Consider the following 243,793-nt stretch of genomic DNA (forward strand, 5'->3'; position numbering starts at 1 on the left):
TCGAATGACAACTATATAATATTATATATAGTATTAAACAGATATATTATATCATTGTGATATCTTCACTTATTCTGTAATAAATCGTTTTACATTACACTACCTATATATACTGTAAGGCTGATACATACGGAGTCAACAGTGCATGGAATAATGTACTAATACAACTATTTTAACTTCATTTTTGTTGAGAGTAAATTAGGTATATTTGTTTAAAATTTGTTGGTTTTTGAAATTATTTGTAATATACTTTGTCTACATTTAATATTGATGAATTGATGAATCGTTGTTATACTATATAGTTAGTTAGTAGCCATATAGATGGGAACATGGTATGCTATCACCTATATTGCTCTAAATACAACATACAATTAATTATCAGTAATATTCAATAGAATAAACATTTAAAAGTATTAAAGAAAAATGCTTTGGTTTTTTGGGGATGCACATTTTAAATCTGTGGGATGCACCGTGCACAAGTCCTCTTGTCACCCACTAACTTCGCGTGCAATGGGACTTTATAATTTGTATAATATGCTTGGAAAACGCCGCCGGTGGTGGGTGCCGAAAATGTACATTTTCCGTGGGAGTTCGCATGGCCGCTGAATAAAATTTTATATCATAATACTTTTATACAAGCCCATCGTACATAGGCACATAACCTTCATATATATAGTACATAATAATGTATAATATAATATACGAACATTTGTATATGTATATATAGAATATATATTTTGTATGTGCGCGCGTGTGTGTGTATAGTGTGTATAGACGGCGGCGCGCGTTTTCGGTCGGTTGCGCCTTTGCTGGAGGCAAAACTTTCCCCGTCGTCGCGCCACGTGACACGAGTCTCTAATGACAGATCAGACCGCGTCGACGCCACCGCCGCCGCCGTCCTACTTTGTCCGTCATCCCTCTCCCTATCTCTCCCTCGCTCACTCTATCTCTTTCTCTCGATATGTATATACATACATAAAGCATTATTATAACCTTTGCCGCATTAGATTATTCAATTTGTCGCTTTATCCCCTTCGCCTGCCGTCAGACGTGGCGCAGTGCTCGCGGGGCTAATCATCGGGCCCATTCAACGCGGATCAGCCCACGCTCAAATGGCGCAAAAACATGTATAGACAAGTATTATATAGGTAGGCATAAAGACATAATCGCATCGACTTCCTCGCCGCCGCCGCGTGCATACATTATATATATTATTATTATTATTGTACATCATACTTATGCCTATTGTCTGTTTGTGTATAGGTGTTGTACAAGTGCAGTACAAGTGCAAGGACAATATTATTGTTACGAACCTTACGAGCGGCGCGAGTGCTACCTAAAAGTTGAAACCCTAAGGCTTTGCCAGTTTGCCAGCAGTAAATTAATACCATATTTTACTGTGTATCGCGCATATCTGTGTGAAGCTGCAGGATTTTCAGCAGTTGACAGTGATTTATTGTATTACAATTTCAAACGTAGATCACAGTTTAAACATTTCGAGACTATAATGCATACATGGGAATCAAACACTTGTTTGCATTAATTATATTTTAATATGTAGAGAACATTAAATAAGTCAAGTAGGTAGGTAGGTATACTGCGATATGTCATAAACATTAGATGATTATTCTCATTAACAATTTAATACATTTTGAAATCAAATAATTGTGGACTTATTAGTCATTTTTTTTTTTATTTTACATTATTCGTGGGAGGCGTGAGACCTATTTTTATTTTTTGGATGGTGAGAATCGAAAAAGTTTGGGAACCGATATTATAAATGCATAATATTATTATGTAGTACGCGCCTATTCATTTTTACTGTTAAGATTAACTCGTAGACTTATAACGGCCGGTAACTGGTAAGCTTCGTGAAGATTACAAATCTATTTTCGGTTGATAAATATTTATTTTTGTATTAACGGGCAATTTTATCCGAAACAATTGTTTTTGAACCAAAACCATTTTTAGATCTCGCTCAGTAGGTTTTAGTAGGTATATTAGTTATAACTTATAATATAGGTTCTTCTGGGTTTTAGTGTCTGTATTATATATGCTGACCTATATAAATGATCAATATAACAACAACTTCACTTATAACTATCTTATACATATTATACATCATATTATTCTGAAACACATCGACAATAATATTTAAAATTGTAAATTGATGCACAGATATATAATATATTATTGTCTACCTAGATCAAGTTACATGCGTTAAGTTTGTTCTCTAGCTGACAGTCTATCTAACCATCGAAGTCTCGGACTCGGGAATATTATGTGATTTTTTGTGAGTTCAATATCATGTTTAATATATTATAGCAATCTTCTGTAACGTTTTTCATTTTTGTTGTTGTGTACTTGGCGCCGTGCTCGTATGGCGTTGGTTATTATAACTTACTGCCTCGTTTTTGGCACCGAACATTTTTTGTTTTAATAAGTTTACCGGTTCAATCTGCAGGCCTCCGGCTGTTTTTAAAAGTTTTCTTAATTTCACTACCACACTTACGCCCCTGGAGTTTAATTTAGTATGGTAATTTGAATTTCATTAAAATATAATATAATAGTAAAATAATTGAATTAAATAAACACATAGGTACACGGAAAATCACAAGTACCAAAAGTACCAAAATGTAATCTTAGTTACTGCGGTTATTCAACGTTTGAACGAAGATTTTTAATAATAACTTGAACAACAGTGGATACTAAGTATACTAAGTACTGTGTAATATAGATATATCCATATCTAAAACACGTACCGTGAATGATACGTCTTATTGGTACTTCCTGAGTGTACAATGTATGACATGGGTACATATTTAAAAATTAAAACAATGGGCTAATGAATAGAGGTAAAAGCCACTAGATAGCGCTGTATGAACTCCATGCGAGATTATTTCGTAATAAAATCAACTACAATAATAGGCAGGTAGAATGATACCTATCTTATTAATGTATATTTAAACGTTCTTCTTTGACGCAATTTTAAATCATAGAAGTCCCCGGTAAAAATATATTTGTAATCGATGAAATTAACTTGCTAATAGAAACGTATATCCGTATATATAGGTATAATCTTTACCTATATATGTAATAATTATTATAATATGTTATTTTCGATACGTTTCTACATTGAAATATTAATTTCAGTAAATCGTTTGTATCTTGCGTATATAATGTACCTTGTAATAATCAGAATGCAGATGTATCAACGTATCGTTTTCAAATACTAATTAAAAAAGTTTCAAAAACAAGCTCAAGTTCACATTGTAAATGTGTTATTATATGGTTGTACAAGTTTGTTATAGCCAATGGGTAATCGTAGTTACGTATTTTCAATGAACGCACTTATAATACTCAATAATTATAACGTATAAATTATATAAACTATGTGTAAAATCGTGACGAATGGCGAAATAAAAATGTATGTGTAAGTAAACCGTTTGTCGATTTCAATTTTTTTTTTAAATTTTTATCTAATTACAATTAAATTATATAGATAGGTTCTTTAAAAAAAAAATATATAAACAAATTAATATAATAATATATTAATACGTATATTTAAAATTGCTACAAAGTGGTATGTATGGTAGCTATGTATAATGATTCATATCGCGTTATTCATATCTAGTTCATCGAGGTAGAAATATGAATAATTGATTAAACCAGCGTGTATGTTACCTTTGAAAGTTTGAAATTAAACATGTGTTATCTTGTTTGTCTGATAATGATACCGTTTCGTACTAGTAAAATGTAATTTACAACTGAGTTTACCTCTTCAAGTTCAAGTACCTATACCCTTATGATGTAAACCTTACACTGGCATTCGTGGGCACATTTTTAAAAAAATATAACTGTAAATATAGTAGTTACCTACTTAATATACACTATATAGTATATATTATAGTCCTTAGTTAAGCAACAAACGAAATAATTAGTTCGTTTTACATAGGTACATATAAGATTTGATTTTAATAGAATAAAATAAACGAAAAATCTTTCCTGTATAAATTTAATAGCAGCTGGTAAACTATAATACGTGCTATAAAATATAACTTATTACATTATATAGAAATATTATACAGGTAAAGTACATAATATGTGTTATTTGCTTATTACTTTGGTAAAAAATTGATTTTCACAAAAAAAAAATATCACAAAGCAATAGCCATTAGCCAGTAGGTAAAAATAAAGTGTTATAAAGTGTAGTTATTTAGTATAAATGGTATTATAGTATAATGTAGGTATAGATTTATCGACTATACAAACGTAGGTAGGTATATAGGCACGCAGTTCTGTGCGTTTTGACAACATCGTTGTTATAATCAACAATAACATTATTATGTAATAATTATTGAACAACTTATCGTTAATACAATCGCGGTAACTAGGTATGCAGGAGTGTAGTAAAATAACTCAATCGACTTAACACTATTATTACAATAATTATATCAAAACACTGATGTAAAATACGCATTATAATATTATTATTTGTATCGCGAAATCCTTCAATTACGAAATCATAAGGGTCGTAGGACTTTTAGCCGTCGCACAATCATATTCACCCCCGCACTGATAATAAATTTAACACACCACCCCGCACGAGGATTTGATCTGCAGCTAAATGCGCGGTGCGATTTCCTCTCATTCACCGAGTGTGTACATAAGTAAATAATATTACTACAACCACCAGCCGATAATACACCGGAATAATCCCAAATAATACACCCGAGATCCGAATAATAAATATACGTATAACATAATGTGCACCGAGGATTATACCTACCGTGACGTACGCGGGGAGTTCATAATATATGAAAACTTCACCGAATTCGTCGCGACGACGAGTCGGCGTAAATATCGTCATCATCATTATTATATATATTTTCAGTCCCTATCGTCGTCATAACGCATCGTCGTCATTCGTGGAACGGTATAAACGGCGTTAAACTGTTACGTGGGGTAGGTATTACATATATATATATACGAACGACACACATACGGAAAACAATCATCGCTTTATAGTTTATATATACTGCTGCTGCAGCGGGGACCAAGGAGCGGTTTTGCGAGGGGAGGGGGGGGGGGGGGTGAGTAATGGGTTTTTCAGCCACCCCTACGGCGGCGGCGGGGTAAGGAAAAAAAAAACGTCACTATTATAATATTTCCTGCAGCAAGGGGGTTGACGCCGTAGTCGTTTATATATATATATATTATCATATCTCAGTGCGAGCTCGCGACACACACAAACACACGCGGCGAGGAGGATATAATACGCGCCGCGACTTTGACACAAAAGAGAAATCACGATCTCGCGCGCGCGCGCAGTGCACCTCTTCCCATCGTTGTGTCTGACAAATTCGACGACGATAAATTACCGACCGTTTACCATTTTTATTATCATTTGTTATTTTCATATCGCGCGGCGTCCGCGAACAAATGTTTTGCGGCTGCCGATCTGCAACGGCGCGGCGAGAGAGGAGGAGGCTATTGATTTTTAAACGAGTAGGATTTTGTCTCCCTTTAATCTGCATCGCATCTACACACACACACACACACACACACACACACACCGGATAATAGAATAATGTGACAGAAGCCATTTTTGTCATTATTGTTATTATTATTCTTTACCGGTTAGTATAATATGTCTATAATGCGTATGGACGTCGTTTTTTTATTGTGCATTGCGCTTATTAATCATACAATATTATATAATACACAGTGAACAATCGAGTGTTTTTAGGAGGCACATACCTATGTGGAATATTCACTATGGTACGCGTTTTATCATGCTGTAGAGTTGGCGTGTCCAATTATTTTAAACGTTAGATTACAGTAAGCTGGTATATTATATAGTGTTTTAGTGGTTTTATTTTTTCATCATCGTGTGTCGTTTGTAATGAAAGGTTTAAAAAAAAAAAAAAACAAACAAACAAACATACCACGATAATTGTTTGAAAATGTAAAAACGATTCCTTAAAATAGTATAATTTACTAAAACATGATTTACTAGTAATTATTTATTTAAAAAATAGAAATGGTCGCGCAAAGCTATATGTAAATGGCTTACATTAACCAAACCAATGATTATAAACCGTATAATATACCTACCACATATTATACGGTATACATCATAAATATAGAGTTCATTAACTACCTACTTTCAAGACTGTTATTCAGTTCACCGTTTAAAGTTATAATATACGTCACTATCACTTCATACTAAACATAACTTATCATTAAATATATGTTCACTAAAATTGATATATATATTGATTATTTCTATACCTAACTTATTAATGAATGTACATGTTATGCGTTGTATTAAAAAAAAAAAAAAAACATAATATATTTAAATATTTTAGAAACACTATACAAAATATATTACCATGCACATTTAAGTTCACTGCAGTATTATTTTTGCATTCATATTTTTCTTTACTTAAAATAAGGAACAAAATTTACATCTAATTATCAATAATGCTCGAGGATCATTTAAGAGTTATCTTAAAGTCTGTAAAAACACATTAAATGTGTTGTAACAATTCACAACTGTTACTTTCATAAAAAATACGTTACTATCAAAATTTTCTGACCTTAAATTAAAATATAAGTAGATAAGTTGCGTAAAATATACTCTGTCGAATTATTTGTAAGTGTGCTGTGTAGGTACTTCTATATACATTTGTATATTATGCACTATATGCAGAAAGTCCTCACAAAGATGTACTAATTCAAGAATTCGACTATTTAAATTATAGTGAACCATTATATGATTAAGGGGTTGTTGAACAATTTTAAACAAATTAAACAAATATAATAATATAATATTAAAGTATATTGTACATAAGAAAATTATATATGTTTAGGTTTCTAAAATAAACATATGATTATAATGGTTAGAAAGTTGTATCAGTGCTATTATATTAACATATTATATCTTATGTTTTTTTTTTCGTTTTTTTTTTCTAGAATCAACTATTAATAGTATATAGTAAAGACTTACAAACAAAGTTTGCATTATAAATGCTCAACACGGTCGTGTTAAGCATTAATAATTGGTGTCAAGTGAATTCCAAATGAACAGTGACAGAAGGTGTTCGGCCAACAGATGTTTTTCTTTTTTTACGATTTTTTTGTGAAATTCTTCAACGATACTATTTAAACACGGAAAACACGTTTGATTTTTTTTTTCTTTTCCCCAGGACGTGAATAAACAGTTTATGTCCCGCGAACATGGTGATTTATTTGAAAGAAGACACAATGAACCCACACAAGGAGAAAATTATAATAAACCGCAATATTAGCGAAATCCCTTTCAATGTTGTTTACCTTATTCTTTCACCTCGTCCCTCGTCGTGTTTATTTGTTGTATTATATTTCGTTATTGTCTGCACTCGACTTGTGTACGTTATAGTGTGTTATTAGCTGCAGATTACACGCGACAACAATGTCGAATTTATTCCAAAAATGAACTCCTCCGTTTTAGTATATACATAATATAAATAATATAATATAGGCACCCACCTACCCATTATTGTGGGTCGTCATACAGAGATAATGATGAGACGTACATCGCCATATAATATGATAAATTATGTTTTTATTGTGACCACTCGTATCAAAAGCCATATATATATAGTTAATATTATATATTATTATCACTATTTATACACTGCAGAATTATTCGTGTAATGGTCGACGTGACGGTCGACAAATCGTTTGCTTATATACATAATATTTATTATAATGGTCGCGTCTTACAATGAATTCTGTGAGAATAACTTTACTGGAAACGACGCGGTGGTCAAAAACATAATAATATGATAGGCATACCATTGAAATTGCTGCTGCCAATTGTACCTAAGTATACAGCGAGATGACAAAGTTTTTTTTTAAAAAATATATTTGCTCACTGAAAATACCTCATATAAAAGCGTTTGTCAACCACCAACGGAATAAAAAATGATTCCACCAACGGCGGAGATCAAAATAAATTACGACGAAACGTTACGTTAAAGCGTACCTATATAATATGATATTGTTAGCGGTATATTATTATCATATTATAATACGAGAACGAAAAATTATTATAAAATCGACAAAATATTAATACTATTTTTACACGAACCTACTTAGTGACTATTTAATGTGTCGGCTGCTGTATATACTGCTGCAGCTATCTCACAACTGCGTGAAATATACCGTTAAAAATTAGATGATAAATCATCGAGATGCTGTATGGTGCAGCTGTTGTAATTTTTTTGATGTCTCTAATAAACGCCCAGAAGAACTCCGACCGACTACCGTTCTGAATAATTATTTAATTTTTACTATTTTTACGAGTGCCGCACTTATCAATTAAAAAATAATGTCGTACGTATATTTTACAAACGCATAGCTGGATATACCTATCTGGAACACTAATAATACACCTCGTTTTAACTGTTAGTTCCAATTGAGGATTTATTTTTACCATAAATTATTTTGGTTTTGAAAATATATTTCTACCAAATTCACATTTATTAAGTATCAACTAAATCATATTCTCATTGACTGTACATGAATTAATATAATTACTGAACTGTATACCTAATAAAGGATATAATATTAATTATTTATATAGTGAAACTCAGCAGAACTATACAGTGTTGCAGAAATATATTAAACATCGTTGTACCATATACAGGTGTAACAGGAAGACCTGTCAAAAAAAAAAAATTACGCTACTTTTGTTGTATATGGTTAATTAATAATTTAAGAAATATACCCAATAATATTTTGAAAAAAGTTATTACTTTCTAAATTAATTTACTCAAAAAAATATTGATATTTTAAAAAATTCTAAAAAATAAACTACTTGACTTAGATAAATGTTTTCACCATAAAAATTGTTCTTATGTAATTAGATTTACAAGTTGGCTATTTTGAATTTTCCCAAAAAAATTTTAATTAAATTTTTTATTTTTTATTTTCAGTATTAAAAAATAAAAATCTTTTTTTTATTTTATACTTGTAGCGCAAGTGACTATAAATTATATATATAAAAAAAAAATAATAACATTGAAAAGTTATTTCATCTGTCAGGTCTTCCTGTTACACCCGCTGTACTATAATAATTATAGGTATTTAAAAAAAAACAATATAATCATTATTTTGACGTGTCTTACACTCTTACCCCGTGTTTTTAGTTGGCTAAAAGGAAATCTTATCGATACCTTCCGTTATCGAGGGTTAAATCCCAATGATTTATCGTCACATCCGGCGCGGTGATGTTACTGCAATATGTATGTATTATATACAGTATACACGAATACATAATATAATAACACGTTATGTATACATAGCCGGTACTACATAAGACATTACATATTATAAACGGAGCGTATAGCAAGTATCGTTATAACATATTTTGTCGTTACCTAATTATGTACCTATAATTTAACGATTTACTCGAAAAACATACATTGTAAAAATCTGAAATAAAATGAAATCAACAGAGCCATGAAATATATATAATAATAGCTGGTAATGAATAATACGCGTATATACAATGTAATACGAGTCGGCTCGGCGGCGTGTTACGACTATTATTGGTATTTTTATTATTATTTTTATTTTTTTCCCCGTTTGCCCTTTCCAAAATGTCGTGTGTGTACGAAATTAACGTCGGGTCGCCGACACACAGGCGGATATATAGGAAAATGTATTGGGGAATTTTAATGGTCTCGCCACCGCAGTCTGCTCTTGCTGCTGCTGGGCCAAAAAAGAATCGAACAGACACGTGTACCGTGTCGTTCCTAAAAAAGAAGAAGACTTCTGTAGCGTATATAATAATATATATACGGGGAACGTTGGACACAACAAGGACGTTCTAGTAGGTATGTCTTATTGTCTTATACCAGTAACAATGATATTTAGTACTGCAATTGGACATATCTTTGGCGTATTGTATAAATGACTTAAGTCAAAAATTGACATTTTTGTCTTATAGTGTTATTAAAATCAAACATTTTTATATTTTGGTATTTTGGTACAGATCACGTAAAACTATAACTCACTATCAGTGAAATTTGTTTTGGTATAAACATTTTAAGTCACGTTATATTGGGTACAAAACACGTATGTCTAGTTAAGAATTGAGAATCAGACAGAAATAATTTTAAAATGGTCTTAATATCTTAAGTCAAGTTTAGTAATAATTTTAAATGCATATCCTAAAATCCAATTATCTTAAGTCACTTAAAAATAATGAAAAATTGATTTTAAAGTTCTACTTAATAGTTAACATAAAAGTTGGTACATTGAATATTAAATTTAATTAATTATCAGCCCAGACACTGTTGTCTACGATTTTGAATGATTTTTCAATGTTTTGTTAAATCTTCCTATAGATTTCCTATAGATTACTAGTCGTTTTTGACTTTAGACATTTATACTATACGCCAAAGATATAGGTTAGATATTATATTCGTTGGTCCTATGATATCAAGTGGTAAAAATGTCATGTTTGTACATGGTACCTACATCAATATTATCTATTATCGTTATCATTAATAAATTAAAATCATCACGACCCCACTTATAAGTTTTTTGATATACGATAAACTGTTATATTCCCTTTACGTGTGATTTGCTCATTGTAACTTAACTTTTTTTTTTAGTTTTATAGGAAATGTTCTTAACTTTTTGTTGGTAATACCTATTTAAAATTGTCAAAACTATACTTTTGGAGATTATCAGCAATGGATGTAGTAAAATTGTTAAATTTACCTACACAAATTTGCATAATGTAGGGTATAGCCCTATATAATCACAGCCCTAGTTTGTTCTAATTTATTGAATTCGTTATTTAATTAAATTACATTAAGCATTTTTTATTGTTGTTATTTTACAATTATCATAATGGAGTTAATTGTCCCTATGCATACATGTATAGTATATTAATATATTGTGTCTATACAAACTATTTCATCAAAAATAAGTATTGAAGTTGAATAAAAGTAAAAGGTATTAATATTTATAATTTGAATTATTTTAAATTAACGTAAAATTTTTTATTGCTTTATTAGCAACTCGAAAATAATGTTGTTGCAATATCGACTCATGATAATATAAATTTACGAATAGGTATTAGGTATTACAACTATATAATATATATATATATATATAATATATTTGCCATTATACGAGAATATCTCAGAAAACTAAAAAATTAGCCATGTGCAAACCTTAGCATCACTATGTCTTACCCCACGTTCCATACATGCGCACACATGGCACTACGTATATATAATACGCGATGTACCTATATAATATTATGTATAATGGCACACCGCCGTTTTATTACGAGTCGACACCTCTTGAACACTTCGTGGTGTAATATTTCATTCTCGCTCCACTGTAGTTGTAGGTTTTAATTTTAATTTCTGTTTCAACGCCTATCGTGTACAGTAATATACATTAATACGTGATAAGTACGTACACGTTAAGACCACACAACTCGAGGTAGACTATATTATATGAAATATCATGCTGTGCACCGTTATTATTTATAATATTATAATGATCTAGCGCCACCGCCACCGAATTTTCGCAATACTCAATAGATATAGGTACCTATACCTACATAGGTAAAATTATTATTATCGTATTTCAGTGTTGTAAGGCGCAGCGGAAAAAACACAATTTTCAAGTGCAATATTGCAGTACAGGTAGTGAATTTGTAGAAATATATACCACACGCAGCTGTAATAATATATAATAATAGTTAATGAATATTAATGATGTGTAGGGGAGAATTAATTTGAAATTTGAAATTTTCGCCAAACACACAATGTCATGTTTTCGTAAGTGTACCTCTTGTATATTAGCCGTAGAAATTAATTGAACATTTTTTTGGTCTTCCAGCCGACGCAAGGGCCACGCAACGACGGCGCCGGCCGCGGCAGGCAATAAAAGCTCATTCAGCAAGTGCAGCAGTGCAACTGCATTATGCATTTATTATAATTTATAATAATACCATAATATAGTTCCTATGTCAGCGGTTACTTTGATGTATTTATTTTTTTTTCTTACTTTAAATAACTACTACGTCGATGATTTATTATTATCGCATTTCCAAACGCGTCTCTGCAAAAATGAAAAACACATAAGTATTGGATATACAATTATTGCTGTAATATATAGGACACGCGGAATTCACGCAACAATTACGCATTTAGTATTATATTATTACCTACGCGTTTTCGAGATTGACCAATTGGAATCGAGTATTACATATAAATCGAGCAAAATATTATTCTCTCTTGTACGTACGTTGCGATACAGCGTATATAATATATTATAATGTCCCGGGAATAACGGTTATCCCCATCAAAGCGTATATAAGTATATTATGACGATATAAGTTTATGTGTAACTGACGGTTTATATGATGTGTAACCATGCCGTTGATCAATTGATCAAAATCGACCGGAAGGAGGTACTATTTTATACGTATATATGCTATATAGTATATTATAGACACGCGTGTATCATTGACGTCATATTTTTTTTTAAACAACATTCTTTATAAATTGCAAATCACATCCGAAGATATTATAGAACATAATAATATATCCTCCAGTAATTATAATAACTGGTTTATACTCACTGTAGATTGCCAAACATTTGTAATTTAAAGAATATATAGCTGGTACCTATATAATATACCGGCCATATATAGGTACGCGTTATAACCTATTACTACATTTTACATACACAACATTTACAAAAAATAAAATTGCCGTTACGTAGAAAGTGATTTGATAATTTTATTGCTTGCATAATTCTGGTATATATTACACTATAACATCATTTGATCAAGCGTGTACCTATAGATTAATAACACACAAATAATATGTGCTAGAAGGTGTAAATGAAAAAAAAAAACATTAGTCAATAGGTCCATACATAATATTATATGTTCATGTAGGTCCCTACCTATATATACAATATATAATATGATTGTTGTAAACTGTCTAAATTGGTTAGTTAAACAGTATAAACAGACAACTGCGCAGGTTAGGTTAGGTTAACTCATCAAGGCGGAAAGTCTTGAAATTGAATTCAATATTATATTATAAATCAATTATGTTTTAACAGTTTTACAATATACTATATATTTAAATACTTAATATATGACATATTTGTCATGCTCTACATATTAAATAACTATATAATATATATATATACATATAATATTATGGTCTATATTCACTGTCTATACCTACTTATTACTCATAGCATCACGATCACAGTGAATAATCATGAATAATAATATAATCTCTATGTTTTTTTTGTCAAAAAAAGTATATATAATATTATATGATAAAATCTGTTAAACTTATCCAGTTGTTTTGTCACTATTATTGCAAGATAGAATGAAAAATAATTTGGAAAACGAATGTACCTGGTACCTGTGTTATATTTTGCAGAGTAGCACTACAAATTGAATTATAGCCACGAATATAGAAAGAATACAATAATTATTTTGTTTTAGATGTTTAATCCCACGACAAACGATGAAAATATTCAGATGAATGAACATACAATTCATCAAAATTATATAATATTATACCTACCCAATATTATTATAATATGGGTACCTACTTTCTTTTAGTCAAATATCATGACTCGTATTATAGTCGTCAACACCTCTTGGGGGATGTGAGAGCATTTATACATGGGGCGCGTGCCCCGCTGTGGCCCAGGATAAACAATTTGAGGTTTGTTTGTTTTTTTTTTGTAAATCTCGCCGGGTGTCTGTTTTTGTTTACTATTGGCCATCGAATCGGAAATAATATATATAGTACGCACTTTTTTTCCGCTAAACGCTCTCGGACGTCGTCGTGTTAAGTGACTCTGAATGTAAAACACTTTTCAATGGGAAAAAAAAAACACAAAACGAATGATGAAGTGAAAAAACAACAATGGCGGTTTGTTCGTGTCCGGTATACCGTAAAAAACCTATTGTTATTAAGCCAAAATATTTACAAACTTCTCCGTCTAATTGAATGCCGGTGAATTATTTTTACGGTACGTGTCGTTGACGGTTTCGTCGAGGGAGCCAAAAAACGATTTCCGTAAAATATATTTATATACACATATAACGTCACTGATTTAATTAGAAGGGCACCTCATATTTTTAATTCGTCTAACAATGAAACATAATAAAATCGAATCCCAAACCCTTTTTTGTTTTGCACTGTTCGTCAATAACTTCGGTTTATTTATATATATAGGTACTATAAAGAGGTATACGAGCGTAATTCGTTATTGGAATTCACTGGAACATGCAACCGTTATGCCTATTATAAATTATATTATGGTACAAATCCGTACGTGTTACTGCTGTAGGTATATATGTTTGTTGTTTAATATTATACTGATGCAGAAAAAACCAAATGGCGTACCTTAAATTTAATTTTATTCTATAGAATACTAAACGCATGAGGTACGTTTTTATACGAGTTTTTTTCGGGAATATAATTTGGCGACTGGGCCTTAGTACTACATAATATTAATATATGATATATACATATATGACATTTGAAAAATTAGAAATGAGAAATGAGAATATTATTCAGGACGAGTCAATTTGCTTATAGTATATTTGAGTAATATGATGTTAAATAATATAAAAAAAATTGAGTAGTAAGTACTATAAGTATAAGTAACATAGGTATTTACCATAATATTGTTTTTTTATATGCGATGTCATAATAACGATATTGAAATAAATGATATTAATAAGTAATTATAAATTGATATTTATAGTTTATCCAGTATTTGTGTTTGCTGGAATAAGTGAATGGTATTCCTTCCGTGGAATGCATTGTTCGGATCTGGGCCTAACATGTTTCAGCAATAACACCTATGTGACTTATTTAAATTTATTCTCTGTTGTCTCGAATTCTTTGCATTCGTCAAATATATGTTTGATTGTTAGAGTATATAATTATTCAAATTGAAAATTTTTCGCTATAATAGAGTGACATAATATATTGATCCTGCGGAATACTATATAATCAATAATGGAATTCACATCTAAGTTTGTTTTGTATTTATGCCCTGTGTACCTATTGCTATATATTATGTAATTATGATTGGTATGTCATCAAAAGTTATACTCACGGGTATATATGTTTTTAATTTACTATAAGTATAGCTAAAACGATTCAATTTTAACTTAGTCTTTAAAGTATAAACTATAATAAATAATATACGCAAATACCGGACTATACTTTGTTGAGAGATCCATAATAAAAATAAGTTATCCAATTTATTATCCATCATATATTTATAACCTGTATAACGTGCAACGTTAAATTTATCTGTTGTAAAACAAGTTTTATAAAAATTAAAAATAATATTTTATTTTCTAACCTTTATTCCATAAAAATGGATAGGTAAGTACTTTGGAAAAGGTATGAAATTAATTAAATTTTAATTATTAAAATTGTATTATGTTCATGTTATTTTAAAGTACCTATGCGTGAATAAAATGATATTAGTTTTTTCTTATTTCATTTTTATACTTATCAATTTCAATCAACAATTAATATTATTATTACAGGCTTCGTGAAAATTGCATATTATATAAACAGTAATAATGTTGTAGTAGGAAATTATAATAGGAGGCAATTATATATAATATATTATAAGCATACAAAGTATAACCAAATGGGTTATATGAATTTTACATGTTAATTAGTTAATGTTTTCGAGCAAAAAATAAATCAAATAACTTAAATATCATTTGATACGATTTCGGGGAACAACGGTGCGCTATTCAAATTGATAAAATGGAATTTCAATTCTATCAGATTACCGGGAGGAGAGATATGGGATGAGATTTTCGACCAATAATTAGTGATGAAAAGTATATTTGAAAAAAACGGTAACGACAAAATATGTAAATATATATGGGAAAAATAAAAAAAAACCGTTTATAAACATAACCATAATCGTATATACAATAATAGTGTATACATACTTACCTACCTACATTATATATATACCAACAATCTACAGTATATACACACGATAACAATCATCGCTGCAGAAAGTATAATATTAGTGCCAATCCGTTTGCTATGTTTACGCAGCATGTCAAATTACATATACGCTGCCGCAGTAGTACCTATATTATGCGTATTAAATTTAAATTGCGTTTTCGAAATGCACGGTAGGTACTTGTCCGTTTAGAAAAAACAACTATTATCACTATGTTATTATACATAACTAGTAGATAGGTACATATCAGCAATGGCAACCACAAAACGAGTCCACCTGTTTAGGTGTTTTCTTTTGCATTAAGATAAGTCCATCATATTATATTATTAACATTATAGGTGTCGGATTTAAATGTCATAAAAACTATCAAAAAATGATCTACAAAATTGCCAAAAATGTCCAACAAAAAGGCCTTATTTGACCAATAGTGCCTTTTTTTTATTCGACTGCCTATATCATATCAATTTAATACATATTTCAATATTTAAGAGGATGTCAGCTCACTATTGGTTTTCTTTCTCTGGCCCACGCGCAACATAGACAAAACGCATTTGCGCAGAATCGTTTTTTCTATGTTTTTAAGTAATCTTAGAGTAAAATCACCCATTACAAAAAAGATAGAGAATAATATTTATGAGGGAATGTCATATCGATTTCTCTAAATATTGTTTCAAAACAATTTAAACATCATTTAAATTTACAACAATTTTTTGTTTATTTTTAAGCTCAAATACAAAGTCAAATAACAATAAAATATAAAATCGATATGACATTCCCTCAAAAATATTATTCTCTATCTTTTTTGTAATGGGTGATTTTACTCTAAGATTACTTGAAAACATAGAAAAAACAATTATGCGCAAATGCGTTTTGTCTATATGTTGCGCGTGGGTCAAAGAGAGAAAACAAATAGTGCGCTGACATCCTCTTAAGAAAGTTCAATAGTTCTATCGAAAAATTTTAAATAACTCCATCAGCGATGTTATTAATTAGCGAAAAATATTTTCCTCGGGCTGTTTTGTCCATACCTATTGGTAAATACCTACACAAAAATATAAAACTAAGACCATGTTAAATTATGTTAAACTGTAGGTAGGTTAAACTATTATAATATATTAGGTTGTGAGCATTGCATTAAACCCAACAACCTTTATTGAGATAATAATTTGATTTTGCCAATTTTACAACTCTAATGCCCGGTTGCACAAAAGATCAATAAAAACAGTTCAATAAGCTGTGATAACGGTCCAATAAACAGTCGGATAAATAACTTTATTGGTTCCTTAAAGTGTTGTTCGGTTGCACAGACATTTTTTTAACATTTTAATGGTTAGTGCTCTAACCATAGTTTAGATACCATGGTTACAAGAAATTATCATTCTATCATATATTTTTAATGTTATCAGTGTTAATTGTTATCGTTTTTATACTTTATTCAATAAACTCGTGGTCGAGGAAGGTTTATCAAAACTTCAAACACTTCATGTTCTTCATCGGAATTCGATGATGATGATGATGATGATGATAAATACATTACTACTTTGACAAAGTAGAGAAGTTACCCGCTGGTATTCGTATTGACTTCGATATTAGTAAACTATAAACTGACAAACTGTAACTTACCTAACACTGATGAAGCAGAAAATAAGATTGAACTCGTTTCAAAAATATTTAATTAAAATATGACAAATAATAATATTACCTTATCAGTTATCACAAAATAATTCGATATTATCAGATCAATAAAGTTATAGAACTCTTTTGAATATTTATCGAACCGAAATCAGGTCTACAACTTATCGAACCGATAACACAATATTTATTGGATTGATAAAACTTATTGATCCTTTGTGCAACCTGTCAAATTGTTATCGATTCGATAACCTGGTTATTGGACCGATAACTAGTTATTGGTCGTATGTGCAACCGGGCATAAAAATGTTTACCTAACTAAGACATGCAAAATAAAAGTTTCGTCCTTGAAATGCATGTTACACGAAATAAGTTATTCACTTGCAACGCCTTTTTACCGAGAAAACCCTACAAAAACAAACGAGCTTTTCATTGAAAATCCGGGCAAATCATCATTATTATATTAAAATTTAGGGGATGTCGTCGTCGTGGTAGTCATCTTCAGCAGCCGCATTGGTGCAGTAAACGCGCGCTTGGTGCAGGCGGGAAACGATAATAATATATTATATTATCATATCATTATTTTATTATAATTTATAGACATATTATATTATATTGTGCAGGGAACAATGATGTGGGTCAAACGGATTACAATAATATTGTACCGTATCATTCTATTCTACATTTTAAGTAGTGCAACGAAATAAAATATATTATTATGTAGACCATTATGCTTATATATAAACATCACGCCGGAGGCTCGCGCGACGACGACAATGACTTCGGTGGTGGCTGCGACGACATCGACGCCGACAGGGAATCCCCCCGCGAATACGCCGCCACGGAATCCCGCTGATCCGATTGATTAATTTCATCCCTTATTTTTGTTGTTGTGCGTGTCCCCCATCCGGCGATACGACGACTGCGGCTAACCGGATTACCCTCAATATAAACGAATGTACACACGCTGCAGCAATATAACGAACGATATTATGACTGCGATTTGTGAAACGAGTCGCATTTTTCTCAATTAAACCCCACACACGCACACACTCTAAATTATATTATTATTATAAACATTATGCCACCGCGGCGCGGGCGATCTCTCACAACACGCGGCGGGCGGTCTGAAGTCTCCGCGGCCCGTGTAAACGGTCTGATTAAAAGCTCGGAGAGAGAGAGAGAGAGAGAAACACATTTGTTGTTTATAAATACGCGTGTGTGTGTGCAGTGCAATATACACGCCGAGGGGCGGTGACGGGGTGCTCGCACAGTTTTAGTGTCTACATATATACGTATACGCGGCGGTGGTGCGATTGCGACAATATTTATGTGCTGTGTGTACGCATATTTTACGGATCTGTCCGAGTCGGCTGCAGCGATGCTGCGGGGCACACGAGGGGGGGGGGGGGAGCGAACCGAAAAGTCGAAACGTCTTTCCGCCGCCGAGTATAATATATATACATATACGCCCGTTGCGGGGGGGGGAGGGTGCGCGCGCGTCCGCGTGTAAGTACGATCCGGAGGTTCATAATATATATACACATGCACGCGATGCTTCGTGTATACAGAGAAAGACTTTTACCCTCGGCAATTTGTCTCTCCGGGCTCGTAGCATAATAATTCCGTGGTCGTATGCAAATCCGCTCGTACACACTCACACACGAGATAGAATACACATGTGTGTGCGTATAGTAGAATAAAATGTATACATACTGCTGCTGATATTATAATAATATGTATCTACTTGAGTTGTCGTGAGTTTCGGTGTACTGTACCAACGACTAGGTATAATATATATATATGTTTTTATGCGCCGCCGGTTGAATATTGTTTTTTAATCAATATTACAACATAGTCGTACAAGACGTGTAAAATATATATGCAACGAACTCCGGGCCTGATTTGGAATTCAGATATTGCACCGCCGCCCGCAGCTGCAAAGGTCGCCAAAATCACTTAAACTCCAAGAACATCGTATTATATGATGTTGCAGTAATATCATACATAGATATTGTGATCGCGTATAGCACTGCTGCAGTTTGTTTTTTCGACTCGCATATCGCATGCATAAATGCATAATATGTAATGTAACGAGGCAAACCTACCCTACGGTACTCACGACGAGACCGTCTCGAATTGAATTAATATCCTCTCGTAAATATATTTATTGCGCCAAACGCACGAATTATTGCCGACGGTTTTATGCGAATACCATTTCCTGGAAAATATCGCGAAAGTAGCATCGAACTACCACTATATAGATTACACGCATTAAGATTATGCATAGCATATGGTACGCCGATGAGCCGTCGTCGGTGTTTTCAATATTTAAGTTTATGAAAAACTAAATTTGAGTTAATTTTTTGTAAATTATCAGGTTTCTACGTGCATATACATATAATGATAATATAATATACGTATTATATAGTATACGTCCTAGCTGTTCTCCACTCTGCACTTCTCATCACACAGATTTGAAGCTTGATGTGAATCAAAATATTATATTCTGTATATTATCAATTGTGTAACGGGTTGATGACACTGAGACTCTGAATAGTGACCAACGATTGAATGTTTGCTATATATAATATCGCCACCATAACCATTAAATAAACAATACAATGGAATGGTGATATGTATTTTCATTAGCGCGTAAATCGATTATGTAATTAAGTTAAAAGTTACGGAAGCACTCTGAAACAGATAAAAATACAATCGTTAATTTTAAGTTAACATAAAGATAATAAATAAAGATACAAAACAGTATAATTAAAAACATAAGTACAATAAATTATCCACATAGATCACAGCTGATTGACATTTACAATTTAATTCCATATATGTGTTATAGAATAAATATTTTGCTTCAGTTATAAAACGAAAACCGTTTATAAGCTTAAATAGTTTTTTTTTTTTAATTGGCCGTATAATAATACCAAATTTTAAATACAATTTACAATTTACAGTATTTTTAAATTACTAACATTTATTAAATAAAGTTAATGTATTATTAATAATGGTATTTAAAAATCGTATCTTATAGTAAATATGTATCATATAATCACAACTTATAAAATCCCAGGTCTCAGGTTATAAAAATCGTAAATATATTATGAATAACGACAAATATTTTTGTTTTCCTAAAATGTGTAGGTACATAATACATAATATTATGGTTGTAAGAACTTATATTTGCGTGATAAAAAAATATTACTAACTAATGAGAATATATTGGCTATAGTACGATGAAAACTCTTATCTTAATGTAAAAAAAACAAGTAACTTTTACAATTTTATTCGTTTAATATGTAAATTGTACTCCTAAATTCAAGCAAATTAAATATACATAATTATCATTAGGTATGTAAAAATAAGAAATTATTGTTCTATAGCTTTGGCGTACTAAACAAGTTGCACATGCTGCAGTCCCTACACAACAGCACATATTATATTATATTATGTTAGATTTCTAATTATTGATTAATACAATTGGTGGTATTATTTATGCATATAATTCAGATACAACGTGAATTTAAATAATTGCTGTAAAATTAGTAATTATCTTAGCCAATCTTTTTTGTTTGTCAATTTTAAATGCTTTGTTAAATATTATAATATTAGTATTTGTGTACACTTTAATACGCATACCTTTCAATAGCACTCTCTATTTCTGATCATCGTCATCACTACGAATATTATGTATATAATTTGAATTTTCAATTCCGAATACCGGACACATATTATAATGTATAATTATTACTTTTTCTCGATCCGTTTAAAACCTAACACACATTACATTAATATACTTATTTACCTACAGTTCTTATCAATTACAAATATATAATTTGTCATGTTCAGAATTCAGATTTAACAGTCTTAAGCAAAATACCAATATTTTTATAAAAACAATTCACTCTCTAGGTAATCGATAGCAAATTATATCCACTCGTCAAAAGGTTGATAGTAAGCAATGGATGTTTGTGTTTTTCATTGAATGCCTGTTATTTGGAGCTATAAACTATTACAACTATGCATATAATATATACCTAATACCTATATATATATATTATATAAACGTAATTTTAAATTAGCCAATTAACGTTTTTAATTCAGTCATAGCACTCGCAACCGACTACAATTATTGTAAAATAATATCGTCGATTGTCATCTATAGACATTAAAACTGATCAAAACACGTTGAACTAGATCTTTCATAAAATCAAATCCTTAAATAGCCGCGCCTCGCGAGTGTCGTCGCTCGTCAGTGGGCGTCTTCTCCCCTCAAGCAACCGAGCTAAAATTACACGTAAACCTCAAGCTTATATTACTTATTAGTAATCATACGAAAGTTGTATAGATTTTTAACCCAAATATTAATAAAAAAATAAATACCTCATAAATGAGTTTAGTTTTATTTTGTAAGCAATTGCGTGTCGAACGTTTAAACCACGACGATTCATATAATACAAATATGAATCTATCTATAAAAGTCATAGTTATATTGTGCATAGCGTATACTTTATCTGTATTCAATATTAATAATTAAGTATAGCTTATACTTAAACATTTTTGTTTTTAAAACATATTTTACAAGTTATTTTTACATAGGTCCCTACAGTATATAATATAAACTACAAACAAATTATATACATTAATTGAGTTCCTAATATTATATAGTCCCTGTATATATTATTGGCGAAACCGATTGGCTGCTTGCGATATGTTTAAGGTGTTAAATCTAAGTCCTAACCCAATCAGTAATCAGTAATAGCCGTCTATTTAATTTATAAATATTATATATAATTGCGCCAATGCGTATTTAAAATTATATATTGCTTATTAGTTATTACTATTTGTAAAACTATTGTAAATTATAAATATAATAATAATATTATTAAAACTAGACTAATATAGTTTCACAAATCATAAGACAAAATTAAATAAAATATATATAAAAACAAGAGAAACCGTTTTTAGGTGTCAACAAGAATTTAGTGGTAACAAAAATCAAACCTTTTTTTCATTTTGGCGGAATCGCATAACATCCATTTATTGTACAAACATATACATATAGATTATAGGTACCTACTACCTATCTATATACTCGTACCTACATATATTGTTCATAATTTTTCGACAACAATAAACTAAAAACTATTGTTCTTTATATGGATTTCAAAATCAATACAAAATAACGATTGAAATGGTGATCGTTCATCACACACAAATATTGTGTGCAGACACCTGGGAGAACCCGGCAATGAAGCCGATGGACAATAATAATATAACGCCCTTTGCGAACCGACCCCGTAACACTGATAATAGTCGATAAATTATATACTGCGTTTTAAACCGGTCTTTTTAAAACCCCAAGACAACGCCACATTTTTTTTTTAAATTGCAAAATAATTATTTTATAATGTTTTTGGGACACCTCAACCGAACGTAAATCGACAACATCGAACATAATTCCCAGTTTCATAAAATCGTTTTTAAGTATATATATTTATAGCAATACAGACATTTTTAATCAATAACAAAATTAATAAAAAATAATTACTTGTTATTTATTTTACAGTATGAATATAAAAATGTGTGAGGTAGTACCTGCTATTTAAACTTTTCGATTTTCCCTCAAAGTATATTGTATGTGTAGGTATGTAGTACTTCAACCAATACCTAATATAGATAACACAATATTCATATTATTTCCTAGGTGCAAAATAAACTATGATAATTAAAAAAAACTATTTCATTATTGCAGGAAATTGTAGTTGCAATAATAATATATTCAAACATTATTGCATTAGCATAAAACCAATTTCTAAAAAATCTTATAAGTAAAAACATTATTTCAAATATAATAATAACAAATAATAATGGCGTTATCCTCGTTATAATTAATTATCTGCGGACAACGCGGCTGATACAAATAATAAGACTTATAGAAATAATAAAAATATAAAACTAGTTTTAACTTCACAAATATAGAGGCAGGTACTACAATTAATACCCAACAATAATTTGTTGCAAGTCTTTCAAGTTTTAATTTTTAAGTTTAACAGAGGTAATTGACATACATATTAAATCCAATTTTTAAAATAAATCGATCAACAATAAGTACTTACATAATTTATTTAAAATTACGGAAATTAATAGCTTTTAAAATTGATATATTTTAAAGGAACTGGTTTTACAATCTTCTTGTAATTCTAATTTCATATTTTCCAATAGCACCTAACTTAGTAGTTAATTAACTTGTTGTTAAATAATATTATAAATTTTATTGTTATTATTATTATCTATATACAATTATAAATATATTTCAGTAAAATAATTGTTATTATTATACGAAACATGTATTTACCTACCAATGGCTAAGTTAATATAGTATAATAAAAATACTGATTCTAATATTATACATAGATAGGTACTTGAAAAATGATATATTTTGTGATGTGTCTTATTTTGTTAGTATTTAGCAGTTATATGAATAATTTATTATAATTATTATTATTACCATCAAGGTACCAATACTAAAAGTCTAAAACAAAAGATACGCTAGGTTGTCTACGTACAATATAATGCATATTAAACTCAATGAGTTTATATTTTAGTATCTATTAATAAACAATCGGCAATCGCGTTAGTGTTTTCAGTTTTGTCCGGTCTAAAGTTTTTTACAATTTCACCTTGTCCCAAAATTCAATTAAAAAATTTAATGATTAATTATGAAAACTATATTATTATTTAATATTATTTATTATTCATTGCTCATTAATTATTATAAATGTATTCGTTTTTTACACCTTTCTTTAACGTTGCAAAATCAATTGTTATTGATATTTCAACATATTTTTAGAAACCATATTATTGCCGAATCAAAGAAAACTTTGAATTTATGAAAGTAAATTTATAATCTCATCGTAAATTTACAATTCTATCCTACCATACCTTCGTGAATTTATTATATCGAGTGAAATTATTTAGGTACAACCATATATTATATAGGTGCATTCAAACAAGGTGCCAAATGTCAATAATAATAATAATAATAATAGATACCTATAAAGATGTCTGTTGTACGTTATATAAATTAGATACGATAACTATTATAATATTATATTATTACACCTACATGGCTACAATGCTACATTTTATTTTCTGCATTATCTGCACTGGACGATAAAATATAAAATATATCCAAAACGACCACTACACTGCGTAACTAAATATCAATACGCAAGCGGGCTACGTCCTAAGTATGTACCTATATGATGTAGGTATACGCCTTTATTAATTACCTTGTGTACCTATACGCATTATATACGTGTGGTCATATTATCACTACTACTATTATTATTATTATTATTATTATATATTATATAATATACTGGCGTTGGTAGTTTTTTTAGAGTTCCGTTTTAAATCATCAGCAAACGACAGCTCAGAATATATACCATTCACAACCTTAACAATACCATTACTACTCATCGTTTCCAAGTGCTCGTATATAATATTATATGTACCTACCATTAAATCGGGACCCGAAGGCACGACCTGCAGTGTCGTGGTCGCGGTATATAGAAGGAAAACCATCAAACTTTATTACCGATGAACACTATGACGTGTGCAAGTAGGTATATAATATTATATTGAAGAAGCCGCCAGTTGGCAGTCCGGCTAAACGATGATAATAATAATTATAATATGGGTGCCTAGGTATATCTATAATTTTTTTTTTCGTATTGAGAATATACTGCAGGGTTTTGACTGTAAAAATATTTATATATAATGACTATTTTTAGAAATTACGTATCAGGTACGCGTCAGACGCGCGCAATTGATGAAATCGAAAATCTAATAACATAATGTGCATATAGTATAATAATATTATAATATAATATACACGTTCTCTCGATATTAATAATTGATTAGAGTATTAGACATAATATTATGAATTAAATATACACACGTGTGATATACACATGCATAATAATAATAATAGTACCTACCTACCTAGGTACCTATATAGAGGTAGGTATGTGTATTTAATTGTTTCAAAAACTTCGTCTCCCAAGGTTTTTGTTTTATGTTTTTTTATATTTCTAATGATTCTTTTTTATATTTATACTATATAATGATATGTGTACCAAACGTTTAAAATATCATTAGCAATTATTATTATATAGTTCTTCTAATATGCGTTTCAAAATTGGATTTCAACCAGTTTAATAATATTCAGACTATATAGGAACATTATAATATATTATGTCTTATAATATCATATATAATATAATCGATCCGTATCGACGGCAGATCGATTATCACGTCCGTGTACCTACACATATTATAATATAGGTACAATAAACGATTATTAATAATATCACGATCGTGAGAAGCGGCTCAAATCAAAACAAAACGAATATAATATAGTAAGCGGAGCGTGTCATATATTATATTATATTATATTTCAATATAGGTATATTATATTACGTATTATTACGCGTATTTATCTAAGGCAAACGAGCATCACCGGTACGAAAACCCTGCACGTCAAACGTTCAAAAGATTAACTGGTACATTATAATATTATTATTATCCACTGTTGAATGTACATCGATATTGTTCGATTCTCTTTTTCTCGCACGAGTTCGACCAACTACACACGTCGTGCTCGTATTATTATGTATAGAGACACTTCTCATTTACGGCTGAACACATTTTTGATCGCCGCGATATAGATCTATATAATAATATAGACGTTGAACCGCGGCGGCAATATATCAAAACATAATAGTACAATAAAATATTGTATTTGTTTCGCGTCCCGTGCGTTAGGTATATAGGTACCTCAGGTAGAGGTACCTAGGGTATACGTGGCCATAATATGGTCAATTGTAATAAATAATAATATAATAATTTAACCGATATAATAACTACAGTGCGAACAAGGTCAGCATACGATTTAATATCACGTGAAAATAATAATTGATAATCTTACGCACGGCGTAGTATAGTCTTTGGTTTATTATGTATTTATATTATTATTATATATAATGGGCAGGTACATTATAGTGGGTATAGGCACTAATAGGTACAGTTCTTACGGGTTAGGTGCGTATAATATTATGGAAAGATATACATATTTTAACGGAATAAGTATCCGTCTTGAATTAACGACTACGAGTGTATAATGGGTAAGTGTATATAGCCTACTTTTTAATAATAATTATAATACAAAGTAATAATAATTACTTTTTAGTAATATTTTTTTTTTCGTTTGATACATTTTATATTTTAGTCAAAAAAATTTAGCTCCACTTCATTATTTTCTAGTTAAAATAATCTGAAAGATCGAAAACGTCGAAATGTCGTATGCAGTGTTGAATCCAGGTATCCCTAGAAATTACTTTCGCCCCCCTGACAAATACAACATTCAAAAAAATTTACCTATTTATTAAATGTGCAACACTCGTTACGATCATCGCATCTAATGGTGTTTACTAAAATATACCGTTTTTATACCGTACTGCCAGATTGGTACTATATCCATACTGACTTTCCCAAACAAAACAAAAGTGAGCCCCCCCCTCCCCCAAGAAAATTTTTCTGGATTCAATACTGGTTGTATGTTCATATAGTAAGCGAGTGCCACGTAGCATTATAATAAATACCTTTTAACGATCTGCAACTGCAATTACAGCTGTAAAATGTTTCGACACTTGACGGTCGCAATACAATATGCGATATCGTGAGTTATTAATATTCTTCGATTTTTGAATCGAGAATAGCATATAATATAGAAGATAATTTTTTTTTTTTTTTTTTTTTTTTTTTTTATTGAGTAACCCGCGGCAACATAGGCCATTGGGTGTGGGGAGGGTACTGTAGGTTTTTTTATATTGGGTAGGTTTTGGTAGGTTTTATATTGGGTAGGTTGGTACACGTGTGTGTTGTGTTTGGCAGAATTTCTAATGGGGCACCCGTAGGTTTCTGCCGTGCCCCGGGGTGGGGGGATGGCGGCACTTGTTCTCCGGACACCGTGACTTGCCCGAAGAAAAATGCCGCCCAGTGGCCGGGAGTCGAACCCGCGACTGCCAGCGCCGCAGTCGACGCGTTAGACCGCTCGGCCACCTCGTCCCCCCAGAAGATAATTTTATATTATGTATAAAGATAATAAAGTAATATTCGTTGTTGGACAATTGATAACAATACACAATCAGCCATCAATGTCAGTCAACTTAGACTAGCTATAATGTATACTTTTTTCAACTGCGATTAATTATTTATTAAGTTTTAAAACGCATTGTTTTGTGGGTGATTTTGAAATTTTCTATTGAACAATTATTGTTATAAGATATTATGCGTTGTCAATTAATATCAAAACACGCATCTCTGAAGAAATATATTTTTTATTCTATTCGTTTGCAGTTACAATATAATAATTTATTACGCTATACGTGTCTACAACGCCGTTAAAAACTATATAGGTAAGTATAAATCATATTATTACCACGTTGGTATTTATTGAACTTTCGAAATTTTCACATTGCACATAGCTAATATACGATTCGGGATGATGGCAATAGCTGTCGTGTTCGATCCATATAATATTAATACCTGCCACATGGTATATATATTATTCGTGTCGTAAATGCATCAAAAAGGCGTAAAATTGTATCTATATACCTACTAAACACACTATATAAGAATCGAAAACAACATAATATTGTGTGTCTATAATGGATAAGTATTATATACCATTTGTTTCCGTAATAATATTTTATCTTTATCGCATTTTACTGCAGTTCAATTACTTATCATCATTTTATTATAACGAGACAAAAGAGAATAACCCAAATTTCGTAATATACCTAAAACCTATCGTACCTACACGCGGTGTATCGTATAACCGGATGCTGTGCAGCTTACAATCGGGCCAATCGGGGCAGGTAATATTTACCCTTTTACCAATATTTATAATATAATATAATCGCAACATCTGCAGCTTGTATAGATACGTCTAAATAGTAAATACACAATAAGTAGATACGTAATAACTAATTACTCTAATAATTATTCTGATATGTATGCGAGTCGTAGGTTTGAGGGTGTTTAGATAAGATCGTAGGTCACGTGATCGCGATTTCAATGACTAATTTGAACCAGCCATATGTCAGGTATAAATTGTTTTATTCTGGCAGATAATTTAGCCGCAGCCCAAATGAGAGCGGTCATAAAATGTGCGAACAAGTTTAATATAAATTTTATAGCTGTAGCTTTGATTTTCAGTATACGTTTATGATATGTAATCTATCATACATGATATGCATATAATGCGTTTAGTGAGTTTATAGTTTAAACATTTTAGTTGTCGTTACAGCTTATACTTTGTTCATAACTCGTAAGCACTTACTACTTATATTAAACTCGTGATGGAAGCGTATAAAAAGTGATATTTAGCAATAATGAGAAAATGCGTTTAATTGAAGACGGTTACAGTAACTGTACAAGCATCCATTAATAAGAATTCTTAAATTAGTTAAATAAATAATATACCTTTTGGCTTTTATTAACTGCAATATAGTTTTATTGAAAATATTTTTTTAACTTATTTTGTCTATATAATATACTCCAAAAATGAGTGAAGAAAATGATTGACTTATTATTTTTTTCTTTACAAAACATCCTCGTCTGACACAAATCAATGAAATTTCACATTCAAATATACTATACAAATTAAGCTCAAATTATGACCTATATTAATTATATGGTAAAAATGATATACCCGCGTGCTCAAATGGGCTAAAAAAGTGAGTTCAAATGACTTATGGTAATTTTGAAGCCTTAAAGATAGTAAAAGGTACCAGTGATCAAACTGGCGACGCCTTTATATATCATAGGTATTATATGTATTCAATTATATTCACTGTTCGGCAATAATAATAGTCACGAGATACATTTACAAACTTATATTATAGCCATAGGCCCATATCGATTGTTTTGAGAACAGTATCTTTTTATCTCATATTCATATAATATTATATTTGAATGCATAAGAAGTCTGCTGCAGAGAACACCTTTGAGTTATAACGTTCATATTTATTTATTTATTTTATTTAGACGGTCATGGGTTGATGATTAATCAAGGCATTTCAGTGTTATTCAAATCTTAATGCACCTATACATACTACAATTAAAACTTGTTTCGTGTTTGGTTTTATAATAATTAATAAATCATTCGTGAAATTTCCAAAATATGCATAGTAAGTGGGACCAACTGGGTTATGGAAAACGATGCGACCACTTTGACGGGTTAACTATAAGTAAAAACGAAATAGGTGCCGTAGGTGGAAGATATAATAAACGAATAAAATACTTTAAAATATCACTTTATTTTCCAATTATTGTATTATTATAGCTTTATAGTTTAAGTTCAAGTATACAATTTGTATTATTCATTATTATTATATAAGTATATTTACCTCAAAACTAGTTAGAAGTATTGTAAGTAATATATAAATATTGTAAAAAACAATACAAATGAAGATTATTAAAAAAATATAGGTTTATGATTATTATTCATTGTTAATATGTGGGAAATTTTTCATAATATGTCAAGGGCGCTGCAGTTGAGGTTTCCTTCGCCACTTCCTACTATTTAGATACTAACCGTAAAACGTGAATACATTACATATTTACACAAAATGATTGATGTTCGCGACGTTTTTACATATCCTGTATATGTGCAAAATAATAATATGTAAATAATATAATTTTTTGGTTGATTTACTTTATAATAATATGTCGTTTAAATGTATAGCTTATACCTACGTATATTTTTATACTTTAATATTTAATATTATTATACTACGATGTAGTTAAATGTGTGTCGTTAAACAATATGTACAGAAGCGCTTAAATAAGTAAATGAAAATACCTATTTGTACTTTATAAGGTATATAATAATAAATAATATTCTGTGCGTTTATAATAAATATTTAATAATTTGATATTTTACGGTTTTCGAAATGATTATAGATACCTATGTCTACCCCCTATTATATACATAAAATATTTGTCATCGTCTGACGCACTAACGCACTTTTAATTGTTAGTATCCACAACGCCATGATAATATAATAGCGGTACCTACACGTTGTATAAAAAATAAAATAAAATATCATATAATATAAAAATAATTGTATAATATAGACTTGCAGATTATATTTCGGCTTAACATCAGCTGACGAGGTCAATGCGAGATCTGTAACCGTTCATAAATAGTTAGATAGGTACGCGTGTAATAATAATCAAGGCATGCAGATGTACGTAGTGTAGGTACCAACAGACATAATATCGTCGAAATAACTCGTATTAGGTGGCCTGAAAAAGTAAAAAAACCGAAGTTTACGCATGTGGCATGTCTCGATATTAGTCGAAAACTGTAACAATTATACTGCGCAGATCGTCTCATCCGCGGGTAAACGAAATTTCGTGTAATATAGTTTGACCGATGTGCACATATTGTATATTAATAATTATTGTCTGGCTCGTTGTATATACGCGATTATGATTTATGACGAGGATATAATTAATGAACCACCCAACGTTATACATATTATATTATATTATGTAGGATTTTAATCGGACGTTTTTCGAGCATATTTTATTTATTTTTTCGGTGAAAAATCCCTTCCCCCCACCAGTTAAACATCGGTTTGATAAACATTAACGCGCGTTAACCTACAAGTTTTATAAAAAAAAATAGAATAAAATATCATATAATAATTGCATATAGATTTGCAGATTGTATTTCGGATTGACATATGACGAAGTCAATGCGAGATCTGCAACCGTTCAAAAAATAGGCAGATAGGAATACGCGTGTAATAACTAATAACCAGTGGCGAAATTATGGGGTAGATATGGGGATACATCCCCCCCCCCCCAGAGGCTTTTTTTTTAGAATAACCATAATTAAATTCCCGCAAGCACTTGGCTTTAAAAGATTTTAAGATAAGAAATATTTTAAAATAAGAAATAAAAATTCATGGATATTATCATAGTTGAGATTTTTCTTTGAAAACCATTATTATACCATTTACCTCATTTAATTTATAATAATAAATTAATATAATATTATGATCGATGAGATTTAATGGTCAAGGGGGTGTGGGGGGCATAGGCCCCCACTAGAACGATAATATAAATTTATATCCCACCCCAGAACCAATTCCAAATTACGCCACTGCTAATAATAATCAAAGCATGCAGATGTACGTCGTGTAGGTGTATTACTTATAGCTGTTTAGGTACCAACAGACATATTATCGTCGACCTAACTCGTATTGAGTGGTCTGAAAAAATAATACCGAAGTTTACGCGTGTTTCAATTGTTAGTCGTTAAAGAATAACTGTAACAATTATACTGCGCAGATCGTTTCGTCGGGTAAACGATACATTTCGTGTGATATATTATAGTTTGACCGATGTTAATATTGTACATTAATTGTATTCGATATCGGTCGTTTTATATACGTGATTATGATTTACGACGAGGATACAATTAATGAACCACCCAACGATATACATAATATTATATTATATGTAGGATTTTAATCGGACGTTTTTCGAGCATATTCTATTTATTTTTTTGGTGAAAAATCCCTCCCCACCTCTCACCGGTATAACATCGGTTTGGTTAACGCGCGTTTCGACATATATAATACTATTTCGAGGGGAAAAAATGACTAAACGGTTTTGCGGCGACCACCTCCTCGCACCTCGACGTGTCAATGTAAATAACGCGTAGTACCTACGTGCCATAATAATACACATTATATTATAGGCATATATATACTCATATAAGTATGGTAAATACCGCGTATACCCATACTTACCTCTTGACCACGGCCGTAATCAGTTGTAATCACACAAATTTAAACATAAACGGTAGCTTCGGCAGCTGATGCGACCGTACTGCAGATAAAATCGGACGGATGAAAAAAATAACGCTCGTAATAAAATATTACTATATAATAATATAATAATATTGTACAAAGAGCCAACCGGTGTCGCGATAATTATTACCATACGAGCGCGTCCATATTTCACGCGTCGTCGAAATGGTATAATAACGATTATAATAATAATATGTGTCCATCCGATGCGCAGACGGAATGGTGTTTACTGTTTACCTACCAATTCGTAATATGTATTTATTTATTATTTTATTAACTTCGCGCCCGACGTGCTACGAATTGCACACGTTTACCTACATATTATACAAAAATGTGCCGCGTTATCGATGATTATAAATTATATATTATGTGCATTATGTTTTTATTTTTTTATCAAGTTTTTGGATTTTTACACGCCGAGAAACTACGGTGGACGAAAAATTGGTAAGGCGTTTCGCACAGAAAATTAATTTTACCTCCAACGCAGTATAGCGATAATTACAAATTATGTATAAGTATATATATTGTGTATATTATGGCATATGATACAATATAGTAATATAATGGTTTTTTACCCATATAATGTTATTCTTTACGGTTGCACCTATCCAGGTGCATATAGAATAGAACTGGGGACATCGACAATGTGAATTATTTTTTACCTCCTGCCGAGATATCCGAATCGCACATACAGCAGGTATACACCATAGTGGTATAACACACACATACATACAAATAATATAATACACGACATTATACTGACCACTGCAGGTGTATAATTGGACACGCAAAGTGTTGGCGAATGAGGTATATAACATTATTATAATATTATATTTCCATAATGCGTTGTATAGAGGTAAGTATATTGTATACAAAGTGATTCATTTTCGTCGATTAACGGCCATTCCCTTGGTACATATTTTATAAATGTTATTTTTTACAGAATTTGAAATCGTAGCGCTTTACATCGAATTTTTGAAAATAATCATATTTAGTTATAATTTTTCAATTGACGGCTTTCATTTTGATTTCATATTACATTTTGGAGCAGGAAATTCCAAAATCCCCCTAAATGTTGTTGCACTAGAAGGTATATATACGCATTCACTCATCTAAACTGTAGATACCTATTGATGTTCAATTATTAATACTACCTATACTGTGTTCAAAATTCAATTTTCACACAGATATCGAAATCCTTGGAAAAGTATTTCACTCCAGAATATTAGATCAAAAATGTTTGTTATCATTTAAAAAAAATAAGGAACTTGTAGCAATAAAAATAGTAAAAAATTTGAATTTTTTTCAAAATTGTTGTGTTGTAGGTTTGTTATATGTAATGATTTCAGATTATGTAAAAAATAATATTTTCAAAAACACAGCGTACATAAAATGTATTACTAAAAAATAAGAATGTGCCTATTATGTGGAGTGCATAATATACTTTATTAAATACCGCTAGTGTTAGGTACTAAGGTACGACATGTGTAGTATGTATGTGTAGCATAAATTATACTATTACACATTTACGTGTATACGATATAGGTACAAGATACGTGTGGTCCGGGCGTTCGGCCCTAAGTATAGTAATAAAATGGCTTATTTTTGAAAACGAAAGTATACACATATAAACACATAATAATATACCTATACAACGCACCTATTCATGGCTATATAATATTATAATATCACACCAAACAATATCGTTACGTATATGATACACGCCTGCCATCGGAGCGCGATACGAAAATTCAACGCGATCGCTAGATGACGACGTGTCATTCGTCATTCGAGTCGGTGATTTTTATTCGTTTTTTGGAATTTTTTTTTTTACCCACATCGATATATTTTAACAGTACAGGCGGGACACTTTGAGCAGAGTACACATCACATTATACACACACACACACATTTCACACCTACACAATATATGATGGAGTTCCGTCGGTAGCACATTCGTCGCAGCAGCTTCCGGGGATCGGCCGGGACGGAAAACAAATAACTTCGTAAATCGACCGCGCCATTATACATGAACGCGACCGCATGCCTAACACGTCATATTATTATTATTTTATACAATAAATAATAATATGTATTTATGGTATCGCGGCGAAGCACACGTGGCTGAAGCTATAATATAACCGTGGAAAGCATCGTACGCATCACGATGATTTATGCGCGCATGCGTATCGTCTCCATCACCGAATGATATTACATTATCATTATATACCTGTATGTACAAGTAGCTAAAATATATTAGTGAAACCACCTGCAGGCTACCGAAAAGTATATAAATAATGACGATATTTTTGAGATGTCGTGTGTGGGTGCTAAAATAGACGTGACGTTCAACGGTGTAGGTGTTGACGAGTTTTTGCATCTGTCGATACGTTTTTTATTTTATTTTTTATCGAAAACAATTTTTCAAAGATAATATTATGTAATATCACAATATAATTATATAATATTATGCAGATTATATATGCCTATATCATAACCTCTGTGTGGACAGACTCGTATGCACACGCGCGATTTACATAATAATATTATCCCGCACATATACGGAGTCAAATTATAATAAATATTTACATAGGCACAGTGAAACTTTCATTTAACAAAAATTTTCCACTTAACGAAATATTTTTGAGAATCAAATGTATTTAATTCAGTTGAACGAAATCGGAAATTCTCTACAATACGATTTTTTTTTTGCTTATAATATGAGTGTTAATAATTTGGAAGTTTCACTGTATATATATTATATGAATAAAAATGTTCAAAGTCATGTTATACATTTTAATAATATTATAACAAATATGGCTATATAAATAATGAGTTGATAAATATAAGTTACCTACTTATAACTTATATATATAATGTCAATTCCTGGACAGTGTTAGGCGTTGTTGTTAGCCAGCTTAAAATTCTAGTTGTTTTGATAAGTTAACTGAATTTCGTATCACACGTTATATTTATTTGTCTTTTTATATTTTAGATTCGCTTAAATGGAAAATGCCTAATTTTTTTTTACCGGACGTTACACTTTCGTAGTTCTCATAAACTCTAAAAACACACCTTCGACTTGTTTATGACTCAAAAATTTCTACAAACGACTCGAGCCTACTATAGGTCATCAATTTTTTAAAATTAAAACATAAATCAAACATTTCGAAATTATTGATTTTATTTGCCATTTATCTGCGGGCCGGTATGCAAGCGTCGTGCTCTGCCGCAGTCGTTCGATAAAAATGCATATCACTTAAATATTAATATATGCAAGTGAGGTCGGAGAAAGACGTCGTACTATAAATCTATCCGTCTCTCTCGGTTGTTGAAAATTCCATTCTCGCAATCGTATTTTACCGGATTTTTCGCCACGTCGTCGATCGCGGTTTCCATAAAAGCCTACATAAATCCTATAAAATACGTATCGGACGCGCTTAATCGTTACTGCACCGCAATTATGTAGCGTGTCACCCTGCAAGTACTCACACTTAGGTACACAGCTACAATATAGTATTATATTATGTACGCCACTGCACACGATATACGACACGAATATGATATAATATACTTGTCAGCGTTCGTATACCTATATAATATGTGTATATTAACACTGCGGAGCTCAGCCCGGCGGTGGTATGCAGTGTCGTGTGTTTGGCTTTTCGTCGTCAAGGTTTTTTAATTTCGTTCGAAAAACCACAATGGCTGCGGGCACGGAAAGGCGATAAAAAATAAAATAAAAATACCAACCACCTATATACACCAAAAGACCCGCGCGTATACATATATAGTCATTATATATGTTATGTAATATATATGTGTGTGTGTGTGTATAATGTATATACACGATAATAGCTGGGGACCCGAGTATATTGTAGATGCTTCGTATGTTATATAGGTGCGGGTATACCAGGTATCTATATAGATATATAGGTAGGTAAGTACCTATCTTATATATAGGTACGCAATATTTATAATACAATGACGCCGCATGACATTATATTATGCGTTTGCAGTTTTGCACCTTCATATATATACCTATTTTATATATATATTATGGGCGAGGACTGAGGAGTAAGAAAAAAATTCCAATTATATGAGACAACAAAAAAAATTATAATTTATTTCGTATAATTATCAATACGCATATAATATATGTATATTATATATATATATAGGTAATAAAAAATACAGTACTTATATAATATAATATATTATAATATATATAGAAACGTTGAACATTTTTTTTGTATCCGTACACGGTTCTTACGCATATAAACAACCATATTTACAATATAATATTATATGCATATCATATTTTGTTGTGAGTTGAGTAAATCGATAAAGGAGTCTATAATATAATAATATTATATAAGTACAAAAGCGGCTGCGGTTCAACGGCACACTCGGTCGCCGGAAACGTATTTATAGGTAAACCGCGGTGTATTTAATAATAATAAAAAAAAAATTGTTTTAATCGTTTGAACATAGGTACACAATATGTTATAAGATTTTTTTTTCAACTTCATTATACCCTATGCGCGTGAAGCGGACAAAATACTTCGTCGGGTTAAACACTAATAAAAACGTTAATAATATAATAATAATACGATTTTTTTTTTTTTTTTGTATTTTTTCGCAGTAAAACATTAAATTATGTACACAGATATAATACAATATATATATGTACACATAAAAATAATGAATTATATAATAATAATAATAATAATATATTATGTACAAAGTGGCGACACGCAGTTATATATGGAGATTATAATATATACGTTAAAAAACACGCCGCGAGTGTTAAAAAAGTGGAAAATAAAACGTCCGTAATTTCTATAATGTCGTACACAGTAGGTATATATATATATATATATATATGAATAAAGATTTACCGCACAAATTTACCGCTTCTTCCGTTCGTAGCGCGTCAATACGTGTAAAACGCACTGCCGAGGGCCGCGTAATGCGTGACCAGGTTGCTGCCGTGCTGATGATGGTGCTGCTGCAGGTACTGCTGGTGATGCTGATGCTGCTCGTGCAGCTGTTGCTGATGCTGCTGCTGCTGCTGGAGGTGGTGATGATGATTATGATGCTGCTGCTGTTGCTGGTCGTGCTGCTGCTGGAGTCCGTTTTTGTAATGGAGACTAGAAAACAACTGTGGGCCGGGCGTCGTAGCACCACCGCCGGTGCCGCGGTCGCCGCCGCCGCCGAACGCGACAGTCGGCGGCGGTGGCAGTTGCACCGGCGGGGGCGACGCTCATTCCAGTTTCTCCTGGTACATTTTCGGCTCTTTGCCGGCGGCATTCGTCCAGCAGAAGCTCTTCTGCTCCTTGTTGTTGTTGTGCTGCTGTTGCACGGACAGGAACGGCGACGGGCCGATGGCGTGCGACGACGGTGGCGACAGCGGGACAACGGAACCCACGGAACTGACTACCGGGCTCCACCGGACCAGACCGGCCGGTCCGCCCAGGGGCAACGGTGGTTTAACGTCCACCATGTCGGCCATGTGCATCGGTTGCACGTGTTGCTGGTGCTGTTGCTGTTGTTGTTGCTGTTGCTGCTGCTGTTGCTGTTGTTGCTGTTGCTGATGTTGCTGCTGCTGCTGCTGTTGCTGGTGTTGGTTGTGCGGGGACGAACCGTCGGCCGCACTCTGGCTGTTCTCCGAATCGGAACACGAATCGCTGCTGCCCTTCTTGCTGCCACCGTTGCCGTTGTGCGTTTTGACGTGCTTGGCCAGGTGGTCGGACCGCATGAACCGCTTGTTGCATACGGGGCACGCGAACCGCTTCTCGCCGGTGTGCGTGCGCAAGTGCCGCTGTAATTCGTCGGACCGCGTGAACCGCTTGCCGCAGAACAGCCAGTTGCACACGAACGGCCTCTCGCCCGTGTGCCATCGGAGGTGCGCCTTGAGATGAGAAGTCTTGCCGTACACTTTGCCGCAACCGGGTATGTGGCAGCTGTGCACGTTTTTCTTGAGGTGACCGCCGGCTGGACCAAGCCGTTCAGCTTCCTGGCAGTTGGGACAGTCGCAAGTGGCCCGCCCGGTGTACCTGCGCTGTGTGCGCGGCGACGGCGTCTGGGGCGCTGCGCTGTATGCCGCTGACACGGCGGCCGCGGCGGCTGCGGCTGCGGCGGCCGCGGAAGCCGAACCCGGTGACGTGGCCGACGACGAGGACGACGAGGACGTGACGACGGACGGATGATGGTGGTGGTGGTGGCCCAGGCCGAACGAACCCTGGGCGCCCGGCAGTATGGACTTGTACGTGTCCTGCAAGAAGTGTTGGTTGGAGAACAGGTGGTGAGCGGCCGCCGTGTTGGACGCGGCCAGCGAGTGGCTCAACGACGAGTAGTCCGACTGCGCCGCGTAATTGGCCATCTGCGCGTGCATGCCTGCGTGGAAACCAAAAAACAAAAAATACCAAAATAATCAAAACTCGTCGATAATAATGTATTGTACAAGAATAATAGTCGTCGGGCGATTATACACCGGTTTGTATTATAGGTGTATGATTTATTATTATTATCGCTGTTAAATATTCCATATACCTATCGCCATATCGGTATGAAATATGTAAATAGACGCGTTTTAAGCGTCTAAATAAGATATGAAATATTGCATACATCGCGTGCCGTACAGGTATACAATATACGTAAATAAGTCGCGTATACTAAACGCTCGAAATAACCGTAATGTTGCACAGTGTATATTTGGTATGCGCGCGCGATTATGAAATGTGAAAGGAATCATTTATACGTCGAAATATCGTATATAATATATATGCATATTATAATATACGTAGGTATATATATATATATAGTAGCGGATCACGATTTGTGCGCGCTTATAATCGACCTCGTATGTGTGACGTGTGTGTGTGTGTGTGTGTGTGTGTGTGTGTGTGTGTGTGTGTGTGTGTATATATTATAAGTACTCGGCCGAACCAGCAGTGTTTCGAAAACAAATTACCTATATATACCGACGATTATTTTAATTTCGATTTTTAATTTTAATTTTGTAATCGCGAGCTTAGTTTTTATATTAATTTGTATCTTAGGTATACACGATGCCATTACAATGTACGACGTATGATGTATGTTATCGTTATAATATTATTATTATTATATTGCTGTATCGCATCACCGTATAGACTAATAATAAGCAATAATAATATATCGTTTGATAAAATATATGAGCATAATATTTACCTCCACTCATGTCCAGCCATCCGCTCCCGTGTACGTCCCACCAGGCGGGATTCACGGACTCTGTCTTGATGGCGGGCGCGTGGTGTCCGGCGGTGCCCATCGAATTGAATGGCCACTCGTACGGGTGGCGGCCGTACAGCGCGCTGTGGTTGTCCACCTTGCCCAGCAACGGGCTCTGGTGGTGATGGTGGTGGCCGTTGTTGTCAGCGGCCAGCGTCTGGTGGCCACCGCTTCCGCCGCCGAAGTAGATGTTGCCGTGGTGCGGCGGAGGCGGGGGCGGGTAACCGGCCCCGGTCGGCACCGGCGTGGACGGAGCCGACGACGTGGAAGTGACCACGGGCCTGGGCGATTCCGCCGCACTGGACGACGTCCGCTGTTGCTGTTGGCACTGTTGCTGTTGCTGCTGTTGCTGTTGTTGCTGTTGCTGCTGCTGTTGTTGTTGCTGCTGCTGCTGTTGCAGCGGCGAACCGGACATGTCGGTGGACTGCTGTTGCGGGCTCTTTTTCCACGGATAAAACCCTTTGCCCACGGCCGCGTCAGCGAGTGGCGGCGGCGATTTACTCTGCAACTTGTTGCACTGAGCCGCCAACATAGCCAGCGGAGTGTTTCTCAGGCCGGGATGTTCCTGAAACAAATTTAAAAGCGTCAGGTTAGAAATTTCCATGGATACGGATATATCCGTGTGGTTATTAGATGGCCGTGTGTGTAAAACGAACTGGCAACCTATATTATTACGCGTAAAAACACGGTAAAATGCGTGTCGTCGAAGTGACAACCGCCATTTAAAATGTGTGAAGTGGTTTGGATGCGGTGACGATTTGTATATTGGAGTATGTTATTATACTCGTAGTTATGTTTTGTGCGGTATAACAGGTACGCGTTTCAGTGGCCGGTAATTATTTATATTGTTGAAACGAGAAAAAAAATTTACAACAAATAAATAGCAGGTACCTATGTCAGAAACAATATCGACCGAAAAATAATCACAAGTCGTATAATATAATATAGTCGCGATTCGAATACTATAGCTAATAATAATATTATAATATAGCTGCAACAGTGTATTATCATACGGGCTCGTAAAATATTAATATTATACGTCGAAATGCTTATACGCAGTTCAGCAGTTGTTCGAAATTAATTACAATAAAACTATACATAATATAATATACGCGGTGCACGTGGCGTGTGAAGCGATCGTATATGCATTATAATATTCAAAACCGGTTTGTCCGACGAAACGAGATTTACATATTATTATGTGTATAGCTAGGCTATTGCAGCGCGCATTATATTCGTACGACCGGCTGCTGCGTCGGCCCAATAGATATACCAATAATAATATACTAGACAAATAATCGAACCAGATCACAGCGATTGTTTCACGACAATCAGTGTACAATTATATAGTTCCTTTGATATATTATCTGCAAGCCCAAACCAATCACATTTTTTGTTGCTTGGTGCAACAATATCCGCACGTTTCAAATTGTACCAGCTACTCAACACATAACCATATTATATTATAGTAGATAATAGATATAATGATTAATAATATTACAATCGCATATGTAATTTTAACGAATGTAATATGATGTATTATGGCGCGGTTTAAAATAATTGTAAATCGTATCATATTATTATACGCTGTGCGTCGTATGGTTGACCTATAAATAATATTTACTATAATTTCTTTCGACCGACGCATTCAAAACTAGTTCCCTGGAATAGTAATATTATTATACGTATACGACACCGCGGCGACGTTTAAGCGAATCTAAGTGCGACCCGTCTAAGTCTCCACATCCGCAAATGACGGATCTCATTTTTCGAGCGCTCGCGCCGCGTGATTAACATCGCACGCAAGTCGACCACCCCACACACTTCCTCATTTCAATTTCTATTTAACAGTTATGATATTAAATACACACAACACACATAATTTACGAATACGCGTATATTATATCTATATAATATGTACAAGACAGAGCGCGAATTCGCCCAACGGCTGTCTGCGCGGTCGTAACGTGTTTGGAAGAATATTATGTAGACCATACATGTATGTGGACCTCTGCCTCTACATATATAATGTGTGTACGTATTTATATTTTTGTAAACAGTTTTAAATAAATTAGGTTTTTAAATTATTACGAAAAAATAAAATAAAATAATAAAAACGACATCTGAATCCGATCTCAATATTTGATAGCCAATGGGTAGCTGGTAATATAGACCCGACGGGCGACGACGTCTATACAATAACATTTTAACCACCGTCTTCGTTCTCGTATTAATATGTATGTATAGGAACCAACAAATATCGGACGCTGCACGACAGAAGAGAACCGTCGGGTATTATTATTTTTGTGGATCGAATCATTATCATATTTTTCCATAATAAGGCTCTGTGGAAATAATATAGGTACCTACTACCGACTGACAACTAAATACACGTTATATAATATATATACGTGATCGAGTTTTACCTACTGCAGGTATATCTATTTAGGAACATAGCTTGCGCTTACATTATGCAGCATATATAGGTATAACTCAAATAATCGACAAGACGACTGCTGCAGGATCAAATCTAAGCGGCCGTGCGGTGTAGACAATTATATTATAATATTATAGAGAAAGAGTCTTGCACCGAATTATATTATAATAGAGAGACGGTGAAACATCGATAATCGATTTAAATTCCTAAGTGTAGCAAATGGTCCTAAATATCATCATGACGTATAATATAGCCAATACATATAGGTATATAGAGTCAAAAATGTTACGACCCGATATTATGTATTGGATTCGTTGACAGGCTATAATGATATATTATACGAGATATTATATTCCTCAAAGGCAGCAAAGAATGAAATCATACATAGGTACAATGTAATATAATATTGAAAAGCGTCGATTGTAATTTTAAAAATGACAAATGGATCGAATTTTGTTTTTAATAATTATTATTAAATGCCAAAAATATTTAACGATCTCTCAGAGATCTGTTCAATGGTTTTTAACGAACACTTCTTCGAGTGTAACACAACGTTAACATAATGCAATATAGGTAGGTGGGTACGAGTATTATTATTATAGTAATCTCAGTATTGTTATTATTATTATATTGAGACTGCAGAGCAGTCTTCGTCACGACCATTCATTCATAAAAATTCTGAAATTATTATGGACGATTGGCAATGTAGTACATATATTTCAATGGGATTTAAGTACCTATTCAGCAATGACATCCTCTCATCTTCTGCAGTGCTATATTAGATGCACACGATAACCTCAAAATATATTAATGAACTATTAATAAACAATAATTATGCATAAAATTATAATATTATTGTGTAAAAATATTCAAAAAACTTTAGAGATCATGCAAATATAATGTAAAACAAGTCATGTATAATAATATTACGATGTGTCATAAGGTTACAATTTTGCTAAATCTATGTGTAAATGGATAATATGCATAATATATACAATTATTTAAATATATTCTTGTAACGCGTTAATATTAATTATATTACACACATAGGTATATTTTGTAGATAAAACTATTGATCGTATACATATTTGAAGGATATATTATATTGCATCGGCCGTAATGAACAAAAATACAAAATGTGTTTATTAATTTAAATCTATTTAGCATGTAATTAAATAAAAACGTAACGCAGTCTGCAGCAATTATTATCAATGTAAATTAATGTAAAACACCATTGACTTGCAATAATATTATATTAATAACAGTATTATCATAATATTATTAATTTGGGTCGATGTGCAACATATACCGAAAAAAAAAAATAATACGATTTTCAATGCCAGTCTTCACCGACGGACGTTGGACATCAACCGTCACTTGTGATCGTTACACACACAAAGTGCTGTCACATTAGAACCCCAATAAAATATTATACTACTCGGCCGACGAATAAAAATAACCACTCAAGCGAATTTGACAACCCATTCATTCGTCCGGCGCCCCTGTGATTATATTATGTTATTATTGATCATCACGATTCACGAATGTCATGCGAAACTCGTACACAATTTCAAAAATGACATATTTTACCCTGCAGTGCATGTATATACAGAAATAACCTCTACCGTAGATAATCGCCGATTTACGAAATAAATTCGTAATTATTTTCCATTCATTGTTATTATATTGTTTTAAGCCAACTTGTCGGCGATTTACACATAAATCGTGGTCGGAATTGGAGAGACGGTTGCCGTCTCATGTATGCATACATACTATTATATATTATATATATACTATTTAGACAAGATATAGGTATATAATATAAACGCACTGGCTGAGGGCCGGAGGACATTACAGTGGTATAAATATATTATTATCGTCGTCATCTATGTGGCATTTGTCGACTGGATCGCCAGGACAAGATAGGATGAATCGTGCAGGGATAAAAATGATCATCGGGAAATCAGCAGGGTCAAAAATAAATTTAACGAAGAAAAAAGAAACAGCAGCGTAACCCGACACCGGATATTCGCGTTATTGTCACCACGGAAACGTAAACATTTCAATAAAATTCGGAACGAACAGCCGCCACCGTCCAATAATAATAATAATAATGTCACATTGTCCGAAAGGTAAAATCCTATACATACACCTGTCGCGCTCTCAAAAATCATACAATGACGTTTTTCTTAATCGAATATACGAGATTCGACAAATTTGTTCCACGCGTTGTATTCAACTGGACTGAGCGGGATACAAAATATGTTTTATACAGGATGTGTACTGTAGGTATGTATATACGTATTCGACGCATTCGAATGTAGGTAAAACCTATCTATTTATAAAATTGTCAAATTTATGCGACACGCCATAGGTATATACACTCCATGTCACACGTAAATATTATAAAAACATATTATGATATAACCTAACCATATTATGCGTACAAACATATTATTTGATGTGCAGAGAGGAATATACTCCGAAATTTATGCCGAGCGGATTTCGAGGTAAATAAAAGTACCTCCGTCGGTGGTTTATTTAAATTATATTATGTAGGTATACATAGGTACGCGCACGCATGGTATAATAAACTAATATAATACAAAATCGTTTCACGTAGGTACCAACTGAGTATACTAGCATAAACTATATTATTATGTATAATATAATATGCTCGTGGTATTTAACACGCGGCTAATTACAATATCGCATATTTACGTATTTTTAATAAGACTGTTTTTATGCTAACCGTCCAAAGTTACTCGCGCGGCGTTATATAGGTACGGCGTGAACGCAGCCCACGCAAGTTATATGATAATTTTAGAATGTAACAAATTTACAAAAAAAAAAAAATGTAAAATGAACTCAAAGAATTGGTAAAAAAACATTCAACTCTTGTTTCCGTCCGTATACATATATATGTATGTATGATTGTATGTATATGTGCATGTATTTATCTATGTATGTATGTATGTATATATGTATATATGTGTGTATATAGACTGCTGCAGTAGAGCATAGGTATATACGAACAGGAACCCGTTAGTTCCTGAGGCCCATAGGTGCTAGAAGAAGAAGGCACACCTTGTTTATATTCTTTTAACTAACAAAAAGATCACGAGATAAGCCGCGCCATTAGTCAACGTTATATCTGACGACGTCATAAAATTAATTATATACACACTTTTTTACTCTTTTTATCAATGTGTGCTCGTTTTAATGACGATGAGTGTGCGGTTTGTGGCGGCAAGCAAAAGTGTATAGAGAGTGAATAATGATAATAATAAAAAAAAAAAATGAAATTCAATAAGACGATTTTTTTTTATTTACTATTGTGAATGGAACAAACGAACGATATATACCAACCGATAAAAAGTCAATTAGCACAAAATGTTTTTAGTCGCCATATAGGTACGTTTTTTTCATAATGTCTTAGTAATATAAGAATATAATGATATTCCTCCCCAAAACTGGTCGTGAAAATTTCAAATTTTTAGAAGAGATTGAAAAATGTATTTTCAATTTTGTTTGAGAAACATTTACCTATATATGATATTATATTTAATAAGAAATATTATAGGGATGAGGGACCTGCACGTCAAACCACTAGTGAGGAGTGGCGTAATAATTATATGTATATTTAAGAGTAATTAATATTAGTTTTTTGTTTTATTAATACTCTGCAGTGTTCACTATATTTTACTGACCAGTGACTGTAACATGCGTGGTAGTTCAAGGCAGAGTTGTAAACGCACGATAACATAAAAGAACATATAATGTGTTGTGCTACAACAATATATTATTTAATATGTATGTTTTTAATTTTTACTAATTAAACGAAACAATATCATATAATATGACGTAGGTACCTATAAGAATTTAAAAAAAATTATCATTTTTGCGAAACAAATAATAACCAAATATTTTCTGTATATTATATTATTATGTAGCTTATACACGTCACCCATAACTCTTTATACGAACAAAATGACAATGGAATATTATGGTACTATACTATATGTCATACACTCATACATCTATATTATATATACATTATGTATATAGTTATCTACTGTTAGTACTTTGTAGACGCGAAGGAGGAGATTCTATCGTCATTTTTTTTTAAAGTTATTATTTACTTGTAGAATGGCTTCTTCCATTCTGTTATAACATCACCAGATTAGGTGGCGCCACATGTCATGTAGGGTTCAAAGATTCGACACCGACAGTCCGTGATGAAGCGGTTTTTATAATTTTCTTTTTCTGTCTCTCTATACAACATATATATAACATGTATATAATATATATAATGCGTACAGAGTGTTTTTACTACTCTCATTATACAAGCCCGGGGCTCTTAGTGATGGGTATACGCGTTTAAAATCCATTTTCTACCGGCAGCCTAATCGAAAAACGGCGGCTAAATTAAAAACAAAAAATGTATATACGAGGAAAGGGGCGACTCACCATTATCTCTTGTTCGGTGGGCCATCCTTCATTGCAAGATTTGCCAGTTAGGGCGCTTTGGAAATCAGGAACCTGTAAACACACATCGAATAATAAAACGATTAGCGAAGTGCATAACGAATTCTATAACTATAAAACTATAAAACATGTAATATATGGACATATCATAATATAATATAATATTATTATAAAACATTTCGCTTACACGATACGTAATAAATATATTATTCTGTAACATATTATATATGAAAGTGTAAAATGTTTTTCAATCATTATTCCTGGAAATATATAGATCACTCTTCCTTGCGCTTCAATTATAATAATATTATGTATATGCGTTTACAAAATGCACCAAGTGACGACATTTGCGACAGCTAAGCGTCTTTCGGAAACGCGACAACGACCAAGAGCGGCGGCCGTGCCGTTAAACGAAGGTCGTCCCAAAAACGGGTTCATTAATACATCCTCCGGGCGTAATATACATATTTTACACATGAATAATTTGACGGCACACCATCAAAGTTAACGCATATAGGTACGTGTATATATATATATACACAAGAATGGGGGCTCACAACTACTATCTCGACGACGATACCGCCTTTAGCTAAAAAACATGTGTTTCGGACAAAACGCATGTCATAAATCCTTTCGTCCAGCATTAGTCGCTATCTCTTTCCGCCGAAGACGTTGGTGTATAATATTAAATAATAATAATGATATATACGCATGTGTGAGATGTGTAATATCGTAGGTAGGTAGGTTTATATCGAGTAGTTCGTCGGCTATTTATTTTCTTCGGCCGGGCTACCGATTTACGCGTGGTCCGAAAATAAAATGCTTTTTTTTCAAATTCCATTTTCAATCACTCGAAATCTGCCGCTCACTGAGCCAGACACATACAACACGTATAAATATATTTATTGGATCGAAACGTCTACTTAAAGTGATCTGGGTTCACGTGCACAGCTTGAGAACGTCAGATTTTTGCTGAATGCGTAGGCATATATGCTATATAAGAGAGACCGGCACTATAATAACAACTGACCATCAAAATAACAATTGGCAATTGCACATTTTCAACAATATAAAATATATTGTATACATAGTAATAAAACGTTATATAACACATCATAATACGAATCATCCGCTACACCTCGTGAATAATATTATTGTACCCGAGCAGATGTATATATATATAAAAGGCTCACCGTGGGCCGATCACGTGAGAAATTATGGCGGGGAGTGAGAACTGGTATGGATAAGGATATTTATTTTTTAATTAGTTCTTCAACGTAGAAAAATAAAACAACGGTCGCTTAAGGACATATGCGTAGAAACAATATTATACAGTAGCATTTTGTATATTTTTTAATGGGTTGTAACAAGTGCAAATATTCATTGTGTACACATATATTATATATATTTATATATTATACAATATACATTTATATTAATATTTATCATTCACACACAATCGCCTGGAGTCATTTTTAAGTTTTTTCTAATTATATTTTGAGTTATTAATATTGGTTTCAATTCTAACGTGATGTACCTACTTACTATATGTGTATAGTTATGACCGGCAGCATTAAAATATAAATGAAAAAAAAAACTATACAAACGAGAAAAACAGAAGCGACTGACGAAACATCCATACAAGTCATCTGGTCATATATTATAAATAGGGTTGAACTTAAATATCGAGTTTTAATAAGAAAACGTGGTTAATTATGTCCTCGGGGCCGATTCAGTTGTTATTTAAATATATATAACATTATTATGAATGAAGTCCTACCGCGCATACGCATCATCGAAATGATTAAGGTATATATATTCTTCAATCGGTTTATTAAAAACAATTAATCCCCAGGCGATTTCCCACGGTGTATAGCCAACAGACATGCAAACACACATTACACATATGCACCATGCATAAATAGTCGTTACAACAATAACAATAACGAAATACAAAACGAAATATTATATATCGAATATCGATTGATTGAAAACCATCAATTATATCAAACATTATACAATATTATATATATATTGTATAATTGTAGCAAAAATTTGCCTACTATGAAAATATATGTTGCATAACTGCATTAGTCATATTATTACTTATTAGTTATCACTTATATAGGTATTAATAGTGCACTCGAAAACTGCACATAACCACAGTCAAGTATTATACCTATTATGTATTGGTGTACACAGCCTGTAGGGTTTTATCTGCAATTTCGGAATTCACGAAATCACTTCAAAGAGGAGCAAGATGACCTTAATATTCTGTCAAATCTCATTCGAGTCTTTTTGCGGTTACATTATATTGTATTATATATTATTATTTCTTCTCTTTTTTTTTTTTTTGTTCAAAAGAGACGATTCCGCGTGCACTGCACCGTCGCATTCAAGTGTCAAACGGTTTGACGGGCGAAACGTCAACAGAATGAAAAGGGGCAGATTTCTTCTCTATACAAAGTGAATTAAAATCGCGTGCAGCCACCACCGTTTCCCGTGTTCCAGTCTTTATTGACCGCAATTTATTTTGATAGCGGTTCGAAACCCGTCTCTGTGAACGCGCACGTTCCGTCAACAATGAGGCGCATGTAGAAAAAAATAAAAAGATATGTATAATGTGTATACATAATATTGTACGAGTAAGCGTGTAAAGTAAAAAATAAAAAAAAAGAAGAAAGAAAGAAAAATCAAAGGCCTGAACAATAGGCCATCGCGGGAATTAGCAGCCCCTCGAGGTCTGAAATCGTGTCGGCGTAATCAGCCAGCAATGGATATAATAATATTATTGTGTCCGGAGGCCGCGCAACGATTTCTGACGGTTTGCTTTTTACATTATATTATATATACCTACATAGTAATATCGTATTATATTATATATTAAAACGACGGCGTCGATTGCGCGTTGCGATATAAATATTATAAGTTTGATTTTTTTTTTTTACATTATACAAATAATAAAAATTAATGTATTATTAGGTATATGTTGTTTTTTAACTTTTCCTCAAAAGTTGGTGTAGCTACCTAATCGAATTAATTATTAAATAGATATAAAAATAGAATATACACCCATATAATATATTTTCATCTATAATAGCTAATTATTAATTTCTTATACGATCAATAAATAATTTACATAGCAATTATACCTATATACGGCTTTACTTAAGTATTTTAAAATTAGAGCAAGATTTTTTCAATTTGCATGCACTATATAACGCATATAATGTCGCAAACATATTAAATCAGATATAATAATCATATTATATTATAAACTAATACCTAAATGTCAATTATATTTGACAAAGATGTTTTATTCAAAATGGTATTAGAAGAAGATGTTTTTAAACTAAGTACTGAATTTTTAATATATTTTGAAGCTATTTTATATATTAGGTAGCTATGTAAAAATCCTTTTTGTTCGATTCAATGGGAATGATTTGATTTTTTTTAAACCATAATTATTATTTAAATATAATCTGGATTGAAAAAAAATGTTGTATAGGTACAAATTTAAGAATATGGCCTAAAAAAAATAGAAATATGACCTTAAAATCATGAATATGCCTTAAAACTCAAAAAAAAAAAAATGACAAAATATGCAAATACATGCGAACACATGCAATGTCCTTGCTCTACTAATTATTTTTTACATAGTACAATTTGTAATTAAACTTTTCTAAAATTATAAAATTATAAACAATTTTTAAGTTTTATGAATACGAGAATTATATTGACTCATTAAATAAATAATGTTATTAGTAGGTAACTATATGCAATATGTATAATATTTACTATATACTACCTATACATATACTTCAATTATAAAGATATATGTCCTTTACAACTTTTATTGATTTTATTATTTCGTGACATAGAAATGTATAATTGATCCAATTCATAATTTACCTGTATAATATAAAATCAATTTTACAATGAATATATATTATTATTACATGAACCTATTGGCTATTACGTATCATATATAATTGTTAATTATGCCTACTAACATAACTAGTTAACCTATAAATACATATGTACATTTTTTAACTACATATCTTGTCAAGTGTCAACAGTTTCTCAAACCTTTAGTATCTATACCTTTAGAGTCTAAAGTTTAGACTATAGTATATAGTATATAGGGCCTATATAGTATAGGTAATAGGTATATACCATATTGGTACGTCTACATTACCTATACTTAATCATCATCCTTGGATGAATAACAATCATAATATGAATGTCGAATGATCTGATCTTTAAGGTATTTATGAAAATTATTCGCTACACTGAATAATACTTTAATAAGTTAACTTATTGTAACAATGATATTAGGTAACGTGTGAATACATTATTAATGTTAATCTAAATTGTTGGCTCATAATATGTATAAGTCATTAGGCGCGTCCAAGGATATAATACGTGAATATATTTAAATTTAAAAAAAACATACACGATACGCATATATATAATATTCTACTTGTAATGTGCTTATAATCATAGAGTAGGTATACGCAAGTTTTGTTTAACACTTGTATAGCCAACGTTTGTGTGCATAAACTAATATATTATGTCGAACGTTGATATGAGCATACCTATATAATGGTAGAAAATAATTCAACTGCAGTCATTCGTATTTATCCAATTGTAGTAAACTGGTAAATATCTTATCTACGCATGAAGGTTGTTTAACCAACGTAATAAACAATTTATATATATTATATAATATATGTATACATCATAGAACCCTCAATTTTAACCTGCAGTTGTGGTATATCAAATGAACTCAACGACTGATATAAGTTTCATTATAATATTCGTTGATACACCTTACTATTATATTATATTATTCCTAAATGTATATATACTTAAATGTGCGGGCGTTAGAGTTAGTTATAAATAATATAAATAAGTATTGGTATATAGGTAAAGTCATATATTATACTCGTATGGGGTATAATAGATATCAAACTGTTTAGGTGTGGAGAATTACATAGTCTTATAAATGTTTTATGATGCGTATTGCTCATATATAATAAGATGAAATATATAAATATGTTATATATAGTACAGCCTACGGGTAAGTATACGAACCCAAATAGTATGACATTGCAGTTGTATACCTAACTATACAATATATAAGTACCAATATAGGTATTAACCTCCCACGTTCTATATCATTCTAACTGATGACATAATATTTATAATATATATATTCTCGGAAGTGCACTGTATATAGGTACCTTGTATACCTTTACCCATTCTTTCCCGTTAAAACGTAATATTTTATTATATAGTTCATACGCAAAAACAGGGTTAACGCGGCAGGTTAAGATCTTTCTATAGGTAAAAAAAATAATAATAATAATAAAGGCTATATAATGCCAGTCAACGGTCGACACCCACTGCTTCCGAAAAACCCGTTACCTGCGCACACACTATATTTATGTATCTTTTTTCCGTTATAACAACAGTTCCTTTACACATATATATATATAACGCGTTATATATTTTTAAAACGTTTTTATTTTTTCATTCAATCTGACTGAAAATTTATGGTCGGTCGGTCGGTCGGTTGGTCTACAGTAGCGATATTTTTTTCTGTCCTTTCCACACAAAAACCATTTCTTGGACCCTTTCCCACGATGACACGTTGACCAGCGTCCATGCCGACTAAGAGCCTATATATATATATATATGTGTGAGTGTATAAGAGGACAATCGCACACGCAGTGAATCTCGAAGAGGGTTAAAACCCGGCGGCCGACACCCGTCGAGACAGAATATAGTATCAGCGGGACGCAATATCCTAAACATGTATATAAATACGCATGCTTGTGGTATGCACCCAGGATTTTGTAGATCTTTTGTAAAACCCCTTTTTGTGGTTTTGTATACTAGACTATATTCTTGCGTATACGTGTCACCACTAAATATTTATGTGGCCGCAAATAATATGTATAGGTATTATATATGTAACCATATGTAGGGTAAGTACCTATAATGCGTTTCAAGTAAAATGGGGAAAAGGAATATGAAACACAGAGAAACCGAAAAATACACATGATTTATAGCATTCAAGTTATTTCCTGACGTAATACACTATAATACCTAAAATATAATAATATATACGGATTATTACTAGTACCAATACTACAACATTACTATAAGATACGGGTATTTTGGGACGATAGATATTTTAGTTTCTAAATATGTAATCAACCCCTTTCACATCAATTAAAATAATATGGTAGGCATAAATTATATTAAAGTATATTAAAGTGGTAGTATGCATGGAAGTTGTAATTGAGCTCTTGAATTCGTCATATACCTACTGCTATATTGGACCCTTATACTGTATATAGTATACACTTCACCACATGTTCATCGTCTATATAAGCTGTTTATTTCGGCAATAATATAAAGATAATTTATTGTGACTATACATACAACATACATTGATACTAAATAAATAGGATAAACTTATTGTTCGATCAAATTCATCACATTCTCTATAAAATATTACGCGTATTTACTCACACCTATTACATTTAAATGTGTTCCCAGAAACGAAAATGACACAGCATATTATATGCTGCAGTAGTGTACGGTTTCCACGTGCAAAAATCCTCGTTTATTTTATAATATAACAGACTACCCTTAAAAATATATTTTGGGGTGCGAGAACAATCTATATAAACGCATGTATATAATTGGAACCAATAAATAACATAAGGACCCAGTCCAAGATTTGAATGTGACAAAAACTCCAATCCCTCTCTTTTTTTATATTTAGCGCGTATATATTGCGTATATACTTATATATTATATATAAATATAATAGAAGTGAGAAGGCGGCTTCTTTGCAGACGACAATAATAATCATAATAATAATACGCACCGCGATTTTTAGGTATACCAGAAAATACAATAATTTTTAGAGGCTCGTTTTACGATTTGCACCCCCGTCGAGTAGCCCTTTGAACCCATGCCGACCCAGAATACATTACACGTATAAAAACACATTATAAACGTCATATTTTCTGACACATATTTCACGAATCGCCTATTGTTTTTCTCTGGTATATCGGTCGTTGTATAATACATTTACTTATTATTATTTTTTTTTTTGAAAACATGCTGTATACCTATATTATATCTATATATACATTAGGTATAATTTAAAATTAATATACAGCCACCTTTTACTAATTATAATCGTATTAGCAGACCACTACACTCTCAAGTAAACATTACATCAGCTATATACCTTATACTATCCCTATATAATATTATGGTGGTTTTATAGTGCAGATATATCTACACCACATATAAGATAGAACAATTAAATATAATGAAGAATATAATCAAATAAATTAACTCTCTTTTCAGTTTTCAAATGAGTTCATTATATTGTTCCATTGGTATTCAATTAATTTAATGCGTATAGGTGGGTATACACATATATATACATATTAGACACAAAGATATTATACATACATTAATGATTAGATACGCTACAATTCAGTATATTATATACTATACCTATAGGTTTACACGCAAAAGCTTAAACAAAAACGTTAGATTATCTGCGGTTTTCTTTTAAATATTCATACATGTATAGGTACACTCCTCTTTAGGTATAGGTATTATAGATGATGAAGCTACTGTAAATGTAAATGGACATGCTAGGTGCACTTGAAATGTGTTAACAACTCGATGACTGCAGGAGTCAATTTAAATACGTGTTTTATCATTAAAATTGTCTATTATATATACTGATAGGAAATTAAAAAAAAATTCATCCATGGTTAATATAGGTATTATAAATTATAATATATATTTATCTAGGTATATATAAGTACATAAGTACTTCGGTACTATTCGCGTGGAAAGTGCATCTGTAATAGCTATATCCAGTATACCTTTAACTATACCTATTACCTATATCTGTATTATAATATAAGTAGATGTATTATCTTGCACTTATTTTATAGGTGCCCATATATAAATAACAAACGTATATATTTTAAACTACGCATTGAAAGATTTTATAGGTATATCTAATATACAGCGTGTAGGTTTATGCCTACATGGGTATATATAGCAAATTTTCTATACATATATAGATTTCTAATATTGTAGGTATTACTCTGCGTTAATTATATGACACACAATACTATATACAATGTATACATAGAGAACTGGTAAACATTATAATTATTCATTATCACACAGCTATATAGTTTAGGTATAAATTTGTCGTGAACTTACCACAGACGTGTTGTAAAGCGGTCCACCGGGTACGCGTGATATCGGGTAGTCGGCCAACATGGTGTTGTTCTCGCGTGTGATTTTAGTGCTTTTCGTATATGTCCCGTACTGTATCAAAGTATAATGATATACCTACAGTATAATATACGTCGTCACCCGCGGTCGGCAAGTGGCGTGAGTATTGTGTGCGGTGCTCGTGCTCGGCGTCCGTCAGTATAATATTATTAGTGTTCTGGTCGCGACCATAATATATGGTATATATTATTATATTCGTATAATAAAATAGTGTCGGCGGCGACGTTTAAAATCAACGATACTCTACGACGTGTGTCATAATAGTATAATTTTGTATCAAAAAATATGTTATGTTACGCATGCGTGTGTTATATCATAGGCATAGATAACACGGATTTTAATCGCTTGTCAGACAAAGAAAATCGTACATTTTTCAAACCGGCGCGTGTAAGACGGCGTCCGACAGAAGAAACCGAATGAAAAACATAATAGAATCGAAAACCGATGAAAAACGAAACATCAAAAACTGTGTGAATCGAAACGAAAACGACAACAAAATACAACGTCGCGCGAGACCGCGGTGCGATTATATCGAAACGGGCAATGTGTGTAGACTGTTCGGGACCGCGATCGGAGCGACTGTACGCGGACGGCGGTCGGCGGCGGCGGCGGCGTCCCGCTACAAGTGGGCGGAGATTGTCGGGGTCCCGGCGGCCAATGGACGGACACGCCCACGTTTGGCGTGCGTCGTCGTCGCGTTTCCCCGCCACCCGACCGCGCGTAAACCGCAATTAAATAGGGGCGCCCGGGACACGCCCCACCGCGGCGGTGCTCCTTTGCCCCCACCGCCGCCGACGACACCGCCACCACCGGCGACGACGACGACGACGCTGGGCCCGCCGACACTGTGTATTATACGAGGAGGCGCGAGGCACCGAAAGTGGCGCCGCGCCGGTGTCGCCCGGTCGACGATCGATATTTTACATTTTGCCGCGCTGGGCGGTGACGCTGTATATATTTTCATATTATTATAAGATATTATACCGGGGTATATACACAAAGCGTGTGTATGTATTAAACTCGTACTTAGGTATATTACAGGTAGATAGGCAGGTATATAGTTAGGTACCTATACACCACAATAGTAATAACAATAATATTCAACGCGTAGGTACTTGTGGCCGCGCATGCATTTGTAGTGTATAACACAATAATATATGCGTTAATATAAAGTATTTTATTTTACGCTATAAATATTATTATATTATGTACAATATATACACATAATAATATCTTATATCTATATTATGTAGGTAAATTGTTATAGCTATACGCTTTTGACGGATGCCGACGCCTGTCAATATCGTTCGGACGGATCCGGTCACGCGGTATACTGTATAGGTACAGCTAACCTAGGTACAGTATATTATACACGCGCGGTCACTATATACTATATACATGTCGTATTTTATTGTGAACAAATTTTATGATTTTTAAATATTTTAATATATCCACTACATTTAACTATATAATATATTGTATTATAGTATAGTTGTATAATATTCTACTTGCAGGTTTAACGTGTTATAATAGATGTTGGCGAAATTCCGAGTGATGGGCGCGCTTAAAGAGAATATATAATCAACCAAACACAATATATATTATACCTATAGCTGGTATACCTTTAATTAAATATAGACATAATATATATTACAATTACATATAGTATATAGGTATTCGGATAAAATCGTTTTGATTTTAATTGCATAATGGTACTTATAACTATTAGGTATATGAAAGATTTAAAACAAATCATAAACAATATTTAAATGTTTAATTTTTATAGCATGCTTCAAAAAAAAAAATATTTTGAAAACTCTGCTGCACATGTTCCCATCCCTGAAAATAACCCACCCGGCACCCTTAGTAGGTGGTCTTTCCAATTGTTATAACCGATATAAAATATATAATATTGCGGCCAGCAATGCGTATAGGCGTACATATATAGCTGGTTGCTGGTATATCGTAAAACTATACCATATGGTATAATGTACATATTATATACGGATTATGTTTATATAAGTTGCAGTGCGATTTTGCAACACGTGCTGAGGTACACGTGTATTATTATATTGCGTAATACGCGCATTAGCGTGAACATTGTCACTACTCACTTAGGTATATAATATATACATATAGACATAATATAGTATACCTACCTATATTTATAGATATAAGGATAAGAATAACAAATGCATTGAAATGTATTGTCTTTTTGATGTAAGTATGAATATAATAATTTTGATTTAGATATTGGTAAGTAGGTATATATAGTAGGTACCTTTAGACGTATATATTATATAGCTATGTTGATTTTACGAAATTGTGCAAAGCCTGTGTAGTTCTAATACTCTCGAACTGTACACGCATATATACACCGTTAACAAAATATATAAATCTATTATCAAAACACTTAATATAGGTACTCCTACATAGGTATACTCGTGTACAAAAAATCTTTGGCACTGATAACGTGCGTATACCTATTTATATAATATTATATTCATATGTCTATAATATGCAGTGCTATACCTATATTAATACTAAGTATAGGTAGTATATATAGGTACTATAAAGTGTTTATATTACGCATATTTAAACGTAAATATGTTTAGGTAATATACAATATATATATAGCTGTATTTTGTATATTATGATAATACATATAACGTTTATGCGTATATATATAGGTATATATAAAGACCCTCGTTGTTGTATATTGTGTTTAAGTGATCCACTGATCAATATACATCTGTTCAGCAAATACGACTGCAGAGATGAATGTCATCAACATGAACAGCGAATAAGCGTTATATTACAGAAAATTGCACTTGCAGATATAAAATTGAATGTTCTTGATATGATTGTATAAATAGGTGTGTGATATTCTACTTTAATTCACTTCGTCTATATACACTAGTTAAAAACCGTAACCATCATAGACCGAACTGCAGTACCTACCTATATTACACCTAGGTCTACAAACAATGCAATTTATAATATGATCCACGACCGCTATTAAATACATAGGTACCAAAATGATGGCTAAATACCTATGTTTGAATTTTCGCATCAAATTAATTTAAAGTTATAGAAACGCTCACGCGAGGCATATATTATTTTCTTTGGGCGTAAACAAACCATCATTAATCATTTGTTATATCAACTATCGCAAAAATCTCGATGTTTATAGTAATTTACGCTGCTTAATTATTATATCTGTTATCATTCGGTTTACCGACCATATCATTAGTCATTATAGTCAAAAAAATATAAGAAAATTAAAATGAATAATGGATGCTAATTTATTGGTAATATATACTAATGTATAGTATATTATGACTTATAAAATACATACCTACTATAATATACTAGCATATATTTATTAATGTCCATTATTATATAATATATATATATGTATATATTACTATAAATAGTGTTCCCAGACTTGTATACATATTCCTAATCATATTTAGGTATCATATGCACTATATCTATGTGGTATGTTAATTTTAGGTGCTATATGTATTATATTTAAGTGTTTAAATTATATTAGTTATACCTATATATAGTTTAACTCAATAATTTAATCATTATACAAAGCATTTTTAAAATTGTAAAACGAATATTAACTGTTGTTTAGTGTTTACTTGTTCATCTATACGCTCTATATGTGCAGGAAGTATGTATAAATATGATAAATATGTTTATACTTATACTCATACTTATACATTTACACTGCAGATAATTTATTTTTATATTAATTCTACGATATATACCTATACAATATATATCTACCTAATTATGCAAGTATAAGATATAATTATTCACTCGTGAACATTATATTTAAATAAGACATTTATTCGAATATATATATATAGTATATACCTATATACGCGCGTTTTATGAAGGTACATACATAGTTTCACATCCATTATTTACACCATTTATAAAAGGTTATAAAATTAAGGCGTATTCTATAAAAAAATTGTTTTAATACCGGTGTATGTAATGCGTATAGTTATTAAACAACACCTTCAATGACAAAAATAATTAAAGGAAAAAAAACAATTATTACCGTTTTCTAAGAAATTAGTTTTTACCCATATATTGTGAGAAAAATTCAAATATATATCATATCTTATCTATATATCTATAAGTACCTATACTGAAATAATGTAATAAATAATGAACGTTAAAGTATATACCTATGTGAGGAATGTATGTATCTTAGGATAAGTACATAATTTAAAAGTTACAATATTTAAGTGTTCGTTGAATTTGTTTTATTTCTTACACGATTATAATTCATCACAGATACGGACCAAATGTATAGAAAACTATGTTATAGAGACGCAATATAGTTTAAGTTAAAAACTGAAAACTAAAAAATGTTGATGGTAATGATGATGATATAATAACAAAAAATGAAGAAGCTATATAATTGAGTATTTAATGACGAGACCGTGTGTTTAACGAGTTTTTGGCCAATTGAATTTTACAATGTGTATAGTAGGCACCTACATATATATTATTAATGTGCAGTGTGTGTGTGTGTGTGTGTGTGTGTGTGAGTGGAACAGTGTGAGAGCAGCCACAGACCAAATTTCTATTGCAATTTCCGCTACCCCTATATTTAAGGCACATTAAACCGGTTGGGTTTGTTCTTCTGTATTTCTGTTGTAATGGGTTCGATGTATAGATCAACCGGCACGTAGTACCGGACTCTGCAGTATCTGTACGTACACAAAATGAATGAGAGAATAAACAGACAGACTGGCAGCCGGACGGAGTGATCGCGAGAGGGGAGAGAATAATATATATATATTATATATAGACGGAAAAGAAAAAAATATACCGCCATCAAGGAGGAAATCATTTGTCCTCTGCAGCAGCGGTCGTGTCTGCATCAGAACCGATTTTTCAGCGATCTTTCGTCGTCGTCGGCTTAATGATACGACCCAAAGGCGCCACCGTCGTAGCATATATATTCGACGCACACACACAGATACAGACACAAGCTCGTTAACCAAACATTAGGCGCTTTCTGGTACCTCCCCTGTTATCTCCACCACTACACCCCACCACACGGCACCACCCACATTGTGTTTATCTATATACTGTGTACACGATACACACAAACACTGCACTGCACGTATATACAAATGTACTTGCGTCTATACATGTATATATACACTCTGTGTAGCATATTTAATTTTCGTGTTTTCATAATGTAACTATATAGATATATACGCCGCGCGCTGACGAAATTAATTTCATGTAATCAATTTCCCAGATCACGTATACATAATACATATATATATGTACATGCGCAAGTCGTATAGTATTTATATACTGCAGCAGTGGTAACACACGCATTAGGTACCTATATATTGTATAACGACGGAGATGTTTAATATATTATATATAAAATAAAGGAGGAGCACGAATTGTTTGGACAAGTCAGAGAGAAAAATGAATAAACATGGGTAAAAAAATATAAATAATATGGGTAGGTACTGATAAATACACAACATCACAAGTATTTATGTACCTATATATGTATAGTGGTTTTCTACTTTTGGCCATTCGTGCACGTCCTGCAGCGGCTGGTTGGTGGTGGGTGCTAAATACGAGACGTGGAAAAATCGACTGTCGTTAACAAACTAAATATATTAAAAACACCGACGTATATATATACATATTATGTATAACATCATGAACTCGAGCGTCGCGTTTCAACTGGCCGTTTCATTTGTTTTAAAAATGACGCCACTACCAGCTATATATGTATATGTATAAAAGATATAATAGGTATTTATAATGCGTAGACAATGTGTATATATATATTTTAAATAGTGTATATAGGTACAAACTAGTTATAGTTATATATATATATATATACAAATTAATATATGGTATATATAAATAGGTACATGGACACGTGGTCTAAGTCAAAATCTGCTGAAGTAGTGCACGCGTGATTCGACTTCTGTCCAAAAACTAAACATAGTAATATATAGTAGGTGTAATTTGTATATAACCACCCCGTAAAACTGTGTTATATAGGTATATAGGTACTCTACGTCTCTACGCATAAAAATTTCAGACAGCGGTAATCGGATGGGAATGTATATAATATGATTTACTATAGTACCTATCTTGGAGGTTCAACAAAATGTTTATATCAAGGCCTCGTTTTATAACGATAGTATACTATAGTATATGTATATATTATGTATTCAAATTCTAGTATAATATAGGCACCTATATAATATAGTTTAATTTTCTAAAATTATGACTAATGATTTATATATTGTAGGTACCTCCTAATATTCCCATATGGATTTATAGTATATGCGTATATACAACTATACACAATATAAACTAACTATCTAAAATTAATTCGAAGATAAATAACAATACAGGTACCTATATATGTGACGACTGCAAAGAACACCAGTCAAAAAACTTAAGATTTTAATCCTGAAAAAATAAATGTTGATATGATTTATATAAACATACTTAAACAGTAATACCATATATACCTGCATGTGCTGTGTAGTGTTTAGTTTGTTTTTGTACATCTGATAAACAATTCTATATAAGTAGGTACTATACCATGCTCTTATTATTTTGTTGATAATAAAGCATGACTTTTGGTTAAAGCGTTCATAAATGAATAAGGTGCTTGGTCTAAAATGACAAACTGGGTACTATACTAGAGTAAGAGCAATATTTTAGCCGACATTTATTGCACTATAAAACTATTTGTACTTGCCTATCATAACAGTGATAAGTAGGTACTACCTATAATATACTATAGGTATACCTATAGGTAATATTATTACATATAAACATAAAAAAAAAGACCATTATATATTTCATTTCTGGATTTGAAGTGCAATTTGTTTCACAGATATGTATCATCAGATCATGTATAAAAATAAAATTGTATTATAGAAATCATTGGACACGATAATAATTGAGAATATATAATATTATAAAAGTTACCTATATAATTATTGTAATTTAAAATTTATTTGTACCATGCCGAACATATAACAAGGTTTTCTATGCAGGTACCAAATCAAAATGTAAAATCTTTAATTTGCAAACAAAATTAAATTATTCTGTCCAAATTATAATGACATGAAAATGTCAACGCATTCAGCCCATTCCATTCTGCTGAATATATATTGTGACTGCATGGCGTAAGCAAACCTGCACAGTCCACTGAAATTACAACCTATTAGGTATATAGACTATACGGCGTGTATTACAGGTATAACGTAAGTATAGTAAGTACATGTATTATACTATTATTGTTGTTTTTATTTTTATTATTATTATTACAGTTGCGTAGACAATAGGCAATTTTTGACAGGATTGCGGTAACGGATTGCTACCGGAGGTGACACGTGCGAGCGCGTTTAACTTGGCGAGGTGCGTAAAAATATCCGATTATTAGGGAAACGCTGACGGCTGCCGACGGGGCGCGACGATGTATCTATATACACATTATACATATATTATATTATATATAAATACACATTATGCATATAATATATACACGAGCGGTCCGCGATGCATATAACGCGGGGCGGAGTACTTTTAAGCACCGAGTGTATATATTTAAATGGGTGTGCGCTATAACGCTTATACGTATATATATATATAGGTACGTATAGTTATTGGATGTGTTCATAATATTATATAATAACATAGTAGGTATATGTACATATGTATATTATGAGTGCGTATACGAAACTAAAATAATAATACGAAGAAAGAGCACATTGGACTTATATTTGACAAGGCGCCCCGCGATGTGTATAAATACAACTAGGTATAGGTATGTGTATACTAAATATTATATTATATATTGACTAATTGAACGCATTTTAACACACACTCACACCTCCTACATAACTGACCATTATTACATCGTAATACACGCCGCCGCGCTAATGATAGACGAGTTTTATCTATATACACGAGTCGACTGGGCTTAGGAGATTTTTTTTTTGCCAAAAACAAAAAATGGCCCGGGGGCGTGAATCACGAGGATTAACCTAATGACCGAACAAATTAGTGTATGTATATATGTTTATATGTATATAATATACACCAATCAATAATAAATTATTATTTGTAACATAAACTATATAGCCATTATAAATTTTAATCGAATATTATTATACCTAAATACGACATAGGTACGTGCTTACAAAACGTTTTTACATTATCTCATAGTTTATACGAATGTAATTATATTGTAGAAGTAGGAAGTAGATAGGTGTAGTTAGACATTTAAAATATAATATACCTAGTAGGTTTAAAGTTGCGGTATTTTGCAGTTACAGCATATATAGTATAAACGTTTATATTATTGGTAGGTATCAGTATAAAAAAATAACCAATTATATGAGATAAACACTATATATTTTATAGGTAAAACATTATGCCAGTATTAGCTATATATACATGAGTAAATTCCTAAAAAAAACAGACAAGTCGCCTGCTGTATAGTAAATTTAATTTTAAGTATTTTGATATTTTTAAAGTACAACGTAGGTACGAGAGGGATCTTGTATTACATTTTCTAGCTTTTTACTCACAAAGACAAATGTAAAACCAAACACAAAAATTGTACGGTATTCGAGAGCGGCTATAACCGTGAACTATACCTATAAGTTTTATGTAATGCGACCACATTTCGGTGAAAATTATCTTCTGCTACGAATATTTTCGACTCATCACTTTACGATTTCAGAAGATTACGTGCCGAGGGTGCGTCAAGGTAAAACGCCTCTTATACGTGTCACCTATACATATTACATTGCATTTAAATAAATTAAAAAATTATAACACATTTAAAGGTATTAATCACTTGAAGCTCTATGATTGTGGTATAATTTATATATATTCAAAGGTGAAAGATGGATAGAATATTTTTTATACCCATATTAATATAGATATAATATACTAATATATAAATTAGAACTAATTTTTTGCCGTATTTGCACTGTAAATATGAATTTTTATAAAATTCAAGTAAACTCCTTGGCCCTTGGTGCACCCATAATAATAGCGTAGTATGACAAAGTACTATATAGTTGGAAAATTTGAAACTCAAAGCTGCCATCTTGTGCAATTTTAATGACACATTGAATCTCCCCGCCATATAATCTATTTTTTTCTGAAGTAAAATTAATCATATGTGTATACTGTATATTATATAGCGTATTACACTATTACCTATATATTTAAGTTACCATTCCCTCGTATAAATTGGTGCAGGAACTCCACTGGAGTACATACAACTTAACCTATAACCTGGAGACAGCATACGTATATGGTACCATGGCCTTTTATATAAGTATGTGTGTGTGCTCTAAAGTGAAAAGTCGTCGTGTCAAATACAGCAGAAATCGACACTATATATACACACGCGCCACCCGCCAAATGCGATCCGAAAAGTATTTCGCCCACGTCAGATGAAGCCCAAATATAATATGATGGCCATTTGTAGTCATTTGTACTTATATATACATATTATATACTTCCAAAACGGAAATGAACAAAGTAACCGTCATTATTATAGTATTTTTTATTACCATATGTAGAGCTATAGTATAAAGTATTTATATCATATTTATTATTATTATGCATTTAGAATGCCTTACCGGATGTGGGTCTCGAAATGTAATCAAAGAATATAATATTTGTCATCGTCTTGTCAAAACATTAATGAATGACTAGGTACATTTAACTCTATATACTGCCTAGTTAACACTTATCAAAACATCATAATATTATAGGGTAGGTACATAGGAAGTGACCAATTTACGTGATTTAATTAAATATACATTCTTAGGACAATAAAAATGCATGTCTAATATGTACAGTAAATTTGAATGAACACATAAATATTAAATACTATATCTTATATTATATTATTATATAGGTAGCTCATCTTATTTGTCATAAAATTTAAATATATATTGAAGGGCACTTATATAACAAAAGTAGTTGAATTTTACGAACACGTACCTATATTTATACTGTATAATAGTGGGCAGTTATTTGTAGACAGCAGAACAAAAATAATTTGCTATATAAATATAACTTTCAGTTTTTAATTATTTTATAATTTAAAACTCTTTATATTATTATAATTTTTATTTTTAACTTGATAAAATAAAGCAACATATTAACTTATAATTTTTTGCTTATTTAAAAAATACATATTATAACTGAAAACTTAAAAACTGTTATTTCGTGAAAACATTATACATCAATGATCAAAATACACAAAAACTTTAATTTGTGTTTGTTATAGGTTATAATTAGTGATAAAATAATTTGTATCGTTATTTTTTCTTTTTAATTTTATTTTCTTATATATTTTTAAAAACAAAAATTGTATCCTACAATAAACGTAATAAGGAACATAAACAAATTACAAAATGTTCTAAGAAAATACCATAATACAATACGCTAACATCATTACTTTAAAAATACAATTATTATATTGTTTAGGATATACGTAATACATAACCTTCAGTTTTCGATTAGAGTAATTTTAAAATATACCTATATATATATTATATATTATACGTATATAACTACAACTTATTGTGGTTTAGTAAAATTATAGACTTACAAGTTACAATATAGATACAATATTGCTGTCATCGGGTACACAATTAAACAGGTAGGTAAACGCTTATTTGTTTGCACAACTGCAGAGCTGTGCTTAAATAATACTTTTACAGACATTTTTTTTAAAAATACCTATAGTATCAAAATGTAAAATGAATAATATGAAGTCTAAAGTTTATAAGCCTTAAGGAGTAAATATATATGTTTGTATATTATATATTGTGTTATATAGTAATGATAAAATATAAATGTACCTATACCTATTACCTATATAATATATGGGTACCTATATAGTTAATCAAATTCTATGGTTTTGCAAATAGATTTAATAATTTAAAAATTATTAATTTATATACGTAATACATTATGTATATAAAAAAGGCTTTGACAATGTACTATCTGGTGCGCGCGTGTTGATTTATATTCTATCAAAACTTAAGAGGATATGAGAGAATTTGGGGAGCTCAATGGTTGTGTATAAGGGTGGAGGATAGGGGGGTTAATGAGCTAGCGTCATAAATTTCATCGGTGCATAAACAAGGCCGCGACTGATTTCAGTTTTATGAGCCCATAAATATAATTTAATATGCCCGTTTAGTTCACGCATATACTGCACGCGGCGCAGTGTAGGTATATAATAATATGCACGTATATATTATCCGAGAACGGTAAACTTTAATATTTCAATCGATCATTTGCAAATATAGAGTAATAACTATTATATAGGTTCATAAACATATGTATAATTATTTACGTGCACATGAACGATTTGAAATAAAAAAATGTTGATATTATAAATTATTATAAAAAAAAAAATTATAAATTTATCACTTTATATTATATTCTAGGAAATATATTATAATATCAAAGCGCCACAATGTAGGTACTTATATTATGACACAATATATATACGACGAGTGTAGGAGTATATTAAACATTAATAAATATATTATACATAGGTATGGTATAGGTACCGATATATAATATCCAATAGGTATATGATAGGTTTTGTACTGATTCTTGCCAGTGAGCCAAACGCAAAACATTGTTCACAAATCACAATAACTGGTTGTATATTTATATTTTATAGTATATACATAAAATATTATTATTAATACCTTATAAGTTTATATTGTATACCTATATAGTATATAATAGGTACACCCGCTGTTTATCCATTTCATTGTGTGCACTTGTTTTTAACAGTGTCAAATAATTGTCCAAACTAAGTATTAACGAAAGGTAAATAAATAGACAAAATATGAAATAGTATTATAGTTTGCATATACCTATACGATTAGGTTATAATATTATTGGAATAAAAAAAGGATTCTTTAAAGAAAATATTTACAATACCGATATAAATTATAAGGACGTTTAGTCTTTTATTATAGATATAACTGATATACACTGCATTAGAGGTAGGTATATACTGCAAATGTGAGTTTATTCTTGTTAATATCTATAATAATCGTTGTAATGATGTATACATGTAATTTATGAGTTATTACTTATGAGGTAATAATAGAAACAAAATTCGATTAAAAATTCAATCAATGTTAATATTATTTTATAATAGTTGCTGGAATTAAAAAAAAAAACACGATTTAATGAGTTATTAAATTCACAAGTAATTTACTTTTATATAATTTTTTACAGTCTATACAAATAACCTATAATAACCAATAAGTAATAAAAGCTAAAATAAAAAACTAGTTTTTTTAATTGTATTATTGCTGATATTTTTTAAATAATCTATTTAATTCTAAATTTTATTTTGATTATTAAAAAGTTTATAGTAAACGTTTAAGAAACACGTTTTTTCCATAAAGAAGCTTTATTTATTTAGGTAAAGTGAATCTTAGGAATTCTACTGCGATGATTAATCTGACTGAGTTCACAAAAATAAATACATTTTAATAGTTTAATATACTTAATAGTTATTTAAGATCTATTATAAGAATATCTTTTTTTTTTGCTGTATTAATTATAGGTTTATTATCAACCATAAAATATTTAGTTGTCATTAGTTCTATTTTAAAAATATTTAAATAATATAGATATCCCGTATAATATATTAATAAACATTATTCTGAGTTTCATTTATAATAATTATTTAACATTTTACACAAATACTAAAATATACATCTACATAATTTATATAATACACTATACACTACACCAGCGTAGCGTAGCCAGAGGGGTTTTGGGTTTTTAACCTCCTCCTCACTTTGACATTATTTCCCCGAAAACTGTCGAAAACTTGGTTTAATTTATACTTAACCTCCCCCCATTTCATAATCCTGGCTGCGCCACTGCCTAGTACCTATAAGTATAGGTATATATATATATATTTTAGTATGCCTATAGTTCAAATATTCAGTACGGGTTAATTTATGCACAGAGGTTAACAAAAGTTAGTAGGTAACTATAATTTCGATATACACTATTATACAATATAATATACCTAATCTATATTGTATATACCATCTATATATGATATTAGAGTATATATTGTATTTACTAAATGTACTTATTGATGATACTTGATTTAGAGAACCTATATCAACTGTACTTTTATTTTTTATTTATACAGCTGTGTATCTCAAATAATTAATACAGTTTTAAACTTAAATATAATCGTGATGTACACTTAAAATAAATAATTGTATAATATACCTAAAATCACCAAAGGGCAAACATATAGGTATACCATTTTTAAAAACCTATTTTAATAAACATGGTTGTGTTCAGATGTACGATTACCTACATAATTATACTATTGAATTTATAAATATTATTACTCTTACTTTTTCACAGTACAATGCGTTGCAATTCTCGGCTAAATGATAACTGCTATACGGATACGACATGTCAAGTGTGGTCATTTCGACAATCGATTATACGCACTAGTATTTTATATATATATGTGTACGCGTGTGTGTGTGTGTGTGTGCATGTGTGTATGACACTACTACAACTATACATGAATATTTGGAGGGAAAAAACAATCACGTGAAACCCGCGAACTTGTAGACTTGTCGAGATTTCGTTTAAGACTGGTGCAGTATTACTAATAAAAATCAGGCTTATGAAAAAAAATGTATCTATATACCGTGTTAAAAAAAAAAAAGGAAAGACGGTTTAAACGAGTCTTGCCGTTTCATTGGCTCAACAATAATTAGTCGTTTACTACACCCACACTATATAACCACCACTTTGATTAGTCCCACAAACCGGCGTTCTACGCACCTTTAAAAAAAAATTATTAATTAATTTTCGAAAAACAAAAGCGAAATCATCTCAGTACCGCACTTACAAGGTTTATAACAATTAAACCTGCCGCATGATTATAAGCTGTTGTACAGGTACCGTAAAATAGCCTTCTTATATATTGTATTAGGTATTTATAAACACGGAACACCGTTTTATGTAATTTATTGTACATGGTCTTTGGTCAAAAAAAATTTAAATTAAAATCCATTATATATATTAGAATATAAGTATAGGTATTAGGTTTGTATAGACATAACTGTATACATATTAGGTATCTATAAATGTATTATAAATTGTATAAATAATGTAATATTAGTATAAATATAAAAAATTAATGAACACAGTAGGTACCTATAAGTACGCTTTGTATCCATTACGCAACTATTAAAACTATTTAAAATTTGTCAATGTCGTATATATACTGTAATTTATGCCTATAAATGTAATAAAATCATATTTAAAAAAATTTTGTTTAGGTAAACTATATTAGATCTATATAATATGGCAATGTAAATTCATGTAGTTTTATGTGTTCTACAAAACTCGTTCATTTTATTTGTACAATTTCCAAAATTTGGATATCTGCTGCCATTTGCCAGTTTGCAACGTTTGCACGTTGTGATGCAGACGGGGCCAGGTCTTGTGTTCTTTCGGCCGATTCGTCGTTGACTTATAATTTATCGTGTTATTTACTTGATGAACAACGGGATCATCACATACTGTATATGTATGCATAAATAGTCACCGAGTGATCCACATCCTTGATTACATGCAAAGTGTCGACCGGTTTAACAGGTGAATTTTACTGAGTCGTACATAACACCTCTTGGATCGAATGCGTATCGCAAATTATTACATACGTTATAATATGATCATTGACTATTGTATGTTACGAGTGAAGTATTCATCCCATTTAAGAATTAAGAGTTTAAGACTATAGTGAAACTTGTCGCCAACAATTTGTCTTTATTATTGGAAAAAAAGGGGGGTCATATATTTTATTCTTTAAATATTATATGACGCCTATTCACCATTTAAAGTATTTTTTTGTCGTACCTATAATTGTTGTCAAAGCGATATCCGTATAATTTAATATCTTGGAGACAATTTTTACCATAATTTTTTATTTTATATAAGCTTATTGTCCGGGTTTTTAAACAGATATAGTAGGTACAAATAAAAAGTTGTGTTCCGTAATTTACTTTTCAGTTTTCGTGGGTGGTTATATCCAAAATGTGCAATACAACTCAATATTTTAAATTATGAAAAATTAAGTGAGGATATTATTAACTTTATACTATTATACATATGTTCGCAATTTGCATAATTCTCCAGCTGTATTATTATCAGGTATATAGGGAAGTGTTATAATTTAAGTATTGCTAATTTATTGATATTCTATTGTTTTTATAAGTAATAATATAATTGAAAATATTTTAGAAATATTAAGAAAGAACATATTTTACCACTCATTCGCACGTTTAATATTGACTTTTCATTAAAAAAAAAAAAGTAATGGAAATTATTAAGTGATTGCGAACAGCAGCGGCGTTAAAGGGGCGGCTTGGGACAACGCCCGAAACACAGGTCGGCATCATGGGCGTGTATATTTAAAGAGAACACACAATAGACAAATTGTATCGTCACAGGCATATTATAACTAGAAATCATATATCATACCAAATTCCTTTCATAAAATCAAAAATGTTTGTTTTTTCGATAGATTATTATATATGTATACCAAAAATAAAATAGAATGTGTTAAAATCGTAAAGTGCTACTATATATTTTACAGTCGATAAAAAAAAAAACACAACTAAATTAGATGGCGCAAAAATCGTTTATAGGCGCCAGAGGCGGTATCCTCCGTGTGCGCTTCTAATCTCACGGATATTGGATTTATTGGTCCGCAGTTACGCAATAAATATATAGGTATATAGATGCAGAACGCATACCGGGAACATAAAAAATACTATTTTCATCCCAAACAACCAAAATCATTTTCGTTAAAATCGAAAAAAAGTAAGTAGTATAACATTCAGTTAATTTTTATTTTTCCACTATAGGTAATCTATATAATTAGTATACACTATAAAGTATACACGACCTATCTATACCTATATTTAAACGCCTAATTATGATTAAAATGAATCAAAATAATAATAATTATATTACAAGTATATAACTAAAATGTATATAGGTATACAACAATATAATACTCAGAAAATTAAAAGCGTGCGGTTACACTATAGGTACCGCCTATACCTATATAAATAAAATTATATTTTGTTAATATGAACCGTGTGGATATTTTAAGGGAGAGAAAAGGATATATTGTTATTAAAAAATAATATTCTTGCTTTTTTGGAGATCGTTAGAAAAGTGCCTCTCAGAATAAGTGTTTCTATGATATTAATAAAAAAAAATTTTGTTTTTATTTATATCCTCGTGTACGTACATTGTAAATATTGTAAAGTTGACCTTAATCCCTTTTTTTCGGTAAAACGTGTCGTTGGAACCAGATTTTTTTTATCGCTCAACACTTAAAAAGGGTTTCGTTAACATAATTTTTAAGCTATTAAAAGGGAGTGATAATGACCGTCGTTTAACACTCCCCGCGTCTGCGTCGACGATATCCAATTTTTTTGTTCGTTAAAGTGTAATTTGTATTTATTAATTATTATTAGATATTGCGCATTATTATAAACTTTCGTACATCTTGGGTAAAGTATATTATTGTATAGTATGATATAATAGTAATTATGCAGCAGGTACAATATTGTACATGAGCGTACTACGGATGCCCTATACCTCTATTTATATATTTTTCCTCGCTTTGTGCTTTTGTTTAGAAAGACTAACTTAGAAAGACTTGACGTAAAAAAAATACTTTTATCAATAAAATATAGCAGGAAAATCGTAATTTCCTCCTTATTACCATTTACCAATATATGTACCTAACATTTTTCTTTATATTTCAATACAATAGCCTAATAGTGTTTGAAACTGCAGCGAGTTCCTTCGATAATAATATTATACGTGAAATAAAAAACACGATTAATGTACGATGCAATGGAACACGATTATATACGATAAATCGTCGTGTGAATGGGTCGTCGAGGGGAGAGAAGTGAAGAAAATGGTAAATATAATATGATAACCGTTTATAGGTGTAGAGAAAATAAAATCGCTCGATTAAATTTCCCACACGCGTTTCCTATATAATATATATCACACTCGCTCGCACAGCGTTTCCTCAGAGGGGGTGGTCGATTCGTATTATAATGTTAAATTAACTTTGCGATCTCGTTGTCACAGTGTACCATAATAACGTACGCGATGACCCTGTAACGATGTTATGTTATATAACTTTGCTTATAATGTTATTATTATTGTCGCGCGCGCGGGGTCGTCGGCGCGATGTGCGCGGATTATCGCCGATATACACCCACCCGCGGCTGCGCGCCGCCAGTGTGACGATAGGAATTGAATTATCGCGGCGGTGCCCCGGACAGACTGAGCGACAGCGCGTGCACGCCGCGAACATACAGGGTGCGGCCGCGGGGCACGCTGTCTTGAGAACGCGTCGTGTAGTCGTCGTCGTCGACTCGTCGCTGCAGCGATGAAAAATATTCGAATATTATTATTATTATAATAGTGACGACGGTCGCGTGCGCGCGTGCAGTTCTATAATAAAAATAATATATATCATAAAATATAGTCCCGTCGCGGCTACCGCTGCAGCTCCTGCTGCTCTGTTTCTGCTCCTCTGCTGTTGTCGTCGTCGTCGTCGTTCGCACGTGAACAGAGGGCGAACGGGTGCGTGTGCGTGCGCGCGCGTTTAAGGAGATGCGTTTGAATAATTACCGCGCGGTCTTTCTGTCCGTTCCACTGGCCACCGCCGCAGCCGTTAAATTGGCCGCGCGCGCGCCCGCTAAATAATACAATATTATTATTATTATATCGACTATACATATATGCGTGTGTGAATACGGTTCGTCCCGTTCGTTTGTCGCCCGCACTTGTTAACGGGTACTACAGACAATGATAATTATCGCGACGCGTCTGTTGTTCGTTTGTGCACCGCGCAGTCGTTTGTCATACCATAATATCACATTGTGCTGCGCAAAGCGGCCGCGAGTTTTTGCCAATGACATATTATATCATTACGATCCCCCGCTGCACGCGCGCGACCGCTGCGGCCACATTATACTATTATAGCTCCGATGGACGACGACCGCTGCTGCAGCCATCGCATCGTATAAAAGCTTATAATATTCGAGTGTTGGACGCGCGCATACGTCACGACCACCGCGCGTTCGTGGTTATTACCGCGGTCGTGACGCGCTGTGTACATAACGGAATATCGTGGGCGTTCTATATTATATTAAAAAGCATCAAGTCGATATTTCCAATTTTTATTACTGCGAGTCAGCGAAAACGGGGCATATATAATATCGTATGGCGTGCTTTATCGCCTTATATAGACAATGTTGTGTTGATTGATTGTGTTATATATTATATACGTCATAATATTATTATTATATAATATATATACTTTAATTTTAATTATGCTGCACGACATGCTAATATACCGTGGCTTTTTCAAATACCTAACTACCTATACCTATATATTATGACATTTCGATAATCCGTTTAACTTAGTTAGACATTTAAAAATATATTCATACTTAGTATCTATATAGTGTGCCTTAATTGAATGCCAGTAGGTATATTATATGCAATTAAATAAAAATCGTTTTTAATCGCAATGGCTCATAATATATTATTATTATAATATATCATAAAAACTTTCGCGTTTTACATGTACCTACCGCCGCAATACCACCGTAGAATAATTAGGTACTGGACATAATATGCTGTATGCCTAATGCCTATATAGAAGTATACAATATATTATAAATGTTTTCAAGTACCAAACTGATCTCATATTTGGCTTTCAAGAGCAACCTAACCGTGGTATACTTACGATGATTAACACGTCACCTTTACACCGTTTTACATAATTATATCGTTGGCTAAATATTGTACAGTGTGGGAATAAGTTCAATGAAAAATAAATATATATTATGTATGTTATCATAATATACTTATACATGAACCGAAACCAAACTGAGAATAATTGTTTTTTTGCATATTATAAGTTATGTAATATAATACGATAGTAGGTTTACATACCTAGTTGATATGTTATGACGGTACCTATACGTTTTTTAACCAGCAAATAATTAAAAAACAGAAACGAGCGTGTAAAACCTCTACTTCAACGCATGCATCAATTGTTTTGTTTTTAAACTGTTATACTTATAATATAATATAAAAGTATTAAGTATCTAAAAATAATGACCATCGAAATTAATTATGTACCACAATTTAAATTACATTAATATTAATGTTAATAAACATATTTAGTACATAATTTATTCTTATTTTAATATCGCAATTATTGTTATACAATAAAGAACTTCCCCTACATCCAATAATAACGGTATCAGATGGCTGCAGGCTGCAGCGAATCGTTAGAGTTTTAAACCTCGTTTTGAACCGATCAAAATATAATAGCAAAGTATATAACAGATTTAAATGAATCAATAATTTATTAATATATATATTACCCTACAAATAAATTATTAACCCATAGTAATATATTATACAAGTACTTATAGATTATAGTAAAGTTATACGGCATTTGATTCACGAGGTGCCCATGGACCTTATAATATTTCAGTGCGAGTTTCCGTAATTTTTTTGTTTGGTAATAAATTGTTTTCTTTATTACAGCACTATTATAATATATTTCCTAGAATCCTTATATGATGAGTTTGGTGAATAGTGAATACCACAATGAATAATCTCACTACACGTTTAAGAAGTAACTATAATAATACATACCAATTATTTATACTATTTATATACATTTTGTCGAATCAAAAGCTTGAATTCTATACGAAGTTACTGGTTAAAAAGTGCTTGCAGGTAAATAATAATAAGTTAACTGCTTATGGTAAGTTATAGTTTATAAATGCATATTTTTCAATTTTTTACTAAACAATGGTTTAATATATTAAGGCTTGTAACTTTTGTGTTTAAAAATCGTATATCAAAAATCGTATTATTGCTCAATGATTTCCTAGAAAAAACACTGCAGCAGGTGTACACGACCCTTATAAATCAATTATTATGTTTATACCATATTACAATAGACAGGCATCTATCTTATTTCATAATATAATATTTATGGATCAAGAATTTTGTAATTTTGTAATTTACTTTATAGCCGTGTCTATATAGTGGGTACAGTACACGTCTACACATATATAGGCATGTTCCTAATTCCTATTATGTTAGACCCTTCCGGAGGGTTGGCCGGAAATGAGAATTATGATTTTAATTTATAAAATGTATAATATATTATAGCCGGTGCAGCAGGTTAGAACATAACTTTTTTTTCATTATCCATTTTCACTCATACAGTCATACCTATATTACTGGGTTTCGTATTGATTTTTGTTTTATTTTAAGAAAACTATAAAACACGTAAAAAATACACATTTTTACGACTGCTTTGAAAATTATATATAATATATTCAGTGGTTGTACAATACGAATATAATACACACGCGACGATTGATTCAAGTCGTTTTCACACTAAATAATACAAAAACCCATGAAATATTCACCGCGCGTGACCTCAGGGTTAAGACCGTGCGTTATTGATTGGCCGCGGGAACACACTCACACAGACACGCGCAAATAGTATACATCACACGGGAGTACGCGACACACATAAATATTATATAGGTATATTGTGCTCGTGTGCAATGTGCATATAATATATATAATAATATACTGTTTAGATTGTGACACGTTATATGATGATACGGCCCAAAGCTGTTAACATGTTAAAATCTCTCGCAGGTCTCTTGTACACGTCTTACTTAGCCGGGTACAATACGGAATACTAGAATAGATGGTATATAATATTACCTGCAATATGTACCTACACGCTTACTCGTATAATGCCTATATGTATATATACGGGGTGTGACAGATACAACTGACGTTTGAAACAACTTTTGTTCTAATCAATATATTTAAATTTTTTTTCTTATATATAATGTATATAGTCACTCGCGCTACATATATATATTATACAAAAAATTACTTTTATTTTTTAACACTGAATTTTTTTGGATATATTCTTCAAAATAGCCAATTTTTAAATCTGATTATAAGAACAATTTTTATAGTAAAAAACATTTATCAAAGTCAAGTATTTTTTTAAACTTCAATATTTTTTTTTTTGATTAAAAATGAATTTGGAACGTAATAACTTTTTTCAAAATATTTTTTTTTTGAAATTTGCTCACATATTACCTAAATCTGCTGATATATTTACTAATCATAATATAATTTTAACAATTTTTGTCACACGTCTAAGTAGCATAATTTTTTTTTTCGTCAGGTCTCTCTGTTACACCTTGTATATGTGTATACTTATTACATACACACATACACTCACATACTGTATACGACCACATATAGTGCATAAACGTGTGTATATAAAAAAAAATTCACAATCAATATTGTTATTATGCAGGCCAATGTTTATGTAATTTACGACTTGTAACAAAAACGTTTTGTATAATATTATTGTGCGTACCTACCTACCTGTATACAATACACATATTATACGCGAATGTCTTATTGCGTTGTGAAGCGTACAAGACGTAACCTACCTATATCACGTGATACGTTGTATGTGTGTGTTATGATGAATACATAAATATATAAAAACCGGCTGTATGAAATATGAGACGTGCCACACAGCATCATCGTTCCGCGCGCGCGTATAATGTAGGTACGCGTATAATGTAGTGCGAGCGAGAAAGAGTTGGACGGAGATTCTCCGTGAGATAACCCGGCCGGCGCGAGTGGACCCTCGTGCGTGTGCGTTTGTGTATACGTGTGCGTGTGCGTTTGTGTGTGTGTGTGTGTGTGCGTGTGCGTGCGCGCGTATATATACAATCCGTCCGGATGGACGGGACGAAAATTTACAGGCTATAATTACAGGGGAAGCGACCGTATTTAATTATAGGCTTAGGGGGATTATCCTCTGCGACCAGACAACGGCGGCGGCGGCGGTCGAATTTTAACCGAACCGCCGCCGCCGCCGCCAATATGATTCATTGCCGCCGCCGTAGCGCGTTAAAAAACTGACAAAGCGGAAAAAGCGCGCATTGAATCGTATTTATAATGTATATATATATATTATGTACACCGGTACACCTATATCGAGGTATATACGCGTATGTGTGTATGTATCTATTTATTTAATTTTTATTTTATACAACTGTTTGTAATAAATTATAATTCACTTGTATCTTTTTTATATAACGAAATAATATCATATTGTCTTATAATATAATAACGATTAAAAAAAACAAGGTGGGATGAACGAGTTATTACATATTATAATTATTGTGCAGATGCGATAATATACGTTTAAGAAATAAGTGCTTTATCGACTTTCAGAGATATAGCTATAGCTGTTGCAGTTCGGTTTCATCAATTTCAAGAAAGTCGCGTAAACGTCGACGCTCTTAACTTTGTGTAATTTAAATGGCCACCTTTAACATAAATTGACCTATTCCATATAGGTATTTTACATTTTGTCAGTCAGATCAATTATATACTATAATATTATAATCACTTTAGCATTAGTCGTTATAATCGTTGTATTATAACAATTAACATTATGTCGTAAGTTATTTTCTAACTTTCCAGTTGTCCACTCTCCCATTAGATACTCGTCATTCATCACTCGTCGTTGGTTTCTTCCAAATATATATTAGTTATTACTATTATAATATTAAGTATATTCTACGAAATGTGATCATACTCTCACCACAAACACGACTTAACGTTTAAACTGCTATCTAAAGCCGTTTTAAACTTTCTTTTGAGTCCACTTGAATTATTGACTCCGAATCGATTTTGAGTATTTGACCACAGGTCAACATGGTTAAAGTTATCGTTTATACCTATTATATTTATTCACGTTTTTTAAACCTTATATTTTATTCATATACGCTTTGACCCCAAATTATTTACTATATCAAATGATGTTTTCTATTATAAGTTATCTATTTAAAAACGCATGAATATAATTTCCATGTATTTATATTGTCATCATCATATTTAGGTACCTATGTAATCTATATCATCTACTATAGATGGTAGATACCCATGTATAAATATAAAAAAAATATTTTAATATTATTTATATTTTTAATACCTACCCAAATATGAATATCCAATACCCAACACGCGGTCATGGGTATACAATATTCATTTCCGATTCACTGATTATACGAAATTAAAATAGTTGTTTTTTTCAATACATATGTAGAAGCTGATCTATTGTTATGGGGTACTATATATTTTTATATGTGTCAGTCAGCAATCGGTATCAATATAAATATATCTGCTGTACAAACATGAGCCATAATGATTAAAAAACTAAGAACGCGAAATCCTGCACTTTATTTATATTACAATAAGTACGTGCCAGAGGTACCTATATATAGTTTTTAACTTAAAGAATTCAATTTGTATTACAAAATATTTCACAAGAAAAACTTTGACGGGGTACATATACATTCAACGTGTTGTAGCATGTGGGTAGGTATATAGTTTTCCTAAAATAATTTCAAATGTTTTAAAATAATATTTTTTATTTTTTTTTTTATTTTTTGGCTTCGTCCTGAATCGTCTTCGGAGCTCTGAGGCAAAAGCAAGCTGTCTTCGTGAATCATTAATTAATGTCACGAGGGCCCGGCGGCGACGGCGGCGGCCAATGGTCGGAAGTCGTGTTGCCACGGGAGACGCGAGTGGGCGTTAACCGCGTGCCCTCGAGGAAAACTCCGCTGCGGTGGCGATGCGGCGGCGGTGTCAGAAAGGGTAGGGAAATGGTGAAAAACTATTTTCCCGTGGCAACAATCCGCAGAACAAGGGCAATAAAATATTTTACACGAACTCGAAATAGTTCTGTGTGCTATACGAGAAACCGAAAACGCGCAAACAATACATAATATAATAAAATGTATATGTATATAGGTACTGCACCAAACGAAATATCATGTATTTATATATATTTCAAAACTGAATACGCATATCATCTGTATTCCATAGTATAATATATTGTACATTAAATATCATGTTAACGTATAAATATAATAATTTAAATGCTAACAATATGTCTAGCAAAGTGCTTTTATAATACGATGCAATCGACAAGATTTTAATTCATTGATTTGGCTGAAACTTATTGTGCATCATAATAATTGATATGCTTATAAATACAGTATATTATTATCACACCAATTTTAACAACATTTTTATATTATTGTTGTAACCTTTTGTAAAATGCCGGCAGTCGAGAAACAGCGATAGGTATACCACCTATATTGATGATTAAAAACGCCCATGAGATAAAAATTCAAGATGTTTCTATTTTTCCAATAAAAATTGTGTTATATTTATCCTATAACATTTATGTAGTATTATATCACATGCGTATCATACTATTACCTTAAGATACCTACTACCTACCTATTTGTATATGCCTATGCATATAAATACATAACATATATTTACTAAGACAATAATCCCCTGTATCCAGCCTACGAATAATACTATATATACTATACGGGATCTAATATTGATAACAGGTAACTGTAATAAGTATTAAAATTGTTAATAAATTAATTTCCAACACATTATTCTTATGAAGTACCTGCCTATAACATATATGATATATACATTTTATATAATTACAGGGTGAGAGTTTCTGGAAATTCGTTGCTATATCTATATTTTTAATCTTAGATAATCAAACTAACCCATATAAGGTACCTATATATTGCATATTATTGTATAGGTACCTGCCTAAAAAGGTAAGACAATATATATTAATGATCAAAGTTTGGACTAAAAAAATTGTCTTTATATTATACAAGTATATAGCTTGTACAAAGAGTAAGGACTAAATACATTATAGTCTATATATATATTATATTATATAACGTATAAACCTATATAGTTACTGATACGAAATTAAATAATTTCCAAGCACTTATACAATGCGGTAATTTTATTTTCATCAACTATGTATATTATATCTTCTATAATAGTCACAGAATATTGAATGATTCTATAAAGATACAATATTACGTTATTCCGTGTGCTTGTTGTTTATCGTCGAATACTATAGGATAGGTATGGAAAAAGTCCAATCTTCCTTGCCGGTCACGTAACACGTTCTCATCCACATCGTGATAGACATTAGTCGGCTCTCGGGTTAATTTTTTTCGTTCGCCACTCAGACCACCGTCATGAAAATTACAATCCGGTTTGGGATACGATTTGGTGGTTAATCGGTTTACAAAATGAAAATTCAGTTTTAATTAATCTTTGGAAGAGGATCGAAGATTTTTATTTTTCTATATAGGTACATCGGAAATTGGTTATCGAAAGGTCTTCGCACCTGTCGTATCTATACTATTGTTCCTACCCGTGAACAAGTTGTTGAACTGTCTCATATAGGTGAAGCATTAAAAAAATATTAAGTAGGTAACTTTTTTTATGAAAATATTTAAATTATGTTCATAAAAAATAACAAATAATCTGTAAAGTGTATTACATTAATTATGTTGAATAGAGTAATTATTGTAATTATTTTCTCCGTTGATATTTTTTTTCCTCAAACTAATTATAAATATTTTCTCACTAAATTATTTAATTTTAATTGATTCGGACATAATTTAATTTTAATATATACGTAAAATATAACACGTAAACATAATTATGTAAATATCATACCACTTTTGAATTATACATATAGGTACTTATATATTTTTGTACGTAAAAGAATAAATATATAATTTCAAATTGTCTTACGAAAGTAATTATTTACATATACGTTTTTATGAAACTATAACTATGTAAAATAGAAGAAAATTATTTATAATCTATTAAACATTCATTGCATTTAGCTGGGAACTATTATAGAGTATAGACTTGATGTAAACAATAATATTTACCTATATCTAATAATATTTCTTAGGCCAGAATTATTATTGTTATTAAATAGGTACTTACTCTAATTGTTATTTTAACCTAAGACTTAGTTTATATTTTCTATTGCAGCACAAAAATCTAGTTTTGCATCTTTTAGGTAAAATGTTTAATTTAGGACACTATAAAACTTTTTACATTCGATTTCAGAAAAATAATATTTATTTTTGTAATTTGAATAATAACAATGTTTTACACAATAATAATATATATATTATACTATACGTTATTATAGGTAACATCGAATGTAGTAAATTACAATATTATTATTTATTAGTCAATAAACTAATACATTTAAAATTTTTGTCAAATTATGTTAGTCAATTAAAATGCTTTTTAGTGTACATTAAACATTTATACGATTTCAGTTAAACGCAAACATATTTTTAGATGATTTTATAGCCTTTGAGGCTTGGACCATTAGTAATTTTTTTTTAGTGGCATTTTCCTATGTTTTTTCATCGAGGCTTTAATTTTGATAACCAACGATTTTTGAACTCGTATATGAAATTTCAATTGTTCATCCGTCACAGCGGTGTAACCACCCCCTCTGGCCTCATCACTGACAATATTCACTAACAAATGTCATTCCCACACACGCACTCGCCGAGTTTTTATTTATATATGCTTAAAATATTGTAATAATAACATTACGATCATGTGGTGTGTGTGCGGAAAAGTTGACGTATTATATTTATACATGTATACCTCCCTTATTATTTGTAGAGCGTGGCATTTTCTTCGAGAGCGCCGCCGCGATCGCCGTCCCTCCTGCACCCTCTAATCATGGGTCTTATATATTATACCGAACGTCGGCAGGGTCTGCTGCTAGAAGTGCCGTTTCCGCCCATTATCAATCGCTGGCTCGTCTGAAATCGGCGGCACCGCTTATTTTTCACAAAAACCCCCGACCGGCGTTACGCTCGCGCACGATGGGCGTGCCGCACTAACGATAAATCAACCTGGGCCACCACCGCCACCGCCACTGCCACCACCGACGCCGTCGGAGAGTCACTTTCTACTATATACATAAACTACCCCCGACTCCACTCAGACTTCGCGCACAAGTTCACATACATATATACCATAATATATATTATATTGTATACAACAATGTGTGTGTGTGTGTGTGTGTGTGTGTGTGTGTGTGTGTGTGTGTGTGTGTGTGTGTGTGTGTGTGTGTGTGTGTGTGTGTGTGTGTATGTGTGCATGTGTGTAAAACGCCATGAATAACAAATTTCTATATCACATGACCCTCGGCGCATGATGATAGCCCTATGAATTTTTATGTTACACGCGCACCACTATATATAATATATATGTGTTTATGAATTCTCTAGTGAAAAACTATTTTTATACCGTTCATATATATATATGTTATGTTGTATATAGTCCGTCGATAAATCTCAAAGTATACGAATAGAAAATAATAAATAAAATTTGTCCGTTTCACAGATTTTCATACAAAATACCATGTTGCGAGTATATTATAAAATATATACACATATACAATCTGTATGATGTATTTATGTCAAAAACGAAATGCCCCGGGTATAGGTCGAATCCCGCAATATTCTTTATATGAGTATAACATTCAAATTATTCATCTTGCCTATTTTAGGGTGTACATTCGGAGTATATATAATATATATGTATACGCCTGCCATTAACATTTGTAGAGTAAAAAAATTATCATCAAAGTGTTATTAACTACTTATAACCTATAGGTACACTATAGTGGCTCTCGCTCTTTATTAATTGAAAATAAAATAATTTAATATAACATTTTAAAATTAATTCATAGGTATGAATTATCAAATCGCTTATATAGGCTTATATTTTATAAATAAAAATGTAGTCATATTATTAATAGTCTTAAGGACTTGGTATACACTATACCTATAGATATTTCATTATTATAATACGATGATGCCTTAAAAACATATAGATAATAACATTTGAAAATTAAAAATATTACATTTTACCACATCGTAAACTATAAATTACAATACTGTATGTTTATACACTTAGAATTTCAAAAACAAATTTAACTAAAAAATATAAGAATGAAATATTGATATTAAAGAAATATAGTAGGTAAATATTAAAGCAATCTATGTTTATATTTTCATAATAATTGTTACGCGCGTGTACATCTTTTAAGTTTTACTACGAAATTTACACGCATAATTATAACGTGGTGGAAGTAACTATTTTTTTTTTCTTTTAATGAAATAATCACGTTATTGTCATATTATAATATGTGCTACAGTAGGCACAAAAAATAACAACTTTGCAATTATTTCTTAATTTCTTAACTTTAAACTATTTGTCAAAAGTAGAAAAACACGCAAGATATTATCATTATTATGACTAAGGATTAAACATCATATTATGTTTGTGGTTCTTGAAAAATAAACGTTCCGTTTTGTAAATATAATTTAAATCGTAATTTGATACAAACAATAATAAATATTGTACACTTTAATAATTTGTTCATTTCAGATTAAATCAATATTGTTTCCAAATTATAATTCTACACCGCACATTGGCCATTGAGATATATTCGAAGCCGCCCATAACACTATTAAAATTAAAAATACTCCAAGTTTAATATCGATAGTACCTATGTTTATAAAAGGTCAATTGGTTAATTGCTTACACGTATTAATTACATTTCAAGTGACAGGTGCAACAGTGGTACAAAAAAAAGTAAGAGAAAAAACGACGAACGTAAATTGTATTTATTCATAAAAAAAACTATAGTCGCTTTTCGTGAGAATATCGGTTTGATGATGTCCAATCGTTATTATATTTTTTTTTTTCACTGGATTCGAAAACGATTATTTATTAGTTTTGATTATATCTGCGGTCCGGTTTAACTGCGTCTATCTATAATACAGTATATGTATATATCCTATATGAACGTATACGGAACAATGTCTTGTACACGATCGTCATGTAAAAAAAAAAATAATACTAAAAAACACAGAACGACTGCAAGTAAATATATTTTATATTATTATATTCTCAATAGGTACAATAATAATATAATATATTGTGTGTGTGTGTGTATATATATAAACACCGCATGTGATGGTCTATCGCGGCGTACCTCCTACCTATACACCTATCGCCGCAGCGACCGAGCGGGGATGATGCGGTGATGATGACGGTGATGATGACGATGATGACGACGATGGCAAATACAGCACGGATTCGTCGGGTTGACGTTTAAATTGCCGGTTTCGATTAAATTACTATGCTAAACGCCGCCGCAGCAGCAGCAGCAACAGCAGCACAAGCAGCAGTGTGGTACGCGCTCTGTTTAATAATAATAATATATAAACGGAATAAAATACGCGTGTATACCTGTATATACATATACACACGGTGGCGTGGCAGATTCTTCGAGACCTGTCCCCGCGCGCCCTCCCGGTCCGACCACTCGCCAACCAAAGCCGTCGCGCGGAGGCCTAGAAAAAACACACACACCGCTAAAAACAAAACCCCCGCGCCGCGAAAGTAGTAATTTATCGGTGGAGATAATTTTAATTGTATACCGCAGCTGGCGTTCGAAATTACAATGTATAATATAATAATATAATATAATAAACCGCGCGCGCGCGCGCGCGTGTGTGTGCGTTAAATGCTGTACATTCGAGCCCGTCAGGCATTGTAATCTTTTGGTAGCCACTGTGCGCGCGGCGAGTCGCCTTATTCCGTGGATTTATGGCCGATGCTAAACGCTCGCGCGCGCGCGCGCCGCTCACCACGATCGGCCGCCCGCGATAACCCGGTAATTTCTGATTGATGGGCGTCGATTACCGGATTACTGGACTGTCATCGGCGTGTCGGAAACGCAGTATAATTGACCGGTACGTACACGGTATTTTTTTTATAGTATATAGGTACCCACCTCTATTTATATCGTACTACAAGTATATAAACCTATATTGTGTATATGTTATTATAATATATAGTCGGTATATAATGTGGGACGTACCTACGTATATATATTATATCAATAATGTTTTTTTAAGTATATTATAATATAGGTATATAAATATATGTTATATAACTTAAGGTTATTTTTTATTCGCGTCACAGCCGACCAATATACAGAGAGCGGCATAAGTCGGTTCCTGCTGTCTTGTCATCGAAAAACTGATTATTATTATTAAATCGAGGAACCGACTTTTGCTACACTCTGTATATCTCAATATGTACCTATAGGTACAATCGCATCGTCCTGCTGTGATTATCAGTGAAACGATGCATCCTCGTGAAATGCGTGTTCTGCAGCCGATATATATAGTTATGAAATTCATCCGGATTACGAAATACTGAGCAAACACGCAAATGGACTTATACAATTGACGAAATTCACAAATTACATTTTGTTTGTACGTTCTATAACATGTTATTAACATAATTCGTAATCTGCAAGATAGCTTCTTACGAATGTAGGTATTACAATTTACAATATATATCATCGATTCAGTCTTGTTATTGATTAATGATTTAATAATATATTAATAATAGTACTAGTTGATCCCGTTCACTCCGTTGCCCTTAAAATATGACAACTCTTAGAAAAATTATGATTGTACAATTCATTTTGGGCGTAACTCACTGCAGTAAGTGCAACTCAGCCACCTTTGTAGGCAATGTGCGAAAATTCGATTCGATGCAAGCTTGTATCTGATCTACCCGATGATCTAATAAAATAATAATACTAATTTCTACTAATTATTTCTCCTATAACCAATAATACGAACCATTTATAAAAAAAAAATGTCCATCGTAAATCTAAAAATCTCTGTTTGAGCACCTCCCCGAGTTGGACCTACCGGATCCTATTGTGAATCTAAATCATCCCGGAAACCACTCAAACAAAGCACAACCCATTTCATCAAAATCGGTCCAGCTGTTTAGGAATGCATAAAGGACAGACTACAGACAAATATTCATTTTATATATATATATATATATTGATTATAATCAATGCTTCCAAACGTTTTAATAACGTTATGATTATAATGTTATATTTGACATAAAACGATTGAAATTTGTAAACGTTATTATAACGGAAAGCGATAATAAAGAAAAATTAAATACAGCTAAACAAAACATAACGATTGACGATTAACAAGGTATATTATATATCATTAAACGAAAAATAACGCAAAACGAAATATTTTTAAATTTATTTATTTAATAGGTTTATTGGTTTTGTAGAAACATTTATTTCACGCAATCAATCTAAGAATCTAAGAATTGATTATATTATATTCCGTATCTAGGCCATTAACTACCTGCTTTAGTTATTATTTTTTAATTTAATAGGTATTAACATTATTTTAAATAAGGATAAACGCAAAACGTGTACAACGTTTTAGCTCTAAATAACGATAAATGCAAAGCTTGAATAACGTTTTAATTCTAAATAACAATAAATGAAAAAATTGTGTAACGTTTTAATTGAAAATAACATAAAACGGAATTTTTTTTAAATGCAATCACAGATTATAACTATAGCTAAATTGTTAACATATATTGTGGAGGATATATTATGGTTTTAGATATTTTGAATAGTAAGGATGTTTGTCATATTTCTACCATAACAAGTAAACAATTATTTTAAATTAAGTATTTATTATTAGTTTTTTATTACGTATAACGGACTTAAATGTACACAACTTTGTCATTTACGAATATGATAACCTTCTATTTTAAAAATATTTTCGAATTCCTCGTGATTAAACATTAATGCTCTTGAGTTACGGAACCCGTTAATATTAAAAACCTGGACGGATTTCACAATCAGTCAAACATATACCTTAAGTTATACACTTATACTTTAAGTTTTGCCTCATAAACCTGAAAAATATTTATGTATCTTGTGTATATAGTTGAATATATAGACATGCATTAAGCAACGGGCGATCAGTGAACTCGTCGAATGGTTGTTTAGTACAAAAATATAAATATAGTGTAGTGTCCACTGACCAATGATGTCTTCTACTATCGTGGCTATAGCCTATATATTATATATTTATATATTTCAAAACCAAGCAGTTATGTGGTGTATGGCGTGCAGTATCAAATCGAATAATTCCGAATGACAGGTAAGGTATACCAAGCGTATAGAATATATTATATTATATTGTGGCTTACGTAAAAATATACGTTAACAGTATATACAAACACGCAAGACCCATATAATAATCGTTTATCATTTTCGCATCATTAATCCGTTTCGCCGTCATCGTATAACGTAGGTCGTTATTCTATATTATATATATATTAACTACTTTTAAACCTCTCCGCGCAACAGAAATACGTCACGCTGGGGGGAGGAGGGGCTGGAAAAAAACGTTTTAAGCGAGTCTTGACAAATTATTATCATCCACTCAACTACCGGAGTTTTGGATTAATGATTTTACGAGCGCGGGACGAAGCAAAAATATTGTTTTGTTTGGGTTCGTGCGCCAGACAGGTACCTATATATGAAGCTAATCGATGTTTAACGAGTTCATCAAGGGATTCGACATTAGGTATACACGGTGTACATTTTTTTTAAAAGAACCGTATAAATTGTGTTGAAGCACAATAATTAGGTCAGGTAAAATTGCCCATTCTATTAATCACCCCCCCCCCCCCCCAAAAAAAAAAAAATCATGATTCTAACGACCCTATAGAAAAAGTTATACAATTATAAACGCTTTTAATACTATATTTATAAAGCGAATACTTATAACTTTGTGCAGCCTACAAAAAGAAGATACTCTTTACTCTTTAGAAACTTTGAATTACGTTACATAAATTAATGAAATTAATTTCAAAAGTAACTTAAATTTTTAGCACCATTTAATAAATGCATTTCTGTGAGACAATATTCTAATGACTTAATAGATATTTAAATATAGAATATAAGTAATAAGAGGTTATTTAACGGGAAACAAGCAGTACTTGAATATTAATTCAATGCTTTGGTACAAACATATTTAATTTTTCTGATATTATATTCTGTTCATATAAATACTAGTTAATGTCTACAATATAATTAAATTTAAACTTTTAGAGAATTTAATTAATTTTTTCTATTTTTGTCTCAATAACTAATAAATAATAATGAATTATTTATCAATATATGAAATAATAAATTTAAAAATAATTATATTTTTTTTAAGTGGATATGAAATTACATTTTATATTATTTTTGTAAATAATTCAAAAAACCACTCTATTATAAATTAAAAAAAAAAAAATAGTGAACAATAATTGTAGTATAATTTTTATTTTTGTACGTTCTTATGTTTTTACAAGGACATTTTTATTATTTTGTCCATTTACTTTTTAAGTCAAGTTACAGTGAAAATAATGGTATATTTGATTAAAACCTGATACATACAAAATTTAACAGATAGATACCTACAGGGTTTGTATATGCATATGCGGTTCGGCTACAATGTAGACTCTACATTTTAACCTTTCGAGTGCATAACCTATAATTATCGTTATCACGCGGACATGCATTTAAAAAGAAGATCCTTTATTACAACAGTAAAAAAAACACTTGTTTATTTTGAAATTGTTAAAGAAATAAAAACAATTTAAATAACTATCTATATTTAGAATATAAATAAATTAAAAAATAACCACAGAAAAAAAAATTTTTCATGAACTTCTCTATCGGTAAAAACTAAAAAGTCTACGATTAGAAAAAAACTAAATATTATAGAACTGCTTCTAATTTAACTACGCAATTTATTTTCTGAATAAATATATTGTTATTTACACATTTTACATTCAATTTTTCTAACAAATAATACAAGCTACCTTTTTACGAGAACCCGAGTTATATAAAGTTAGTTATACATAGTAGTATAATATTATATTGTAGATAAATTCAAAAGAATTTTTTTTTTCAATAAGGTTGTTAGCAGAATAGTATTCGTGTGGCCTAAAGCCTTCTTGTAACTCCTAATGATCTTTTCTCGTTTTTTTTATGAACATACGCAATTAAGATGACGGAAAATGTATTAATTTTTTTGAAATTTGAATAATGGTGCAATAATAACACTAAAAACTATTCAGGTCACTTACCTATAAACTAAAATAAAAACAAATATTTTATATTACATAATATTATATTATAGGAAGTATCATATTACATTAACAAAACTTTATTACACAGAGACAATCAATCTTATTAAAAAAAATAGCACCATCATACTCATGATAAAATAAAAAAAAACAGATAAATATAATTTATTAGGTACTCGTTTACTCTGTGATTTATATCTATTTTTAATGACTGATTTTAGGTACCTACGTCCATAATTATTGTATTGAAAGTTCATAAAATATGGTTTATTTCCGTTTTCCATAACGTTTATTAGAAAAAAACAAAGCAATCAATCAAAGCCATGTTTGATATCAAATAAATGAAATAAAATAATAATAAACCGGCAAATAGCCGCACTTCAAAACAGATGACATCAATCAACATTAACCCATTACATTCCAACCCTTCGATTTCCCATTATGTTTTTTACCTTAGGCCATCAGTCACCAAACACTCGTAAATGACAACACCTTTTGAAACGCCAGTATTATTGTGTATGCTTATTTTTTCGAGGGGATAATTTATCATATAACTCTGGATTAAATGGCGTGATTAAAAAAAAAATGTATATTTATATATTATATTGAATTTTTTTTAACTGTAGCTTATCTTCACGATTTAAAAACTTCAAGTACATTTTCCATTATTTTTTCCACTGCTGTTAGATATAATTATATAAATATATAATTTTAATATGGGTGATAACGCATACATTCATTGATATATAGGTATATATAGGTTCCTGAAATACTGTATTAATTTCTTCAAGCGACGCATTGTTTATCCAAGATACTCCGATTCTGATAAACATATAATATAATAATATATATAAGTTCACTGTCCGACCACGAACATAATATTCTCCAGTACCAAAAGAGTTTAAAGCGGTTTTTTATTCCCAGAAACTCCACCCACATGTATTATATTCGATACGACACCGGAATCAACGTAAAACCTTTATTAAGATCGTATCCAACAAACATTGTTGTATTCGTTGGCCGTTGCTCAATTTACGTTTCTTTTAATTAAATGTTTTTTTTCTCATTTATTATTATTACTATTATTATTATCCAATTATGATCTCACAACTTGTTTTTATACTCGTGAGGTAAGACTACGAAGTATACATAAACACTGTTCAGTGCTCATATAATATTATAGGTACGTATACACTATACGACATGAAAGCTTATTAGTGTGATAAATCTTCTACTATACATTTAATACTATATATTTTACTTAAATAGATACATAATAGTGACACAAAATATAATTCTGCCTAATATTTATAAAAAACAAAAAAAAATTGTATGTAACTTTTGATAGATAAATACTAAAAAACAAGTATTTCTTAAAAAAATAAAAATATTTACTGTATATTATTGCTGTATAACTAGCATATATATAGGTACACCATTTCAACCACTATATGGTTTTAAAGTATATTTCAAAAACTCTGTGACCATTATAAAGTCTGTGATAAAATATTTTTCTACACTATATATATATACATATTTATAATGTATATGATCAAATACAAAAAATAAGTCTCCTCTCTCTTCTCACGGCCAAAGATTGGGTGAACATTTTCTGTGGCCGCGTACAACCTATAATTATCTGACGGAGCACGTCTACATGAAGAAAACTATATAATATATTAATATATATATATATATATATATGTGTGTGTGTGTGTGTTTGTGTGTGTACTGTGTATAATGTATTATACATGTACCTTCATGTATATATATTCTGGGTCTTAGTTCATAGCGAAACAATTAGCAGTACGGGTTTAATTTTAAAATAATAATAAAAAAAATAATCATATAAATAATCATATAAATCTCGTTACCTTTGTGAACTATTATTATAACACGCTAAGAAATAAATGTTAAAACCCATAAATTATTAACACCATCAGTGAGTTCCTAATAATTAATTTTGGAGACAGTAAAAAAAAATAATAATAAAAAAGGATAACTTTAAAATCTGTATTGAACCCATTTATCAATGAAGACATTGACAGTATAGTAAGACAAACATGTATAATATCTTAAATTCAACTCAATAAATAATAATTAAAAGTCAAAAGAAAAAAAATAAACAGACAAGCTTACAAATTTAAGACAATAGCTCATAAAAGATCATCAGTCGTTATAGCAACTAGTTTTTTTCCTTGACAAATTTTGTTGTCTGATATTTTTGATTTACAATATAGGTTTTCACAAAAACGGTTTTTACCCATCGCCTAAAGCATGGAATTATGATAATAAAACACATTGCCAGTGAATAATAAAATAAACCATGTTTAGATTCTTGTCTGGAGTAATATTTGCTTCGGGTGAATCACCCAGATTGTTAACTCTTTCAGCGCGAAGTTTAAACCGAATTTTTCTAAAATATCCTAGTCAATTACATTCTTTCATTTTTCATTTATCGAAAAAAAATCTTAAATGGGTACTCTAAATCGAAGCGTTTCTCCAAGATAAAAACCGAAAATTTTAATAGAGAAATAATTTAATAAGCAATAAGTCTGGTTATTGTTACATATTTGCTTATTTATTTTGCACAATCACAAAAACAGCAGCGTAAGAAAGAGATACGTTTTATGTTAAAACAAAACTTTAGATTCGTGTAATTTTTTTTTGAACATAAGTGCGTATTTTGAGTTTTATATTTTTAAGGTATATTTCTCATTTTTTAAACTTTTTGTTGTATATTGCATGAAATTTAATATAATAGATATACCTATTCTTAATCCATGTTTATTTGTTTTATACCAATTAAAATTAAATAACATAAATTGTCAAAACGGAGATTAATATTTCTATATTTGTATTATATTAAATAGGTATTTATGTTAACATGCCTTCATATATAGTGGTAATATGTGTGCAATTGCAGCAAGACTAGATTTTACAGACTCACGCATTACTGAATCATTTACAAAAATTGTTAAAAATTAATTTTAAGTGCATATTTTTGAGTTGTGCAGTGCATATAAATGCTTGCAAATTTTGTAATTTTATTGAGCTATATAAGATGCACTGTTATTAAGTGCGGCCTCGTTCTGCCCTATATGAGTCATAAAATATTAACATAACGTTATTCTTATTTCATAGATATACATAATACTATTGAAACTACATAGGTATACATACATTGATTTTAGACATGCATCGTGTATAATACTGTATACCACATGACAGCCGTCAAGAATAAGAGGTATAATAGGTATATTATACCTAACAAATAATTTGAGCTCCATATTTTAGATCACATGAAAAATATTTCGAGGGACTAAAGAAAAATTGAGCTTGAGTTGATGGGAACAGGTTATCCTCGACCCCTTCAAGGTCAACGGATGTAAAAAGAGAAGAAAATATATCTGAAAACAAACATGCAACACGAAGGTAATTACGATATCTTGTTTCAATTATTTTTTTTTAACAGATTAGATTAATTTGTATTTTTTTATTCATTTTTTGAATAAACCATTAGATGTTAAGAAAGACCTTGTATATAAGTTATTTAAAAAGATTGATATTATTAAAAAAATTTGGATATCGTGTAAGCCAAAGCGAAGGATAATAATTGCTGTCATTTATGTTTTTATATTCTTTTTACAATTTTTGTTTACAATAGCACATGTGATATTATGAAGCTATTTAAAACTACTCTGTATAATACACATCACACACATTAAACACACGATACGCGCGTACATCACACGCGAATGCTACTGTGTCTTAACGTCTTGTTATGTGCTTATATTGTGGATGATTTTTTTATTATTATTATTAACTATATAGGGTATAAATACCTATTATTACACTCAGAACTAAAATTAATAATACTATATGCTACGAATTTTTTATAAAGCTCGCAACGTAATCTATTTGGTTATTTGTGAATTATACAATATAGTTGAATGGTGATGCGACGGTCGTTGACGTAAATGATCTCCAAAGTCCGGAACACATTTTATGTCGGCAAAGAGTCGTAATGTTTTCGCTTAAATTACTACAAAAAAAAGTCCCTCGCCCCAACAAGTATTAAGTAAATATAATAACACTAAAATGCGTTCTGGTTTATTTCACACCGTTTAACATGGCGGAAGAGCATTTTCGAGGGTTCATATAAAATCTTTAAAAATATATATACTTGGGGATAAAAAATGTGACTTCTTCTGTTTAATGCATTTACAGAGTTTCATAAAATGTAATGTTGAAGTAATAAAAACGCTCTCCATGTATAATACACAAAGCTTTATATCAACGCCCAAAAATATATTATTATGGCATGTATATAATATGGTGTGTAATAATATGTGTATATATACATGGAAAATGTAAGCTTTTTTTAATTAAAAAATGTAAATGCTTATATATTGATGAAATAAAAAAAAATTTTCATTTAATTATTTGTAATAAACACGCGGAAATCAGCAATCGAAAAACTATAGTTTTTATTACATTTTCTCGTACTTCTCCGTCCAAGGCCGAAATTAAAAGGATTATTACAATTATTTCTGTTACACGAATTCATTAAGTTTTTTTCATGTTCATAACCATTATATTGCACTTTTATAATTGCATATTTGGTTATGTTCCAGCATTACGGTAAAATTGTATATTATATTTCGTGTAATTCATTTCCATACAATTATTTGCATACGACGATATACCGTTAAGGCGTTAACACACACTAAAACAAATATTTTAGTTAATTACATTTCATATTCACGAGGTAAACAAATTAATCAAGAGGTGGTAAAACTACTATGTATAAATATATATATATATGTACAGTACCACACATACATTCTTAAAATATAGTTTAAAAGTATTGCCTTATTAAATTCGATTAATGAAGCTATATATATTATATTATATTATTAGATACAACGATAGACCAAAAATGTGTTAGACGAAAATCATCTAAAATTAAACTCAAAACCGTTGGATGATTAGATCGACGCACGTATATATTAAAATATACAAATTGATCTTTTTTTTTTCGAAAAAGGAAATAATTTTCGTTGCATAATGGTTCTAGTTATTAAGTAAGCAATTGAGGGAACATACGCGCGCGGTTATGCGGTCTAGACAATTTAATATGGCCGCCGCCGTATCATGGACACTCTAACCGTGATGTTCGTGTAATAATAATTAAAGACGGTAGATTAGACTTTTTAAACGAGAAAAAATCGATTTGCTGTTAATTTAAATTTGTAATGAAATATTTCATACGCACACGCTTCGCGTATATAGTCATATAATACGCGCGTGTATACTTTTTTTATCGGTATTATTATTATTATTTTTTTTCAAATTAGATTCGACGTTAATATTGAACACAAAATTCAAATATTATTTAAAACATGTAGGTACGTAATATGTATGCGTAAAAGAATAATTATACCGCGACTTTAGGTATACCTATATTAGTATATACATTATTATAATACATAAATAATATCAGGTATATTACCTATATGTATATTATAAGCTTAAAATGAGATATACGAAATTAATGACGGGCTACAAAATACAATATTAATCTATGACACAATAATATGTGTACGTATTGCAAGCGCATAAAATGTGCACTATATAATAGGTAAAATATTATATTATACGCGTACACGATCAATACACTTGATTTTCAGTATTCCTCGTATTGTATATACATAGAATGTGTATATATATATAAAAGCAGTACTCGCCGAGAGCGGGGGAATTCGGTTGGTCCGGTCGTGAAGTGTGTGTGTGCGGCGCAGGAGGACAACGGTTGTCCTGGTAGGTTTGTTATGTGTGCACTGTGAAAGGGCGTGGGTGGTGTGGAGAGACAGAGTGGGTTAAAATGTTGTGAGTTTCAATGGTCCATTAGGGGGATATAAAGTTGTGTGTGTGTGCGGGAAAAACGGTTGACCTCCGGATGTTATTATCAGCAAAAGCTCTCTTGGGAAAAGTGCCGAGTCTTTCCTGCGTTACAGAAACGCCGGTCGCCGTTTAATACATCCGGCACTCCTTATTTTTCTTATATACTTTTATTTTTTTTTCTTTCTTTCCGTTGCCTTTGTCCGGCTGCTGCAGGGGTCGGAATAAGTCACTTTAATTTTGCAAACGTTGTAAATTGCGTAAATCAAATGATATCAAATACTCTCCGGTGTATAAACGTATATAACAACATATTATTATACAACAACGCGTTCCATTATATAAACACGTCGTGAATACTCGGAGTAATTATTTCCATATAAAGTAAACATATTTACGGCGTTTATGCTTAGTAAGTGTAAGATGCAGCTTTCTTACTTAGTATACTTCTAATTTTTTTTTTTGTTACCTACGGCGTTTTTAAAAAACGATAGTTGAGTAAGTTTATAGCCTATTCGATGTATAATTTCAGAAGTATTTTTGATACAAACATTGTGTAAAACTGATAAACCAATCAGATGCAGTATCTAACTCATTACATCTATACTTGCATTTAAATACATACATCTATATTTTAAGTTGAAAATTCCCATCCTTTTTACAGGAATTCCTACAGTTTTTAAAATTATTTTATGTTCAAATTTGAACGAAATTACATATTAAATAACCAAGAAAAACGATTTTAGTCAAATCCAGGAAAAAAAACCCAAGGGAAAAATACCAAAGTGTTAATATATACTGAGAATTAGCACCATCACAATAAATTATAATATATAATATACAATTTATATGCTGTGTTATCAATATTATGAAAATTATAAATAAATTAAGTATACATTCAAATATTATACAATTAACTATATATTTATTTTATCCAATTTCAAAGCGGGCAAGTTAGTCACATTTTTCAACTAGTTAAAGTTAAGTTACTTTAATATAAAAAGTAACTTAGTTAGAATATAAGTAAGTTTCTAAAATTTACCAAATTGTTAACTTAGTTCGATAGAAGTTAGTTTTTTTTTTAGTTTAAAATATAAATTTAAAAAAAAACATTTTTTCAAATATAATGCATTATATAATTTAATTTTCTTTTTTTAATATTATTGAATAATAACAATACAAATATTATTGTTATTAAGTAACAGTAATAGAATAAAGGAAAAATATATATCTCAAAAATTTTGATTATATTATAATTTTGATTTTTTTTTCGTATACCTTTTAGTCATTTTGTTGTAATTTTATAATATTAATTCAACGTATCAGCTACCGTATTAATAATAAGTAATAACAATATAAATATAATATAAAATATCCACACCGACAAACCGTTTCCGCTCAGAATCGTTTTTCGTATACAATGATATTATATCATTGAATTCAAATTTAATACCATCCATTATACAGTGACCCACTTGTAACCTACTGTACACCAGAGCGACATCCACTTACCCACCATTTTTAGTTTTAAGCTCAATTACGTTGTTTATCAGCATTGGAACAAGGCCTTGATATTATAGTATTATGTTATGAAGTTTGTCAGTTTTGGATACATTGCACTTATACTAGGTATTTTACATGTCTCATAAATATACCTAACCTACTAGCTGACTCACTATTTAGTTTAGAAAAACCTATCTAAAATGAATCAGTTTAAATTCATGGATATACAATTTATGTAATGATATATATATACTTACCTACCTGCTGGTACGAAGAACAATACTAAATATAATAACGAACTTAATTATGATATATATGAAATATAATTATCTTATATAATTTAATATACTAAAATTGTAACTTATAACTTATCTAGTTGGATTTAATTTATTTTCTAGGGAAGAAGAGTGTTTAAAAAAAAAAAAATTACATTTAGGTATATAGTGATTATCGACACAACAATAATTATTGCGTTGTTGTATTTACACGGTAATATTTCTAGCGTTATTAAAATTAACACAATATTATAAAAGACTGATGGATGAGAAACGACATTGATATGTTTTTACGCATATTTCAATTACTTTTAACAATAAATGTTCCAAATTTAAATATTTTATGTACCTAAAGTCCTAAATATGATCAAATTAACCAACTATACGATTCTTAATTGTGTTTAAAAAAAAAAATTATCTCCATAAAGTATAAAGACCTCGTATTACAAATACTTGCACAGTGACCGAATACCTACCTATAATGTTCTATGTAAGTTCATACATATTTTTACAACTACACAATATTATATTCAATATATAAATAACACTATTCGGTAGTAGTAATTCAGTAAGCGATCTACCTACCAAAATATGGAGTAAAACTATAATATTATATAACCTTTAATTACTTATAATTTTCAGTATATTTCTTCAAGAAAAAAATAAACAACGTAATAATTATTGCAAACGTCTAAAAATATGTTATTAATTTGAAAATTAGCTTATTAAAAAACAATTTGTATTGAATAATTTAATGAAAATAATCATTTTATTACTACATATTATACTATACACGTGACATTCATTTGTTTATCAATACTCAATAGGTTACTCAACTGATTTTGTTTTAAGTCGATTCCAACTTGCCTGCAGTATACAAACAATTATCATTACAAATACCATTTGTTTTTGAGATAAATTCAATATTTTTTAAACATGTTAGTAAATAATTAAAAGTAATAAATTAGAAACGTATCGGGATGTGTTTTTTTCTTGACTTCTGCAAGAATCCAAATCTAAAACTATTTAGTTCTTACAATATTATACTGTATTCTTACGACAGCGTCCTTTGTAGCAAAAACACCGCTTTTATGGTATTACGAACCATATAAATCTTTCCGCTGCCAAATTTATGGCTTGAAGTGGAAACGCAATTCAGTTTCATTGTCTACCTTTCTAATTTGAAATAGTATTGAAAAGAACTGGCGGTATCATACTCCACATAATATTGTTTTCATACTTTATTACGTTGTGTACATAAATCTTTAATCTCCATTACAAAGATAAAAAATGTGTAAACGATAAATGTCTAGAAACTCTAATATTATATTATTGTAGTAACTTGTGTACACGCTATAAAATAAAATATGTTTTAACACTCTCCACTTTATAAAATTATTAAATGAACGAATAAGTGTCTATCGTATAAGTAGTAATTATATAATATACATTTAAACATTTTTTACAGCCATTAACCATTAATAACATTAATTCGCGTTTTGATAAGATTTTAATAAACTCTTATCGCGTATATTATCACAAGGTTATTTTATCTTCAATAATCTTGTCCTAATTATCCTTATATCTCTCTAAACATTTATAATTTATTAATTTATATACAATCAAAATATATCCTGAATATAATATACCTACGTTATTTTAATTTATCATAGCTAACTTTAAACTTAGCTTTTTGGTTAATTCAGACAGTATGAAAATGAAACATTTCTAATTATTTGAATTACCTATTAAAATTTTTATATTATCGCTATAATGTAGATATGAAAAAATGTTTCAAGTTAAATTGAAATAGGTACTTACTGAATTTGATCAATTATGAAATATATAATATTCAAAGCGTATTTGTCCTAAAATGTAATATATAATGGAGTAATTTTTTTTTTTTTTGGGGTAACCCGCGGCAACTTTGGCCATTGGGTGTGACATAATGGAGTAATATATATACAATATACATACATATTTTAAAACTGAATATAATATGATTTATAAATGTTGTCAATATCTGATTGTCGGTATTTTATATAAACTCGAATTGACAATAAACTTGTATTATAATTTATAACTATAGTTTGAATTGCATGCACACATAGTGATTTTATTACGTGTCCAATATTCATACCTTCGTATTGTTAATGTGTACCAGACTAGATTATTGTTTCCTTTATATATAAATATTTAATGCACAGGAGCGCTAGCGTTATCTGCGTAATCGCGAATAAATATTAAATAATATGAGATTTTATTTAATGAAATTTAAAAAAAAAAATGTTTATGTAGAAGAACCTTCGAAATCAAAAATAGCCAACAAGTAATGTGATTATATAAGCAGCATTATTTATAGTTAAAATAGATTATCTATACTAAAGCGCTGATAGTTTAAACAACATTTTCGCTAAGGGAAAATTGAAATTAATTTATACAATAAATTATACCTACTGAAGTTAGACATATTTTTATGTTGTGTGGATTGGCATTCTCGAAACCAGACTATAGTATTTTATTTTTTTCATGACTTTACACCTGTTACAATACGTTATTACGTTTTTTTTTTGACAAGCCGCTCACACAAATTAGACCGGCCTTCTGTAGCGGTAGAGGCGATCTTTTTTTCATTTTTAATTTCGTTGGTTACCTGTGCGCTTACCCATCCAGCGGCGCCAGTCGGCGCCCCTTTTAGAACTAATAAAACAAAACAGAATAAAAAAAACGTAATAAAAATATAAAAGACATTTCGCGGTCGATGTTATACACACGTGTGTGTATGTGCGTGTGAGTGCGAGTCGGCCGAACGCCTTTATGTGTATTTCACCGACCCGACTGCCCCTTTTAAAACGCTAAACAATATAGCATTGCGTTATTTATATGACGGTTTTCCGGGGTAGAATACTCTTACTCTTTAATTGAAACATATTTTAATTAAACCGCCTTTTTGTCGGAAAAATAAACTGTTTTTTTTTTTTTGCTTTACCGTATACATCTTATAATATTAATTATTATTATATTATGTAGGTATACCGACTTTTAATTGGATATTGCACAATACAAGTGTTTGTAAATCGTATTCGGCTCATTTGATATAGGCACACACTACACATACATAATATATGGTTACAAATTATGATTATTGTAAATTTATCCGTTTATAAAAATGTATTCATACGCTTATAATATAAACGAAATTGTTTTCATTTAATAATGTGCAATAAATCTATATATTACAGTAATTTGTACAATATTCGATTATAGGTTCTGCAGGCATATTGCAGGTAAATCGTAGACGTTTATAACATGTCGCGTTTGTGTGATATATTATATGTGTAGTGTGCATAATATATGCGTGGCATATAATATATAAGTAGAAATTACCATTTATACAATATATCTTCATTAAAGTCGGTGTCATAAAATAAAATAATTAATAAACATATTGTATATTTTTATAGCGATATGAAAAAAAAAACTACAACCTTGACGCACTCGATTGTTGTAAAATATGTATTATAATATTATACCTATATATAAATACATTCAACTTGCTCAAAACACTGCAGCAGCAGACCCACGTAGATGACGCATAAAATAATAATAATATATACAATGTACGTATTATATCGTGTGCCGCATACAAAAACATAACATTATATTATTGTTCATTTGTTCCGACGAATAAGAAGAACAACATTAAACGTCATAACGTATAATATTATGTGCTTTCATTTGGTAATCACGTGATACATAATATATAATATATACATAATATGGAGTGTACAAATATATTATAAGCCAGAGTGTATACATCGTGCGTGTATCGGAACTTTGGCGACGACGTGCGAGAAAACCGTCCATTGTATTCATAATTCAGCCTCATTATTTTCGAGATTTTCTATATATTATATTATACATCACTCGAATATTTAACGGACACATACGACTTAACGCGTGTAACTTATACGTGTGATGTGTGTGTGTGTGTGTGTGTGTGTGTAAGTTTATATATACTATATAGGCACGTGTATGCGACGATGTACTGCACTGACCGGGTCCCTGCGCGATAATTATAGTCGTGACAAAAATACAAACCAATTTCTATTGTTCTTGTGAAATTAGGATAATTTTATGATAAAAACGTCGGGGCTCACGACCGCCATATAGTTTGTGTGAACAGACATATAGGTATATTGTAAGTACTGCACCACACATTATATATGTACATGCAATGCCCAAAAGGTAAGGGTTCCCCTCTCATATATTATAATATTGTTATTATATACGACGGCGCAACATATTATAATATCGTTGTATGCCTATACCTATATAAACCTACGTTACGAAAATCCATGGGAATGGATGAGGTTAGTCGTATTATCTTATTGCCGATAAATCAGTGATACATAGAAATAGAATAAAAAAAAAAATAATGTGTATAGGTAGGTAGGTACCTCTATATTATATTGTATATTATTGAACCGATCCATCGGCTGAGGCCAATCGTGACCCGCGACGGGACGTGTTCTCCGCGCGATCACGTCCGCCGGTGTTGTTTGAGTAAAAATACATAATATTATATTATATATATACATATAATATTATATTATTATAATGCATGTTATACCGTTCGTTTTACAGTATCCATACGTGTATGTACGTCGATACTACCAGGTATACGCATATATATGTAACGTGTACATAATAATATTATCGTATACGCCTGCATATACCTAGGTACTGCACTCGCGCGGGAAATGTTAAACAATTATTTTTACGAGTAATTTGCGTCTAAAATGAAAATTATATTTACACGTTACACAATATTATTATACATTATCATTATTATTTTTTTGTTGTTGATGTAGTTGTTGATGGATAGTTGCGTAGGTTTTACATATTGTAGTAGTATTATAACTATAACATATACCTAACAGTAAACTGCGTGTTGCAAGCGAATAAGAGAAGCACTATACCTATACGATAAAACGCTCGACCGAATTTCTAGAAAATATTATAATAATATAAATACATATAAAATTGTTTTCGCGCCGATGTGATGTAGTTATTATTTTATTTTCTTGTGAGTTGTGGAAAAAATTCAAAAAAAAAAAACAGCGATTTAAACGTAGATTCCCACTGCTGTTGCGGTCGACATTTCGCCAGGTCAACATACCCGCACACGATGGTGTGTGGCTTTTGTGTGTGGCTCGCGTTTGCGAGTTTGGTTGTTCATATATAGGTAGGTACAATAGGTGTGTATACATTTTCATGTATATATACCAACTTATACCTATGCATTATGCGGCGTCAACACGAGAACCAGCCATTTGTTTGTGGTGATGTCGGACAGCTCCGATTATTCCGTCAAGGAGATCACGCAATGCGGTTGCGACCCGATATAGGTATATACCTCTATATACTCGCAGACTGTTGCTCGTCGAAAACATTTATTCACAGGTACGTGTTTGTGTGTATATATACCTACATATATTATATACCGCTGAAGAATCACGTGGTTTATAAAGATACCCGCGATACCGCTATATAGCCATATAAGATTTCAATATGGATATATATAGGGAACGGTATATTATACGATATCGATTTCGATTGCGTTTTTGATTTGGCTATTTTTTAACCAGGTGTAAATGAAATGGCTACTAAACAGAGTGAAGGATGCTCAATGCCATTTTTTTCTTTTAATAATGCATTTATTCAAATTTAGCTTTTTGGAATTTTTAAGTATACTTTTAAGGACCATATTCTCAAATACTTAGATTTTATGTATTGGCGTTACTAACTTCTTTTTTTCAGATGAGAATCGCCCTTTTTCCTGTAAATTATTGTTAAGCAGATACATTTTTTATGTTCATTTCAATTCTAAATTACAATTCAAACGAGTAGTTTTTGAGTTGTTAAAATATATAAATAAACCTACTAAGGATAGTCCTTAAAAATGGTTTTACAAAAATATAAAATATCTGAGTAATATTGAATCAAGTAATAATTATTATATACTCGGACAATTTTTACAAATTATAAAATGTTGATTTATTAATATTGATTAGTTGTTATAGCAGGCATAATTTTTAAATCATCATAACCCCATATCTTTCAAACCTTTAACAAATAACCTGTTAATTAAAAAATGGGAATGAGCATGGCTAGTGAATCACCCTGTACATAATACACAGCTGAGCGGCGCAATTTTGGTATATAATATTTACAAACTACTCCTGCAGCAGTCTGTATATATGTTTACCTATACTTATATATATTTAACACGTTTATACATATGTGTGTAATGTGTATATAATATATCTATATTGTAAACTTGTGCACATCTAGAAAATATTGTTGCCATTTTTTTTTTTAGTTTTAGTGCCACTTAAGTCACAGCGTGTGTCATAGCCATTATCGTACCTATATAATATATACATTATATGTATATGGGAAATAGTAATATACTAGATAGTAAATAGTTTTATTTTATTATAGTCAATTTGTAGATTAGTACCTATATAGATATATATTACATTTTATTATAAACGCACATAATTTATACATTTTTGTCAGACATTTACGATTTTTTTTAGTATATAATATACCTAATATATTAAATACTTTGAAGAAACATACTTTGTGGCCTATAATGCAAACTATATAATATAATATATATTGATAATTGGTATACGTGAAGAAATTGTGCTGGAACTTTATTGTGTACCTATATTGATATTATTTTATTTTTTATCATTTTTACAAAGTTGAGCAGTATGTTATTTATAAATTGGAAAAGTATTTAAATAATATTTTTTGAAAAAATAATTAGAATGATATGACATTTACATCAGAATTAAATTTCAAAACAATATTTATATTTTTTCTGATATACTTACAAACAAAACGATTATCGTTCAACCAAAGACGCAGGAACCTCTACTATAAATTAAATAAAAATCAAATAACAGTAAATTAATTTCATACAAAACATTGTTAATGGCTATTTGGTCTTGCGGCATTCAAATGTTGTGTTGATTTTCAAAAAATCCAAGCATTCTAATCAACTACATTTCGCCTGATAACGTATTCCCCTTTCTATGACTCCAATCACGTCACTATAGTAAATATAAAAATATATTTACATTCTGATCTACACATATACACTATATCCAAAACTGCACCCACCTTCTATAAACGATTCCGATAATCTGATCCCACTTAACCAACCAAGTACCGACCAAACTCCTCATTAGAGATCTTAATTCAAAAAATATCCCTAGAAATCTACTATTAAACGATTAGCTCGTCAATGGTACAGTACTTCATAAATCCTAATTAATCCTTAACAACTAATATCAAGCCTTGTCACCGCTGGGTTCTATACATCAGCCAATTCGTGGTAACCATATACTATCAGCTCATACACTTATTTGTTTTTAAATAATTTACATATTGTGTATATTATCATATAAAAAAAATACTGATAAAATGTAGATATTACATATCCACTAATAATAATAATAACAATAATAATCTGCAATACATTTTCTATTGCATATTAAAGTATGAAAAAAAAATATTCTGTTTTTTAATATGAGTTATTATAAACAGTAAAATGATATTTGTGTAAACATACCATAACCTCAAGAGTTAAATAATTTCAGTAGACTAACAGAGTAATAATAACTAATAAGTTATGTGTATATAATAAATATGTTGTATACATATTTAATTTTAATTTTGTTGACTTGTTTAAAAAATATATTCTTCTACAGCGTTATAAAATGGGAATCGATATATAATAATTATACACGTTACATGTGTTTATAACTAACACAAATCAAGCATAATACTAGCCCTTTGAGTTAAGTTATTAGATTCTGGCATAATTTTTAACGCCCAAATGTGTAGAACCGATGTGGTTGCATCGGGGAGAGATCGCAAAATGTACGGAGAGGTCCCAAATATTATTTGATTACGGAAATATAATCTGGTTGAACGCACATGCACACGAAGTGGGTGGTATTTTCTGATCGAAAAACGCCCAGAGATTTGTCATGGTTGTATAATATGAAGACACAAATTAGAAAATACGGCGTGTTCGATTTATTCAATTGACTGAATGTGTAATGTATATATACGCATATAATACACAGAAACCTTAATCCAATTTAAATTATTATTATTATTTATTTATTGAAATCGTACTTAACTTTCAAACGAGAAAACGACATGAAGACAATTATTAGAAAAACACTACTGATGTAATATATGACGTATCGAACACTGTTCAATTATATATACATATAATATATTCATGAAATATGTGTAACTTGATATTCATCAGTCTCAAATCTCAACAGAATATATTATAGATATATCATGTATGTGTATAATTTCTTATATAATATCACAAAATATTTAATAATATGTAATGTTTAACATTCGTCTTATTCGGTACGATTGTGTTATAATTTTTAAGGTAATACCTTACTATTGCAATGAAAATAAGGTGTTAAACTTAAACATCGCAGTTAATTTTTGTATATTAGATATAATATCTTATAATATAATATCAATATATCATACAATGGTTTGTATCAATAACTATGAATGATTTATTTATTTTTAATAGCTCATAATTTTCTCCTTAATTGTTTATGTCGATTATTTCGTCAATTTGTCTTATAAGTTATACATTTATAATCGTTCTAACGTCTAATCATTGTACAAAAGTTTAATTAAAACACACTTAATATAATATGGTAAACAAGATTTTATAAGTATAATATATTGTGGTGTAAATATATTATACTTGTAATAATAGTTAACAGTTTTAACTAGTCATAAACAATATTTGACTATGTTTATTGTTTACTATGGTATAAATTATATTATATTATTATTTTTTAATCGTGTATATAATATAATATATATATAAATACAAAAAAAAATCTAAAAATTTCACTAACTTAAAAATATTTTATAAGGTCAAATTCTTAGTTGGAAAAGACATTTTCTTATATAAAATAATTATGATAATTATGTAACATTAAAACATTTTACTAAAATTAAACATTTTGACAATATACTTATGCAATTATTCATTATACAATTATATATTTTTCACTATTTTCCTCAATGTTTTTATTCGTTCATGGCAAACAGTAATAAAAATATATTTATAACTAATATTTAATTTTGAAACAAAAATATGTTAAAAATTGTAATTTATTAAGGAATTAAATTAAATAAACATTATCTTTCGTAGTTAATAGAATATGTAATGAAAAATATCATTTAAGTCTAATTTGTTTGTAAATAGGTAGGTATTTAGTTTATAAATTAGTATTATAATAATACCTATATATTATATTAAAGCCTATATAGGTAATTATATTCATTATATTATATTATACATACGTCCTACCTATATGCATTAGTTTTAATTAAATTATTGTAAAAAAATCAAATCAATAACGGACAGTTGTATTCTGAAACGGTATGATTACATTTTATTTTCATTTTTATAAGGAACAAAATTAAAAAGTGTTAGTAATTTATATACAGTCAAACCTAGGTATCTCAAAGTCTCAAGGGACCAAAAAAAGTTTGACATATAGAAAATATTCGAGTTACCTGCAAGGTTATTTAAAATATGTAAATGAATCAGAATGGAAAAAAAATTTGATACACAGAAACTACAAGATACCGGAGTTCAAGATAACGATGTTCCACTATACTATAATTTGAGTAAATTATTTATTAAATTATTTCCTATTGGTTCTAAGACAATATAACGCACATTTTTAAAAATATTTTTTATAGATTGGAAACTATCTAAATATTTACTATAAGATTCTGAGTATATTTTAATTTTTTTTTACGGTGTACCAAAAAAGGTGACGATAGTTATTTTCTATTATTATTTAAAAGCATATTTTGAAGATCGCATTAAACATTGATCACTTGGAATAACATAAACTATTACATAATATCAGTAATTACTTAAAAAATTATCGAATTGTACTTACATACCTACCTGGCTACCCTAAATGTATATATATACTATATATAATATTATATTTAAAAACATATGACTACAATAAAATAATAATGATTCAATTAAATTTGTATTATAGGCACATGCAGTATAGGAGGTACCTACATATTATATTATATGATTATGTTTATGGTCTATCGTACCTATATATAAATCTACACAGATACGCCAAAGAGTCCGACAATGAAGATGTTATTATTATCGAGTTTGTTAACCAGATGACTCGACACCTTTGATGTACGTCCAAGTTACGCGCTTGTTATATGGGCAAACGGGCGTCTAATCATTATACGGCTGCTCTTTCTATTATATACACCGTTATTGTCGATCAATCAATTTATTTCTGATGTTGTGAAAAATAAAAAAACAACCCCGGGATTCGTAACGATTTCACACACCTGCGATATCCTTTCCGAGCGCGTCCCCGGTTGATAGACAACGCACAGCACGCATTCATCTCAATTTAAACACGCGCGACGTGACAAAACATCTGTTTTTCACAACGGACATCGTCCTCGTCGTACAATAACATAATATCGTAAACATAAATGGCGACACGGTAATATATCATCGTACACACATTTATAGCGTCTACACATCACGCGGTGTGTTTCGGACGAATATATCGACGGAAACGGAACGAGCTTTCCGACGAAACGCGCTTCGCAGTGGATTTGGCCGTATACGACATAATATCGTACGCCTTACGATATCGTTGAGATTTGAGACTTGCTGCGGATTATGTATATAGTTGGCTTATAAGTTTCCCTCAGTCCCGGCACCGCGGAACGAATACATTTTGATAGGCATAGGTTATAGCTATAACCGCTATGGACATTTTTTAAAAACACTGAACGAGAAATAAAACTCGAGTCCTGTACCCCGAAAACTTTTGCGGAAAATGCGAAAAAAAAATCGTTATCGGCGCGTCTGTTACGTGTTTAGTATCTATATATTATGTATTTCAATATTGTACGATACGATTGATGTACTCGTTTATTGGCACCTAGCCGTGTCTATATATATATTATATTATATTATATTGTATTGTTTTGTTAAAATATATTAAAAGCGTATAGGTCGGACTTACGCTCATGATGGTCGCTCCGTCGCGGTCGTCGTTCTTGTGATGCCGGAGTTCTGCAGTCCTTTCCTGCTGCTGCAGACTGTCCGCTCGGTTCCGCCGGTCATTTTCTTCCATAACCCACACGCGCACTCTGCTGCGGCTCGCCACTCGCCCACGCGCACATGTGTAGATTATATTTTATACATAATAATATAATACAATAATATACGAACGATTGTGTATGTATGTGAGAGAGAGAGAGAGAGATAGAGAGAGAGAGAGATGTGTACAAACGATTAATATTGCTCGTTTTCGTGAGTGGATGTGTATAGTGTGTGTGTGCGTGTGTGTGTGTGTGTGTGTGTGTGTATTATATGATATATTATATTATATGGTACCTACACGGCCGACGGACGGCGGCGGCGAAGACGAAAATGCGCGGACGACGTTTTATTTTTATTTATCACATTTCCGTGCGTTTTCCCGCATCCACCGCGGCCGGACGAAACACGAGCAAACCATGTTCGCACTAATGAAAATATTATTAGCTTTACTCTTTTTTCGTTTTTCGTCGGTATATTTTTTTTTTCCTTTCTTCCCTACTCGCGTTCGTGCGGCGTACAGCGCGTGTATCCCACCACCGGCACAACGCTGCGACGACTTGTCAGGTTTTTCTGTGAACAGCCAGTGTGTGTGTGTGTGTGTATGTACGGCGGCGGCGGTGGTTTCCGCCGGGCGACAATTATCTTCCCCTCGATAATTTCAGCGTTATTACGTATACGATATACGTACGTGGGTTCATTCCGAGCGCGTGTGTGTGTGTGTGTTTGTGTTTTTCTGTGCTCGTGTGTGTGTGTATATATATATGCGTATTTTTTCTCTCTCTACTATTTTTTTTTCATTATTATTATTATTTTATTTGACTCAAGTGTATATGTGTGTGTGTGTGTGTGTGTGTGTGTGTGTGTGTGTGTGTGCGTCTGTGTGCGTTTGTGTGTGTTTATGTGGAAGGTGTATGGAAATGGCCATAATATGGCGCCTCCCACTTAATGAGACCGGCCGTCTCGGCCATCATGACATACGCACATACACGAGCGCGCGCGCGCCAGCGACGTTGTATATATGATATATATATACATTATATATACACAGGTAGGTATATATACCTATCCGTCAACTGGAGACGGCGGCACGTCGTCAGATGCCGCCACCTGTCAGTCTGGCAAACTTTTTAACCCGTTCCCGATTCAAAATCGTTAATTTACTTTTCCGGTAAGTGTGTTATAGGTACCTACTATATAATATTATATATGTATTATAATATAGGTACTATATAATATTATATATATATTATATGCGTAGATGTACTATATACATATAAACATAACGCAAACACAGAATATAATACAGATATTCTCAATTTTATATGAGTTTGTTATTTTTTTACCCCTTGTACAAAATATAAAATTATACCCTGATACTGCGTAGTTGTCAGCCATGAGGTTCATATTGTGATATACTGTTTCGACGACGATAAAATTGATTACATACAATTTTTTTACACTTTTGTTCGGGAAGACTGGAGGAATTCACTTGTCACACAGACCACATAAAGTCTTATAGATGATATCTGCAGTCGATGATCTCAGACATATTACACAGATTTAGGTATAGCATATATATCTATATTATGTTTGCATATGATATATATATATTATTATATAATATACATTTTATACATTTAAGTAGTCTCTCGACTTTCGTATATATATAATAAATAGACTAAAAGTTACGAAGAATTATTATTGTATAATGCGTATATATGTGTATATATATTACATTATGAAAAGTATTCGCTTATTGAAAAGTTCATCATGTTTTCGTGATTTATTTAATTCAATAATTTTAATTCAAGCTCTTTACATTTTTTTTATACAGTAAATTGTAAATAAGTTATCATTTTTAGATATTTATGTATATTAATGTATTATACGCATGTAATTTCATGTTTGAAAGTATTAAGTAGGTATTAGGTACCTATAATATCATTATCATATACCTATAAATACAATTTAAAATGTTTATTCAATTATTTATAATTTTTGTTTTTTTTTTTTTTTTGTAGCATCGACGACGCTGCCAGAACTGCTTAAGCATTACATCGACAATTATTTATAATCTGCAACAAAAGGTTTTACTCCTTACATAAACTATATAGGCACAATATATAGAGGCTATATATTTGTATATGTACACATGTACCTATGACCCGCACCTATTAAGTGTGCACTATATAGTTTTAACATACATAATAGAGTACACGCATTTCATGGTTTTATTTTCTAATAGATAAACAAACTTGAGAGTATGTATACCTAGTTATATATCTTTTTGTATATCACTTATCACTTTAGACACTTGAGTGCTATTTTAACACAAAACTAACTATTTGTACGCTGTTTTAAAAAAAGAACATTACGCTTAAAATATAATGGAATTGTTCTCTCGGTTAGTCGGTTTCCTGGTAAACGTTACACATTTTAACTGATATTTTAGTACTTACCTTTATTCAGGGAAATCCAACAAGCATGTTCACCCCATTTTTTTATTCAATAATACAGTTGTATTCAAAATCTGATTTTTAGCATTTTTATAACTATACCTAAGTACTTAAAGACCATACAAACAATTTTAAATTCTTGAGATTTTTTGTAGGTACTATACTTACAAAGTGTACTGTGGAGATACAAACTTCTATTTTTCAAATGATAACCCCCCCCCCCCCCACCTTTTCTACTGTAAATTATTTATCAGATCATTTTTCTCAAAAATTGTATGTATGGTACATAATTCAGAATTCGAACTAGTAGTTTTTGAGTTCTTCAACTTTGTGTACCAATATAAGGATAGTAGGTCCATGATATAATGGGTTTGGAAGATATGATGACTATGGTGATTTGAAAATTTTAGTGATTAAAATGAACCCATCGACATTAATAATCTATAAAAATCTGTAAAAATAGTCCAAGTCTAATAAATACTAGATCTAGTATTAGATCGATCCAATATTACATCTGTTTTATAATTCTAAAAAACCATTTTTAAGCTCTATTGTCTATATTATCCTTAGTACAAACATTTTAACAACTAAAAAAATACTTGTTCAAATTTTTCGTCAACATTTAAAAAAAAAAAATCCACTAATTAGTTTAAAGTAAAAAACAGGGGTTCTCATTTGTAAACAGAAGTTACAACAGGACATTCGTTAAGTGATACAAAAAAATCAAGAATTTGAAAATATGGTCTTTAAGTATATTTAAAAATTCCAAAAATCAGTTTCAGAACAAATTCAATATTAAAGGAAAACATTGGGATGAGCGTGGTTGGTGAATCATTCAGTACATATTATTTCAACTTCGAAGTTTATTTGACAAACCTACCTATATACATATATTATACAACCATACAAGTATGACTGTATGAGGTACATATAGGATATAGCCGATATAGGTAGGTACTAGGTACATTGTTATTGCTGTAACGTCTCCTCTTCACCTGGGCTCTTACCCGTTCAGGAGTCGTTCTGTATATTAACGAGGTCTCGGAAACTCGATTCGGTATGTGATATTATTACTAGGGTTATTACCTTATGTGAAGCAAAGTACTCAACGTAATTTATATATATATATGTATATCTGTTATTGAATATTAATGTATTATTATTATCTACTACAAGTTACAAGTTTACAACATCGAAAGTATACTTATAAATTATAACTCCGGGTTACCGATCGGGCCATGGTGTGTCGTGGGTGCCGATGTCCAAATGTGGGTTGAGCTGGTCGTCTGCAGGTCCTCTTCAGGTCGTTGTCAGCCCTCGAGTTCCACTATCAACCGCCGACTATAGATTCTATCGACTACCTCCATGTAGACTCTATCATAACTATCTGCCGCCAGACGTCCCGGTCAGTTATTTACACGATGTGAGCTAAACATCACGTCAGCATAATATATATTTGAATATTTCATACATATATACACATTTGTCATTAGTCATAAGTATATTTTCTTAAGTTTGTAAACTAAAAATTGGTTCGTAGTTACCAAACAATAATGTGTAATTTTATTTACAAAAAAGAATTGTTACCAAAAAAAATCGGGGAAGTGAATCGGAGTGGATTACTGGATTAGGTCAGCGGTGATGGAAGTTTGAGGACAGGATAATGTTTTATTACAGTATTCGATTTGAATGGAATGATTGCATTTGATAAAAAACGAATCTGAGCGGACGAAAGAAAATGTATAAATCATAAATATGTATTAATAATAGTAACCATATATTATATTAATTGTATGTAATATTATACCTAGTTGGTAATTTTTTTTAATTTATTCGTTTCTATGGGGATAAACAGATAACATTAGAAAAAAAATAGGCTGGTAAAATACATTTTGGTGGTTTTTCCCATGGCGTTAAAAAACTATTGAGAAACTCGAAAATGACCTCTTTAAAGTACCATCTTGATCTTGAAAGATAAGATACTATATTATGTTGAAATCGAAGCACTCCTTCTGGTAGAAATTTTGTTTACCAAGATATAGGATAAAAAAACATCATTGTAAAACCATTATAGGTTCTTCGCTCTGCTCAGAATCTAAAAATTATAAAGATGTGTAAGTTGTGCAAAAAAGGGTGAAGAACTTAGCCCTCCACGTCACTGTATCATATCATTGTAAATAAAATGTGTAGTACGAATTTTTTTTCAAAAATAGAGGCCGAAGTATAGATTCGATCGTAAATCCACCGAATTCTATATTGGTCCCCATTATCGTTTAACAATCTATTAAATATTATATTTTCTTGATGACCATGCTATTTCGGGAAATTCCTCACACATCTTTTTTCTCGGTGCATTCTAGATAGTCATTACTCATTAATCGACATATCAAAAATGTATTCGGAAATGCATATTATAATATTATGTGATATTATATTATCTATATAGCTATATATACACGTGTTCTTACCAAAATGTCGTAGTACACTAAAACCTAAAATATAGCAGTTCATCACAATAGTTATTACATTTTTATAACTAATGAATAAAGACGATGCTATATTACATACACCAGTTAGATAGTCATTATTTAAAATACCTATAGTGTTAAAATATTAATACCTACTCATACATAGATAGTGTAGATAGACAAAAATATGTATTATTACAAAATAATCATAACAAATAGGTACAATACGTTATTTTGACGACAGTAATAATATTTTTTTCTAATGAATTTTTGTATGCATATTAATCTCAAATAGGTAGTTACAATTGCATATAGTTACAAATAACAAATAGTTACAATATACAATTACATAAACTATAATATTATGTATTGAATCAATACTATTGATGATGCAAAATCGTTTTAATTTTCGTAATGTATCTTAGATATATAAATATTAAACATCATATAGGTAGATAATTGATTATAGACGTAAACCAGCCCCTGACGTTTTTGAAATTGGTCACGATGCACAAATAGTTACTATAAATTAAATTATGGCATAGCTATATATAGCCATATAGGTAACTATGACTAAATCTAATAATCTTGTTCTTGAATCTATATAGGATTTAGACTGATTTTTTTTAAATGTTAGCCCATCCATAGTTTCTTTTGATCAATAATTTCTTCCAAATTTTAATTTTAGAATTAATTAATTTATATAAAATCGTTCAACTTAGCTTTTCTGACATTTCATTATTATCATTTAAATGATCAAAAAAGTGGGTAACTATATACAACCTACATAGATATCTGCATTTATTTATTGTTTTTCCTACGTTCATGACCGAGAGTAAATCCGAGTGCTCTTTGAAAAAACCACGTATAAAATGGCTTTTGACATAAACCTGATGTAAAAAATGTAAATTTGGTCCCCAAGATTGCTGTAAAAAAATAAAATCGTTGGAATAGACCACGGGAACTAATTGATATTTGTTAAAATAAACCGGTGAAAATAAATCCCATGTGAAAACAATACTCACCATGTCACATACTATACGTCCACCTAAAGACACCCACATTTGTGAAACTTGGCCGTGAACGTGTTAAAAAAATCTATCACTTATCTACATTACATATATTTTACTATAATATAAAGCCCAAACAATTGTCTTATAAATGTATAATAATATCACATGATTCGTTATGTTTAAAAATATGTAAATATATATATATAGGTACTGTACGAGGTACTTACCTAATTGGTATAAAAATTACAAACGAATTCGATTCATTTGGCTAACAATTATATCTATTATGTTATTCCTCAAAATAATTATTTGATTTAATTGTATATTACGTAATAGTATGTATACCTCAATACTTGCATGGCTCTATAATGGGGAAGCTCGGGTATTTAAAAACTATAATATAAAATACAGTTACTTATATGTATAACAACACATTAGTCATTACCATTATGTATATTGTACATTGTACAGGGATATATACTTATAATGCCATATAGGAAATAGTTATAAAGCTATGCATTAAAAATATAATAATTATATTTAAAACAAATTTATATATGATTAAAAAATCTAACCTGTTAAAAAAAAATAGGATGAAGTTAAATTATAAATAATAATTTTACAATACGTAGAATAATTAGGCTTCTATATACACCTATATTCAGGTATCTACAGAAAAATAAAATTAATTCGAGTAATTATAGCAGGTGAAAAAAAATACATATACCTACAAAAATGTAAAATGAGAACTTATTAACTATATTCATACAAAATAAAAATAATAGTTAGATGTAGGCATTAAATTTAATAAATTAAGTTTAAATTCTACAGTTCATAATATAATCACTACCTACCTATAGATATTTTTGACAGTTATTTTCGATTATTCCATATCTTCTAAAAATAATTTTTACAGTAACTGTAGTCTGTAGGATATGTATATATATTATATTATAATTTCCTGTCTTATTAAGGATTTTATATACAGGTTGATTCGCCAAGTATGCTCACCCCTTTTTCTTCAATTAGCTGTCAATTATTTAGCAGATAATTTTTCTGAAAATGTCAACGTATCAAAATCAAAATTCGAACGACTAGTATTTGAGTTATTTCACTTATTGTGTATAGTATAACTGTATAAGATTAATAGGTCCACATTTATCATAATGGGTTAGGAAGATAATATGGGAAATATGCAGGTGATTATAGACAATATTAATTGTAAATATGAATCAATTTTAATATAAATACTAGATTCAATGTTCCATCTATTTTATATTTTCGTAAAACCATTTTTAAGGACTGTTATCCTTATAGGATGAAAATTATAATAACTGAGAACTACTCGTTCAAATTTTGGATTAGATACATCAACATTTTCAAAAAATTATCTACTAAATAATTTACAGTAAGAATGGAGGTTTTCATTTGAAAAACAGAAGTTTGTATCGCCACAGGACACTCGTCAAGTAACACAAAAAATCTCAAGAATTTGAAAGCACTAGACTTTAAGTAGGTATATTTTAAAACAAAATAAAGATCATAATTTGAATAATTTCATCATTAAACGAAAAAAATGGAGCTGAGCATGCTCGGTGAACCATTCTGTACATATATAGGTGCCTATACTCCCAATTTGTCTTGCAGATCACATCCGATGATGGGTCTCGCAGGTGCAATGTGATCCGGAAGTGATTACGACACAGTTATTATACATGCGGTGCACATAGGTACCTACCATACGAAATAACGAATTTATAAATTGTATAGATACCTATATAGGTAATAAGTATAATATATAGGTATATATGGTTGATTGCGAAATCGATTGGTAATATAAGTATATACATTAGACGAAACTTAATGGCTGAAACTGCAGCAGCCTACAAGTTTATATGTCCTTCGACATTTATATACTATACAAGCGTATAATGCATCCACAAGAAAACGTGGAGTAATAATAATTTCGCACGCGTCCTATAAGGTATTAACACAATTATATTACTGAATTACATCGAGGTCGATTCCGACTCTGCTGTTGAGAGGGTTATATACGCATATATAATTAGGTACGTATTATATATAGGTACATGGATTCGATATAGACTCATAGTCGTTACTTTGAACACTGATTGATACGCGTTGTAAAGCCAAAGTAATTTTCAATCAAACTACCTAAATAGGTTGATGGTATATAGATAACTACATAATATACCTATACGCGAACATCGTGAACCAAATATTGTAATTAATAAACCAATAGGTATGTATAATAATATATATGTTTATACCTAAATGTATTGGGCAACGGCATTCGATATAGGTAGGTATATGAACGTTCAGATTTTAAATATACGTCTTATACGTACTATTATTTTAATGTATACTGAAATATTTATCTATAGATATGCGTAAGTACGCGTGCCGTTGCCCATTGGTATATAACAATATTACAGAGTCACGCGTGCTTATAGTGGAACTTACGCAAGACGATTTTGAAGCACCTGCAGATGTAGTACATATATTATAATCTGCAAATTCCATCATCAAATTTAAAAAGGATACAATAATTTGTAAATACATAAAGTACTTACCTATATTTATTATATCGTTGCAACAACTCGATTAATTTGTATACTTTTTTTGAAGAATGAAATGTATAAGATAATTTATACACGTGGAAAAGTACGGTAAAAACCAAGACACAGAATTAAAAAAAAAGAAAATTAATTTTGTTTTATAATGAATTAAAAAAGTTTTTAAAAATTGTACTTACGTTTGTTGATTACTTGCGTTATATTTTAGAGTTTTACTGTAATAAAATGTCGCATTTATTGTTAAACGTTATCGAGATTGCTAACGCGATTTTGCTTTTTGTTGAAAATTTATAAAAATTAAAAATATATTATGATAGATATATTTCAATAATATCTATTCCATAGATATTGTATCTTTTCTATTCTTCAGTATAACCACAGATTATATTAATTATATAACGTTTTCGTCCTTTAATGCATTCAAACGACGCGTCCGGCCAATAATGGCAGCGCCATCTACCTCTATAACTTTTTACCTTTCTCGACGAACACGTGAAAAACGTATATTACCTATCATAAACCTATCATTACGAGTCGATGAGAAAAATGAGAATGACCCATGACTCTCCTATAGTCTTATAATCATTACTCATTGCTATTAAACATATGCAACTAGTTTTCGTCAAGATATTACCAGAAACATGGTATTTATTAATTATTGATATAAATCAATAATATTATCATAGTACCTACTATGGTCACCAAAACTAAAATGTATATTCATATTATATTATATAGGTAACAGAAACACCAAACTGTAAAAACACTGGAAAAGCTAATTATTTTGATATTTTAGTAAAACAGTAAGCAATTTTGACATAAAATAACAGTTCCACCATTGTTGATAGTCACCACCATTGTGTTCAAATTATTTTTTTATTAATTATTAATATATTTTAAAATTGTATTACCGTTCAATATTTACGGACGAATAGATATCCAAAAAAATGTATTTATACACACAATTTCATTATACACTTATATCACGGGATGTTTTGGATGGACAACCTAACGAACACCACCACTTTTATTGGTTGTTGGGCCAAAGAACATCAACGATTCGATATTTTTGTACCAGTCAGTGGCGCACACTCAAAAATAAACAGGGGTAGCATATTGAATGGAAAAATACCACCCACCCACCAATTCACTTTCAAAAACAGACCCGCAGGGGCTTCGCCCCCACACCCCTTAGGTAGTATTGTATAACTTTCTTCATAAATATTACTATAGTATTAAGAAGTAATAATAAATATAAAATTGAATAAAAAATGCAATTATTTTTTTTTATTTAATCTTCAACAACTAAATATTAAAGTATTGAACGCTAATTTAAAAAAGATATATTATGTTCTCTGCTAATTACTAAATATAATTATATTTTAATACATATTTAATACAAATGTTTCCTATAAATACAATTTATGCACACTGGGACTAGGTTACATACTGTTGTATAACAAATTAATATAATAAAGCTTTTTGCAACAAGCTGCTGTTATTGGCAAATGTGTTAATAACAGTGTCTGAGTCAATTTTAATGTCATTTTCACATGAAAGTACCATTAAATTTTCAAGGCGACCTTCAGTCATGGTACTGCGTAGTTTATTTTTGATTATTGTTAGTTTGGAAAAAGTTCTTTCTGGTGTAGTACTAGCAACAGGTAATGTTACAGCAATTTTCAAAGCTATGCTTAGGACAGGAAATACAGACTGTAAACCACTTATTTTAACAACCTTCAATACTGTTGATAAACTGCATCCATTTAAAGGAAGCTTGGGGATAGTAAAATCTTCTACTGTGTTCTGAGAATCTTCCAAGTCGCTTTGTAAATGGTCAATAGATTCATCTTCGGTGTCTGATTGAGAATCATGAAGACGGGTTGGAATTAGCTTAACTTTTTCAAAATTAAAATAACATTTTATGAATTGTACATATTCTCTTTTTAAATCTTCCTTATCAACAAATTTACTATATGTATCAGAAAATACTTTAAATGCATCAACTGGCAATTTATTGAGATCATTAGATATTTCTTCCATGCGACGTCGAGAAAATAATGACAGATCCTTAAATAAACCACTGGATATTTCATTGAACCTTTCTTTTATCTGAGTAATAGCTGTATCAAATGCTATAAAATATGTTTTAATTTTATAATTTTGCAATGGGTCTTCAATAACTTCGTCTACAGCTATTTCGTCAGCTTTACGTGGTACCCGTCTAATCCGATTATGTGGAATCGGCTTAAAATCTTCACATTCGTTAATTGAAAACTTTTTGAACTCTTCGACTTGGTTAAGGACAGTGGAAAATTCTATGTCACTTCTACATGTTTCTAAGTGTTGTATTTTTTCTTTAACTAGATCAATAACTCCGATAAGATCTATGTCTTTGGCCTGCAGCATTTTACTGAGAGGAGTGATAATTTGAAACATTTTTTTGTATGTGATGGCTGTGGTTAAAAATTTATCACACATGATATTTTCTTTTAAACTCCGAGCCTGATGAGCACCTTTGCGATCACTTGAACATTCATTATTTTGGATATTTTGTAAGGTATCACATAAAGCATCAAACGTGTCTAAAACAGTATTGAGCGCATGATCATGGGACCACCAACGAGTAGTTTTTACTCTCTTGAAGCGTCGTTTACGTTGTGTACTTCCATATATTTTTTCTTGAAATTCATCAAATAAGGCCACTCGTTTCTTACTTGAGCATATAAAATCATAAATAGATTCTAAAATCCCGAACATATCAACTGCATTGGGTGAACAGCTTACCGCATCAATAACAACTAAATTAAGCCGATGTGCATAGCACCAAACAAAAACTGCAGCCGGATTAGAACGTTTAATTATGGCCTGAAGTCCATTATATGCACCACGCATATTACTTGCACCATCGAAGGACTGTCCAACCAAGTATTGCTTCCAATCTAAAGAATATATAGCACATATTTGTTCTACTATTTCAAATATATTTTGTGCCGAAGTATTTGCACATTCTTTCATACTGATTAACCTTTCATGGGCTTCGGCAGTCTCATCATGAATGTAGCGAATCACAAAGGAGAGCTGCTCTTTTCTAGAATTATCAAATGTACTGTCTAATGTTATACTGAAAAACTTAGCACACTTAATTTGTTTTAGAATGACACCACGAGTGTATCCAGCCATTGCGTCAATGAGTTCATTTTGCCTTCTCCACGATATGAAATCATATTTTGTTTTTTTTTTTAAACGTTGGCCAGCTATATATGATCCAAGAACAGGGTGATACTTTCCCAATAAACAAACCAAATCTTTAAAATTTCCACGTAAATTGGTCTCCCAATTTTCTCTGTGACCTCTTAGAGCCAAAGAGTGTTGAGCAAGGTAGAGAATTATGTCAATAATTGCTGTGACAATTAGACGGTTCGTAGCAACAAATGTGTTCCTTGCTCTAAGAATTGAAGGTTGAAGAGGCACACACTGATCTTCTAATTTTAATTTAAGAGAAGCTTCAACATGAAAGGAAGAAGTCTCATGCATAATTAGTCTCTGTGTTGCCTTGCTCCATGTGCCAAACCCTGTCGTGACCCAAACAGACTGCTTATCATTTCCAATTAAAATACAATATAAACAAAATATACGGTCTGTACTGCACGAATATGAAAGCCATTCTCTTGAGCTGGTAGTGCCTCAGGTAATGTTTTTTTATACCACGAAGGAAGAAAACTCCTATTGTTTCGCATAGGAAAACAGTTCTTGGACATATCCTCTTTCTGAGGCTGATGAGGACCCCAGCTAAGAATTAATTTTCTTTTTTCATAAGAAAATGGTCCAGATGCAATTATTTTTATAGGATCTTTTTCTTCGATACCAACTTCTAAAAATGAGAAAAATTGTATATATTTTTACAATGGTATAAAAGTTGATATCTAATCCGGACTATTATAAGCAATTAAGTTACTAGAGAAATGACGTACGAAAAGAAAAGATTATTTATTGCGTTAAAACCTGGTACTTATAATTAATTTTTTCCTCGGGGAAAGAAAATTAATAGCAAAGAAATTAATTTATATAATATTAACTTAACATATAGTAATAAAATATTAATTTACCTTTTGCAACAGAAATAGTAAGAGACTGGTCTTCATTAGAAATTTTGCAAGCTTTTTCACTTCCTATTTAACAAACAAATAAAAATTAAATCAACATTTTTATAAAGTATATATAAAATCAAATTAAATTACCTTCTAAATCATCAACTGCAGAAATGTGATCTTCATTGACAACAATGTCATTTAAACTTGTTGTACCTAAACCTAATAACACATTAACACAACATAATATAAAATAAATATAAATAAAAAGTAAAATAAAATAGTTGAATAAAAATTAACCTGATGATTTAGCAAGTTCAGAGATCTGGTCTTCGTTAGATATACCACATGCTTTATCAGTTCCTATTAAACAAGCAAATTTAAAATTATTATAAGTTGTATATAAAATCAAATTAAATTACCTTCTAAATCATCAACTCCAGAAATGTGATCTTCATTGACATTGACAACAATGTCATTTAAACTTGTTGTACCTAATAACACATTAACACAACATAATATAAAATAAATATAAATAAAATAGTTGAATAAAAATTAACCTGATGATTTAGCAAGTTCAGAGATCTGGTCTTCGTTAGATATACCACATGCTTTATCAGTTCCTATTAAACAAGCAAATTTAAAATTATTATAAGTTGTATATAAAATCAAATTAAATTACCTTCTAAATCATCAACTCCAGAAATGTGATCTTCATTGACATTGACAACAATGTCATTTAAACTTGTTGTACCTAATAACACATTAACACAACATAATATAAAATAAATATAAATAAAAAGTAAAATAAAATAGTTGAATAAAAATTAACCTGATGATTTAGCAAGTTCAGAGATCTGGTCTTCGTTAGATATACCACATGCTTTATCAGTTCCTATTAAACAAGCAAATTGTTTTTGCTAACATAAAAACACTAATAATTTTATTTCAATTCTTACAAAAAAAAAAAAACTACCTACCTTTTAAATCATTGACTTTGCGGTTTTGATTAAAAATATTGTGCAAATTTGATTTTCCTATTTAACATATAAAAATTAATGTAAAAATGTGTATCTAACTGGTGTGGGCCTTTTTGGCATGTGTATTAAAAGTAGGTAATATATATTATATTAGGTATATATATCATAAAATTTCAATAATTAAGCCAAATAGAGGTTAGACCTACATGACAAATAAGTTAGTTTTTTTTTAATTTAAATTTTGTTAATTTAATATTGTTTTTAATATCAAAATTCATAAACAGCAGATTTCATATAATGAAATTTGAAATGTGGTAATATTTATACATTCACATAGGCATCTATAACGTTATAAAGTATAAAAAGGTGGGTAAGTGGATTCTCTCTGCTGTACAGTAGGTTACAAGTGGGTCACTGTAAAGGATGGTGTTAAATTTGAATTCAATGATATAATATCATTGTATAAGAAAAACGATTCTGAGCGAAAACAGTCTGTCAGTCTATGATATTACTAAGTATATTTGATAATATTATTGTGAAAAAAGTAATTTATATACAGGATGTCCCAGGTCTATTTGACTAATGCAATAACTTTATTAACTTTATTAACTTTATTCAATATTTTTAAGTTTTTTTTTTTTAATGATTTGTAGAGCCCTGCGCTATAATTTGTATATCTTATATTCGGTACGACGGTACTACGAATTACACACACTAATGTTCATTTATTTTCAACACATTCACAAGACCCAATAGACCCATATAAACTGAAATATAAAACGCATAGTTTTTACTCCCTAGAATGGATTACGCTCTAGCCCCCTTAAATTTAATTAAATACTTACTCTTTTGCAATGATGTTCCATCAAGTCCATCAAACACTGTAGAATTATCTCTTTTTCTTGAAAAATAATTGGTTAAATTATTGCATGTTTTTGAGATTTTTAGTCTCTCTTCTGATTTACAGGACGAAATATGTCGCTTCCAATTCGTTTCATTTAAGTTCAACTTTTTTTTACCGCATGAACACAACAAGTCTAAACCAATATTTGAATTCGGCATTTTGTAGGAAGTTAAAAATATTGTAATTGTTTACTAGTGCACCATGCCACTATAATAAATATTAATGAAAAACAATAACTCACAACACTATAACACAGAAAATAGTAATAACTAATGTCTAATAGTAATAACGTAGCTGTGCGAGCTGTGTGAATGCCAATTATATGTCTCGTCTCTCGTGTCGTCGTCATTCCATCGATATACGTTATACAAAATTATTAGTGTGAATTAAATATAAATCCAGTTTGGAAAATTTCATAGCTGGAGCGCCTGGTGCGTATAGCTGTATCTATAGTAATAGTACCATTTGTTTATAAATAGAAGTCGGACGGTGGTGGAAGATGCTCGTTTCATAATTTACAATATATATATATTATTATGTTGTTCATCGAAAATAGAAATATAATCCAGACATTTATACGATTATACGAATCATTGATTTAATAATTAATTTATATATTATAAAATTAATATTTAAATTATAAAATCTTTGATCAGTAATCAATGGTAATAACTAATAAATAATACAAATTAAAATATTTTATAATTTTAACAAATCGTTCACCTTCACCTTTATGCATTAGAATTTAGCACAGAGTCACAAACTACAAACAAATTAATTTATTGATTCCGACGTATTCCCACCTCGCGCGGTAGGAATGCCTATCCCGAATACCGATTTGATTGTAATTTGTATTTTGTAACATCGTGAAAACATGCCACCATGAGAATCTATTCTACGATGTTATGGATGATAAAATACTCATTAGTAGGTATTTAGTCAGTTACCTACTTACCTCTTATATTGGCTTTTACTCTAATGGCCATAGCCTATATTATTTAAATATTTTTATACATAGTAGAATATTGTTACTTTGTGGATATTTTAGTAGCTTGGGGACACTTACCCACGGCACCCACCCACCCACCAAAAAAATCAGGGGTAGCAGCTGCTACCCTTGAACCCTCCAGTGTGCGCCACTGGTACCAGTATTTCACGAAGTTCGTCACCAGCGAAGACCAATATCAAGATTGACGTAGTCCGTACGTTTGGTTGCCCGTCACAGTAAAATTACGGCGTAGATTATGTACTATTGTCTATTGGACACTGCCACAGTTCGGACTATATCTTATTCCTCGGTATATAACTGTATAAATCGTTCAAGACAATTCAATACCGACCGTTTTAAGGAGTACAATATAAGCAATTTTCGATGGGATTGCGCGTAGGTCGAAAAAATACGTTCATACTGGGTATATTTTTTTTTTTAATAATAAGTGGATCATTAGTGTAAATTGAAAAAATCGTTTTAATTCTTCGGACTAATAAGTAAGGTATTACATAATATTTAACTGGAATTTTAATTTATATTCAAATTATAATTTATAAAAATATTCAACTAATGTACACAGGTACCTTCAAAATTAAAGTGTTGGGGAATAATGGAAGTAGGTATCTAAAGTATAAAAGTTTTAAATTTACTTATTTATATTCACTCACCATTTGATTTAAAAAACTTCATTATATTATTATACACACAATATTATTAAAAAAAATGCTTTAATAATTGTTTTCAATTTTTCATTCATTGTAAATTTGGGTATATTTCTGTTTACCGTACACCCTTTTTTGGTGGTTGTTTTTGTGTTGCATAAAAACTTATTTTATCCAATTTTTAACAATCAACGAGTACGGATAGTTTAAATACTGATTTAAACAAAATGGATTATCCATAATATTTTCGGATCATACCTAAGATAAGTCTATATTATAGTCCGCATCCGGACCGCAGAAACGTTTTTTACGGCCCCCTATAATAACTGCGTAATTATAAAATATATAATATAGTTTTTACGTTATATTTTTATAATAAAATGACGTACACAAATATTTTCCGATATTGTGAGTATATGGTTATAAATCTTATCGTATCACTAATATATATCATATACGTGTCTCCTTCGCCGAGCGTTACGTTGAAAGCCAATAGGTGCAAAAAATAATTCATAGAAGTTGACTGATTATAGCTACGTTAGTAGCGTTAGACGCTCGCGCCGCTGCGTTAACGTATGTCAAAAAAACGATATCTAAGAATTTCCAAAGTACATTTTATTATGATTTAGTATGATTATTATTAATTGTTAATGTGTGAAAAAACTAAAAAGTCATTGGGTATGTAAATGTGTCTTGGACCGTGCCACCGTGGGAAGTTTGGTAAGTTTCAAAACGGACCCCCGTAGAAATTAGTTGGTGACCCCTGCAGGTCTAGAATGTAGATAGATAGCCGATTGGTAATCGGAAAAAAAAAGTTTAGTGATTGTTAATTGACTTTTTCCTAGTGCGAGGCCTTTTATAGCCGTAAGTCATAACATAAGAAAGAGTCGTGATTAATATAGTAGGTATATTGTTAATTGCATTATTATAACAATTATATAGATACACGTGAATTTATTATTTTAGACTTTTTCAATTAATTGACTTTTCCTAGTATGGGACCTTTTTTATCGGGACTTTTTTCCTAGTGTGGGACAGTTTTCAGTGAGTAAGTAGATTATATTATAACGACGATGGGATAAAATCGTTTGAATGGGTTAGCAATTTAACATTAGACTAACCATTAAATATTCATTGTGAAATTAATGTAAATTAATGTAAAACCAGAAGACGTAATAGATTTGTTTACTAAATAACATTCTAGGCGTTTACAATTCTGTTTATAATTACTAACTGTAGGTAAGTACAATTTTTTTTGTATACTTACAAATGTTTTTAATTTTATACTAATACAACTAGGCTAACCTACCTACTCTGATATATTTTATACTAGTGATACACGTATATTTATTGTTCATTATAATTAATAAATTATACATTTATAGGTACCTACTACCTACAACCTACTGATATTTGTTTTTACTTTTTGTTGTAAATAATATGTATTTAATTTTTTTTTTTTAATATTGCCCATCTCCCTATCGAAAAAAACAACTAAATCCCGTCACCGTAGCAGTTAAATGGGTTGCTCCGTATAAATCCTAATATTATAAGTAAATGGTATATTACTATATTATGTAGGAAGGTACTTTAAAAATTAAAGTTACAACAGTGTAGAACACTGAACAGAAGTCTGTACCGATGTCCGATGTGGTTATAAACGTATAAAACTATAAAATACATAAGTAATATATTATTATAATTAGGTACATTAGTTCATTAAACGATGAGGCGTTTTTCTATTAATGTACCAACGTCAATGTGCAAAAATGACACTGCGGCGGCATGGGTGATGACTGATGAGTCATACAATAACAATAATAAGCAATAATAACATTATTCAAATATTTGATGATAGCCAAGTTGTTATTATGTGTTTCAGTCTTCAGTGTTCATCCCACGTCAGGCTACGACTCGCGCCCAATCACGCGTTATCACTGACAGGATAAGACATTTCAAATTTCGATTTTCAGCGTTTTCCGTCCGTGCGAGGTCAAGGAACGCGAACCGAGTCATTACGAAACATTTCACAATATTCGATCTGCTGTGATAACGTCGCTTTCATTTCTAGTCGTTGTAGTCGTGAGCATAACTCGTAACAACCGTAAGTCAGTTGTCACTTGTCTTGAATCCTGACCACAACGACAATCGACGCCGATATTTTTGAATTTTGTTTTGTGCTTGGCTCAACTCCCGGAAAAATGGCCGGTCCTGGTGAAACCGCCGAACTCTACGGTCGCGTGAAAGCCGCCACGGACAAGTTTTTCGTCACTCTGCGCGAAGCCAGGAATCTTGAGTCTCAAGGCAAAACGAATCTGGTTAGTCCGTAGTTATTATAATAATAATAAGCTCAGTAGTGTATCTGGGATTTTTTCAAGGGGGAATGGGTGGGATATAAAATGTTTAATAGACATTCAGTATACACGTATTATATTCATATTAATATACACATGTTGTATTGTGTACAAAATTTGGTCTCCAGGGGGGACATAACCCCATATCCCCCCTGTAGATACGCCACTGTTAGAACTGTACTTACTGATATCTGTTTGTAGGCTTTGCTGGAGTACGAACAGTGTCTGAACATCATCGACAATGTCTTCTCGGTTCCACTGACTCATCCGACCGACCTGAGTCTTGAATGGACAGAGGTTGACAACATACTACAGTACTTGAAAACCGAAAAGTAAGTGTACAAAAAAAATCACAATTTATATTGTACTGTAACGACATGTTTGTTTCAGAAAAGAGATTTTAAACCGTATCGTTGAGCTGCAAAGGGATAGTGGTTCTAACATGGCCGCTGACTGCAGGCCAATGCAAAGTCCTCCATCATATCAAGAAGCCACACGTTCGGACGAAGAACAATCTTATATTTCAGAACCTCCAGTCTCGTACAACCAGTTATCAGCAATGCTCAATGACTTACGTGTCGACATTGAACAGAGTTCAATGGCAATCCTATTAGTTAGCTGTGATAATTCGCAAGTATTTTTCATTGCCGCTGATGGTCAAGTAACATCGCCATCAGAGAAATCAAATGTTAAAATTTTTATGCTCGAAGGTAACTTATTAAATTTTATTTAACTTAATTATTTTTATGTCTTAACTTATTTGAGAATATTATAACACTATTTTATTTAGGTACAAATGCAGAAAGCACACGGCGATATTTCCTTTGTATTGAGGATATTTACTATCCACTTGTCGCCAATGGTTCACCATGTCTTCGAACAGAGTTTGGGGCATTTTTGTTTCCTGATATTGAAAATAGAGACTCAGCTATTGGTGTGTTGGTTCTTCCAGAACATTTGGAACTTTTCACAGATGTATTAGAAGATATACTTAAAAAATCATTGAGAAAAGAGTCTGAAAAGGCCCGAGAAAAAGGTCACAACATCTCAGCACACATTGTTAAGGGAGCTACTTTTCTATCAAACGGATTAGTGAAGGGGGCTGAAAAAACAACAAATTTCATGAACAACTCCACTCCTGGTTTACTCAATTACATTAAACCTTCTCAAAGTGATACAAATGTCTGCTCTCCCATGAAAAAAGGTGTTAAAGTTGCTAAAAATGTGACGGGTACTGCTGCAGATGTAACATGTTATGTCGGTATGATATGATATGATATAATATAATATCAATTATCAAGACCAAGTTTCTTAATTTTAAATTAATATGAAAATGTTTTTATAAAGCTGGAAAAATAGGTACAGCGTCATGTGTTATTGGAAAATTTCTCGCACCACATGTTCATAAAGGCGGAACTAAGATTTTGACGGGTGTTACTAATATGGACAAAAATGAAGCTTCCCAGAAAATGACAAATGTATTTGATATAGCGGCTGGTGCAATTGAAGGTTTTAGCATCGTCTATGATGGACTTGAGAAATCTGGGATAATGCTGGGTAACAGTATTTCAAACAATACTGTTCTTATAGTTCATCACAAGTAAGCTAATATATTATAACTGTTGGAATTTTTACAATTTCAAAAAATATTTTTATAGATTTGGCAATAACGTTAGTGAAGTGACTCAGGACACATTTGAAACAGTTGGCCATGGGTTACGATTCACTAGAAGTGTTAAGGAGTTAGGTCCCAAAAATATTGTAAAATCTACTGTTAAAGAAACTGGACGTGCCATGATGGTACCAGAGAATGATTAGAATATTTTCTGTGACTATGGAACCTATAGGTATGAAACCTTTCTGTGATTAGCATTTTATATCTTTATTGTTGTTAATTTCATAATTTGATTATCAAATAATCAAAATTATTTTTATACAAAAATGTTACAAAAAAAAAATATGTTGGTGTGATAGATGTATTATTATAATTATTATTTTTAATGTTACTTCTTAAACAACAAATTTTTAGTAAATCTTATAAGTATATTGCTTATAAATCAAACTAGTGCAGATACTATGAATTATATTGTTGAAACTTTATAGTTTATACAATTTTATACCGGGTTTGGATTGTTACAAATATAATAATTGTTGGTTATTGGTAGATATTTTCATAAAATACATAAAATTAAAATGTTTATGAAAACTGTGTTCTTTTTTTCTTCGATATAACTTTTTTTTTAATATAGTAACAATAAATTATTAACCAGAGATGAATTTTATCTTGTTTACAATTTCATTATAGGTATGTTGTTATCATAATTTGTGTATGGGAGCACATTTTAACTTGATATTTTTTAAATTATGTTGTAACTTATAATATAGTTAATAATATAGGGGCTTATATTAATCACATTTCAAGCTATGTTTTTTTTTTCTGACAATATTTTCTACTATTATTTATATTATTTTCTAAACATTATTTATTATATATTTAACATTTAGATTAAATAACTCTAAATAATTTATAAAGTTACAACATTTATTTCAGTTTTGTCTAAAACATACTATCTATATTGAAATTGTTTTAATGTGTTGAACCCTTATCTTCTTTTAAAAGAAAATAAACATAAACATCTCCTTCAGGTGTCTTCACTATTTCTTTATATGAAATCATAAAAACAGCAGATAAACCATACAAAAGCCCATACAAAAGCAATGGTATACCTGAAAAATTACATTATTTATTAATAATAAAAAGTCTTAAAAAACCATTACATATTATAGATACATATTTTAAAACCAATACTATGGGTTATTTTTCAAATACTACATTTCTAGAATACAAATTCTTGCAAATTTTTAAACAATATTTTGAATAAAACCAGTTATTTGTATTAAATGCATGGAAAAACTAAATAGCATGCCTCATTTATAAGTAGCAAAATGTATTAAATTCAAATTGAAGAAATTAAGATGGTATTATTTATTGCAATTTCAATGGAATAATTTAATGATTAAAGTTCAATTGATAAAAATAATCTACATATTAGTATATTATAGTAAATTTAATTTTAATTTTAAGTTGAGCAACTTATAAAAGAGAAACGGGGAAACATTAATTTTCATAAAATAACATATTATAATCAATATTAATTACCTAATAATTAATCATGATCCACAATACTGCATTATATATTATGCATAATATTATGATGTATAAATGGAATACAATAAATAATTTCATAAAATGAATTGGATAAAAATTAAAAACCTACCAGTTATGCTTCTGAATTTTTTTCAATAAATTGTACTATGAATCACGCTAAATTATTATAGTGTTAACACAGAATATGTTATTCTGTGGTGTTAATATTCAAATTATTTGTTAAATATTATAAATACGACAAAAAATATAGTCTTGGGCTTTCGTGCAACAGTTTATTGCGAATCGCACATCACAAAAACGTCGTATAGGCCCTACAACCCTTAGTTCTCTAAACCGTCAGTCGCTCACCCAGGTTGACGATCTTTAAAATATTAAACAATCGGTCCTCTACTAGCAGGTCTTCGTATGGCCTTTTGGTGCAATGGTACTTTATGTATGGGAAACAGCCGGAACGTAAAATGTGATAGTTTGAGTCACCAGTTTTCCAATTGAAGTGCGACCGGCCCCTTTGGTCGTCGATCACCGAAGTGTATTTAATGAAAAATGAAGTCCACGGTGGCTCGTTAGTTTGTCGCAAATAATTCGTGAGCACGGTCGAGGCCTGAGGAAGCCGGTGCCGTCCGATCAAATTTTGAAAAACATTCGACATTTCAACATCGTCTTTCGTCACGGGACACGGACGAATGACGACCACTCATAACCGTCGTGATAACACTCCTAAACTAATGGTCAGATAGTGTGATACTGTGGACTGTGGTCTGTGATATGCAAAGATGCCGATCATTGATCAAGGTAGACCATCTTGGTGCCAATGTCCAAATAATCCGAATCACTGATATTCTCATGGGCCGAACATAGACCTTATATTTAGTACTAAGCATGATTTATTTTGTCATGGTACTAAGTATAAGGACCATGGGGCCGAACCACGATTAAAGACCACCATTTTATTATATGTGTTATCTATGATAGTCACAGACGCAGAATACATACCACAGAATAATTCTGTGTACACGATAGATAAGGAACTCCTATATAGTTTACATGGGAGTGAAGCTCAGCTGTGGACAGCTGCCCTTTTAGTCGGTTGGCAAACATTAAATGTAATTTTCATTCATTATGCAAAATGTATTAGGAATAACTTCGTTTTTAATGGTAAAATATGTAAAATGATTTATATAAAATATTCTTTTTTTAAACCATTGGTTTAAAAATAATAAATAACCATACAATTGCCAACCGACCTTGAAGCTTCAATTTATGGTGGGAGTTAGCTATCTAGTATATAGAAATCTGTGTATATATAGTACATAGACCAAGTGAAAATATCTAATTTGTCCAAACTTGAACTTCAAATAACTATAAAAATAACTGTGTTTATATATTATTTAGATATTTTTAGTTACAGTATGAACTATTAACGTGGAACCTTATTTTACACTTTTAATCCTTAATTATAAAAATTAAACATTTTATAAGTTTTTAAGTGCAAAATAATATGATACATTTTATCGATATTAGACCTTAATTTTAAATGCTTAAACAAAAATCTAATTAAAATCTATTAAAAAACTTCCAACTCAAAACCGTTTGCAAAAGTATATGATTTGTACGAATTTCGTCAAAATTCGAACTTCAGATGCACTTAAAAAATGATTGAGGATTAACGCTCAACTTTTTTTTAATGTCCACCGACAATAACATACGAGGGGTCGAAGAATCATGTATGACGTATCTCATTTTCAAGTTTTTAACCGACCGAACATGTTTTTACCGACATTAATTTAAAAAAAAGCTTGTATAATAATCGAAAGTTTCGTATGCCCATAAATAGCTCAACATGAATCAAAATATTTTGAAAATGTTATAGTATATATAGAAAATAATATAAACATTCAATGATAATGCCATGTATCTACAGACATTTTTTTTAGATTTAAACCAAAAATCAAAATCAATTTGGTCAAAAATTCCCGTTTTTCATTAATTTTTTTTTGTTTTTCCCACACTTTTGAAAACTACTGGCAGTTTTAAATGTTGAACTCCCGAATACACCAACTACCCACTAGATTCGCTTACCCATCGGAAAAGATACTGAAGTTGAAAATCGAAGCTTATATTGTTTCGACTACTTAAGTAGTATCGTCGCGTAAGTATTATCGTGTACACAAACAAAACATTTAAAAATAAACACTCGCTCCGCTCAGAATCTAAAAATAGTTCTGTTTTAATTGTGTGGTTTATTAGTGTAGGTCGAAAGCACGATTAAAAATATATCTTTAATCGTGGTCGATAGCGATCGGCGCATACGATAATACAGCAGAGTATTAGGTCTATTGGTTCATATTTTATCATATAATAATGTCAATCATCCATGACAAACGCCAATCATCATCATTCGTCGATTCACAATTCTAATAATTTCAATGAACAAAAAAAATATTAATACCTAAGCCAAAAATAAACGGACAAGTCGTTAAACAGTATTTTATTGTATACAAAATGTACTCGCATATTTTGTTCTGCTCAAGTTGTTTTGCTAAAATACAACGCTACCCCTCCACCACATGGTGCATAAAAGCATAAAAGCACAAAGTCCGGAATTCCTGCCTAGGGGCAGTGGCAGAATAATTCATTTTAAAAATGTCTATAAACTTGTGGACTAGTTTGTATGGTTAAATTTAGCATGCAACAAACAACTGGAATAATCTCAAAAACCAAAATACATTGCAGATCACAAAGATGTGTCGGGACAACTAGGTACAGTCGTAAAGTTAGCATTAGGAATACTATTTTCACTAAGTTTCGACCAAATAAAATATATGGGTCTAAAATTATATTCGATCAAAATGCATAACCAATAGGCAATAGCAATCTTACAATAATAACAAAAATATATTAAGATAGATGGTGCAACTATTGTATTTTTGCCTTCCACATTTCCTACTTTTCCGTGGGATTTTCCTAAAATTTTCTTTCATAAAAACCTTGTCCTGACAATTACGAACACAACAAAAATGAATCAGCCAAATCGGTCTCGTAGTTTCTGAGATTAGCTGTTTCAAAGTATATAAGTATAAAAGTAGTCGCCATTCAATTTTTTTTTTATTTATTTAACTATATAGTTGATTATTTTGTTAAATATTTTGTTAAAACGTTGACCACCATCTGGTGACCTACGTCAACCTAACCTGGCCTCTGAATAAGTGTATGAATGTACCAACTATATAATTTAATCTGAAGTTTTTTTATTGCTTCATAAAATGTGGTTGCCTGCGGGTTAACACATTTTCCTTCTAATTTTTTTTTCATAAATTTAACTCAATTGATTTTTTAATATAAATATTTTAAACTGTGTCAGCTATCTCGAGGAGACGTCTGAATCGTTCTTCAATAAGCTAATTATTGTGAGGTGATAATTTGGATTTAGGAATCTGGATATTGTAGACTGCAGTTTTTAGTATGCGTGTTCCTATTATTGTATAATTTTTTTAACATTTTCTTTTGCTTCTTAAAATGCATTTGCTATTATAACTGACTTATTTTGCAAGCTTTGATCACTCGGTACCATCTGCATAATCTTTCTTTGGTGAACTAATTACAATCAATAATTGACTCGTTGTGTTCAGAATAAATTTCAGATATACTCGTATTTGAATGTGTATATAATATACAATATATCATAATATGTCTCCGTTCACCGAGAAAATATGGTTCTTCCACGCATTCGAATGGATCTAAGAAATGAGAATTAGGTGGTTACGACGGGGTACGACCTGTTTTGGATTATGCTCAAGTGCTCAACCACTGCAGTCTGTCGCAAACGAAGTATATATACTTGCAATGAGCTGAAATGTAGTTTTTTTCTGTGTTTATTCATTGAAACGACTTCAAGGTCTTCGTTAATGTTTAACACAAGTGGGTAGTAGGGAGATTATGTGATCTATTTATCTATATGTATATAGATCACTATATGCATTATACTACCCCCTTCTCCAAGAGGAGACATTTGAGGTCTTCACTCCCAGTGGAGTGGGGCCTAGTTGGAAACCGCGGATGACGCAATCGCACGGAAAATGGCGACCGCGAAGAACCATATAAATATTGTTATTTGTTTGCACTTTGCTAAGAATCGATTGTATGAGTCGCATTCAACTGCGTGACCACTGACCACTGAGCTACTCTGGCCTCAAATGTAGTATATTTTGGACAATATTAAACACTTCAGTATTGTACTTATTTTGCCTATACAATTCGCCGGGAAACCCATTTTGTTTGTGTGAAAAATTTTAAACCATTAATAATATTATATTATTACCCACTATAATATTATAGTCTATTATATTATATTACCTGTAGGTGCTTCTCGGTGGATAGTATAATGACTAATGACAATGAATATTTTTTTTTTGCTCTCATTTTTAAGTTCATTATTTAAATATCTGTTTTTAGTATTAACTGCTATCTCTAACCAATAATCTCTGATGATCTTTTTATTACCTCTGCATTTAATTGTATTTAGTATTTTTGGTTTGTAATTCAAAATTGACTACAGTCTCCAATATCCAGCTTAAAAACAATATGATTTGGTTTGTTTTATATAATTAATTTATCTCCGATAGTCCGTGGAATTCTATGCATTTAATTTTTTGCATTCTTAAAAAATGTCAATTATTTTTATACATTTTCTAAATCATTGAAGCAATGGGTATAGAATATGACTTCTGACCATATTTTTTCACTTATTTTAATGTATACAATAGTTGAATAGTATTTTATTTGTACGGCGGGGCTCCCTTTTACATAATTTTTTTTTATACATTTAACTAGTTGATTAACTAGTATAGATTATTCAAATATTGACAACCTATTAACTTCTGAATACGTTTATATAGTTATTTAATGGATGACAGATTTTTTTATAATATTTTAATTTTAAAGCAAGTTATGAGCATTTTAAAAGAGTACCTAAATTGTTTGTATATTTTTAAATTTGTAATTTTTTTCGCTTTTTTCCGTTTAAGTACTGGGAGTTTTCAACTTTTACATCTCGGAAGTCTGCTCAGAATCTAAAATGATATTATTTATTAAATTCTATGATGTGAAACCAGAAACACAATTATGATAAATAATAAATTACAAATGTGATAATATTAGTAGGTATTAAATTGTCAATCTCCGCGTCAAGTTCAATATGATAAGCACAGTTATTACATTTACCCGAACGAAATATACTACAATAATCCCCCCCTAGGGGATAGTCAAAAGCTGCGATAGAATAGGCACGTTCAAGTTCGAAAAAGTCCAACCGTTGGTGAACGAAATCAACGGGCTCAAGAAGAACAAACACGACGCGAAACACAGGCCCAAGTCGTTGGAATAGGTAAGTGCAGTATTTCGTATTTTTTTTTTTCATCGATCTATACATTTTGAATAATTGGTGTAGAACTCATCGGCATTATAATATTATTCCTATAGTAGCATACCTCGACAGCTACATTATAACGATTGATGACAAAATAAATTGAAACTGCCTATATAGGTACTAGGTAGGTTAGTAGGTTACCTGCGACGACACGGAGTACGACGATTCGGCGATGAGGTGATATACATATATCTGACATACGTAATTTCAACTAATTTACTAATAAATACAATGTTGCATATTGTACGTTCTACACTTCTACGTTACAATTATTACTAAGTGGGATAGGTCTTAATTTATGTATCGTAAATTCGTAATAATAATAAATAATAATATAGTACACTATAGACCACGGTATATAATATATTATATACGACCGTGCTATAGTCGTCGTTAGTTGTACACCTTGATTACAAACAATAACAAAAACAACCGTTGTCTCTTCCACCACCCGCCGACCATGGTTCGTACGTCGTCCGCCGCCCGCACATCTACGCCGTGTTTAATGTTTATGATCCGTCAGCTGATTACCGACGACCATCGACTGATTACGCGACCGAGTTGTATAATATTATACGCTAAATAGGTATATGCCCGCCGTAGTAGCAGTTTGTGTTTTTTAATAGGCTATTTCGCAGTTAGCAGCAGCTGATTTATTTATACACGATAGAACTGTATAAAAATACGTTCGTGAATTCACGATCATTTCCTCGCGCTGTTGTAATATTATTAATAATAATCGTTCCGTCGTTTAAAGGCCAATCGGTCGTTTACGCAATTTTTTTTTATTTTCACTAATCTTTTTTGTTGTTGTCCAAACGGACTTCGTCGGCAATGCTCCTATGCCATTGCAATAACTCTCTCTTTCGGAGACTGACGTCCTTTTAGTGCGATCGTAGTGTTAGCGTTTATGGTTTTCTTTATTTACCTTAAACATTAGGTCATTTGGGCGTGAGAGAAAAATGTTAACGTTGGACGTCGTGCCCGAAAGGTCTCTGGGATGTGAACAATGGGAATTCGTCCTGGGTAAGTATCCACAATGATATTTTATTAGTTTCGTTCACCACTCACCACTAAGTCCTCAAAAATAAATCCTGGAGGACTGACATCTGTACACAGATATCGGACAGTTTGTTTTATTTAAATTGTTTATTGTAGCTTTTCAAAACATTACCTGCAATTGCGGTTAATATTTCCAAAATTATGTAGTTTTGATACCATTTAGAATGTGATAATTAAACAAAAGACTGTGTAGATTTCTGCATAGTATTGCATTACTATTACCCGTTGACAAAGAGATATTTATTATTCACTTCTGATTATTTCATCAAACAATTTATTTATAGGTATAATATAACTGGAAAATTAACTTATTTTTTTAAGTACAATAATATCTATTATATATTATTATTTAAACTTTCAACGGGTCTGTTTACTTTTTAAATGTTTTATTGGCATTCGAGCTCAATCAAATGATACAACTAGCCCAGAATTAATTTTTTTTTTTTCGAAAATTTGGAATCTTATTGGTTTTAATTATTATTAAATATATTACTGATTTATTTCTACAACTAATAAATCATAAAAAAATGTTTAGATTTAAAAAACATTATAATAAAATAACTACCTAATACCTAAATATGTTTTTGATGTTAGGTATGCATTTTTGTCAAGCTGTAGCAATAATTCAGTCTCAAGTTGGTATTATAAAAGGAGTTCAAGTTTTGTATAGTGATAAGGTAGGTATCTAATTTATATTAATTTTCTAATTTAAATTTTCTAATTTTTTCTTAAAATTATACAGAACCCTTTAGATATTGATCTCATATTAGACCTTCCTCAAGATGGTATTCGATTTATATTTCATCCTGTATTTCAACGTTTAAAGGTAAACTAATAAATAATGTCTTGATATATAACACTAGCCAATTTTGAATTATAACTTTTTTAGATGATTGAAATTGTTAACCTGAAAAATATTAAACTGAAATATTGGCAAGTATTCAACAGCATTCATAGTTATAAATATTTTTGTTAAAATTATATAAACTTAAATAAATTCCCTTTTATTATTTTTATAATTTTAATTTGTACATAGTGGTATGGTGTTCAATGCTCCAGAGGTGATGCCCACCATCCAACAAGTGGAACATACATTTGGTGCTACTCATCCTGGTGTTTTTGATGCTGAAAAACAAACATTTACATTAAACTTTCGAGGAATTTCATTTTGTTTTAATGTAGACTCTAAATTTCAGGTATAATTTATATTTTTACAAACAATTATAGTATAATTAACATTGTTATTTTATTTTTAAGGCTGGTAGTGCTCAGTGTGGGCTTGGATCTTTGCAGTTTGCTAGTGGAACATCCCCAAATGTCAGTCGTGTTATTATATTCTCTGGGAGTCCACTTCCTGGTCAAGATATTCTAAATATTCCATCACATCCTTTGTCTTGCTACAAAGGGTTGACTTATTTAGAACGATTAGAGGTTCAAAGAGATCTTAAAAATACCAAAGGATTTATGATACAATTATACTTGGAAGGCTCTGGTAATGTTAAATAAAATTATTGATTAGAATAGTCATTAATTTGAAATCAACTTATTATATAGGTTCAAATCGTGGTCGTAAAGTCACTTATAATCGTGAAATTAATTTTGGAATGTCGTGTCAAGATGTTACTTCTATGTTAGGCACCCCTTCGCAGATTTTTTATAAATCTGAGGACAAAATGAAAATACATTCACCAAATGTTCATAGACACATATCTGTTCCCAGAAGATCGGATTACTTTTTCAATTATTTTACCTTGGGTTTTGTTAGTATCTATTTAGTATAACATTTTTAATTAAAAAGATTAATTTAATATTTATAAAAATAATTTACAGGATATTCTTTTTGATGCCAAAACACACAAGATTAAAAAATTTATAGTGCATACCAATTTTCCTGGTCATTATAATTTCAATATGTAAGTATTTAATGTTTAAAATATTTTAGTGGTGATTTAACTAATGGTGGTTTTTTTTAGTTACCATAGATGTGAATTCAACATTGCTTTAACTTCAGAAAAATCAAAATTCAATTTGTCCAATGACTGTAAAAAATATGATAAAAAACCAAAGCCAATTACAGTGAATACTTTTACCAAATGGGACGAGATATCTGAAAGACTAAAACATAGTGAAAGGCCTGTTGTGTTAAATCGTGGATCATCTGAGAACTCTACAAATCCATTTGGATCAACATTTTGCTACGGTTACCAAGATATGGTGTTTGAAGTTATGCAAAATCAGCATATTGCTTCTATAACATTTTATAAAAGTGACATTGAAGATGATGTATGACGAAAATTAGTCGCCACATCCTACCCAGTGGCCTTAATGTGTTTTTATAACCAATCAGTCTCTTACCATGACTAACAGTATTTAAAAATTCAAAAAAATTAATGCATACCCAATCAGTGTACAAAAAAAAAACTTATTAAATTTAAATATCTATATATGTGTACACGATATGTAATCGTATGTGGCATATTTAGTTTGAGACTAAAACATATAATTTGAATGGTCCCATACAACAAGTTTAAAAAGTATGAAGTCAAGTTTCATTAAAAATAGAATGTTAAGGTTTTCCAAATATTTTGGGGAAAAAAAAAATGTGTTCAAATAGTTTTTAATTTAAAATATAATTTTATGTATATACTTAGCAATATATTTTTCTTGCTATAAAAGTTTGTTTAAAGTGTTCTTAATATTATATTTATTTATATGTGTAAGCACATCATTAATTGTTGTACAGTTAATTTAATTTACTAAAATTATATTTATTTATTTATATAGAAACTTGACAATTTTAATTACCACTGTCTAATTTATTTAGTTAATAATTATTTTCTATCTAATTTTATTTTAATATTTATTAATTTAGCCAAAACTACTTAAGTAGATAATTTAACATACATTTTAACAAGTGCGAAGTATGATCTCAAACAAAATAATGTCACATAAAAATATTTTTTGTTAGTAAGTGCAGGTTCCACATTTTTTTCATTCAAATTATACAACTAAAGTAATTGAGTGATCTACAGCTTTAACAAACTTATATTTATATATTTTAAATGTCCTAAATTATTCATTGTAATCGAATTTAGATAAAATTTGTTTCTCTAAAATATGTTCCCACAATCTCTAAATATATCAAAATCTTCAATGTTGTGATACCAATAGTACATGTAATTAAATTGTATAACTTTAAATTTACTTATATATATATATATATTTTTTTTTTATCAAATAGTATATTAGTTATTAGTAAACATTTTGTAAGACTTAAAATATGAACTATTCCAGGATTCGTTACCACAATACAGAGTATTTTTGATGTTTATAAAACATATACATTCCATTATTGATTTTTGTAACTCATTACTTGCATACGTTTTTTCCAGTAAACAATCAGCCGCGTTATTACTTATTATGTATTGAGGTAAATTTCATACATTTCTAGTGTTGGGGTAACAATATAATTCAAACATAAGTTATGATATAATAACTTCATTAAGTAACAGAATATTTTAATGTTACCTTCATAAAACCAGGAAATAACGATTATGATATCTAATATTTAAATTTGTTATTCCTATAATCAATTCTTAGAAGAAGAAAAAATGAATATTCCTAATAAAAAGTATATTTTTCAAAAAAATCAATATCTGTAGGTAATATTATTATATTGATTAGGTAACACCAATTTATAAGTCATAAATTATAAGCAAACAGCAATAATGCCGGATTCTCAATAATGTGTATACAATATGCGAACACAACATGGTGAAATGTGAACCTGGCTTATGTTTTTTTTTTCAGTGTACAACTAATATATTATAATATCAAATATTTTGCTGATTAATATATAATGGTAGTACGGTACTCAGGACAAAATAAACGTCGAAATAATAATACATTAAACAAAGCTCCAGCTCTAGGAAAATTAAGTCCCGGAATAAATTATCCAGAAGTACCTCATTTTAGATTCTGAGCGGAGCGAAAGAATGTATTGGTTTTACAATGATTTGTTTTTTTTCTGTCTGTCAGCAATATTTCGGATAGTAAGTATGCTTCGATTTTTGAGATCAGCAACTTTTCTGATAGAAAAGTGAACCCAGTTGGTACTTTTGGGAGGTCAAAGTTGAAAATTCGAGGTAGTTTTAGAAAGCGTCAAGAAAAACTACCGACAAATTACGAAAAACCGCTAAAAGTGGAGTTTTAATTTCTATCGATTTGTTTATCACCATAGCAACGAATAAAAAATAATAATATTATAAGGACTTTGCTAACCGCTCAGAATCGTCTTTCGTATACAATGGTTTATCATTGTACACAAATCCATTACAACTACTGTACAACAGAGCGGTACCCACTTGTCCACCTTTTTTGTCTTTATAATTAATTAGTAAAATACTTAAATATAGAAAGTAGTATAATAAACTTTGTGAAATTAATAATTATATCTACCAAATTAGGTATAAGTACTAGGGCGCAGTACTTTAAAAGTGGAGATCAGTTAATCTTAAAAGATATTTATTCTTTAAAAACATAATTTTGAAAAACGAAGTTTCACATATGTATGTTGAGCCAAAATACGTCAAAATATAACATAAAAATAAATAAAATATCCACGGAAAACCAGTATTAAAAAAGGTGGGTAAGTGATGTCGCTCTGCTGTACAGTAGGTGGGTCACTGTAATGGATGTTGTTAAATTTGAATTCAATGATATAATATCATTGTATAAGAAAAACGATTCTGAGCGAAAACGGTCAGTCAGCCTATGATATTACCAAGTATATTTGATGATATTATTGTGAATAAAGTAATTTATATATAACCTATTTACGTGGAGCCTTGTTTTCAATTTTCAATCCTTAGCTATAAAAGTTGGACATTTTATACATTTTTAACTACAAAATAATTATTAAATTATAAATTTGATAAATTTTGTCAACATTTGATCTTTAAATGATTATAAAAAAAAATTGTGCCTATGTATTTTTAATATTTTTCAACTACTATTAGAACGACATATCAGGAGCCTTATATTAAATTTTCACGCTTTTTTACCCAACAAATACAATTTTATTGATATTTATTGAAAAAAAAAAATAACAAAATTGAAAACTGACAATGTCCGTTAACAGCTCAAAAAGTGTCAAATTATTTTCAACATTTTATCGTGTATAGAAAATGCTAATAGAAACATGCAGTGCAATTTTCAAGTATCTAGTCATTCGTTTTTTAATTACAACAAAATAAAAAAATTATTAAATGAGATATCGAGTGAATATCAAATGTTGTAAAAATATGAATTCCAAACGCTCATAAAATTTTAATTTGACTTACTTGTAGACATTTTTTTTTTTTGAATAAAGGTAGACAAACTTATGAATAATCTTGTATTACATTTTCAAATCTTAGATTTAAAAAGAAAAAAATTTATGAATTCTCAACTCAAAATAATTTGCTAATTTTCGTGATTTTTCCGTATTTCGTCAAGATTTGAACTTTAAATGCTAATAATTAAATGACTAAGGGATTTTTAATTTTTTTTATCTGCCTTTAAAACAATAACCTGGAAGCCTTCTTATACATTTTCAAGCTTTTTAAACCAACAAATAAAATTTTATTGATATTTATAGAAAAAAAAACGGAAACTGAAAATGTCCGTAAACAGTTCAAAATATTTGGAAAATGTTATGGTTTATAAAAAATGCTGTTGTCATCTGTTTTAGAGTTGCACCAAAAACCAAAATCGATTTTCTCAAAAACAAATTTCGCGTAAAAATTCCAGTTTTTTACGTCGCTTTTGAAAACTACTGAGAAATGTTTACTTTTGCCCCCCCCCCCCCCCCCAAAGTACCAACTAGATTCACTTTCCTATCAGAAAAGTTACTGTTGAAGAAAATCCAAGCATTTTTACTGTCCTCAAAGGTGATGACAGACACAAAAACAAAAAAAAACACATCATTATAAAATCAATACATTCATTGCTTCGCTCAGAATCTAAAATAGGATGGCGGTGATAAGTACTTAATTATGAAAATGCGTCATTTAAAATTGAAGTTCAGCCCGCCACTGGTTACATACACGTAGTATTGGTGAGGGGGGAGGGATAAGGGGGCTATAGAATTATAGCCCCCTGAAATTGTGCTTAGTTTCAATTTTAGAATATATTTTGTAAATTAGAAACATAATAGGCTATTTAAATTTATCTCAAGCCTATGAGTGTCTAATAAAAACAAAACAATCTCAGCGTAGGTCAACACATCAGCATTGATTTTAAGATAATAGACCCAATGTCGATTTATATATACATTTATCTATAAATCCACCTTAAATAGATAAATATAATACTTATCGGGAGGTTATTTGTATACACTACACAATGAATATAATATACCCTGTATTATACTGTTTATACTAAACCTAATGTTCTTACAATTTTAAATACAATGCGAGAATTATTTTCTCATTATTCTATAAAAGTTCATAGAACTACAAAAAAATTTATAAGGATACGGATATTATTTTATTTTCATATTAAGACAAAGGAATAATTAAACACATTTCACTTTATTCTCAACTTCTTTGGTTTTTGAAACCAATCAAATAAAAAAAATATACAATTGTTTGACAATCATTAACATAGATAATTTTGTTAATATATTATTGCTTAAAATGAACTATTCATTATATAATTAAATAGATTCAGGAACTAAACCAAGTGATGTTTCTCAACAAATAATACATTAAAGTTTTTTTTTGTGTTTCTTAGTTAGTAATAATATTTGTATTCAATAGATTTTAAACGTATTTCCTAATTCATTACAATAAATGATTCAATACTAAGTACAAAGAGTAAAGCATTAGTATTTTAAAATTTATTTTAACCTTTTAGGATTCACATTTTTCAAGATGTTTGTGACCTAAGTAACTGTTTTCAAGATAATTTTTTTAATTCATCAATTAAATCATCAAACATTTGTTACTTAGAGTAAGTACTCGACCATAAGTGTAAATATATTTATTATTTAAATTGATGGTTTATTATTAATTATTTGGTAAATAGCGAATTCAGTTGAAACTGGGTTCTTAAATATATTAATTACTAATAACTATACGTCCATAACTATTTATACTCACACATATATATTATTTACCAGTCAATATCATCAGAGTTCAAAATTTTAATAACCTGACCTGAATTTACATATTATTGCATTATCCAAGTGAATACACATGGTATTATTATTTAATATTTTGTAATGGGATATTGAATGGGATAAAAAAAATTTAATTAGTTAATTTAAGTACTTATTGATTTCTTCCCTATTCACTGTAATTATTTTTTGGTAATAACTATTAAATATTATATTTACTATGAGTAATTATAAGATTATTATTCTTTTACATAAAAAAATTAAGAAAATAGTTTTTTTTCAATAGAAAATAGCGATAGTGTATGATTGGTCAGCAGTTGTAGGTATTATAAAATTTTCCAGAGTAATCCCAAAAGACGGGTCAAATAGGGAATTCACTGTGATCGTTGTAAAAGAACGACACGGTTAAAATAAATATTATTTAAATATAAAATGTTTGAAAAAAATAATATATATGTAACGTATGTATAAAATGAAATTCTTTTCTTTTCTTTAATCTGAGACACCATTAGAAAAACCATTTGAAAATTCACAATCATTAAAATTACAGACTGTATCAGCTGTAGGAAGTGGGGATGCTGATTTTGAACAATTATTTCTTGGACTAAATCTAGTCCATTCATCCATGGATTCATCCAAAAACTCAATACTGTTCAAGAATTTTTTGCCTTAAAAAAAAAAAAAATTATATTTTCATCATTAAATAAATTAGAGACAAAGAGAACAAGTAACATAAATGTTTTAAAATATATTAATAATTACCAGAGAATCCCCCAACAGCATACAATCTGTTCCCAATCACAGCAACTCCTACATTTGCACGAGGTGTAATCATTTTTGGACCTGGAATCCATATTCTTTCGTTAGGATCATACATTTCAGTAGTAGCTAGTGATTGAGTTCCGTCAGAACCACCAACAACATATAATTTTCCTGTAAAAACATAACAAATATATTATTATATTGACTAGTATGCTTAAGATTTACAAAAATAACTGTTTGTTGACCTTTGATATGTGCAAGCCCACAACCACGTCTAGGTGTAATAATTGGTTTAATAAATGACCATGAATTTGTCTCTGGATCATAACACTCGACAGTGTTTAAACAATTCCAAGTATCACAACCACCCACAACATATACTTTACCATTCATTGCACATACACCTGCTTGGTTTCTTCCTAATTGGTTTAAAATTTGTATTAAATAGTTTTTTTTTTTTTATTTATTTATTTAATCACTGTATTTTATTAAACCTTACCTGTTTGCAATGGAGCAATACTAGTCCATTTATTTGTGTTTGGATCATAGACATCACTCTGTTTGATTCCAACTTGACCATTCCATCCGCCAATGCAATATATTTTACCATTCAGTTCACAAACACCTAAAAAAATATATACACATCTTGAGTAACTTCAAATATTTTGTACATCATCAAATTTATTATTTACCAGTATTTGATCGAGCAAGTGGTAAAGAAGTTACAGGAATCCACTTTCTTTTAATCATATCATAACATTCTACTGTGGATAATTCTGTGGTCCCATTGCAGCCTCCAACTGCATATACTTTGTTATTTAATACTGCTATATTAAATCGCCCACGTGCTTCACACATAGGTTCAAAAGTTTCCCAAACATTTTGTTCAGGATCATAAGACTCTACATTTTTTATACATTCAGTTCGATCATAACCCCCACATACTAATAGACGGTTGTTAAAATTAGCACAACCAATAGCACATTTCCCAGATGTCATGAGAGCTAAAGCACAGTAAAGATCGGGCAATGATTCTTGAGACTCAGCTCGACTGTGCAATGGTGACGGTTGAGTAGAAGGTGGATTTGATAACATAGATATATTTAGTTTTAATTTAATGCTCAAAGAACATAATTGACCTTTTAGTGAGCCCAAAGCAGAAAAAGTATGTTCTAAACAAAAAATAAATAACATTAAGATTTATTTATGATAGATTAACGAATAAATAGGTACCTCCAACACAAGTAACACCAAGTATAGTCCAATCACTATCAATAAAGCTCTCTCTTCGTTCATGCATTTCACGGTTGCATATCAAAACTCTAGATTTAGCCGGTTGTATTTGACCTTTACGTCTAGTCTAAAGCATACAAATATTATAGAAAACATAATAGTTATTTATAAATTTAATATTTTTATGTACCTTTGGAATAGATGTTGTTTTCTTCGATAGTTTTTTATAGTCCTGTACAATTTCAGTATCACTTAACTCTCCTGATGGAAGTTCTGAACAATCCTGTAATATGTTATCTAATGCCAAGTATAACATATATGTCTAAACAAATAATTATGATTTAAAACTTATCCAAATACTTGTTTTTAATATTTTACTTTTTCCATAAGACCATTAAAGAATGTTGCTGGTTCATTTTCATCATAACAACGTTTAATCCAATCTAATACTAACTGAGATACAGAATCACCTGTACTCAAAGTCATCTCTTGTTTTGTTTGACTTAAAATTTCTATTTGTATGCATGGTAATGAAAGGAAAGTTGAAGTTTCAGCAATCTCTTTCATCTAAAATTGAAAGTTAGAGATATAAAAGTAATCATAATTAATTATTTTTTAGCAGTATTAAGCTTACATGTGCTGATATAAATGAGTTGACTTGGTTAATAAACGATATGTTTGTTGATATACAAGGAAGAGAACGTATCTCAATACAATTATCGACATTTAAGTATTTCAGCATGAAACGAGCCAACTCTTTTGCAATACGGTCCATTTTTAAGTAACAGGCTGCTTGAAATATTGATTTTACTTGGTAAACATTTGCTTCCAGACTGAAAAACATAAAAATGAATCAATAAAAATATATTCTTTATGTCATTTTTAATACTTTAAAAAGTAAATAATAAAATTAAAAAAAATTAACACCAACCATGATTTAAAATTTAGGATAGTGGAAATGAAAGATACCCAAGCACAGATTTATTCATAGCATTGGAAAGGTATGTTATTAAATAAGAACATTTAAATAATTTTAATCGGAAGCAATAAATTAAGTAATGTATTTAAAGTTTAAACATGCAACACCCATCCCATGACCTCTTACAAATGGTGATATATTATTACTTATTTTAATCATTTACAATTTTTTAATATATTCCCAGACAGCATTTTGTAATGATAATATTATAATAGTATTATAATAACGTTATACTAATATTATTCGTTATTACAATGTTATAATAATATTATTAATCAAAAAATTGCTGTCTGGGTTATTTTAAACTACAAATAAAATAATATATGATAAGGGTTTGAATTTTAATAGTTTTAAATTAGTTTTAAATTAGTTTTTAAATAAGTAAAATAATATTAATAAAACAATTCATGTCAGATAATAATAAAAAAAGGTTTTTGTTCACATTAGTATATACTAATAGTTATAGAAATAGCTTCCTCGATTCCTAATTTCATATATTAAGCACAATTAATTATTATTTAGTTACATATTAAAATTATTCAATATTCATACTAAAGAGTTAAAAAAACTATTAGGTATAACGCTTTTTAGGAATATTTTTACACTATATTATATTTGTTTGTGCCAAGCCTCAAAATAGTATAAGTTATTATAAGGAAAACATACTGATAGTGTTATTTTTATACATTATCTAAATCACATTAAGTTTGCATGTTTTTTGTTCAATGTTTCTACATAGACATCAAGAAGGTAATGCTGTTAGAGTTAGATAAATAAATGGTAGCGACAATGCGTTACCGAGATGTGTAGGTGTATTCGATGAGCTTCTCAACAGCAGAACAATCGCTGAGTGGACCAGTGGCATTCAGTGCATATGTCGTTATTGCTTCTCGTTGTGAACCTTTCTTTTCTTCATCATCAGTGCTAAACATCTCCATCAGAAACCGACTCGAGCTGGCCAACACAGCACGATGACCGTGTAACTCGCAATTTCCCACCTACACACACTCATGGTGGTCGGTCTACGTTTCAAAATAGTCAACACTTCCCGTCCAACCCACAAATTACAAAATAATTTATTCAATAAAAATGAAAAAATAAAAATTCCCATTACAAATTTTCAGTAAACCAATCTTTTAAATTTACCAATCTAATTTTATAATTTATTCTTAATTGCATAAATAATGTCAATCTAAAAATACTCAAATTTTAGTTAAAATTATAATAAACTTGACAAGGCCCAATAAGTTAAAAAGTCATAATCAATGATTTAACTTACATTTAATATAACATCACAAAATGTTCGACTTTTGCGCATCATGTTAAGTGAATTTAGTAATACGGTTTGATGATCTTCATCTTCCATCACGAACATAGCTCCCGTATCACAGCCATTTAAATCGGGACTCATATTATTGCCCGCTGCAACTTTGTCTATGTTATTATGCCCATCTGAAATTCAAATAATTATATAAAAACTCTAATACTATTATTATAGTAAGTCATTTCAATAACTAATAAAAAATTATTTTATAGATTTTAATGTTTTTGAAATTTATTTTAAAAATTTAAATAGATAATAATTTATTAAACTTCCTATATGTTATAAATATTCACCCATTATTATTCAAATAAATATAAAGTTATTTTAGTCACGAAAACGAAATGTTCACAATAGATAGTTATGTTCATATTATGTTGTAGGCAAGATATACTTATGCACTTTGCAAAATTACATTAAAAAAATATATATATAATAGACCATGAATTAGCTATTATATCTATAAAAGCTATCATAGTATAAAGACAGGTATCATAAGTTGAAAAACAAATATCAATGAGTGACAAGGACTCTTGAAAACTTTTTAAGATAACTACAAATCCAACTCAATAATTGTATACTATTTAAATAATTAAAATATAACAAAGAAATGTTCTTTTAAACAAGAACTAAAAGATATAGACAATTAATTTCTGAACATACTAAAATTACATTTTACAATCTATCAACAGTCACAACAATTATTACACTAAGTTTGTTGATGTAAAATAAATGATACCATAGCGACCCGATCATTATTTATTTTGAAATGTTAACTCTGCTTTTATGACACCAATACACGACTATATACAAGGGTTGGGTTGATGAATTGATTTGACAGAAGCGCTAAAAAAAAAAAATAGTAGTGGGGTAAAGCCGTAAAGGGAATAACCTTGATTTAAACTATAGATGAGGTGCACAAATTGACTTGTCCCTCTTCTTCCTTACGAGTTTTAGATACCCTGACGTAATATATAGCATATTGGATTTACTTAATATTTTATCTACATATTCGATATTGACCTTGTACCTAAATATCGTGACTAGTTTAAATTAATAATACATATATTTAATTTATGTTTATATATATAAACGTTTTATTGATTTTCGAATGACGCACTCAAACAAAACAAATCCGCCAACTTCCAACATAAATACATAATATTATCTATCAAACATTTACCGTCTAAAAAAAAATACTTAAAAATAAATAGGTCAATAATAATAAAATTACTATGAAAGTATTGACTGTATATTGTCAGACTTCATAAAAGTAAACCAACAGACTACGGGTTAATACAAATCAGCATTTTTATAGTTTATAAAACATCGTACCGGCAAATATTATTTTAAAACGAGGAGCTACTATACTAATAAGATATAGAAAACTTAATAATATTATCCTTATCATGTATGTTACTAATATTGGATAAATATATATTTCAGTTCCCAATCAATAATTAATTTAATTTAATTAATATTATGTAATATGTTTGATATTTGACAACTAAATATGTATAACGTAACATTAAAATATAAAAGCTCAGCAGATATAATATTCTCACTTATAAATTATTTGATAATACTAGAATATTAGCCTATAGGTCAATGACTAGACTACTAGAGCATTGAACAGTGTTGGTCCAACTAAAAGTAAATTTGTAATGTAGCATTGTATTTTAGACAGTGATAAATTGATCATATCATGTCATTGATACGACTCCTAAATTTTTAGTCAGAAGCACACGAATACACAACCATTAAATATATTATAACATGAGAACATATCTAGGCCAAAATGACTAAAAAAAATTGTGTATAAAATAATGTAGGTAACCTAGTTTTGTTGTTTAGCATTTGCTACACCATTTAAGTCATTTTAAGATAATAATTAATATTATAATTAATATAATTGTAGTTACCTACATACATAAATACATACAAAAGTTCAAAATGTTAAGTGATGATAGTTCAGATAGTTTTATATCGATAACTAAGACGGTAAAATATGATTGTTGTAATGTTATTCATCACTGTAAAATTAATTATTTATTGGAAAAATTATTCCAATAATAGTTCTATAAAAGTATAAACCCAACACAATTTAAATAAAATATTTTTACACCATCGTAATTCATAATATTGTATACAATAACTGACTGAAATACTGAATAGCATGTTATCAACAAATATTTGTGAATTATGCATAATATAGGTACATTATGGTAGTCGCAATATTTTGACACAAGTCAAATGAATAAGTTGATTGTTATTCAAATGCCAGGATACGACATAAGAATACCATGGATCAGGCTTTAATATTAGTCTTTAAATATGCACACCCCACGGTAACATTAATTCCTTCTAGAAACACTGTAACACCTCTTACCGTACCTATATTAAAATTTATAACTTTTATCCACATATTATGAAATATGTGTTTTAGCAGAGTATTTTACTAGTTATAAAGAAATAAAAAGTACTACCGAATTTCAAGGGGAAAATTTTGTTGGACAGGAAATAGATAAAACCTTGTAAAATCTCGGAAGGTAAAAATGTAGAATAGAATATGTATATAGATACTAGATTTATGGTGAAAACTGGTTGCTCAGATTTCACTATTTCGACGAAACATTAAAATTCTAATTACGTGTTTGAAACGTAGACATATAAATAAATGTATTTATATGTCTATGGTTTGAATGACTTAATTATAAATAGGTACACTGTCTATATTATATTCATAACAAGACGACACCAGGCGGCCACGGTAAAAACCGGTTTTTTCACGTAAATCTGGTGTGCTCTTATTCTGAATAGACTATAATAAATTACCATAGATACTTTTATTATATTATATTTTAATCCAGTGGTTCCCAAAGTGTGCGCCTCGATGTCTTTCGGGGGCGCCGGCGCGCCGCTCTGCCAAAGAATTCTATATGATCCAAAAATAAATTTGAAAACCCACCTAACCCTTTACCAAAAATCAAAAAAAATCAAGTATGCCATAATAGTGTAGTAATACAACGACCCATGAATATTTTGCGACCCATAGATTGGGAAACACTGCTATACAGCACAATTGAGGAATAACCACAATACTACATGTCCACATAGAAATGGATTTGATGCGGTAATCGTTATTTACTATATAAAGTAAAATACTGAAATACAAATTTTGAATTTTATGATGGATCAGTGGAGTATCTACGGGGGGGGGGGGGGGGGGGGGGGGTCACATCCAAACATTGTACACAATACAACATGTATATAATAGTAACACGAATATAATATGTGAATACTGCGGTGACAAAACTAGGGGGCTTAGCCCCCTCACTAAAAAAATATTCCTTATTGACTTAGATAATGTATAAGCCACCTATGGGTTATTTTACATTAATAGTTTTGTTAGGTGGGCTGTAGCCCCCCCCTCCCAGAATTTTTACCCTAGTTGTGCTATGGCATACTGAATGTCTATTAAAAATTGTATATTTCCCCCTTAAAAATTCTAGTCATGCTACTGTGTTAAAACACATTGAAAATTAGAGAATGTACCCAACAAGTTTATAAGTATTCAAATTATTTAAGATTGTTAAAATGTGGGCATGCTCCTAAATTTCAATGGATATAATATTGCTGTGATAGAACTATTATTTAGCCTGTTACGTATGTTGTTCAAATGCACTACAGGAGCGGGCTAAAACACTGATAAATTCCAAAAAATTATAAGATAAAAAACCTGCAATGCAAATTGTTATGACACCTTGCCAAATTAAGCTATGAAATTATACTATTCATATCCACTATTCAATGTATGAATTTCAATATAATTAATAGGAACAAATTATAACTTGTGCTGTACGATAACACAACACTAGAGAATAGAGATTCACATAATAATCATTAAATGTATTATTAAGGTCAAAGTAGTATTTTAAAATAATTGATATGCTTAGTCAACTAAAACCACAATATCACAATCCTACATTATTATAAATTAAGTTTTAATAGATACCATATTATTTTCAGTGTGCTATGTTCTTTGTAGACACCATTATAAGATATACCTACCCACTAAATGAAAATGTGTAATACTCGTAGCTCGTTGATTCTAATATAATAATATAGGTAGTATGAGGTTTACCTACATAAAACATAATAAATGTTATTGACTATTTTTATATTATAACAGTAAAAATGCAAACCTTAAAATGGTTAAAATATAACTTATAACTGATTATGAATTATAAAATATTTATCACAAATGTGTATTTATTTTGTTAAAAATAATAAACAACTTTAAAAGTATCAAGATTAAAACACTAAGTTACAGAGCTGTGAATAAAATGTTTTGTATATTGATAAATTATATTCAAAAAATCATTATTACAGTTTTGGGTGTCTGGGTATTATCAATAGGTATTTATATATTATATACAATATAAATAATTTAAATATTTGTATTTTTCATCTGTTGTGTAACTTTAAAGTTTAAACGTATTAAAAACACATACTATTTAACTATAAATAACCTAATTCTTGTTACACTGTTACATTAAACCCAAGTATTTATTAAATTGAGATATAGTATTCAACTCATTAAAATAAATTATCTATTGCAACATAAAACATTACCAGGTGCCTCCAATTTGTATTGCACATCTTACAAAAATAATTTCATTATTGTTATAAATAGGTGGATTTTTCAGCTTAAATGTATCCACTTACCTATATAAATCTACTTACAAAAATATATTTAATAAAAAACTAGGAAAATTTAAAATACTGAAATATTATAGTAGTTTGAAACTTAAAACATGACATAATATAAATTATGAATGTTAAATTAATACAATACCAACATAATCTTCATATTTTTCATGTTTCAACATCTTTAGAAAGTTTACAAACATGTTAATAGTATGAAAGAATACATTATACAAGACATTATATTTATTTATTTTTTATTATGTATACTATTTAGCTTAAGAATGAATATAAATTAATTTAAAACTTATCAATAGGTACTATAATTGTATTTAAATATTATATACAATTAAAATAATCGGATGATTTAACCAATGAACCAGATATATATATTATAACTAAATGCAGTAATGGATCCATACACAATTTTAATCCTTTAAGCAGTATACTTATCAAATATTCAAATGTAAATTTTATCAAGTAGGTATCAATTTAAAATTTTTATTATTTTATAATCCTAATTATTAGTATATTTGTCTACTCATACACATAAATACAATTTAAGTGTCTGTCTGCACATTCTGGGCTAATTTTCAGACCGACTGAATCGATATTGACAGGCAGAGGGAAAATAAGAATGAAGGATAAAATATTTTTATTTCAAATTCTATCTTAGAAATAAAAATATTTAAATGGCTAAAAAAATGTATACATTTTATGTTCTTAAGGTGCTATCCTGAAAGGGATAAAAAGGAGTGATCTAAATTTGAAGCTAGATATTTACTATCCCAGAATTCAAGCCCTGAAGGGTAGCAGCACTCATGCATTTTTTCGTTAAAGAATAAATGTTTGTTTTGCTTATTTCTGGTTGCAATATTGGTCACACAGAAGAAGAAAATAAATAACTATAGTTACCTACTATTATTTAATTCAGTTGTCACATATTTGTTTATTACTCTTTATTTCGTAAATAATAAATAATATTAATTAATGCAATACATACTTGGCAAGAAGCCGTTGGTCTGTGCTTGTTTGTTGTTGTGTTCCATTTTTCGCAAAATATACGTATAGGTATAATATGTAAAAAGATATACCAGAAACACTCAAGCTCAAGATCTAGTGTAAATGCGGAATAAAAATAACATTTAAATTATGATAATAATAGCGACGAGCTCAATAAATTGTACCACACGAAGTATATACCTAATATAGTGACAACTGTAAAGTGTATTATAAATGCTAAACTTCATTACATAAAAACACACACACAGTGTCGTAGGTATACACATAAACGCAATGGTATACTCGATTACTTACTTCGGAGAGGTTAGAGTAGAATTTTTTTTAAGAACTAATATTTACGACGGAATAATTGATCGATCGAGAATGCCGAAAAGCACATGTTGCGTCTTCGGCTCCGGTGACGAAAAGAGACGAGAGTACGAGACGTCGTAGTATCGGCAACGAGGAACGACGCGAGCGACTCAATTAACTGTGGCTTCGGGTGGTCGGCGGTCGCCGGTCGGGTCTGTGGCCTGTGCCCTGTGGCCAGTAGGATGGGTTCATACACTCCACCAGGACCCCCACTCAACCGAAGCACCGCGCCGGACCGAGATTTCAGTGCCTATCATCTGTAAAAATCATTACCCACATCCAGGGACATTGTATGAGGTTGCCGCGGTGTCGAACATCCTTGGACCCAACGCGATTACCGAGTTTTCGAGAAATTTGTAATAGGCACATAATCATGATGACATGATGTACAGAAGATCAGCAGATCGGCATCTGATCTCTACATCGTGCACATATTATAATATACTTACGACTGTACGTAAGTAGGTACTTTCCATGACAAAATAGATCTGTTTTGTCATGGGTACTTTCCAATTTCCACAACGATTTTGTTGTAAGTTAACGGTTTTGCTAGTCTCACACGAGACTTTGAAATTCTAAAATTGGTTGGACTTAAATACGTACGTTATGTGAATGAAATCACATTCGAATGGCCAACAAAACTTTTAAGAAATAATTGTACGTAAATAAATGTACGTTTATCGCCTATGATATTATGTCTAAAAATCAAGACTGGGCATTAACGAGTTAATAAGTTGGAAGTTAAGTTAATTTTAACTTATTAACTTAACTTACTAGTTTGGTGTTTTAATTAACTTGACTCATTTGTCTCTACAATAAGTTAAAATCAACTCATATTTTTCATTATTTTCCCAATTAAGGGGATTCGATACCGTGATTTTCTGTTTTTGTCTAACATACGCGTGACATAGAATTTTAGACGTGTTTTTTGCCAAACATTCCAATTGATCTATTGAAGCAATAAAGGCTCAGTCAAACAGAAAGCGGTCTGCCCGCGCGGGCACTGTAAAATAATACAACCGACCGCTGCCCGCCGCGGTCAGCGTACCCGTAGACCATGGCAGCCCGCTCTGTTTGACCAAGCCTTAAGAATTCTGAAAACATATTTGAATTCGTCGACAAGTCTACTTGAAATCGACTTTCCCGCATTTTTTATATTATCTCCCAAGTTCAAGAAAACGACATATTAAAAAAGAGTATTTAAACATTTTTGTATTTCAATTTTTGGAGAAGCTAAAATCAAAAAATAAAAAATATGGGAAAGTCAATTTCAAGTAGATTTGACGACGAATTCAAATCTGTTTTCAGAATGCTCATCACTTCATTAGATCAATTGATATGTTTGGCAAAGAATCCGTCAAAAATCCTATGTCATGCGTGTGTTAAACAAAAACAGAAAATCACGGTATGGAATCCACTTTAAGTAAATCCACAAGTAAATTTTGAATATTCCTAATACCCAGAAAAATATTTCGTTTATTATGGATTTTCGGTTAATAATAATTATTTGAAGTTCGCAGAATATAGAAAATATTATCAGAAAAAAAATAAGATATATTTACACAGAACTTCGTATTTATGTTTAAAGATGAAAACCAATAGGTTTATTGTATTAATAAATAATAAGTTACTTATAATTTATAAATATTAACATAGCGGTAACATTAGTCACCCATAGTATGAAGACATCGGATGCCACGAATTATATTCATCACTCATTAGTCATTAGTTATTAATTAATAATTATTTTTTATTAGTTTAATAAAATTGTTTGAATAACAGTATTCGTTAACTTAATTTAAACTTTATTGATGTATTAAAAATGTCCAATATTATTAACTTTTAATTTAATTGAAAAAAAAATTCTTAACAGAGTTAAAAAATATCATTAACTTGCCCAGCCTTGCTAAAAATAGCATAGAAACGTTCTTTGCAAATACTAAATAGTAAGTTTTAATATGGTTTATCTATACATTTTATTGCAATAAAAAATTAAATAAATAATACAACATTACAACATCCACTAAAGAACATCTCGGATTACACAATTCCTAGTTTTAAAATTATCATTGTTACTTCTTCAACATTAAAAGAGTCAAAGTAACAACTTTCCTTGCATAATATGTTTTTAATGATAAAATATCTACTTTAAAAAGTAATGATGAGTAATAAAAACGATTGTAGAGTTAACTGAAAACTGGCGCTTATTACTTTCTTGATTTTTAATCAAGTATGGTAATTGAAATGAAGTCTGAATTTTAAAAATTTCAAGAATTTGTGTTGAATAGAAAATAATAAAAATATAACTCAGTAATGATGAGTAGGTGGGTAATTTTGCTAGCTTTAATATAAAATATTAATGAGAGATTTGATATCACACATTCACACCCAAGCGGTATAATCATTTGAATCCATAAAAACATTGGGGTAAACAGTCCCAAAATTTCTATTTTTTTAGCTTTACTCCAAAACTATGATAGCTAGAAAGTTGGTTGAAAACTCATTAAAAATGGATTATCAAGTAGATGCTATATGTGGAATTAATACTTTTTACAGATAAAAAGAGTTATTTTTTGCTAGATTTTCATTTAGCGAGGTAGATTTCCGAAACTGGAGAACAGATTTTGTTGTTTGGGGTCTTGTTGGCTAGAAGTGCATTGAAGATTTTCAGAACTTTATCTCCAATCGTTAATTCACTACTAAGCTGAAAAACATCAAAGAACACCCAATAAATTTTGTTTTAATTTTTTTTTAATGTTCTGTAGTGAATTAACTCTATAAAAGTTCTGAAAATCTTCACTGCACTTCTCCTGACTAATGTGAATCGAATAAAACCCTAAACAATCCGCTCTCCTATTTTGGTTTTCTATCTCACTAAATGAAAATGAAAATAATTTTTAGTAGGGCTGTTCAAACCGATATTTTTCAGGATTCAAATTGTTATATCGCTTGGGTGTGATATAAGTTAATAAATTTCTTAAAACTAAAAATCAAAAAAGTTTATATGCCAATCCCTGACTTGGCAAGCGTTTTTTTTAAGTATTCATTTGCACACTAATTGTTAAATAGTTTTGTTTGTGAAAACTGAAAAGTAATCAATAATGGTCAAGCATAAAATGAGTGACAAAATAAAAGAGAATAAGATTTATCAAGTACTCGGAAGGCCAAAACTGTTTTAACTCTCTTGGTAATTTTTGAAATAGCTAATAAATATTTCCCTTTAATACACGACTTACTTTTGTATATTATGTTTGACAAAACTTACTGAAGTGTATAAAATTAATGTAAGGTCAAAGAATATTTTTTAAGCAAATAATCTGTTTTTAAATTGTTTAAAAATATTCAGTTAAATATCGCCACATAAGCTCTTTTCACAGAAATAGCATTTTCTCACTTCAAATTTTTAGGTGAACATTAACATTTTATTAACAATTAATAATATTCATATTTCATACAAATAATTTGGACAAATAAGTATAGAATTAACTTATCTTGACATGTGTGAATATTATATTTCATAATTTTAGTTTTATTAAACCCAGAATAAACAATACATAATATTAAACATTTACAACAGAGAAAAGTAGGTGTATGAATAATAAAAATAATATAAATCCCATGTACATGTCACAAATTAAATATATAAAATAGCTTTGATTCACACCTAAATAAGCAGGGATATGATTTACATCTAATAGTAAGAAAAAGGATAAGTAATAAGTACATATTTTCATGTAAATCAAAGTGTAATATAATACGAAAAATTAGAAAAAATTGTATAATATACTACAGAAAATAATTATATTTCTCTGACGTCTGATTAAAGTAGTTTATAGTAATAATCCTATAGATGACTGCATACTAAAGGAAAATTAAAAATAATAAGTTGAACAATAAACAATTTAGTCGTTGAAATTAGTACACTATTACACAATCTATTAAGTTGATTCAGACTCTTTGTATGTACTTAATAATGTTGCTTTAAAAACTTCTTGTCTCGGCCATAGTTGTGCTGCTTTAACGTTTAAAGGACTTTCATTATTTGGCTCTGTAAAATAATTATATGCATTTAAAATAAAAGTTTATAAATAGTTTTGAAAAAGTGTTTAATAATTTGAATAGAAACACATTAAAATTCAATGATTAACTAATTATCTAGGATATTAAATATTTGAGTTTTTTCCATTTTAGTTTAAACAAAGAAATAAAATATATATTACTTCCTCGGGCATTTTATCCTTATTAAATTAACCTCATAAATATTGACATTATAAATAAATCTTATTCCTATAATTAACAATATTAGAAAGAAATAATAGAAAGAATCGTCATAAGAATGATATGAAGTAAAATTAAACAGCCAACAATAATTCCAATAGTATACAAGAAAGCAACCAAAAGATGATGCTTTCTGATATTATTTAAATTTATTTTCTCATTTATTTAAATGGTTTCTTAGTTATAAATTATGGGTATAACAAAAACTGTTGGTAAAGTATAAATTGAGTAATATTATAAAAAAAGGTAGTATAATTATTAATATTATGCTACCTATGATGTCGTCAAAGAGTTATGTGCCAATACCAATAATTTTTAATAGCGTTTTATTATATATGGCATCTTATTATACTTAAGACTCACTTAAGTTAACAGTACAATTAATATTGTTATTTTTTATTAATTGTTTTTTACTGGGTTTTATAACTGAGCCTAGAACAAAATGCATTATATTTACCTCCAAGAAGAGACTGTAATGATATAAGTATTGCTTTGACATCATACATAGCAGACCATTTTTCTTTTAAAATATCCAAGCATATGGCACCACTTGCAAAGTCCACATTAGGATGAAAACAAGGAGTTAAGAAAGTAACAGTTGGTGGTTTATATGGATAGCCACGCGGAAATTCCATACTTAGTTTGTATTTTAAATTTTCATATACCTGAAAACATTAAAAAAAATATTTATATAATATATGATACTGATGATTACTATTTTTTTTACATTATTAATAATGAATGAAAACTTACAGTATCTTTAGGTCCAACTATCGTAGCAACCCATCTAAAGAGATTATCACCATCTGGAAAAGCTGATACTGATTCGTCACATGACATCTAAAACAGTGAAACATAGTAAAAAAATGTTTTCCTGAACGATAAAACATTGTAATTTATATATTATATGAAATAATAATTGATTGTTTAATATTTTATTTACCAATCAACAATGTAAATATTTAATACACCCAAATATATTAATAGTAATTAGATATTTTTAAATAAGAACTATGGAAACTCCATAATAATATACATTATGATATAATTTATTTACAATAACAAGTTATAAACCAAATATATTTTAGTATCAGTTTCTAATAGATAAGATATTATAATATATTATACTAAAATGTACTAAAATGATAATTAGACACACATACTTTATTAATATTAAAGTATTGTATACTCATATTTACTGAAAAATAATTATAATTTTAAGAGGACTACCAAGTTAAATGGGTAGGTTCTATTCTTTAGTAAATTAAATAATTATTCACAACTCACTGTGCATAAATCATAATATAGAATTGGACATATTAATGTTGTATGTATTCTGTTACCATCATTTAGGTATTTATCAACGTATTAAAAAGTTAAATACACAGAATACAATTAATCATAGATTTTAGAAACGTTTATAGTCCAATAGTCTATAAGCTTCAAAGATTCCTTGCATATCATTTAATATGGGATGTGTAACAAGTGTCATTGTAAAAATACTAGAAATACAGATTTGGACTAAACTATGAAGTATAATTTCCATATGTCCCTTAAATAGGTAGTTTTTTGTTGAATGCCTAAAAAATTACTTATCCCCGTTAAATTTTTTATAAAATTTTAAATGAATTATGGTTATTTAAGGAATACCATAAACGTTAATTTGATCAATTAAAATTATTTTTAAAACGCTCAAAACTTAATTAAATTTGAATTTTTTTCAGAACAGATTACTCATTTTCTCAGTATTTTCCTTTAAAATATGTACACAGTAAACATTGTATAATATATCATATACAAATTCACCTATATTTAGTTAAGATTATGTATTTGAATTTCTAGTAAAATTGTTATAAGGTACATGGCAAACAAAAAACAATAATAAAGAACATTATAAGGTTAGGTTTAACTTACCATCAAACTCATTAATTCTTTTTGCAATCTAAAACAAAAACAAAATACCACATTAATAGAAACCAAATAAAAGTATACGTAACATGTATAATTATTCATCCTAAATGTTACCTTTGGACGACTTTATTCGATTCTATTCTGTCATTCATATCTTCACTCCGTTTCGGAGAGTTTGACGAACTACCTTCGAGTCTTGGATTAACGTTTTGGGCCATTATTTAATAACAACTTTTAACAACGAGTTTCGGAAAAATAACTCAATATATGATGCGTGAGATAGACAGTTGCGTTGGCTTCCCCAAAAAAAAACAAACAGGATTACCGTATTGACTAAAAATATCACAGATAAATAAATATTACGAGGAATACGTGAATTTACTGTAGTAGACTTTCGAACTTGAATTCAATTTAAAATATACCGTTTGGTGCAGCCACTATGGTAGTCACTAGTCGGCAGTCGCAAGTAAAGTAAGGTAAGTAAACACCAAACGTATATATTTTAAGAACACGGAAAAAGAAATAGCATTACGCATATTATTACTATTCCGAATTCCCGAAAGCAATCGATTGTGGATTTACCGTGTTCTCATTGGTCATATTGTTTAATCACCGTTGTGACAAAATGTAACGGACAAACCAAAGATACGTCGAACATCTGATAGCAAAGAGATCTTATATATTATTAGTTTGAATATCCCGCCAATTGACACGACTGGGAATGAAAATTAATACGCAATAAGTTTAAATACTACAGTCCACACTCCACAAAATAAAGAATTTAACATTTATACAATTGTATATTTAAATATATAGGCGTATGCGTCCTATTAAAAGTACAAGATGTTGCACTTGTTCGGTCTAAACAATTTTACCGGAATTTGTACCTTGTCCTTACGAGTGAGTTACGGCCAGGGCCGGATTGATATGTATCAGATTTTCACTTCTATAAGCGGCCCATTTACATATTCAGTGGCCCAAAATGACGTCTATAATTATTACGAGCTTATAGGTGGCCAATCGTATTTTAAACATGAATTTATTTTCACTCACACGACCGGCCCAAATTTTAAGCGGCCCACCGAGATTTTCTCGATAGTTCGCCTAACCAATCCGGCCCTGGTTACGGTATATTGTATAAATAGTATATTAGTATAAGTAATTTAGAAATTTAGTATATACCAGGGATGGGCAACTCAATGCTAATAGAGGATAAATTTTGAAAGTGCAAAAATCTAGCAAGCCAGACAACATAGAAAGCAAAAAAAAAAAGCTATAGGTATGTTAACTATGCCCATATAAATAATACGATATTATTTACATTTAATAGTTCAATTCTAGATAAGAATTCATATCTACGTTTTGCCATAAACATTAAACATTATATCGAATTTAATTATTTTATAAATATAATAAAATAAAATACAGAATATATTTTTATAAACTAATTTGAAATGTAGAACCATTGCGGCCCAGTATATGACAACGAACTAGAATGCTGGCGCAAAACAAGGAACAAAGAAATCCGAGATTTGACAGGGATTTCAAGAATAACTAACTTTGTGAAAGCACAAAGAATAATATAGTTTGGGCACTTAATGAGAAGGCCAAACTCAGAATACCTTAAAGCGGTGGTTGAGTGGAAACCCACAGGGAGGAGACCAAGAGGACGTCCAAAGAATATCGTTATATAGATAGAATAAAGCAGGACTTAGAGAAACTAGGGATACCGGATTTGGAAAAAAAGTACAAAATCGAGAAGAGTGGAAGGAAGTATCGGTGGCGGCAAATACTCTTGAAGAGTTGTAATGCCAATGAAGAAGAAGAATTTGAAATGTAGCACGGGCCAGTGAAAAATGGTAGGTACGCGTATATACTTTTTTAAAATTACTTTTGGCCTCGCATAAAAAAAATAAATAGTAGATACTAAATATTTAAATAAACTGTATTTTTCCAAAGGTCAAAATGTAAAATGTGATGTTTAATTCCTTTTTATTCCCACGGACTTTGACTTTTTGGTAGTCTACCTTTAAATGTATTGTTTTTATTCAAATTATTATTATTATTACTACTTTGAATTACCGAAAGTTCCAAATTATCGAATGTTTGAAATATTTAGTTTATTATTTTGTTGTCTGAAAATATGTGTAGGTACCTTACCGTGTGTACCCTATCGGCTATCGTTCTATCAAGTAAAAATATTGTTATGCACACAAATGTGTTACGGTCCAATTCGATACCAGTCCAATTTATAATTGTATTAGTTATCAATTATTATAATTTATAATCAGGGACCCCACGGGGGGCTGTTGGACCTGGAGTACAGGGGCCCAGCTATTTTAGGAGCCCGTTGAAATGAATTTGTAATTTTTGAAATTTTGATATGGAATACGTCTTATTTTATGATATAAATATAAATGTATATTATAAATTATAATATATTAAGTAGAAATCGTGAGACACTATTGTATCGCTTGTAATGTGTTGTATTTTATTGGAAGTTTTGTATAACAAAACATTTACACATTTTATTGGGGGGGCTCTTAATAATGATACAAAATGTAATCATCATTATTAACATTCTAAGTTTCTAACATTTTGTAATTTTGATACATGTAATAGGTATATATAATATTATCTAATTTGTAAATTGCATTAATATGTAACATGGGAATATCCGATTATAATAGTTTATATATTTCATAGTATTTTTGACAGAATTCTTGAATAAATTAATAATAATATATTGAATACTCAATACTGTAATTTACAGTACGTGGATAATGAGTAGCAAGTAGGTAGTGGATCGAAGTAACTGTTGAAGTAAATGTAACCAATCACGCTCTAAGCTGAACCTACGTATACACCTACACATATTACAGAATGTGCTCCAACTAACTCTCAGGCAGACAGACCTCAGTTTATCAACTGAAAACGATAGGTACGATTTGCCGTTCGCATCTTTACAGTTCGCGCTTTCACGCTTTCACATTTATTAGTTTATTAGGTAATTGTAGTTTGTCATGAGCCGGGTAAATTATTTTTAATAAGCTTGGCATTGATTGAGCAACTAGCCTATACTTATCAGTTTAATATTTATTAAAAATAATATTTTTTAAATGTTAAATGTGTAAAAAAGTGTGTGTATTTTTTATTTGATTTAAATCTTACTATCTTAGTTTTGTTCAGTTAAGTAATGTTCAGCCATGTTTGGTAAAAATAATGAAGAAACCGTTGGATTATTAAAAGTTTCAGCCAATAAACTAGATGGGAATACAAAATATGGGTAAGTGACTTATAATATTGTTTATAATAATAATTAAATAATTAATAAGTATGGAATATGAGTATTTATGAGTTACGATAAGTAATAGCACCAACAGCCAGCAGTGGGCGGTTTATGGGGCCACCTCCCTTGGCATTTGTTAACTATTCGTAATTTAATAGCATCCATAGATAATATGGCATATTATCATAATATTAATTATATCATACAGTATATAAAATATTTCTGGAATAAAAAATTATTAGTGATAAGTTAAATAAATAGTTAATAACTTTACTGTTAAAATAAGAGGTACTTATAGACTTATTATAGAACGTCTCTATTCTGAAATATAATAACATAATATTATTGATATACAACTTAAACCATATTAGATTTTAATCTTACCCGAATGCAATTTTATTCTGCGGACGTTTAGGATGTTGTCTCTGTCTGACAAACACATAACATAGCAAATTATACGTTCTGGATAATCCATTTATCCATTTAACCCTGTTATATTTAATATTAGACAGAATTGAGTATTGATCTATAATTCAATTTAGAAGTAAGAATAATATTATCTAATTATTCACATAGGTTTTTTTATATTTTAATTTTAAAGCTAGTTATAAACATATTAAAATGTAAAAGCAATTTACAATGTTAAATTTGATAATAGGTCAATTCACCCATTCTATTAAACATAACAGTGTTAAATTGATTATTCAGAATCTTTTGTAACGTCGTCGGATGCCCTCTTGAGTACTTACCTACTATTGATTTTGTTTATAATTAATGTTATTATTATAATAATTTCTAATATTCTATTAACTATACCATAATATACCGTAATATGGCGTAATATGGCGTAATATATATTTATATGTATTTCAATTTTAAACTCTAATTATTTAATTTAAATTGTTTTTAATCATCAAATTTGATATTATTGTCTTATACATTAAGTTTATTAAATAGTTTCCAGTATTATGTTTAATTGTAATTTTTCTTTATTTTAAAAATATTTATAGGTATTAGGTAATATAAAACTGTGCAAGTAAATTGTACCTACTTAATATTAATATAGTTAAAATAGTTAAATAGTGAATAATATAATAATACATAATACTGTAATAATATTATAAGTAAATGAAATAATAGGTACCTAGGTCCTAGATACTAAAAACTGTTCACTGAGTGAAATAACATTTAAATTGTAGATGCCTACATTTTTTACTTTAATTTGGAAGTTTTCTATTAATTATGATGACAATTTATTTTATTATTGATGAATAAGTTATACATATAACATATATTATGATCTCGATCCCAAAACCAAGCCATTGGTCCTACTCCTACTAGTTCCTCCAATATTAAATATTCTTATATACGTACATATCATAAATCATAAATCATAATGTATTTATACTATTATAGGCTATAATTTATTGCTATTTTAATAATAGAATATCGTTTTAAAGATCATGTTCATTTCAGATAAATAAGACAACTGCTGAACTGCAGCCTATCAGTAATAATTTCAATATTCATTATAGTTTAATCTTTGTAATAAAGCTGATAACCTATTAAGTATAAGGTTAAAAATATTATCTAAGATTTTTGTCTATATATTATTATAGTAAGTGACGTTATTGCGTGTACAAATATCTTATATTTTTGTACCTATAGTACTTACTACTTAGTAGGTAGGTACCTACGTTTGCTATCATTAAAGCACGCATATTTTACTGATTATTTATTTTATGTAATCACAGATATATAAACATGTTTATATATCTGTGATGTAACTATACCTATTATTACTTATCGTATAAGCATTTAAATATATTAAAATTTAAAGATAAAAAGATGGATTCATACTGGGGTTAGGCTTTCTTTGCTCTTTGGAGCTCTTTTCTCAACTCGTAGGATTATATAGTTAGGAATCGTATAATATAATATTATTATTAATTGTTATGCATTTGAAGATAACTATAGATTTATTTTTATATTATATTTTTGAAACACAGGCCGTTTTGAGTAGATTGCACAAGTTGGGTAAATTACGTTTACCGGCATTTATTTAGCTTTTTGCCTTCGTTACGGTTGTGGCCGAGCGGACAACAGCGTCGGTTTTGTTTCAATATAAAAACTACAGAGGAATAATAATATTATATTCAATATGTAATATGTTTTACTATTAATTGATTTGTACATTATGTATTTCAGTAGACTGTAGTTGATTATAATTTATAATGTATACAAAAATAATTAATATTACTATATATTTTGTAATTTAATTTTCAAAAATACCAGCGGTGTATTGGTTAATATATTTATGGGTATACGCACTAATAAAATATATTATGTAACCTAAAAAAAAAATTTCTCATTCTGCTCGAATAACTTTCATTAATCCCTAATACGTGTAGAACTTATATTATTGTAAATAACGTTATTGCTATTCAATTAGTAGGTACATAGCTTTTAACATTATTTTATTAACTTTTTAATCATATAACAATAGAAAATAAAACAAAATCAACTTAAATGTCAAATAAATTAAATAACAATTAAAGAGTATTATGTTAATAATAATAATATTATAGATCTATCATATTATATTATAATCTATTAAAGAATTTTCCACAAAGACGTTTTGTATTCAATATTGGGTTCATCGGTGTTCAATATCTTTGTTCTTGTATCATTATCAGCTCTATGTTGGCTAATTACTAATTAGCCATGACTTAACATATACTTCTGGGTTCCATTCAGAGGTGGACCGTTTATATTTAAAAACTAATAAGTCAAATTCTTTGAATTTAAAAATTAAAATGGACACCAGTGGTCAGTACACCTTACGGGTTATTCATTTTACACACTTGTAGTTTCTTGAAAGTTTAGACCTGGTTTAATATTTAATATTGTTTGATACTTACATTTTAGGGAAAATACCCATTATTGCAGTAACATAATTTATAAATAAATATATAAATAATAAATAAACCAAAAATAATAAGCCATTCAATTGGTCCATGTATTACAATCGTTAAACCGAATTCGGTCGGTAAAATCAGTTGGTTAAGCGTAACCGAGGTTAAACGTTTAATTGATTAAAATGAGCTCTTATAATACAATAGCGTCAGTGGGTTACCATTTACCAACAGACAACACCGCAAGAAACACGTTTGCCGCGTTTACTAAATTTAACTTACATTAAACACAACGCATGGAACAAATGCAGTTTAGCTCCCAAGCGATTTTTTGGAATTTTTTTTTTCAAAATGTGTTTTTGTATGCCTAATTTGATGGTACTTTCCAAAAAAGCCGGTCGAACTTATTTTTGACGTTATAGACAAAAAACATCAAAATGCTCAATTTTTTCAAAAATCGTTTTTTAATTTAAAATACAAAAAATTTAAGTTTTTAGAATTTTTTTTTAGAAATGTTTACGTATTTATATGCTCAACATTTTGATGGAATCAGAATTTGTCTACGGTAATTATTTTTTATGTTATTGTTAGTAAGCCACATAAAACTGAATTATAAAGTTATTTCAAATATTTGCATATTAGAGAAACTCAAAATTGACTTTTTTTTTTCGTTGAGTAATAACATAAATTAGTTTTTGGTAAAATCAGATCTAACTCTTATTTGTTGGCTTGGTAACACTAAATATATATAAGTACCATCAAATTGAGCATGCAAAAACATATTTTGAAAAATAAAAATTCCAAAAAATTGCTTGGGAGCTAAACTGCATTTATGCCCACATATTGTTATCTTCAATACTTCAATATATAAATAATTCATTTAAACATCATAACAATTTTTTCCTATGAACTAATATTTAATAAATAAGTTTTAACCTTATGTAATTGTTAAGCCATCATAGTCTATACTAGCGGCTTTTAAATAAAAAAAAAAAAAAAGTTTTAACTTTTATTTGGTTTTTGGATTAAAACGGAACGGAAAAAAAACCATAGTGATAATATAATCAGAGAATTAGCATTATAACAAAATATAATATACAACTTATATGTTGTGTTATCAATATTATAAAAATTATATATAAATTATATTATATTATATTATTATATTATACAATTAATTATTCATTTATTTTATTCAATTTCAAAGCTGGGCAAGTTAGTCACTTTTTTCAACTAGTTAAAGTTAAGTTCCTTTAATATAAAAAGTAACCAAGTTAGAATATAAGAAGTTGCAGAAATTTGCCAAATTTCTAATTTAGTTAGATAGAAGTTAGTTTAGTGAAAATAATAACTAAAGTTAGAAGTTAGAAATTAGTTTTTTTTTAGTTTAAAATTTAAATTAAAAAAAAACATTTTTTCAAATGTAATGCATTATATAAATTAATTTTTTTTTTTTTAATATTATTTAATAATAACAATACAAATATTATTATTATTATTAAGTAACAGACAACAGTAATAGAATAAAGGAAAAAGGGTAAATGGACATTTTCCCCCCGATATATTTTTGATGCGGACATTTCCCCCCCATTTTTTAAAGTTAATTATTGACTTATAATATTGAATTTAATAATACAATATTATTTATTATGTATTATGAAATTATTTTTTTTAAATAAAATATAAAATATATAAACATTTTTTTATTTTCATAAATATAATAGATTATAAATGTATATTATGTTTGATCCACTCAACTACTTGAAACAATTAAAAAACAAAATAAGTATAAATAAAATATAATTAGTAATTAATAAAAATGGCCAAAAATTCCGACATAAAAATGATACATTTCGTAAAAAACATTTGATTACTGATTCTTTTGTTATTTCTAAACATGTTTTTAGCCTTTGTTCATATTTATTTTTTTTTGTTAAAATGTACCAGTTTGGATATTTAACAATTTAATGTTTTTGAATTTGATTCAAGTAGTTCAGTTGATCAAAAATATATATCTATAATTTAGGGGGGAGGGGGAAATGTCTGCATCAAAAATATATCCTACTAGACCAAAAACAGTCGGGTGGGGAAATGCCCGCGATTCAGGAAAAAGATATATCGCAAAAATGTTGATTATATTATTATTTTGATTTTTTTCCGTATACCATGAAATACATGTGCGTCCTTTATTTTTTTTTAAATACTGGGCTTCACTGAAAAAACTCATGTGGGGGGGGGGGGGCATAGGAGTAAATTTCATTATAAGTACATAAATATACAGTACCTATCAATTGTAAATCTCCAGTAAAGAAGTACAATAAGTAGGAATGTAAGCAGTGAAAAAAAGATTCTAAAACTATACATATATAGTGTTTAACGTTTATACAATACCTAACAGGTTATTCCATTACGAATTTGTCTTGAGGATACTTTTAACCATTGTGAGATTTTTTTTTTAAATTATTTAATTGGGAGATTCATAATACAATGTGATTCCTATAATGTTATATAATTTAGTGCCGACTGCCGACTGCGGCGTATACCAAAATGTCTACTACCTAGTAGTTATTTTTATTTTTTTTAGAATTTTTTATAAGAAACATGTTTTTTGCGTACCTTGTATTAACTATATGTAATATAGTAGTATAGACCGTAGTAAATTATGATTTCCTTGTATATTTTTTTACTTTATAGTAGCACTTACAAGTTACAAGCCATAGATCATTTGTTGTATATATCATATAATAATTATACTTCATTGACCATAGTTCTTATGTATTTCTTAAAATGTATTGTTTTAGAACTGTAGAAAATAATGTAAAGAAAAAACCAACAGTCAGTGGTCTGGTAAGTACAAGTCAATTTTAATAAAAATTTAAAAATCTTTTTCAAAATTCGATTGTATTAGATTTTTCATTCATTGGTTTTGTATTTATAATTTATATATAAAGAGTAAGGTAATGATGGGCAAAATTATCTTTGTTCTTGCAGTCTTGGTCTTGGTCTTGCTGCAAGACCGAGACCATGACTAAAAATCGCTGCAATACCAAGACCAAGACTAAAACAAGACCCACACTGCAAGAGTTTTGCAGTCTTACAATATTTATTGTAATTTTTATTTTTAATTTTCACAGAAAACTCTATATTAGTTGTAGGTTAAATGAAATAATTTATTAGGAATATAATAAAAACGTAATATTGCATTCGACGTAAACACGTTCAAGGAATTGAGGAAATAACGAATTATTGAATTATTGAAAACAAGATAAGAAATGATGTGCGAGCAGTGAGCACAAACAAATATTATAATAATACACCAGCCACTGATACGGGCGATACGGTATCTTTATAAACCGGCAACCGCAATATTTATTTAGGGCCGTAAATACCTCTCTCTATTGAATATAATACTAATCACAGAATTGAAGTTGGTACTTGGGGTATTTTTTTTTATATTGCAAGAGTCTTGCAGCAAGACCGAGACCAAGACCAAGACTGAGTCTGCAAGAACAAGACCAAAACCAAGACTGAGTCTGCAAGAACAAGAGCAAGACTGCCATAAGACTTGGTCTTGGTTTGCCCATCTCTAGAGTTAGGCGAGGTTACGTTTTTGATAACTATGTATTGATGACGTGATGTAGTAAGAATTTGAACACACTATGCAACAGTTGCCCCAGTCGGGTCTCCTCAGCCACTCAGCTGATCTCAGTGCAGCAGTAGACAGTTGTACGCTCACTGGCCACCACTCACGTAATATTATTAAAAAAAACTGGTTTCAGTGGAATCTGTTTGATTGTTAATATTATAATATTACGTAACTATCGCCATAACAATATGTCGAATATTACTTGACCTTCCTAACCTCTGAATTATAAATACAAGCACCAGCCACCGAGTTATTTTAATATACCACCATGGCTCCATCCTAATATATTCCTACATAATATAATATATATACGTATATATATAAGCCTAATATTACCTAAATGGCAGTCTTGTAAGTATTCGAATAAATTTATTCTGATAAAAGTATTCAAATACTTTTCTTAGTCAAATAATATTTTTAATATTTTTTAAAAAAAATAATCGAATACGTATTCTGAATAACTATAAATAAAAAAATAAATAAAAATTATAGTATTCGAATATCGAATACTTTTTCGAGTATTCGAATATATTTTTTTAAATGTATTCTATTACGTATTTGGAATACAAAATAAAATTATTCTTTACAAGACTGCTAAACGTCTATATTACTATATATTACTAGGTGTATAATATTTATATAACCAAATTTTGAATTGTTGATATCGAGATTAAATTACATTTATATTTTCAAGAAAAATCATATTATATTATTATAGTACCTATAGAGCCATATATATATATATATATATATTATGTAGTGATAATAATATAGAGGGAATACAGCACATTATTAAATATTAAATTGTTAGTATATAAATTACTATAATTTTCTATATTGTAAAATATACTTAATTTTAATTTTTAATTATTCAAATTTTGTATTATAAATGTTGAATTATATCGGTTTTTACATATCTATTTACTTTAAACTTCTAAATTGAATAATATTGTTTGTTAACTAATAGCTAATTTTAAGTTATAAATTAATCATCTCAAGTTATTTTTTTTAGTTTCGATATGCTAGCAAAGGTGATGTGGTTCTTATGTCTATTGGTATTATATGCTCGGTTATTCATGGATCGAGCTTTCCTGTCTTGGCATTAGTATTTGGTCAAATGACGAATGTATTTATCAAGCAAGCATCGGTATGTCATGTATAATAAAAATATAAAACAACGATGTGTAACTGTAAACTGTATAAGTACTATTTTATATTATGTAAAATGTATATGGATAGAAAAATAGGACTATATTTATGTTTTTTTTATAAGGATGCCTACATAGATGTTTGTATGTTTATATGTTTAAAATTATTTAAATTATTATATTACAAAACGATTTAAAAAAGGTGGATAAGTGGATGTCGCTCTGCTGTACAGTAGGTTATAAGTGGGTCACTGTAATGGATGGTGTTAAATTTGAATTCAATGATATAATATCATTGTATAAAAAAAACGATTCTGAGCGAAAACGGTCAGTCAGCCTATGATATTACCAAGTATATTTTATGATATTATTATGAATAAAGTAATTTATATATAACCTATTTACGCGGAGCCTTGTTTTAAATTTTAAATTCTTAGCCATAAAAGTTAAACATTTTATACATTTTTAACTACAAAATAATTAATAAATTATAAATTTGATAAATGTTGTCAAAATTTGAACTTTAAATGCTTATAAAAAAAAATTGTGCCTATGTATTTTTAATATTTTTCAACTGCTATTAGAACGATATATCAGGAGCCTTATATTAAATTTTCACGTTTTTTTACCCAACAAATAAAAATTTATTGATATTTATAGAAAAAAAAACTAAAAAAATTGAAAACTGACAATGTCCGTAAACAGCTCAAAAAGAGTCAAAATATTTTCAACATTTTATGGTGTATAGAAAATGCTAATATAAACATGCAGTGAAATTTTCAAGTATCTACAGTCATTCGTTTTTTAATTACAATAAAATAAGAAAATTGTTACATGAGAAATCGAGTAAATATCAAATGTTGTAAAAATATAAATTTCAGACGCTCATAAAAATTTAATTTAAGTTTCTTCTAGACATTTTTTTTTTGATAAAGGTAGACAAACTTATGAGTAATCTTATATTACATTTTCAAATCTTAGATTTAAAAAGAAAAATTTTTATGAATTCTCAACTCAAAATAATTTGCTATTTTTCGTGATTTTTCCGTATTTTGTCAAAATTTGAATTTTAAATGCTTATAAATAAAAACTGTGACTAAGGATTTTTAATTTTTTTCATCTGCCTTTGAAACAATAACCTAGAAGCCTTCTATTAAATTTTCAAGCTTTTTTACTCTACAGATAAAATTTTATTGATATTTATAGAAAAAAAAACTAAAAAAATTGAAGACTGACAATGTCCGTAACAGCTCAAAAAGAGTCAAAATATTTTCAAAATTTTATGGTGTATAGAAAATGCTAATATAAACATTCAGTCAAAATTTCATGTCCCTACGGTCATTTGTTTTAGAGTTACACCAAAAACCAAAATTGATTTTCTCAAAAACAGATTTTGCGTAAAATTCCCGTTTTTCCTTAATTTTTCTTTTGTTTTTCACGTCGCTTTTGAAAACTACTGGGAAATTTTTACTTTTGACCCCCCAAAGTACCAACTAGATTCACTTTCCTATCAGTTACTGTTGAAGGAAATCCAAGCACTTTTACTGCCCTAAAAAGTAAAAGATGATGACCGACAAAAAAAAAAAAAAAATAAAAAAATAAAAAAACACACATCATTGTAAAATCAATACATTCATCGCTTCGCTCAGAATCTAAAATTGAAAACTGACAATGTCCGTAAACAGCTCAAAGTGTCAAAATATTTTTAAAATTTTATGGTGTATAGAAAATGCTAATAACAAAAATAAAAAAATAAAAAAAAATGAAAAAAATAAAAAAATAAATTTTCCTATCAGAAAAGTTACTGTTGAAGAAAATCCAAGCATTTTTACTGTCCTCAAAGGTAATGACAGACACAAAAACAAAAAAAAAACACATCATTGTAAAATCAATACATTCATCGCTTCGCTCAGAATCTAAAAGGGGAATGTATGAAACCACTCTGCTGTATTGTTGGTATCGAGTATACCTTTTCTTTTTTGAAAACTTCTGGGAATTTTCCACTTTGACCTCTCAATAAAAACACATTGTAAAATTAATACATTTATTAATTCCACTCGGAATCTAAAACGATGGTTAGGTATTTAATCAACAAATAAGAAGTAGGTAGGTATACCTATATATAGATAAACTGAAATAATTTAGGTATTTAATAATATTGTTATCCTTTTTTTTGTCTGTTAGGATTTTGGTTAGCTTGTCATAATCATTACTAATATTTCATATTTTTAAACAATGTTTAATATATTATCAAGACTAGAATTCAATAAAATATGGTTACCTGCAGAAATGTAATTCGGTCCAATCCCAAAATAAGGCGTTACTACTTAGTTCAACTTAGTAGGGACTAGGGAATATTTCTGTCACAATAAAATATAAGACATTGATGATAAAAAATAAATGGTAAAACCTAGTTGCTCTGTCCAACGAGAGAACATGCCGATTCTGAGTATAACCACGCGACACCTTGCCATCGAAACCATTTCCGCCATGGCACGGTGTTGCTTGGGGATGCGCAGACGAACAGATTTTCGTCGGGCTTAGGCGAGTAGGTGGTTTGTAAATTCCGCCGATTTATGAGTTGGTACTTGGTAGTTGATTTTAGGGTTGGACTTAAAATGAGTAAATTCCATCGATAAATTTCTTTTAACTGCAAAAACAATGTAAATTTCACCGGTATGATTTTTTTTACCTGAAAAAACAAAAACTCCACCGATGGTAAAACTCACCGATTACAATTATAATATGTATTTTATTTTGTTTATTATATTTTTCGAATTAGTGTAAAAAAAACATTTCTAATTGTCCTAATTATAAATTATACTATCTAATAAATCTGTAAATAAATAATGATAAAATACATACCTATATTACCTATACATAATGTTTATTTATATTTCAGATAAAAAACAACCGGTGGAATTTTCATTTTTTTCCTGGTACCTAATAAAAACGATTGCCATGTCAGGGATCGGCATGTAAACTTTCTTGATTATTAATTTTTAGAAATGTATTAACTGATATCACACCCAACTACCCAAGTGGTGAAACAATTTGAATCCAGAAAAATGTCGGTGTGAACAGCCCCACAAAAAATCATTTTCATTTTCATTTAGTGAGATAGATCTCCGAAACCGGAGAGCGGATTTCGTTGTTTGGGGTCTTGTTAGATTTACATTGGTTAGGAGAAGTGCAGTGAAGAATTTCAGAACTTTATATTTAATAGTTAATTCACTACAGAACATTAAAACAAATTTAAACAAATTTTATTGGGCGTTTTTTGATATTTTTCAGCTTTAAAGCTTTGTAGTGTATTAACGATTGGGGATAAAGTTCTGAAAATCTTCACTGTACTTCTCCTAGCCAATATGAATCTAACAAGAGACAAGACCCCAAAAAACAAATTTCGTTCTCCAGTTTCGGAAATCTACCTTGCTAAATGGAAATCTGGAAATCTAGCGAAAAATAACGAAGAAATAGCGAAGAATTAAAAATCAAGAAGGTAAAAATACCGGTGGAATTGACAGCCGCTACAGCGTGTTCTCTTTAATAAATTTCGAATTTGATTTTCATAAATATCAAGTAACAATATTTCAACTCGTATTACATTCATCTCGATTTTGATATTCTATCTACACAATTTACAATGTTTATTGTCTATAAACTATTTCATATTTTTGACTTGTTCAAATATTATAAGTTATAACAAAGCTAATAATTTGATCAACACATATTATTGTCATGATATATGGTATAGAAGTGTAATGATGAATGGAACAATGTTTTTTTCAAAAAAAGTGTTTAAAAAAATGTAGGTAGGTACCAGAACCCGTTATGCTTTGAAGGGTAACTGATTTATATTTTTATACATAATAAATTAATAAATAAAAATTATTAAATAACCAAAGTTTTCCTTTAAAAGTTTAAAATTGAATAAGCCCGTGAAGTAGGTATATAAGCTTCTAGCAGGCACGTAGGTACACAACTAAAAAATCTGGGGGGGATTGAAACCCCAACCCTCCATGTATATAGTATATACGTGCCTGGCTTCTAGCATATCTTATATAAGTGCCTACTGTGTAGCCCGGTAGTCGTACATTAATATAGCCAATAAACATAATATAGTGGTTACCTGCATTATCTGTATTTTCCTACAGGTTACTTCTACTGTAAATAACTCAATGGTCAATATACCGTTGACAGTGGTTGGAAACGCCTTAGATCTCATACATACTAATCCATTTAATTCAACATCTAATTATACAAATATTCTTCGCTCAAGTGATGTATCAACTAACTCACCCTTAAATGAAGAAAGTTCTACATTTGGTGCATTCTTTATGTCTGAAATGGAGAGAATGAGTACTGTTAGAACTATTACAGAAATTGATGTGAGGTAAGTTGTATAAAGGTATAATAAATTATTTATCAATTTTATTATTATTATTTCAACATACTTTTAAATTTTAGAAAAACAACAGATGTTCCAAATCAATTCAGTGATGACACGTTAAGTCCTGAAGAATTTTATAACGATATGACTAAGTTTTCGTTGTATTACTTATACATTGGATGCACAGTATTAATTGCTGCATTCATACAAGTAAGATATTTTTTGAACAATTGTAGACATAGGTAGTGTATATGTCTTACTATTTAGACATTTGGTTATAAATACTGAAATTAATTATACATTTTTAATCAATATTAACCCAATATTAAATAATGAACTATTATAATAATTTATTTTTTAGACTTTTTGTTGGGAGATTACTTGTGAAAGACAAATTTACCAATTACGTAAGGTATTTTATTGTCAAATCCTTAGACAAGAAATTAGTTGGTATGACTTAAGTGATGGTGAAGACTTGACAACAAAATTATCAGAGTGTGAAATTACAACTAATACCTAGCTAATATATTAATAATTTTATTTTATAAGAATGTATTTTTTTCCTTAGTGATTTGGAAAGAGTTCGTGAAGGTATTGGCAGTAAATTCAGTATGGTTACTCAGTATGTAAGCACTCTTTTCACTGGTATAGTAATTGGTCTTTTTGTCGATTGGAGATTAACATCGATCATACTTTGTGTTACGCCATTTTTAGTTTCAGTTTCTGGAGCTCTAGCTATAGTAAAGTTTGATTTAAAGTTTGAAGTAGTGCTATGGAAATTTAATTTATTTTTTTTTAGGTTTCAGCAAGTACAGCCGCTAGAGAGCAAATGAAATATGATTTAGCTGGAGGTATAGCTAAAGAGGTCTTATTAAATATTCAGACAGTAGCAGCATTTGGAGGAGAACTTAGAGAATCTAAAAAGTAGGTTAAATATAAAATTAAAGAAATATTCTTATAAGAATTTAAATACAAACCAATGTTATAGATATGAGTTGGCTATAGAAGGAGGTCGAAAATTAGTCATGAAAAAATACTATGTATTCTCAATATTAATGGGTTCTGTATTTGTGATAATGTATTCAGCATATGGAATTGCATTCTGGTATGGATCTAATTTAATTGTTGATGGAATTTCATCACCTGGGAGCATTTTTACGGTACCTAGTTCAAGAATGAATCAATAATTGCTGAATTTAAATTTTAATACCTACTATAATAATAATGTACACCAGGTATTCTTTAGTGTAATGGCTGGAGCGTTTTCTGTGGGAAATGCTTTACCATTTATAAATTCAGTATGCATAGCTATTGGTGCAGCATCAAATGTATTTGATATAATTGATAGTACACCAAACATTGATCCTTATTCATCACAAGGAAAGAAAATTAATAAAATTCAAGGAAAAATTGAATTCAAAAATGTTAACTTTGCATATCCAACAAGATATTCAATACCGGTAAGCTATACTGTCATAGATATTATTCTACATTAATAAAAAAATTATTTATTGTTAATTGTAAAATTAAAGGTTTTGAATAACTTATCATTAACTATCGAACCAGGGCAAACTGTAGCATTGGTAGGTTCTAGTGGAGGTGGTAAAAGCACAGTTGGAAGTTTGTTACTGCGTTTCTATGATCCCACAGAAGGCCAAGTAAGTAAAATTGTATTTCTTCAAGTATATAATACCAAAGTAATACCTAGTGATAAATTATTTTCTTTAGGTATTGTTGGACGATTTTGATTTAAAATATTTAAATTTACATTGGCTTCGTCAAAATATTGGAGTTGTATCCCAAGAACCAGTATTATTTAATGTTTCTATTGCTGAAAACATCAGATATGGTCAAACAGATAGTACACGACAAGATATAATAGCTGCTGCAATGTCAGCAAATGCCCATAGTTTCATCATAAAATTACCCAAGGTTAAAAATGTGTACATATTAATCTAATAATCTTACTTTCTGAACAACCTGCACATTTTATAAACAAAACTTGTGTAGGGTTATGATACATTAGTTGGAGACAAAGGTTCTCAACTTTCTGGTGGTCAGAAACAAAGAATTGCCATTGCAAGAGCTTTGGTCAAAGATCCAAAAATATTATTATTGGACGAAGCTACTTCAGTACTAGATGCACAAAGTGAAGGCATTGTACAAGAAGCCTTAGATAAAGCTCAACAAGATAGAAGTACTATTATTATTGCTCATAGACTGTCCACAATAAGAAATGTTGATGTTATTTTTGTTTTACAAGTATGTATTAGATTTAATTACATATATTTTTACCATTTTATGATACAGATATAATTACCTATAAACTTTACTTTGTAGAATGGAAGTATAGTAGAATCTGGAACACACGACTTCTTGATCTCAAAGAATGGGCTGTATTCAAATTTATTTAACACCCAAGTGAAACGGGAAAATAATGAAATTAGTGGAGACTCTTTAGAATCTGATGAAGATATTATAAATAATAAAAATATCAATACAGAATATGCAACACCATCAACAAGTCAATTTCAGAATAAACAAATTAATTTCAAAGTAAGTACCTGTAACTGAGTATAAATAGCAAGAAGGTATGTGTTTAATTTTTTAGTCTTAATATATTTTTATTATTTTCTTAAATTTTAAATTAGAATCCAGAATTTGAATCTTACGGTGGAGTTGATGATGTGGCCAATGAAAATATTGAGTATATACATAATAAATAATGATACATTTATAGTAACTTAAATTTTTACAATAACTAATTTATTTTAGGGACCAAGCTATAATTGATAGTAATAATACTGAAATCACAACAAAAAAGGTATCAGTTTTAGAAAAATGTATTGAACCTGAGAAAGTATTTACAGATAGTTTTATTACTGAAGATAGTGATGGCCGTAAAGTAAATGTTACTAGAAAAATATCTTCACGTAAAGTAAAACGAATCATTTATTTAGAACAAGTATGTTACTTTTTTTCAAAATATAAAATAAAATATTAAATTCTACCAGTTTTATATGAGTAGGGAAGTACAGATAGCGAGTTAGAAACATATGATTACCGTCCAAGTAGTTTAAGAGGAAGTACTTCAATAAGACCAATGAGTCAACCTGATGATTATTCTCAGTAAGTATCCACTGCATAGTCATAAGGTTTAAGATTTTAATAATTAATTTTGTCTTCTAAATATATTAGATGGGAAACTTCAGACATAGAATTAAATCGAAATACAGAATTTGCCATGATTTCTAAAAATGGTTATCAATATAACAAAAAAAATATTATGGTAACACCAATCAAATAATGTATTTATGTTACAAATGTACAACGTTGGGCAAATTATTTAATTTTTTTAAACTCTTTTAAGTTAAGTTGAAAATTTAAAGATAATTTTACTTTGAACCTATAAGTTTTACAAGTTTAATAGAAAGAAATTAAATCAAAATCTAATGAATTTTTTTTTTTAACCGATCTATATTTACAATCGATTCTAGATATTATAATCTAGCTAGAAATTCGCTAGACTAAACCAGTGATAAAAATAATGCACCGGGATGTTTGGACCATACATTTACATGGTTCATTATCCCGGTGCGGGATAATTTGAAACCGGTATAGTTTAGCGAATTTCTAGTAAGTATACAAAGTCAAACATATATATAATATAAATCATGATAAGAGTAATAATCGAAAGGACAATTAATAATAGAAAAGGAGACCATTCAATGACAGAATACTTACTAACAAAAGTTATTGATTTATATTTTTATTTTTAAGAGATCACAGCACCAATGTCTATTTAAACTTTGAACTGGGTTTTCTGGTAATGTTGTTGAGAGATATGATAATAATGTGTTTGGAAGAGATTGTAATTTTCTATGTAAATTTATATTAAGTTGTATTTATATATACATTATTTGTAACTTAACTTTTCAACACATTACCCAGCTTTGCCTATATATTATATATAATAAGCTTTGTATTTGAAAATGATTATAATGAATGAAATACATTGTACATATGTTTTAAAATTCATTTTTAGCCTGAAATTGAAAATTTTTGCATGAAGGATATACTTAAATTCAACCGTCCAGAATGGCCATGGTTGATGATGGGTTTCATAGGTTGTGCTTTAACCGGTATCATAATGCCAGTGTTTGCTATTTTTTATGGTCAAGTCTTTGCTGTTAGTATAAAATCAATCTGTAGTCTAATTATATTATTATGTATTAGTTTATTTCTATTTATTTTAGACATTTACACTTAAAGGCGATGAACTATTACAAGAAGCAGCTTTTTGGTCAAAAATGTTTATCATATTGGCTCTACTATCTGGATTAGCATGGTGGATGCAGGTAAAAAAAGTTAAAATTACAATGTTACAATATTATTTTTAATAAATTATTTTTTAAAGACCTTCGGATTTACCTATGCTTGTGAAAAGCTCATTATGCGTATGAGAGTCTATGCGTTTAAAAATGTGTTACGTCAACCTATATTTTGGTTTGATTTTAAAAGTTCATCACCCAGTAATATCATCAGTAGATTAGCTAGAGAAACTCCACTTGTGAAATCTGCAAGTACAGTTACAAACTAAAAAATTTAAAATTGTCTAAGTTTTTTGATATTATAGGCTGGTAGTTTAAGAGTTGCTCAAGTAATATCAGCATTTGTAACACTGTCAGCTGCACTAATTATCGCTTTCACATTTGGCTGGAAATTTGCTGTAGTACTAGTCATTGGTGTACCAATAATTGCTGGTGCTGCTTATAAACAATTAATGATCGTACAAAGAAGCCAAAAACAAGATCTTGAATGTATGGATGAAGCTGCCAGGGTGAGAAATTAAGCAATTACAAGTTGTATACTAAACAACAAAGATCAATATTTTACTTAATAATTATACAAACTAAGATTGATTATACTAATATGCAAATTACGTATATAATATAATATACTTTATAGTATAATTAATATTTTTCTGATTTATTTAACTTTCATGATCTCATTTTTATAAATCTGACTTACAGCTTATGAATTAATTTTAGATTAAATCTGAAACTATTTCAAGTATAAAAACAGTTCAAGGCTTAGCACAGGAGCTAATGTTTGTATCAAAGTATAAAAATAGTTTGAATGATCCATTTAAAACTGCTAAAAAACGGGCTTTTTCGTTTGCAATTATGTATGCCGTTTCTCAGGCAGTTATTTATGGAATGTATTCAGTTTCATTTAGATATGGAGCATTTCTTGTAGAAATTGGAGATATGTCAGCCACAGATATTTATAGGTAATACTATACAGGTAATATGCCAAATATATATTATTGCATTCTCTATTTAAATGAATTTCTTAGGGTGTTCTTTGCATTGGCATTTTGTGCTGCTTCTATTGGTCAAACATCAGCTTATCTGCAAGATTATTCTAGAGCTAAGATTGCAGCATCTCTCATTTTTAAACTAATTAGGAGAAAATCGGAGATCGACCCTCTATCAAATACAGGATCTAAACCAGTAAAACCATATCACATTATGATTTTAGATCAATATTACATTTAATACATTTAATATACAATACAGACAATTAAAGGAAAAGTCCACTTTAAAGATGTCAAATTCGAGTATCCTTCTAGACCAAATGTACGTGTATTGCAAGGCCTTAACTTGATAGTTGAACCTGGCAAGACATTGGCAATAGTTGGTGAATCTGGATGTGGCAAAAGCACCATACTATATTTACTTGAACGGTTCTATGATCCATCAACAGGTGTGATTGTACGTGTTTAATTTGTATATAATAATTGATTTATTCTAAATTACTATCAATATTAAAAATGTATATGTACCATATATTGAAGCATAAATTTTGTTCAGGAAGTTGATAATCACGATATAAGATTAATGAATTTATGCCATTTAAGACAAAATATTGGAATTGTTACTCAAGAGCCAATATTGTTTAACAGTTCCATTAAAGATAACATAGCATATGGTGTATCTAACAGAGAGGTCCCCATGGATGAAATAATTGATGCAGCTAAAAAAGCAAATATTCATAATTTTATTACAACTCTAGCTCAAGTAAACCATAAACAATATTTTTAAGCAACACAATTTTTTAATATTAAATTTAATTCCTATTTTTAGAGATATGATACATTGGCTGGAGATCAAGGAAGTCAGCTGTCTGAAGGACAAAAACAGCGAGTAGCCATTGCACGAGCATTAATAAGAAATCCTAAAATACTTTTGTTAGATGAGGCTACGAAAGCATTGGATACGGAAAATGAAGTAGTAAGTTTGATTATATGGAAAAGCTGTAAGCACATTAATTTCTATCACAATTTAATGTTTCAAGCTCGTGCAAGGAGCATTGGAGGCAGCTTGTAAAGGTCGCACTTGCATTATTATTGCTTATCGTCTTTCTACAATTCAACTAGCTGATTCTATTGCTGTAGTTCACAATGGTAAAATTGTTGAGCAAGGTAATCATGAAGAACTGAAAGCTAAAAAGAAGTATTATTACGAGTTAATTACTCGCCAAGAAGAATCATCTAATCAACTTCAGCTCTAAAAACATACATTTCAATTAATTGATAATATGATCTAAGAAATGTATATATTATTTTATTTATTTATATATTATTTTAACTGGTATGCTTTTAAAGTTGTTATTATTGAATATTGTGTTTTATAAATTATAAATTGTATTTTTTATATTTCTATTATGGGTTTATAAACAGTGCAGCCATCACCTACTTAATAATTTATGTCTCTTCAAGGGATCTTAAACAACATATTTTCAAGAAAAAATAAAGCTTATCAGTTAAAAAATATTATAAAATTGAAATGTAGTGATTAAGTGCTCAAGTAAATTAACATTTGATCTACTATTAATTAACTTATGTTAAATTTATGTCAGTTATACTAATAATTGGTTGTGATTGCAAAATTATACATAAAAACAGTTTTGCACAAACCAACACCCTTCAATAAATATTTATAATTATATTTTTTAAATAAAAGAAAACTACCTGTAAGGCTTTGAAGTTGTAAATTATTCCAATAATTATTATTATACAATATAATTAAATGTAAATCTTAAAACAATACTCTATAAATCTATATATTATAAATTATAAAATATACGAAAACAATTCTACCTTATAATATGTTGTTTTAATAAATTGTTGTATTATAAGGTAGAATTATTTAGTGTTGTCTATATCTTCATTTAAATTTTTTTATAATTTTAATACAAATTTGGTCTTTTATTACAAATGCACAGTTAATTCTTAATCCAGTTAACCACTAATAACTACTAAGTAGTGACTAAATAAAGCAACACCTGATGCTTAACCAAATATTGTTAATTAGTTCAGTGAATAGGGATCAAAAAAAAGGCATTGCCTTACAAAAAATACTAAAGTTTTGAAACTTAGCGAAAAGTTTTATCTTTGGGCCCTGATTGACCAAAAAAATGCGCCATCCCTCAGAGGTTTGCAGCCGTCAGCCATCTTGGATTTTATGCGAAAATTTTCACTTTTTTACAGTTTTTTTACAATAGCTCTAAAATTATGAACTTAACGATAAAAATAGCTTATATGAAAATAGAAGATCGTAAAATGTGTGACAAGAAAAGTTCTATACATTTTTAGCGTAAGAGTAATAGATAAGCGACAAAGTCCAACGGCCGTCATAGAATGTGGTGCCGCTCGCTATAATGACGTATATGTATATAATATGTTCGTGATATATTTAATTTTGTGATATAATATTTCTTTCATCATTTGTAACGAACCTATGTACCTAATGTACCATTTGATGCTATATAGATGTTTTTCGGCTAATCGGTATGTTCGTTACAAATGACGAAAGAAAACCGTAAAAACGTGAACAATTTTGTATACATACATATGTAGTATATACTATATACACGTCATTATAGCGAGCGGTGCCACATTCCATGACGGCCGTTAGACTTTGTCGCTTATCTATGAGTTTACGCTAAAAATGTATAGAATTTTTCTTGAAACACATTTTATGATCTTCAATTTTCATATAAGCTATTTTTATCGTTAAGTTAATAATTTTAGACATATTGTAAAAAAAACCGTAAAAAAATGAAAATTTTCGCCTAAAATCTAAGATGGCAGACGGTTACAGAATACAGACCTCTGAGGGATGGCGCATTTTTTTTTTTGGTCAATCAGGGCCCAAAGATGAAACTTTTTGCCAAGTTTCAAAACTTTAGTATTTTTTGCAAGGCAGAACCCCCTATTGACTGGACTATAATAATTAAAATGATATTTTAGTTTAATATTAATATACATTTATTGATACAAATTCTAATTTGTTACTTTTATTTGGACATACCTAACTATAATCAATAATAGTAATAAAGACAGTACATACTGCTGTGGTGGACTTTCTTAATGAAATAACACACACAAGATCTACAAAATATTTACTTAAACTTAGCTGATACACATAATTTCAAATTCAATTGGCTAAATTTAAGTAAATATTTTGTACACATAATAGATCAAGTTATATATTATTTTATTATAAAATATTGTATATTGTAATACATATTATATTGTTAAATATAAAGAAGTATTATATTTATAATATTATACAAAATATATCATCGTAAGTTTGGAGCCATATAATAAAAATATCATGAGTCTTTTAATTGTAATTCACAAGATTACAATATTTCAAATTGGACACGCACCAGTTTATTATCGCACGGTGTAGGTCAATTTTCCAGCGAGATAAATAAATGTAAAAATATTAATATTAGTTTCTACTAGTAATTAAGTATTTTTTACTTAAAAATAATACATTTTGGTACCGAGAAAATAATTATGAAGAGTGTCACTCGTGAAGTAGCTGGAAAATACCATGCATGCACGTAGCTAGGATTACACTATTAGAGTGGCCTAATAATTATCACCAACATTTTTCTTGAGTGGCCAACATTTACTTCCCCACCTGGGCAACTAGGCACTAATTTGATATATAAGCATGTTAATAATGTTTTAGATTCTACGTGTGCCGATTAAGCTATTTTTTCATTCAAATTTGAGATTATGAAGAAACCTACCTAAGTATTTCTCTTTTAAATATAATATTATAGTAAGAAAAGTACAATAGGTATTAAGTATATATATTATCATATCATTATTTGTTTTAGTTGATTATATAAAAGGAAATCAACGATTGTATTTATATTTATGAATTATAAATAGATACCTGTACCAACTATGTATATTATTGTACATAATAAGTTTAATAATTATTGTGGTACCAAGCTAACCAAGCAATGATGCCGTGATGGGAAATACCGAATGAATGATATAGGAATGTGGGTTCGTAATATAGATTATGTCCTACGTTAAAACGACGAGTATCGTTGTACGATTTCTATTCCGAGATCAGAGAAAATGAATCGACCTATTATGAAACTTGATGGTAAGAACATTATCTGTGTTTGTATGTAGGTTTTTTACGATAGTTTGTTTTTAAGTGAGTTATAATCATTTTCAATTTACGCTATACTATGTACGCAAAACCTGTTAATCACTCTAATTTTTAAGCTAACGAAGCTAAACGTGATCTGCTGAGCATACATTTTCCATGTTACGCATTTGTAAGACAGAGACAACAAATGCCCGTGTTAAATTCACTTTAGAAATTGCCGACTTATTTTACCAATAAACTTCATTAGTCAATCACCTTTGTTGGTATAAATTCACCAAAGCTAGTATAGACGTAAAGTTATAGATGATTAATTATCAGGTGGTAGTCAAAGTCATAACAAATCTATATTATATTAATGGGGTAGAAATCTTAGAATTTGTAATTTAAACAATTAAATTAAACATACTCTTACACACTACATACTGATGTCTGGTATAGATACTATTGTTTATCCATAATTTTGGCATTGTGATGTCATTAATTTGCCATAAAATTACAAGTATCAACCACTGTCTGTAAAATATTAAATACAAAGTTTTAAAAGGGGAAAATAAATAATTTTCAAGAAAATCCAATTTTACAATTATTGTGTAGTATTCTCGTATTTAATAGAAAAAACTTGTAGCAATTTAGGTACATACAACAATTTCTTGGTATATTCAATAACTGTCATTATAATGAGATTGAAGTATAACATTAAACAAAGTTAGTAAATACGAATAGTCACAAATAATTAAATTAAATTAAATATTTAAACATTATTTTTAATTATAATTATTAACTTTTATTAAGTAAAGGAAGTTCTGAGGATCATGAACATTTGTCAAATCACTATGAAAAACTTGTATACTGCTTATGGTCAACCTACATTATTACATTATAGTTGGTGTATTTATACCTACTAAATGGTCAACAAGAAAAAAAAACAGCCTCACAATAATATTATTATAAAACATTCCATTAAATTCATACTGTTTATTGACGTTGATTGGCTTGGCATCTGAGTAAGACGTAAATCTTTTCTTTTATCCAGTCTTTGTTATAAGGGGCATATGTCATGGTACTTTTTTGGTACCTAAACAAAATTTATAATTCATAAAAATTGAATTAATTAACTTGCAATATAGGTAAAAAATATTATTGACATACACAAGACATGAAAGATCTGCTAAATGGTCAACAAATTCAAACAGCTGAGTTATGTCATACGTAATAGACACAGACTTTGGATTTAATTTCTTCAGATGTTCTTCATAGATCTTACAAACCCCTAAAAAATGAGACTTTAAATGGTTATTCATCAATGCAAGGACATTAATTTACCTTCCATGCAATCATTAACAGACTCGTAATCGGAATATGTTCTTGTTTCCGGTTTGTTCCCTGGTTGGATCAAGAGTATGGTGTGGGACTGTAAAATAATACAATTTTGAAATGATATTAAAATTTATCAAAAGCAATATATTTAAAACAAAATCAATTTTCGGTACCATTTTGTAGCTTTTAGATTAGGTAAAGACGTATACACAATACAACTAACGGACACGACACAAAATACGATTAGACAAGTCGGCGTAATTTATCACTTGATAGCCCTGTGGCTTGCACTAATTCAGTACGATAGATGATTGAAAAATGAAAATTGAAATATTGAATGCAACAGGAACGAATTTGGTTTCGTAATGTGCAATATTACTATACCTATAATAATATTTGTGATATAGAAAATGTAAAATCAATATTTGCTTGGTTTATAACATTTTCAATTCCATTGTTTTTAAACATAATAAACCATAACTAACCACTGTAACCACCATACATATTTTATTTGTTAATTTATTTTTTGAATTAAAATTAAATAATATAGAGCATGCCATTATGCCGAATTTAATTAAAACATTAATTTTTTCTATATTTTCATTGTAGTATTAAAAAAAAATTTTACTCAAGTTAAATTATATGATTATTATTATTCCAGATGCATAAAAACCGTAAACAATAATATGTTTATCCCACGGATAAGTCATATATCTTGTTTAGTGTCCGTGGTTTATCCAACCATGATTGTCGATTGATAAGGTCGTTATCACTATAGATAATAATTTTTTACGGATGATGTTTTGAGGTTATTGTATGTTTTTTAAAATAGTAAATTTCTCTGGTAGTTGGGTCTGAAATCTGAATGTCCGACTCTGTCACTGATACTCGTAAAATCATAACTCACTCAGTAGTCAGTACTAAGTACTCTGGAGTCAGGGGTAGTCCTATTGCTCCTATTCCGGATAAGACGTTTATTAATTAACACATTATTAATTTAGATTTTAAAAATATTCAATACCCTTATAAGTTGAAATAGTTCTTAAGGATGACGACAATACTAGACAGGATCTCGGCCATCGAGGCTGAGGTAAGTATGACTAATTTTTTTTATCTACATAATACTAATAACATTTTAATTTAGATGGCCAGAACTCAAAAGAACAAAGCGACAGCTGGACATTTAGGTTTGCTGAAAGCTCGTATTGCCAAACTTCGACGAGAACTCATTACACCTAAAGGCGGTGGTGGAGGTACTGGGGAAGGTTTTGATGTAGCTAAAACTGGAGATGCTAGAATTGGTTTTGTAGGTAAGATGAAATTACTATTTCAAGAATGATTAAGATTTTATTACATTTGTTTCCTCAGGTTTTCCTTCTGTTGGTAAATCAACATTGTTGAGTAATCTAGCTGGTGTTTATTCAGAAGTTGCTGCATATGAGTTCACGACTTTGACCACAGTTCCTGGATGTATTAAATACAAAGGGGCTAAAATCCAAGTAATGAAAAATTTGAACTTGGGTACTTTGAGTGTAGAATAAACATAATCTGAGCAGGAAAAAAGGAAATTATTTATTTTAGAATATCTATACATCAACTTTTGTTATACTTGTTAAAAGAAAAAATAATTGTTTTTAACTGTTTGTCTTAAGTAGATTAACTTACTAATAAATAATAGGTAAACAAATAAATTTAAAATTATTCTTTGGCAAACACAAAAAATGAATACAAATTTAAATTATTATCTAGTGGTTTTAAATTTGTATTAAAAAATCTTGATGTGTCAATTTATCGACCTTAATTAATTTTATTAAACATTTCAATCATAATCCTTTCATTCTCAAAAAAAATATCAGATGTGATATTGACCTTCTGTTTTATATTTATTGATAGCTTTTAGATTTACCCGGTATCATTGAAGGTGCTAAGGATGGTAAAGGTCGTGGACGACAAGTAATTGCTGTGGCTCGCACATGTTCATTGATTTTCATTGTTTTGGATGTTCTTAAACCATTAAAACATAAAAAATTAATTGAACATGAATTGGAAGGATTTGGATTAAGACTTAATAAATCGCCACCAAATATAGTTTATCGACGAAAGGATAAGGGTGGAATAAATTTACAAACCATGGTAATAACAATTTTTAATAGCAATTTTTACTTTGATTTCTAATATTGGATTTGTGTGAACAGGTGCCGCAAAGTGAATTGGATTTAGATACTGTAAGAACTATATTATCAGAGTATAGAATTCACAACGCTGATATTACTCTTAGATATGATGCCACATCTGATGATCTTATTGATGTTGTTGAAGGAAACCGCATATATTTGCCTTGTATCTATATACTTAACAAAATTGGTTTGTATTTTATTTCTTTAATATTAATTTATTAACAACATAAATTACTGAAACAATATTAAATTTAATAACTATTTATTTTATTATTGTTTGGTTGTAGATCAAATAAGCATAGAAGAATTGGATATTATTTATAAAATACCTCATACAGTACCAATAAGTGCTCACCATAAATGGAATTTTGATGACCTTTTAGAAAAAATGTGGGAATACTTGAAACTAGTTAGAATGTAAGTAATATACATAAGTTTTTATATTTAGTTTATACCAGTGGTGTAACTGAAAAGAAATATTCTGTTTCCAATTAAAATTATAGCTTGCCATTTAAGACGTAAAAACATTAGGGTTAGAAAATAAATGTGTAAAAAAACACAAACATTGACTGAGAAAATATACGTTATTGAGTTATAATAAATAATAATATATACCTACTATTGCATATTTGCCATGAATAAATAAATAGGTATGATCTCCACAACGTGATAAGTATACCAACCTTGCCACGTCTATCCCGTAGTTCTCCACTTCTATAATATTCTGTTGATATTACCGACCAATAAAATGCGGAGAACTACATGCAATAATTTTGTGTGTAAAATAATGGGGAATTGCGCAAACCGGACAAAAACTTGTTTTTGTTATCATACCTATTTATTTAGTTATAATATTTGCATTGGTGGGAATCAGGGGAAGACTGGGTTATGTTTTAAGGAGGTTTGGGTAGATGTAAAAATTTAAATATCCATTAAAAAGGAATCTATAGTATCTTTTCTTAGTAAAAGTCTAAAAGAAATAAACATTCTTACTGAACAAAAATTACTAATTTTCCATGAGCTTCTGTGTGAATGAAATTTCCTACCATTATTTAAAAATTAATTATAATCTTAAAGGAGTGCTTTAAATTTTTATGTGCATTTGAACTTCAAATTTTTACAACATATCTATATATATTCACTCAAATTTCTCATGTAACAATTTTCTTATTTTGTTGTAATTTAAAAACAAATAACAGTAGATATTTAAAATTTGCACCCTATGTTCATTTATTTTTATGTTTAATTTTCAAAATATTGTGACTTGCTTGGTGCATTATGGATAATTTCAAATTTCAATTTTTAGTTTTTTTTCTATACATGTTCATAACACTTTATTTGATTGGTTAAAAAATCTGAAAATGTAATGCAACTATGCAAGGAACCACCTGATATATTGTTACAATAGCAGTTAAAAAATATTAAAAATTCATAGGCACAATTTTTTTAATAAGCATTTTAAAGTTCAAAATTATCAAATTTAAAATTTATAAAATGTTTAACTTTTATAGCTAAGGAATAAGGATTGAAAATTTAAAACAAGGTTCCACGTAAATCAGTAAATAAATTACTTTATTCACAATAATATTATCAGATATATTTAGTAATATCATAGGCTGACTGACCGTTTTTGCTCAGAATCGTTTTTCTTACACAATGATATTATATCATTAAATTCAAATTTAACACAATCCATTACAGTGACCCACTTGTAACCTACTGTACAGCAGAGTGACATCCACTTACTCACCTTTTTTTAAATTGTATTTATGTGTTTTAAGTTTTTAATAGTTATTCTAGATTGAAACTTTTATACTATTTTGAAATTAAAACAATGAAAAATCATAAATTAAGATAAGGCTAGAGGTATTTCCCGTGTACGGTATCAGGGATATTTTGTATTTGGGAGTACCGTGAATTGGTAATTACCGTTGTCACCGAATATACCATGCCAGAGTGATTACTGAAAATACTCGATATAAAAGGCACTGGTCACTGGTGGTCCGTATTATACTTGGAAAATCTAATTTTTAGTGTAGCATTCAAGCCACACTTGGACATATATGTCTGTAGTCCTACTTTGTAAACTATAATATGACCGCAGAAAGGTTAGGAATCTGATCTAGAACTTTTTTTAATTGTATGCCCCTTTCTATATTTTTTATAACTCTTAGTAACCATTGCTAACATTAACTTTAGTAACCACTAATTATTATTTTTATTTTACTAAACATGTAATAATTAAAATATATAATCTTTTATACTAATACTTAATTTTTTTTTTTTATTGATCGTGAAGCCCGGCAACTATGGCCATTAGCTGTTTGTTTTTGTTTGTAGGGGGGGAGGACTGTAGGTGTAACACGTGTGTTTAGTTTTGGCAGATTTTTTAGTGGGCACCTGTGGGTATCTGCCATGCCCGGGTGGGGGATGGTGGCACTTCTCTCCAGACACCATGACTTTCCCGAAGAAAAATGCCGTCCATGAACTGAGGTTTCAACCATCGTCGGTGTGCGTCACAACCGACGCCTTAGTCCGCTCGGCCACTCCATCCCCCTAATACTTTATTATTAATTTCACTTTCTTTAATATTTTGTAAAAAAAAATATATTTGTTAACTTAAATAATTATAAATATTATACATCAATAACTAATAATAATTTGTTATTTGTATTTAATTATCTAGTTACACTAAGCCTAAAGGACAGTTACCAGATTACGGATCTCCAATTGTTTTACATAATGAAAGAAAAAGTATTGAAGATTTCTGTAATAAACTTCATCGTACCATCGCCAAAGAATTTAAATAGTAAGTTAATACTATTAAAAAAAATGTTTTCTAATAATTTATTATTTATGTATATGTTTAGTGCTCTGGTTTGGGGATCATCTGTTAAACACGTACCTCAAAAAGTTGGAAAAGACCATGAACTGGAAGATGAAGACGTTGTGCAGATTGTTAAAAAAATATAACTATAATATGTCTAGTACATATTTTTAATTTACAATAATTAAATCTGTATTTTTTTATCATCTACATATATTATCACTATCCTTGACCTTTTTATTTTTTCAACTCTAGAAGTTAATATTTCTCTGTCACATGCCATTAGATTAGAATCTTATTGAATAGAAATTAAAAAAGCACACATCATTGTAAAATCGATATATTTTTCGCTCCACTTAAAATCTAAATGAATTATGATTGAAAAAATAATAATAATAATTACACAGTGGTTTTATATTTATGTGATGATAGCATAGGCGTGCGTACGGGGCGAGCCGGTCAAGCCCATGCTCGACCTGAAACTTTTTAGGGGCATGGTAAAATGTGCGTATATATTTTATTATAATCCTTATATTATAATATGTTCGTGAAGATCATTGCAATTTTATTTGTCGTGAAAGTATAATAAAATCAAAAATATTTGTGTGTACGTACAGCTACACACATTTTATTAATCTAACAAAAATATTTTACCTTTATACAAATAGGTACAATAGTACTATAATAGACATTAATAGGTTAATACAACAACATGTATGTTGATATGTCAAAAAAAAAATAGGGGAACTCTAATTGCCAGGATCGGCCAGAAATTGAAGTCGCGCACACCTATGGATGATAGTACTATGCTCCCCCTCCCCAACTTAAATTTACATTGGCAGCCTGGCCTAAATACACCACTGGCCACAATTCTGTATTTACAACCGTTTGAAATGATTTTTCATTTAATTCTACTATTTATAGAACAAGAAATGGTGACAAATATTGAAATATTAATCTATAATTTAGATTTAGTAATAAATGAAATTTTTTTTTTGTCAAATTTAACTATCAGTTACTGTTACAGTGCTACCTATCTGGAAGTTACATTTCCTTCTATAAATTGAGAAAGTGGGCATTGTTTTACGCAAAATCTGTTTTTGAGAAAATCGATTTTGGTTTTTGGTGTAACTCTAAAACAAATGAACGTATGAACATGACATTTTTACTGGTTGTTTATATTTACATTTTCTATACACGATCAAATTTTCAAAATATTTTGATTTATTTGAACTGTTTAGGAACATTTTCAGTTTCCAATTTTATTAGTATTTTTGTCTATGGATGTCAATAAAACTTTATTTGTTGGGTAAAAAAAGTTTGGAATTATAATGCAAGGCTCATACTATATTGTTACAATGATATGTGAAAAATATTAAAAATCCTTAGTCAGTTTATTTTTATAAGCATTAAAAGTTAAAATTTTGACAAAATGTATCAAATTTAAAATTTAATAATTATTTTGTAGTTAAAAATGTATAAAATGTTCAACTTTTATAGCTAAGGATTGAAAATTTAAAACAAGGTTCCACGTAAATTGGTTATATATAAATTACTTTATTCGCATTAATATCATCAAATATACTTATAGTAATATCATAGGCTGACTGACCGTTTTCGCTCAGAATCGTTTTTCTTATACAATGATATTATATCATTGAATTCAAATTTAATACCATCCATTACAGCGACCCACTTATAACCTTCTGTACAGCAGAGCGACACCCACTTACCCGATTTTTAAACATTATTTTAATTTTTGTTTTAATAAATTCCGTGAAGTAATTTATAATTAATATTTGATAGATTGTATTACTTTAAAGTTTAAAGTTCTAATCTCCTACTGATTGTATTCTACCTTTTAGCGCAAATTTAAATCATGATAAATTGGCACTAAAAATCTTAAAATATAAATAAACCGCATTCATAATCCGAATTCATATTCGTGTGTAAGCAGATCACGGATGCGGTCGCGGACGTGATAACGGTCGAAATCCACATCCGCGCTCGGTTTTTCCGCCTTGTGTGTAAATAAGGCGCGGACGCAGTCTGAAGAAGAATCCTCGCCCGCGCGCGGCCAAGTCCTCCCAGTTCAAAATCTAGTAATAAGTACTAATTTTTATATTCTGTGGTACTAAGCAATATGGTCGTCTATAGGGAGAGGGGCTTGAGTCCCCCAAAAAAAATGTATTCAATTTGTGCCTATTGAACAGGTTTTATCAAAAAAAAAATGTATTGCTAACACAAAATAATACAATTCATATAGGATATAGAAATGTATAAGTTATATAAACAGATTTATTTTAATAATATATAAGCTATTTTCTCTCATTATTAAAATATTTTTCAAAATTACCAAAAACGATAATATTACGATCGCCAAAATCAGTAAACTTTAAGTACCTATATCGTTCAAAAATAATAATAATGTCAGGTTTGATGTAACAAACCATCTACCGTTATTCTGAATAAATCAATTTTATTTTTTTGGTGCAACTAATCTCATATCCACAGTAGTATAATGAGTCCGAAAACCATCACACAACAAATGAATGATATTAAAAGCAAATTACCGCCAAATTCCGAATTTCCGTTAGAAATAACTACCAATAGTATATCAGATTTTTTCAAATTAGCTACGGTTACAGTGATAAGTGTGGATGACACATTAATTTTTTCTATCGAAATACCCGTCACAAATGGAATGAGATTTATGATCTATGAAGTCATTCCACTACCTATGCAGTTAACCCAGGATCAAGTGATTATAATCGAAGCTGAATCAGCATACTTAACAGTGGACAAAACGCAAAAGAATTTTATTTCATTCGGGGAACATCGCTGACAAAATATATAGTTCTGAAAAACGCCTTCGTTTGTCCAAACGAACACCCCATCGATGTCAATGACCAATTGCAAAATTGTGAGCAAAATCTTTTCAATAGTCCACCTAGTATACCCAGTAATTGCAACAAAAAAATTCTTCTTTCGAAACCCACAGTCTGGCACAGACTAGCAGGCGAAAATACATGGCTGTTCGTAGTTAAAAACGAAGCCATTACAATACTTTGCGAAAACGAAATACAACCTATAAGAGTAACATTAAACAACATAGGGAAAATAAGTATGAACCCCAAATGTAAAATATACACAAAAATACCATACTGATTCCCACGCGAAAATTTAAATCAAAAGTCTTCATTGACTTTTTCCCTAATATTCCTCTAAATAAATAGAATAAATAGACGACATATTTCAACTAATAAGGGCATTCAGTATAATTTAAAGAATTTAGCTAGGGACGCGGAAGATTTAAAATCCTTACAGGAACAGATAAACGCCGAGCTAAATAGTAATAATAATCAACAAATGCACACTTACACCACGACAACGGTGACTATAATTGTAATAATAATAATTCTAATTATATTAGTTATATTATATTTATTGTATAGAAAATTAAGTACATTAAAAAATAAGTGGAAACCCGGGGGCACCGGAAGTCCTAACGTCTTATCTTCAACAGCAAGCACCAATACAGAGGCAGAGCCTATAGCTTGCACAACAACCGGCGCAAGGGCGAAAAGCCTATTGCCCGAAATAATTTAAAAATATAGGAAGCAAATAGGACAACATGGCTTTCGTTTAGCCCCGGGGGTGTTGTGAACCCCTGCACGCGCCGCACGGTTATGCTCACTCAGCATATCGGGTATGAGCGGACGTGTGGGTTCACACGATCGTCAGTCTGTATTACGTAGAGCTACGAGATTGTCTTTACTTTTGTTTGATTATTATAACGTGTACAATAAAAACCAGTAGTTAGAACCTACAGTTGAATGTAAATTATTTAAGGGAATCCTAACCAACGTTGTAATAAACGTCTCAGTTCGAAGGTACTAGTTGGCTAAACCCAGACAAACGGCAAACCACGAACTCTGTAAGCACGGATTCAACTGAGCTTACAACAAGGGCGCCAACACCTCCCTTCAATTTTTTTTTATGATTTTAACTCTAGCCGAATTTTTTAAACATTGATAACCTGGTGCCATACGAATAATCCTTCTTTAACGAACTAAATATTTTGAATAGTTTTTTCTGTTTGAGATTCTGGACATTTTAGTTTGAAGTTTGTAATGTGTATTCACACAATATAATTAATTTCAAATTTTTTTTTTGAATCATGTTTGTGAATAAAATTATTTGTTAAAGACTTAGGTATTTATAATTATAAGAAAACTTTATTTTTAAATTTTAGAATTAAAGAGAAAAGTATTAAAAATCTTTATTAATTATACTATCATAGTTTTCATATTTATCTTATTTATAGTTAGATCGTAATTTAAGATTTATAAATATATGATTAATTTGTTGTAATTTATTGTGATACCTACTAGTGCAGCAGTTTTTTGTTCATGCGAAATAAGAAACTCTTATTAAGTAAGAAGAAATAAATTATAGTATAATATAAGATGTAACCGTAGGCATATAAAAAAATTAAAAAATGTTGTTTTTATGTCTATGGATTAACGAAATTAATAATAATATCATTAGAGACCAAAATAAATGTATTAAGAGACGCGTGATATTACAGTTCTTTCATCACTGTACACTATGTACTAAAGTTCAACAGACGACGGTTTTCCGGGCGTGCCTGGGAAGTTATATTTCTTTGGTAATTAAATTAAAATATGAATTATAAGTTATATAGGTACATATTATGTAGGTAGGTACTTAACCAAAACTCGTTTGTCAGAATTTAAATAAGAAGGTAGGCCAATTAAAGAAAATAAAATTTGGAAGTGACTCTGCTGAACAGTAGGGTACAAGTGGGTGACTCTTATGGATAGTGTTACATTTGAATTCAATGATATAATATCATTGTATACGAAAAACGATTCTAAGTGTAGACGATTTGACAGCCTAGGATATTGTATACTATACTTATATTGATATTATTAAATATTATTAATACCGTAGCCGGTTAAGTTGAGTTATTATTATTTGTTTATTATCATATTTGTTTATAATAATACATTTTAGACGTTTCAATTACCCACGAATAATATTTTTAAAATAGGTATATAAATTACAAGTTACAACGAATTATGAACGATATTTCAAAAATTAATTGCCGAAAATCATTAGTTTTTAACTGAGAAGTCTGAATTTGACGGTCAGTCTTATTTTTAAGTTATATTATAGCCAATATTGAACTTTTTGGTATTTTCATATAATATATCCGGTGTAGTCACTCGCACACTGCGCTAGCTCGAACAATTAAAATCAAAAACATCCCTCGACTTGTTATGTAAATCCACCATGGGTGGGTGTCAGAATTATTTTTGCATCATAAATTTTAAAACGTTGATCTATCTAAATTAAAAAAAAAATTAATTTGTTATACTAAAGCTCGGTAAACTTTAAGCGTTTACGGATGCGTAAAACACCGAAAATCGTGAACTTCGTAAGGCTTTACCATAAATACCAATGGTTTCCCGGTAGTAGAGTTTTGGACAAGTACCTACATAGGTAACTTATAATAATTCATAATGTAAATTAAATAGGTACCAAATAAATATAACTTCTCAAACACTGTGTCTATTGGCACTGCCGGGAGAATGTATTAGAATGTCTATAAACTTGCGGACCAGTTTGTATAGTTAAATTTGGCATGCGAACTATAATTGAAATAGAAAACCAGAATAGGTGCATTGCAGATGACAAAGATTTCTGTAAAAGAACATAAACGATTTATCAATATACCGTATAGGTACTGAGTATAATACTATAATATAAGTTCTATGGATTTATCATAGTAAATAATATATTTTATAATATCTATGGCAATCGTCAATTGTCGAAATTCGTCGGCGACGGTTAACAATTCTAATAATTTCAGCAAATACTATTGTATTATAAATATAATATATTGTATATTTTGATTTCAGTGAACAAAAAAATAATAAGCCACTAATATAAACGGACAGTTCGTTAAACCGTGCATATTATAATGTAAGTTTTAATGCAAACTCGCAAATTTCATTATGATCAGGATATTTTCATAAAGTATTTCGATACTTTCAAGTTTCAGTTCATCGGAGTGAGATGATTAGATGGAGATGGATGAAGATAGCTGTTTCTTCGGCGATGGCGGCGCTCTAGCTACGTTTCACCGGAAGAGTAGATGTTTACGAGTAAGTTTGTTTTCATATTATTACCTACTATTTAACATTTACTTTTTAGACTTAAATTAGGCGTAAAATAGGAATTATTCTTGTTTTTTTAAATAATTTTTAATTATTAAACCTGTCGAAATTTTTTATTTTAAAATATTAAATAGCATCTGATTGACTGATGTGCTATAATGAAACTCAAAATATAACGAATACACTACCTATACACCTATCTAAATTCTATTTTATATTCGTTTAAATTGGACTTTTAATTTCTCTGGACATTTTATTAAGCTACGAATTTATTTAGTTATTTTGTTATTTAGGTAATATATATTAATTAATAGGTATTTCTTACATTTTTTATTATTTTATTCGAAACATTATTTTTAAGTATTGGGATAAATAAAACTATTTTTATTCAATTACTATTTTATATCAATTAGAATTTGTTAATAAACCAAGTAATAAATGAATGGTTACCAAGTAAAAAAACCGTTATCTATATTATAAATTTGAATTCAATTTACCGCATTTGCATCTAGTAGAAACAAATAAATGTTTTTTTTGAAGATAATGTAAAAATATCCATCATCCATCGGTTAGGACCATATATATATTTTCTATGATTAGGACGGTGAGGTTATAATTATAAATAATCTATGGCAAATGACAATCGTCTGAGACGAACAGCGATTCCAATACGTACTCACATATTTCGTTCCATTCTGGTTATTAAACTAGGTGCCTATTTTTATAAATGTCATTAATCTCAATACTTCCAGACTGAACTTTTGGATCGGACATATGAAGACGCGCGCTGCATTTTCCTTGGCGGAGATGCACAGCTCCGACACTAGACAATATTATACACTCGAAGGGAACGCGTTTCGCCGGAAGAATAAATAATTACGTAAGTCTTGTCCTTCTACTCTGTTGAAGCGGTAGACCTAATGTAAATATTTATTGTCAGACAAACTTATATAACCGCTAGACGTAGAGTAATTTTTAAAATCCAGTTTTTATAGGTGTGCAAAAATTATGAAAAATACCTTAAATTATAATACTTTGCCTACAACTGTTAATTTATTGTTATAGTAGAATAATTTTTAAAATTTGAAATCAATGATTAGGCAATGCTTTTATAAGTAGGAAGATAGGTTTTTATACCTACCTAATAAAATAAGAAAATACATAATGATTAATGTTATTTAATATGATTTGTAAGTACATAGCAGAAGTTCATATCGATCATCTCACAGCTTTCATATTCAAAACCAAAAAAATATGTATTTTTAGCTTATTTCAATATTTTTCATCGCACAACCCCCCTGAAATAGAAAACCAGAATATATTACAGATCATAAAGATACTAGTATTCTATACTAGATAAGTATCAATGAGCGATATGTAGAGAGAGATGGAGATGGAGCGAGATGTAGACGGATGGAGATAGCTGTTTCTTCGGCGACAGCGTGTGCTGCAGTACAGCTAGGTTTCACTGGAAGAGTCGATGTTTATGCGTAAGTTTGTTTTCATATTATTTTGGGGCTTAAATTTACTTTTTAGACTTGAATTAAATATTTGTTGTCACGGAAAATCTGTTAACTCGGTAACGTAGAACCACAATCGTTTACTACTACCTACCAAAGGATGTATAATAATAATAAATTATACGCCAGTTCGAACAATCCAAACGCTGTCTTACTCGTAGTCGAGTTCTAGTTGATAACTGACTTGTGAATAAATGTAATTTTTGTTAGGTATAAAAATAAAACTAATAAATCCTTGAATATAACATTTAAAAATACAAACTCTGTATAATATAAATTAAAATTAGGTAATTATTGGTAGGTTTATATAATATCTGTAGACTGTAACGCATAGGTCATTAGAATATTGTAGAACATTTTACTGCAAGACGCGTGTTATTTCAGAAATGGTATTCGTCAGTGAACAATTTCCAACTGGGAATAATATATCATAAGCAGACTGAAATGCGTGAGCGTTTCAGTGTTTCGAAGACTAAGTTTCGTAGGAGATTTTTATTTTTATTTTTCAGTAGGTTTCTTTTTATTATTGTTAATTGATCAGGGGATGTATCGCCCGAAACTTTTCAATTATTTGTATTGTAATTATACTGGTATAACACTATTCCGGCTATCAATAAAGTCGTGTTCAAAATTAGAAAATTGGTCAGGTATGATATTTAATTAACTAATTTTTCGAGTAGGGAATTAGCTCAATGATATTTAAATATTTTCACCGATAATCAAGTACGACGACTTGTAGGTAACTAGAGACTGAGTGAATATGAATTAGGAAGTGTGTGATATGGCGGATATAAGGAAATGGGTCAACAGGATTTCAGAATGCTTGGTGTATGAAACGGAAAGATGAAAAAGAATTGTAAGGTTAGGGTAGGTAAGACTGAAGAAGAGATGGATAGACAGAATACCGATCATATGGAGGTGTGGAATGAGAGTGGCTGAACCTGTATATAGCTGTGAGAGACGGGGGGAGAAAAAGTGTAAAGGTAGAATAGTTATGTTAACAATGCCGAATACGTAGGAAAGGATCTTGAATTGCAAAGGCCACTTGACTCTTTGGCTGAAACTACCGTTATCAGTTGATATAGGTTTACGACCTTGACTTATAGGATAGAATAAAAAGACCTGTTGCTGGTTGTGATGTCAGCGCACTATTTGTTTTCCATCTTTGATCCACGCGTAGCATACCAAATGTACGATTAAGAAAACACTAAAATGATTGTGCGTGAGTCAGAGAGAGAAATAAATGGTGCGCTAAAAGTCTGACATCCTCTTAAGTGTTATCAAGTTGAAGAAGCAGTTGATTGTTGACAATTTGACATCTAAAGGTAAGATTATTATCTAGGCAATCTCATGGGCTTTTTATTATATTTTAATTTTAAAGCAAGTTATGAGTACTTATTTTAAAATGTATAAAAAATTAACAATTTTAAAATACTCATAACTCGCGTTAAAATTAAAATATAATAAAAAGCCCATGAGGTTGCCTAGATAATAATCTTACCTTTAGATTTTATAAGAGGTCAATTCACTCTAATTTTTAAATTAACGGAGCTACACGTGTTTGGCTGAGCGTAAAATTTGCTATGTTACGCACTTGTAAGACGGAGACCACACATGCGGGTATAACTTCCTCTTAACTATCATGATTGGAAGTAAAGTTGATTAGCAGGGCTGTGAATTTAATGCAATGAAAAAGTGTTAAATATTTGTCTGCATGTATGTACTAAAAACAGGCAAAATATGCACTTCAAATTCAAAAAAATACTGAATGAAAAAGTTTTTATTAAAAAATTTTCAAATTAATAAATAATAATTCAAATTGGTTTACAAAAAAAAATTCTTTATTTACACACTTGGTAGGTAGATACCTATTTATTTTTCTAAACGGATTTTCTAAACCGAAGAAATCATGAAATCATGCAATTAATATGAACTAACCCAAAAAAAAATATTATGTAAAATAAGATTTTGGCTGAATCCGGTGTAGCAAAAAAGCTTGTAAATGCATTTAATTCACAGCCCTGGTAATAAGTTATGATTTATCTGTAGTGGGAACCGGGGTACAGTGAGACGCATATTGGTAACGGTGTTGTAATAATAGGGATCTCCCAAAAAAAATACGTACTAATAGTTCAAACAAATCATAAAAGCCAACTGTAATAAATATTAATTTATGAAAAAGTATATTAAAAAGCATTATTATTATAAATGAAACAAAACTATGGACCATAACATAATATAGGTATTTCTTTATTTTTAGCTCTATAATTTCTGTTAAAATATTAGGAAAATGTATTAAGTTTAATTTAACTACAACATTCTAGTAGAGTCTGAACAAATTTGGTTCCACGACTCTGATCATACAAAATTTAAATACTAAACTACGGGCCTGAAATTTAGTTTATACAGATCTAAATAATCCAAAACATATATTGCTTCAAAATATAAAAATAAAGTGTCTTTTATTCTAGTAAGTAGGTAACTATCAAAAAAAAAACTAAAAAAATCATACTTGAAATCTACGTATATTGTAATAAATGTTCAAATGTTTTCTATAGTACATTATAAAAAATTAATTAAAGTTTGATAAAATACATTATAACATGTGTTCAAATGTACATTTCACACCACATATTTTGTTATATCACACAGTCTCTCTTCAATTTCAAATTTTTCTTCAAATTATCTACGAAATATAAATGTTAAGTAAATTGGAAGACTTGATTAAGTATTTAATCATTTATCTAAAAGAGATGTGCCGGGTCGCCAAATTACAATATCGAGGGGCCATGGTGCAAGTGTCGTCCATAAATATCATAACATATTGAGTAACGTATATGAGTTATGTTTGAGGATTTAATTAATTTCCTAAAAGGAAATGTCTCAAGGTTTCCTCAGTAGTTCGAGGGACCGTAGTTAAAATGCCGATCACCAATAAAGTACCGAAAAAAAAACGATTAATTCAAATATAGAAGGTACTTATATCATATACTTTTATCAAAGTATGATTGTGTTAGTCGCAGTCTTGTGTAAATGATATTGTCTTAAGTTCTCCCAATTTAATTATACAAAATACTGAAAATTAATGAAATCACAAATATTAATACAATAGAGAGACCGTGCATTGATTTACAAATTTGTCTTAAATTTACTTTTTGCATATAGAATATGAAGGTGGGCTGGGCTTTTAATATCAGAGTATGGAGGACAGGGCTGGGATTTCATATAATGAATTGAAATATTTGTGGACACTCGATGACCAAAAGGGCCATCCTCCATAGCATGTTTCAATAAGTCCAAAATAAAATTAATTGAATAAGTTATAAAGTTGACCTCCCAAGCTCGACATTATCCTGGTATTTTAAAAAAAAACATGGAGCTAAAAAAAATCATTAAAAATGTTGTTTTAAAAAAAACCTTTCATGTGCATGTGTTGTCTCCGAGTGTGTGTTGTGAGAGGATAGATGCTGATAAATCATTAATAGAGACTGCAGGTTGATCGCTTTTATGTGTTTCAAATTGTTTTCACGAGTGATCTGGATATGTCTCCACCATAGATAATAAAGATATGGATAGGACATAATGGTCTTATCAGCGGTCTTCGAGGGGAGCAATTGAGGCCAAATAAAGTATACCTATATCGAGTATCGACTATCAATATAAAGGAGCCTCAATCTGCCTTCCCTTCAGCATGGATTAAGGTGTCAACAATCAAAGGATCAACTTGATAATCAAACACTTAAGTTAAGCAACCTGCAACCCAGGATCTTTTTATTCTATGTTTCCTAATAAGTCATATGAAGGTTAGTTAGGTAAACCTATGGTTAGTTGAAGCTACGGCGATGATAGACGACTATCATCACTGGTCGTGAGCTTTGCGATGATCCTTTCCTACTAACTATCAAGGTATTCGATATTGTAAACATAACAATGAAAGAAAATATTTAAATATTATTAATTTGGTTAGGTGAGGTAAGGTGAGGATAGGACAGGAAATTAGACGTTAACTAATTATCATAGTTTTTAACTCGGTCTTAAAGACTGTCAGCTAGAGTTGTACCAGTATAGTTATTAAAAACTTTAATTAATGATTTTTTTACCACAACAAATTATAAAATGTAGATAGTATAGATATAGTTCGTAATTTAATACTGACTGTGGACCCAGCCAAACACAATATTATTTTAAATTAAACATTATTTTATGTCCTTCATAAATAACAATCGCATAGTAGAGTTCGTACAGTTCTTTGCATCCTATATAAATTACATTCATTTTTATACATTTTCTTATACATATATTACGGTGATACACCTCTGATCATAATAATTGTTCGTATTATTATAATGTAAACAATACCTAGTTTTTGAATTGTAGTTAACATGTATTGCAGTATTTAGCTTCCATCGTATTCTATTGGTTAGTGTTATTTCACCCAGGTTTCTCAAACAATTTTTTTTTTCGATTCATTGAACTCTAGTAGATTTTCATGTATAAATATTTTTTGACAATAACCGGCTATACCTGGGAGTACACTGAGAACCTGTGTACATATATGATTTAAAAAGGTTCTTTCACGTTCCCCGTTCAATTTAATTTTTTATAATTTAACTTTTTTTGATTTTTGTATATATTTCTTTTTTTAAAACATTTACAACCTGGTGCCATATGATTTATTTAAAATTTTTTATTTGCCTCTTAAAATGCGTTTGCCTGCGGGTGCAACCCCCTATCAATATTTTTCATAAATTAAATTCAATTGATTTTTAATATGAATATTTTTTACTAGTTGAATTTTTTGTATAGGCTTGAACAATGATAACTTGGTGCCCTATGAAAAATTCTTATTTAATGAACTAAATATTTTGAATTTTTTTTTCTGTTTAAGATTCTAGACGTTTTAGTTTGAAGTTTTTAATTTCAATTTTTTTTTGTTTTCTAAAATGCTTTTGCCTGCAGGCGCCAACACCCTCTTTCAATTTTTTTTTTTGTTATGTAACTCTAGTTGAATTTTTCTTATATACTTTTTAGACATTGATAACTTGGTGCCCTATGATAAATCCTTCTTTAATGTACTAAATATTTTGAATAGTTTTTTCTGTTTAAGATTCTAGACGTTTTAGTTTAAAGTTTTTAATTTCAATTTTTTTTTGTTTTCTAAAATGCTTTTGCCTGCGGGCGCCAACGCCCTCTTTCAATTTTTTTTGTGATGTGACTAGTTGAATATTTTGTATAATTTGAACAATGGTAACTTGGTGCCCTATGAATAAACCTTCTTGATTGAACTAAATATTTCTATTAGTTTTTTCTGTTTAAGATTCTGGGTATTTTAGTTTGTACTTTGTAATGTGTGCTCCTACAGTAACATTTTTTCCATATTTTTTTTGGTTTTCTAAAATGCATTTGCCTGCGGGCGCCAACACCCTCTTTCAATATTTTTATTAATTTTTTCTGGTTTTGATTCTGAGTATTTAAGTTTGTACTTTGTCATGTCTGTTCCTACAGTAACATTTTTTCCACATTTTTTTTTGGTTTTCTAAAATGCATTTTCCTGCGGGCGCCAACACCCTCTTTCAATTTTTTTTTTTGTTCTGAACTCTAGTGGAATTTTTTGTATATACTTTTTAAACATTGATAACTTTGGGCCCTACGAAAAATCCTTCTTTAATGAACTAAATATTTTGAATAGTTTTTTCTGTTTAAGATTCTAGACGTTTTAGTTTGAAGTTTTTAATTTCAATTTTTTTTGTTTTCTAAAATGCTTTTGCCTGCGGGCGCCAACACCCTCTTTCAATTTTTTTTTTTGTTATGTAACTCTAGTTGAATTTTTCTTATATACTTTTTAAACATTGATAACTTGGTGCCCTATGATAAATCCTTCTTTAATGTACTAAATATTTTGAATAGTTTTTTCTGTTTAAGATTCTAGACGTTTTAATTTAAAGTTTTTAATTTCAATTTTTTTTTGTTTTCTAAAATGCTTTTGCCTGCGGGCGCCAACGCCCTCTTTCAATTTTTTTTGTGATGTGACTAGTTGAATTTTTTGTATAACTTGAACATTGGTAACTTGGTGCCCTATGAATAAACCTTCTTTAATGAACTGAATATTTCTATTGGTTTTTTTTGGTTAAGATTCTGGGTATTTTAGTTTGTACTTTGTAATGTCTGTTCCTACGATTTAATTTCTTCTACAATTTTTTTTTTTTGGTACCTGAAATTGCATTTGCCTGCAGGCGCCAACACTCTCTTTCAATTTTTTTTTTTTTATAATGTAACTCTAGTTTAATTTTTCGTATATACTTTTTAAACATTGATAACTTGGTGCCCTATAAAAAATCCTTCTTTAATGAACTAAATATTTTGAATAGTTTTTTCTGTTTAAGATTCTAGACGTTTTAGTTTGTACTTTGTAATGTGTGTTCCTACGAATTAATTTCTTCTACATTTTTTTTTTTTTGGTTCCTGAAATTGCATTTGCCTGCAGGCGCCAACACCCTCTTTCAATTTTTTTTTTTTTGTAATGTAACACTAGTTGAATTTTTTGTATATACTTTTTAAACATTGATAACTTGGTGCCCTATAAAAAATCCTTCTTTAATGAACTAAATATTTTGAATAGTTTTTTCTGTTTAAGATTCTAGACGTTTTAGTTTGAAGTTTTTAATTTCAATTTTTTTTTGTTTTCTAAAATGCTTTTGCCTGCGGGCGCCAACGCCCTCTTTCAATTTTTTTTGTGATGTGACTAGTTGAATTTTTTGTATAACTTGAACAATGGTAACTTGGTGCCCTATGAATAAACCTTCTTTAATGAACTGAATATTTCTATTGGTTTTTTTTGTTTAAGATTCTGGGTATTTTAGTTTGTACTTTGTAATGTCTGTTCCTACGATTTAATTTCTTCTACAATTTTTTTTTTTGGTACCTGAAATTGCATTTGCCTGCAGGCGCCAACACTCTCTTTCAATTTTTTTTTTTTGTAATGTAACTCTAGTTTAATTTTTCGTATATACTTTTTAAACATTGATAACTTGGTGCCCTATAAAAAATCCTTCTTTAATGAACTAAATATTTTGAATAGTTTTTTCTGTTTAAGATTCTAGACGTTTTAGTTTGTACTTTGTAATGTGTGTTCCTACGAATTAATTTCTTCTACATTTTTTTTTTTTTGGTTCCTGAAATTGCATTTGCCTGCGGGAGCCAACACCCTCTTTCATTTTTTTTTTTTTGTAATCTCTAGTTGAAATTTTCGTATAAACTTTTTAAACATTGATAACTTGGTGCCCTATGATAAATCCTTCTTTAATGAACTAAATATTTTGAATAGTTTTTTCTGTTTAAGATTCTAGACGTTTTAGTTTAAAGTTTTTAATTTCAATTTTTTTTTGTTTTCTAAAATGCTTTTGCCTGCGGGCGCCAACGCCCTCTTTCAATTTTTTTTGTGATGTGACTAGTTGAATTTTTTGTATAACTTGAACAATGGTAACTTGGTGCCCTATGAATAAACCTTCTTTAATGAACTGAATATTTCTATTAGTTTTTTCTGTTTAAGATTCTGGGTATTTTAGTTTGTACTTTGTAATGTCTGTTCCTACGATTTAATTTCTTCTACAATTTTTTTTTTTGGTTCCTGAAATTGCATTTGCCTTCGGGTGCCAACACCCTCTTTCAATTTTTTTTTTTTTTGCAATGTAACTCTAGTTGAATTTTTCGTATATACTTTTTAAACATTGATAACTTGGTGCCCTATAAAAAATCCTTCTTTAATGAACTAAATATTTTGAATAGTTTTTTCTGTTTAAGATTCTAGACGTTTTAGTTTGTACTTTGTAATGTGTGTTCCTACGAATTAATTTCTTCTACATTTTTTTTTTTTTGGTTCCTGAAATTGCATTTGCCTGCGGGAGCCAACACCCTCTTTCATTTTTTTTTTTTTGTAATCTCTAGTTGAAATTTTCGTATAAACTTTTTAAACATTGATAACTTGGTGCCCTATGATAAATCCTTCTTTAATGAACTAAATATTTTGAATAGTTTTTTCTGTTTAAGATTCTAGACGTTTTAGTTTAAAGTTTTTAATTTCAATTTTTTTTTGTTTTCTAAAATGCTTTTGCCTGCGGGCGCCAACGCCCTCTTTCAATTTTTTTTGTGATGTGACTAGTTGAATTTTTTGTATAACTTGAACAATGGTAACTTTGTGCCCTATGAATAAACCTTCTTTAATGAACTGAATATTTCTATTAGTTTTTTCTGTTTAAGATTCTGGGTATTTTAGTTTGTACTTTGTAATGTCTGTTCCTACGATTTAATTTCTTCTACAATTTTTTTTTTTGGTTCCTGAAATTGCATTTGCCTTCGGGTGCCAACACCCTCTTTCAATTTTTTTTTTTTTTGCAATGTAACTCTAGTTGAATTTTTCGTATATACTTTTTAAACATTAATAACTTGGTGCCCTATGAAAAATCCTTCTTTAATGAACTAAATATTTTGAATAGTTTTTTCTGTTTAAGATTCTAGACGTTTTAGTTTGATTGTTTTTAATTTCAATTTTTTTTTGTTTTCTAAAATGCTTTTGCCTGCGGGCGCCAACACCCTCTTTCAATTTTTTTTGTGATGTGACTAGTTGAATATTTTGTATAATTTGAACAATGGTAACTTGGTGCCCTATGAATAAACCTTCTTGATTGAACTAAATATTTCTATTAGTTTTTTCTGTTTAAGATTCTGGGTATTTTAGTTTGTACTTTGTAATGTGTGTTCCTACTATTTAATTTCTTCTACATTTTTTTTTTTGGTTCCTGAAATTTGCCTGCGGGCGCCTGTGCTATTATAGTATTTATAATCAATGATGATTGATGATACATTACAGTATTAGTGTATTACACTATTAAATCATGACAAAATAGATCTATTTTTACATGCATAACCGACTACAGTGACTTATTCAAACTCAATGACGATGTACACGTACACTCGGCACCTACAACAAACGTCCAGTGTCCAGTGGAGCGCTTGCTTGCATGCGGTTTCTTACTTTCCCCTTTTTACCTTTAAATTGTATAGGTAAATCTAATATCAAAAGAGAAAAGCTAATTTCACAAAATATGTTCTACTGAACGAAAATTAACTGATGCTGTTATTGCTGTACACTTGTACAATGTACAGTGTTGTACGTTAATTAAACGGGGGCAACACGCATGCTGGTGTGGCATCCTTTTTAAAGCAAATAACAACAAAATATTAATTGGCAGTTTAACAGATAACATTATAATAAACGGGTTTAGAATAATACTACGAATTTATTCTGCGCTCTGACGCACGGTCTTCGACCTTAATTTCCACTATTGTAGTAGAGTAGTGGATTTCCACAGTAACTGCCTTCATTAGTGCCTTCATCATTGATATTTGATAAGCTTATAGGCAGGTAGTAGGTACACCGTGGAACGAATACGAAATCTATCTATAGTTCATAATGTTTGAACTGCGGAAGTTCAGAGGCCACACTAACTATATTAGTAGTACACTACGTAGTATAGAACAGTACATTTGGATTCATTTACTGTTCAGTGAATTAGGTACCTACTACCTAGTACCTACCTATCCAAACTAAATAGCACGAGTTATTGGAATAATAAACTTATTTTTTTTTAAATGGCTCAAGTAAGAATAAATAATATACAGAAACGTAAGTATTTATCATTATTAATTGTATGATATTCCAGTTGGATAAACTTGTGGCAGCATATCGAGTGACCGCACAATATCCGGAAGTAATATCTGCTAAAATACTTAATTGCTCAAAAGACTCTGTTAGTGTTCATTCTGTTTGGATGCAAAAAGTTTTGGAAAGGCAAACAGTAATCAAGTTCCGGCAAACTGTCTTTTCAGATTATAAGAAGTATACCTTAACGTCACCACCAACTGATATAACAAACGAGTAAAATAAATTAGACATAAACCCTAATGTTTAATGACATTATACACGACAAACCTACTAAATTAAAAATAAATGATATGCATTTAGGTTGATAAGCGCGCAATCAAAATCAACCAAGTATTTTTGTGTGGTTAGAGAAATCGAATCTGGAAAGGATATCAAACAGTACTTAGAAGTATGGGCTGATTGTTCTCTGGTGAAAAATTATGACTTGAGCGCTTTAGATGTGCATGGCAAAATTTATGCTGATGGTTAGTATTAATAATTAATACATTTATTGGATTTATATATTATTATCATAAATTAAATTTTAGATGTTTTGAACATTTTGATTATTATTTTATAGGTGAATTTGGAACTTTGGAGTGGTCTCCTGATGAAACAAAAATTGTTTACATTGCTGAGAAAAAAGTCCCAAAATCAGAACCATTTTATAAACAAAAACCAAAAGCGTCGGCTGATAAAGATGGTGTAGATAATAGTGACACTGTGCCGGTATACCTATTGATCATTTTTACAACTGTGAGATATTTATACTTAATAATAATGATGAATATGTAGGGTAAAGAATATGATTGGAGCCAAGATTGGGGTGAACAGTTGGTAGGAAAGATTACTCCAGTTTTGGTGGTATGTGATATAAAAACAGATACTATAGATGTTCTTTCAAATATTCCAAATAATATTAATCCTGCAACTGCAACATGGACACCTGATGGAAAAGGAGTAGTGGCAATTGGACATTCAATCACATCTCGTAAATTGGGTCTAATTTATTGTGCCAATAGTCCTAGCATTGTATTTTCTCTCACATTAGATGGCCAATATGGTTAGTATATTCCGATGTATTATGTTTTGTATGAATTAATATTTTTAATTAAAATATTACCTAACTATTATTATTGCATTTTTTGGCTACACATTTAGGTTGCTAGTTTTACAAGACCAATGAATGAATTTCTTTTTTTTAATTTGATTTTTGATTACATCTTTTGTGAGCCAAAAATTTAATTAATAGAATAATAGAATAGAGATATCAAATGTTACCCATTGTATTATTATGGTTAATATAGTTTTACCAAGTTATTTTTATATTTAAATGGATATTCTGTATTTCTGTTAAAGTGTCTATAATTTCTGATAGTCGGTAAAAACTAATTTTATTGTGAAAATTTTTTTTTTATTATTTAAAAATATATTTACAATCTATACTACAGGTATAATAAGTTAGTGTGGTGACATAAAATAACATTTGACATAGGCACATTAATTGTAAAGTAGGAAGGTTCCCAGCAGTGCCACCTGACAAAAAATCAAGAAGAAGAAGAGAAAATAGTTAAAATTTTATTTTATGGTTCTAAAATATTTATAAATGGTGTCCTTTGAGAATATAATAATTTTATGTAATAGCTGATGCCTGGTTGGGCAGTATAAATACTCTTACTTATTGTTTTAAATTACTAAGTATTATTAGAGACCAATTTATAGGTATTTTCACATAAGTTAATATAAAAACTTTACTAATAATTATATTGCTATTAACCTTGTATAGTTATTATTTTATTAAATAGATGTGTTGAGTTCCAATTCAGAACAATTGTGTGTGAGATATCCCAGGTTTAATTTGAATGGCACAAAGCTGGTATGGTTAGAACGCTTAGCAGGTGGACCACATAGTTCATGCTTTAAACTGATCTCTTGTAATTGGTCTACAAAAAAGGTTATTTTATTCACATTATATTTCTTAGTTCTATGAAAATTACGGATAACATTAAAAATTAATACAATAACTTATTAATACTTTAGACTTCTACGGTTGTTGATTTTGACAATCGAATACTTCTCAATACTTATGATTATAATGAAGAATTACCATTCTATGGTCTATATGATCTGGCAATACCAAGAAATTGTTGGCTGAATGATGATAAAACCCTTGTATTGAGTACTCCTCAAGGTGGCTCGATACATACATTTGCTATTGATACTGGTAATAGTTATACTACTTTATTAGTTGATACACTAGTTTTATGTTAAACAAAATGATTTTGAATACTTATTTACCTATAAATTATTTTTCAGAATCTAAAGATATCCATTATCTTCCAATCACAAAACCGTTTCATGAATGTGTTAGTGTATTAGATGTTTGTAATGATGTTTTAGTTTGTTATAAATCATCGCTTAATAAGCCTGGACAATTATTTGCCATCAAAATGCTTTCTGCGGTTAAAGCATATGATTTTACCAATATTTCCATTAACGAAATTTCGCCATCTCGTAGTCTTCCTAATAGTGACAACTTTGTTGTTGAGCATGGTTATACTCTTTACAGTAAGATCCAAATAACTAAATTACTTACTGAGATATGTAATAAATATTTGATTTAATTTGTAGATAAACCTACTACAATTTTCTATGGACCAAAAAATAATGATTGTCCTTTGATTATATGGCCTCATGGAGGCCCACATTTATCATCTTTAGACCTTTTTAGAGCAGATATTGCATTTTTTGTTCAGATAGGTAATGACAACAGTTATAATAATATTTTGATTACTGTTTTTATAGTTTGTTTTGATTTTAGTTATTAGGTACTTATTAGTTATTATTGATCTATTACTAGGTTTTGCTGTGTTATTTATCAATTACAGAGGATCGACGGGCCTAGGTAAAGATTATGTTGAATCATTAATTGGTAAAATAGGTGATTTTGACGTCAAAGATGTTTGTAATGCACTTCAGTCTAATTCATTGTGGTCCAATAGAAAATTGGTGTTATTTGGTGGTTCACATGGTGGGTTTTTGGTTACACATTTAAGTGGACAGTATCCAGTAAGTACTATTATGTACACTACCTACTTAACCACAGAATATAACAATTATAATGACTGATTCTCTATTATCGGCCCGCCGCTCAAAGGTAGCCACCCCCTGACTTTACTGTATATTCATACACACTAATAAAAAAATAATGCATGCATAGTAAACCTTTTTCAGTTATATTTGAATTTATTTAATAATTTTATTGCAGGCAATGTTTAAAGCAGTGTGTGCTCTGAATCCTGTTACTGATTTGATTACTATGTTTGGGTCAACTGATATTCCTGACTGGTATGTTGTATACTTGTATTGTTGTGTTTATAGCAGATTATTTCATTTAAGCTGTTTTATTTTAGATTTAATTTAAAAGTGAATAAATTATTATATAGGTACTTTATAATATAGCTACACTTAAAATGTTTAATAAAGATAAACGATTCCTTTTTTTTACTTATTTGTAGGACCATTACAGAAGCTGGTTACAATTTCTCTGAAGTAGATAGCTTAGCAAATTCCAAAGACGTTTTAATGAAATTAGCTGATTGTTCGCCGTGCAAAAACGTTCATAAAGTTCAAGCTCCTACACTCTTATTGTTGGGTGAAAAAGATTTACGTGTTGCCGCGTATCAAGGTCTCTCATATTACCATCTTCTTAAGAAGCATGGTGTAACAGCTAGGTAAATTTACTATACTAATCAGTTATTACTATAGTTTAAATTAATAAATATTTTTATTTCAGAGTGTTGATGTACAATGACTGCCATCCATTAAGCACTGTTGCCGCTGACATGGATAGTTTGATAAATGCAGCACTATGGTTTATCAAGTATTTAAATAGTGATTTTGAAAAATCAATCAACTAAATAAATTATTCCTTATTAACTATGAAATGTTGGATATTATTTTGTTACATAAGTATATGGGTACTTAATGTGAGTAAATACATGTATTGATAATTTAAAAAGTAATCCTCAAAACTTTAAACTTATTAAACACTATAATATATTATTAGCTGATGCCGAAAACTGTGCACTTTGTTGCTGTAGTTTAAATGGCAAATCTTAAAAAAATTATGATTGTTCAACTACTTTTGGATGTAGTATATTATTATTTTACCAGTTTTTAATGGAATATTTTGAGGTTTGTTTAGGACATAATTCATAGTTAATATTTTTACTTTTTAAGAATCTATGGACTTGCTATTTATTTACTCTGATAATGACCAGTAATTCAATTTATCATAATAATGTACAATTTACTTACTTATTCAACTCTTAGGGCCAGTTGTTCCGTCTACGGTGAAACTTTGATTACGCTTAATCAGCTCATAACAGATATTTAACCGGGAAAATACAGTCAATTAAACTCCGGTTAACTTTAATCGGAGATGGCACAACTGGCCCTTATAATTGTAATATAATATTATGTATGTTTTATCTTTACTCATGGTATTTTTTCATATATGGCAGGAAAAGAAAATGGACAAGACTACTTTACTTAAAATGTTTGCAAAGTATTTTAAATATTAAAAATTTCAATTCTTAAGTATTTTTTACAACAATGCATTTTAACAACAATAGTTATATTAAAATTATTAAAAATATCAATACTCGCAAGAGAAAAGCATAATATTATTGGTATATGTTATTCTTAATAGCAAAATTACTAGAGGTTAAATACTAAAACTAAAGTACACATAAAGTGCATGTGGTAGGTATATTTGATACAATTATAAAAATAATTTTCATCTAAATGACATACTCCTGATACATTAATTTATTCAATTTGATGGACGGCCATCATCTAATAACTTAGAACGAAAACTTACTGTCACATTCCACATGATCATTAACCTTACCCTTAAACAGTGGCGGTTCCAGAGACTTGTTTGGGTAGGACCTAATAATTATAATTTTCACAAAACAACAATTTTTAAAACACAAATTCAATTCTTTTTTACTTAATTAATATTCCCGTAGTCCATACAGATAGCAGATACATGCTACAAGTCATACACCAACGTATCTCAAATAATTACATACTTTTACGTGTCTATAATAGTCGATACTATAATATGTTTTGAAAATATTTTGACTCTTTTTGAGCTGTTTACAGCCATTGTCAGTTTTCAATTTTTTTAGTTTTTTTTCTATAAATATCAATAAAATTTTATCTGTTGAGTAAAAAAGCTTGAAAATTTAATAGAAGGCTCCTAGGTTATTGTTTCAAAGGCAGATGAAAAAAATTAAAAATCCTTAGTCACAGTTTTTAATTATAAGCATTTAAAGTTCAAATTTTGACAAAATACGGAAAAATCATCAAAAAAATCAGCAAATTATTTTGATAAAAATTCATAAAAATTTTTCTTTTTAAATCTAAGATTTGAAAATGTAATATAAGATTACTCATAAGTTTGTCTACCTTTATCAAAAAAAAAATGTCTAGAAGAAACTTAAATTAAATTTTTATGAGCGTCTGAAATTTATATTTTTACACAAAAATAAAAAATAAAATAAAAAAAAAAGGTGGATAAGTGGATGTCGCTCTGCTGTACAGTAGGTTACAAGTGGGTCACTGTAATGGATGGTGTTAAATTTGAATTCAATGTTATAATATCATTGTATAAGAAAAACGATTCTGAGCGAAAACGGTCAGTCAGCCTATGATTTTACCAAGTATATTTGATGATATTATTGTGAATAAAGTAATTTATATATAACCTATTTACGTGGAGCCTTGTTTTAAATTTTCAATCCTTAGCCATAAAAGTTATAAATTTATAAATTTTTAACCACAAAATAATTAATAAATTATAAATTTGATAAATGTTCTCAAAATTTGAACTTTAAATGCTTATAAAAAAAATTGTGCCTATGTATTTTTAATATTTTTCAACTGCTATTAGAACGATATATCAGGAGCCTTATATTAAATTTTCACGCTTTTTTACCCAATAAATAAAAATTTATTGATATTTATAGAAAAAAAAACTAAAAAAATTGAAAACTGACAATGTCCGTAAACAGCTCAAAAAGAGTCAAAATATTTTCAACATTTTATGGTGTATAGAAAATGCTAATATAAACATTCAGTGAAATTTTCAAATTGTTACATGAGAAATCGAGTAAACTGTCTTGTATCATGAAAGGAAAAGTATTTATCCAAGATAGGTACACTTTATTACCTAAGTACATCATCTGACTACTGCAGTATTGTTCAAATAATTTTAACAGGCAAATACAATTTTAAGACAAAATAATTATTATATTGATTTATTGAATATATACACCTATATCAAGTACTTTATTTCGGGGATCATCTGTTAAACATATGACTCAAAAATATGGATAAGATCAAAAACCATGTACTAGAAGATGGAGATGTATTCATGCAGACTGTAAACAATATATAAATGCATAGGTAGTACACATTTTAGATTTAACAATACCTACTAAAATAGTAAAATATGATATTTTTTTTAATTAGCAATCGTTTCAATTGTCGCTATCGACACTATCACTATGAATACTTCCTAGTTTTTCAGCTCTAGAAGTTGATAGTTCTCCATCAGATGCCATTATATTGGAATCTTCTTCATCGTCCAACATTAAATCAGAATCGGTTTCACTGTCTGATAAGCGGCCAAACATACCACGATTTCTACTTGTAGCTGCACTACTAACTAAAAAGCGTGAATAAACAATTATCAATAAACAATAATAAATATTGTATTAATCTAAATATTATATTTATTAAAATTAAAAATTTGAAAAACATTTTATTGTGAATATATTGAGTATAATATCTTATTCTACTTACCTCTTCCTTTAATACTAATATCTGGAGTATTTTCTAAAAATTGGTTGTTATACGGTTCATTATTAACTTCTTCCAATAGTTTTAAATCATCATCTTGTTTATTATTTTCAATAATTTTTTTTGCCATTTCCTATTATGTTAATAAAAAACATTAACTCATATTTTAATCTCATACCATTAAATATAATTCACTTGTTGTTCTTGTATGTGTATTAGTTCTGCCTGAGCGACCTGTTCTTGTTGATGCTCTAAGTAACTTATACATCTCTGTCTTGTAATATATTCTTGATATAAATTTCTTAGTTCAGATTCTAAGTCTTCAAATTCCTCTAAGAATGCTGGCCTTTAAAGTTTAAACAAAATATTTAAAAAGGGAGAAAACAGGTAACCAGTAGGTGTTGAGTGTACATAGTCAGCCTATATTATTAATAATAAGTATAATAATAAAGACACTACACAGACATAGCAAATTTTACGCTCAGCTGATCATGTTTAGCTACGTTAGTTTAAAAATTAGAGTGAATAAATTGATCTCTTATAAAATTTAAAGGTAAGATTAATTTACCTAAAGCATCCCAGGCTTTTTATTATACTTTAATTTTGAAGCAAGTTATGAGTAGTTATGTTGTAATTCAAAAAAGAATAACTATGTAGATGCATGCAATTTACACCGTATGTTTAATTTATCAATTTCCATACTTCATAAAATTTTCAAAACATTTTGAGCTCTGCTGACATATTCAATTTTCAATTTTTTCAATTTTCTATAATTGTTAGTAAAATTGTATTTGTTGGGTCAAAAAGTGTGAAAATTTAATAAAAGGCTCCTGATATATTGTAACTACAGCAGTTAATACATATGCACAATTTTTTTTTTTACTAGCATTTAAATTCCGAATTTTGAAAAATTTATGAAATTCAAAATTAATAAAATTATTTTGTAGTTAAAGAATTATAAAATGTTTAACTTTTATAGCTAAGAATCGAAAATTGAAAACAAGGTTCCACGTAAATAGGTATTATATATAAATTACTTTATTCACAATAATATCATAAAATGTACTTAGTAATATCATAGACTGACTGACCGTCATCACTCAGAATTGTTTTTCTTATACAATGATAATATTATATCATTGAATTCAAACTTTACACCATACATTACAGTGACCCACTTGTAATCTACTGTACAATAGAGTGACACCAACTTGCCCACCTTTTTTTTTTAAACACGGACTTTTCAATTTAGACCTCTCAAAAGTACTAAATAGATCCAATATGCTATCAAAAACCAACCTTGAAGTTGATAACCGAAGCATTATTTCGACTACTATCATCATATTATATACAGGCATAAAAAAAAAAAACATTATTTTAAAATTAATAAATTGTTCTTCTCAGGATCCAAAATGTATATACCATATATGGTATATACATTTACCTAGATAGTAGATACTGCCTATATATAATTTTTAATCTACAAAATAATTAATCTTAAATTATATATAATATAGTCTTACCTATAGATATTTTATATTATTTATAAATAATTGTGTACACATGTTGACATATTTTCTAAATATTTACCTCACTTGTTTCAAAGTTTGAAGTCTCTTTGAATTTCTTTCTAAATCTTCTCGTCGTTTTGCAATTTTTGCATCCAGGTTGGCTTCGGTAGCTGAAATATTTTTTATTAAATCTGTAGTGTGTTCAGTTTCTTTTTTTGTTTTCTGAATTAGTGTCTTAAGGCTTTGTTCAACTTCATTAATATCCAATGCAGCATTTACTCGACTATCTCTGATTGGTCGTAGTTCGCTTTCTTCTTCCAAAGAACGAAATAAAGCAGCACCTTTTTGAGTAATTTTTGATGCCAATTCTCTAGTCGTTTTTAGCTCATTGGCCTGACATAATATTAATGATTAATTGTATCAATCGTACACATGTCCATTAGAAATTAGATTTAAAATAGAATACTTTGTAAGTTAAGTTAATTTCCAATTTGGTGAAACCTTCATCCTCGTAAGTTTGTTTTGTATTTAATGCATCGTTAAGTAATTCAGTTATTTTTAATAGTTCACCTACTGCATTTCGATCTGCTTGATACAGTTTCTTTACATTTAACTTGACATTGGTCTTAAGAACCTAAAAAAATAATTTAAAATTTTTTTAGACATCGTCTAAATAATGTTTAGAATTAAACTTAGTTATATTTACAAAAAATTCTACAATCGAGCGAATGAAATAAACTCGTTGTTCAGATGTTTCAATTTCTTGTGGTAAATTAGTGTCAGGTTCAAAACGCATAGCTAGCCAAAACAAAATTTCAGATACTAGACTAAAATTTGGACTATGGAAGCTATCCATAGATATTTGTTGATGATATCCTAATGATCGCATGACTTCAGTGAACTCTGTAAAAGTATAATATTGTAAGTATTAGCGTTTTATAAAAGTAGGAATGTATAAAGACATAAAGTTATGTCATTATCAATATAATAATAAATAATTGAATTACTTACTAAATAAATCCCTGTAAGACATATTAATATACTTATATTATAATATTATATTTAATATAATAACTAAATGAGTAGGTAGGTTATTGCTGTACCTATGTACTTCTGGTCAAAGGTAATAAAATATTTGTTGTTACTATTCGTTGCTATGGTTCTATGGGTAGGTTTATGTAATTTCAGTGGTGGTGAATGGTTCTTGGGGTATACTATCAAATATACCCTGTAAGCTGTAGGTACTTCAAACCACAATATATTGTATAATTTATAATAAAATATTTAAATATACGATTTCTATATATTTTGTATATTGTCTATTTATTTATCCATTCCATTTTTGTTCTTCTTCTTTATATTATACTAATTTATTTCTATTCATGTTTTTACTATTTTTTTACTAATTAATAATTAATACTAGATATGTCTATTTATGTTTTTGAATTATAGTCAAATATGACGCAGTTTTTACGGAAATATAAAATATTATAAAATGTATAATGTATACAGTATACTTATCTTTTAATAGCACTCTAGTATAGAGGTTATCCTCAATGGCGAGATGGGCCATTTAAGTAATTTAACTATACTATATTTATTTACTGAAAATTGTCATTTCTTGGCCAATAAAAATAGAATTATTATTATTTTCATTATTATATAACATAGGTATAACCATATATGTACCCACCTAGCTACCTACGTTCATTTTCGTAAGGGTCACTACACCGTTAAACTATACTATATGTTCACGAGACCAAAACCTCAACATATTTTATAGACAATGACAAAATTTCAATAACTAATAACATAAAGAAAATAAAAAAAAATAGAAACGGAAAAAAATAATACCAGAAGATTAACAACCAAAAATATAATTAAATGTATATCAATTTTGAATTTTAAATTTTGAACTGTGAATTTTGAATTGTTACATTTGACAAATGTTTAAAGAAATAATTTTTACAGAAAATTACAATATGTTGATAGAACAATAATTAATAAAGAAAAAAGAAAAGAGAAAAAAAATAACACCAGACGAGATACAATAAGCATGGGGATATGGGGGTACGTGATCGCCGGGCCTTGCCCTCCGTCACGATGGTCCTCAGTCCTCACCCGGGAGCAAACGTGCCATCGACTCCGCTCGTCCGCCCACGGGACCGACCGGGAGAACGTACAGAGGTGACCAGTAGCCCATCACTTCGCTATCACGTACCACTCCCCCATGCTTATTGTGTCTCGTACTCTCGTCTGGTGTAATTTTTTTTCTATTTTCTTTATTAATTATTGTTCTATTGACATTTTGTCATTTTCTGTAAAAATTATATCTTTAAACATTTGTAAAAATTCACAGTTCAAAATTTAAAATTCAAAATTGATATAGGCACATTTCATTTCATTTTTGGTTGTTAATCTTCTGGTATTATTTTTTCCGCCGAACCACCAGCCGATGGTCTCGAGTGTCGGCAACCACTGCGAGCTCGCAACGCCGTCGACCGCCATCTCGTCGTTCCGCGGATGAGACCTGCAAAGAACGTATAGGGCGTATAGGACTTATCGCCCGGAGCCCCGGACACAATGACCGTGCTCTTTCACGTACCACTCACCATTTGCCGCCGTCTCGTCTGCAGTGGTATTCTGTAACTCGATAAGGTAACTTAACGACAACTTTCGATTCGTTACGCTAACGAAGAAAAACGACGTTTGTCGAAAACGGCTTATCGAGTTACCGCTGCACCTGTTCTTCGGCCGAGGTGCGGGAGCGGGATTCTGCTGGCCGTTTTTCACATCGGCGGCCGCAACAGCAAAACAGACGTCCGGCCTGTTTAATAGCAATCCACACCGTGGATACGTAGGTGCGCCACGTACACAGCGTGGATATACGTCTATCTGCTGCTAGACCTCCGGAACAATAGACATTCTGCAGTCCAGATCTCCTGTATCCCCGTATCTACCTATATGTTATAACTTACAATTTTGTAATATTCATCTTAGGTTTGTAAAAATGTAATAGGTAGAGCCAGGTAGGTTTAGTTTTATTTTTTTGGAATAATTTACTGTATTGGAATATCCACAAAGTAGGTACCTAGCTACGTTAAAAACGCAAACTTAAAAATGTCAAAAACAAAGTTTGAAGTTTGAAAAATCAAACAAAAAAGTAGCAAGTATGTAACCGTTTTGCTTAGTCTGCTGCACATTGCTCGGGTCGAGCCTACTTCGACATTGAGTAGGTATGTCAATATAATATTACGATTACATGTGACGTGTTAAATTAGAATTCAATGATAAATTATGCAAAGGTACGAAAAACGATTCTGAGCGGCGAGTCAATCTATATCGCCATTGATTTTAGAGTAGGAATATTTCAAAATCAATGATATTACTGCCTAAGTTGTTACATTTTATTGTAGATACCTGTATTATTGCTAGTAATGTATTTTCCTGTTAGTAATACAGTAGGGGTATTACAGTAGGTTGAAAATTGAAATAATTTTTTTCCGAATATTATAAAGTATTTATTATATTATTAATTGTTACAATACTATAACATAATAATAATATATTAATATCATATTATATAATATTATTGTTATTAACTGTTGTGTTCATGAATAAATAAACTTAAAATTAAAAAGACTTGACTTCACGTGATACCCTCATGTGTTGTCTCCGTCTTACAAGTCCGTAACATGGCAAATTGTATGCTCAGAAGATCACGTTGAGCTTCGCTAGTTTAAAAACTAGAGTGAATTGACCTCCTACAAAATTTAAAGGTAAGATTATTATCTAGGGCATCTCATATGCTTTTTATTATATTTAATTTAAATCAAGTTGTGAGTATTTTAAAATTTAAAATTGGTTGTACATCTAGTATAAATTTGTATTCATGATTCAAGGTTTTCTTACTCACAAACTAAAATGGCATCATACACAAATCGTAAAAATGTCGAATATCACAAATATCTTTAAATATCCCCAAAAAAACCCAATTTTTTTTTTAAATTTTTACCTTTATATTAAATGCTAATATGAATATTTGGTGAAAATTTACAGTTATTTACAGTTTACAGTTATTTAATATTTATTATTACAAAAAAAATTGATGTTGTTAAAAACTATTTTTTTTAAACAAGTCAATAATGGGTCAATGTACTATAATAGTATCTATAATTATAGTAAGTATAATTATTATTATTTGGTATGCTGACAAATAGATATCGGATCATCGATATTACGTCGTATTATTAAATTATTTTACATGTCGCTGTCGTCACCAATTTTTTTTATCGACAGTATTATATACTTATGTACCACTCAAATAATTATTATAAGTATAATACTATACGGGGCGACGTGTAGTACCATTTTTCTTTGGTGGTACTGAAGTTAAAGTTTAATAAATATTATCTTAAATCGTGTTGAGAATGTTTAGAATGTTTAGATTACTAGAGAACATAAACGATAAACGATTAAACAATAAACCTTTATCACTACCAAGGTGGATATATATATTATACACACCTTGATCACTACTCTATATCTTATCAACAAAATACAATGATATGAGACAAAGAGTAGTGCCTTGTTTCAACACTAAACTTCGTATTTCGTAATATTCGTAAGTTCAAAGGCTGATAAAGTTATACCTCACGTAGTAAACAATTTATTTCGATTCGTTTATTGTTAAGTGAAATACTACGACAGTACGACTATTTTTTTATAGAGATAGTAATAAATATTTAAGTATTATTTTGAAAAATGTCTCAAGTAAGAATTTAAAATATTAGGTATAAAAAGTCAAATAATATGATTGTTTATTTTGTAACATTGCAGTTAGATAAAATCGTAGCAGCGTATCGTATAGCTACTCAATATCCGGCATTAATATCTGCTAGAATACTTGAATGCTCAAAAGCTTCTGTTAACGTTCATTCTGTTTGGGTTCAAAGGGTATTGGAGAGGCAAGCTAAAACCAGGTTCCGGCAAACTGTCTTTTCAGATTATAAGACTTACTCTTTAACGTCACCACCAACTGATATAACAAACGAGTAAAATAAATTAGACATAAACCCTAATGACATTATACACGACAACCCTACTAAATTAAAAATAAATGATATGCATTTAGGTTGATAAGCGCGCACTCAAAATCAACCAAGTATTTTTGTGTGGTTAGAGAAATCGAATCTGGAAAGGATATCAAACAGTACTTAGAAGTATGGGCTGATTGTTCTCTGGTGAAAAATTATGACTTGAGCGCTTTAGATGTGCATGGCAAAATTTATGCTGATGGTTAGTATTAATAATTAATACATTTATTGGATTTATATATTATTATCATAAATTAAATTTTAGATGTTTTGAACATTTTGATTATTATTTTATAGGTGAATTTGGAACTTTGGAGTGGTCTCCTGATGAAACAAAAATTGTTTACATTGCTGAGAAAAAAGTCCCAAAATCAGAACCATTTTATAAACAAAAACCAAAAGCGTCGGCTGATAAAGATGGTGTAGATAATAGTGACACTGTGCCGGTATACCTATAGATCATTTTTACAACTGTGAGATATTTATACTTAATAATAATGATGAATATGTAGGGTAAAGAATATGATTGGAGCCAAGATTGGGGTGAACAGTTGGTAGGAAAGATTACTCCAGTTTTGGTGGTATGTGATATAAAAACAGATACTATAGATGTTCTTTCAAATATTCCAAGTAATATTAATCCTGCAACTGCAACATGGACACCTGATGGAAAAGGAGTAGTGGCAATTGGATATACAATAACACCTCGTAAATTGGGTCTAATTTACTGTACTAATCGTCCTAGCCATGTATTTTCTCTCACATTAAGTGGCCAATATAGTAAGTTTATATTATTTATATTTAAAAAAAATACTTATCTAAATCTGCAGTTTTATACTTATCCTATACCGATGAATCCAATCGTCATCATTTTAATAATGTTTTTAGCTTATATTATGTAAGCCAACAATTGTATTCTTAATAATACTTATAGAAGATAACTTTAGTTACATTTAAGCTAAAAAATAAGTTCATTGGTAACAAATATATAATGATATATAATATTAACAGTTGACATTTATTGTTTCAAGTAACTAAACTCCAAATTATATTACCTATACTAAAAGTTATTCTGATTAGGTGATAAATAAATACCAGTATGTTCTTATAGTTCATAGACACTAATTAAATATTATAGATAAATAAACAATAATACAAGTAATAGATGGTAGGGAAGTATACATTCACATTGTATAACTTACATTTGAATAATTATATTTATATTTATTATTATTTTATATTATTTTAGATGTACTGAGTTCCAATTCAGAACAATTGTCTGTGAAAACTCCCAGGTTCAATTTGAATGGCACAAAGCTTGTGTGGTTAGAACGCTTAGCAGGTGGACCACATCATTCATGCTTTAAACTGATGTCTTGTAATTGGTCTACAAAAGAGGTTATTTATTTTAATTCAATTTTATTATTTCCTAAATCTATAAAAATTGCGCTTAATATTATAAGTTAATATAATTGTTTATTATAAATTTAGATTACTACAGTTGTTGATTTTGACACTAAAATACTTCAAGTCAACGATGAACAATTACCATTCTATGGCCTGTATAATCAAGGAATACCAAATAGAAGTTGGCTTAATGATGACAAAACTATTGTGTTAAGCACTCCTCAAGGTGGTTCGATACATACATTTGCTATTGATACTGGTAATAGTTGTACTACTTTATTAAATGACAAACAATTTTTATGTTAAACAATATATTTTTGAAACCTTAATTATTAATTTTTTTTCAGAATCAAAAGATATCCATTATCTTCCAATCACAAAACCGTTTCATGAATGTGTTAGTGTATTAGATGTTTGTAATGATGTTTTAGTTTGTTATAAATCATCGCTTAATAAGCCTGGACAATTATTTGCTATCAAAATTCTTTCTACGTTTGAAGCATATGATTTTACCAATATTTCCATTAACGAAATTTCGCCATCTCATTGCCTTCCTAATAGTGACAACTTTGTTGTTGAGCATGGTTATACTCTTTACAGTAAGATCCAAATAACTAAATTATTTACTGAGATCTGTAATAAATATTTGATTTAATGTATAGATAAACCTACTACAATTTTCTATGGACCAAAAAATAATGATTGTCCTTTGATTATATGGCCTCATGGAGGCCCTCATGCGTCGTCTTTAGACTCTTTTATGGCTCAGGCTGCATTCTTTATTCAAATAGGTAATGTCAAGTTATAATAATATTTTCCGATATTTTAATCACACCTGTTATTTATTGTGGATGTGTTATGATTAGGTTTTGCTGTGTTATTTATCAATTACAGAGGATCGACAGGCCTAGGTAAAGATTATGTTGAATCATTACTTGGTAACATAGGCGATGCCGATGTCAAAGATGTTTATAATGCAGTTCAATCCAATCCTATGTGGTCCAATAGGAAATTGCTGTTATATGGTGGTTCACATGGTGGATTTTTGGTTACACAATTAAGTGGACAGTATCCAGTGAGTACTATTTCTCCAATGAGTACATAACCCTTTCATTGTTGAATTAATTTATTTGTCTTTTCTTTGTCGAATCATTTACTATAATATGTTCATGTTATCACATGAATTAAAACATTTATTGTGAATTTTTAAAATGATAAGGCGCATATATGCGTCCATAGCACCATAGAGTTGCTTACATTTGACGCATATATGCGTCCATATCAGTGGAAGGGTTAATAGTGAATTATATATTTAAATTATACAGTAATGAAATAATTAATATTTATTTTGATGTCTCCCGGTAAAGAATTTCTTTTTTAGTAATAATTTTAAATTTGAATAATATAATTTATTGCAGTCTGAGTTTAAAGCAGTGTGTGCTCTGAATCCAGTTACTGATTTGATTACTATGTTTGGGACAACTGATATTCCTGAATGGTACGTTATATTTATAGCAGACATTTTTTGTTTCATGTAAACTGTTTTATTTTAGAATACATTTAAAGCTGTATCAACTAGAAATCCATGTATTGATTTACTATCGCTTTTTGTTACTTCTGATTTACCAGATTGGTAAGAATAATTTTCATCAGCAAGCCCATGTATAAATTTGTCTGCTACACATTTAAACTTTTAAAAATGAAAGCAATCACTTATTATTATTGATTTGCAGGGATATTACAGAAGGTGGTTATAATTACTCTGAAGTAGATAGCTTGGCCAATTCCAAAGATGTTTTATTGAAATTAGCTGATTGTTCGCCGTGCAAAAACGTTCATAAAGTTCAAGCTCCTACACTTTTATTGCTGGGTGAAAAAGATTTACGTGTTCCTGCATCTCAAGGTCTTGCATATTACCATCTTCTTAAGAAGCATGGTGTTACAGCTAGGTAAATTTACTATACTAATCAGTTATTACTATAGTTTAAATTAATAAATATTTTTATTTCAGAGTGTTGATGTACAATGACTGCCATCCATTAAGCACTGTTGCTGCTGACATGGATAGTTCAATAAACACTGCATTATGGTTTAGAAAATATACAAGTGATGATTAAGAATAATCATACTAGTATAGTATAGCTATATATAATATTATTCATGGGTCCATGTCCTTGTCCTATCCATTTATATAATATTGTCCATAACTATTCCGCATCAGTTGCCAAATGAAAATACTAATTATTTTAGAGCACAATTTTTAATATTAAGAAGAATGTGATTAAATTCAAACTATATCATTATTTATAAATAAAGTGGTCTAATTATTTTCTTATAATTTTATATTTCAACTTTTTTAACGATTGAAAGAAAAATTACGAGTTAATTTTTTGTCATAAGTCATAACTCATAATTATATTTTTATATTTTTCACAAATCGAAAAAAAACCACAGCTTTATTTTTTTTTAATATCTTGATATCTAATGTTAACATAATATCTATGTTGATGACGACGACGGTTATAATAACAAAATAACCACATATACATATATAGTCTTATAATGTATCAATGAATGTCATAAATCATAAATGTCAATTACTGCTAGTAATTAATTTACTTTTTGTGGTGTATAAGTGATCAATGATTGCAAGGTCAAAACAAATAAATAATATATTATGTTAAACCGTAAAATAATATTTTAATGACAAAGGTCATCTTAAAATGAGCACAAAATAATATGTACAAAAATGAACAAACATCACAGTAACGAGCAACGGCAATATTACACAAAATCACGATATAATCACTATTGTAAAATGCGGAATACTGCATTTAATAACTAATACAAAATTAATATTAAATTATTATCTATCTGAGCACTTTCCTTTGCTGGGACCTATGCATGACGCGTATGACATGATCAGAGGCAGTACGTTCTGTTCGAAGCTTCCGACGAACAGATGGGCCCACGGGCCTCGAGCCCATACGGCCACGTCTTCACCGCCGTGTGTTTCCAGAGACATTGGCACCAACGACGGGTAAAGATCGAATTTATCACCTACACAGTTCGAAAATGCCGAAAGAAAAAAAGAAAAACATGATGTATGTTATTCGTGATAGGTAAAGTGCACGGTACGTGGGCACCTATATATTGTTTATATAATATATATTGGCTGTGGGGTACACCGAAACTAGTTTTTCACTTACCGTACTTCGATGGCTGTTTCTGGTACTTGTGGAACTTGGCGGATGGCCCGTTAGCGTAACTTAAAATTGAGTAACTTTCGCCGCCGCGGTCCACACGCTCGACGATCTTGTCACCTCTGGATGGATATCCGTTTATGGTCATCGTGTGCGAATGGTCTGATGTAACCACGATCAACGTGTCTTCAGGATCGGTGACTGTGTCCGCTACGTCCACAGCCCGAGAAAAAGCAATCGTTTCGCTTAACGCCATGTGTGCCTAATAGTAGATGCAGATATACGTTGTATTTTATTTGTGTTGTATTTTACGTCTAAGTTCAAATTAAATAAGTACTAAGATACCTTACAACTTTATCTACCAAAAAATTATTTTTATAAAATACACAAAAGCTCACAAAGTTATTAAAGAATAATAGATTACCGCGATATGCAGGGTGATTTTTCAAGCATGCTCACCCTATTTGTATGCTTAAATTATGCATATATTCAAATTCTGACTTTTGTAATTTTTAAATACACTTGATCATATTTTCGAATCCCTGAGATTTTTTGTACCACATAAGAATGATCCTGTGACAATACAAACTTCCGTTTTTCTAATAGGACCTCCCCCTTTTTCATTTTTAATTATTAAGCAGATATTTTTTTTTGAAAATGTTGATGTACCTATCGAAATCAAAATTCAAGCGAGTAGTTTTTGAGTTATATAACTGCGTTGTGTATATTAATTAAACTATATTATAATTAATTTCCTTTGAGTTCCCAGTCACATTGGGATATATATGGGCAAGACGCAAGAGGTTACCGATTATTTGGCCAAATCTACCCCTTATTCAATTTGCCCTTCTCTTACTTATCTACCCCAGTCTGACTTCATTCCTTTTTAAAATGTTATATATCTAATCTATGGTCTTCTCACTGGAATAACATACTTGCGGACTTTGTTTCAAGATATAGACATATAACACCCAATATCATCAAAAAAACTGTTTAATATCTATGGACCACACATAGTTCAATTTAATTGCCTACGTATATGAAATTTCTTACTACCTACTCACAGTCACTCTTTTAAACTTGGACTAAACGTCTCGCCTTTTTGTATACTTCATTCAAATTAGTGTATCTTCTGTGACGTCCCTCATGCTCTACAGGATAAACGACAAATTCTATTTAACTCTCTTAAATGCCTTAAGAGGACGTCGCATCTGCATATGTTGTCTCAGTCTTAGTTACGTACAACATATCAAATTATATTTGAAAATGCTCATAATTCACTTAAAAATTAAAATATCGTAAGAAAACAAAGAGAAAACACAACCGTAGGCCGTAGCCCGTAACTAACCGCAAATCGGTCCTAAAATCTTACAAATGTATTGAACAAATATGAACAGCAAAATATGTGAAGAGTGACTAAAATGGTTCACTTTCTGTGATGGAAGGAATATTTTTCTTAGTGTCTTCTTTTCTCCTTTGTCAAGAGGACCTGCGCACGCTTATATAGATATATGGCATAGAGTAACGAATAGGTAGAACTTATGGTTAGTATATCACCATAATGTCTAACACTCGGACGTCCAAAAAGGACCGCATAGGCCATGGCAGTGGCGCAACCAGGATTTATTGAAGGGGGGGGAGGTCCAAAATATGTATTTTACTACTGTTTTTTTGTTCTTTTCCTGAGTATATATATACATTTTAATTCTTAATAAACACAATTTGCCGGGTTTAAGGCCAATAAAAAAAAAACAATTATATTATTTACATTTTAGATTCTGAGTGGAGCAATGAATTTATTGATTTTACAATTATGTGTTTTTTTTTTAATTTTTAAATTTTTGTGTATGTCATCACCTTTTAGTACAGTAAAAATGCTTAGATTTTTTTCAACAGTACACGGAAAAAAACAAAACAGTTGTTTGTACTATAAAAGTAGTAGGACTGTACATTATAATTGCTATTGGGATACCTAGCTATAAGATTAATCAGATTTACTAAAATTGTATAGTCAAGTTATTATAGCTATTCGAACTGAAATATGCTATTTTAATTACATTTTTTAGTTAATTCAAACATTAAAAACTGCATTAACTGTAAAATAAAATAAACCAACCATAACTAATAACTATATTTCTATAGTAATAATAAGTAAATAATTTTAGTTATTTTACCTATTAAATAGTTATATTTACTATAATTTGTTTAACTATAATATTATAGTTTTTTTTTCCGTGTATCTTTTCTGATAGGAAAGTAAATCTAGTTGGTACTGTTGGTACTTTGGGGGGTCAAAAGTAAACATTTTCCTCCAACTAAAATGTTCCTTGGTGGCCTGGCCTAAATACATAACTGGTCGGCCAGAATTCAGTATTTACAACTGTTTGAAATGATTTTTCATTTAATTCTATTATTTATAGAACAATAAATTATGTCAAATTTTGAAATATTAATCTATAATTTAGATTTAGTAATAAACAATTTTTTTTTTTGTCAAATTTAAATGTCAGTTAGGTACTGTTACAGTGATACCTATCTGGAACTTACGTTTCCTTCTATAAATTGAGAAAGTGGGCATTGTTAAGCCTTAGTTATACTACGAAGTACGAACCTATTCACTTTGTTCTAGTGTTCTACATTCATAGGCGAGCGCAGACTCTAAAAACAGGTAGTGGCTATGTATTATCATCGGCTCTTTGGCCTTTAGTCAACCATTCTATAAATAATAAATACAACACATCTAAATTTTATATACCTATTTAATATTAATAATTAAAAATGTATGGTTTTTATGTTTTCAGTTCTTTTAATGTTTAAGTTATTATACGTTTAAAAACTATTTAATTTTTTTGGATTAACGTTATTATATTTTAGATTCTGAGTGGAACGATGAATGTATTGATTTTACAATGAAGTGTGTTTTTTTGTGTCTGTGTACACGGTAAGTAGTTGAAATAATGCTTCGATTTTCAACGTATCAGTATCTTGTTAGATGAGAAAGTTAAAATTGTTGGTGCATTGAGGAGGTCAAAATTTAAAATTCCCAGTAGTTTTCAAAAGCGCCGTGAAAAACAAAAGAAAAATTAAGGTAAAACGGGAATTTTTATAAAAATTTTTCACAAAATCGACTTTGGTTTTTGCTGTAACTTTAAGACCAATGACTGTAGATACATGAAAGTTTGACTGAATGTTTATATTAGCATTTTCTATACACCATAACATTTTCCAAATATTTTGAGCTGTTCACGGACATTATTAGTTACCATTTTTTTTCGTTTTTTTTTCTATAAATATCAATAAAATTTTATTTGTTGGTTAAAAAAGCTTGAAAATTGAATAGAAGGATCTTAGTATATTGTTTCAAAGTATTATTATAACTGGTTTTACTCTATTTTCAATATAGAATTTATAATGTATTTATATTGAGCATATTCTCAAATGCTAAGACATTTTCTGCAGGTTCTAAGTAAAAATTGACGACAAGATCGGACTGTTTTTATTGTCAGATAGGGGAAATCCCTCTTATCCAGGCATCCAACGACCAAATTACGCCAACTGGCGTAGACCCTACACTAGCTACGACGCCTGTGGCCTGTGACATCAAACATTAGAAAGAAAAACACAGATTCAAATTGTGCACGAGTACAATACTTATCCAAAATATAATAATTCAGTTACATACAATCAGTGATAATGCGAATACCAAGTTATACACATACACCCGTATAAATATAATATAATATTATTTAATAGTCACAACAATTTTACTCTATTTATAATCAATAATAATATTTGTGTATAGACAGCTATATTAAATTCGTAGATTGATAATGTCATTATTTTAATAATTATTGAGAACTTTCTCAAGATTGTAAACAAAAACAATAAAATTAAAAAAAATTTATTTCGTATTTCTATTTACTCTAAAATAATATTAATGGGTACAAAATCAGGGCCCCCAATTACCATTATTAAGCCGAGGCCCCGTCCGAAATTGCGGACTAGCGGTCCGGGCCAGTCCGACTCTGGTTATTTATTATATTATATCTTTAATTTTATAAATTATAATATATATGCATTCTGAAGTGCCCCGCTCTGATAAAATAGTAACGTATAGTAAAATTATAAAAATGTACGTATTCATCAATAACTTTTATAGAATTTGAATTCAAAGTTCAAAATTATGAGAGCATAATGCAATGACCTATAGATGGGGGCGGGGCCTCGGAACCAACACCAAGTGGCCCCTTTACAAGGTTTTAGCGGTACTGCACAGACGTACAGTGCACACTATTAAAATTGGTGAACGAAAATTTGCTATGTCGTACGTGTGTATAAGGCGTAGACACATATGCGAGTGAGACGTCCTCTTAATATTTCTTTCGACCTTGACTCTATTTTAAACACCAAATCTGTACCGGCTATAAAAATGGCAATCACCTATTTTTGAGGCTGGCCTTATGATATAGTCAATGTGTTGACGTAATGCTAATTCTATATTTGTATTTTATTTTATTGTAACTTAAGTTATTGTAGTTGTATAATAGTGGCTTTTAAATAAAATATTGTGTGTGAAGGATAGTATGTCTATGGCAATGGGTTAAGTAGACATAGGGGCTTAGACGATTTGAAAAAGTTAGTTAGATTTATTAATATAAATAATTTGTAAAAATGATCCAAGTATAATAAATACTACATCTAATATTACACATAGCCATATAGGTAGTTTTTATTTTTATAAAACCATATTTAAGGATTATTATCTTTAGTATTAACATTTTAATATCTTAGAAACTATAGGTACTCATTATAATTTTGATTTAGATACATCAAAATTTTCAAGAAAATCATCCACTAAATAATTTTCAGTAAAAAAGGGGGTTCTCGTTTGAAAATAGAAGTTTGTATTGCCACGGGACACTCCTTAAGTAGTACAAAAAAATATAAGATAAAAGACTATATTTTAAAATATAGTCTTTAGGTATATGCTTAAAAATTCTAAAAATCGGAATTTGAATAAATGTACTATTAAAGGACACCATGGGGGTAGCATGCTTAAGAAATCGCCCTGTATAGGTATATTATACATTATCCTATGTAGTGTGTAACATGTACCCGCGTGAAATGTTAAATGCACTTACCAAATTCTGATGATGCGCATGATCTATTCTGCCGCCCTCGACGAATAGTACATATCCGTTTTCGTTCTTCCGCAACACTTTGATAGCTGCCATAGTCATTTCGCTAAGTGATGGCTCGTCTCTCTCCACTTCCTTGGTGCCCGTGTAAGACATATGGCTCATGGAGAACAGGCCTTAAATTATTATTATTCAATTCAAATTATCCATATTATATTATTGGTAACAGTTTACTTCAAATGACAAATGCATCGATAGGTAGGTACTCGATATTTATAGTTTCTACAAGTATTGTACTCAGCTTATTCGAATTATACACCAAAATACCAAATTTAAAGTATATACCGGTAGGTAGGTAACTTTTTTAAAAATTAAAAACTTGATTCAAATTGTTGTTTTGAAAATATAGACTTGTGGTTGAAAAAAAATAAAGGAGTGGTATAGGCAATTTCAGAATTACATGAATCTTAATTTTTATAAAATAAACTGATACTTTTCGAAATAACGAGTGTTGTAACATCTCATATTCCCATGTATAATATAGGTACTTACAATACAAATAATATATATTCATGTAGGTACTATAAAATCATTAGCAGGACCGTCCTGAACAACAATTCATGATTGGAGGGGAGGGGGATGTATACTCATTAGTTACCCAACAGTTTATCCACGTCTTTTAGATTCACATCAGACAGTTCCGTTTTGTTTTTCACATATTCGTATATTCGGTGGTTCTTCATCATGCGCACCTTCCATTCGGCGATAAGGTCTCGATCGTCTTCTCGATTGCCGTTCATATTTTTCGGCAGGAACTCTTGTCGACCCCCACCAAGGATTACCTGAAAACCACACATTATTATAATTTAAAGTATCAGAAAATCTGAAGTCCGACTAAAAAATCGTTTATTTTTGTACATCCAACTCAATTCCGGGAGATTGAGTCACCAGTTGTTGAGCTATGTCCAAACAATCGTCGGGCGCACTGCTTTCCCAACCTCTGTTAGCCGAGTGAGCGTAACCGCCAGCCGGCGACGCGTGCGTTACTCTGTGGATGACAAAACAAATATTGTGAACGGAGAGTATTAAATCTAAACCAGGATAATTATAATTAAGGCTATATCGTCCATCTGGGTTGAAAAAATGTTTACAGTTTATGTTGCACGTTTTAAATATAACTCATCTAAATTCCAATATTATATTAACATTTAACGTCAACATTCAAATAATATATGTATATTGTATATATAGTATAATATACAAAAACGATTCTCCGCAATCATACTCATCCTCATTTTTCATTTAATAATGTATTTATTCAAATTCTGAATCGTTAAGTATACAGGACCATATTTCCAATTATTTAAATTATTTATACCATTTAAGAATGGAACTAGCTATATGTTATGATATCATAAATATCTGTGAACGATATGAACTTCTTTTTTAAAATGTCAACCAACCTTTTTTATTCGGTAACTAGCGAGGTACTTGTTAAAATGTAGATTAAGATACATCGACATTTTCAAAAAAATAATTTTATTAGAAATAAAATTAACAAGAAAAAAGGGGTGATTCTAATTTTAAAAATAATAAGTATAGGTATTTAGTATATACAGAGCACAAAAAACTCGTAATTCGTAAATCGTATAGAAAAATTATGTTTATACTATTAGTTATATAAAAATAATGTTCATAATATTGATGTACTACTAGGTATATTAGGTACTTAAAAATTCAAAAAACCTGTTAAAATAAATTAATTATTAGAGGAAAAATGGGGTTGAGCGTGCTTGGTTAGTCCAACAGAGGTATATAGCCCTATAGGCTATAGGTAAGGTGTGTCGTATGCATAATATATTTCATTACTCATCAGACTACCGATGGAGTCTTGGGGACTGCCGACTGGGGTCGTGTTTTCTTTAGATTTTTATGAAATAACGTAGAAACGGTAGTAATAATTACGTAATAATTATTATAATGACGTTTGACGTATAACTTAAGTTATAAGAAATCTTATTATCTAGCAAAATGTTTTAATATTTGTACTTTGTGTCTTTGTATTACCTATATTTGGCTATATTTATACTATACAATGATGTAAGTAGGTATCTATATCAGGTTTAAATCTATTTTTTCGTTTCTCTAACTAAACAAAAGTGAGGTATGTAATTGAACATCCAGGAATAATTGCAATATCAGACAGCTTCTGGTAATAATTATAGTAGGTATAAGTATATTATAGTACACGTGGGGCGTGTGTCTCGCGCGTATACTATTATAATACCCATCTATTATATGTTGCATTGTTGCAGTATTATTAAAAAATATACTTGTATAATATAGATGTATCTTCGTATGGGTCAATAATAAAGAGTTTATTTTATATTATCTCATTAATGGACCACTAATATATATACCTATATAACATAATATAATATAATAATACGTATACCTTATATTGTTAGAATAATAACGGTTAAGTATATAAGTAGACCGTATAATTATTACTAATAATTGTACTTTTTTCCTAGTGGGTGGTCTTTTATCTGGTAATTAAATCAAAAAATGTTCATCCCCCCTTTATTTTAAAATTTAGACATTGTGAAACCGGTCTAAATATGTCTTGTTTTGGCAAAAACAAAATTCAATCAAAAAAAAAAAGATGTAAAATTATATACAATTATTAATAAAATATACTATAATTCAATTAAAATGTATTTATGTTTGTCATGACTTTATGAGAGCTTAACTAGCTTAAGTATTATTTTACAATCGCAAAAAAACAATCTATAATTAAACTGTAGGGTTTAAATTTAAAAAAAAATATATTAATTGATTTCTGCAAATATACCCATTACTTTTTAGTTTTAGATTCTGAGCGGAGCGATGAATGTATTGATTTTACAATGATGTGTGTTTTTTTTTTTTTTGTGTCTGAGGACACCTTTTAGAGCAGTAAAAATACTTCGATTTTCTTCAACAGTACTTTTTCTGATAGGAAAGTTAATCTAGTTGGTACTTTGGGGTGTCAAAAGTAAAAATTTCCCAATAGTTTTCACAAGCGACAAGATAAACAAAAGAAAAATTAAGGAAAAACGGGAATTTTTACACAAAGTTGATTTTTTACAAAATTGAATTAGGTTTTTGGTGTAACATTAAAAAAAATGACCGTAGATACTTGAAATCTTCACTGGTTGCTTATATTTGCATTTTCTATACACTATAACATTTTCAAAATATTTTGATTTATTTCGATCTGTTTAAGGCCTTTTTCATTTTCCATTTTTTTTTAGTTTTTTTTCTAAATATATCAATAAAATTTTATTTGTTGGCTAAAAAAGCTTGAAAATTTAATAGAAGGCTCCTAGTATATTGTTTCAAAGGCAGATGAAAAATATTAAAAATCCTTAGTCACAGTTTTTTTTTCTAAGCATTTAAAGTTCATAAATTGACAAAATATGGAAAAATTAGCAAATTATTTTGAGTTAAAAATTCGTAAAAATATTTCTTTTTAAATCTAAGGTTTTAAAATGTAATACAAGATTCCTCATAAGTTTGTCTACCTTTATCAAAAAAAAAAATGTCTATAAGAAAGTCAAATTAAATTTTTATAAGCGTTTGAAATTCAAATTTTTACAACATTGGATATTCACTCGATTTCTCATGCAGCGATTTCCTTATTTTGTTGTAATTCAAAAACGAACGAATTTAGATACTTGAAAATTTCACTGAATGTTTATATTGGCATTTTATATACACCATACAATTTTGAAAATATTTTGAATACATTTTGAGCTGTTTACGGACATTTTCAGTTTTCAATTTTTTTAGTTTTTTTTTCAATAAATATCAATAAAGTTTTATCTGTTGGGCCAAAAAGTGTAAAAATGTAATATAAGGCTCCTGATTAATTAATACAATATCAGTTGAAAAATATTAAAAATACACAGGCACAATTTTTTTTTATAAGCATTTAAAGATCGAATTTTGACATCATTTATCAAATTTATAATTTAATAATTATTTTGTAGTTAAAAATTTATAAAATGTTCAACTTTTATAGCTAAAGATTGTAAATTGAACACAAGGCTCTTAGGCTCCACGTAAATAGGTTATATATAAATTACTTTATTCACAATAATATCATCAAATATACTTGGTAATATCATAGGCTGACTGACGGTTTTCGCTCAGAATCGTTTTTCTCATACAATGATATTATATCATTGAATTCAAATTTAACACTATAGTGATCCACTTGTAACCTACTGTACAGCAGAGCGACATCCACTTACCCGCCTTTTTATGATCATTATTTATTTATTAGCTATCTCGTATTTTATTCTGCAAATATGCCAAACCTGTTTATAGCCTTTTATAGATAATAGATATTGACATAATTTTCAATTGGTATGACTATAGGTTGTGTAGTAAACCAAAGGCTTCACTTTACTATAATATAATAAATATCATTGTAATTTGTATTCTACCTGTGACATTTAGTAATATACCAAATATCGAAAACACTCGATCGGCACCGAGACCGAAGACTCGGGATTGACATGTTTATTATATTGTAATAAAGATATCCATAGTGCTCCACCTATGATATTACGCGATGTACCAAAAATTCTTACAACAATCTTTTGCCGATTCCAAGAAACGACACGGGCAAATTGTAATTAAAAACGATACATCATATATAGCCAATATATAAAACAACACTTTATATTGTTCCTGTTCGCAAAACTAACTCGTACCTATACGAATATGAACAAGGACGATATAACAATAACAAAACCTGCAGGATCTGTACTTTTTGATGTACCTCCAAGTCTCTACTCTCTACCGTGTATCTATGTAAGTTAGGAGAGATTCTGTATAAATACGTGACTCTTTCCACTGCAGTAGCGTTAATCATTATAATTAGTCTACCATCCCACAACTGTACAACTTATAGTTTGGTCGTTGCGGGCCGTGCCTCAGCATCGCCACCTCTCTAATATTTTCATTCCCAGTAAAATATTTTAAAGGGCATAGCTGTTTTCGACCAAAAACGTACCCTTCCCTTTTCGACCGATTCACTTTTCGACCAAATTTAAAAAAGGTCCATTCCCTTTTCGACCAAAATTGTACACTTCCCTTTTCGGCCGATTCACTTTTCGACCAAAACAATACGTTTTGTAATATGATATGTAAAATAAATAAAATAATTGGTATATAATTTTTGTAAAATTGTGGCAATTATAATTTTAAAAATTATTTAAAGTATAAGTTACATAAAATGTTGTAAAATAAAGTATTGTAAAATAAAATATTAAAAAAAAATTTAAATATAAAAACACCTATTATATTATTAACATTAGTTTTGTGTTAATATGTCACACTGTGCATAATATTTTATAAAAAGAATAACATAATAATATACAATTGTTGTCAATAATTATTAAGTCTAATAGTAATGTATATAATATAATATTAAGAAAGATATAGTGACTTTCTACAATACGTATAACGATCAGTCTTGCAGGTACATACAACATACTACATATTATACTGATATAACTATATATTATGGTAGTAACCATCACAGTCGACGATCACCGATCGTATATAATAAATCATAATAATCGTAATAAAAAAAAAAAATGTTAATATATGGGTATATGGATATATTTTACAAAAATTATATATAAATTATTTATTCTACATATTATCATATTACAAAACGTTTTGGTCGAAAAGTGAATCGGCCGAAAAGGGAAGGGTACGATTTTGGTCGAAAAGGGAATCGACATTTTTTAAATTTGGTCGAAAAGTGAATCGGCCGAAAAGGGAAAGGTACGTTTTTGGTCGAAAATGGTCTCGCCCATTTTAAGATTTATATCCGAGTATTGTTGGGCCGCGTCCCAACACCACCGCTTGTACTATTAGGGCCTGTTTTACAATCATAGTTTAAACCTCGGTTACGCCTAACCCACTGATTTTACCGGCCGAATTCGGTGGTTTAACCTTAGTTTAACGATTGTAATACGGACACTAAGTCTATATTATCCAATCTTCTGTAAACGTAACTAATTTATCGGGCAGAGGCTTTTCGCTCTTTCCACAAATTTAAACAGTGATAATGCATATTATCCTTTGACCTTTATCTACAAATACTATTGTGTCTCCTTTGAACTACGCCTATCCCTCCTTCGCAAGTCCTGATCACCAACGTCAAGAATTCATTTTTATAAACGTTAGTGAGGGATCACTACAGCTATAGTTATAGTATTCACTTGGCATAATAATTTTCAAGAAAAATGTTTGATTAAATTGTTAAAACTATTATAGGTGATTATATAAGATGTAATTATAACTTTTTGATCCTGTTCTCAGAATCCAATTATATACCTATATGTACATAATATTATGTATATTCGTAATCAGGTACATGGGACATAGCACGCATATACCTATACTTATCCAGAACATGGGCAATATATTGATTTTCAGAGACTTACCTCGTGGTAGTGACGATCCCAGTAGACTTTCCAGCCACCTGAGCCCACCGCAATATCGAGTCAACTTGGTTTTTGGAGTCTAACGACGCTTTGCAGTCGTTTTCCCGGACGGCGCCCGAAACGCCTAACGTGCCTGAATTCGCCTTGACGCCGGTCATGTAAGCAGTTGACGAGCAAGCCGAATCGGCCACTTGTTTGTCGACACAATACGTCTATATGTATATATATAGGTATATGTACATACATAAATATGGAAAAACAGAAATAGGCACACGTGCAAAAATATTATAATATTAAACAATCCTAAGATAGAAGTTTGTCACAATAAAGTATAGGTATAACATAATATATCGTACATGTACAATGCTACACAGTGGCGCATTTATGTTGGGTGGGGGGCAGAGGAATTTCAACCCCCCCCCACCGAGACGATTTTTATTATTTTGCTTAATGCATATTTATTTTTGATTATATTAATATACTTTCACATTTTAATGATTTTAAAGTGAGGAATTTAATATTTTCCACTCCAAAAATATGGTTCACAGATACGCCACTGATGGTACAATAGTACAATATATATTTAATGATCTTGTCATCCTATATATTATCTATTAATACCTATTCTTTCAATGACGACAAGGTACCGCATAAATATGTTACCGTTGGTATAGATCTAAAATATTTGCAGGGTTTCATTATTTTTACTTTGCTTTAGCTATCTACACTAGAGTCTAGAACTCTAGAACTAGGGTCAGCAATAAGTGGTTAGGGGGTCCGGATGATTTGAAAAAAAAACGTAACGTCCAAAAGACCTTTTTTTGCTTAGCAAGTTATTCTAGATCTACACAGGAAAATAATGAAAAAAAAATTATCATTTTTAGTGGTCCATTTATTTCCTCTCTGCCTACTATACCGACCACTGGTCTAGAATATAGCATTATGGTGAAATATAGTTTGGTACCCTTATATAATTAAAGTCTAAGACCTGCTGTTGTAGGCTTAATCGTATCCAAAACAAATTCCTCTCCCCCCCATGTAAGTATACTTAATTTGTAATACATGTGTTGTCTGTGACTCGTGTCTTCAAAATCGAGTATTCGCGCTAAGACTATATATACTCTCTCCTCTTTACTCCTCCAGGGGATCGGGTGTAAACGAAGAGATAATACTACATTTTATAGTACATAATATAATATAACGTACCCTGACCAATCCGGTGTATGGGAAGTTTTCAAACGTCAGCGATGCATTACCGTCCGGGAACGCGCTGCCGGATGACTGTTCCATGTGCACCCTGGCTGCGGTCACAGTTGCTATGGACATTCCGTCGCCTAAGAAGAACACTATGTTTTTGGCCCGACCGACGATCGGGTTCTCTAGCTCTTTGAGCCGACGCCCCAGGTCAGACATGCCCCGGTTCATCCAAAATTGTGCATCTATATAGGTAGGTGTATTACGATAGTTTTTTTTAAAATAATTATTGATCATTGAAGTAGTATACATGCATCTTTAGTAATAGTTAATGCAAGTGATTTAAGATATATTTTTGGGCTTGGTGTGGCTAAGTTTAGTGTAACTTATTTAATAACGAACCTGCGTGGCCTGCGCTGTAGTAGATATCAATTTATAAAAACATTTGTATGTTACCTGACTTAATTATTGTAAGATAATATTATACGATCTGCAGGTCCAGTAATATGTTTGATAATTACCATACAATATCCAAAAAAATGGTCTTTTTGAGTATTTGCACTTACCGTATTCTCGTGTCTGCTGTAGAGGTCGTCCCTTGTCCGCGAAATAATCATCTGGAAAATCAAATAGAACCAATTGATGCGAAACGCCCATCAATGTCGATGTGGGTATTTACCTACCTATGCCTATGTCGTAATCTTATGCCAATCGATATGTAACGATTGACCCCTAATGCAGTCATGGGTGCAAAATCATAGGCGATATTATAGGACCGTGTCAATAAATGAAAATGACTGGGTAGACTTTGATTCTGACGACCTCGCTGCCGTCAAAATGTGATAATCACACGGGAAACGGAATTAAGGGGAACCCATTGATCACTATAGGTATATGTCTTGAGTGCAAAGAACTGAAGTGTATAGGTACTATATATTGTACAGCTAAATATTTAAATTTACTGATGAAAGTAAAATATTCTACGGCGTATTATTAGCAGTGGTGCTACCTACAAACAAATCGTTGTTTTCTTAAATTAATAATATTTTTTTTCTGTATGACTTTTTTATAACTTTTTTACACCAATATACCGACATTATACTCAATACTGTAGCTACTATATAATACACTTGTCTACATTTTCATATTTTTTCGTAATTTAATGAAGTGCATATTTTATTATAATTATTTATATATATTATTAAGTATTAACTATTGGTATAAGGGTTAATTTATACAATTTTCAACGAAATATATTATGAAATATTGGAATAAACTTATTTAGATGAGTAAAAATTAAATTACCATTTCATATAAATGATAAAATTTTAAACTTGATAGTTTGGATGTATTAATAGGACGACACACCCGCATATTGCAGTGTTGTCTGCTTGTCTCCGTCTTATGAATGTGCCACATAGCAAATTTATGTGTTCAGCAATTCCAATTTTGTGTCAAAAGATGGGTTTTTTCATAGGTAATTTACAATAATTTTAATTTAAGCGAGTTATGCAATTTCTATAATTGTAATATTTTACATATACCTACTCATATCTTGCTTAAAATTTTAATAATTGTAAAAAAACCACGATAAAGCACAGATAATTGTCTTACTTTTAAGTTTGATAATACGTCAATTCGTTCAGTTATTAAACCGTATGACATAAAATTAGAACGGCTGAACGTAAATTTTGATATATTATGCGTTGAGGGAGACAAAACACTAGATACGTCCTCTTAATAAATTTGTGAACATTATACATAGATTACCTATAAAAACTGTAATGACGTGATACTTATAAGTTGTAATTTAGAACTGTAAATAGCTTACACTAACTAAAATTCCAGACAAAAAATGATTAGATAAAAAATACCATATTACATACGACATAGGTACCAACTATACACGCGGAACTCATCAATAGTGTGGACGCCATAAATGGGTTTATACTTTATTATATATATATAATATAAATGCAAATGTCGACAGTTTATTGTAAAAATAATTAATTCAATATGTATATGTAATAGACACATTACACACAATATTCATAATTAAAAAAAATTTCATTTAATTGCATTTATAGTAAAATAATAATCTAAACTATACTGTCCTTATTTTATTTTTAAATATATTTTAATATAAAATGTATATAATGTATATCGAAGTTTTATACGACTAGAATCCGACAAGGATATGATAATTCCCGAAACACAAATATATCTAGTAAACCATAGATAGTATAACGTCATTAAACGTTAGAATAAAACATTATCACTCGAGTTTCGATGTATACACTATACACTATACACTTTAAAAAAACATACATATAATAATAAATGCTCTTAAAAATTATAAGTGCACTAAAAATCTCTAAAAATATTTTCCTATCAAGATTTAAGTTTCTTAAACTAAATTTTTAATTTTGAACAAGATATTATAAAAGTTGACATTAAAATTAAATTTATTCTACCTACAATAGTGGAGGAGTTTTTATGTAAAGCATTTTATACATTTTCCTTACAAAATTATGCACTTGATATAATATATCACACGCGTTAAAAACTCAACGATCTCAAGAACATTAAAATTAAATTATAATTCCAAAATTCCAGAATTAAAAAAACTAACACGTAAGTATAAGATAATAATGAAGATAAGTAGAGGTTTATCGTATATATCATATGACAATGTGATAAGATTGGAATTTGGATTCCTACCTACGTATGAGGTATATCGGTATATTATATAATATATTATTATGGTGTATAAGGTGTAAAATGATCTACTGTAATAATATACTCGCGAATATAAGTTTGTGTTATTAACTTCCGTTTAAAACTTTTTAAGTAAGTATGTACCTATTATGTACCGTTAAGTCGTTGTACGATTATTGTATAAATATAAAAATGGAGAATATTCACATCTATAATATACATAGCATATTACCTACGTTTCAATGCATATTATGTAATATTAATTTATTATAATAATTAATATGTCATAATATGAATGTATAATCGCAAATTTACAATTTTAATACATATTTGTATGGACTTTTTATATAATATTAAAGTTAAAAACTTAAAAGAGATCTGAAATTTTATTCAATACCTATATAAAAATATATTGAAATAAATATATTATTAATATAATATATATTTGTATACTATATAAATTATATAATATAATACACATATTACTGGCGCCAAAAATATAATAGAACACTAGTAAACTAGTAAAGTATTATCATGCAATTGTCAAACTATTATGTTATGAATTTTAATTTAAACGAGGAATATTTCGGTCATATATAACACCTCTATATTATTTTTAAATAAAAAAAACTTACCGATCGATGACTTGGACTTTGGATACGGTTTCGTCCGAGCAACCGTGTAAACAAAAATAATAAACAAAATTATTAGCAACATAAAGTAAGAGGAAATCATGTTAACGTCTCTATAGAGACCTACGACAATTTCTTGAAACTAATCTGTGTGGCGTGTCCGGTGTAAACCGAATGACTGGGAAAACTCAAAACAGTATCGTACATTCGTACACCATGTTGTCATATTATCTGCAAATCGTAAACGGTTGTGAATGTATAATCGAAGGATTCATGTAAAATTAGACACAAGGACTAGTTCACTGGTTTTATAATATTATTATAATGCATTTTTTTTATGACAATATTATAATAATTGTTGTATTAATTAATAAATATTTCAATATGATCCTACGTTAAAATTTATGTTGCTAGGTTATTAATTTTGTTTTAGTAACTTATACAAACCACATTTATCATAATGACAATGTACCTGCAAATATTTTGCGGTGATTAATCTTGTACATATACGGCTCTATTATTATGAAAATTGTTTAAATGAAGAATTTATAACTTTGAGGTGTGTTAATTAAGTAGGTGCCTAATCAAAGGAAAATATATTTTGTGGTTGCTTTCGTGTATATTGATTTG

General features: G+C 29.9%; 14 protein-coding genes and 1 pseudogene across 20 annotated transcripts; 7 read left to right on the forward strand and 8 right to left on the reverse strand.

The window, feature by feature from the left end:
• Positions 1–37,795: 37,795 nt before the first annotated feature.
• LOC132944538 (transcription factor Sp9) lies at positions 37,796–108,934 on the reverse strand. The gene is made up of 4 exons (XM_061013944.1): positions 108,281–108,934; positions 46,849–46,920; positions 39,882–40,506; positions 37,796–39,065 (listed from the first exon to the last, which is right to left on the reverse strand). Exons 1-4 carry the CDS (start codon positions 108,389–108,391, stop codon positions 37,933–37,935), a joined length of 1,941 nt encoding a protein of 646 aa, XP_060869927.1. The 5' UTR covers positions 108,392–108,934; the 3' UTR covers positions 37,796–37,932.
• Positions 108,935–118,358: 9,424 nt separating this feature from the next.
• Positions 118,359–123,027, reverse strand: LOC132945701 (uncharacterized). The gene is made up of 12 exons (XM_061015462.1): positions 122,811–123,027; positions 121,966–122,022; positions 121,818–121,880; positions 121,668–121,739; positions 121,546–121,608; positions 121,408–121,479; positions 121,286–121,348; positions 121,136–121,207; positions 121,004–121,066; positions 120,533–120,768; positions 119,374–120,488; positions 118,359–119,307 (listed from the first exon to the last, which is right to left on the reverse strand). The coding sequence occupies exons 1-12, from the start codon at positions 123,025–123,027 to the stop codon at positions 118,359–118,361; spliced, it is 3,042 nt and encodes a 1,013-aa protein (XP_060871445.1).
• A 3,358-nt stretch (positions 123,028–126,385) lies between these two features.
• Positions 126,386–129,521, forward strand: LOC132945297 (protein spartin). The gene is made up of 6 exons (XM_061014999.1): positions 126,386–126,840; positions 127,078–127,208; positions 127,267–127,586; positions 127,667–128,137; positions 128,224–128,476; positions 128,535–129,521. The coding sequence occupies exons 1-6, from the start codon at positions 126,724–126,726 to the stop codon at positions 128,692–128,694; spliced, it is 1,452 nt and encodes a 483-aa protein (XP_060870982.1). The 5' UTR covers positions 126,386–126,723; the 3' UTR covers positions 128,695–129,521.
• Positions 129,401–130,960, reverse strand: LOC132945298 (uncharacterized protein C15orf61 homolog). Its single transcript, XM_061015000.1, has 2 exons — positions 130,394–130,960; positions 129,401–129,603 (listed from the first exon to the last, which is right to left on the reverse strand). The coding sequence occupies exons 1-2, from the start codon at positions 130,692–130,694 to the stop codon at positions 129,464–129,466; spliced, it is 441 nt and encodes a 146-aa protein (XP_060870983.1). The 5' UTR covers positions 130,695–130,960; the 3' UTR covers positions 129,401–129,463.
• Positions 130,961–136,020: 5,060 nt separating this feature from the next.
• On the forward strand, positions 136,021–139,885 carry LOC132945398 (PHAF1 protein CG7083). Its single transcript, XM_061015127.1, has 9 exons — positions 136,021–136,496; positions 137,127–137,209; positions 137,275–137,358; positions 137,422–137,465; positions 137,569–137,728; positions 137,790–138,024; positions 138,087–138,292; positions 138,363–138,445; positions 138,506–139,885. Exons 1-9 carry the CDS (start codon positions 136,433–136,435, stop codon positions 138,819–138,821), a joined length of 1,275 nt encoding a protein of 424 aa, XP_060871110.1. The 5' UTR covers positions 136,021–136,432; the 3' UTR covers positions 138,822–139,885.
• Positions 139,886–143,085: 3,200 nt separating this feature from the next.
• Positions 143,086–154,219, reverse strand: LOC132945108 (influenza virus NS1A-binding protein homolog). Of its 3 annotated transcripts, XM_061014753.1 has the most exons (13): positions 154,011–154,219; positions 153,697–153,809; positions 147,945–148,117; positions 147,464–147,663; positions 146,321–146,519; positions 146,065–146,253; positions 145,877–146,008; positions 145,687–145,813; positions 145,146–145,625; positions 144,953–145,078; positions 144,699–144,872; positions 144,454–144,624; positions 143,086–144,359 (listed from the first exon to the last, which is right to left on the reverse strand). In XM_061014753.1, the coding sequence occupies exons 2-13, from the start codon at positions 153,740–153,742 to the stop codon at positions 144,184–144,186; spliced, it is 2,193 nt and encodes a 730-aa protein (XP_060870736.1). In that variant the 5' UTR covers positions 153,743–153,809; positions 154,011–154,219; the 3' UTR covers positions 143,086–144,183. The 3 variants fall into 3 exon arrangements, with proteins under 3 accessions (XP_060870736.1, XP_060870737.1, XP_060870738.1); XM_061014754.1 differs by lacking the exons at positions 153,697–153,809; positions 154,011–154,219 and adding an exon at positions 148,283–148,423; XM_061014755.1 differs by lacking the exons at positions 153,697–153,809; positions 154,011–154,219 and having other exon boundaries at positions 147,464–147,709; positions 147,945–148,064.
• Positions 154,220–157,794: 3,575 nt separating this feature from the next.
• LOC132945429 (probable ubiquitin-conjugating enzyme E2 C) lies at positions 157,795–160,822 on the reverse strand. Of its 3 annotated transcripts, none has more exons than XM_061015168.1 (6): positions 160,679–160,822; positions 160,371–160,589; positions 160,260–160,287; positions 159,099–159,185; positions 158,803–159,010; positions 157,795–158,115 (listed from the first exon to the last, which is right to left on the reverse strand). In XM_061015168.1, exons 2-6 carry the CDS (start codon positions 160,472–160,474, stop codon positions 158,006–158,008), a joined length of 537 nt encoding a protein of 178 aa, XP_060871151.1. In that variant the 5' UTR covers positions 160,475–160,589; positions 160,679–160,822; the 3' UTR covers positions 157,795–158,005. The 3 variants fall into 3 exon arrangements, with proteins under 3 accessions (XP_060871151.1, XP_060871152.1, XP_060871150.1); XM_061015169.1 differs by having other exon boundaries at positions 160,371–160,552; positions 160,620–160,801; XM_061015167.1 differs by having other exon boundaries at positions 160,371–160,800.
• Positions 160,823–163,168: 2,346 nt separating this feature from the next.
• LOC132945427 (ATP-dependent translocase ABCB1-like) lies at positions 163,169–182,368 on the forward strand. The gene is made up of 28 exons (XM_061015165.1): positions 163,169–163,542; positions 169,262–169,307; positions 171,119–171,253; positions 175,412–175,650; positions 175,725–175,857; positions 176,009–176,142; positions 176,216–176,387; positions 176,447–176,571; positions 176,636–176,807; positions 176,883–177,107; positions 177,180–177,305; positions 177,376–177,579; positions 177,658–177,909; positions 177,988–178,203; positions 178,299–178,354; positions 178,423–178,612; positions 178,676–178,776; positions 178,846–178,936; positions 179,693–179,836; positions 179,904–180,005; positions 180,065–180,226; positions 180,284–180,487; positions 180,699–180,940; positions 181,007–181,163; positions 181,230–181,424; positions 181,524–181,730; positions 181,797–181,943; positions 182,008–182,368. The coding sequence occupies exons 1-28, from the start codon at positions 163,463–163,465 to the stop codon at positions 182,221–182,223; spliced, it is 4,473 nt and encodes a 1,490-aa protein (XP_060871148.1). The 5' UTR covers positions 163,169–163,462; the 3' UTR covers positions 182,224–182,368.
• Positions 182,369–185,763: 3,395 nt separating this feature from the next.
• LOC132945431 (enhancer of rudimentary homolog) lies at positions 185,764–187,064 on the reverse strand. The gene is made up of 5 exons (XM_061015170.1): positions 186,938–187,064; positions 186,626–186,836; positions 186,459–186,546; positions 186,285–186,405; positions 185,764–186,210 (listed from the first exon to the last, which is right to left on the reverse strand). The coding sequence occupies exons 2-5, from the start codon at positions 186,626–186,628 to the stop codon at positions 186,111–186,113; spliced, it is 312 nt and encodes a 103-aa protein (XP_060871153.1). The 5' UTR covers positions 186,629–186,836; positions 186,938–187,064; the 3' UTR covers positions 185,764–186,110.
• A 196-nt stretch (positions 187,065–187,260) lies between these two features.
• On the forward strand, positions 187,261–191,666 carry LOC132945428 (GTP-binding protein 128up). The gene is made up of 8 exons (XM_061015166.1): positions 187,261–187,542; positions 187,597–187,762; positions 187,821–187,951; positions 188,346–188,585; positions 188,648–188,816; positions 188,917–189,046; positions 191,316–191,438; positions 191,500–191,666. Exons 1-8 carry the CDS (start codon positions 187,501–187,503, stop codon positions 191,600–191,602), a joined length of 1,104 nt encoding a protein of 367 aa, XP_060871149.1. The 5' UTR covers positions 187,261–187,500; the 3' UTR covers positions 191,603–191,666.
• A 2,299-nt stretch (positions 191,667–193,965) lies between these two features.
• LOC132944757 (uncharacterized) lies at positions 193,966–195,065 on the forward strand (annotated as a pseudogene).
• Positions 195,066–208,680: 13,615 nt separating this feature from the next.
• Positions 208,681–213,484, forward strand: LOC132945114 (acylamino-acid-releasing enzyme-like). Its single transcript, XM_061014762.1, has 13 exons — positions 208,681–208,839; positions 208,902–209,116; positions 209,204–209,367; positions 209,463–209,611; positions 209,678–209,945; positions 210,688–210,836; positions 210,923–211,106; positions 211,199–211,450; positions 211,514–211,642; positions 211,743–211,951; positions 212,151–212,230; positions 212,401–212,616; positions 212,679–213,484. Exons 1-13 carry the CDS (start codon positions 208,831–208,833, stop codon positions 212,800–212,802), a joined length of 2,148 nt encoding a protein of 715 aa, XP_060870745.1. The 5' UTR covers positions 208,681–208,830; the 3' UTR covers positions 212,803–213,484.
• A 1,820-nt stretch (positions 213,485–215,304) lies between these two features.
• Positions 215,305–218,411, reverse strand: LOC132945115 (clusterin-associated protein 1). Its single transcript, XM_061014763.1, has 7 exons — positions 218,278–218,411; positions 217,973–218,169; positions 217,733–217,900; positions 217,346–217,659; positions 215,951–216,101; positions 215,759–215,888; positions 215,305–215,621 (listed from the first exon to the last, which is right to left on the reverse strand). The coding sequence occupies exons 1-7, from the start codon at positions 218,297–218,299 to the stop codon at positions 215,434–215,436; spliced, it is 1,170 nt and encodes a 389-aa protein (XP_060870746.1). The 5' UTR covers positions 218,300–218,411; the 3' UTR covers positions 215,305–215,433.
• A 3,425-nt stretch (positions 218,412–221,836) lies between these two features.
• Positions 221,837–226,107, forward strand: LOC132944733 (acylamino-acid-releasing enzyme-like). 3 transcript variants are annotated; one of them, XM_061014215.1, is made up of 13 exons: positions 221,837–222,039; positions 222,106–222,320; positions 222,401–222,564; positions 222,660–222,808; positions 222,875–223,142; positions 223,612–223,760; positions 223,854–224,028; positions 224,117–224,368; positions 224,432–224,560; positions 224,636–224,844; positions 225,188–225,267; positions 225,503–225,718; positions 225,781–226,107. In XM_061014215.1, the coding sequence occupies exons 1-13, from the start codon at positions 222,031–222,033 to the stop codon at positions 225,884–225,886; spliced, it is 2,121 nt and encodes a 706-aa protein (XP_060870198.1). In that variant the 5' UTR covers positions 221,837–222,030; the 3' UTR covers positions 225,887–226,107. The 3 variants fall into 3 exon arrangements, with proteins under 3 accessions (XP_060870198.1, XP_060870196.1, XP_060870197.1); XM_061014213.1 differs by lacking the exon at positions 221,837–222,039 and having other exon boundaries at positions 222,079–222,320; XM_061014214.1 differs by lacking the exons at positions 221,837–222,039; positions 225,188–225,267 and adding an exon at positions 225,323–225,402 and having other exon boundaries at positions 222,079–222,320.
• A 91-nt stretch (positions 226,108–226,198) lies between these two features.
• On the reverse strand, positions 226,199–243,350 carry LOC132944734 (membrane-bound alkaline phosphatase-like). The gene is made up of 9 exons (XM_061014217.1): positions 243,167–243,350; positions 240,380–240,430; positions 239,826–240,058; positions 238,620–238,831; positions 233,029–233,158; positions 232,769–232,952; positions 232,114–232,286; positions 226,979–227,234; positions 226,199–226,829 (listed from the first exon to the last, which is right to left on the reverse strand). The coding sequence occupies exons 1-9, from the start codon at positions 243,264–243,266 to the stop codon at positions 226,636–226,638; spliced, it is 1,533 nt and encodes a 510-aa protein (XP_060870200.1). The 5' UTR covers positions 243,267–243,350; the 3' UTR covers positions 226,199–226,635.
• Positions 243,351–243,793: the final 443 nt, after the last annotated feature.

The sequence above is a fragment of the Metopolophium dirhodum genome, chromosome 5, assembly GCF_019925205.1.
Source record: "Metopolophium dirhodum isolate CAU chromosome 5, ASM1992520v1, whole genome shotgun sequence".
Lineage (NCBI taxonomy): Eukaryota > Metazoa > Arthropoda > Insecta > Hemiptera > Aphididae > Metopolophium > Metopolophium dirhodum.

Coding starts and splice junctions, on each gene's coding strand:
- LOC132944538 (XM_061013944.1), bottom strand. CDS start 108,391: ATGGAAGAAAATGACCGGCGGAACCGAGCGGACAGTCTGCAGCAGCAG. Junction 46,921..108,280: donor ACGGAGCGACCATCATGAGC/GTAAGTCCGACC, acceptor GTGTGTTTACAG/GTTCCTGATTTCCAAAGCGC. Junction 40,507..46,848: donor CCACCGAACAAGAGATAATG/GTGAGTCGCCCC, acceptor AATTTGTTTCAG/GAACATCCCGGCCTGAGAAA.
- LOC132945701 (XM_061015462.1), bottom strand. CDS start 123,027: ATGCCGAATTCAAATATTGGTTTAGACTTGTTGTGTTCATGCGGTAAA. Junction 121,349..121,407: donor TGGAGTTGATGATTTAGAAG/GTAATTTAATTT, acceptor CTTGTTTAATAG/GAACTGATAAAGCATGTGGT. Junction 120,769..121,003: donor TACTATTTCTGTTGCAAAAG/GTAAATTAATAT, acceptor TCTCATTTTTAG/AAGTTGGTATCGAAGAAAAA.
- LOC132945297 (XM_061014999.1), top strand. CDS start 126,724: ATGGCCGGTCCTGGTGAAACCGCCGAACTCTACGGTCGCGTGAAAGCC. Junction 126,841..127,077: donor CTCAAGGCAAAACGAATCTG/GTTAGTCCGTAG, acceptor ATCTGTTTGTAG/GCTTTGCTGGAGTACGAACA. Junction 128,138..128,223: donor AGATGTAACATGTTATGTCG/GTATGATATGAT, acceptor GTTTTTATAAAG/CTGGAAAAATAGGTACAGCG.
- LOC132945298 (XM_061015000.1), bottom strand. CDS start 130,694: ATGTCGAATGTTTTTCAAAATTTGATCGGACGGCACCGGCTTCCTCAG. Junction 129,604..130,393: donor TTTAAAGATCGTCAACCTGG/GTGAGCGACTGA, acceptor GTAATTTTTCAG/GTATACCATTGCTTTTGTAT.
- LOC132945398 (XM_061015127.1), top strand. CDS start 136,433: ATGTTAACGTTGGACGTCGTGCCCGAAAGGTCTCTGGGATGTGAACAA. Junction 136,497..137,126: donor ACAATGGGAATTCGTCCTGG/GTAAGTATCCAC, acceptor TTTTGATGTTAG/GTATGCATTTTTGTCAAGCT. Junction 138,293..138,362: donor ATTATTTTACCTTGGGTTTT/GTTAGTATCTAT, acceptor AATAATTTACAG/GATATTCTTTTTGATGCCAA.
- LOC132945108 (XM_061014753.1), bottom strand. CDS start 153,742: ATGGAACACAACAACAAACAAGCACAGACCAACGGCTTCTTGCCAA. Junction 145,626..145,686: donor TGGTGTTACTTGTGTTGGAG/GTACCTATTTAT, acceptor TTTTTTGTTTAG/AACATACTTTTTCTGCTTTG. Junction 144,360..144,453: donor TGCTGTTGGGGGATTCTCTG/GTAATTATTAAT, acceptor TTTTTTTTTAAG/GCAAAAAATTCTTGAACAGT.
- LOC132945429 (XM_061015168.1), bottom strand. CDS start 160,474: ATGGCCCAAAACGTTAATCCAAGACTCGAAGGTAGTTCGTCAAACTCT. Junction 159,186..160,259: donor AAGAATTAATGAGTTTGATG/GTAAGTTAAACC, acceptor TCACTGTTTTAG/ATGTCATGTGACGAATCAGT. Junction 159,011..159,098: donor TAGTTGGACCTAAAGATACT/GTAAGTTTTCAT, acceptor TAATGTTTTCAG/GTATATGAAAATTTAAAATA.
- LOC132945427 (XM_061015165.1), top strand. CDS start 163,463: ATGTTTGGTAAAAATAATGAAGAAACCGTTGGATTATTAAAAGTTTCA. Junction 163,543..169,261: donor GATGGGAATACAAAATATGG/GTAAGTGACTTA, acceptor GTATTGTTTTAG/AACTGTAGAAAATAATGTAA. Junction 179,837..179,903: donor TTTATGGTCAAGTCTTTGCT/GTTAGTATAAAA, acceptor TATTTATTTTAG/ACATTTACACTTAAAGGCGA.
- LOC132945431 (XM_061015170.1), bottom strand. Junction 186,406..186,458: donor TGTTAATGATTGCATGGAAG/GTAAATTAATGT, acceptor CTCATTTTTTAG/GGGTTTGTAAGATCTATGAA. Junction 186,211..186,284: donor GCAGATCTTTCATGTCTTGT/GTATGTCAATAA, acceptor AATTTTGTTTAG/GTACCAAAAAAGTACCATGA.
- LOC132945428 (XM_061015166.1), top strand. CDS start 187,501: ATGACGACAATACTAGACAGGATCTCGGCCATCGAGGCTGAG. Junction 187,763..187,820: donor TGCTAGAATTGGTTTTGTAG/GTAAGATGAAAT, acceptor TTGTTTCCTCAG/GTTTTCCTTCTGTTGGTAAA. Junction 191,439..191,499: donor ATCGCCAAAGAATTTAAATA/GTAAGTTAATAC, acceptor GTATATGTTTAG/TGCTCTGGTTTGGGGATCAT.
- LOC132945114 (XM_061014762.1), top strand. Junction 209,368..209,462: donor TGGCAAAATTTATGCTGATG/GTTAGTATTAAT, acceptor ATTATTTTATAG/GTGAATTTGGAACTTTGGAG. Junction 211,451..211,513: donor GCATGGTTATACTCTTTACA/GTAAGATCCAAA, acceptor TTTAATTTGTAG/ATAAACCTACTACAATTTTC.
- LOC132945115 (XM_061014763.1), bottom strand. CDS start 218,299: ATGTCTTACAGGGATTTATTTA. Junction 218,170..218,277: donor GTCTTACAGGGATTTATTTA/GTAAGTAATTCA, acceptor ATACTTTTACAG/AGTTCACTGAAGTCATGCGA. Junction 217,660..217,732: donor AAATTAACTTAACTTACAAA/GTATTCTATTTT, acceptor ATATTATGTCAG/GCCAATGAGCTAAAAACGAC.
- LOC132944733 (XM_061014213.1), top strand. CDS start 222,079: ATGATTGTTTATTTTGTAACATTGCAGTTAGATAAAATCGTAGCAGCG. Junction 223,761..223,853: donor GTAATTGGTCTACAAAAGAG/GTTATTTATTTT, acceptor TTATAAATTTAG/ATTACTACAGTTGTTGATTT. Junction 224,369..224,431: donor GCATGGTTATACTCTTTACA/GTAAGATCCAAA, acceptor TTTAATGTATAG/ATAAACCTACTACAATTTTC.
- LOC132944734 (XM_061014217.1), bottom strand. CDS start 243,266: ATGATTTCCTCTTACTTTATGTTGCTAATAATTTTGTTTATTATTTTT. Junction 240,059..240,379: donor ACAGCAGACACGAGAATACG/GTAAGTGCAAAT, acceptor CTACCTATATAG/ATGCACAATTTTGGATGAAC. Junction 238,832..239,825: donor CATACACCGGATTGGTCAGG/GTACGTTATATT, acceptor ATATACATATAG/ACGTATTGTGTCGACAAACA.